Source organism: Thamnophis sirtalis, unplaced genomic scaffold (genome assembly GCF_051295495.1).
Source record: "Thamnophis sirtalis isolate CommonGarterSnake01/CBP01778 unplaced genomic scaffold, rThaSir2_p1.2 scaffold_6, whole genome shotgun sequence".
Taxonomy (NCBI): Eukaryota; Metazoa; Chordata; class Lepidosauria; order Squamata; family Natricidae; genus Thamnophis; species Thamnophis sirtalis.
Window position 1 is genome coordinate 106789943 of NW_028261386.1, and position 288358 is coordinate 107078300.

Genomic DNA, 288358 nt, shown 5'->3' on the forward strand with positions numbered 1-288358 from the left:
CTTTATTTCTTAACAAATGACTGATTCTGTTATCTTCTAATTAGATTCACATTTCTGCTGGAAAATTGCATTGCAATTTCTCTATATTGGTCTCATCGGCTTGCATCATAGCAACACCTACTGCATATAAAAACCAACTAAGAGGCTGTTTATATTTTGAAACCAAAAGACTGCTGCAGAACTTGAATATAAATAAAACTGGCTCCAGCTTGAGCCTTTGCATACAGTGATGGCCTTTCTCCCATTGTGTCACTCAGTGGTCCAACTGCATGACATCATTTTCCTCACTATTCTCCATCTTGTCATTTAACGGGGCACTTTCTCAGCTTTCCGTTTTATGACACAATTGCTTTTTCCTTTTTGGAGGTTTGTTTTTCCCTCCAATTAGTATACAGTAGAAGTAATTCTGCTCATCTTGGATTAAGAGTCACAGTCAAGGGGAGGAAAAGGAAATTATAAATTATCTGAGGTTCATCTTTGAAATATTTAACTATCACATTTACCTTCAGTCCTATATTCAATTTATATTAATGTTATTAAAATGGCATATGAAACACTAACCATTTTATTATAGCATGAGAGTTCCTGGATTACAGTCCAATTCATGACATATAAAGAATATTGACTTGCATAAAGAGTGTGTGTGTGTATGTGGTGTATGTATGGTAGTCCTCATTTAGCAACTGCCTCAGATAGTGACCTACAACAGTGATGAAAAAGTAACTTGGCAACTAATTCTCACACTGACATCTCTCTCTCTCTCCTTCCCTTCCTCCCTCCCTCCCTCCCTCTGTCTCTCATTACAGTCAGCTAGTACATGTCCTGGGTCTGAATGTTTTGTTTTTCCCCTCTTCCTGAGTGGAGATATTAAAACAATCTCTCTCTTGCTGAGCTGCTTTTCTCTGATCATAGAAAGCACTAACTCAGTTTTGTGACCTTCATTAATTGATGAAAAAACTTTCCTTGACTAGTTGCAGCTGCTGCCTGAAATTGACAAGACCCTAATCAGTCTAATTACCTGCTGCCAATTACCTCCCAAAGGCCCATTAGATCACACAGGGTCGGCCTCCTCCGGGTTCCATCTACCAGCCAATGCCATCTGTCTACTACCCGGGGGAGGGCCTTCTCTGTGGCAGCTCCGGCCCTCTGGAACGAACTCCCCGCAGAGATTCGGACCCTCACCTCTCTCCAGGCCTTCCGAAAAGCCGTCAAAACCTGGCTTTGCCGGCAGGCCTGGGGTTGATGAGTTCCCCTCCCCTCTCGACCTGTGTGGTTGTGTGATTCTTGGCTATTTTAACTATTTGTATTGGGTTCTATGTTTCCCCTTTCCCCTTTTGAGTTGTTCGCCGCCCTGAGTCCCTCCCGGAAAAGGGCGGCATATAAATAAAACAAATCTAATCTAATCTAATCTAATCTAAAGACCTTTGTTTCTCTCAGAAGTGGCTTGCATTAGGCAAACAGGTAGCTTTAGCACATTTTCCTATGTGTATTCCACATTGTGTGTCTGCTTACGCTCTTGCAATCCCTTCCTTTCCAATGAATATAAACACATTACTCTCCTTCTTGCTAAATATCCCCATGCTGGGGTGGACATTCCAAAGGATGGGAGAATGTGAAAAAGAGCCATAAGATCTGCCCTTTTCCCCGGCTTCCTTGTGAGTTGAATTCTAGAAATTGTCCCCTCCATTTAGCCTCATAGGGCTGTTTGAGGTTGTGTCCAACCGATGCAGTAAAGCAGACGTGTCAATTGCACGTCGTCACGGCGGTGTCATGTGACATATCGGGACTTTCCCCCCATCCACTAAACAAGGTGTGGGCATGGCCACTGCGTGACACATCTGGCCCATTGTCCGGGAGTTTGACAACCCTGCAGTAAAACAAAGAAAAAGCTGAAGTAAAATTGCACGCACGGTTGTGGTCGTGTAATTTTTTATTTAGTGACCACTTCACTTATTGACCGAGTTGCCAGTCCCAACTGTGGTCGCTAAAAAAGGATTTCCTGTGAGTATCCATTTCTACTTACCGTATGCCAAAATAACAAGACATTACCAAATCTGCTGCAGTAGAGTATTGCGTGCATGTAACTTAAGGGGCAGAATTTGCACATTCATGTTTGTTGCTTGTACCTGGAGGTGCCTAGAGCCGAGGTGGCGCAGTGGTTAAATGCAGCACTGCAGGCACTGCAGGCTACTGCTAGATCAGCAGGTCAGCGGTTCAAATCTCACCGGCTCAGGGTTGACTCAGCCTTCCATCCTTCCGAGGTGGGTAAAATGAGGACCCAGATTGTTGGGGGCAATATGCTGACTCTCTGTAAACCGCTTAGAGAGGGCTGAAAGCCCTATGAAGCGGTATATAAGTCTACTGCTATTGCTATTGCTATTGCTCTGTATGTATCCAGGTTTGAGAAGGAGCTATAACAGTAAATATGAATCCAGAGGGAATGAAATATAGAAGATGCATACATATTTATATTGATATAGACATTGATCCAGAAGATGCAGACATATTGATAGATGCCATTCACAAAACAATTATAAGATGTGATCCTTGCATTTTTGAGCTGATTAATATGAGTTCAGAACCTTTAGAATCCAATGTTTTAATGAATTCTCATCCTTTTTTTCTTGATATCACTAGTAATTTTTTTTCTTCAAGATGGTAATTCCATCTCTGTAAAAAGAATTAAAATTAATGGTATTGAAGAAGATCACATCTGATTCAAAACTTGCTTAATGTATTACTTTCAAAGTTCCATATTTGCAGAACAATTATTCTGTTAGGCGTAGAAAACTCTTCAGATCTGTGCAGAGGAATTTCACCTATCATATCTACATATGATTGATAAACAGATATATATGAAGTGACAGATATTAAGGATTAATTCAGTGTACTTCATTCTTGGAAAAAATATTTGCTTCGGGAAATGATACCTTTAATCTGGAATCCAGACTGGGCTGCGTGGAGTAAAGTAACAGCCCTTTAATTATCCCAAAGATGCTTTCCAAAAAGCAACTCCACTTTCTTTGTTTTTTCCTTGAAGACGTTTTGCTTCTCATCCAAGAAGCTTCTTCAGTTCCATTCAATCAGAACTGAAGAACCTTCTTGGATGAATAGTGAAATGTCTTCTAGGAAAAAACAATCAATGTCCAGATGATTTTTGTAAAGCACATTTGAGACAACCATGACATGGATGACTGAGGATCTCCACAGAAAGCCCTTTAATTAGATTACAAAAATGTTTTTTGTATTTAAGTATGTGGTGAGTGGCTCAGTGGCAATCAGAAAGGTCAGCAGATTGGCGGTTCAAATCCCTAGCGCCACGTAATGGAGTGAGCTCCCATTATTTGTCCCAGCTTCTGTCAAACTAGCAGTTTGAAAGCACATAAAATGCAAGTAGAAAAAGAGGAATTACCTTTGGTGGGAAGGTAACAGCCTTCCATGCGCCTTCAGCATTTAGTCATGTTGGCCACATGGTTTAAGGTTTAAGGTTTATTTGGTTTGTATGCCACCCTATTCCCGGAAGACTCAGGGCGGCTAACAATCAGAAGGGGAGGGGGTACAAAATAAAAATAAAAGACAAACAATTTAAAATACAGCAACAGTCGTAACCTCAGATGGGACTGGAAAATTCAACAGCCCAGGACTGCCGGAACAGCCAGCTAGTTGCTTTGCGGAAGGCCGGAAGGGTGGTAAGGGTCCGGATCTCAACGGGGAGATCATTCCAGAGGGCCGGAGCAGCCACAGAGAAGGCCCTCCACCGGGGAGTTGCCAGCCGACATTGGCCAGCAGATGGAATTCGGAGGAGGCCTAGTCTATGGACCACGAAGACGTCTTCAGAGCGCTGGCTCTTCAGCTTTGAAACGGAGATGAACACCACCCCTTTGAGTCGGGAATGACTAGCAGATATGTGCGAGGGGAACCTTTACTTTTACTTATGGGGTGAGAAAAGGGGGAATGAATAAGCATTGCAGTTGATTGTCCATGTTTGGTGGGGGAGGGTTCACAAAACCATGAGGCACCCTTATGCTATTTACTGGCCATCTCTGCAGTAGTGCTGTTTGTGTGGGCAGTAGTTGAAACAAAATATTTACCCTGTATTTGGGCTGGTAATGTGTGGTTGCTACTGTGTAGAGGTGCCCTAATCTCCGTACTTCCTACTGGCAACTCAGAGTGATGCTTCCAGAATTAACTCCCCTTTCAGTTTCACCTGTCTGTCATCTTTTATCCGCCTGTGTGTAAAATGGACAGCTTGAGACCTTCCTGCTTCCATCACTAATTTATAGTTTGCATTCAATCAGTTCCCCACAGCCTTTGTTGCTCCATGGCCTAATCGAAGCTCTTTGTTGCACAGAAAAATGAGTGCTTTTTAAAAGACCGCATGCTTTTTCTCCATCAACAGCCTCCGAATCCCTCCCCCCATGAATGGCTTGCCATTAGTCAGGAAGTTTCTGTTAACTAATTGTTAACCTATTATTTGAGCCCATAAAAATTATTGAAAGGCCAAGGGAAAAGCTGCTGAAATGAAGAATATTTCTCTGTGATCATCCAGGGAGGAATAAAAAGTGCTACAGCCAGCAGAATCTATAAATGTATATGGGGGGGGATATTTTGGTAATGGCAATTAATCAGTAAACCCCCACCCTAATAAGACAATCGCTGCTGGATAGAGCTGCATATTACATGTAACATTTCTCAGAGGTGGAGGGAAATACTTCTTTTAAAGACAAGCCTATTTACATAACCAATGAAATAATGAACACTATATATTATAATTTAATTGTTATTCAGGGACACAAAAGTAACATGACAAACGCTGGAAAATTTCACCTGTGGTCCATATATTATGAGTAGATTAAAAAAAGGTCACTCAAGTGCTTTACCGCTCTGCACCTGAAGTGTGGTGATTTTTAAAAAAAATGCATTTATGAGAAAGTAAACACATTCTCTTGAAAGGTCTTCGTTCTGGCTGCGAAGTTCTAGGAATGGAAAGATTGCGAAAATTTACACATTTAAAGAGCTGAACTGATGTCAAGTTTCATTTTATATAATTGGTTGGTATATGGGCAAAGCAGTCAGGGGAGGCAGTGGAGGCAGAGCCTCAACACTGTCGTCATGAAAAGAAAAAAAATGTAAAAGGAAAAAGGCTGAGCTAGTTGCTGCCAGAGTCACAGTGGATGACTCTGCTTAGTGCTTAACTGTTTAAAAAAGCCTCTTAAAAAGTGCCCTCTACAGGAAGAGGCGGGAGAACGACGTGCCTCATCTAGTCTGGTGTTTTATGATCACTCGAGCCGAGTTAAGCAAGAGTTAAAAGCCAAAAAAATCCTGACATAGATGAGGCACATTGTTCTCCCGCCTCCTCCTGTAGAGGGCACATTTTTAGAGGCTTTTTTAAACAGTTAAGCACTAAGCAGAGTCATCTGGCAGCAACTAGCTCAGCTTGACCTCAGCTCTTGCCTTTTTCCTTTTACATTTTTTTTCTTTTCATGATGGCAGGCAAGAGCAGAGTTGAAATCCTCTCTGAAACAGCTGGAAAAGGTATGTGTGTGGGTCGGAGGGAGGGGGAGGAATTCAAACTTCATCCTCAAGTGTAGATCCCTCCCCAAGTGTAGTTTGATTGCATGCAGATCTATGTTGCCTTTACACACACACAGACACAGACACAGACACAGACACAGACACAGACACAGACACACACACCCCTGGATAAAAGTATATAAGTCCAGCTTCACTGATTACAAGTTTGAAAAGGCAACGTAGCTCCACCTGCAATCAAAGGCTTGGATCGGAAGGCAGCAGGGGAATTGTGGTGGGGTATGGCAGAGGAGCTGCTTTCAAGCCATTGGAAAATATATCCAATCCAACTTCTGTGTTTGTGTTTGTTTGAGAGTGAGTGAGTGAGTGAGAGAGGGATCCAACTTCTCTGTGTGCGTGTGTCTGTTTGAGAGAGGGGGGAGGGAGGGAGAGAGGGAGGAAGGAGAGGGAAGAAAAAGAATGAAGGAAAGCTTTTTCGCAAAGGAGAAAAACAAATGCTGTCGCTTTAAATCAGAACTGAGCATGACTGGCTGTGGAATTCTGGGAGTTGAAGTCCACAAGTCTAAAAAAAATTGAAACCCCTGTGTCAGTGCCTCGCCAGCCATAAACCTCACTGCACGTCACTGGGGCAAAGGCAACTGCAGGGTGAGTCAGCAAGAAAAAGTGGCAAAACGTGCACTGCAATGTTGGCACACATAGGTACTGATCAGTGATATTCCAGGACAACCAGGAATGGATGGAGCTTGTGTCATATGTCATGACAGAATATTTTGTCATTCTAACTATACGATGCTGAACAATGGACCCTTACAAGTGAGATTGGGCCACAACTGCAACCCAAATGTCTTTTTTTTAGCAGCCACCAGAGTCCCTCCATTTTCAGGCAGGAAACACCTTTGAGAAGAGTTAAGATAGCTTGAAGAAAGATCTCAGAAGGCTTTGCAGATACCCAGGAAAACCAGAACAAACATCCACCGACCCATTTGCCATCCCTCTAGCAAGAACGGCCTTCAGGCTCTTCCCAAATGTTAAATTTAGCTCTTATGCAACACTGCCTATACCTGAGTTAGTGTAGCTCACCAACCATTCACAGAGATTGGCTTGTTATATTTCGTGGAAGATGAAAGAAATATTTATGTATATGAATCTACAGGAGGTGAAGCATCTGACTATTGTATTGCCTATATTGTTTTCCGAGCCATGGTGGCGCAGTGGTTAGAGTGCAGTACTGCAGGCTATTTCTGATGACTGCCGTCTGACTGGAATTTGGCAGTTCAAATCTCACCAGACTCAAGGTTGATTCAGCTTCCCATCCTTCCCAGGTGGGTAAAATGAGGACCCTGATTGTTGGGGGCAATAGGCTGACTCTGTAAACCACTTAGAGATGGCTGTAAAGCACTGTGAAGCAGTTTATAAGTCTAAGGGCTATTGCCATTGCTATTACTTTGGGTCAGATTAATGCTTGGATGGGAGTCCATCAACTAGCATTAAATCTTTTGAAAACCATCCTAGAAAGGAGCAATGACAAGTCATTTCTGGGCTGTTGCCAGGAAAGTTGCACAGGTATGTCCATCCTACTTTAAATTGTTTAACTTATGGAGCCCCCTTGTGAACAAACCAACTTCAGCAAAGGCACCTAACCGAATGCCAGTTTCCATGTTTGTAAAGCCATAGTTCTTGAATCAGAAGCTAGTGCATCTGTGTGGCTAAATGGCAGCCCATTATTGGGGTGGGGTTGGGAATGCTGGCAGGCACCATCGAATGTCTTCAAGGAGCTTTGCAACAGGATGTGAACCTGTTGAGTGTGTGTCCTCTGCTGACACAGAAACCCCAAAAGCAATTTCTTTTGAATCCCAGCTAAATAGGCATTCAGTATTTTATTACATTCATACCTGCAGATTTAAATGAAGCTAATCTCATCTTGCTATAAACTATGAGTATGTTTAATGCAGTGTATCGTGCAAAAGGAAAAGAAAGTTGAACGATAGACTCTATATGGGAGCGTTGAACTTGAGTGACAAAAACAATCCTCCTTGATGCAAATTAGGAATTTTTTTACATCTTTGAGTGAAACAGGTTTCCTGATTCTTTTTTCTACCCAGTGGGGATTCATAGCTTGCATTACAATTTTTCCACTTTATAGCCAAAGTCATCAAAACCTGCTATAAATAGGACAAGGGATGAATGGCTCTGGAACCAAGCACAGGTGGCGAAGCTCATCCAAAGGCTATTTGAGCCATGGGTGATCTTCCACTTTCATTAAATGCATCTCTGGCTCCATTAATTAAATGTTCGGTTTAAATCCCATCCTACAAAAGACTGAACATTTCATCTTCAAAAAGCCCAATTTTCTCTAATATACAAAAAAGCTACAGAGCCACAAATCCCCACAGCTGCAGGGAGGGAGGGAGCAGAGAAAAAATTCTGATAGAAAGGGTGCGGGTGCAGTGGTATTGGGCTACAAGGAAACCATCTCTTCGCAGGACACAAGGGCCCCCGGACACTGATGACATGTCTGTTCCCCATCTCTCTTGGTAAGAAATGATGTCTATGACGTGTACGGAAAAGGACCTTCCGAGACATTCTTCCCAAAATCCCAAGACCGGATTGGGAGAGGGATTTAGGAAACCAAACTGAAGTATCATCTGTTTTCAGTTCACAAGTTGGCTTGGTTACCAAAGGATGATGACTTGTGTTTGCATTCCCCAGCTTGTTCTGGTTAGCACATTATTTACATTTCCTGCTAAGAGAGCCACTTACAATTTCCAATTTACCATAGTAGGGTTTTGGGCTGAGCTTTGAAGATTCCAATTGTGAATATTATGCAAATTTATCCCCTCCCCTCTCTTAATGTTTTTGCCTCCTTCCTTCCTTCCTTCCTTCCTTCCTTCCTTCCTTCCTCCCTCCCTCCCTCCCTCCCTCCCTCCCTCCTTCCCTCCCTCGCAAGTTACAGAGGGAAACTATGTTTGTGTAGGTAGACATGAATACTGATCATCCTCCAGCCTCCAGCCAGAAGGGAGGGTTTATTACAGCCAAGGACCGGGTGGAAGGCAAACAAACACAAGTGATTTAGAGCAGCAGAATTTCAATCCTTCTCAACATGCAACATGCAAGCAGACACATGCATAATTTTGAGCAGCAGTTAATTTGGACAACATGACTTTCCAAATTCCCCAACACAATGTTAAGAGGCAGACAGACATAGCAAAGTCCTAAGAGCTTGCATAAAAGATAATAAGGCAGCCAGTAGAGATATTTCATACATATGGGGCCACAGCAAAGAAGATTCCATTCCTGCTGTCAGGCAATAAGCCATGTCCGTTAATACACTAGGTCATTTGGGCAGCTACATTACACTACATTGCACTACAACCACTGTCTTTATATTGAACAGAAAACAGATCTTTACATCCCAGAATAAAACAAAATACACTACGGCTGGATAGCCTTCCAAATACATCTCCCCGCAAAGATATAGGCATGGGTCTTCGTGTGTTGGCAGGACCCTAGATGCAATGATCATCCACCATGAGGGTAGTCCCTTTAGGCTTTGTGAAGCCTGGAGGTGCCCAATGAGTTTGTCCGAATGTTGCCTTCTAAAGAATGCCAGAATTAAAAAAAAAAACCAGCCCCCAATAGAGAAATACACCATTGAGTCATACAGAAACTCAAAGTCTGCTCTTCCATTTCTGGATGAACACCACCGTGCATGCAAACCGTTATAACCAATTAGTTTAAAAATCTGGATCTGTTCTAAATATTTGGTAACAATTGCATTAAATGTATACTGGATCAAAAGTGCATTCTTCATAGGGTAGATAGGCAGATTTATGTATTCCTAATTATATTTCCAAATGAGCGCCCCAGTTAACAGATTAACTCCCCAGGGTAAGAAATAAAACAAGTCCAACAGAAATGCAGCGATTAATTCCTGCAGCTTCCTGATCATTTGATTTTGCTGCTCTGCATATCAATAAGGGCAGTGAAGGCCCTGTACAACTGGTGGCACTAATGAATATTGTACGATGCAAATTAGTTTTTGCATTGTGGGTGTACTGCCAAAAGTTTAACATTGAACATCCATATTATAAAACACTGCAGTCTAGCATTCCAGCCATTCTACAGAGCCCATAAGGTACAGTAAATGTTATTCCAGACAGCATGTTTTAACAACGGAGCCTCAGTTTGTTCAGTGAAAGTTTGTTTCGTTTTATTTATGAGCTGTGGTCCAGCCAAAATAATCCCCTGATTCAATAATTATGAAAAATCAAGAGAACTACTATGATATGATGGATAACATCAAACCAGGATTTAAATATAAACAGTAACAGTTGGAGGGGACTTGGAGGTCATCTAATCCAACCACCTGCTCACACAGGAGACCTGTACTAGAGATTCGAACTGCCAAACAACCAACCTTTCTGATCGACAAGCTTGGTGTCTTAGCCACTGAGCCATCTAGTTGAAATCCCAATTCAGCTGCTGGGCAATTTTGGCCAAATACTAATTCTTTAGCTAACATCTTAACATCTTCACCGTGAGGCTAAACTGGGATAGTATGAACAGGAACAATCAATTGAGATTCTTGGGGTGGAGGAAACACCATGGTACAGTAATCAGGAAATGCAAAGTCAGTATTAAAAACAATACATTCAGTCCACAGCTTTAAAGACTATACCGGTTTTGCAGCAGCAGCAGCAGCAGGAAGAAAGGAATAAAATAACAGCGCCTGGACAGAGTTAAAAAATATACCCACAATTGAAATGACTCTGAAGGACCATGAACATATAAAAATATATTTCATTGTTTTCTAATAGAAAACAGGAGAATGACCAATCAAATTTCTGTGGAAGACTTTGGCCATTCTCAGGGGATTTAACCAAGAAGTCTGTACTTTCTGTTCTCACCACTGAATTTGAGGTGGACGTAGATTATCAAAAACAGACTTGTTCAAATATCAAATGGCAGGGTAATTCAGAAGTAGGTAACTCTCCCCTCAAAATAAAAATATTTTGAACTGGCCTCAGAAACCAAGCAGGAGCCTGTACAGAGTGGAGAGTGAATATGTCATGGTATTGGACCTGGGTACTTGAGAGACCGCTTGCTGCCAATTACCTCCCAAAGACCCATTAGATCACACAGGGCTGGCCTCCTCCAGGTTCCGTCTACCAGCCAATGTCATCTGGCTACTACCCGGGGGAGGGCCTTCTCTGTGGCAGCTCCGGCCCTTTGGAACGAACTCCCCGCAGAGATCCGGACCCTCACCTCTCTCCAGGCCTTCCGAAAAGCCGTTAAAACCTGGCTGTGCCGGCAGGCCTGGGGTTGATGAGTTCCCTTCCCCTCTCGATCTGTATGGCTGTTGGTCGTTTTTTAAATGCCTGTATTTGTAGTTTTTGTGTTTCCCTTTCCCCCTTGGGTTTGTGCACCGCCCTGAGTCCCGCAGGGAATAGGGTGGCATATAAATAAAATGAAACCATATGTTCCAAATAATAGACCCACATCAGCCTTTCAGAGCTGGGATTCCAAAACTATTTCAAAAGCAGCCCCATGTCAAATTCATTAGGAGATCCTGGATCTTATCAATGCAAATGTAACTGTGACCAGTCCTGTGTTGGTCCTGATTCAGTAGAATCGTTTGCTGAACTGTGGATTGTGCTCAACTCACTGTCTATGGGTACCTATGTAAAAAGGAGGAAGAGAGGGTACTAGTTCTCATGTCTTGGTGACATTGGCCTATGACAAGAGTTTGAATGCTTTGTTGAAATACGATCCAATATTTGGAGATCCAGTTTGTGATTCAGTAGGAATTTTGCTAAAATAAAGTATACATAAATTCTTGACTGCACAAAATCTTTGCCCTGTAGATTTCTGGTTCATTGATCTTGTGCCATATCAATCATTTTGTGGCACATGAAGTGTTTAACTCTTCCCTTACTTAAAATTTCTTTTGGATGCAATTTCAGAAATATACTTCAGAAATGTACAGATGGAAATAATCTATAGGGGGTGAGTTGCTGTTAAACAGCCCTTCAAAACTTGGTCCCATCGAGATGTGTATAACTACTACTCCATAACTGCCACCCAGGTTCTTGTTGCCTACAGCCAAAGGCAGTGATGAAATCTAAATGTTTTCCCCACTGGTTGTCTGGGTATGGCTTGGTGTGTGTGTGTGGGGGGGTGTCATGTGTCTGGGTGGCCGTGACCAACCTTCCCCTCCCCCTTTTAAAGCATTTTTTCCTGCTGATTCGGGCCAATAGACAGGGGAAAATGCTTTAAAAGGTGAAAAAAGGGAGTTTTTGACAATCGCACAGCTCACAGCTGATCTGCGCAATCGTCGGAAGCTCCTTTTTTTTTCTTTTTAAATCATTTTTTTCCTGCCTACTCACCCAAACTGGCAGGAAAAAAAATGCTTTAAAAGGTGGGGAAAAAATCTTCCGATGATTGCGTGGCTCACAGCTGAGCTGCACGATCCTCTGAAGCTTTTTTTAAACTATCCGTTCGCAGAACCTTGGACAGTCGTCCTTACCAATTCGATCGAACTGGGCCGAACCAGGAAGATTTCACCCCTGGCCAAAGGACATTGTAACCAACCTTCTCAGACAGCAGTTTCCCAGGATCTCTGGTGAATAGCCAAGCAATTCTGAGGAAAGCAGCAGCCGTTTTTAGAAGTTACAAACTCATCTGCCTCTAAACTAGCAGCCGAGTGGAGCCTAATCCCTACTTTTCCATGTAGAATCTTCCCACCACCACCACCCCCGGTTATGCCTCAATCTCAGTTCTATTCACAGATTACCTTCTTCTTGAGGAAAGCAAAAACTTTTCTTCTTCATAGATAATATCCCAATAGCCTCCAGCCAATCTAGGGGATGAAGGAGGAGATGATTCAGCATGGTTAAAACACTATATTTCAGCCAACACGGGCTTGTTAGAGTTGAGACAGAGGTTTATCTGCAATCCAGTGATGAGGCAAACACAACTGAATGCACATTTGTGTACATGAGAGAGAGAAAGAGGGAGGACTGGAAGGGACTAAAACTGAACAATCCTTTTTCTTTCTTCCACATACATTATAAAAAAGTAGCACAGGGTTTCCATGTTTTATTTGTGAAATGTTGTCCCTCCCCCCCATCCCAACCCCTTATTAGAAAGGAATTATTGGAGCTGTTTTATAAAGTGAGAATTATTGGGTATTGGGTGAAAGGGTGAAATAGCGATTCCTGGATGAAGGTTTAAGATGAATTACACTTTCTGGAATTGGATTTCTTCGTAGGAGTTTTTCTTTTTTTTACCAATTTGCAGAATGCGGCATGGCACTTGGCGTAAAAATTATTAATGATTTCCTTAGCTTACGGTCCAAATGGCTTGCCTTTTTTTATTATGAGACCTGTGATCTATCTCACGGATTCTTCCTCTGTGGAGTACTCTCTGATACATTTATGAGCCACAAGAGAGTTATGATGGTTTTACTGTCACCCAAGGGAATAATTGCTCCTCCACCCTTCGCTTTCAGGAACATGGTTCACTCCACCAGCGAGCTTGAAAATATAAGTGCGCAGGGAGAGCACAAAGGCCTGAAGGAGGTTGCTGGGGAGAATGTAAACATTTTCATAGTCATTACACTATTCTAAAGCTGTTGAGATTTACTATCCTTTCCGTCTCCCTCAACCTCCAATAGCTTTAAGGGGAATCCTTTGGAACAAGGAAACTGTATAGTCAATGGAACCCCATCTCATGTTTCTGAATAAAAATGGTACCCCAGGATTTGGTAGGCTATAATGCCAAATTAGGTTTAGGTTTATTGGATTCATATGCCGCCCTTCCCTCAAGGAAAGAAAACACATATTACAAAAATTAAAAGGGACATTAAATGAAGTATCCCCCCCCAAAAAAACCCAATTGATATTTACAATAAAAATTTAAAATTAAATTAAAATTAACAACCACATTAATCCTATATTTTATTCTATTCAGGCCAGGCCGGCTTGCTGGAAAAGCCAACTTTTTAGGGCACGTCAGAAGGACCGGAGGTCGGGGATTATGCGAAGCTCCGGGGGCAGCTCATTCCAGAGGGAAGGCACTCCCACAGAGAAGGCTCTCCCCCTGGGGATCGCTAGCTGCCACTTGGACTTGGAGGTTTATATGTGTCCTCAGGGTCACCTGAGTAGTGTTAGGCTTTCACATCTTATTTTATGCCCAAATATCATGCAATCACAATAGTTCTTATCTCACAAATATCTGCACAGATGTTCCTCATTTTGCATTTTAAAATAGGACAGGTAGTCCTTGACTTATGACCACAATTGAGTCCAACATGTCTGTTGCTAAGTGAGACATTTGTTAAGTGAGTTTGGCATGACCTTTCATGACCTTTCTTGACATAGTTGTTAAGGGAATCACTGCAGTTGTTGCGTTAGTAGCAAGGTGGTTAAGTGGATCTGGCTTCCTCCATTGACTTTGCCTGTCAGGAGGTCACAAAGGGTGATCACAAGACCCTGGGACACTGCAACAGTCATAAATATGAGTCAATTGCCAAGCATCTGAATTTTCATCCCACTGGGGATGCTATAACGGTTGTAAGTGAAAAGTGAAAAAGAGCCGTAAGTCATTTTTTTCAGTGAACTGTTGTTAGTCAAGGACTACATATATACTCCTTTGAATGCAGAAATACATAGCAGGCTTACATTGTGACAATGAAGCAAACCGATAATTGGAAATATTACCATATTTTTCAGAGTATAAGATGCAGCAAGGTTTTGAAGAGGAAATTTTTTTTAAAGTTTTTGCACTCTGCAAACCTCCCAAAAATGTTTTTTTTTGTCAAAGAAAGGGTGTGGATAGCCTTTAGAAAGCTTATAGAGTGCTCCTGGGGGCTGGGGGGCAAAAAACCTGGCTGTTTTTCACTCATTTATGCCCTCCCCAGCCCCCTGAAAACCTTCTAAAAGATATGCACGGCCATTTTGGTGAAGGGAGCAGAGTTTTGGGAAGCAAAAAAATGCTGCATTCAGTGTATAAGACTCGCCCAGATTTTCAGCCTCTTTTTTGAGGGGGAAAAGTGTGTCTTATACTCTGAAAAATATGGTATATTACAATAAAAAATAAAAACAGGTGCTTTCTCAGACTGGAGTTTTTAAGTGCCATAAAATGGCAACAAATTTGCATATATATATATATATATGTGTGTGTGTGTGTGTGTGTGTGTGTGTGTGTATGTTATATTTATGCTGATAAATAAATAAAGGGAGACTAGTATAGATCTATTTCGAGCTATTTAGCTCTCATCAGCTAGCCATACCCATGCTGGGAATCGAACCTGTGCTCTATTGCCTCTCAGGCAGATGTGTTAACCATTGAGCTACAGAGCTCGACTCCTTATCAGCCAGCCAGGGTGAAATAGATCTATACTAGTCTCCCTTTATTTATTTATCAGCATAAATATAACAAATGTAACAAAAAGGCAACAGTAAAAAAAAAATATTGGGTTTCTGTCTGGATGGTCTCTTGTGATGAGCCGAAGACAGAGAGTGGAAGTGTGACCTTCCTCCCATATTTGGGCATACCAGGGGTTGTGACTATATATATGTGTGTTTTTTTATTTGTGCTGATAAATAAATAAAGGGAGACTAATATAGATAAGGAGGAGACCTGTGGCATAATGGCTAAGACGTTTGCCTAAGATGCAATACAACACAGGTTCGAATCCCAGTAAGGGTGTGGCTAGCTGATGAGAGCCAAATAGCTTGAAATAGATCTATACTAGTCTCCCTTTATTTATTTATCAGCACAAATAAAAAACACATATATAACAAAGGCAACAGTAAAAATATTGGGTTTCTGTCGTGATGGACTCTTGTGACGAGCCGATTGACAGATGATGGAAGCAGTTAGCTTCCTCCCATAATTGGGGCTTACCAGGGGTTGTAACACTATATATATATATATATATATATATATATATATATATATATATATATATATATATATATATATATATATATATATATATATATATATATATATATATATATATATATATATATATATATACACACACACACACACACACACACACACACACACACACACACACACACACACACACATATATATATATATATAAGATTTTTAGATTTTCGCTGATAACGGATAAGAGCCTGTGGCCTAATGGCTAAGAAGTCTGCCTAGTATGTAATATAGCCCAGGTTCAAATCCCAGTAAGGGTATGGCTAGCTGATGAGAGCTAAATAGCTTGAAATAGATCTATACTAGTCTCCCTTTATTTATTTATCAGCACAAATTTTATATATATATATATATATATATATATATATATATATATATATATATATATGTATATGTATATGTATATGTATATGTATATGTATATGTATATGTATATGTATATGTATATGTATATGTATATGTATATGTATATGTATATGTATATGTATATGTATATGTATATGTATATGTATATGTATATGTATATGTATATGTATATGCATATGCATATGCATATGTATATGTATATGTATATATATATACACACACACACACACACACACACACACACACACACACAACTGTGGATTTCTCTACTCAAAATCACAACTTTTTCTGGATATTTTAGGTACTCTTACTCAGCATGGGTGTGCTCTGTGCTTCTGCCTGAGACAGCAAAATGTCTTGTAGAGACAGTTAGTTTACAAGTAATAATAATAACAACCTCCAAGGTGCTTCTGCCTACTCTACTTAATAACCATCACAAGAGTTCAGAAAATAGGACCCGCTTGTTACTCATCAGTCACTTAAGGGGGCTTCAAGGATGATGGGCATCTTCTGATGGATTGCCAGAAGCACAATGGCTTATTTGAGAACTGAAATGTTGGTGGTGGGGAGATCCCTGGCCTATCCCTTCCAGCATCCTGTGAGGACTCTGAAACAGGAGGCTCCATTTAATCCGAACTTCCCTTGCATCTGGATTGACTGTCATGGGCTTAGCATAGCATTAAGCTTCCACTCTTTATCCTTCTGTCTTCTGCAGTTTGAAAGCCTAACACTGATTGCCAAGGGAGAGATGCAACTTTCCGATGTTGTTCATATAAGTAGGACAGATCCATTTTGTAGCTTGGTGCTGCTATTACTTTTGTTGTTGTTGTTGCTTTTTAATGCTGAGGCTTTAAAGTTTTTGTTTTCATTGAAATGGCAGGCAGCATGAGGCCTTGAGGGAATGGAGATAGCAAGGGGAACATTTGGGAAGGCATGTGGAGACCTACAAATCTGAACTTTTGATTTCCAGCAATCTGTGCCTTTAAATCCAAATATTTGATTCGGTGCACAGACTCTAAATTTAGAGGCTACTGCTGAATAAAAGACAGTCACTCACTCTTAATGATTTTTTCTCTCTCATTACTGATTCCTTTCATTCTTTTTCTGCCTCCCATTCTGAGCTTTCTTGCCATGACTATTTTGGTGTTCAGTGTCTCTTGTTCCTTTCATCTGACGGTTATTTTTTCACTGCCTCTATGCTAATCACTGCTCTTACAAATATACCTTGGCCTTCATCCTAGAATCAGCCTGGTGTGTCTGTCTGTCTGTCTGTCTATCAATCATCTAACTATCTATTTCCCTTTTGGGAACATTTCTGTCACTGAAATATGTTCATGAATCCTCACAGGTGTGTTCGTTATACAGTGAACCCGATTGTAACCAATAACCTCCCCATTTATTGTTTTCTCTTGGGTGAGATTTTTCTTCCACAGGTATAACACAGGAATCCCCAAAGACCTTTAGAGAGGCAAATCAGACAATGGCTGAAAATTGTTTTCCCTAAATTACAGCCCTTGAGATATAGTTGATTATAATTCCCAGCACTCAAAGGCAACATGATGGGAATTGTAATTAAATGCAATACAGGGGACACGCGAACAATCTGACTATAACAATTGGACATATCTCTGAAGAGTAACAACCCAGTTTGATACAGTGGAATCTTCCTCTGTAGACCCAGTTCTGTACAGGACATAAAGCAAAAATAGGGTGTGAAAAGAAACAAACAGTAGAGCCGCCCAAGCGATTGTGGGTGCACCTGGGTACACCCATGTTACACCTATCCTCCGCGAGCTGCACTGGCTGCCCATTGGTCTCCGGACACGCTTCAAGGTGCTAGTCGTTACTTTTAAAGCCCTAAATGGTATCGGACCTGGCTACTTGAGGGACCGCTTCCTGCCAATCACCTCCCAAAGACCTATTAGATCCCACAGACTAGGCCTCCTCCGAATTCCATCCGCCGGCCAAGGTCGGCTGGCAACTCCCCGGGGGAGGTCCTTCTCTGTGGCTGCTCCGGCCCTCTGGAACGATCTCCCCGTTGAGATCTGGACCCTTACCACCCTTCCAGCCTTCCGCAAAGCAACTAAGACCTGGCTGTTCCGGCAGGCCTGGGGCTGTTGAATTTTCCAGCCCCATCCAAAGTTATGACTGTTGTTGTATTTTAAATTGTTGTCTTTTATTTTTATTTTTGTACCCCTTCCCTTTCTGATTGTTAGCTGCCCTGAGTCTTCCGGGAATAGGGCAGCATACAAACCAAATACAACCTAAACCTAAATAAAAACCTTATTGAAACTGGGGGAAAACAGAAGGCTATTTTAAAATTTAAATTTTTTAAAGGACTCCCTGGAGAAGAGCCTAATGCTGGAAAAGATTGAGGGCAAAAGAAGAAGGGGACGACAGAGAATGAGGTGGCTGCATGGAGTCACCGAAGGAGTAGGCGTGAGTTGAATGGACTCCAGAGGATGGTAGAGGACAGGAAGGCCTGGAGGAACGTTGTCCATGGGGTCGTGATGAGTCGGACATGACTTTACAACTAACAACAACATTTTAAAATTCTGAAAACTGCTCCAAAGTAGGAGCACTTCTAAACCTAGAGGCGACAGATTAAGTTCTCCCACTGAAAAAGAGAGATACTTGTCTTAAAGATTGGGCAGCAAGAGGAGGGAATGCACGCACATGTTGGATATTCTTCTGGGCTTCCATGAGCCTTTTTGGAGAAGATTCCATTTCAGATGATTCCCATCCTAGCTGGTATCAAATATTTTCAGTGGTTTTGGTTGTACGTTCCTTCTGCCCGATTTGCAGAAATCTTAGGAGAGCTCAGATTTCATGCTCCTTCCATTGTTTCATTTGCATTTTTTTCTTTCCATCAAAATTGTCAAAGAAGATTAGATGAATCAGATGTACATCATCAAACACACCCCTAAGAATAGAAATCCAACCATCTTGGCCTGAAAGCAGCCTTTTTCACACATTTTCTAAACTATTTGGGCAGGCCAGGCCATTAAACATGTTTTTGTCAGTAAAATAAAGTATAATTTATGCAGTTGTTGCATCTTTATAGTCAGTCTTGCTCCACTGTATATAATTTTCACGTTTTTCCTTTTTCTTTAAATGTAGGGGAAATGTCTTCAAACTCTTCCCATAGTGTCTCTTTCTTACAATTGGTACTCATGACATCTGTGAGATGTAGTCTGAGCATGACTTAGTATGGTCTTTATTGTCATTGTACAAAATAAATACAATGAAATTGACTTGTTTGTCTTCTTTACTATGCTGCTCCCTCCAGCTGTATCAAGAGGCTGATTCAGTTTAATCTTGATTAGAAAAAAGTCATGAATAAATATAAAACATCCATGGCTGATCACAAAAGACTAAAAGGATCATTACTTAATTGTATGGAGGACTTTATTATTACCAATGGAAAGTAAACTATCCTAGACACATTGATTGATCAGTTGTGCTATCAAGTCAATGTAGACTCTTAGCAATCAGATAGATAGATGTTTCTCCATAGTCTATTGCTAACTGGCTCTTTGGTTCTTCCAACATTTGCACCCACTGTAATTGATTCCATCCACCTTGCTGCTCCTCTCATCCTCTTCATCTCTTTCCTTCCACCTTTCCCAGCATTAGATTCTCTTCCAGAGACTTGCCTTGGCAAGCTACAGATATGCATATCTAAGAATTTGCTAAGAAATTATTCCCTCAGTTAACACAGAAAAATCTTGCCTAGCCAAACAGACCTTGTAGAACATTCTGTCCTGTAGATATTATTTTTTGTTACTTGTATCTGAATACAAGGTCTGCAAACATTGGCAAATATGTCAATTGGTGTTTCTGTTTAGCAACTTCTGTTTTTTAACAGAAGGGCTCCTGTGCCTCTAATTAATACCCACAACAATTATCCATCAACAAAGCTACCTCCCTATACAAGACAATAGAAATAACGAAGGTCTACTTACAGGGCCAATATATATTACAATGCTATGAACTTGGAGACTGCTAGAATGATGATATATCACTCTAAAGCAGTGTTTCTCAACCTTGGCTACTTGAAGATGTCTGGACTTCAACTCCCAGAATTCCCCAGCCAGCGAATGCTGGCTGGGGAATTCTGGGAGTTTAAGTCCAGACATCTTCAAGTGGCCAAGGTTGAGAAACACTGCTCTAAAGGTCTCAGCAACCTAAAAAAACCTTGATTCTTCTTTCAATAAAAGGTAACTTTTTCTGAAAGAGAAGACTAACGCTTTGTAATAAGCTGAGGGATTTCATCTGCCTATAATTTTTTTTTAAAAAAAGGCTCTATAGCAGAATCGTTCAGGGGAAAAACACAAGTTATCAACTTTAACCCATAGTTTCACAGAGTGAACAAAGGAAACAATAGTACAGTAATAGCAGCATAAGGTAAATTGCATGTGGTGAAGAGGATAAAAATAATACATAATAATGAGGATAATGGAATTCTATTCAAGGGTGGAATCGTGGAGGATTATCGGTGGCCGGTAGAATTCGTCTCAAAAGACCCATCTCGTCATCGCACGCCTGCCCCCTTGTGGTGGAGAGCAGAACCTTTATTGTCTCTTCCCATCAGTCAAACAGCGAAGCGTTTAAGAATATTCCAGGATTGGAAAAAAAAGCGGAAGGGAGCACTCGCTTCATTCAGTGTTAAATATAGTTTACCGCAATCGTTGGCTGTTAACTGTTAACACTTTGTCCATGTAGATTTCCCAAAAGCAGCGAACATCGCGATTTTTCTTTTGATTTTAGGAGCGGACCTCAGCAGCACCACTAGATGGAGCCCTAGAGCCAAATACCGCCGCCGCTGTTCTACGTACATTGTTGGGGGAAGGGAGACGCTGTACTGCACTACTCAAGACCGAGAAAAGAGGATTGTGGCCATTGAAGTCCAGTTACAATTCTGATTCTGTCTATTTTTACTCACTGCTCTGGATTTTCAAAGGAGGCTTTTAAAAGAGAGAGATCACCAGGCATACTCCAGGAGGACAAATCCCAATAGGTCAGTGAATAGGTCAACTTTGGCAACTTTAAGATGTGTGAACTTCAACTCCCAGAAGTCTGTAGAGATTCTCAGTCATCCAGGTCATGGTTGTCCCAAAGGTGCTTTTTCAGGAGGCAAATGGGCTTTCTGGTTTTTCTTTGAAGATGTTTTGCTTCTCATCCAAGAGACTTCAGATCTGACAGGATAGCGGGGGAATGGAAGGGTTTATATTCCTTGCAGACAATCTGCATCCTTTTAGAGGGTCATTGAAGCCCTTGGAGGTTTATCTGTGTCCTCAGGGGATCAGCTGAGTAGTGGTCCACGTTCCTGTAGTCTGAAAAAAAAACACCCTTCTTGGATGAAAAGCGAAATGTCCTCAAACAACAAGAAAGTCCAGTTGCCTCCAGAAAAAGCACCTTTGGGACAACCATGACCTGGATGCCTGAGAATCTCTACAGACTTTTTAGCTATACAATTTGGGATGAACACCCTTTGAATGGTGTGGGAGTAGGAAAAAATGCAGACTACAGGAACCAGGAGCAATACTCAGGTGACCCTGAGGACACATATAAACCTCCAAGTGCTTCAAGGACCCTCTAAAAGGATGCAAATGACCAGCTGTCTGCAAGGAATATAAATCCTTCCATTCCCCACTATCCTGTCAAGCTGCTTGGATGAGAAGTGAAATATCTTCAAAGAAAAAAACAAGAAAGTCCAGTTGCCTCCTGAAAAAGCATCTTTGTTTGAACTCCAAGAATTCCTGTCTCCTGTCCACCCGTGCTAATGTTGCCAAGGTTGAGAAACACTGCAATAGGTGTTATCATTACCCCTGGCATTGTAATGTTGGCATATATTTCAAAATGGTTCTGTGCCTCCCCAGGAAACACATACCAGGTGAAGTCTTCCTTGATTACATATTCTAAGGACCAGAACTTTATTAATTAGTCTTTATTCCAGAACATCTCTCCTCCACCAATTGAGACATAAGTGGCATGATCGCCCTCATGGCAATTTTGTCGACCTGCAACATGAAAATAGATGGCTACCATATGCTTTCAGTAAGCAGTATCCATGAAACAAGCCCATGTTTATGCTGAGAGACTAGTAATGAGGTTCTATTGCCACCTTGATGGTTGAGTGAATACTCTAAATCCACCGTGAGGTTATGACGTGGTCCTCTCTCCTTTTGTGAGGCTGTTTGGCAAGGGAGAAGGTCAGAGACCTTGATGGTGCACAGGTGGTATCATGGGTGGAATGGGAAGTCTGCCGAGATGGAGACAAGAATTGGAATTTGAACCACGTAGTGATGGTTTTTAAATCAATGGCACTAGCAGTAATGAGAATGGTTTAGCAAAACAATCTTGCATTGGCTCCAGTGTTCTTTGAGTTTGTTCCAAAGGTAATTTCACCCATAAAGGAGACAACATGCAAACATGAGGTCACTGTCTTTTAAAAATCCATTGGCAAATTGTCCTTCAAGGTTGACAATGGCAGGGGACAATGAATGTAACTTCTCCCCCCCACCATCAACTCTTCCCATTCCTTTCTCATCTTCAAATGACCTTTGAGATAAATCCCACCTTGAAACATCATTGATCAAACCAGATCACCCAATAGGACCCAAGCAGCAGGCCTTCTCTCTTGTAGCACAATATCTTCCAGAGATCATTTGGAGCCTGACCTCCACTTAAACAACAACAAAAAAAAACCCCAATTCTTCCACAGGCCTTGGGCTAGAATGAGTGGCAGATCCCTTGTGCTGTGATTGGTTTGTCAGATTCTGATGGGGTTTTTTGGGACATTACTGTTCTTTCTCTCTCCCCCCCCATCTCTCCTGTACAGGTGGTCCTCAACCTACGACCATTTGTTTCGTGACCATTCAAAGTTACACCACTGAGAAAGGTGATTTATGACTACGTTTTTCACACTTACAAGCACTGCAGCACCATCCTAGGATCCGGGTGCTTGGCAACTGGTTCATACTTATGTCCCATGGGTCATGTGATTCCCCCTTTTGCGACCTTCTGACAAGCAAATCCAATGGGGAAACCAGATTTGCTTAACCAGTGTTACTAACTTAACAACTGCAGTGATACACTTAGCAGCTGTGGCAAGAAAGGTCCTAAAGTGTGGGAAAACTCACTGAACAACTGTCTCGCTTAGCAACAGAAATGTGGGGCCCAATTACGGTCGTAAGTTGAGGACTGACTGTATTTTACCATTTCATACTGTGTTATATTAATGCCTGCCAAGAGTTTCCAGTGACCTCAAGTAGCTTACAAAGCTAAGAAAGAGAGGGAGGCAGGCAATGCATCTCTCTATCAGTCTAAAGCTCCAGAGAGCTGCCAACCTTCCAGCTAGCCCTAAGCGGGGGTCTCAGGCACTCTAGGGGATAAGCCACTGCCTTCCTTGGGGAATCCAGTTGCTTAGTTCCAGCACCTCATAGTGATGGGATCCCTTTGTAACACAATCAGCTATTTCCCCAGTAGTTCTCCCCAACCCCCACCATAACTTAATCCTTCCTTTCCTCTGCAAACATAAAGATACTAAGTGCTCTCACCACATTTTGCTCTATTGAAGGATAATTATATGGGAGATTCTGCACTGGGATGGGATGAAGAGATCCTTGGGAACTGCCATTCCACGATCCTTGGTTTTTTTTCCATCCCCCTTCCAAACTTCAGGGTGTCATATTTCCTAAGATGCTTTGCTGGATGGACTGAATTGTTTTTTCCCCCCTGCTTTCCCAAACTCCTCCTGATTAGAACTGATTGACTAGTAAATGCATCAGGCAGGGCCTCACCCTTCCTGAAAGATGCCAGCAAGCTAGCCATAACCCCAACAGATGCTTCCGTTTATGGGCCAAATGAGAGCCCGCCAGGCCAACCCAAAGCCGACACCACAGATGTGGAACTGGGCCACTTGACACCAGACGCACAGCATGCCGTGCTGTCTAGCAACGCTGGGCTTTCCAGGAGAGCAGAAGGTCTGAGAGACTAATTAGCCCATTGAGGCAATGTGCTAGCCTCGGCTGCGTTGCTGTGCTATTTGCAGAGCACTTTAATGGCAGCCTGGCTAAGCAGCCTCCGACGAAGGCCTCCCCCCTCACTCTGGATCTGGCAGGCACCTGAGCTCATCTTCTCCCCCCTCCAGTATGCCAGGGGGGGCATGTGGAGGCTTGTTTGTGCTTACCACCAGCTGGATCGAGGAGGTGGTGATAGTGCCGAGGTTGCAACAGTCTGGGCCATTCTTGCAAGTTAAGGATTTTGTTGAGAACAAAGTGAGAGTAAAGCTTGCTGCACTCTTTAAAAAAACGCTACTTGTGTTTCTTGAACTACCCTTGTTCCTCGCAAGCAATGCATTTTGGGATTCAGAAGGGTAAGGGGAAAATCAGTGGGAAGAAGCAAAGAAGCTGGGCTCTGCTTTTTGCAAAATAAATAAATAAATCTTACAGATTATCAGAGTTGGAAGGAACCTTGTAGGTCACCTAGTCCACCCCATCCCTGCCCAAGCAGGAGATTTCTGACAAATGGCAGTCCTGTCTCCTCTTGAAAGCTTCTATTGATGAAGCTCCTAGAACTTCTGAAAGCAAGCTGTTCCATCGGTTGATTGTTCTCACTGTTAGAAAATTTCTCCTTATTTCTAGGTTGAATCTCTCCTTGGCCAGTTTCCATCCATTATTCCTTGTCTGGTCTTCAGGTGCCTTGGAAAATAACCTGACCCCCTTCCTCTCTCAAAGGGCCACCATGTTTGAAGATGCACTTTCCCTTGCTGCTGCTGTTTGGGCCTCAGTTCTATCCCCAGGTATGCAGGATGGTTGAACTTTATCCCATGTGATTAACTTCCCCAGTGTTTGATATCTGCACAGACAGCTCTCCTCACTGACTTCATCCCATCTGTGGATACGTTTTGTTTTGTAAAGTAACGAGCAATTAATTAATTGAGCCAAAGAGTCCTGATTATGGAGAAAACTTGCTATTAGAATGGATGACGTCTATCTCCAGAGAAAATATCACAGTCATTGGGAAGGATGAGTAACAGCCTGGAAAATGAAATGTTATACTAGAAAGAGCAAATTTCCTTCTATATTACAAATGTAATAATGGGAAATGTTTTCACCGATGGTCAGAGGTCATCCATGTGGGATGAAATAAAAGGTGATATAAAAAATATAACCATAAAGAGTGACTGACAAGATTAATTTCTGAGTTCTTTGGCCAATTTTTGCAATGGTTTGGACACAGAAGTGATGAATTGCACAAATGCTACTAAAAGCAGTACTTACACTTTTCAGATTTAAAGGGCCAAGTAGACACTGTAGCAAGATGTTGCAGCAGTCCAATGTTATCTATTAGCAGCCGTGATCTTCTCTGGAATAGTCCACTTTAATGATTTCCCACCCATTCCACTCTTGAAATTGTGTGCATTTGTGTTTAAAGATGCCTGTGCATGGATGGTGCTTTTGGGATACATAATAGAAAAGTTCATTATTAGTATATAGGTAGAGCTGTGGTGGCAGAGTGGTTAGAGTGCAGTACTGCAGGCTATTTCTGCTGCCTGCCCAGCTGCCTGCGATTTGGCAGTTCAAATTTACCAGGCTCAAGGTTGACTCAGCCTTCCATCCTTGTGAGGTTGGTAAAATGAGGACTGCAGTACTGCAGGGCAGGCTATCTCACTTCTCACTCCAGGAGTTCGATTCTGAATGGTTCAAAGTTGACTCAAAGCCTTCAAACCTTTCAAAGTCAGTAAAACCAGGATCCAAATTGTTGAGGGCAATAGGCTGACTCTGTAAACCACTTAGAGAGGGCTGTAAAACACTGTAAAGTGGCATGTAAGTCTAAGTGCTATTGCTATTGCTAGTTCTTGACTTACAACAGTTCATTTGGTGACCATTTGAAGTTACAATGGCATAAAGTGTGTGGGGGTGGGGAGTTTTTCAGATTTATGACTCAGTGGTGAAATTCAATTTTTTTACTACGGGTTCTGTGGGTGTGGCTTGGTAGGTGTGGCTTGGTAGGCGTGGCAGGGGAAGGATACTGCAAAATCTCCATTCCCACCCCACTCTGAGACCAGCCAGAGGTGGTATTTACCGGTTCTCCGAACTACTCAAAATGTCCCCTACCGGTTCTCCAGAACCTGTCAGAACCTGCTATATTTCACCCTTGTTATGACTGTTGCAACATCCTTCATGGTGATGGGATCAACATTTATACGCTTGGCACTTGGCATGTATTTATGATGGTCTCAATGTCTCAGGTCATGTCATCACCTTTTGTGACCTTCTGACAAGCAAAGTTGATAAGGAAGCCAGCTTTGCTTAACAACTGTGGCAAGAAAAAAGGGGGAAATTCAATAACTGTCTCACTTAGCAACAGAAATTTTAGGCTCAGTTGTGATCATAAGTCGAAAAGACACAGAATGAAATTAAAAGGAAGAGTACATAACCTGATGTCTTTCTGATAGCCTGCGCTCAGCCCCCAAAATGAGTAAATTTGCTTCACAAAATATCGGGAGGATGCTGAATTATTCAAATATAATCAGAGTAATAGGTAGGAAAGTGTTAGTTAAAGATAATCTTCATGCAAGTGTCAGCCAGCTTGCCCCAAGATTATATCCTGCATTTGTGTGTCTGGATTAGAACCATCATGTACGCTGCAAATTTGGAAGCTGCAATTCCAATACATCTGACAATTATGTTTTTGTGTATGTGTGTTTGTGTGTGTGTGTGTATTGTCTTTAAGTATGAGTGAACTTAGAGAAAATTAATCTGCATACTTCACACTTTGCTTATTTCTACTTACTTCTAAAAGTGACCATGGGTTGGAGAAGACATATGCTTGCATATATTTCCAGGAATGACTCCTCCTCCACTGAAGGACAGCAATGATAGAATATTTTGTGGTTTACTCACAATGAAAATATAATATTTTTGTTATTGCGCTAAGGCATTGTTTTACACAGTTTTACACGGTTCACACAAACAAAAGGACTGATTCCCCAAGTCAATGTTTATGTCCTGTTTGTTCTGGAGCCAATATAGACTTCTGCGTGTAGGTAAAATATAGGCACATCCATCTACTAAGGTGCAATCCAACCCGTTTTCTGAAGATGTGCTTTACCCACCCCCAAACCATTGCTGCACAAAGAACAACCTGAAAGTCTTTATATCTAGATGACCTTTTTATGTCATGATGATGATGATGATGATGATGATGATGATGATGATGATGATGATGATAGTGATGTTGACAAGGGTGGTCAACCTTTAGTATAAGCGGGGTAAACAAAATGACTGTTGTGGTCCACTGGTGGCCTGCGGAGCTGGCAGCAGAGTCAAATAGTGAGGAGGTTGGGGAGGAACATGGGCCAGTTCTGGAGTCTGGGGAAGGCACTGACGAGGGCTCTGCGTCGGAGGCAGAGAGAAGGCCAGAGCCATCTGGGAATTATGGGCTGCCTCCGGAGCCTCCAGAGACATCAGCAAGGCTGAACAGGGGGAGCCTATTCCCAGTGCATGCAGAAAGCAAGAACAGTTAAGACAAAAGAGGTGACTTGGGAGTAAGGCTTGGAGATGATTGGCCCCTCCCATGGGACATAAAGGAGGAGCAAATGGATGTGAACTTTTGCAGGAAGCAACTTTGTCCATTCTGGTCGGTTTAAACTCTGAAGCTTCATTTGATTCTGTTCTCTGGTTGGCCTTGCAAAACCAATTGGCAATTAGGTCTTTGGCAGCATTTCAAGGGAGATAAAAATGGGTGCTTATTTATTTATTTATTTATTTATTTATTTATTTATTTAACTTATAAACCGCTGCATAGGGCTTTCAGCCCTCTCTAAGCGGTTTACAAATTTTTTAGAAAATTGAGTCAGCAACTTGTCCCCACAGTCCAGGTCCTCATTTCACCCACCTCAGAAGGATGGAAGGCTGAGTCGACCTTGAGCCGGTGAGATTTGAACTGCTGAACTGCAGATCACAGTCAGCTAAAGTGGGCTGCAGTACTGCACCCTAACCACTGCACCACCTCGGCTCCTAAGCCTTTCCTGAAAGACTGTGGCAGACGTCTGTCGGACACCTCACAAACATTATGGGCTGTGAATGGACATAATTCACAGCTGTTTAAATAAAAAAAAGAGTTTTGGGGACTAAGTGTGTGATTTTTACTGTCTCAGGAAGCCTAGGTCAGAACAATGGCTGAAAGAAGGAGGTACTATATCACTGTTTTTGTGCGGTCCATTTTCTCATAGGCCTTGGACTGAGAGGTGGTAATTAAATGCAACACTCCCTTACTACCACATTGAACTGAACAAAGTGCTCACAGGCACTGGAGGTAAGAAAATGCCACTTTAGGCTTCTCTCCCTTCTGGTAAATCGGGACAACATAACCCTTCAAATAACCATTGAATAGAAAGTCCTGGCCAGCTTTCAAAAGAGGCAGAACCCATCCACTGTGTATCTTCCTTCCATATACTGTGACCCTTTCTACTTCCTAACACCAAAATCTAAGGGCTTCCTTTGCCACCAAAACGTTTGCTTGCATCTGTCCCTAGATGTAAGCGAAAGTTCCCCAAACCTGTGATTTTATCTTGCATACATAGCCTTCTGTAAAGTCACTTAAAAGTGAACAGCTGCAATCTATTATTTCACAGATCACAATACTTAACAAAGCAAACACAATTAGTATATATCCAACACTTTGCAAAATTATCCGCAGGGGAATAAAACAATTCTCCATAGAGTATAGTTTGGGGAAACACAGTGTCTCAACAGTTAAGATGCTGGGCTGTTGACTGGAAAGTCGGCAGCCCAGGTTCAAGACCTGAACGCCATGCAACAAGATGAGCTCCAGTCCTCACCTCCAGCTCCTGCCAACCTAGCATTTGCAAGCAGGCAAACGCGAATAGATAACTTCTTCCCCCAAAAACTTTGGTGGGAAGGTAACAGTGCTTCATGACATCATGCTGGCCACATGACCATGGAAATATCTTCAGACCAGTGGTGGGTTTCAAAAATTGTTCGAACCTACTCTGTGGGTGTGGCCTCCTTTGTGGGAGTGGCTTGCCACCCATGTGACCGGATGGGAGTGGCTTGCTGCCCATGTGACCGGACAATATTTGTCAGAACCACCTTAAATTACCTCACACACAGCACTGGCATGCATAAGAATATGTTGTAAACTTGTTTTTTAAAAGGCATCTTTGGTTTGCGTTAAAACAACTTCAAAACACGCAATGTTCTGATTGCACCACAAACGCAGTAGTCATCCTTACCTTTCACAGAGGCACTGAGTTTTATAAATATGAGCATGATAGTGTAGAATAATCATATCCAAGGACCAGTGGTGGGTTCCAAAAAAGTTTGGAACCTCTTCTGTAGGTGTGGCCTGCTTTCCAGGTCCACTGGTGGAACCTCTTCTAACCGGTTCAGTAGATTTGACGAACCGGTTCTACCAAATAGGTGCGAACTGGTAGGAATCCACCTCTGCTTCAGACAGTGCTGGCTCAGTAGCCTTGAAACAGAGATGAGCCACCTATAGTTGGCAATGACTAGCAGAGTAAAAGCCCCAAGGATTCCTTTGCCTTTTTTTAACCATATGGTATAACGAAGCTTAAACAAAACCCATCTTGTTTTAAAAATAAAAACAGCAGCAAAACCTGTGCAGTGGTAAATGTAAAACAGTGACCTAACATAACCGTGATGGTGAACCTATGGCACTTGTGCCACAGGTGGCACCGGAGACATATCTGCCGGCACGCAAGCTGTCAGCTCCAGCACACATGTGCATGCCAGCCAGCTGATTTTTGGCCGTTTTCGCCCTCCCCCCTCTTCAGGAAAGACTCCGGAGCCTGGAAGGGAGAAAAACAGGGAAGTTCAAAAATTATTCTTTTCGGGCTCCCGGAGGGCCTCTGGTGACCTGGGGGAGGCTGTTTTTGCCCTCCCCAGGCTCCGGAGGCTTTCCTTGAGCTTGGGGAGGGCAAATATGGCCTCCCTGGAGGAAATACTAAGCTCAGCTTGGAGGCAAGCAGTGCGGAGTTTGTGGAGGGTTGGGGGGTTTGTGCATGCATGCACATGTGGGGGTGCACTTTGCATTATGGGTGCCGGCATGCACGCATGCTATTGTGTGCACACACTCGCATTTTTGGCACAGAACAAAAAGTTAGCCATCACTATAATATAACAATGTGGGATTATGGAAAGGGACAACAATGCTTTTGTCTACCAACCAGTAATTTTTATTCAGGATTAGTAAGCATTAGAAGCATCCTTATATTATCCTTCAAAATTCATGTTTTTGACTACCTTTAAGCTCTACAGTTACATTCTGTAGAGGTTTCAGGAGAACGGTTTGCCGAATGGAAAAACATTTGGAGGTTTGGAAAAATTTTGCACATAAATTACCAAGGCATGAAAGCGTCTGAAGGATGGATGAAATCAAATGCCAAGAAAAAGAAGGAAACATGCCAAAAAAGGAGGTGGTGGCGAGGCAGGAGAGCCGCAAAGGAGCCATGTCATGCTTTCTTTTAACAAATTCCTTGTAAAATGGAGAGCCACAGACTCCAGACCATAACATCCACTCACTAAAGAATCTCTCCTGGCTGATGAGAAATATCCTCCAAATGATTAGACTTCGCTGCTCATATTTTTCATCCTTTCAGCTCAAGAGATGACCATTGATTCTGCTCAAGGTCATTTGCTCATTAAAGATAAAGAAAACGCTTGTCTCTCCCCATGGGACAGTGTTCCTGTTTGTTAGTGGTCTTGATTTATGATGCCATATGAATAGTAGCAGTGAAGTTTGGGAAGGGGGAAAAGCGGAAAGGGGAAGGGGAAAGGAAAAACGGGAAAGGGGAAAGGAGAGGAAAAGAAAGGGAAGGGAAGGAAGCTTATGATTTGAAAAAGGCAAACTCCCAGCCGATATATGATCTCTCATTTGGCTTTCACCTCCTCCTACAGGGCTGGCCCATCAACTCAGATTTCAGTGCTCAATCTGAGTCAACAATCTGTAATCTGGACACTGCCTCAGGATCCAGGCTCAGGTTTCAGTCAGAGGCAGACAAGAGGGGCGAGGGGTCTGGAAAGGGTGAGGGTGGGAAAAAGGCAAGCTTTGTTTTCCATTGGTCGACTTCCACAGGCGAGGGTAGCCTCTCCCATTCCCAACCGGAGAAGGGCTGGTGGGACTTCTGCTGTTTTAAAACCGCCCGTCTGACACTTCGTTGAACAACATCTCCAAGACATAAGACGCCTCAAAAATCAAGGGCAGAAGTTTGAAGCACAAGCTCAGATTTGGAGTTCTGTTGAGTTCTTTTTGATATTTGATCTCTTGGCATAAGCTGCCTGCAGTGAAGTTGCTATGCAGATATACAGTTTCTGGAAAGTTACACCACGAAAGGAAAGCCTTACCAGTGGCTTAGCATTTCACAAAGAGGCAGGATAAAGTGGGCTGCAGTTAGATTTAAAAGCTTTTTTAAAAAAAAATGGTAAGGAAAGGAGAGGAAAAGTGAATTAAATCTTTATGAAAAAGAAATATCCCTTTGCTCCATCCATCCTGAAAGGATCGATAGGGAGGAAAATATCTTGTTGCTTTCCTGGTTTTTAGGCTGGCTCAATGTAATTATTTATATAATGTGTGGTTCTCTGTGTTTAAAAACCAGTAATAAAATAAGAGGGAAATGGTATTGTGTTCGTTCCTTAATGTTATTTGCTGCTTTACAATTAATTTACTTTTGTAAAAAAAGAAAGAAAGAAAGAAAAGAAATTAAAAGAAATCTGATGTCTAGGGCAGAAAGCCAAAATTACAACAGCCGTTTTGTGCTGGTTTAATTCATTCAATCAAATCTTGGAACAAAAGCATGATTCTCTCCCCCCCCCCCGCCCCCCTGAATTTTTCCCTAGCACAGGAAATGTATTATATTTTTTTCAACTATATGGTTTTTTCTTTTCTTCTTACAGTGAAAGAGATACTTTCAGTAACATTCATGGATCCTAAAACAGAACCAATTCAAAGGATCTCATTCTGGAGAGAAAATTCTGACTTTCCATGGTGGTCAAACTTCTCATATTGGCTACCAACGATATATTAAAAACTGAATAACACTCAATTAGTAAAGCTGAATTTAATTGATGCTTTGCAGCTGCCTATCCAATAGAGTCAGGTTCAGGGATGGGATTCTACCTGATTGGACCAGTTCGGGCAAACCAGTAGTTCTGACCATCAGCTGGGAGTGAACCGGTTCTTTCAAACAATGAAGTGGGCCCACCCATGCGCTTAACTCACCTATGTCTTCTCAGCTGAGTTGCATGGCAGAGCAGTTTGCTGCACCTCAGCTGTTTTCCTCCCCAGCGGTAATGCGGAAGGTTCTTTTTTCTCAAAACTGTGCACGCGCATATCACTGAACTGGTTGTTTAAACAGTAGGATCCCACCACTGGTCGGGTTATGTGATCTTAGGATATTGACCAAGTCAATTCAGAAGAGAAAATACATCAAGTTCTTCTTGAGTGCCCTTTTTGAATGGACCTACCAAAATGAAGACCAGGTTTGAATGTAAAAAGAACCCCCACATTTTCTTTGTTTTCAAAACCACCATCACTTAACAGTCTTTTGAAACATACAACAACTGAGCCTTGGTTAAGAAATGGTTTACATTGTTTTTAATTGCCATGAGCTGCCCAGAATCATAAATGTGAGATGAGCTGCTATATAAATTGAATAAATAGGTGGATAAATACTTGAAAACAGGACAGCACATCTGTGCTGCTTGTCTGCTTCCCTGGATTGCATATAGGGCATAGGTTCTGATAATAATAAGGCACTGCTGGGATTATTTTTATCCCCTTCCCATTAACTTAAGGTGACCAGATTTCAGATTGGTAAAGAGGGACACCTTTGACCCGGGGGGGGGGGGGGTGATTAAAAATTTTATACAGAGCAACAAAAATTTTCATACAATGCAAAAAGAGTATTGTAATATTTTTTTATTACAACATAACTACAATTTACAAATATAAATTGTAACTGTTGCCAAACATCAAAATTTTGATCAAGTGACCATGAGGATGCTGCAATGGTCACTAAGTGTGAAAATGGTCGCTAAGTGTGAAAAATGGTCATCAGTCACTTTTTTCAATGCCATTGTAACTTTGGTCACTACACCACTTTTCTTGCCACAGTTCTTAAGTGAATAACTGCAGCTGGTATTTTGTATTTTGGATAGAATCTTTTTTTAAATAGTCTAAGACAATTTAAAAAAAAGAATCCACACAGAATAAATTGAAGTAAAACTATTTTTAAAAATTCTATGCACAATATATTTCAAATTATTGTCCATAGAATTTTTAAAAATGGTTTCATTTCAATCTATTTTGGATAGAATCTTTTTTTAAAATAGTCTAAGTCAATTTAAAAAAAGAATCCACACAAAATAAAACTATTTTAAAAAATCCTATGCACAATAAATAAAATATTATTTTAAAATACATTAAAAAAATAAAAGAAAAAAACCCCAGCTCACCTACCAGCAGGCAGGCACTCCAAGTCAATCCAGAATGATGTAGATATTAATACAAGGAACTGAGCAAATTAAAATGGTGAAATTAGTCAGGGAAATATTTTTCAAAGAAACTTTGCCACCATTTTTTCCACATGAGCCAACCTCCAACCTCTGTGCCCCTCCCCTCTGGGAAATCCAGGAAGGAACACTCACGACTTCTCTAGCCAATGTATTTCCTGCAGCTCTATGGTACTGGGTCATTTTTTCTTATAAAAGGAGGTAAAAGGGTGGGGGGGGGTTCCGTTTTCTTGCTTTAATGTTTTAATATCTTCAATGAAAGTACTGAGACAGAGAGAGAGAGGTTAGACAGAGTGTCTTTTGTCTTGTCCCGATTAGGATTTTTTAAGCAAATCCACTGGGCTTTCAACATGAAGCCAGAAAATCGGGACTTTTTTAAAACGCCCCAGGACACGGGACAAATTGTTATAAATTGTGACTGTCCCGCCAAAATTGGGACGTTTGGTCACCTTACATTAACTGTGTCTAAAGAGAAAAAAAATACAGAAGACAGTACAAGAAGAGTTTTATATGTGAATTGAGCTTTTGTCTTTTCTCCTCCTCGGTAGAAGACTCTGAGCCCTATTCCTTTTCCTGATACACTAACTAGTCCTTATTTGCTGTTTCCTTTACCTAAGACTTTGTATAATCAGTTTGGCACATTCCTTTGATCGTCTAGCCACTTCAATGTGATATTTTCTTAGCACAGTCTTTGTCCCGTGTTCATGTCAGTCTATTTTTCTTATTAATTTGTTGATAATTTTGGAGCAGAACTAAAAGTTTGTGGGATGCAGGTGTCGAAGGTTATATGTCCACTTAGCCACATAAAAATCCATTTTATGTCAGAGTCAGAGTTGAAGAAACTTATTGGAGGAGAAGCAAAATGTCTTCAAAGAAAAACAAAAAAGTCCAGGGGCTAAAGATTGTAACCCGCCTGAATGGTATGAATGTTGCATTTTAATCACGTATTGTCTTATATGTAAAAGTTTGTCTTTTCCCCCCCTTGGATTGTGAGCCGCCCTGAGTCCCCCCAGGGAAAAGGGCGGCATACAAATAAACAATTACAATTACAATTACAGTTGCCTCTTGAAAAAGCACCTTTGAGACAATCATGACCTGGATGATTGAGAATATCCATAGACAAATCCATTTTATGCTAGATCATTATGGCTAGGGATTCTGATAATGGCCACAATTTCTCCATTTCCCCCAAAGAACGTGATGCATTAGGGGGAAAAAAGATGTGTTAAGATGCTTAAGATGTCTGAAATTGTCTTAAGTGTTTTTATTGAATGTGAATTTATATCCAAATATTGAGACTCTTAAAGACAGCCAATTTGTGTACTGCCAAGGATCTTTTAAAATAGAGATGATTTTTAAAAAATGAATATATAAATCAATATGTATTAAAGCTTGCTCATGCCCCTCCTTCATTGAAACAAGTACCAGTATGTATTTATTTTTGTTTGGTGATATTTGTTAGCCATCGCAATCTGAAAGATCCTGGCATAATAGGAGAGAACAGAATAATGTCAAATGCAACAACCCACTATAATGAGATGGCTGTTCACCATCAAACTATGACCAAAAGTTCACCAAAATAAAATGGTTTTAAGGGCCACCAAGAATTTAACAAGGGTTGGGACAGGCTTATCTCTGGAGGAAATTTATTCTGCAGTCCAAAGGCCACTACTAAAAAATAATTTGAACTACATACTGTATTATGCATTTTCTTTCCCTTCCTATCAATGTTACTCATGTTGTCCAACATTGTAATTTGAAACTAAACATTCTACTCATTAGATAGACGCTGAGTCTTGTTCTCCTCCTTCTGTTCCTTACAGGAGAGCTGACCCTGAAATAAGCCATGATGGTCTGACCACAAAGATCATTCTGAATTGAGAACAGAACAGCCACCTGTCCTCTTCCTGACAAAATATTTAATGCAAACAAGCACCAGTGGCAGTTTCCACTTTGTTCACCGCTGTCTTTTCCATTTTTCAAATAGAAGTGTGTGCCTCACTGCTTCAGGGCAGGATAGTAGTTCTGGAAATGCTACCACCCCCAGATTGATCCAGCTATTTCAGAGAATGCTTCAGGAAAAACAGAATGCTATATTTCTGTTGGGAGCAGGACCATTTATAGCTCTGAATTGGTGCCAGGTGGGTTATAGCTGGTTACTCTTCTCAGTGGACAAAAATCTATCTCAGTTACCAGGATTCACTCTGAATTTCTACTTTTCCCCCACCTGGAGCCCAGCCATCGCTATATATATGTTAAATTAGCATGTTTGTGCTTTACAGAGCTACCCTAGTTCTTGGTACAGGAACTCTGTACTTCAATACAGAGTAGAAAAGCAAGATACTCTGCTTCCATGCCTTCAATATAAAATATGTATTGTATTGTATTTGGTTTATTTGTGTGCCGCCCTTCTCCAGGAGGGACTCAGGGCGGCGAACAACTCAGGGGGGAAAGGGAACATAAACAACAGTACACATAATTAAAATACACGAAAAATCACACAGCCATACCAGTCAAGAGGGGAGGGGAACTCATCAACCCCAGGCCTGCCGGCACAGCCAAGTTTTGACGGCTTTCCGGAAGGCCTGGAGAGAGGTGAGGGTCCAGATCTCCGTGGGGAGTTCATTCCAAAGGGCCGGAGCTGCTACAGAGAAGGCCCTCCCCCGGGTAGTAGCCAGATGGCATTGGCTGGTGGACGGAACCCGGAGGAGGCCGACCTTGTGAGATCTGATGGGTCTTTGGGAGGTAATTGGCAGCAGGCGGTCTCTCAAGTACCCAGGTCCAATACCATGAAGGGTTTTATAAGTTACGACTAGCACTTTGAAGCGTATCCGAAGACCGATCGGTAGCCAGTGCAGCTCGCGGAGGATAGGTGTAACGTGGGTGTACCGAGGTGCACCCACAATCGCTCGTGCGGCTGCATTCTGCATTCTGTGTACGAAACCCCACTGAAGCTGTGATGCTGCAATAGGCTGGCTTTTATTTTGGGCTGTGTCACTTTCCAAGCAGTGCCAAAGCCTCTATCAAAGTAAAGTGCCCTTTAGAGCTGCATAGGCTACAGATTAGTCCATGTACTAATCACACACACACACACACACGCACACACACACACACACAAACACCCAAATGCGGATACTGAGTGTATGTACTAAGTATACACATAATATGCAATTTCATTTTTCTGAAACTTGAATATTGTTTATTTTGCTTGAGTATTTTAAAGTGTTATGCACCAATCTGAAGTAATTGAAGCATTAGCTAAACATTACCTGACAGTTGCAAAGCTGATGCAATTATTCTCTCCTTAGAAATTAAAGAGGCATTCTCCAAATTGTTGATGCAATAATGCGTGGATATTCTGTGTTTATGACACGTCTCTGACAAGTCCCTTCTGTGTACACATGGACTTGCATACAGTTGGTGAGTAAAGTGGGATTGGCCACAAGCCCACTGGAAAGAAATGCTAAAGACTTGATTATTTTTATATTTAGCTGCTTATCTGCCCAGCAAGATCAGACCTGGCTCATACTCAATAAGATTCCTTTCTATTGTATGTAAAGAGGCAGAAGATTTTCTCTACAGAATTATTATGGAGCTTACAATGAGCTTCATTTTGTTCAAGGTCATCGTAATGAATGAAGTGGGTTATAACAACCCAAGAGAAGTAGTAAAAAGATACAATGGCACATGCAACCACTGGCTTTGATTCTTATTTGGCAGCCATGGGATGAGAGAGACTGGATAAAAGCAACATGGCAGGACCACTCCAGAATGTTTCTTGCTTGAAGCACAGCAGCAAATGGCACCATGGTGATATGCTGCCACTTGAAGTATATTCTAGACCTCCTGGTTGCTCAGCTTATTAAATGTGGGGAGATTGACTGAGGCTAGTCGGGTCATTTATTTGCTGCTATTTCTTCCCTCCTCTCTTCTCCCCTCTTTCTCTTTCTGCTCTTTATTGACATGTTGACCTGCTCTACTGCAGATCCATGGTACTTGTTCCTGATTTTTCTCTTTAAATAATAATGGAATCAGGTTTGAGAGAAGACAACAGCCTGAACCAAGCTGACCAGTGGTGGGATTGAATTTTTTTTTACTACCGGTTCTGTGGGCATGGTTTGGTGGGCACGGCAAGGGAAGGATACTGCAAAATCCCCATTCCCTCCCCACTCCACTAACCTGTTTTCCAGCTCCATTCTCCTGTGTAGGGCAACAAAAGAAGACTAGCTGAGACTCGATCAGCTAAGACTCTGGAGGCAGTGAATAGATGGGGGCGGGGACAGTCAGAGGTGGTATTTGCCGGTTCTCTGAACTACTCAACATTTCCACTACCAGTTCTCCAGAACCTGCCAGAAGTGGCTGAATACCACCACTGAAGCTGACCCCATCTCTGGAAGCACTGAAATGGTGAGAAGCTGGAATAGGCTTGGGCACATTCCCACTCCATTTAGTCGTGTCCTTATAGGACACATGCTCAGAAATATGTGTTTCATTGCTCACCTATCTGCTGTCTTCCCAATCTGGAAAAAAATGCTTTGATTCAGTAGTGTAGTCCATTTGCTTTGCAGCACATCATCCATGTATGTCAATAAAAATCATGCTCTTGGGGACCACGCAACTGGAATCTTGTTCAGTAGCCCAGTGCTGTCAGGTGTAAGTCAAGACATGTAACACTTGAGATTGGCCAAGTTATTCCACACCAAAACAAATTCCATGAGCATTTCTCCCGGGAAGTAAAATTACAACAAAAATGAATTTAAACACATATTGCCAATATTATGTTGTTTGTGAAGAAGTCTTTAGGTTACAGTTCCTGGCTTTCCTAGACTGGCATGAGCATGCTAAGGGTAAAATGTGGGTTTAGTTATGCTTGTGGCATACTGGCCAACATGTGCCAAATAGATGGGTATTTTGTTCTCAGTATAACAGGGAATGCTGAGATGGCATGAAAGCAGCTAAGGCTGATAACTTAGTCTGATCATTATCTACTAACCTTCATTGACCAAAACTACAATAAATGATGGAAGCCAATATTAATGATAATTTGTGGATGATTCTTATATAGGTTGAAGCTCTGGCAAAGTAAAGTGTGCAGAGAAGAGCAATAAAGATGATTAGGAGATTGGAGGCAGGAATTGAATGGTTGCAGGAATTGGATATGTCTACTTTAATAAAAAAGGACAAGGGGTGACATGATAGCAGTGTTCCAATGTCTTAGGGGCTGCCACGAAGAAAAAGGAGTCAAGCTATTCTCCAAAGCACTTGAAGGCAGGACAAGAATCGGCAGAATTGATGGAAACTATCCAAGGAGAGAAGCAAGTTAAAATTTCTTGACAGTTAGAACAATTAATCAGTGAAATAATTTGCGTCCAGAAGTTGTGGGTACTCCAACATTGGAGGATTTTAAGAAGAGATTGGACAATCATTTGTTGAAATGGTATGGAGTCTCCTACTTGAGTGCGGGGCTGGACTAGAAGACTTCTAAGGTCTCTTTCAATTCTTTTATTCTGTTGTTAGTGGTAGAGAACGTCAAGGCTAAGAAAAAGCAGGTTAATTTAATTAACTTTAAAAGATGAAGGAGGATCAAGATTTAAGTAAGCTTATGTGTGTATGTATCTTTCATGTATGAAATTTTCTGTGTGTTGACAGAAACAGAATTTCTTAGTATGTATGGCTTCCTAATTCTCTGATACCAAGCCATGTATCAAAACTTCTATTTGCTGGGGATTGAGAATGTGAGAAGACTGGGAATTTGATAACTGAGCCCAGAAAAAATCCTTGATAGCAAATTCTGTGTATTTTACTCCCTACTACACTATGATTGGGTTCCAGAGTTAAATAGTGCTTACAGATCCTCTGACAACCTTCTGATTATGGATCAAACTCCTGCTCCAATATCAGAACTAAGTTGCAACTTCTCCACTCCTTCTCTTCAGAACAGTCAAATTTGGAAAACTATGTAAATTTCAATTTCATAAGTGCCTCCTGCCATAACGTTTAGCACAATGATGTTAGGGCAAATCCTTTTTACATTTCTTTCTTTGCCCATTAAGCAGTTGTGGGCTCCTTCCCCTTCTATCTGATTATTCTTTAGGCAGCATCTCTTCCCCTCACCCTCAAGGTCATTCCCCATACCATGACAGATGAGGGACGATTGACTTAGCTAATGCTTATTTCAAGAGTTCTGTACATATTGATTTTCCCCAACCTCCACTTTATTTTTTAATATGTTTTAAGGCTGTCTATCCATTTGGTCTGAAGTATTATAAAATACTGATATCAACTAGTCAAACCTCATCATATGGGGGCTGGGATAGCGCAGAGATTAGAATGCAGTATTGCAGGCTAATTCTGCCACTGCCTGCAGTTCAATCTTGAATTGCTTGAGGTTGACTCCATCTGTCCATCTTTCTGAGATCGGTAAAACGAAGATCTAATTTTTTGTGGACAATATGTTGGCTCTGTAAACCTCTTAGAGGGGTGTGAAGTGGTATATAAATCTAAGTGCTATTGATATTGCTATCATCGCACCCCAGGCTGAAGAGTTGATGTTTGTTGACCTGTTGCTTGGAGACTGTTGGTCTGGATGGAACAAAACAGGTAGACGTTAAACCCTGAGAAGACAGAAATGTTCTCTATTCAAACACCACCTGGTCCTCCATTTTCTCAGATTATACCTCTCTATGAAGCGACACTTCATCTGAAAGGCCAGACCCATAACTTGGATATTGTCCCGTGCTTACAACTGCTGCTAGATGTGCTGTTGCAGATCCTTTGCCCAGTTTCAGCTGGTATGTCAATTGTGTCCACTCAGGAGCGAGAAGACTTGACAATGGTATCAAGATATTACTACCAGGATAGACTATTTCAGCATGTTGTACAGGTAGTCCTCGATTTACAACTGATTGTTTAATCATCATTTGAACTTACAATGGTACTGAAAAAAGGCACTGATGACCAGTTTTCTCAATAGCAATAGCAATAGCAATAGCAATAGCAGTAGACTTATATACCGCTTCATAGGCCTTTCAGGCCTCTCTAAGCGGTTTACAGAGAGTCAGCATATTGCCCCCAACAATCTGGGTCCTCATTTTACCCACCTCGGAAGGATGGAAGGCTGAGTCAACCCTGAGCCGGTGAGATTTGAACCGCTGACCTGCTGATCTAGCAGTAGCCTGCAGTGCTGCATTTAACCACTGCGCCACCTTGGCTCATTTATGAATGTTGCAGCATTCCCATGGCCATGTGATCAAAATTCAGATGCTTGACAATTGACTCATATTTATGACGGTTGCAGTGTCCCGGGGTCATGTCATTAATTTTTGTGATTTTCTGACAAGCAGAGTCAATGGGGAAGCAAGATTCACTTAACAACTGTGTTATTAACTCAACAATTGCAGTGATTCACTTAACATCCATGGCAGGAAAAGTCATAAAATGAGACATAAATCTACATGTATTTAATTCAAAACAATTCCTTTTCTTTTTCATACTTTTCTAACACAAGTGAAAATGTTTGTCTCTTTAGAGAAGATACACTTTATTGTCACAAATTGCTCTGGAAATGACTGCTAATCTTTTTATCACTCTGATGCAGGGGTGGGTTTCAACCGGCGGTCCCCGCGAACCGGTTGGTTGGCGAACCCAGAAGTAAGTAACTTCCGGGAACGGCGAAGGGCCCAGCCGCCCGTCTGCGCTCCTTACCCGGTTTTGACGAGTTCTGCGCTTCCACGCATGCGCAGGACGCATACAGTGCCTGCGGATCCTCCAGGAGCAGTTGGAGCATCGCATAGACACTAGTACGCATGCGTGCACTGCGCGCGTGCACGAGGACGCCGCCGGCCCCGTTCCAACCGAACCGGTTGGAACGGGGCGAGAAACCCACCCCTGCTCTGATGACAATGTCATATAACATCTATAATGTGAGTGCTGCATTGGCTTTAGTCTATTGTAAGATACCAAGTTGTTCTGATTTATTTGCTTTTAATCTTTAAAATCTTAGATTAGTATTCACTTTGACAAACTTTCACAAAGCTATAAAAACTGGAACATTGGTTGCGCCCATGTTTGGGAAGCACCTATGATTATTTTAAGGATTTTTGTTTTTAATTTAGGGATTATTCTATTCATCCCCAACTTGGTAAGCAAATAAGCCTTCTGAAGCCAGTCCAAAAGCTTATGTTTGCATAATCTTTTTGCATTTTATGAGTATTTTCCATAAATGTTTGATCTTCTTTTTCATACTGTATTTGGACAATATTTTCTGTAAGGACCATGCTGTCCACATGAAACAGGTGTTAGTCGGTCTTGCAGTGTCTTGGTTACTACAACTCTACCTAATCTACAGAAATGTGACTTTGATCTGCCTTTGAGTATTTAGAATATCACTTTCCTCAAAAGAATTGCAGATGAATCTAACTAAAGTACAATCTATTTTGGCTTGAAACATGCAGCCATCCACTCAATATTAATGATATACAAAGGCTTTTGGGCTTTGCCAATTTTTGCTGTTAACTTTGATTCCTGTCATATTCTCTCTCAAACATGCAGGTAGAAATATAAAACCAACACCAATATTTTAATTCTTAAACCTTACTTTATGCTTGAAGTAACAAACTTGTGGGTGGAGCAGATAATGTAAGACAAAAGATTGCTACAATGCATAGCTTTCTGATTTGTTGAGGTTTTGAGTATCAAATGCCCATCTTATAATATTAATATTTTACCTTGACTACTGTTCTTGCTATATATGCATTAAAGAAATCAGTTAAAATGCGAAAGTAAAAGGACTAGGGAGGCAACAGGGACACAAATATTGGAGCCTGAGATAACTTCTCTGGTTTGCTGATCTAGTAGTTTTTAGTTTCTTAGCCAATGAATAAGGCCAGAGTGTTGACCTTCAACTTCCTGTTCCAGAATTTCTTTTTTGGCTGATGGACAAACTGGTGTTTCCCTTGCCATGATGTTTTAGCTGAGAAGTACTCCAGCTTCCTTAAGGTTCAGGCAAAGGAATAAGACTGGAGCCAACTGCATGACATACTGTGCATACTTAGTGAAAGTTATAATGAGCTAACAACTATCAATATATCATTCCAGGGCTCAGGAACTGAAAGACCAAGCTTAGGGGCAGCCTAACTGTCCTAAATAATACCAGGCAGCAGGTATTTCCAGTTCACAAACTATCCAGAAATATACATGGAAGAAGCAATGGCTCTCACCATAGATTTTACTAGGAATTTGCTTAAGGTATAACTGAATAAGGTGGTATGTTCTTAAGTTTTCTCATTTTACCTATGAGAATGTAAATATCTTTAAAGAGATAGTTAGAGGATTCCATTTTATAAAATAGACTTTTAATCCTTGAGTCCCGTCTGTCTGTCTGTCTGTCTGTCTGTCTGTCTACCTACCTACCTACCTACCTACCTACCTACCTACCTACCTACCTACCTACCTCTCTCTACCTCTCTCTCTCTCTCTCCATACACACACACACACACACACGGGAAGCAGTATGATGCCTCCCATATTTGGGTATACCAGGAGTTGTGACACAATACACACACACACACACACACACACACACACACACAAAATAAAAAGTCCATCAACGGGACTTTGGCTGAATTGGAAAACCTGGACTGGCAAACACGCAAACTTTTGAATATGTATCGTACTTTACATTCACGAAGTTACATTGACAGGTTGTACCTGTCAAGAAAAATAGGGGACAGAGGGCTATTGCAAATCCATCAAACTGTAGAAGAAGAAAAATGAAGTTTGAATGATCATGTGAACCAAAGTACAGAAAATTTTTTTGCAGGCTGTGAAAATGGAGAAGAGTATAAAAACAACAGAAACAAAGGCAGAATATGAGGAAAAACAGCTGGATGACAGATTACATGGATGGAAGACCAAAGCTTTGCATGGACAGCACTTGAAAAGCATTGAAGGAAAATGTGATGACAACTTGACATGGAGATGGCTTAAGATGGGAACCACCAAGAAACAGAAGGTTTAATACAGGGTTCTCAAGAACAAGCACTACAAATGAATGCCATGAAAGCGAAGATACAAAAATTCACTGACAATCCAAACTGCCGACTTTGCAACAACAAAGTCAAAACTGTTTCACGTTTAATTTGTGAATGCAGCAAAATCGCACAAACTGATAACAAAGCTAGACATGACCGAGTTGCTAAATAAATCCACTGGTCATTATGTAAAAAATATAATTTGCCTGTATCCAGAAAGTCATGGGAACATAAAGTGGAAAATGTTATCGAAAATGAGAAGATAAAGATCTTGTGGGACTTTCAAATACAGATTGTTATTTGGAACACAACACGCTAGATATCACGGTTGTAGAGGACCGAAGCATACAATTTATTGATATTCCTGTACCAGGAGATGCCAGAGTAAAGAGTAAAGGAAAAAGAACTAGAAAAAAAAATCACGAAATATCACGACCTGGCCATCGAAACTACAGCTATGGATGAAACATGTAACAGTGATACCAGCAGAACTGTATAAAACTGCACTGCTCAGAACATTGTATATTTTAAGAAGGTACTTGGTTGATACCTAGGACGCTGGCAGCAACCATTAGCACCAGTCAACGGTATTTGGGACACATTTTTGAACGTTCAGTTGGCTGAGTTTCATGCTTAATGAATAAAGTATATATAGTAATAATAATACAGTGATACCCATTATCATCGGGGCACTTGGAACCATGTCCAAGAATTTTATAAAACACATCAAGAAATTGCAGCTTCCTGTAATAACCTAAGCGGAACTGCAAAAAACTGTGCTGCTCAGAACATCATACATCTTAAGAAGGTACTTGGTTGATACCTAGAATACTGGCAGCAACCCGTATCAATCATTAGCACCAGTCAGTGATATTTGTGATGCATTTTTTAATGTTCATTTGATCATTTGAGTTTCATATTTAATGATAATAATAATAATCTGTTTTGTGATTTTCTTTTCTCTTCTGCTGTCTGCATAGTGGATGTGACAGTACCTGGAGACAGCAAAATAGAAGAGAAAGAAATGGAGAAAATCACAAAATGCAAAGACCTGCAAGAAGAAGAAGTAGAACAATTGTGGCAAAAAAGAGCAAAGATAGTACCAATAATAGTAAGCATCTTAGGTGCAATCTCAAAACATCTGGAGCTCCACTTGAACTCCATCGTATTGACAAAATCACCATCAGTGAATTGCAAAAGGCAGCTTGACTTGGAACAGTTTACATCTTGCAACAATACCTTTAACACCATCAAACAACATCTGCCTATTTCCAGGTTTTGGAAAGAACTTGATAGGTAGATTAAAATGCCAAATACAGTCTAAACATCTGGCTGAGTGTATGATGAACCATAATAATATGGATAGATGTTATTCCTATACTTAATTAGCATTTTTCTACGTCATTATATTTCATAAGATTATTCTGCCTTAGGGTTAGCATTATGAATTCAGCAATAAAGGCTCTGTATAGGATTCATCAGATGGTTAGTATATAAAGAAAGGAGCATGTGTGGGCATCTGTCAGATTCCTTAAAAATAATTATCAAGATACAAAGCAAATATTTTCAGGAATGATATAAAAATATACCATAGGTGTCTATGTGTTACATGAGGAATTATTAGTCTTTTTGATAAAAGGTCACTGAAAGGCGGGGGTGGTGGAATCAAATGGCTGTCAGAGAATGAAGAAATCATTTTAACGTTGAATTTGACATTGGCAATTAAGGCAGACAGTTCAAGCCTTCTATTTACTTGGAGCCAAGCCAGTGTGTAGTGTATTTAAAAGCTTATTTTTCATCTTTATCCCACCCAAATCCTTTTTTTTTAAAGTTTACATTTAACACTAACTTTTACCATATTGGTTTTATCTGTGGACTTCCTGAAATAAATAAAGACATTCTGTGCTCTCATATATAGATATATATATAGATTTAAAAAGGAAACGACAGCAAAATTAAGTACACTGTTACTTGGAGATTTATTTTGTTTTATTAAATCTGACACCAGTCAGGGAGAAGAAAAAAGAACAAGAAGCATCTTAAAAATGCTTTATATTTTCCATAGAAATTTGCCTTTGTTAGATTTTGAGAATCCATGGGTTCATGAGCTCATCCACTGACCCTCTGCCCTCCCTCCCACACACCTATTTTTTTTTTCTCATATTTTTTTTTAAAATCAAAGTGAATTTGCTTGTTGGGTGTAATTTTCCAAGCCTTCACAGACCTAATAAATAAGGAGCCCCTGTAAAACAGTAGCTTGACTTAAGTGAATCTGTACAAAGGAAAAATATAGAAATACAATATGTACAAAGTACCATCAGTGCACCATCGCTACAAAGTTCTGATTTAATTGGCTTTAATTTAAGACCCTGCTCCCAAGCTCCTTGAATCACAATCTTCCCAAATGTTTCTCCCTTTGCTAAGCACAATAGCCGTATAGTGAAGGTGCACTCTGATCACTATTGTGTGAACAATTGCTTTATTCAAGTTAGTAAACAGTTACACTGGATCACAAGGTGATTTGAATGTATTTCCCCCCCTCAATTTCCCCCCCCCTTAAGTATTTTGTCCAAAATGGGATACTTCCCAATTGTTTTACCAAATCAGTGCTCTAGTGTACTTTTGGATTCTTGGCTACAACTATACAAGTGCACACAAGTAAATCCTACCCTGTTATCCTCCACCCACCAACTGAGAATCAGATTGCACATTTCTTTTAACCATGACAGGAGAAAGCAAATAGTGAAACAAAATCATGGGGACTTGCTTCTCACTTTACCCCCGTGTTTTCATTGGCTTGGCCATACCTTTCTAATTATCATGAAAGAGCTTTACATCTGGAGAGATTGTCTCACTGGCTTCCTGGATCACTGCAAAACCATCAGGGTTGAAATTTCATCCAAGTCTTTCATAACACCCAGCAAATATTTCCCCCAGATAGTTTTACACCTTGAGGGGATCCTTTTTTCCCCCTTTTTTTTATTTTTTGGTCTTTAGTTCAACACTCTTGCTCTGTTCCCAAAAGGGGTTCTATTTTAGGGGAATTGAAAGAGAAAACTGAGAGGAATAAACATTTACTGAGTTCTCTTGGCATTCAGTCTCTTGAAAAACCACAATATAAACTATTCATGCTGCTTCTTACATCTGTCAAATCAAAATTAAAAAATAAAAATAAAAATTAAAAGCCAGAAAAGTGTAACACTGAAAATATGGCATTAAAAAGGATAAAGGTGGCCTTTGTAAAAATAACACAGAAAAAGTATATTAGCCAATAAAATATTCTAATAACTCTTCATTTAAAAGTGCATCATGGGTAGGAGATAGAGATGACTCTGAAGTGTCAATACTCCAGTATAGCCCCTTCAACCACCTCCCATTACAACGCGAATAGGTCCAAAACCATACAATGCAAATCACAATTCTTCATGTAGCAGCAAAACCACAGCAGGTTTTTTTTTGGGGGGGGGGATCCATTTCATCGTCCAACTTCAAATATTTGAACCTTGAAGTCTATGAGGGAAAAAAGAAGTACATACGTTGGTCCATGTGGCTTTAGAATCAGAGGAAAATCCTCCACCGGCAAAAAACCAAAGGTCTAGGGAGAAGGGGGCGTGGTCATCGGAATGCTGAGAGTACTTTTGAGGGGTCCATGATGTGCTTACAGTCTTCTGACCCAAAGGCACCCTAGGGTTTTAGCCTTCCCTCTGAGAGAAATAATGGGAAATGGCTTTGTTTTCTTGATTTCTGACCAGATATGGTGGTGAGTGGACCAGCTGGTGTTGTCTGGTAAAGTAGCACTGATTGCTCTGCTCCCTTTCTCCATGCAAGGTACCCTGTCAATATCAGCATTCCTGCAACAACAAAAGAGACATGTCAATATCTACACTACATTATAACGATTCAGTATTGTACTTGATGTAATGAGAATACTCAGTCATAACATTAAGGTTCTTTCAAGAGTAGAGAAAACAGAAGATTAAGGACAGAAAGCATGCAGAGTAAGAAGCACAATTAGAAAACAATATAGTTTGGCTTAATTTATATTAGTGCAGGGGGGTCAAACTGGCAGCCCGCAGGCTGCATGTGTCATGTGCAGGGCATGCCTACCCAAGTTCCACAAGTGGGAAAATTGCCACGAAATGTCATGTGACGGCAACGTGACGCTGCGAGTTTAAAACCCTTGCATTAATGTATATGGAACCTTATTCTTCAAAGAATTTTTGCAATACCATCTACCAAATTCTTCTTCATAAAAATCCAACTAGTGGCAGAATTTCTTTGGAATCAATACTCGAAAGAACCTTCAAACTTCTAGAGCTGTCAGTGGCTATGAGCTCAAAAATTCTATTACCATGTAATAATTTAAAGAAAAGAGATGATAACTCAAATTTTGGATGGTATGTTAAACTCTTCCTGTGGCTTATTTCCTGAGCCTGTCTTTCATCAAGCACTGAAACAAATTAAACTTTTGGACTAGAGACAAAAGAGAAATGAAGATGCTCTCTATGGACAATGATATCACATCACTTTCAACTCATGAAAAACCCAGCCTCTAGACTTGGATATCGATTCCATCATTATTCCATCATTAAAAGAGCCATGGTGGCGCAGTGGTTAGAATGCAGTACTGCAGGCTAACTCACTGCCCCACTCCCGGAGTTCGATTCTGAATGGTTCAAAGTTGGCTCAGCCTTTCAAGGTTGGTAAAATGAGGATCCAGATTGTTGGGGACAATATGCTGACTCTTTAAACCACTTAGAGAGGGCCGTAAAGCACTGTGAAGCTGTATATAAGTCTAGGTGCTATTGCTATTATAACATTGTCAGTTCAAATTATGATATTCTCTGATTTTTTTTATACATATACATCCATCCATCCATCCATCCATCCATCCATCCATCCATCCATCCATCCATCCATCCATCCATCCATCTATCTATCTATCTATCTATCTATCTATCTATCTATCTATCTATCTGACTCAGAAATAAACTGACTAATAAGTCTCCTATCTGAAATTGTGGAATTAGCCAATCCAATTTATCTCCTACATGAGAGGAAGGAAAAACAATTAAACCTGTTTCCTTACATGATTTCACTGAATAATTTCATAGTTCAGGGGGAAAAAATTCAAGAGCAGAGAAACTAAGCAAGCTAATCAACATAAGCAAATGACTGTGTTTCTTCCTAATAATTAACTGTGCACCATAATTCCCAGGTGGAATTGATGGAAGAGGTACTTGGAACAGAAGATCCTATATTATCCTATTACGTGGCATTTTAATTTATCAAGGATCAGTGAGATATGAGAAAGAATATCTTGTGGGTTTCAGAAATATTCAGGCATTGTATCTGGAATCTGAAATATCAGAGACCCAAATTATGATAGGGTAATTATTTAACTCCTGTATGAACAGGTCATGTGAGTTTGGAGCAATTTGATCATAGTGTATGAATAGGCTTACATAGTATTTTCCCCTTCCTCTTCAATAAGGATTCATATGAACAGCCACCTCAGTTGCACAGAAACCTGAGCAGACACTAATAGTTTCCCATTTTCTAAAATAAAACATTGATTGATGTGCCTTGTAATTTAGTTTGTTAACATTTCTTAAAAGACACATTTGAAATAATTTCTGTGCTTATTCAGTCCCCTGATAACTGGGGACGGCCACTGATGATTCACTCTATTCTATAGTAGGTGGAATCACACAATTCATGAAGCACTGGAAAAAACACTCTACAGTATATCTGCCTAAAACAACCTCATATTTCCAGTTTTGCTTTTTAGTGTAATTGACTGAAAAAGTTGGCACAACTGGAAAATCATGTTTGCACCTTCAATCTCATATGCTACACAGTTAACTGAAATATACTGAGAATTTATCTTACGTTGCTTGGATCAGACACAATATGGACATCTTGTCTATAAGCACTCAATTTCAGAGTTACAATTTCTACAATTTCCCTGCTCTATACATGAAAATGCCATCTTCTCAGTATATTAAGCAAATAGTTTTTAATGTATATCCTAAGTTTATTGAATGGATAATAAAATAAACAGAATGAATAATAAAAAATGTAACGTATCCAAGTTGAAATTGATATTTGGTGACTTTAGCGATTAGCCATATAGGTTTCTTGGCAGAAATATAGAAGTAGTTAGTTTTGTCTTGTTCTAGGATTTATTTATTTATTTATTTATTTATTTATTTGTTTATTTATTTATTTATTTATTTATTTATTTATTTATTTATTTATTTATTTATTTATTTATTTATTTTGATTCCCAATCTACACTACAGCCTTGAAATCCATGAAGGAATCCCAACCAATTATTAACCAGGCTAAACCCCATTTAGCTTCTAAGCCCATTCAAGGTCACCCTTGATTCAATGTTCCACCAACCAAGACAATTAATATTATGAGCTTATTATTCATAGCCGATGTTGTCAGAGTTCCACTACAGTAAAAGGAAAGTTTTGCCTACTGGGAAATGTTGGTATAAACAAACAGTGCACTATTATTTTTTAATGACTGTAATGTAGTAATTTAGCCCACTGAGCACAGTATCTGGACGATAATGATCATTTGCCTGGCTCCTTTGGAACAGAAATGGGCTCAGAACAAAGTCAAGCCCATGATTTTCTTAGGGATGTTTTGCTGAAATTATCATAAAACAGGTGGCATGTTCAAACCTATATGCGCTTTTTGTTCAAACCTATATACGCTATGCTGTATATTTGTATGAATTCTGTTCTTCTCAAAATCTGAATGTATTCAACATTTTTATTGAAGTGTCTGCTTTTGAATAATCATTTATGTCTCTCCCCTATAAAATTAAATAAATGACATCACATCACTAAAATTGAGAAAAACATATTATTTGGGGGGGAAATAAGAATGTGGGAGCCATTGAAAAAGCAGTACGTAGCTTATTTCAAAGCATTTTAATCAGCATTAGCTGCTACTAACATTCAATGTATTTTGTTTTCTACATCAAATTCCTTTGTTAGTTTCTGCTCTTCTGTCTATCCTTGCCCTGGTGCATTTTCTCCCAAATTGTTTTTTTTAGAGTTCACCATATTATACTGAAGAGCTGAATGTATTTGGCACCATTACTTCTTCATAATTAAAGAGTGAATCTGCATAGATTTGACTTATTTTTATTTTATTCTTTTAATTTCAACTTCAGGAGAGAATTTTCTTGCTTAAATATTGGGAATTCCTGAGTAATCATATTCTTGTGCTCTTCTTCTCACTAAACTAGAATTCAGGAACTGTACTTTGATGCAATTGATGCTGTGTGTTGTTTTTCATGCCTTTGACTTTAAAGCTCTCAAGCAACATATTGCTTGAATACCAAAGCCCTGCTCATTTTTAAATGAATTGTAGTATTGACAGAATTATGGCCTTTTGTGCTTCTAGGCTGAAAAAGGATGTTGTATGGGTGGGTGTGCCTTCAAGTCAGTGTTGACACTTAGCAGTTCTCTGGACAAATCCCTGCAGTTTTCTTGAGAAGTTTTCCTAAGTGGTTTGCCATTGCTTCCTTAGGGAGGGAGGGAGAGAGAGAGGGAGAGGGAGAGGGAGAGAGAGATTGGCTCAAGGACACCCAGCATAAAGTGAAAGTAGAACTCAATTCCACCCCCCTCCATTTCTAGCTTGATACTTTAACTGGCTCTCACTTTGGGATCTTGGCGAATCTTATTACCTTCTTGTAATAAGTTGTGTATAAATCCACTGTCATGGTCTTTCATGAAAAGAATCATATTGTATTTGTACTGGTCTGTACCTGTGCTGTTTCTACCTTTTAGTAAAGTACAGTTTACTACCGTTTTCTGCAACCCTGGGCCCTCCACATGTGTTGAATATCGGCCTTCATAATTGTTGAGGTTCAACATCTCTGGCGGACGCTGTACTGGGGAAATCTGGCTTCAGGCTTCAATTTTTATCAGCAATGCATGTTTTAAGCTAGGAATTAGTAAATGGTGGTCAGCCTGTGCAGTGGGACTTCCACTTGGTCACGAGGGTGCACTAAAAATAGATATTGCGAATAAAAGGGACCACAGAGAAGTGCAGCTATTTATGAAACTGCGGTTTGGTGTAATGGTTGGTTCCAGGCTAGAAATTGGGAGGCTGTCTGTTCTAGTTCTGCTTTAGGCATGAAGTCAGCTGGGTGCCCTTGGGCCTCTCGGCCCAAGGAAGGAGGCAGTGGCAATATAAAATCTTGCTAATATAAGTGCAGAGACTTGTCCAAGTAGTTGCCAGGAGTCAATATTGACTCTAAGACAGTCAGACTCAAGGACAGAGAGACAGACAGATACACATACACAAAATTTCAGTCAGCTTACGATGCATCCTTATGCATAACTGTTCATATTCCATGCTTTTTCAAAATGTCCTAGACAAAGGGATGATATCTTTTGGAAAAGATCTTTAAATAGCAGATCAATTAAGTCATACAAAATGTACAATCATGCAGCACATAATATCAATAACAAGTTTTGCACTTCAGGAAGATTGTCAGAAATTGCTTAAAATTACTCTAAATATAGCGTAGACAGGCTAATATTGGTTAACTGCAGAACACCAAAGGAAGTTGAACCTAATTGTTTGCTTTATTTTACACTACACAAGTGCTTTAATATGTACACTTCCAAATCAAATAATTATGTTACACACTGAGTTTTCAAAACAAAAATTGGAAATTCAAATTTAATTGGGGTGGACATTAAACATAGAGGATTTTTTTAAATAAACAGTTTGCTCTTTTTGTCTTAGATATTTATTATTGTACATTGGCTTAAACTTTAGAAACATTTTAGCAACACTGTGAAAACTAAGCCAGCTCTAGGCGGATATTCTTACAGATGGAGACATGTGTTAAACTCAAATGTCCTTCTTTCAAATACCAAGAAGTCTGGGGAAATAAATCCATGGATACCAAGAAAGAGACCTAATATTGTAGAATACTTATGCAATGGGAAGTTAGCACCTGATTTTCACTGAGTTGAATAAACATATTTCTTGCTAGGACATAAATTTCAGGTGTTTTTCCAGAATTTTCATATTTACCTTTTTCATTCCTTTTCTGGTGCACAAATATATTTCCAGCCACAAACACCTTTCACAAGGGGTACAACAGATCCCACATGGTACCTAATAGACAATGCACAGCGGAATCGAACAATAAGGCTCAAATCTAGTACAAAACTTTACTATTATTTAATCCATTTTTATCCCCGCCTTTTTGAGTGTTCAAGGCGGCTCATGCAAGCTCAGAGGCTTGTACAAATATCCTGTGTGTTGGGTTCAGCTGAATATAATTAGCCTAAAGTCACCAGGTAAGTTCTATTGACTAAACAGGGGTTGAATCTGGTCAAGTTGTGAAGACATTAAAGCACAAATTTATTTGGTGATTTGCAAATTGGAATATAGTTGTGATGGGATTTTAATTAAATATATTTGTAAGATGGTTTTTTTATTCCAAAATTCCAATTAATTTAGAATTAAAGTAATTAATGTTGAATTGTAGCTACATCTTTTTAAATGGTACAATTCAGTTTCAGTGAAACTGAAGTTGATTGAAAAGAGAGAGAGAGAGAGGCCATGATAGATTTTAGACCAAGGAAGTTTCACCCTATAGATATAGCTCATAGTCATATTGAAAATGTAATTCTCTATTTGAAAGGATAGACATTTAGTTTTAACATATAACACTTATAATGCTTCTCCTTTCCATTTATTGTCTCTAACAAGCAACCAGCTTGTCTGCTATATGTAGCTATATTCCCCATTAATTTTGTAAAGCACAAGATTAAGGTTATGCACCTAAGCCAGTGCTATTAGCTGAGTTGGTCTGAATATTCTTGCCTTACTTATTTTTATAATGCATAAGCACAGGGAGAAAATGGTTTCAAATTGTGGCATAAATAAGAATCTACTCACTTCTCCCATATCTAAGGATTCAAAATGTTCTACCTATATAACTATTACAAAACCCTCAGATGTCTGCTGAAATTCACCTTTCATTCTTGCTTGCTCAGTCTGCTCTCCTGCCCCATGTCTGTCTGTCTGTGTGTCTTTCTGCTAATCTCTTCATCTGTCTATAAAAGGTAAAAGATAAAGGTTTCTCTTACCCAGCCAAGTCCAGCTCTAGGGTGATCATCTCCGTTTCTTAGCCAAGGGAGCCAGCATTGTCTAAAAATGCTTCTGTGGTCATGTGGCGAGAATGACTAAAGCTCCTAGAACACTATTGCATTCTTATCTATCTATCTATCTATCTATCTATCTATCTATCTATCTATCTATCTATCAATCATCTATCTATCTATCTATCTATCTATCTATCTATCTATCTACCTACCTACCTACCTACCTACCTACCTACCTACCTACCTACCCACCTACCTGATTAATAGCGATGATTTGCACACTTTCCTTGCTCAGGATTTTAATTCAAAAGTAATAAGAATTCACAGAACTTACTAAGCACTATCAAACAAACCACACTGTAGGTGGCACAATGGATTGTAATGCAAAGTTATTTTAATCCTAAACAGATCTACTCAGAAGAAACCCCATCAAATTCAATAGAATGAACTAAATACATTTGAATGGGATTTTAGCCATAAAAAGTGAGCAAAAAGTGGAAAAAATATTGTATATATATATATAAAAGTTTAAAAAATTAAAATGATAGTAGTACATTTCTCTTATAAATTGTTTAACTTATCTTTTATGTATATAAATTAATATAAAATATACATCAATCTTTATAGTCTGTGGATTAGTAGCAGTTTACATAGGGACACTTGATTTGAAATAGTAAGACAAAACAAGCATTTTTTCTATTATGATTAGTAGATGAGAAATAAACACAAATAGTATGGCAACAAAATTTACATTGGCATTGCAAGTACAGATTTTTCCCCATGCTGCTTTTCCCTGTTGCAGTAGCTTTTAACCCAAACTTCAAAATGAAGTTAATCAAATACCACAGATCCATGGAGCATCTGGGACCAAATATTTGAATGCTCAAATATTTTTATTTTCTGCATCTGTATTGATCCATCCCAACTATACAACTACAATATTTAAATGTTTAATACATTTTCCATGCTACATATATGTTTAATAAAAAAAACGTAAAAGCATATTGAGCACTATTTATTTATCCAAACCCAAAACGACTTGACTCCTTGATGACTTTGGCCAACATAGAGATAAAAAAAGAAAAATAGATAAATATAAGTTTAAAAGATTCTGGCTGACCTGATAAAAGTGACAAAATTGGGTTGGTTTAATGTCATGGTTCGGAGTTTGTTGATATAAAATAGGGGGGGCTGTATTTTAATAAACACATACATGATATCATCCTAAATTGTAAATTTTTATTTTAGCTTCTGTGAGGGAAAGAATAGGTGTCTAGAAAAAAAAGTCACATTAGGGATAAGGGGAAAGAAAGTCAAAAAAGATAAGAGTAAAAAAAAGGGACAAGAGTAAAATGAGATACAGACAAAAAGACAAAGCTTGAAGGAAAAAAAGTGATAAGGGAAGAAATACTTGAGAAACATTGCAGGACTTTAGACCACATCTCACATACAAAAATGCTAGGGAGATTGCTCGTGTGAAAAAATGAAGAATGGGAATGGAACCTAATCGGCAACTGTCTGAAAAGCAAGATTCTCAGGAAATATGTAGGGAAGACACAGAGTTGAAAAAAAAGTAGAATTGGGGCATAGAATTATTTAACATAGAGCCAAGATTGAAAATGGGAATCAGGATGGCTAATTAAAACCTAGTTTCTGCCAAGGAATGTTGCTGGTCATGGCATTTGTTACCATTGCAGCAGAGTTACCCAACATTTCCAGCTTTGTGGACTAGCAAAGGTGGGGGGGCGAAGAGAGGATGGTTCCACCTGAGTGGCTGGCAAGCACCTACCTGCATGCAACTCTGTGCGAATGGCATGTCACAAATGGAGCGGGCATTCTGCTTGCACAAGTGAGGATGCATGCATGCACTCACCAGCCATTTGCATCGTCTAGCTGTAACCCCCTCATAGCTTGGGGACCCAAGCTATTGGAGGGAGACATTGAGGGATAAAAAGCAAATGGGAGTAAACTTTGGGGAGATTTCCTTAGAGGTGGTCAGTTTTTTTCTGTCTTGGAGGTATATCTGAGGCCTGTGGGTGTCACACCAGTTGAGTGGGCAAGCCTGCCTGCCTGCCTGCCTGCCTACCTACCTACCTACCTACCTATCTATAATCTACATATCTATCTATCCCTACAAGTCTTTAAGTGTGACCTTAAATGGACTCCAGAGGATGGTAGAGGATAGGAAGGCCTAGAGGAATGTTGTCCATAGGGTTATGATGGGTTGAACATAACTTCACAACTAACAATAACAACAAGTCCTTTAAGGCATACTACTAGCATTCAATCTCCTCTCCTCTTCAGTGCAAAAAAGGATTTACTCTGAAGGATCTCACAGTTGGAAATGGCATTCTTAATAACCAAAGAATTGCCCCCTTCTGGGATATTTTGTACAGGATTTGAAGCCTTTTTATGGGGGGGGGGAGAGAAACTCACTTGGAATCCTAGTGCCCTTCTAGAAGCCATAGTCCAAAAAAATAGCAAAGCTAAATTAAAAATGAAATTTGGTTACGCAAAGTTTAAAATGAAATAAATTCACATGCTCATTCCCATTTTGCTGCTGTTAAATTCCAAGGGAAATTCATCATACATTTTTGAATGAGCTTTGAGTGGGTTATGCATTCCTATCACTTTTTTTATTTGTTTAATTGTATATAGCATACCTAGACTTTATTTCTCTTAGCTAAAGAAACCAAAACTCTTATTGATTTAAGAGTAAACTGTGAGTTGCCCATTTTGCTGATGATAACAAAATATTCAAGTTGGTGAAAACCAAAGGGAATTGTGAAGTGATTCAGAAGGGTCTCTTTGATCAATGAAATGGCAAACATGGTTCAATTTAAGAAAGTGTAGAATGATTAACCCTGGAGACTGATTTCACATATAATGAGATTAAATCTGTTTTGTCTATTACTAACCAGAAAAAATATTTGAGGCCATAATGAATAGCTTTACGAAGGTGTCAAAAAAGTGTATAGAGCTGTGAAAAATGTAAATTTTAGAATTCATACTGGAAAGGGACTGAAAATTACCAACAATGTAATACTTCTCTGATAGAAATCTGTGTTATATCCTCATCTGGAATATCTTCCTCATTCAATGAAGTAGTGCTGCCTACTAATTTAGGCGGCTTTAAGACCATTCTTACATTTACTTTTATCATGGAGGGTAGGTCTTTCAAGGGTGATTAGTTTGAAAGCATACCTCTAAAAATTTAGCATTTGTGTCAGGGAATTTATGCATATTGTATGTCTTTCTCCCTCTACATAAAACATATTAGATAAAAATATAAAGTAAACAGAACATAAAATCTTATGTTTTATTATTATTACTTAATAATGTTTGCTCCGAAATCTACCTCTAATTGATTGATTGATTGAATGAATGAATGAATGCTAGCATATTATACTTACCTAAATAGTAAAGAATTAAGTCCGCTTTAGAAGAAATACTGCAGATACTTAATCCTATACACATTTACCCAAGAACAAGTATAACTTAATATTGTATTAACATTAATAACCTAATACTTAATATACATTACTTTTGATTAAATGTAGTGTAAATTACATATTTATATAGAGAGACATGTAATATAGTTGCAGAATTAAAAATGGGATGGGAGAGGGGTTTAATTTTCATCTGTGTCAATATTTTACTCTATTTATTAAATTTATTATAATCGTCCCCTTCAGAAGTTGCCTCATATATCTGATATAAATTTCTTCTGCAAATAGGGTTCGAATGATGAAGTGTGAAGGGGGGTTAGATTAAAAAACTAGTGCAGGTTGTCCTCAACTTATAACCACAACTGAGTCCAAAATATCTGTTGCTAAGCGAGACAGCTGTTAAGTAAAATTTGCCCTATTTTATGACCTTTCTCCCACAGTTGGGACCTTTCTCCCAATAAGATCTCACAGGGTGGGCCTTCTCCAGGTGCCGTCGACTACACAATGTCGTCTGGCGGCTCCTCGGGGGAGGGCCTTCTCTGTAGCTGCCTCGGCCCTATGGAACAATCTACCCCCTGAGATCCGGACCCTCCCCACTCTCTCGGCCGAAAGTCTGTTAAGACCTGGCTGTTCGGGCAGGCCTGGGGCTGCTGATCTTCGTTCGAGCTTCAGCCCCATTAAGATCGAATGCATGTTGTGTCTTTTTTAATTCGCTTTGTTTTATATTTTAAATTATTTTAATACTTCTTAAACTGTTTTTATGTAAGCCGCCCGGAGTCCTTCGGGATTGGGCGGCATACAAATCCATTTAAATTGAAATTGAAGTTGTTAAGTGAATCACTGTAGTTGTCAAGTTAGTAAGATGGCTGTTAAGTGAATCTGGCTTCCCCATTGACTTTGTCAGAAGGTCGCAAAAGGTGATCACATGACCCTGGAACGCTGCAACTGTCATAAATATGAGCCCATTGCCAAGCATATGAATTTTGATCACGTGACCATGGGGATGCCACAATAGTTGTGAGTGTGAAAAAAGGTCATAGCTCATTTTCCTCAAAGTTATAACTTTGAAGGATCACTGAATGAACTGTTGTAAATTGAGGACTATTTGTACATGGGATCAGTCTAATTATTTATCCACCTCACCTGTCTAGTGAATACTTTGAAGTGTACAGATGATCTAATCAAAGATAGTAAACCCTCTCCTCTACCTTAGCTTCAGTATGAACAGCCAATAGATGTAATAATTTATGTTAGAAGATGAGGCATTGGATTGACAATGGTGCCCACTGTTTTGTTTTTGCTGCAGAACCAAGGCAGAAAATGAAATAATTACTTTAAAGTAGCTTGCTATTCTTTACTGTTAGTTAAAAAAATCAACTGATTTATTTATTTGTTCAAATTATATATAGCCATCCATCTCTCTCTCTCAAAAGGGGACTGAATTAAATTCCTATTTTTTTAAAATTGGCAAGGATGCAAATATCACTTAAGTAACATTCATCATTATTACATGTGTTAACTTTTAACAATCCATAGAATTTTAATAACTACGTGACACTCAACAATCACAACAGAAACAAACGCACAAATCTATAGGGATTACGGCATTTCCTGAAATACAAAATGTTGTACTTTTTGAAATACTGCAAACTTGATAATATGGGTAACAGAATACTTTGCAGAATGTTGACAAGAAATACTTAAGTGTATAAAAACAATTACGGAAAGATCCTTCGTATATTTGTAGGAATGCCTGTTGGAATGTGTATAGTGAATTGATTGAGCTGGAGGAAAATGATTGTGCTCCTTCCCGCTCCCCCCCCTCCCAACAACCCTTTATGACCATAGCACAATGTCAGCAAAGGTGCTATACAAGGTAGGCATCAATATGGTGATCTCCGGAGAGCCGAGGGCCACCAGGTTGCCTAAGGAGAGGTGAACTGGCACAGGTTGGATACGGAGCAGGTCAAAACTCCCATGCCAATCAATAGTGGGATAGCACTGGGATAGATTCCCCTGGCTTGGTTTTCCACCCATCCATTGAATGTCATCAGCCAGTGAGAATACATTTACTTCCTATGGGTGGGGCTGGCAAATAACATACATTTTGACAGATGGCCAGTACGGCTCTGGTCTGTCTTAGTCAAAACTCACTGTCTCACAAAAATGTTTTGTGGGGTTACCTTAAAGGAGAGATCCCCAGTGTTTATGGCTTTGCGGACTGTCCAGGGGGGAGGGGATGGTTCCATGCAAGTGACTGGCAAGCTCTCATGCAGCTCCATTTGCGTGACCATGCACACATACATGCTGCTCATGCAAATTGAGCATGTGCTCGTGTTTGCCCACCGCCCATGGCAAATGGGGCACCGCTTGTGCAAATGGGGTGAAGCTAAACATACCTACATGCTCACCAGCTGTTTCTACAGCCCGGTTGCAATCCCCTCACTAGTGTGGCCCACAGGTTGGGGACCCTCGCCTTAAAGCAAATGTTTTAAGCCCTGTTCCGGAATAGCATTATTCTGGTACTAGTTTAAAAGAGTGCTAAAGTTACACTCAAAAGCATTTTGCACCTGAAACATTAGACCTTTCTTTTGCTTTATTAAGCAGCCTTCCCTTCCTCACCACTCCTCCGTTGCTGCTCAACTGCTGCAACATATTGCCTGCTTGAAGAGGAAGCACTACTTTAACCCTGAAACAAGTAAGAACAACTCATGGAGTGGTCTTACTTAAGGCAATATCATGAAGAGAAAAAGAATGCCCCTAGGGATCAGTCATGCTATGGCTAGTTGCTACCAGGGAAAGTTTTCAGTATAGCATCCCTGTGCATTGAAATGTCAGAAGCCTGTATTTGCTCTGTAAGCATAAACAGAAAGCAGGACCTCAGTGTATATTTCTGATATTAGGTATTACTTCAGAATGAATGTTTGTTTGTTTGTTTTAGAGTTGGAAGGGATCTTGGAGGTCTTCTAGTCCAACCCACTGCTTAGTCAGGAAACCCTACATCACTTCAGACAAATAGTTATCCAACATCTTCTTAAAAACTTCCAATGCTGGAGCATTCACAACTTCTGGAGGTGAGTTATTCCACTGATTAATTGTTCTAACTGTCAGGAAATTTGTACTTAGTTCTAAGTTGCTTTTCTCCGTGATTAATTTCCACCCATTGCTTCTTGTCCTACCAGTGGTGGGTTCCGAATCCCATTGCACTGGTATGCCTATACTGGGGCGTACTGCCTGCAACCCACCACTGTGTCCTACCTTTATTTATTTATTTATTTATTATTTATTAACAAATTTATGAACTGCCCAGCTCCCTCAGGGAAAGCCTTTGGATGGTGTACAAATAAAATATTAAAACTTAAAAGTGTATACAAAATTTAAAATAGGCAAAGATTATTAAAATTCAATGTTAAAAGTAATTAAAAGAAGGTTATTCAAGGTTCTAACCAACCCCATATGAGCCCCAAGCAAGATTATCAATACTATTAACAGCTTTGAAACAAAGATGTAATGGGCAATTATACATTTGACAATTCTATGTTTAAAAAGGCTCTTTTGTGTTTTTTTAAAAAATTCTATTTTTGTACGCTAGGTTGCCTTGCCCAAAGATCATTAAAAGTGCATATTATATTGGCATAAACATGCTTTTTAAAGGCAGAGAAAATAGAAAATGTTACGAAGAAGTGAACCCACAGCAGTGTGATTCAATAGTTAAGAATCAAACTAGTAAGCAGAAATTGCACTTTTATCTCCACTCAAACAAAGCTTGTGAAAAGCTTGTGAACTGTACACTTCAGAAAGTATTTGATAAAAGTTAAAAAGCATGCTTTTACATTTTGTGTAATTCCAAGTTTTAGAATTGCTTGCCCTAAAATTATCTTAAAATGTATGGTGATAATTAAACCCACAAGTCCCAAATTGCTGTTTTATAGATGACTTAGCCCCGGAGACCAGGTTGATTTCCTGGTCTGAAAAACTAACATTGCAAAGGAACTTTTCGTTAGGCTAGATATCTCACAACCATTTCTTTGCCAGAGTTGTAACAGAATATTCCATGAGATAAAGAAACAAGACACTGCTGATGTGTGTAAAACAAGTACGAAAATGTTGCATGACAAACACAAGACATATGTAATGAATTTAAGGGAATGAGTTGAACAACTTGAACCTTTGCCCCCGTTTTTCAAACAGCAACCTTCTTATGTCATCCTACCTGAAAACATCGATATCAATTCTACTCACACAGAAGACTTTAGGGATTACACGAACCTTTACTTATTCTGATTTCGAATTCGGAGACACCTCCTTTTCAGTGGTGGCTCTAGATCTTCTGGCCCTGTGCTGAGAATTGGCGTTGAAATAATGCAGGGTCCAATAGCAGTCTTGTCCGCTGGTCTGGGTACAGGCTGGATGACGCAGCCTGCTTTGGGTAGCATCCGCAAAGCATATGCATGATCCTCATCGGCCGGATTGTTAAGGTTGGGGTCTTGTTTGTCTCCCCCAAACAGAGATTCTTCCCCCGCCTTCTTACCAGTCTCTCCTTCTCGGCGACAGTTTGACGTACAGTTATTCTCCTTAACGGATTCCAGCTCACTCACCGGCAGCTCCTCCAGCAAACACGGTTGAAGCTGAGTCTTTTTCTGCTCTTGGGGTGTTTCTGAGTTCTTAGAAACCTCGGGGCCTTTTGTGCCATTCACAATGACATTGCAGGCTGCAGCTGCAGTGTTTTCTGGAGTGCCGGAGGCAACTGGGAGGGAGCCGCAATGAGGTGGATCACCACCCAGTAATGTCTTTGTTTCGGTGGGGCTGCAATTTTTCTTGCAGTCATTGCAGTTCCTTTTATCTGAGCTACCCGAAGTCAGATTCACAACACTGCTAGCTTCATGTTCAACTTTGACTTCAGCATACAAAGCCCTGTGGATAACATTGTGTAGTCTAGACCTGTGACCTACAGTTAAGTCTATCACACCATCCTGTGGTCCCTGTAGCACTGTAGGAAAACCAAACTTGTTGTTCACAGGACTACTCGATCTCACAGTCAAATCAACAACTTCATTTTTACTGTGCTGCTGATGCACTTGGGTTTGATTTAAGGAGTGGCCTGAGCAGCTTGGTGATGAATCAGAAGACTTGGAAGGGCCTTGTTTAGAATTCCTGGGGGACACAGAGTTACTCGTTGGCTTAGCCCCTGTTGTGTCGTTGGGTGTATTTGGAATGAAGCTTTCCCCGTTGCTCGAGAAGCCATTTGGGGGCTTGGAATCATTGATGTGAGGAATGGGGATTGGAATTGGGATTGGGACAGGAAGTGGAACAATAACTGGATATGGCACTAAGAGGGTTGGTGGTGGCACTAATGGGGCAAGAGATGGCAAACCAAAGTTCATCATCTGTGGCATGGGCATAGGACCATTTGGCATCATGCTTACAGGAGGGAAAGGCAGGCTGGGCAAAGGAACTCCTGGTGGTGGAGGGGGTAGTAAGCCTGGAGGATTTCCAGGCATGGTTGGAGTTGTTGGAGGATGGATGTGAGGGGACAACATTGGCCTATGCATTGGGCTGGAAGTGGGTCCCATATTCCTAGGACCACCGGGTGGTGGACCAATTCCAGGAATCATTGGATTGGACAGAGGGCTGTTTGGATTTGAGGCATGATGAGGTGGCCCTCGAATAAACGGTGGACGAATCTGCTGCAGAATTTGCTGCTCCATGAATATGGGCAAGGGAACTGGTCCACGGTTTGTCATCACCATAGGCGGACTTCGAGGTGGGACACCGATTGGAGGCACAATACTAGCAGGTGGCTGAACAGAAACTGGTGGAATATTTGGATTCTCATTGATGGGAATAGGTTTGGGAACTGGTGTTGGGATTTTAGTGACAGAGCAGTTGGCAGTATCAGACGGAGAGGCAGTGGTAGACGCGGATGGTCCAGGACCTTGAATTTGGCCAGCTGCAGACACTGGGGATGGGGCCTTTCTCCGAGCATCTGCTAGTGATATATTCCAAGAATCTGGAGTCAGCAGCTGCACCCCAGTGCCTTCTGCTTTATTTTCTACTGGAGGATGTAATGTGCTGCAGAGTCCAGCTGGAAGATTGGCCTGTGTCTCTTTGTAGAAAATGTCCATTTTGTACTGATTGAGACATTTTGCACTGCAGAATTGAAGCCTTCTTTCCCCGTCCCCAAAATCCAGATACTCTTTTGTGTGTCTTATGTGCTTACACCAGTCACACACCTACAACACAGTAACAAAATCAAAACAGGTAAGAAAAAAGTGATTTCTTTTTTATACTGTCATTTGCATTAAAAGTATTTTTTTTACTTTTGATAACTGATGTTTAAATATCTGAATTATCCAGAAAAAATATATTTCATGAAACTTGCATGCCGTGACCCCAAAATATAGTTGATCTAACATTGTTACGTATATAGGCAAATATATAGATATCTACAGACACACACACCTTCACACAACTTATTTTTATAATATTTAATCTAGTTGTCATGTACAATGCTGAAAACCTTCAGTAAATGAAACAGTATTGTGCATGTATGTGTGTCTATATCTACATTCACATCTAAATGATGTTTTGGAAAAGCAATAGGGTTGTAAAAAGATTTTTTTAAAATCATTACATTAAAACATAATATATTTAGTGGAATTGAAACACTTCACATCAGGTCTTATCTCTGCAATGAACTAAGAAAAAAAACTACCCTATATTAGTTTACTCAACGAAAACTATTCCATTCAAGCGGATTTAATGTCTATTAATTACAAGCAGGATTGCAGGCTCAGGATTTCTCCACATTCTACAACATAGATGTAATAACCCATGTGATTTTTGTTTGGATTTGCCCTTTCTTCAAAAATATTAAAAGTATTAAATAAAATGAGCTGGAAGTAAATTTCATTGAGCATATTGAGACTTTTGAGTAAACATGTATAGAATTGTACTTTGAAACTTCATATAAACATTGGAGATGATCAGAGTCCAATATAACATTAAGAAGCTTAAGATCAATGACTATAATAGGCCTTGGTTCAGATTATGGTATTTATGCATAAGCACAATTGGTGATATGGATTTTGACTGAAAAATGGAACTCTAGTTATAAAAATAAGATCAAGGAACACTTGGAAAAAGACCTCATGACTTTTGAAAACTGAAAGGAACTTATCTATGGTATAAGAATGCAACCTGACATTTTAAATTAGTGAAGTGCCATAAATAGCAATGTTGGGATAGTATTACATTGCATCCAAACAGAAAAACCATCATATAGCATTAAAAGTTAGTTCTAATTATGAAGTAGAAAATAATAATAAAACCTGGATGAATTTCAAGTATTCAGAAACTGTGATATTTTAACAAGCTGGAAAGATTATCCAAGCTGTTTGCCCATGCTTTTTAAACTAGTCATTTTTGAATATACTTTTGGCAGACAAAAATTGATATAACCAATTTTCAAAAAATAAGACAAAACCTCTTATGATGATGCTAGTCTTTCTGTTCCAAATACAAGTTATTTTCTATCCTACTATTTGGTGGGGTAAAGATACTGCCAATTTAAAAAAAGTAAATTATGGTTCCAGAACTAATTAAGCTGTGAAAGGTTTTCCCAGTTGTAAATCACTAGAAACCAAAGTTCAAAAAATAGACATTCTAGGTTTCGGAATCCATTACTTTAGAGAAATTATTATGATTTCATTAACACATTAATACTGCAACACCAACAGCTCTCACAGATGGCAGAGACACGATCTACAATGCAAATATGACTCTTGTTTGCACAAATGCCTTTTCTTTCATATGGCATTTTAAACAAGAATTAAAATGAATAATCTTTCCTCAGCTATAAACAGATCAACAGATGTCAGAATTTTTGGTGCCTTTTTTACAGATTTTATGCACAGTGTCAGTCTCGGTTTTTGTCATTCATTCCATTTTAATAATATTTCAAAGATTTTTTTCTCATGCTATCTATGATACGTATATTGAGATAAAAGTATACGAATGCACTGTTCTTTGTATACCTTTGCACAGTATCCAGAACTGAAAAACCTTAAACATACACAAAATGATGTCATAACAAAATTATAGCATTAAAGTAAATAACCATTTGTCATATAAACAAATTGAAAACAACATATGCTGGGCATTTGACTAGTCGTATTCAATTCTTGATTTTTTTCAGTGATACAACTTAAATTGTTTAAAGCTTGCGCATTTGTTGAACATCTCACTGGCATTTCAATAAAAGCCAGAAAACCATATGAATCAAGCCTTTTTGACTTAATTTAATTCAACGGGCATTTATCATATACATCCTCATCCAATGTGGTCATTGAAGTTTACTCCCTGTAACAAGTCACAATATTCTAGCGTATGTCTCTTTGGAATCAGTTGTTGTAGTATGTATGAAATCACATCTGAGCAATCGGTGGCACCAAGAACAAGTAATTCCTTAGTTTACATTATCTTGGTGTTACATGAGACAAACAGGCTCAGACCTTAACCTATATGAATTAAGTTTACTACAACACTGACAATTATTTTTCCATGTTGTGTTGCTTGAAGAATTGTGTTCCCAAACCAATTCTCTTTCTTTTGCAATTAAAGCAATTTTACAGTTAGCCAGCCACTTTTGAATATCCAATGCTGTATTTTATGCTTTCATCTCACTATTTTTCCATATCCAAAGTGAATCCAGTTAATTGTTAGCTGTTCTGAAACTGTCTTTAACAGAAAATCTAAATGCTCCTTACTCAATTTTAGAGCAAACTTTTTTTTAAAAAAAATTGCCCAATATTTTTAACTAGGGAGGAAGATTGGTGGGATAGCAAAATCTTACAATTAAATAACACATTTATTTAATGGGTATGGAGGTAGTCAGAAAGCTCACTGATTCCAGAAGAAATGGAAAGTTTAGGAAGTATTAAGACTTACTAATTAATATGTAAAATGAGCACTGGCAATAGTTTAGAACACAAAAATTGCTTTCATTAACACTTTCTGTAAAGTAATGATTTAAAAGGTAGAAAAAGCAAGTGCAGCCAAAACTAACTCTGGATAGGAAGATCAGAAAAATAATGATAATGAATTATATACTTTATCCACACAGCAATGTTGACAAACTCTACTTAACCAAGAAGCATAGGGGAGCATGGAAAGTTGCAACAACATCATATAAGAAGAAGAAAGCATTGGAAGGACAATGAATAAAATAGAATAGAATAGAATTTTATTATTTGTATGCCGCCCTTCTCCAGGAGGACTCAGGGCGGCGAACAATTCAAGGGGGAAAAAGGGGAACATAAAAAACAAAATACAAATAATAAAAGTAAACAACAGTCGCACAACCATACATGTCAAGAGGGGAGGGAACTCATCACCCCCAGGCCTGCCGGCAAAGCCAGGTTTTGACGGCTTTTCGGAAGGCCTGGAGAGAGGTGAGGGTCCGAATCCCTGCGGGGAGTTCATTCCAGAGGGCTGGAGCTGCCACAGAGAAGGCCCTCCCCCGGGTAATAGCCAGGTGGCATTGGCTGGTAGATGGCACCCGGAGGAGGCCAACCCTGTGAGATCTAATGGGTCTGTGGGAGGTAATTGGCAGCAGGCGGTCTCTCAAGTACCCAGATCCAATACCATGAAGGGCTTTATAAGTTACGACTAGCACCTTGAAGCGTATCCGGAGACTGATCGGTAACCAGTGCAGCTCGCGGAGGATAGGTGTAACGTGGGTGTACCGAGGTGCACCCACGATCGCTCGCGCGGCTGCGTTCTGGACCAGTTGAAGTCTCCTAATACTCTTCAAGGGCTGCCCCATGTAGAGCGCATTGCAGTAGAAGAAGATGCACTGAAGCTAGTACACCATGAAGGCTTACTGAATACTGGAGAAACTAAACTGGTCGACAAGAAAGACCAGAAGAATAAAAAAGAGATACTGCAACAAGGCTAGTACAACACACACACACACACCCCACCCCATCCCGCACCAGCAAACTTACAAACCTAGCAAGTGAAGCAGATAACAACAAGATCTGGCAATGGCTAAGAGCAGAGGAAATTAAGAAAGAACCAGAGGAACTAATTCTGGCTGCACAAGACCAAAGCTTCAGAGCAAATACATACACAGCCAGAATTGAGATGACAGCAACAGATAGCAAATGCTACCTCTGCAAAGAAGCTAAAGAAACAGTGGATAATAATTGCTGCTGCAAGAAGATCACACAGGCTGACTACAAGCAGCGGCATGACAAAATAGCAACAATGGTGTATTGGAATATCTGCAAGAACTGGTGGGACCACAAAATAGACATAGTAACAGAAATGAAGAAGCTAAAGTGGTCTGGGATTTTAGAATTCAAACAGAATTCTAAACAATTTTTAGAACAATTTTTGATAAGAAAACCACAAAACAGTCTAGATAGTGGATGTTGCAGTACTTGGAGAGAGCAGAACAGGAGAGATAAAACAGGAGAAAAAAATACAAAGCCCTACCAGTGGAAGTAGAATGATTACAGAAAAAAAAAGCAAAGATAGTTGCAATAATAATAGGTGCTTTGGGTACAATCCCAAAACATCTGGAGTACTACTTAAACACTATCAGCGTTAATAAAATTATTTTCAGACAACTGCAAAAGTCAGCTTTACTCAGAACATGTTACATCTTGCAATGATATCTTTAACAACATCAAACAACATCTGCCTATCCGAGATCCTTGGGAAGGACTTGATACATGGAAGAAAATGTCAAATTGAATATAAACATCTCGCTGACTGTGTGATCAACTATAGTAATAAGGCCAGAACTGAAAAACAGCAAATGATTCAAAGTGCAGATTGTGGAAAGAAGGAACAGTAGCTTCAGTACATTCAGCTCATGTAACAAGATCGCACAAACTGATGATAAACAATGACATTACACAGTTGCCAGAATAATTCACTGGAACATCTGTAAAAATTATCATGTACCAGTAATGAAATATTGGTGGAAACATAGAGTTGAAAAAGTAATCGAAAATGAACAGGCTAAAATACTTTGAGATTTTTTAATACAAACTGATAAAGTTTGGCACATAATACACCAGATTTAACTATGGTTGAAAAAAAAGGAAGTGTGGATAATTAATATGGCAATACCAAGGGATAGTAGGAAACAAAGACTTGGAGAAGATCACAAAGCATCAATATCTGAAAATTGAAGCTGAAAGATTATGGCATAAACCAGCCATGGTGGTCCCAGTGATTATCAGCAGACTGGGACTTACCGAAAGAACTCAAACCAAAAACTTTTGGATGGCAAATCTGTATATTGACAAAATTTCCATTTGTCAGTTAGAAAAGGCCACACTGTGCTTGGATCCACACATATACTATGCTGACACATTTAACATCCTAGATTCTGAGAAAAACTTGATGCATATGAAGGCAAATGCCAGTTAATGAACTGGCAGCTATAATGTCACATTATTATGTATATAATATTAATGACAAATTCACCATCAGTCAATTTCAAAAGGCAGCTTTGTTTAGAACAACTTACATCCTGCAACGATAGCTCTAACACAGGGCTGTGAAACTCGCAGCTGCAGGCCAGATGCATCCCGCACTGGCCACGGCCATGCCTGGTTTAGCGAAGGGGGGGGGGATTGCAATACATCACGTGACGTTGCCATGATGACACAAATTTGACATCCCTACTCTAGCATTATCAAACATCAAGATCTACCTATCCCAGAATCTTCGAAAAGACTTAATAAGTGGACAAAAATGTCAGATCCAGTCTGAACATCTGGCTGACTGTGTGACTAACAGCAATAAGGAAAAACAACAAGTAAATAAGTAATAAGGAAAAACAATTGGAAAAATTACAAAATATGAGGACTTGTTGAATGCTTATGAAAAAAGAAAACTTGTTATATCAATCATGATTAGAACCCATAGAGTGATACCAAAAAGAATTCTTGATATCTGGAAATACTGAATTTATCAGACTTGATAAATAACATAATTTTACTACAAAAAAAGATCATATTGCTTGCAACTGCCAATATTCTTAGAGACCATTTTAATAATTCTTAGGTATTGGTTAGGACTTGAATTATTAAATTTCCACCAGTCTTAGACTGAATCTAATTCAGATTACCTATATATAATAGCAGTAGGGAAGAGGAAGAGGAGGAGGAGGAGCATTGGCACATACCAAGACACTTAGCTACAGTTTATGTTATCACCCCATTCTTCTGAATGAATGTTTCATTTTTGTTAACACATGAATTAATAATATTAATTTGATCTTACTACAACTAATCTCAAGGATATCCTGTTAACAAAACTTGTAGTATAATTTGCTAGAATTCAAACTGATTTGAATTGGTTGAATTATTCTACTAATCATTTGCTAGAATTAAATTGAGTGTTCCCTTTAGAATGAACAGCACTGATATATAGCAGTAAATCTCTATTTATTCCAAATGAATAGAAAAAAATGGTTTAAAATGAGTTTAAAATCATGCCCTGTTAAAATCATAATGAAATAATGTAAGAAGAAATTGCCACACATGCAATCAAAGGAAAATATATTTTTAAATACACTAAAAGGAAGAACAAGTCCTAAAATTTGAATCTTAATTTGGAATGAAATATGGTAGAATTTTAACCAGCTGAGTTTATTCAGCATGCAAATTACTTCTTAAAATAGATCACATGCTGTATATTTTACAGATAGAAAAATGTTGTTTTATAGAAATGAAAGATATATGTTCAATCTGTCACAACTTAAGGAATCTGAATGAGCTCATAGGAGAAATCTGTAATTACTCTGAACATAATATTAGTCAGAAGTAAAATGAATAATTTTGCTCCATTTTATTACCTTGGGGATATAGCCATTTGTACCATAAATTCATTGACCTCATCTGAAATGATAAATCTGTAAGACAGATCTGATCCATTAATTCTTAAGTGACATTATTTCTACTCCAGTAATTTTTATTCTATGCGAATAAATGTGCTGCATCTCTGGTATAATAGAGAAAGAGAAATAAAGACAGAGAAAGAAAACTAGCTGTGTGTGACTTCATAGTGTTAAGTAAAATCAATAATTACTAGATATTTAGTTCATCAGGGATGTTATCAAAAACTGATTTATTGTCATTCCCCTCCATATTCTCATTTTTATCTAATCGGAGACTGTATTTAGTAGTCTGTGATTAATATGTGAGTGAAGATTAATATTACATTTCTTTCATCCCAGTGATCAGGTATTTGTATAGACAGCAGCATTCTCTGACTAGGCCATGTCCAGATATATTGGATTACAACTCTCATATTTCCAGTGAACACAGCCTAACACCAAAGACATACTGGGGAACAGAGATTTCTAAAACTAAGTAAGGTCTCAGAATCACTCAAAGAAGTATGACAGTGGAGTTTAGCAGGATATTTCAAGAGAAAAGTCTCCAACTAATTTTCCCCTCCTTATTGTTAATGTGCTGCTGAGATCTTGATGAAGGAACAAGTTAAAAAAACACCCTTTACTGTTATCTTAAGAAACAGAAGTGAACATGTACATACCTTATAATAACTGACCAACAATCCCTGTGTCGTGTTTGTATTTCTACCTCAAATTGGCCTGACTGGTGTCTACAATTAAAAAGAGTCCTGAAGTAGTGCTTGAAAAAAGATCAGTGTTGGAGCAGAGAGTAAACAAACCTTAGTTAGTAAGGAAGGATGCAGCTTTATCAGGTCAAACAATGGAGGAGCAACAATAGGAGGTGACAGAGGGGCAAAGATTTCATGTAAATGGGGAACTAAACAAAGGAGCATGATCAATGAATAAACTCACAGCAATGAACTTGAAGCACAGAAGATGTTCAGCACTCCTGCACTTTGTTTATTAAAGGTATGCATATAGTGGAAAGTTCTTGTTATTTAAAATATGCAAAAATTTTGAGTCTTTTTAATTACTACTGACAGCCTTTAAGTAGATGTGCACAAACAATACAGTAACATGGTGACTAGGTACTCAAGAATTTAGAAAAAGTCAAGTAAAATAAAATAATAAATTTATTCTTCAGATTGTTAATATTAAATACTAGAGATAATTATTCCTAGGAAAATATTTCTTTTAGTAGATGTGAATGAATTTGTATTATTCAGATAAAAAGGGACAACTCAAGATAGAAGAAAAAAACTGAGTTATGGGAACTCAGAAAGTCATGGCTTGTTTATGGAGGCACCAACATTCCTTATGGAATATGTTTTCCACTTTACATCCCGAAAGCTGCAAATCCCTAACAAAAGAGCTTTCTTGAGATGTGAAACACCTCTTTATAGGAAGGATCTTTCCTGCAGCCCCTAAAGGATGCGGTGGTGAGACCCCTCCTCAAGAAATCTTCTCTGGATCCAGCTATTCTTAAAAACTATCGTCCAGTCTCCAACCTACCCTTTGTTGGGAAGGTTGTCGAGAAGGTGGTGGCCTTTCAACTCCGATGGTCCTTGGATGAAGCTGATTATCTTGATCCCTTCCAGTCGGGTTTCAGGCCTGGTTACTCCACCAAAACTGCTTTGGTCGCGCTGACCGATGATCTCTGGCAGGCCAGGGATAGAGGATATTCCTCTATCCTGGTGCTTCTTGACCTCTCAGCGGCCTTCGATACCATTGACCATGGTATCCTTCTGCACTGGGGGAAGTGGGAGTGGGAGGCACCGTTTTACAGTGGTTCTCCTCTTACCTCTCTGACAGGTCGCAGTCGGTGTTGATTGGAGGACAGAGGTCGACCCCTAGGCCCCTCAAATATGGGGTGCCGCAGGGCTTGGTCATGTCCCCCCTCCTATTTAACATCTACATGAAGCCGCTGGGCAAGATCATCCGCCGGCACGGGATCAAGCACTACCAATATGCGGACGATACTCAATTGAATCTGTCTGCCCGTGCCAACTCAGCGAAGCAGTGGAAGTGATGTGCCAGTGCCTGGAGGCTGTTAGGGTCTGGATTGGAGTAAATAAGCTGGCACTCAATCCAGACAAGACCGGGTGGCTATTGATGTTTCCTCCCAAGGACAGTCTAGATTCTTCATCTATTAGCCTGGGGGGTGAAAATTTGCACCCCTCAGAGAGGGCCCGCAACTTGGGTGTCCTCCTGCATCCACAGCTGACATTAGAACACCATTTGTCGGCTGTGACTGGGGGGGCTTTTGCCCAGGTTCACCTGGTGCACCAGTTGTGGCCCTTTCTGGACCGGGAAGCACTTCAAATGGTCACTCATGCCCTCATCACCTCTAGGCTCAATTACTGCAATGCACTCTACATGGGGCTGCCCTTGAAGTTGGTCCAGAATGCAGCCGCACGAGCGATATCGGGTGTACCTCGGTACACCCATGTTACACCTATGTTACACCTCCGCGAGCTGCACTGGCTTCCTATTGGACTCCGGACACGCTACAAAGTGCTGGTGATTACCTTTAAAGCCCTACATGGCATTGGACCTGGATATCTGAGAGACCGTCTCCTGCTACACACTTCCCAACGTCCGATAAGAACCCACAGGCTAGGCCTCCTCCGGGTGCCGTCGACCGGACAATGCCGGCTGGCGACCACTCGGGGGAGAGCCTTTTCTGTAGCTGCTCCGGCCCTGTGGAACGAGCTACCAGCAGAGATCCGGACCCTTCCCACTCTCGTGGCCTTCCAAAAAGCCACCAAAACCTGGCTGTTCCGACAGGCCTGGGGTTGCTGATTTTTAAATCAGGTCCAACCCCCAGCTAAGCCAAATGTATGTTGTGTTTTTTAAACTGTTTTTGTTTCTTTCCCCTATGTGTTATTTTATTTTATTTCGTATTTGTAAGCCGCCCGGAGTCCTCTGGGATTGGGCAGCATATAAGCTCATTAAATTGCGAATTGAAAATACCAGTAATGAAAAGGATCGATATAGCAGATGATTAGTAAAGAGGACAAAATGTAATCAGATAACAAAATAAAAGTCAAAGCTGTTGGGCTCCTTTTTTAAATGTCTTCTCCAACAATATTATATGTATTTCACATAACTATGATGAGCAAGATGAAGGTAGACAATAGAAATTTAAGAAACATAGTCAGGGAATGCCTATTTATTCTGAATAAGATTATACCATCAACCAGATAAACTGCATCTTGAGAAACTGACTGAACTTAATAATGGTCTGGCTGAACCTTTGTGCATTGTATGTCCCTAAGTTCAGAAATTAGTAAAGAAAGGATCCAGATAACTACAGATTCATCAGTCTGACAATCTAATAACATCTCAAAAAATTATAGACAGACCTTAACATTTCACCCAACAATCACTTTAAAAACAACATACTATTCATCACAATCCAGCATGGATTTGTAAGAACAGCACTTGGCAAGATAACCTTGTCACAAATTTGGAAGGAACAGGAGAGACCTTTCTTAATTTGAGAATATTAGACAACTAATATTTAAGTTAGGCTGGATGGAATAACAATTAACTGGATAAATGTCTTCCTTGGAAATCATTCAGTATTTCCCTTAGTTTTCCTCATCAAACTAGATTAAAATATTGATTGGGCTGTTAGTTGATTCTGTTTTGGATCCCCTACATTTCAATGATTTTATTAATGAGTTGGATGAGATGTTGTTGTTGTTGTACAAATGACACAAAGTTCTTTAAAACACAGAAATAAAAATCATAATATCAATAAACAAAATGAAATTTAACAGAGAGAACGGCAAAGCAGTGAGAGGTAAGGAATCGTCCTGGTGATAAAAGTGTAAAAATGAATGAGTGGTTGTTTACAAACTAAGAATAACAGCTACAATTTAAGGTTGCACCACAGGAAAAATTCCATTTTATTTTGCATTGATGAAACCTCACCTCTCTTCATTAAGGAAGATTCAGATAAACTGGAACAAATTGAAAAAGTCAACAAAAAGTAAGTAAGAGATTAGAAGATAATGTAAATCCTTTAATGAAAGATTAAAAGATCTGGTAAAGCTGTAAAGAAGACTGAAGGGGAATAGGAGGGTATTCTTTGAGAAACTGGAAGAATATCTAATAGAAAAATAAAGCTGCAAGCTATTCTCTAGAGCCGTGATGGTGAACCTATGGCACATGTGCCAGAGGTGGCACACAGTATCCTCTCTGATGGCATGTGAGTCATCACCCCAGTTCAGCTCCGCTGCGCATGCGCGTGCACCTCCCGCCAGCCAGCTGGCCTTCAGCTCTCTGCCTCTCATGTGCGGGGGAAGGGTGCATCCGTGGGAACCGCTCATGCATGCACAAAGGGTGGGGCGCACATGGAGGGTCACACAGACATGCATGGGGGTAGGGCCTGTGCAGGGGGTCACACACGCATGCACCAGGGGGCAGAGCTCATGTGAGGGGTGTGTGTGTTGCATTTTGGGGGTTCACACATTTTGGGCACTCGGTCTGGAAAAGGTTAGCCATCACTGCTCTAGAGGATAGGACACAGAATAATGGATTTTACTTGTGGAAAGATTATAACAAGTTGGTCGTATGCATACCTAAAAATACATTTTGTAGTAAATTAATCAACAAGAAAGCTTTTCGATGTGTGCTCCTCATGTAATATGCTCAAGCAGAGCGTGGGCAACATCTACGTGTGTAAAGTTTCAGCCTGGATTCCTACTGAGTAGAAAGTTAGCTTCTGTGACCCCTTCCAACTCTGATTTATTAACTGTGGTCTATACATTGAAGATCATCAAACAGGAAAAGACTCTGAAGATCAATCAGGTGTTCTGAAAGTCAGAAAAGCAGTAAATGTGGTTGTTTTAATGTGAGTGAAACCATGGAAGTAAGGGGAAGTGTGTTTTATGAGCAAAGAAAATCACCTGAAATCTCACTTCTCCCACGGTCTGGGTAACACCAGGCAAAGCAGTCTCATATCATCAGCTATTATCTTAACTACACAACATTGTGTGTGTATGTGTGTGTGTGTGTGTGTGAGAGAGAGAGAGAGAGATTCTGCTGACATTACTGCTGGTTTGGTGTTCGTGCGATTTGTGTGTGCGCGCTTATTTCTCTCACGCAGTTGCCTGTAAATAGGTCTGTGCATTCGCAAAACATTAAAAATGTCAAAAAAAAAAAAAAAACCCCATGCTGCGACAACCAAGGAACTGATTTAGGGGCATGCTGAGCCTGGCATCCCTATCAGTTATATACATACATACATACATACATACATACATACATACATACATACATACATACAATATATATAAATTGCAATTTATTAAAAAGAGGTTTGAGATATTTCTGCCACAATATTTCCAGTCTAAATGAATCCCTCTAGATTAAAGTAGCACATAAATATAAAATAAATAAATAAATAAATAAATAAATAAACCTTGGTTAGTTATTGCTTATTATCTTTATAACTGCGTCTCCCATTATTTTTTATGTGTGTGCACAAATCATTGCATCCTATTTTAAATTTATTGCTTTTAGTAACTCTTCGGTGATTCCATATGGTAACAGTTGGATTCAATCTTAAGTAATCATCTGACAGGTTTATAGTGTGCGAATATGGAAAATGCACATTTGTGTCTTTATATGCATCAATATAGATGCTGTAATTGCATCTGATTATCATTCAGCTTATGTATTATACCATGTATTCACTGAGATGGCACATTTATACTCATGACCTGTAAAGCAGCTTTCTTAGAGTCACTATGGCAAATTATTGCAAAATATTTCCTAATAGGTCTACTAAAGTATTCATCCTGTTATATTTTATTTGCACATTTAACAGAAGATGATGAAGAATTTAGCTTTTTTAATACCTAATACTATGCGAAATTAAGATGAAGGGGTCTTATATGTTAGTGCTTGAATACTTCTTGAGACAATTGAGCATCTTAAGTTCTCTTTTAAATTTGTTTGTAGAAACGTCATACACTATACATCACAATCTGTAATTTAAATGAGAAAGACCAACAATGAGAAGGAGAAGGAACTCAGCACTTCTCAAGAAGATGTTTATCTTATTGAGGTTTGTCCAAAATCAAATTACATACTAATATTTTCCTTTATTAAATGGGGCATATTCCTACACTGACTAACATACATATATGCAACTCTTCTTGTATAAAGATATAATAAGATTCCAGATAACTATGTATAGAATTGGGTGTTTTTATGCATCAAGACATTTGGATGCCTGTAAAATAGATATTTGACAATCTATTTTATTTATAAGATATCTAAACCACTCAGAAAGTAAAGTAAATTTATTATTCTTGAGTTGGCAGAATCAACAAAATCAGACTGTAATCTTGTGTTTCTTTAGTAGGACACAGTAAAAAGAATTAAATGACATATTTTTATACTTATATTTTAATGTAAATAAACAGAATAAAAAATTATCTTTGACCTACCCAAGAAAAGTTCAGCATCTACAATACCTGACATATATAAAATCAGACCTTAAATAGACCTGCGTGTTGAATATTTAGTTCAGTTATCAGCTCCACAAAGTAGCTATTTCACTGATTGACAGCTCTTACAGTATCTATGCTGAATTTATTTCCCTATAGTGTGTAACCTTTCGGTTCTTGTCCTGTCTCCAGGGTAACAGAAAATAACTCTATTCCTTCCTCTATAGCAGTGTTGGTGATCCTTTTTGGCACCGAGAATGCACATGTGCATGCATGCCAGAAACCAGAAGAGCAGCCGCTGGCTGCACATGCGCACATCGGGAAGATGATCTTCCAGTTTTCGGCATGCACATGCGCCCCAGCCACATGGTCTTCCAGTTTCTGATATGCATGCACCTGGGAAGACCAGCTGACTGGTGTGCATGAGTGCATCAGAAATTGGAGATCATTTTCCTGTTGTACTCATGTCCAGAGAGATGGCTCTGTGTGTCACTTCTCGCACACATGCCATTGGTTCGCCATCACAGCTCTATAGCATAACTCCTTAGACATTGGAAGACTGTTACAACTTCCCCAATCTCTTTTTACGCGTTAAATATCTTATATCTATTGATTCTCAGGTGTTTTTTTTTTAGCATTTTGGTAGTCTCTTCTAAACTTCCTCCAATTTGTCTGTTTTACACTATACTGATCCAAAGTAGGCCTAACCAAGGCAGAATAAAATGGGACTAGCTTCTCTGCTTTAGTTTCCTGTCAATATCTGAGGCTTTCTCCTGATTTTACACTTCTCCCTTTCTCACTTGTGTTTTTGGCCTCAGCCCTTGATGATAATTTGACAGAATTTTGATTTGATATGTTTTGATAAGTAAATACCAACCTTTCAGCATCTTTTAGAGTTTAAAATACATTTAGTTTCTTTCATATTCCTTTGCTATTTTAATTCTCTCACATTTGAACATGTAAACATCATATACACATGGGAATGTAATACATGGAAATGTCAAAAAGGACATCTGTTCTGCTCAGGTTTGCCATGTGGAGTGGAAAACCAGAGGGGAAGAAGAAATGGGGAATGTATGCCAAGAAACAGCAACAAATATTAAAAAAAGAAAATTAACCACATCCATCAGCAAGTTCTGCCAGAATGTCATTGTTTTGTAGCTACCTCTTTCTGATATTTTGCTCTTTTTCAGACTATTTATATTCCGTACATATTATGCATAGTATCACAAACAACTAGTATGCACAGCAAATTTAACAAGAAGCTAATATAATAAGGGATGTGGTGGCTCAGTGGCTAAGATGCTGAGCTTGTCGATCAGAAAGGTTGGCAGTTCGAATCCCTAGTGCCATGTAATCGAGTGAGCTCCTGTTACTTGTTCCAGCTTCTCACAATCTAGCAGTTCGAAAGCAGTGAAAAAATAGGAACCACCACTGGTGGGAAGTTAACAGCATTCCATGTGCCTCTGGCATTTAGTCATGCTGGCCATATGACCATGGAGATGTCTTTGGACAGCGTTGGCTCTTCAGCTTTGAAATGGAGATGAGCCTTGCCCCCTAGAGTCGGGAACGACTAGCACATATGTGCAAGGGGAACCTTTACCTTTTAATATAATAATGGGGTTTTGGCAACTTATGTTCTTTCTTCCAAGATGGTTTTTCAATAGAAATGTTTGCATAACATCTTCTAGTTCGTATATAATATTAATATTAATACTGGAAGTTGCCCAGTCTCTGAAAATGAAGTGGCATTTAAGTTGTAGGAATTAACCAACAAACCTGTGCTAACCCATCATTTAAGTTGCTTGATTTTGGCTTAGCATATTGTACTATGCCAGCCACCGTGATTTTGAAATGATAACTTATAAATCACCTACTGTGCAATATTGTGCCTTTTTCAATAAATCATAGGTACTCTGCAGCACTTAAGATATTACAGCCTAGTTACAATAGTCCACATAGGGATATAAGAACAGAGATTGAAATTAAAACAAGATACCATGTCCCTTCCAGTGACATCAGCCCCCATCTTGTGGACAGCAGATAATGTAATTTTTCCAATAAACTAAGCAAAGAATGCTTTGATATGATTGATCTCAAACCGCATGTAGATGGTAAGGAAAGAAAAACTATGAATTTTTCTCAACTCCCTTTCTTTGCTCACAAGCATTCACTATAATTCCTAATTCTTGAAACCTGTATTAGTCCTATGATCAGCAGTGAGGGGGGAAACGATCTCATCTTATTGTTGCACATCTCTCAGAATGATTACATTTATTGGGGTAGGCTCAGTTGTAATTTGGAGAAGAAGATTGGGTGCAAGATTAGAGGATGAGCACACCAGTGGTGGGTTTCAAAATGTTTTAGAACCTGTAGGTGTGGCCTGCTTTGTGGGAGTGGTTTGCTGGCCCTGTGACTGGGTGAGAGTGGCTTGCTAGCCATGTGACTGGGTGTGGCCCATTGTAAAATGTGCTGAAACTCACTTAACAACCAAAATGTTGGCTCAGAAACTCTGGCATTTGAAGCACACAAGTCTTAAAACTGTCAAGTTACAAGACCCTTGCATCCCTAACCCTTTAGAAAAAAAAACCCCAGGGGTGTTCAAACTTGACAGCTTTAAGACTTGTGGACTTCAACTCCCAGAATTCCTCATCCAGTCATGTTGGCTCAGAAACTCTGGCATTGAAGTGTGCAAGTCTTAAAGCTGTTAAGTTACAAGACCCTTGCACCCCTGACCCTTTAGAAAAAAACCCCAAGGATGTTCAAACTTGACAGCTTTAAGACTTTAAGGTTTAGATAGGACTCTTAGAGGTGGGTGGAGTGATTGGTGAGCCAGCCAATCAGTGAGCGGCGGGTAGGGCAAGCATGGTGTGGACAGGTGGGGGAGGGAGCTGGAACCGGTTCTAAATGGCACTGTAGATTTGTGGAACCTCTTCTATAGAAGAGGTTAGAACTGTCAGGAACCCACCCTGGAGCACACACACAGGTATCCCCACTACACATGTCCCAGAATGGAACAACCTGATGCACTTTGGCTGCTGCTGAATTCTGGAAAGAGGGAAAGGCCCAATTTTAAGCAAGGGAACTGGGAGAGGAGAATGGAGCTCTCCCTCCTGTCTGAACCTCTGCTACAGTGAGAAATTAAAATTCCTTGCCAATAAAGGAGTGAGTGGGTAGGGATGTCTGTTGTAAATAGCATTGCAAATCCATGCTTGTCTTAATCAGTAAAGTAAATAATAGCTCTGTGACCATAAGATCTGTATGAAAGAGGGATGGCTGTATAGAAGGAAAGTGTGAAAGAATGTAGACCTGGCTCCCCAGACCTTGGGGAGCGACATGGTTAGCCAGGCTGAGAAAAAAAGGAAGCAGGAGAGATTCAAACTTCACCTCAATTTTGTTTGGTATAAGACAGAGTAGAAAATCTGGAAAGCTTTTAAGATTCCATAATTTACTCTACAACAATAAAAGGTATTCCTGAAACTTTTGCTACTTCTGTTTCTTCATCTTGCCGAAAGGATGTCGGGAGGCTGTTTCTGGGTCCTTCTCAAAAACTGTTTATTGTACAGTCACCCAGATTCACTTATAGAATTTATGAGAACTTTGCTCTTTTTCACCATTTTCTTGATTTATGATTCTGGTTTTGGTCATTTTTCTTTCCAGAAGGAAAAAAATAGCTGCACAATGCTTTTTCAACTGAAGTCAGAAATCCTCCATCTGGCAGCACCTGATGTATGCAAGAACTAATACAAGGCAGGAATATATTAGAAACTCATAAAACAGGCTCAGCCTGATAAACTGACAGATTGTGTAGACAGAGCCTCCCTCTATGCCATCTCTGCAAATCACCCTCAAAGTGTAGGTTTTTTTTTTAATGAATCGCTGTATTACTTGAATGCAATAAACTATAGTCTCTATAAAGCCATTGTTTTGGAATTATCTTTTTCAGAAAACTAAGAAGCAGAATATGGTGGTGGTGTGGGAGATGAAGGAATATTCTTTCTGGAAAAATATAATTGCAATATGTCTAGTATATCCAATAAATGGAAAAACAGAGAAAAGAGAAAGGGGGGGGACATCAATTTTCTGCCTTTCCTGTCCCTAGTTAGTGAGGTAGGTAAATTGTCTCTTTCTCACTACATTTTCTCCCTTACAATAAAGGACATCTTCTCCGGTTAGTCATTTGCAGCTGTAAAAGAGCTGAAAATATGGGGATACTGACAAGATCTGCTCTGTCATAGGAGATAAACTGAGAAGCAGTTAATCAAAGTCAGACAGTGCAGCTTGATCCTGCCTTAAATAATGTTGATTCAAAATTGTCCTGTTGTTTTTGACACCAATATAAAATATGGTCTGGTAAAAGTTCTCCTGTGTGATTTATATTTTCTGCACATCTCAAAACATTTTCTTTCAACACTAAATCAGTTTTTGTAAGAATGTTCCACATATTCTAGAATACTGATGTTTACGTAGAGGTGTCAAGTTGGCTTCAGATAGCAGAAAAGGAGGAGAGGCAAAGATCACATCTGAGTTCACAATTGATAAAGGCCACTATGGAATAAAATGGAAAATGAAGCAAACAACAATAACAAATGCAAAAGATACACGCTTTGGTCAGAGATTAGTTAGCATGTTCAGGAACTTATGAGGAGCCACCAGAATCTCATAGGATGTTACCATCTACCACAAACTCAGTTTGAGACAAGTCAATTGCAGTTTTCTAATTTTTAATACATTGAAGCTCTCACAGCTTTTATAAGACAAGTCATATATGATATGTATATACATCCAGGATTTCAGAATAAATCAGAATGTCCTCAAAATACTTTGTTAAATTATTCAGGAAATAAAGGAATATGCCAATCCTTAGCTGCTGAAAAGTGACAGATGAGTTACATAGAGGAAACAGTTTGACACTGAAAATGTCCCTATTGTGCTTGGGAATTTCATTTTCTTGCAATACCTTTTATTTGTTTAATTCAAACCAAGTTCTGCAGTTCTATGGACATCTAATTTAATATAAATAAGGGCAATTGAAAAAATAATTCACCTGACTCAAGAATTCAGGGATCAAAACCATTCAAAACTGGTTCCATATGGATACTGTACTTGATTGTTAAACAGAAAGAAAGAAACAGATAAGGCCAAAATCTTTGCTAAGAATCTTTTTTTAAAAATCCCTCACAAAAAGTTCCTAGCAGCCAGTCCAGATTTAAAAAGAAAGCAAAGCCAGAAGACATGCCTCCAAAGGAAAATCAGAATTTCAAGTTCTAAAAGGAGAGGTAAACAATCTCTTGTGAGTTTACTGCAAATGTCTCGGAAATCACCAACCAGCAGGGCAGACATATTCTTGATCAAGAGATGCTACAGAAACCAACTATATTTGAATTTACTGGAAGCAAGTATGATAGCAATAAGTGAACTTAACTGACCATGCTAGATGAGATGCTAAAATCATAATTCAGCAACATCTGGAGGATGTCTGAAGTTGCTTATCTCTGAATAAAAAATACCAGTGACTCTGTTGACAGTTCATGCATAGACTAATATTCTTCTTATCCAATTCCTAGGGTAATCCCTCTGTTTATACCAGCCAACTGAACTGGCTAGCTATTCTAACAAAACCATGAAGAGCCATACTGCGAGTATTATTTTAACTGGTTGCCTTAAAAACCTATGTTCAGAAATGGAGTTTATTTATTTAATCATTCGTGCAAATTATACTGCAGCTCAGATAGCACTCCAGCTTTTATTAAGCTACAATTCTGTAAAAAGTGTTATTATCGCAGTCCCTTATACTCCTCTGAGCTATGCAAAAGATTGTTCTACCAAACTATTATTCCACCTGTGTGAGGTCTGGCCAGATTCTAAATATCAAAAATCCTACTTAACCTGTTAACGTTTATATAAGTTAGACCGACTACATTACCTTTATTTGAATGCTTCTGTAGGATTTATTGTCTTTTTTCTGCCGCTAAAGTCCTTTTTGTCAAATACTGAAGGGAAAAATTGCTTATCTGATTCAAAAAGAGTATTTCTCTGTAATATCCTGGTGAAAAACTTCCATATGTGATAAATTACACACATGTTAATATTTTCACAAGATAATTCTGGGGTTCTTTGGGCTCTAGATTTGGGATGAACAGCCTTTGAATGGCGTGGGAGTAGGAATGGATTTCCAGAGAAAAAATTGCAGACTACAGGAATCAGGAACATTACTCAAGTGACCCTGACGACAGATATAAACTTCCAAGTGCTTCAACAACCCTCTAAAACAGTGGTTCTCAACCTTCCTAATGCCGCAACCCTTTAATACAGCTCCTCATGTTGTGGTGACCCCCCAACCATAAAATTATTTTATGTTTTCCGTATTTTTTCAAAAATATGTGTTTTCTGATGGCGACCCCTGTGAAAGGGTCATTCGACCCCCAAAGGGGTCCCGACCCACAGGTTGAGAACCACTGCTCTAAAAGGATGCAAAAGACCAGCTGTCTGTAAAGAATATAAATCCTTCCATTCCCCACTATCCTGTCAGAGCTGAAGAAGCTTCTTGGATGAGACGATAACATCTTCAAAAGAAAAAACAAGAAAGTCCAGTTGCTTCCTGAAAAAGCACCTTTGGGACAACCATGACCTGGATGACTTTCATTCTATAGCTCCTTTGCTTTCATTATTCCTACAGCTGAGGAGAGGACCTGGGCAACAGAGATGAGATATTTTCAGACTAAATTCAACCAGTAGTGATGGTATATGAATACTTTACTTAAAAGGAAATGTACCGATATGGCAGAATTACATAGTAGAAGTACAGATAATCATCCTTTAGACACAGTAATTGTTTGTTATAAGTCAGTGATGAGAAATGCCCACATTTATGACTGGAAAATCTCTCTCTCAGTCAAGGGTTTATCATTATAGTCAGCTACTTCACATCTTGTGCTGGCCCTTTTCCCTCTTACAGAGCAGAGAGATTGTCTAGAACAGGACTGTCAAACTCATGGCCTGCGGACTGGATGTGTCACGCACTGGCCACACCCACGCCCGGTTTAGCGAAGGGGGGGAAGTTGTGATACATCACATGATGATACCGTAATGATGTGAATTTGACACCTCTGATCTAGAGTAAGCTATATCCTCATGAGCATTTTTTCTCTTTCTCCTGAAAAAGTGCTAACCATAAATTAACAGGCTTAGTTCTGTGACCTAGTTATTCAAAACAAACAGTTGAGTTTACTTACTTATTTATCAATCAATCAAATTTAGAAACCACCCTTCCAAGGTCGGTAAAATGAAGACCCAGATTGTTGGGGGCAACATGTGGACTTTGTAAACTGCTTAGAGAGGACAGTAAAATGCTGTGAAGCGGTATATAAATCTGTCTATTGCTATAGCTTCTCGCTATTTTCATTATCTACTCCATATGCATCATCAGATACTGGTTATAGTTTTTTTCATCTTGATTTACCAAAAAGGCATGTAAAAAAAATAAAACCCAGATAAAGGACATGTCCATGAAGGAAAGACATAGGAGGCAAATTCATAGCTATTAATTATTAAATAATATTAACATTCTGTAGTTAATGATTACAGGTTAAAAGCTTCTATATTAAAAAAAACTTTCAATGTATCTGTTCTAGCTTATGAAATTAATAGGTGTACTACAAATCACTTCCTCACAAAATAACTCTACTTAATAAATAAGAAAACAAGCTCTGTAACTCTTGGTAGCATACTCTCTATAGGAAATCTGTGTGCATACATATCGGTGTAAGTAAAACATTTATTCAAAATGACTGAATTTGGTGCCAGTTCCTCAGAAAATTTTTTTTGTCTGTTTTGTTTATATTTGCTAACATTTTATATATAGAAATAGTCTGTGTAGGATCTAGATATTGTAGCAGCAAAAATCATCCATTCTTTATCCAGTTATATCTTTATATGTTTACAATAAACCAAATAAACCTTAAAAAGCACCATCTTCTACACATCATCTTTCTCTAGTTCACAAATCACCTGGCTTGAATATAAACACATTAATGAGGTGTGTTGATGGATACACTAATGGCACTTGCTTAGACACCTACATTTCCAGCCTTAGGCTTTGCTCTAGGCTAGTGCTATTTCCACTGGGCAAAAACCTCCAATGCATTCTTATTAAATAAGACAAATTTCCTGGGAGCAGTGAATAATGTTTTAATACAAATACTGTATATTGTTCTGTAGGCATTTAGTTATGGCTGCAAATTAAGCCAACATCTTAATACATTTTATTTAAGAGTAAATTAAAAATATTCTCATACTATTTTTTTGTAATTTCACATTTACTTCATCCTTTTCCAGAGTTTATGCTACCATTCACAGTTATTAGAGCAGGCTGCATTACTTACAATGGGTTCAGCCTCATGTCTCCCTAACCACAGCACCAACATCCTCTGTAAACAATGTTTTAATGTTATGCTGAAACTGCAGCAGAATTATGGATTGCCACTTTGTATAAGCTCTGGCTGCATTGGTGGCATACATGCCTGAATTTTATTATTTTATTTTTCAGTATAGGCTAAGGTGGAAGAAGCTCATTTCAGACTGACATCTTATGAGTGGCAGTAAGCAGAGGATTCAGAGAATGGAACATCTGTGCTTCAAGTCCCGCAACTTTGGAAGAGTACCAGTGTAGGCTTATACTTCTGCTCTCTAAACCATGTACAGTATCTCCCTTGGAATGAAGGATCTCTTTTGTCTCATCATTTCTCCATTGGAAAGGAAGAGAGATAAATTGCTATAAGGAGAGGGGAAGCCGTGCAGAACCATAAAGAACAATTGGCAAGTCACTTGCCAAAAGAAGCAATTGAAACTCTGACTGATTTTCTCTGAGCCATGCCTGTGATAGCTGGAGAACCTAGCATCAAATGCTCCACGGCTTCATGTCAAACTCCATCCTGTCCTGACCAGACTTTTTTCCCCTTCAACTTTGCTTCCCAAATGCTGATGTTACTCTTGTAATCCTTTGTTCAGCAGGAAGAGACAGTGTGAGAAACAGCCATGGCACTAGCGCAAAAGATTACTGCAACACACTCTACATAGGGCTGCCTTTGAAGACTTGAAAGCTACAACTGGTCCAGCATGAGGCAGTGCATGTAGTAATGGAGACCCCTAGTTTACCCTTCTAAACTGTGTTGTGCAACCTCACTGGCTCCCAGTGACCCAATTTTCTTCCAGGTGCAATTCAAGGTGCTGGTTATTATTTTTAAGGTCTTATAAGGCACAAGGTCTGTTTTTTGTGGGACTGCTTCTCCCTAAGGACATTCACCCCTTTCTACCAGATTAGACAGCCTGAGCATGCTCCCAATTCCTTCCCTTAAATACTGCTATCTTGCAGGACATAAAAAGTGTGCCTTTTTGTGGCAGCCCTGCTTACGGAACACCCTTCCCCCTGAAATATGACAGGCCTCTAAACTCCTAGCCATCCAAAAATATTTAAGACCTGGCTTTCCCCACAAGTAATGGGATAGAGTGAGATGGATGAGACAATTTAATGATGGACTGCATACGGAAGCTTACCTTTGGTGCCAGGTTTTAATGCTTATGGGTTTAATAAATATGTATATGTATTATGTTGTTTTATTATTGATGTTGTTACAATTGTTAATTGGGAGCTGATCAATATAGTCTGATATAAGAAGGGGGTACTATATAAATGTCTATATAACAAACAAACTTCACCCATGACTCTCTTCCAACACTTCCATGGGTTGTCAACCAGTTGTTGACGTGGTGGTGCAGAGGTTAGAATGCAATATTGCAGTTAATTCTGCTGATTGCCAACTCTCAGCAGTTTGATCCTGACTGGCTCAAGTTTGACTCAGCCTTCCATCTTTTCTGGGACGGTAAAATGAGGAGCAATATGCTTACTCGGTAAACTACTTAAAGAGGGGTGTAAAGCACCATGAAGCCTAAATGCTACTGCTATTTTTAGATACGAGTTTAATGTTTTTGTAGAAGAAGGTTAGAAACAGCCTCACTGAATCTCCATTCTATCAGTTGGACAATCTAAAAGCTACCTAAATCTGTGGTTCCAAGCACATAGTGCACTAGACTAATCACATATTAAGAAGAGTAATTGGTGATTTTGTTCTGCTTGTACATGGTATCCAGTGTGAGAACTGACACCAAAGCATTCCACTGACTGCTGTTGCACATTAAAATAATAAAGAGAGCATGCTTACCTGAAACTTAATAGTGATGTGCAATAAGGTTAGTACAATTTATTTTGGCATACTTTTCTGCTGATTCAAGGAATGGTAATTTGTTTTTTTAACAAGTCTGTCTTGTTAAAAAAAATCTGTTGTCAGTGATAGTGAGAAGCAAACTGATTATCTGTTCCCAAAAGCTATTCCCCATCAAAAATCAGTGGAATATTTATTTTTCATACCTCCTTCATAATGTCTAATAGCACCATGTACTCATAACCAGACACTTAAAGGTAATATATTTTTTATCCCAAATCAATATTGTTAGCAGATGGTGGAAGAAGGTATGGAAAAGTGAACAGCAACACATTAACTACTGCAATAAGTTACAAGTTAATATATGATGTTATTTGCAGATCCAAATGAGTATTTATATTTTATCCAATGCTATCCTTCAGCTAGTAAGACATATTGCTGATGCATTAAATCCCTCTTTCTACCGCCCCCACCTACATACCCTGTATCTGTTCCTAAAAGCTAAGGTGACAATGTTGAGACAGAGAATGGCAGAGGATGAAAGAAATAAAACTCCCTTTGAGTAGGAGTCTACTTGCATAAACTATGTAATAAGCCATCACAACACAATTGAGCATTTGTTTCCATACCAAAAGTAACTGCACCTCACAAAGGAGTATTTTATTAGCTCCTTGAACTCATCTTTGTTAATAATCAATTTAGAAAAATCTGCATTATTAGCAGAGCAAGAATGAGACAGTGAATATTCAAAAATTATTTATTTAATAAAAAGCCCTGAATGATTACTGCATATGAAGTTGTGCACTAAGGGTAATACACATTTTAGCAAGGAAAACTCTTTCTTTGCAGCATAAATGTGCATAGTTTGGCAGCAATAGACACACTGGTTAACCTCAGGCAGTTATCCAACTACAATGGAAAATCTGCAGGATATGTTAAGGCTGAAATTCCATTAAAGGGTTTTAATAATTAAACATTACATATCTGGAATCTCATTCCATCCTATTACTTTTTAAATAATTAATCTGTATTTACAACTATTGAACTTCATGGAATGGAATACATAAAACCAAATCAAGTTTAGGACAGACATTTTGTTCATTTTATGATAATATTCACAAATATTTCTAGTTGTATACATTATTTAAAATACATTTTAGTATTATTGACAACAGAAGCATGTAAATGTTTTTCTGTTAAATTAGCACTAAACTTTACATAAAAACAGACCATGAATACTTTAATCCCCTAGTTTCCTTTCCTATTCTGCATTTTACACTTATATATTCTTATAAGAGAGAAGCCTTCTTACTATTCAATCTATTTTTCTGTGATTGAAGAAAAAAATCACAGATTGGAGGGAAAATGGTAAAAGTCGTAAATGATTTTTACAATTTTTCTCAAGCAGATTTCATTCTCATCTCAATGTCTGCCTTTACCAGGGGCTAGCAATACTCTGACAAAATATGTCTTTTTCTCCCCTTACCAGCTGGGGTTGCTGTAGGCTAGGCATCCTATAAAAGGAAGTTTAGAGCCACAATGAAAAGTGCCAGTAAAATCTGAACTTGGAAGTATCTGAAGGTACAAGCTGTAAGCAACAGACTTTGCTGAGTCTGTCAAAGCATATTCCTTCATTATGCTTGACCTGTATGGGGGTGAGAATTACTATGTTTCTACTTCAATGATGTCTTCCAACAACAACTGAATTAGCAAAACATTATATGCCTGAATGTTCCTCACTACTGACAATTTTATGAAAACATAAAGCAAACCCAATAGTATATTTATTTAAAATAAGTTACTGAAACTATCAAACGACAGTTCTGAAGAAGCAAGTTTCAAGGCCAGCTCAGAATTTCTCCTGGATCCCACTTAAATCTTCACATCTGGGCTTATTAACCTGGATTTATGCCACACATAGAGAAGCTCCAGTAGCCACCTCCTTGCCTCAGTCCTACACTAGGAATATTACTGTGTAGATATTCCATATCTACACTTTTAATTACCATTGCTCTATTGCCGTGATGACGCATCTATGGCACGCGTGAAGATGTGGCATGCAGAGCCCTCTCTGTGGGCACGTGCACTGTCACCAATTGCTATTCTGGTTTCCAGCTGGTCTTAAGGGCGTCGGAGCACCGGAAAACAGCCCCGAAAATGGGCATGTGTGTGCCTATCAGCTGGTCTTTGGGTTTCCGGTGCTCTGATATGCGCACATGCATGCACATTCCGGTTTGGGCACTTGATGCCGAAAAGGTTCACCATGACTGCTCTATTATATTGTTTATTTATTTTCCTAAAATTAACACGCTCCATTAGATATTTATGGGGGAGGGGGAATACAGAAAATTCTCTATTTTAACTTTGTGCAAAACTGAATTGTAAAGCAAGTGTAAAAATGAAGTTTTATCTATGTATCTTTTCGTTTCTAAGTCCTTCCAGTAGTTTTAGTGGAACTCAAAAACCTTTGGTACTGTTACACCAGTGAAGCCCTTGGTTATCATAGTTGGTAGAGGCGCTGCAGCATTTTGAACAGGAGTTTCTCATATTCCTTCTTAAATGCCATAGATCCTCTTCTCCTGCCCACATCATTATAACATGCTCCATATGATTGCCCTTGAAGACCACCCAGAAGCTGCAACTCAAGTAACTTATTATGGCAACTCTTGCTTCAAAAGGTTAAACATCACTCCTGTACTTCAAGAGATATACTTGTTGAAGTTGGCTTCTGGAGTTGGGTATGATTCAAAGTGCTGGTTGGGGCCTTCATGTCACAGAGGCCAATATGTGGAACTGCCTGTCTCCAAATACTTCTTCCCATCCAATAAGATCTGAATTCTTTGAGTTCTGTCAGTTAACTAGCATCATGTGTCAGGAACCAGGATATGTGCCTTTTTTTCATCATTTTTGGCTTATGGAACAAAATTTTCCTTGGAGATTCAGCTGCTCCTGACCTTATCCGCCTTTCAAAATGTTATTAATTTTATTAAGACCTGATTTCCCTCACAAGCCAGATCAGGAGGTTTTCCTTTATATACAAGTAGTCCTCAACTTATGACCAGAATTGAACCTAAAGTTTCTGTTGCTAAAAGAAATAGTTGTTAATTAGGTTTTGCCTCACTTTATGATCTTTCTTGCCACATTTGTTAAGTGAATCACTGCAGATGTTGAGTTAATAGCATGGTTATTAAATGAATCTGGCTTCCCCATTGATGTTGCTTGTCAGAAGGTCCTAAAAGGTGATCACATGACCTAGGGTTACTGCAACTGTAATAAATATGAGTCAGATGCCAAACATCTGAATTTTAATCACATGACCATAAGGGTGCTGCAACAGCCATAAGTGTGAAAAATGATTATAATTATTTTCTTCAGTGCCATTGTAACTTTGAATAGTCACTAAACAAATTCTTGTAAGTTGAGGAGTATTTGTTTACTGCTTTCAGTAGGCTTTTTTGTCTGTTTATTGCCTGTTGTTTTTATTCATATACTTCACTTTGAATTGCATGTTGATTGGATAATTATAGAAATAGATTGATTGATTGATTGAGTGAGTGAGTGAGTGAGTGAGTGAATGAATGACCAAACCATCCATCCATCCATCCATCCAACCAAACAAACAAATAACCGAGCAAGCAAATAGGAAATCGTTGAAAAATAAAACTTGCCATAATCTTTCAGCATTCATTAGGATTTTCCTCTGCTAACTAAGCCAACCATTTTCCTCCAAAATATATATTTTAAAAATGAGTCCACTGTAGTAAAAAAAAAATGACATCGGAAAAAAACTAGCTCTAAAAATACTCAAAAGGCAGAATAATCTTCAAATTTTAGGGGTGAGCATGTGCGTTGATAACACATTTACTGAATAACTAACTCATATTGCATTATAAATCTAATCATTTATTTGCACATTTATGCCCATGACAAACTAGTTGTTTGGGATTATAATCCAAATATAAGAGCGATCATTTATCAGAATATCCAAAATTCTGATAATTCCTCATACAAAATATTTATATACATGGACAAATTTTGTTAACTTAAATTTGCGGGAAAACAATGTGTTTTTAAAACAGTTGTTCTTTTAATAGGTATAGGTAAATAGTTTCCCCTGATATTTACAGTATATGTCATACTTGTTATCATCTCTTAATAACTAAAATTATTATCTACAATTTCATCCATTAAGACATTACTGATGAAAATAATCCCAGTCCTACCTCTAAAATTAATACTGTATCTTGTAACACATGACCATAAGGAACCCCATTTTGATCCATTCCTTAAAGTTTTACATAAATAGTGAAATTATATAAAAATAGTTATAAAACAAAATAGGTACAAATTAAGGATTTCTGAATAACTGAAAACTAGTATAGAAGTATAAACACAATAGATGTTCTGTAACTGTTGCCCAAAGCAACGAACTTCTTTGATAAAGTCCTGTGTTGTTTTAAAGCTTCTCTAGATTTTGCAAAAGTAATATTTGGTACATTACACTAGGTAATATTCAGTAATATTTAACAGCATTTCACAGGGATTCCTGACCATTGTTTAAAGAGGTTGAACAGATGGTCTTAACTGATAGAATAAGATAGGAGTTTAGCTGTTGTTAACATATAGGTGCTACATCAAATATATTAAAAGAAAGCAACACAGACTCTTGGGCTATTTTTAAAAATAACAAATTTACTATAGCATAATACACTGGCATCGGCTATAATAAAGTTTGAAATATTTGGAATTATAGTATAAACTTAAACAAGCTTTAATAAATTTGCTGTTCTGGTAACAGAGTAAAACCGCTACATGTCTGGAGAGTATTTTGTACAAGCATAGAAAATTAGTTTTAAAAAGAAAATATGCATTGTAAAATTGTGTAGCCATTCTATAAATTGAGTTTATTTCCCTCATGACAACTTTGGCTTCACTGCCTGAATTCAAAATATATTTTATTACAAAATGTTACTGTTTAGCAATGAAGATTGCAAATAGCTGAAGCATAACATCCAAAGGAAGTGCATTTGGCACGATTCCATAAGTATAGCAGTAAAATCATATTAATATGTTTTAAGCCTACATTATGACTATAATAATTGAATCTAAATAAATTGAGTGTTTCAGGGCACCTAGGTTTACTGAATTATTGTGATTATCCTACATGATAACTCTGAAATTTGTATCACAATGAGACAAGGAATTATTACCGTTATTTGACAAGTATCACAAACATCAATATTACTTTCTTTATAATACACTATAATTTCCTCTCTTTTATTCTTACCCATATGGAATAGCATAATTTGGGGAAAAATGAATACATGTTTTATCATAAGGCCTTCTTTTTTAAAAACTTTTAAAAGAGGGTTTAAGAGAATTTTGATCACTCAACAATTCTATTTAAATGTTTTTGCATAAACATCTTAGACTATATAAGTAGCTGTAAACCTGAATAACTGAAAACAAAAAGAATTTTAAATTGCTTTGAGCATGAACCTTTGGTTATTATGTAATCTATAAACAGTATTCCCCATACAAAGCCTCATTTTTTAGTCTGAACAAACATACTTTCTACTGCTATTCCATCAATATATATGACATTCTGTAATTCATAATCACAACAGTAGTTCTACAATTTGTTCTTGCAATTTGATCCTGGAATGTGCTAAAAAAGAGGCACAGTGCCTTTAGCCAGTTTTCAAGTCTGCATTTCCGATAAGGAAAATACTAATTCTCCACTTTCTGCATGTTGTTACACCCAATTATGGCTTCCTCTTCTTACATATTTTACAAAAGTGGCAAACATGGACTTCTATGTTGGGCACAGAAGAGTATTTTTGTCCTTTTCAGAGAATTTGTGTACGTCCAACACACAACATGTTTGTCATTTTTTCAGGGATATCTGAGTTGTTAGAATGTGTAATCTTTCAATGCCATTTTGGTCATGTCAGAAGGATTAGGTCAGATGAGAAAAGCTCTCATACTGTTGCCCTTTCATGTCAACTTTGCTCTAAGAAGTCAAACTGGAATTGGAGTTGTCATATTATTTGGGTTCTGACATAACCAGTGGTTTCTTAGATTATCACAACATCATAGACACACCTTTACAACGTGATTATAAGAAAGTTTCCACATTACTAATAAGAAGAAACACTAGTAAACTCAAAATGTTTTATCTTTTTTTAAATCAACCTGTCCATCTGAAGATAAAGTCTATTATACCAGCACCAAAAGGATAGAACATATGTTCTAAGAGTTAGGAGAATTTACTAAGTCTGGCAAGCTAAGTCCTTGAACTATAAGTGGATATTTCTAGGGATGTATTATTCAGATTCAAAGTGAAAACAGAAGCAGAACCTGCTGCACCTGTTACCACCTTCTTTAAAAAGCCACATCTTTTCTTGAGTTTGCATGTATCAATGTGGGAAAAAATGTTTGAATAACCATATTTTTCAGAGTATATGACGTACCGGAGTATAAGACGCACCAAGTTTTTGAAGAGGCAATTTTTTTAAAAAAAGTAGACAGGTAGGTAGAGGGATAGAGAGGGAAAGAAAGAGCAATACAGTAGGTAGGTAGTGAGAGAAAGAGAGAGTAGATAGGTAGATAGATAAAGGGATAGAGAGAGAGAGAAAAAAAATAGAGATAGATAGATAGATAGAGAAATACAGTAGGTAGGCAGGGAGAGAGAGACAGAATAGTTAGGTAGGTAGGTAGGGTAGGTAGATAAAGGGATGGAGAGAGAGAAAAATAGAGAGAGAGAGAGAGAGAGAGAGAGAGAGAGAGAGAAACAGTAGATAGGTAGTGAGAGAAAGAGTGTAGGTAGGTTGGTAGGTAGATAGAGGGATAGAGAGGGAGAGAAAGAGAGAGAGATAGAGAGATAGAGAAAAACAGTAAATAGGTAGGGAAAGAGAGAAAAAGAGAGTAGATAGGTAGGTAGATGTTTCCAGGTATATCTATCCATGTGTTGGAGTAGGAAATCACTGACAATCTGCAGCACCTAAGTCTTTGTTTCTGCTGGCACAGCACTTGATCAATATAATTCTCACCAATTAGTTAAAGAGCTTTCTGAAAGGGGGGAAAAAGTTTTTGCACTCTGCAAACCTGGCAAAAGTGGCCTGTTTTTTTGCAAAAAAGGGCCCGTTTTTCCCCCCCAAAAAGACATGAATAGCCTGGCGGTGGGGGAATTGCAGAGTGGTCCTGGGGGATGGGCCCCCCAAAATGAACAAAAATGGCCCTTTTTTCAAAAAAAAAATGCCCGCATAGAGTTATGGAGGCTTATAGAGTGCTCCTGGGGCTGGAGGGGGGCAAAGTTGAGCAAAAAAAATGGTACGTTTTTTTCCTCATTTCTGCCCTCCCCAGTCCCCAGGAGCTCTCTGAAAGCCTCCATAAGGCTATGCACGGCCATTTTGGTGAAGGGGGCAGGGCTTTGGGAGGCAAAAATGCTGTATTCAGTGTATAAGACGCACCCAGATTTTCAGCCACTTTTGGGAGGAAAAAAGGTGCATTTTATACTCTGAAAAACACGGTAAGAATGATGCAGTGACGTAATATTGATCTTTCACTACCTCCTTATGCCTCAGCATAAAGGCATACAGGTAACCCTTGATTTACGACCACAGTTGAGCCCAGAATTATGATAATAGGTCGTGATTATTAAGTGGGTGTCAGGGTTCCAAGTAACATCCCCAACTAAAGAAGACTCTGAGGCTAGCGTTTCCTCAAAGTTCCGTTTTATTAGAGATGTCATCTTGGCAAATCTGGGAAAATCCGAATCTAAGAGTTCCGGGTTTTCCCCAATCAAAAGAAAGTCAAAGATCCATCCCCTGCACCCACAAGTCCATTACATGGTCCAATCATTTCAACGTCCCAACTGGAGATAACCCACAGTCACTCCCATCCAGGTGCAGGCTGAATGTCCTTGATTCCCACAGAAGCTCACTTAACAAATGTCTCACTTAGTAACAGAAATTTTGGGCCCAATTGTGATCATAAGTCGAGGACTACATGTACTGTCATTAAGAAATCAGATCCTTTTGATGGTTTGTTTTCAGTTTAACTGTATTTTTGGCAAAATGGACTACATAAAAGTAGGAATTTCTTCATGATAACAATTTATTATAAATCAATGATCCAAACTTCTTCTTATCTTAGTGTCATTTTTCTTTTATTTTTTAGATAGAAGAAATGCAGTATTAGGATATAGAAAAAAAAGTGGTGAATCCTGTAATTCTGAATCTTGAGAAAGGTTCCAACTAAATGCCTAAGAAGTGAAATAATTGTTTAAGGGCTTTATGGAGAATTTCATAACTTTAATTTGGGCATAAATCCAGATACAATTCAAAATGTTAGTTTTAACTTCAATACTCTAAATACGAATTTATAAAAGTAAATTTAGTCCAAGCCAGGTTCACTAGCTGCAGTTTGTCTTACATTTATGCTTTTTGGCCTCTAATTTTCACCCCCTCTTCCAACCATCCCAGATCCCACCATTCTGCAGCACAAAAACTATCCCTGTTTCGGGTCTTTGTGTTTCCTTTCTTTTGCACTCTTGCATGTTGTGGAAATAATATGTTCGATAAACCTTTGGTCTTGGCCATTGCAACTCATCTTATATTTAAAAAAAAAACTCTGATAGTGCAAGGCAAGCAGGATAATGACCAATTAGGCACACATTATATAACATAGTTGTATAAAGTAATGGAGCTGGCTGGTCACATGTTTCTTGGTCAGGATAACCTGGAGAACATTGTTTCTATAGTTTTCATTGTGCAAAATAGGGAATAGGGAAAAATTGAGAACTGCAGCTGATAAAGTTATTGTATGGCTGTGATGGCGGGGGAGAGAAACTCTAGTTTTTTTTTTCAGTTTTCCTTTCATTTTCCTATTACACGTTTATCAGAAATATTATTTATTACTTCCAGTATTTTCACACTGAGCCCAAAGGGATGAGAAAATATAAAATTTGTTCGGAAATACAATTAGAGTATACTGATTTTTGCCCCTCAAGTAAACTATTTTATTTGCAGACACTTTAATGATTTGGATTCCCCCCCCCCTCCCCTACTCTGCCCTACCAATCTGGTTGATCTGAAGTAGGAAGGCTACTCAATCACTACCAAGTTAAGAAGTCCAATGCTAAGTACCAGATTGTGAAAAATGAAGATGGTTGGAGACAAGAAGAGTCAGGGAGCTGAGAATCCTTGAAGACTATGGGTAAATAAAAGAATAGAGCTTGAGGTCTCAAGCTGCAAATTATGATTATATCTAAGTGAAAAACTAAAGTATAAAAATTTGTATATCTTAACAGAATATTTGTAAATTATGAAAAAGGGGATATACAAATGTTTCATATACGATTGAAAGGTATAGCAATAGCAATAGCAATAGCAGTAGACTTATATACCGCTTCATAGGCCTTTCAGGCCTCTCTAAGCGGTTTACAGAGAGTCAGCATATTGCCCCCAACAATCTGGGTCCTCATTTTACCCACCTCGGAAGGATGGAAGGCTGAGTCAACCCTGAGCCGGTGAGATTTGAACCGCTGACCTGCTGATCTAGCAGTAGCCTGCAGTGCTGCATTTAACCACTGCGCCACCTTGGCTCTAGGTGTAGAAGCAGAACATGGAAGGAATATTTGCAGGGAATTAATGTCAAAAGAATTTCAAAATATTGTTTATAAGAGCTTCCTCCTACCCATTTTGTGATATGGAAGAAAGAATGGATATATCTGGGGAAATAAAAAGTTGGATATAGTGGGAATGAGGCAGAGGTGGGTTCCTATCATTTCGGCCAAGTAGGAAGTAACTCGGCCTGCCACCCCCCCCCCCACACTGGTTCTATCCTCGGCGGTGCCATCTTGATTTTTTGGTTTGCATCTTCATTGCAAAAATGTAATTTCCCCCCTTTTCTTCCGTTGTACTTATGCGCAGACCTTTTTAGGTGCAAATGTGCACGCGCGCAGAGCAAAACTTTTTGCACGCCGAACCAGCAGTAATGCCAGCAGCAACTCACCCCTGGAATGAAGTCCATGAGAAGTTAAACAAGAAAACATAGGATCAAGAATGAATGGCTAATAAAACAAGCATGAATTGAATATAATAGTGATTAGCGATGACATATGTTGAGATGTACAATACAGAGAGAATGAATGAGGGTTGAACTGAAGAACAAATACTCGGAGGAAGACTGGATGGGTCATGAAGAATAGAATAGGGCCAAGGTGGCGCAGTGGTTAAATGCAGCACTGCAGGCTACTGCTAGATCAGCAGGTCAGCGGTTCAAATCTCACCGGCTCAGGGTTGACTCAGCCTTCCATCCTTCCGAGGTGGGTAAAATGAGGACCCAGATTGTTGGGGGCAATATGCTGACTCTCTGTAAACCGCTTAGAGAGGCCTGAAAGGCCTATGAAGCGGTATATAAGTCTACTGCTATTGCTAGAAGACTAAGAAAGTTGTGAGTCCATAAGATGTAATTAGGATGAGCACTTTAAACATAAATTCAGGCTGAAAAGTATCAGATTTGTGGATAGTGTTCTTATTATTATTATTATGAAAGTTAAAAAGTGTAGAACAGAAAACAGGAACATAAATTATGTAATTAATTATGTAAAATTACAAACTAGGCAGAATTTGAATCATTGAAATATTGGAAATAGTTTGTCATACTTTCAAACCAATTTCAATTAGAATTTGAATTTTTTTTCTGAATTGTTAAGTATTATACTCATTTTTGTCATCAGCATTTTTGTTGTAATCCACCCAAAGACTTTGCTTCATGCAGACTTAAAAAATCAAGAGAACACATAAATATATTTGATCATTTGTTCCTTCTTGATCTAACTCATTAATAATCATATGGAAGACTAGGGGATCTAGGGCTAATCCACCTGATACCTCTTTCCAATTTAATGACCTATTGATAAGCATGTTTTGAATTTTATCTTCAAGTCAGTTTTGTAGCCACTTAACTGTCATGCCATCCAGTGGACATTAATGAGCCTGCAAATGAATCTGTCATGGTATATTTTGCTGAAGTCAAGATATAATATCTTTACAACATTCCCAGTCAATTAAGAAAATCAGGATAACTTCTTGTAAATACTACTGTGATTTCAAAATGATTAATATCCTATCTTTATCTTATCATATAAAAATTATATATTTTATATTTATTCTATTCTTTAGAATTTTCCAGGGTTTTGTTTTTTTTACTAACCCTTGATATCATTCTTCCGGCTCTTAAGGTTTAAATTAATTCAAAATAAATAGGTATGCTGACAATGTTTCTATCAGTTTTGAGATTATGACTTAATTCTGCTCTTCATATTTGCCTGATTTTCCATTAGAGAAGCCTGAACCAAATGGAGGTTGAGTACCTCTGCCTTTCCTGAACTACCTGTTAATGTTCTTTTCTTTTCTCTTTTATTTTTAACATAAAAGAAGACATTTGCACTCTTTTCAACCCAATACTTGGACAGGAATTATGCAGAAGAGTCAGAATTTCTGGCACCATCTGTAAAATTCCAGGTTATTTCTTCACACTCTGTTTTGTAACGCAGTCCTCTTCCCCATTTTCTATATACCTCCTGCATTTAGATTATTATTATTATCACAACAACAGAATTGTATCACAGCGGCCAGTTGTTTCACCGGATTTGGCATTGATTACTAGTCGGGCCCCACCCAGGGGCCTAGGACATCGTAATGTAGTATTATTATTGTTGTTGTTGTTGTTGTTGTTGTTATTCCTTTTGTATAGCATTGGCTTCTTCTGTTATCCTTTTTTTTCTCATTGCATTCGGCAGCTGTGCTTTTTACAGTAGCATATTTTTCTTGCAACTGTGTTTTCACTATCTCCTTCCTTGGGAAAGAATACTCATTTTCAGCTCCTGTTCTCATTAGCTTCTCCTGCCATGAGACCCTATTGTTTTGAGTTTATTATAACCCCCCCCTTTTAAAGTCCATATTTGATTATGCTTGGATCCAACTGCCACTTTCTTTCTTAAAATTTCTTAAAACTAGAGCCATATCATCACATACGAGGCATTTCACATGAATGTGGAATACATTTTTTTTCTGCCTCAATGAGGCTACTTTTTGCATACTTTATGAATTTCATAAATTAGTCTAATATTCAAAAAGTAGAAAGAAAATGAGGAAGCAGGTGCCTTGTTTAAAAACCACAAAGCGATACATGCAATTCTCTTTCCACACATTCTCTCCACAATAAACTCTGAACAGCTTTTCAAACTAAAAATCTTATTCATAGGTAATCTGGTAATTTGGTAGGCTAGCCAAATTTATTTTATTTGGAATATTGTGTCTGTGATAGTTGCTTTCTGATGTTTTCTTTTTTTCAGTAAAATTCTTTTATATCTAGATATTTGATTCTCTTAGCTCAAAAAGGGAATTCAACCCTTCCTAATGTATGAGGCTGCCTGGTTGCCCAACTACCACTTCTGTTTCATGATCAGCACCAGTTCTGTCCTGCTGGTGTTAGAAAGGAAAAGTCATGTGCATCTTTCTTCATCCTCCATGATTCTGGGCCGAAGGGACACATTTTCAGTGAAAAGCGAAGAACTGGCCATCCACATTAATTCGGAGGTACCAGAAGATTCAGCCTGAATGGTAACAGTCTGTTGTAATTATATTTTACTTGGATATCAAGAAGCAGTTTGCATGCATTATCTTATTTAATATGTACCAAAATGGTTGCAATTTTCCACAACTGCTCAGAAATATTTTTATGCACATTATTTTTAACAGTTTTGGTCCTTTGCTTTTCCTTTCTTTCTTCTAATAAAACAACTGATTTGACAATACTGCTTAGTTATAATCATGCTCACCAGACTTGGTACTCTCTTTGTCTGCAAATAATGCCCCCTTTTTTTACATATTTTACCCCACTATTAAAGATTTAGATCAGGGGATAAATAACAGAAAACAATGTTCTTAGTACACGATCCATAAAATACATTTAGCCATGAATCAAGCCCCAAGGATTGTCTTAATCTTTGGTATAAAATATTTCTGTTACATACTCATTTGCTATTTTTATCATGTGACGCTAACCATCAGGAAACCCAATTTTCCAAATGACCAACTTCACTGGTAATTCATAAAGATATTTCTGAATCCTCCGTGATTCAAGCATCTTAACTGCCAACTATAATATCTGGTTTCTTATGTTCTGTATTGAATGTAGCACATAACTCATTTTGGATTTATAGTGGGAAATCAATATTGTAAAGTAGCATAATAACTGCATAGTAGAATTTCTTTGTGGCTATTTTCAGCAGCCAAACTGTAATTTCTATGGATTTCCTAATAAATAGCCCTGCCATATTCATGATGGGAATTTGTTCAACAGCAGCTTATTCTGTCCCGTAATTCTATCAAGCCTTTTTTTTTAAGTTGTAAAGTTCTATGTAACACAACAAAATATATTCTGTTCAACTATAAACTTTACAAACGTATGTTTCCTACTGATGAGTTTACAAGTTTAGAAATCTGTGCCAGTACTTAGGAATTAAGGTTTTTAATGCATGCTTGTGGTCCAGAATCTTAATATTCTAGCCATGTATTCATGTTCTCCTGGGACCTTGTTAACAAACAACTTCCATCAGTGCTTGATCCCTTCTTCTCTATCCTAGCACCATCCTTAGAGCAGAAACATTTTCCAAAGTAAAAAAGCTCCACTTGCTGTAGAGATCCACGCTGGAAAATGGCTTTAGAAGCCTGAAGCTAAGAAAGCACTTTTGAGCCTGAATGTCCATTTTCTATGACAGACTACTATAAAACTTACTCTGTAGTGCATTAAAAGAACACCAAAGCTCTCCTGGTACTTGTAAAAATATTTTTTTAATCTCTCCTTCATTTAAAGTTTTAAGCTGTCCCTCATCATTATTCTTATATATCATCCAAAATGACATTGCAAACAACGATGAAAGAAATTGTAACTCTGCATCTTTCATCATTGGCCATGCTTGTTCGATTATTAGACACTAAATTATCAGACTATGGGAAGTAACTAAAGTATATTTCCAAAATAGATTGGACACTTTCCACATTGGATCTGCACCTGTGCTTGAATGGATCTGCATTCAAACCTATAATTAGTCATGTATTTATTTATTTATTTATTTATTTATTTATTTATTTATTTATTTATTTATTTATTTATTTATTTATTTATTTATTTATTTATTTATTTATTTATTTTAAAAAGACATAACTAGAACTAGGCCAAAGAGGGCATTCATACATCAAACATTTCTAGGAAGGGCAATAGTGAAAGCATAGTTATTTTCTCTGGATGTCTACAGTAAGTATATATATATACATACATAGGCAAGCATATTAATTAGAAGAGACAATCCCACCAAACTACTATTTTCTTCATAAAGCAAAATTTATGAATGGGGTGGCCAGATCCCAGACAGATTTGCTGTGTAGTTTGGGATCCTCCTTAGACTCACAACTCCTACTTGACGAGTAGCTGTGGCTAGGGGAATCCTTCCATGCCTTTGGGTAGCGCACCAGTTGTGCCCATTCATGCACTGGGAGGCCTGCTCACCATCCACCATCCTTTTGTAACTTCCTACTTAAATTATTGCAATATGCTCTACACGTGGTCCTCAGTGAATAGCATTCAGAAACTTCAACTGATTCAAAATGTAGCTGCACAGGTAATAAATGGTGCCAGTTACACAGCACATGTAACACCACTACTTTGTGAGTGGAACTGGCTGCCGGTGTGTTTACCACCTTTAAAGCCCTACTTGGCTCTGGACTGGGATACCTGAGGTGCTATCTTTTCTCAAGAGTTTCTACCCACCCAATCCAACAGTTTGCACATGCTGCAGATTCTGTTAGCCAAAAAGTATTAAATGGCGGGAAATAGAAGGTGGAGTTTTTCTGCTGTAGCCCCTGCCTTATGGAATATTCTCCCCTTGGAAATTAGAAGGGCCCCAGCTCTATTGGCCTTTTGCAAAGTTTTAAAAACTTGGCTAAGTAAGTCTGGGGTTCGGAATGTGTTAAGGGCACCATCATTTTTACTATTAGTTGATCAATCATCATAGCTGCTGTTGGGTTTGTGGATGCTTTTATTGTTTTCATAGTTTTAAAAATTGTTTTAATTGCTTTATAATTTTAGAATTTGTAAGCCACCCAGAGTCACTTGGTTGAGTTAGGTGACTATAGAAATTGAATAAGCGAATGAATGAATGAATGAATGAATAAATAAATAAATAAATAATTTCTTTAGGTAACAGCTATTTTTAGATTCATATTTTTCATGTGGTACTTCAAGAATCAAATAAATTATTTATCTGATGCTTTTATGCAGTGCTTGCATATTGGATTCGGTCTTGCATTCTGTTATGCATGAAGTCTTTTCCAGTGCATATCTCCTTTCAATGAGAATATGAAATGTTTCAGAGTTTCAGGAAAATATAAGACTTTAGTATTCTTAAAGTAAATTCTCAGAATCACCCAATTTATATATTTTTGTAATCATTTTGTAGATAGTAGGGCTTACACTGAAATTGACAAGAATTTTCTATTGATTTAAATATGAGGAGGACAGAGACCAAAACCCATCTTTTAAGAATACTTTAATTATAAAAATATACAGACTAATTTGGTATAGGTAAAACTGGAAAATGCAACTAAATATATGGTTTATACCCAGTGATATAAAAAAATTCAATAGCATATATTTATATAAAAAAATGTTTTAATCATTTCTGACTTCCTAATTTGAAACAATTCCCCTGTATGGAGGAAGGCATTTCCCAAGCATGGATCATTCATGCAATTTTCTGAGAGGAAAAATACTAAGAAGCTTGGATTAATATATCAAATGATTCACTGTATTTAAAATACTAATTAAAAAGAAAACCTTTCAAATGACCAAACACTGTTGTAAAGTGTTTTAATGAAAGCAAGTCAATAATTATATTTTAATTATTAAGTAATTAAATGTGTATGAATAATTTTTAAGATTAATTCCTAACAGAAGCAATTTAAGAAGCATTCTGTGAACAAATGTGTTGAAAGTACTGATTTGCAAAACTAGTAATTTGAGAAGGCAGATAAAAAAGACCAGCAGGTCCAGGACCTTGAAGATTCTGGAATAACAACAGGACCAGAATTGAATATTTTCCAGTTTAGAGAAATACATTAATAGATATAATTCTTAAGAACGTAACAGTGCAATACCATATATGTTTACTCAGAATTAAGTCCCATTTTGTCAACTGAATGTTACTTCTAGTAAGAATGCTGCAGTTTGGAAAGTACAAAATATAACTTGGATCTTCCTGAACTAAAACTCAGATATGAAAATATGACCTTGGGTAAGTCTTCTCATTCTTGCTTGCTCCAACAATAAGATTATAAATCATATAATATTGTGATACTATTCTAATGATATAGATCAAAGGGGTTAGCACTAAGCTAGATATAATGCTGAGCTCAGGACTATATTTTATTCTTTTGTTTTGTTGAACATAGCTCAACTTGACTACAACTGTCTACCTTTCAATTTTTAAAACATTAACATTATAAAAAAATATGAATCAGAGAAAGGGACAAATCTGGAATCCCTACTGAACATCTTACCAGTCTCAATAAAATGCTCTATTTCTGCTATCTTCCTTTTCTTCCCCATTATAAAAAAAAACAATACTCCCTAGCAAAATAGTTGTTTTGTCAAACTGTTCAGATTTCACCACTGATATAGGGATCCTTTAGAGCAATTATATACAATGGAAGAAAAACAAAAACATCAACAGAATATTAATTGTACAGTCAGATTCCTTTAAATAAATGATCATTCATTTTCTATTGGCTTTAACTAAATGAGAAATATTAAAGCCTGAAGCTCTGATAGTTACATTTTAATCAAAACTATTAAAAATGAATCATTTTGTTGTACAGAAATATAACATTCATTTATATTTACTGTTTATTTTGCATGCGGCAAACGCAAAAATGAACAGCAAATTAACCCTGCCTTTGAATGGATCTATCTTCACAGCTGAGCTGCTATAATCTCTCTTATGCCATGTAAACATTCTATGCTCCCCCTGAGTGCTTTGCTGGATTTGCTCAGCCCCCACCACAGAAAACAAGAGTGATCTAGTGTATTTTTTTTCAATATATTAGGGGAATAATTGAAGTATAAAAGGAAGACCATGTGTCAGTGCAGCTGAATGGAATTTTAACATTACCTAAACACAATGGCAGCATTAAACATTAAAAAGGGAGAGATGGAGAACAGAAAATGACTGTCATTTAGGTATCATTTCTCTCCCTTCCTCCCTCTTTTTAAAGGTGTTTTATTATCAGTTCATTGAATGATTTTCAAGGGATACAAGGTTATGTTACAATACCAGGCAGACTTACTAGGAAGTAAGCTCCATTGAACTCAGTGGAACTTTCTTCTGAGTAAACATTCTTTAGATGGCACTCCAATTCAATTACAAGGACATTTTATTCTATAAGAAAAGATTTGCAAGTAAATTGTTTGACTATAGCAGACTTAGCATTTCCAACTGGTACATGGTATTTTTTAAAGCTATAATACTTCATAATGTATATAATCATGAACAAAAGATTTTTCAAAAACTGTTTTCACTGTGCTAAAGTAACAATCTAGACTTGTTGTAAGTATATTATTCTTACAAGTAGTTCGCAGTTATTCTTGAAGGCAAGTCTTGGAGTTTCCTTAGCATAGTGCTGCTGGGGAAAATTTTCAGCATGTCCATCTTCATCTCTAGCCTGAAGGGAAATATAATGGCCTATTTAGGGACTTGGAAATAATGGAAGAAAAAGAATAAGCTAAATGCATAACAGCTCAGATCATTAAACAAACGGGAATTTCATATAAACAGTAGCAAAAAGAATTCTTATATATGCAGTATTAGAACTTTTGAGTGCTCATTACACCATTAAAAACATGCAAATAGATTTTGGTGTAAGACTGAAAGATTAGCATAGAAACAAGCCCCAAAATGAAGGATTTCAGCTCTCTATTCTGAGTGTTTAATAGCACAGTATTACTCATGTCTATTCAGATGTAAGTCACGATGAGATGAATGGGACTTACTTCCCAATATATGTAGGCTTGGAAGTCTCAAAATTTTCAGTTTATTCCCCTTCTTTTTGGTAGTTCAAGGATTATATTACATATATGCTATAGGTATTTCACCCTTTGGAAATGGACAACCAATAACATATTTCCAAATTAAACATTTTAAGAAACAAGGTCTTATTTTCTGTCATGCTTTTTTCTGACAGTCATTGTATTGCATGGATTTCCTCTCTTTTTTATGTAAAAAAAATGGAACCAAGTTGTCATTAAGTGAGGGCAATCAAATATGCTAAAATATTTAAGAATATAAACTGAAAGTTATGGGTTGTTTTGATCTAAACAGTTCATTAACGAAGCTGAAGTTTAAATGGATAAATTAATGCAGTTCCATTAGCAACTCTACTGCTTGCTTGCAGCAATTTCTTCTAATCTGCAGCATATTCTGGTTTAGAGTTAAAGTAAAAAGAGAGAAGTAGGAGAAAGGAGGAGTGTCAGCAGCATGCTCATTACACCGTTCATTTGGGTGACACTTGCACTCTGTTCCACTCTCATCTCATCTAATCCCTGACTGTTCACTCTCTCTTTCTCCCGGTCTCCTGCAATTCACAGCTGAGCTGTCTCCCTCACATATGGCTTGCATATAATTATGCATATTCACATTTTACACTGCATTAAAATGATGAGCTTCTGGCTTCAGGCCAGCTTATTTAAATAAGACCCAGTGAACTTGGAAAAGGAAGAGGGGGTGGGGAAGATAGATATGAAAGCCATATAGCAAGCAGCAGGTAGTTCTGGTTCCTGCTCTTTGAGAAAGAAAGAAAGAAAGGAAGGAAGGAAGGAAGGAAGGAAGGAAGGAAGGAAGGAAGGAAGGAAGGAAAGAAGGAAGGAAGACAGACTACATGTTATATTAATCAAGAGGATCTGTGATAATAATATTTAATACCTTACCTATCTACATAGTTATCTAAGTTCTTAAGATATTCTATTTTCTTAATATTGTGTGAACATGTGTTTTCATGTGTCATATTTCAGAGTATTTATCTTCTGTTGGCATGGGCATTATAAAAGATACCTGTATCTATCCCTTTTTATGTCCCCCCCAACTTTTTTTTCTTTCAAAAATGTAATTCTCCAGCTACAGAGGCAAAAAGGGGTTTCTTGAATTGGAGTATCAGGGGTAGCAAATAATTCAATTTCCACTTAAACATATTTTGGTTTTTCAGACAGATACTCTTCTTCTGCAGTTCCCGGCTAGTAGCAAAAACCAAAGGTTTACTAATGTAATTATTATATATTATTTAATTCCAATCTAAAAACATTCAGAAAATAAAATAAAATTCTCTGTATTAATAATGGCATTCTATTAAAGCCTTAGTATCCCTAAAATTCTTCACAAACACTCCTATCTTCTTAATCCTGGTAACAGTAGCTTAGTAGCTACTCAGAAGTAGCTAAAGAAGATTTAGACGAGAAGAATGTTAAAAATAAAAACAGCAGGGTCCCCTGGCACCTTAAAAGCTAACAATGTTTATTGCGGCATACGCTTTCATGGCCTAGAGCAGTGCCAGCAGACAAATACAGCTATTTCAATTTATAAATGTGATTTACTGTTTCTTTCATATAACCTCTTTGGGCCAAATTACTTATGACAGGCAGTTCCATAATTCTTCCTTCCAATATTTTAAAGAGAAAACAGACTGGAACATTGAAATTTGGAATAAGGGGCTCATAGGAAATTGTCTTTCAAGCCTAAAAAAGCTTGAATCTCTAAGTTGGGGCTAAGTCTCTTGATACCGCAAATAGCACAGGTAGTTTTAGCTAATATGCGCACTGCTGTAAGTGGATTGCAAAATAAAAATTAAGAAAAGGAATTGATAGCTCATAGGATAACTTACTGATTATAGGTCTCTTACACAAGCAAATTCTAGAAACAAACTCTAAATATTTACATCAGGTTTTACTACTTTCTTAAGGGTACAACTGATTTTAAAAAAAAACAGGAATATCTTTAACACTGGAACCTCTATAAACTAAGGTACTAGATAATCATATGCTTATTTCCCCAAGTCTTCCCCCCCCAAGTCTTTAATATCTTCTCCTTAAATAATATTCAAATATTTGATTTAATCTTATCATAATAGTTTAATATTTTTCCATGCAGTCAAGTGCCTATTCAAAATTATTGTTGTGCACTGATTGGGAAAGTAGCTTGATAATATAATTTTGAGAAGCCAAATTTCAAGAAGAAAAGCATTGATCTAATTTACTTAAGAGCCGAATTATTATGCATTTCCCATGAAACACAAAGTATATGAAACATGACATCTGAAATAAAAAAAGTTCCATAATAGATAGATAGACTGTATTACACCAATTCTGTAATTATGGTATACATCAAATCTCAATTCAAAATTTAAATTTTTGGTAATTAAAAGACTTAAATTATTTGGGTCCAGATTATATGAAGAATCATCTATACTCTTCTGTATCTGGCCATTTGTTAAAATGATTATAGGAGGAACTGCTATTAAGATCTGTAAGATAATAACCAACAATGAAATTATCTTGTTTACGGTATTGCTTATCTATTTTTTTTATTTTCATATTATGCTTTAAGACTGCAGTTCAAATCCTCTTATCTCTAAATAAGCACCACTGAAGAGATAGAAAGATTATACTGGAAAGCTTTGGATTTGGTTTATTTTTAACTGGTTCATCTTGTTTTTTTTAAACCAAACTTTGGAGGCTTCCGATATTTATGCTGGATAGTTTTTTTAAAAAATTGTTAAGCCACTTGATAAATCTTGAAAAGCAGCTAAAATCACATTATTTGAGAATCTCTCCCATTCATTCTCCTATCCAGATTCCATCCACCCCGACCCCTCCCCCCCCCAAAAAAACCTATTCACATTAAAGCTGTTAAAAAATTTGGAAGAGCCATTTTATAAAGCATACTCATATGAGGAAAGCAAAATGCTCTGGTGTGTTAATACAGCTATATCATCTAAAATGTTCTGCATAGTTGCTTTGAAGGACCAGCTGAACTATGGTCTATGTATGCATGCGGAAAGAGTTCAAAAGCATCTAAACTAAATTTTCTAAGATTTGTAGTTGCTTCTTTAAAGAAAGATGCATAGATTGAGGCAACACATTTTAAAAAGCACTCCTTTTGAATGCTTCTTTTTAGCTTTACTACAGAGGAAAGTTTTGCTTGTCTGGCAGGAAATAGCTTTAAAAATAATATACCAATATTTATGCTTATTAAAAACAACAACAGAAGATCCAAGCACAAATTATTTAGCGTCTGCAATTTGATTATTTTCAGACCAAAACATATTTGAAAATATAAATACAGATTGAACAAAAGATACAATAAAGACAAGTTTTAAGTACTGTAAATAAATGTCTGAATTGCAATTTATAAATATGGTTACACAACACATATCTTTACTTGTGGCCCCTTTTAATCTAGGTTTTAATCAATATTTGGTCAGGAGCAAGGATCTTCATCTTGGAATGGGATGGAATAGAATGGTATAAGGTTTTCTGCTTGAGCAGGGAATTGGACTTGAAGACCTCCAAGGTCCATTCCAATTTTATTATTATGAAATGAAACGGAATAAACGTCATTTGGACATTTTAATCATATTGATCCTGGCATTAATCCTTGCATTAGGTCAACTGCCAGGGTTTTAATGCAAACTTGATTATTGCTTTTTTGCAGTGGGCAAAAAAATAGATATTTGTAAGTATGTATTTTAATTTCCCCACTATCCCCAAACGAGATTAAATTAGGCACTTCAGGGTGTTGTGGAAATTTATGCTGGCAGATTCCAACCACACTTGTAATCCTGCCACCACTGTTGTGTAAGAGTAAAAGAGACAGAAACCTTCCAGAAAAAGAGGAGAGCTAGCCCTGAACTATGACATTCTACAAATTTAATTTCCTTTTCAATATTAGTATTAATACAAATGGTGGCAGCAAAGGTGCTGCTTACATTTATCTTTGCTATTATAAAGGATCTTCCATTAAAAGCAACTGCTGAGGAAGAAAAATGAAATTGGAAAAGGAGACCCTCAGAACTAGCTGTCAGATTGACCTCTATCTTATTTTGGTTCTTGGTGTAAGAAAACTGAGGTCAATGGAAATAAGAAAGTACATGAAAACACTCCATGTGCAGGATTAAATTTTTATGTCTCTAGCCGATCCTATTTATGCCTTAACCAAAATCAACCGTTCATGTATAATTAAGAATGCAGGGTAACAACTAATGTGATTTCTACTTCCAGTAAATGTTAACCATAATGTTCCTCCACATTCATACAGTATGGTTTTAATAGAAAGGATTTGCTGATTATATATAAAGTAGCTGTACAAGATGGGGCAAGGAATGGCACCTTAATAACCTACATTAAGTTCAATGTGTTGTGAGAAAATGCCTACTGTGAGTCATAAAATAAGAGGATATATCTCCTTATGGATTAATGATCAGATATAAATTTGGAAATAAATATTTTCCCAAAAAAGCACAAGAGGACTGTTTCTCATTTGTCACCCACATAGAGGTTTAAAAAACACACACATTGAAATTTCCACCTTCTAACCTGCACAAGGTTTCTGGATTTAAGAGAAATATACAGATAAAGATTCAATAATTATTTCAGAGAGCTCATTGAGCCACTAAGGTTAATGTGCCATCACATGCATAAGTTTAATATTAGAACAGAAATGAGTTGTAGATTGATTTTTTTCTCTTTCTGGCCTTTGGTTATTAGTGTAAATAAAAACAATGGCAGAACATGATGTTATTAGATGTTCAGACGAAAGTATGTATTTATAGCTGTGGTACCATTTTTGTGTACCTATCTGGATTGGAAGAAGGCTACTCTGGTCACAATTTGGTACTGGAAAAATTATTCTAGAGCTCTGAGAGATTTCTACAGAGATTTATGTGTTACTTTCTATATAGAATTCAAATGCCTATGTTGCATCATTTTGATAACTCTTGTACTCATCAAAAAATTATCTTATCCCACCTTTTGAGATATACAGATGATAATGGTTGTTCTTTTTGAATATATTTTCTATAACACTGAGAAACAAACTAGACATATACTTCACAATTTAAAAAAAATAACTTCACAGTTTTGGGCAAAGTATATAGATCAGTGTTTCTCAACCTTGGTGACTAAGATGGATAGACTTCAACTCCCAGAATTCCCCAGACAACCTGAGAAACACTGTGTTGAAAAGGACTAATAAAGACTATATATTTTTTTATTTTTAAACTTCAGTTTTAACTTTTAATAGATCTAATTTAATATATCCTTTTAAACATAAATCTTGTTATTTATTGCAACTGGCCTACTAGCTAATAATGTTGTTATTGGTGTAATCATAATCTATGATCCTGTTTGATGGATTGCCTATCTCCAATCTTTGCTCTATTGATTTGGATTCAATTAAGCAGTATCATTTTCGGGACCATGTTGCCTCCCATGTTGCCTGCCTGCCATGTTACTTGCCTTTCCCTGAAATTTGGGTGGCTTCCATTCTGATGGTATTTTGAAGGCCTTAAAGACCTGGCTTGACCAATCACCTGGTGATTGATGGAATTGCTGGGTACATGATATTTATTTTATATGTTGATCAGATTGGACAACTGTTTATTGTTTTATGTAGCTTGATATTTATATATTGCTTTGCATTGTGAGCCACCCAGAATCAGTCTTGAGTTGGGTGGCACCTAACAAACCTAGAAATAATAGGTAGCTAACTATAAGAAACAATAAAGTATTAAACAGCCAAATAAAACATTTATGGAAATATGGCTAGAATCCTTCAGTGTCTTCTTGAAATCACCCAATTGCTAATAATCCAGTTGCTATATGCATAGAATCTTGGTGTTCTGACTATGAATGATTGTTCTGTGTTTGTGCATGTGTACGTGCAGATATAAGTGTGAAACAGACAACTGAGAAACTCAGTATAAATTGTGATGTGCCTAATTATCTACCAATAATCCTTCTGCCTCATAAAGCCATTGCCTTTTTCTGGCAAGCCTCCAGGGATGACAGGGTCCTTAGCCTGATTTTATGGATTAACCTTCAGATCTCATTATAAAAATGAGTTATAAGAATTAACATAATTGAAAACTAATAAATAGTGCCCCTGTCTTTCATTCTATCAGTAATGCTTTCAAACACCAACATTATGGTAATGGATAAGAAAAATTATTTTCTGGATTACTGTCTTCTAGGCTTTTTATCCTCCATATATTTGAGGGGAAGGGGGGAGGAACGGAGGGGGGGGGAGAAACAAAGAGTTGTGTGCCTATTGTATGCATGAGTTCCTATTTTGTTGGAATGCTATAGTTTTTCTTTAAGATTTTTACACATAATCTTTGATAAGACTAAGAAATCACCAGAGTCAAACATTGGCAGATATCCAAGGCTTGTCAAGAGCACAGCTTACTATAAAATAATAAAAATAAAGAGACAAAATAAATCAAATCATTCCTCTGATGAAAAACAAACACAGTATTGATACTGTCTTCCATATTTTAGGACCTTATTTACTTTTTGTCTGATCAGTTACTAAACCAAACTTTATACTAAAAATGTCTAAATCTTAAAACAGTGCCAATTTTTTTCATTCTTTCTAAATGTCAATTTTTGCATATTATTATAGAGTGCTGAAATGTATGAAACATAAAATAAAACTATAGGAAATAATAATCTAACAGAATATAATGCAAAATGAATTTGAAGGAATGTATGAAGGATTCCATCTATTGACTATGCTAATAATTGTGGTTTTTCTTAGCTGCTGTATTTATTTTACTACATGTGGGGTGGTTTTTTATATATATTTTAATATTTTTAGATAACCAGGGCCATGTATTGAGTTGGACAAGCATATGTTTTGATTAAAGAAATAATAAAAATAAACAATTATATAGGTTCTAACAGGCTGAATTGATGCATTGGACAGAAAATAGTAATACAATCAGCCATTTTGTCAATAACTTCCCTTTTTATTATTGTTTCTTTTAAACATCAAATGCACTTTCGAGTGTCAAGGAAATTATTCTCTTTTGTTCTCTGTCAAGTCATATCACTGTTGCTTTTAATAGGTCCATCACCTAACATTAATATGTCTGAATGATTCAAATGAAAATCTTGCATAGTGAGAAGAGGGGAAATGACCAATTATTCTGACAGTCAGGGGAACAAAAAAAGTATTTGGCTTTTTTTAACATCAGGTACATAAGAGAGTAGGAGAGAATACAGTTAATTGGAGCTCAGCAATTGAATTTAACACTATCACTGATCAAACTGAATTTACCTTCTCTTGGGCTTATCTCTTTCCATGAACTTGACCATATTATGTTGTTCAAAATTAATTTATTAGGACTTAAGTATGCTTTCATGGAGGCTTCTATCTTTTCTGGGTTTGGCAACTAATTTTTCCTCATCTATATTAATGCACACAAGTGCAGATCAGAGTATGTATGACAATTAAGGGAATTAAACAATCTTTTGCTTTTATTTTAAATAAGCTTGCAATTGGAAAAAATAAGGCAAAGGGCAAGTTAAAAATCCATTCCACTTGTTATAGTTCTAGATTGCAGCCCCCATGTAGCAATGAAAACTGCAAGTAAAGAAAACTGCAAGTACAGTTCCTTGGGGGGTGGGGTGTACTAATATGCAAAAGATGTCACACTTTGTTGTCCACTGAGCAGATTGACAGCTTTCTGTTATTTTTCAGCAACAGAACTATATTCCTGTGAATTATTTGGAAGCTGCCCTAATGGTGTTTCAGTCTCCATGACAATAACAACTGTCTTATATCTGAACAGAGCAGCATTGTTGAAGACAGACAGCTGTTAAATTCACACATTGTTTATTAGCCATAATACTCTGGTTTCGCTTCCCTCCTTAGCATAATATATGTTGCCAATCACTGTGACTACTAGCCATGGTTTGTCTTAGCATTATGTAATGATCAATACTGAACATTAAGAGAAACAATGGCCTATTGTGAAATGGGAATTCACCCACTATTTGCTTCCACTGTTGAGTTTATACACAGAGACATTGCCTGCTTAGGACAGATTGTATTTAAAAATTAGGCACTCTTGCCCCTTCCTCCAGGAGTCAGCAAACAAAAGAAGATTCTAGGAAATGTTTTCCATATTCACTCGCTGCAAAGCTGAGAATTTGGCACTGATCTTCCTTGCTTTTTGACAAATAATTTCTTTCTCCTCTCATAATATATGCATATAAATACACTATCTCTTGACAAAGAGGTTTCTTGGTCATAGTCCAATGTAAGTTAGGAGATACACAATGTGTTCTATATAAAAATGTGTTCTATATAAAAATGACTGTACCTTTTGCAAAAGACTGTATCCTACCTCAGGATTTTTTTTTGTTGATCAATTATGATTCTATGGTGAGTAAAAATAGTTGAAAGTCTAATGAAAGATGATATGAATTATCATTTGTAATATTGTCACCTGTTGCAGTATTCAGCAACCAAGCAAAATTTCATCATAACAATGAAACTACTAAATGCTGCTTCTCATTGCAGTAGCCACATTTAAAAAAAACCTTCATCTGATTTTAAAGGTCCAGATGTCTGCTCTTTTTGCTGACTTTCAGCACTGTGAGGTCCTTGGTGAGCTTGGTAGTTTTCTTGCAGATGTTTCATTACCCAAACTAGGCAACATCATCAGCGCACCATCATCGTATACAAGAAAACAACCAAGCTCAGAGAACACCAAAGACCCTTCATTTGAATCCCGAGTTACAGATATTTTACTTTATTACTTCCAGCGCTGTTCTCCTTCTCTCTTTGGTTAAGGGCTGAGAAAGTAATGAGATTTATCATAACATTACTATTAAATGTATAGGTTATATGTAAAATCCCTTGTAAAATTCCTCTCTTTCCTGAGGCAATCATCAATAATACTAAGATATTTAAGGTAGGCTTTAAAACAAAATAAGAAGCAATAGCAAAAATGATTCACCTGGTATATATTTTAAGTGAGGAGCAAAATAATTTTAAAAAAAAACTCTGCACTTCAGCTTTGGACCAATCTACTCTATCAGATGTAACTAATTTCCAAGTTATAAACACATTATTTTTGCGTGGATGATGCAGCCCATTGGTTCCAGTAAAACTAATTACAGATAAACATGTTTAGTGTCGCAGATTGTCATGGACTTACATAGTCTATCAACTTAAATTGCAGTTGCTACTTTAAATGAAACTACAATTGTGGTGCATCAAATTCATCAAAAAGGCATATGGCAGGGAGTAAAGCCCAATCTGCACTTCTGAAATATGCCCAAGATTTAGAAATGATTACCGTTCTTTCAAACATTAATGAATTTTTTGGAATGAACTTTATTTATGTATTTAGTTTGCCTATATGTTAAATGTTGGGATGCTTTTCATAGCAATAGCCTCACTCATTTCATTATTCTTACTGTTTGTTACATGGATATTCCCAATCATAAGAAAAAAGAATCAGGGAGAAATTTGTAAAACTGGGAAATGGAATCAAAACATCTCTGCAAATGTCATTATAATTTGGATTAATTTAGCCTTGTAGAAACCACAATATTTTTTGGCATATGAAACACCATTTTTGTTTTGTTTCTTTTGTTTCTTCTGGCAGCTTTGATTGGGAAATATTACAGAAAAATGTACACTTCTCTTTTTAATCTTGTGGGAGGAATATGGTGCAATATTTAATGCATATTTTATATTTATAAATTCTACTTTATTTCAAAATGCAACTAAATAACTCTTTATTGATGACATAAACCAATATTCTTATTTCTAACAGAAAACAAAAATCCAGACTCAGCTAACCAAGTTCTTATCATATGAAAACTTTTCTGTATGGCATTTATTAACTAACCTCTTTTAGAAGGACAACAAAAAGTGGCAATTGGGAGGAGCCAACATCGCGACGAAACATCGTGCGGACTCAACAGTCCGAGTCCGCCGATGAAACTTTTGTCCTTGGACGGTCTGGTAGGACCTAAAACGTCCCGAAGAGACGGTGACAGGGAAGCCACAGGGACACCGCAAAGTCCCTGATTGACCCAAGGGTAGTGCTTCCAACCGAAGACAAACAGACAGCCCATAGGCTGGCATAGTCAGAGATGGCTCCGGAAGGAAAAGACGAAGCGAAAGCATTCCATCTGGTGGGTTTTTTTTTCTTTTTTTACTTTCAGAAGATCTGCGTTAAGAAACTTTTTAAAATAATAATAATAATAATAATAATAACAACAACAACAACAACAACTAGTCCTCAAAGTAAGAATAAAGCGGCAAATTTAATACTTATTGGGCCGCTACTAGAAAATTTCCTTTTCTGGTTTGTAACGATGTTTTGTGGATTGAAGTAATTGCAACATTTCCTGTTTCCCCACTTGAAGTCTATGACTGATCTTCTTTTCTCTATTTTTTTTTACTACCCTAATTTTTTCTGTTGGCTTAAATTAAACTTCTTCTCTTATTTCAACAAATTTTTCCTTCTATTGGTTAAAATTATATTAAAGATATCTAAGGAAAAAGCATAAAAAAAATAATTGAATAATTATTGAATCTGTCACTTGGAAGCCAAAGCCTGAACTTTGTTTTTCTTTGGACACAATGTATCCTTTGTTCTGCTTCATTTGGCTTTACTGACCTTGCAACGGAAGGGTTTGGAATTGCTTATAAAACCTGATAAAGACTTAAAAGCACAAAACCTGTTTTGTTAGTGCTCCTGGAAAACCTTTTTGCCAAGAGGAGGAAAAGACAAGCAAGAAATAAGAACCCTTCTACTTTAAAAACTTTGAAAGAACTTGTGTTTAAGATTTTAAAAAAATACATACATATCCCCTAAAATTTTGACAGGCTAGAGTGGCAGATTCCTTTTCCTATTTTCTTTTTCTTTATATTTCTTTACATTTTGAAAAATGGATCAATATTCAGAGGAAGAAAACCTAATAATCCAAAACATCCTAGCTGGACTTCAAAACATTTCAGAAGGACTTGAGAGATTTGACAAGAAATGGGACAGTTTATGGGGTGCTACAGTAAAAGAGGAGGGAGTTGAAGCCCCAGAGACCAAAGAAGAGAATGGAAATATAGAAAACAAAGATAACAAGTCAGATGAACCCATTAATGGAGTAAATATGAGTGAAAGTGAAAAGAAGGGAAGCTGGAAAAGTGTTTTTGACAACTTGGAGCCTTTCCTCCAACTTCAAGATGCAGGAGGGGGGGAAAGAGTGAAAAGGATGGAATTAAGAAGACAAATATATCCAGAAATAAGTTTGATAACCAAAGCTAAACCCACGTCAATAACAATTAAAGAGCAACGAAACTACATGAGAGATCCTTTAAGCTACAGGGTGCGGAGATAAGTTTTAAACTCTGAAAAGATGCCAATAAGATAATTGACACAACTCCTGGTGAGAGAGAAAGGACCATTTTGCTACTGGAAAGACACTGGTTGATAATGCCAGTTGATGATAAAAATTAGCTAATTTTTGATGACTAATAAGTAGGGATTTTAGTATTTTGTAGACTCTTATAGATTATCATTGAATGTTTATTTGTTAACATATAATTTACCATGATATTAACAATGAAATGATAACCTTAATTAGGATAAACAACTGGGCCGTAAATTGTAATTGAGATTTGGTGAAAAGACTTATAAACCTTATAAATTTGTGTTTAAATACTGTTATGAAGGTATAATAATTTAGATTAGAATGAGAGGTGAGGTGACATAAATAGCAAACAATTGTTTTTTACTATCTTCTTTTAACTACAATAACAAAAAGGAATGTTAATGTATACTTTGGTGATTATCAACTAGAAATGTCAACATTTTTAGATTGTTTTAGATTTTAAATGATCATTTTGTTAACACATATTAATAGATTGTTGTTTAGAGATTGTTGCTTTTTTGCACCTGTGGAGAGGAGAGATGAGAAAAATAGTAAATAACCTCTAGTTGACTATAATAATAATAAAGATATGTTAGGGAGAAGAAATGTTAGATGCCCTATTAATTGACTTTTTTTAAGAATATGTTATAAAGATATAAAGATATGGCAGATTGATTGAGACTGGGGGAAGAAAAAAAATGCCAGCATGTCGCTGTGTTCTTGAAATCCTAATTAAATGAAAATGGTGGTATGCTGATAGTAAAATATATAAATTTTTAACATATACAATTCAAACTGAATGGAATATATGTGATTGTGGAAGGAATGCACGAAATGTACTTGTGACCAATGGATATGCTTTCTACAAGATGTAATAAAAGATGATTTTTTTTGTGCTTTTTCTGTAATAAAACTAATTAAAAAAAATTCAAAAAAAAGTGGCAATTGACATAAAAATAATTTGCAACTTTGCAACTTTAATAAGATTTGTATGCCGCCCACTCCCTAGGGACTCTGGGCAGCTCACAACAAAAGCAAAAACATAGAATATTAAAAGTACAATTATTTAAAATAAAATCATCCATTCAATCACGTGGGGCTGGATTTTAATCAACAGCCCCAGGCCTGCCGGAACAGCCAGGTCTTGGTCGCTTTATGGAAGGCCGGGAGAGTGGTAAGGGTCCGGATCTCCGCGAGTAGCTCATTCCATAAGGCTGGCGCAGCTACAGAAAAGGCCCTCCCTCGGGGGGCCGCCAGCCGGCATTGTCTGGTCGATGGCACCCGGAGGAGGCCCAACCTGTGTGATCTTATTGGTCATTGGGAGGTAAATGGCAGGAGGCGATCTCTCAGGTAGCCAGGTCCAATACCATGTAGGGCTTTAAAAGTAACGACTAGCATCTTGAAGCGGGTCCGGAGACCAATAGGGAGCCAGTGCAGCTCGCGGAGGATAGGTGTAACATGGGTGTATATGGGTACACCCATTATCGCTCACGCGGCTGCATTCTGGACCAACTGCAGTCTTAGAACACTCTTCAGGGGCAGCCCCATGTAGAGTGCATCCAGTCTTGAAGTGACAAGGGCGTGAGTGACTATTGGAAGTGCTTCCCGGTCCAGATAGGGCTGCAACTGGTGCAACAGGCAACCTGGGCAAAGGCCCCCCTGGTCACAGCTGACAAGTGGTGTTCTAATGTCAGCTGTGGATCCAGGAGGACCCCCAAATTGCGGGCCCTCTCCAAGGGGTGTATAACTTCACCCCCCCAGGCTAAGAGGTGGAATGTCTGGACCATCTTTGGGAGGCAACATCAATAGCCACTCAGTCTTGTCTGGATTGAGTGCAAGCTTGTTCGCTCCCATCCAGACCCTGACAGCCTCCAGGCACTGGCACATCACTTCAACTGCTTCGCTGAGTTGGCATGGGGCGGACAGATACAATTGGGTATCGTCTGCATATTGATGATATTTATTCCCATGCCGGCATATGATCTCACCCAGTGGCTTTATGTAGATGTTAAGTAGGAGGGGGGACAGGACCGAGTCCTGCGGCACTCCATATTTGAAGGGCCTAGGGGTTGATCTCTGTTCCCCCAACCAACACCGACTGTGACCTGTCCGAGAGGTAGGAGGAGAACCACTTTAAGACGGTGCCTCCCACTCCCACCTCGCGTAACCGTCGCAGAAGGATACCATGGGCGATGGTATCGAAGGCCGCTGGGAGGTCAAGAAGCACTAGGATAGAGGAATGTCCTCTATCCCTGGCCCGCCAGAGATCGTCGATCAGCGCGATCAAAGCAGTTTCGGTGCCGTAACCAGGCCTGAAACCCAACTGAAAGGGATCCAGATAATCTGTTTCATCCAAGGTCCGTCGGAGTTGAAAGGCCACCACCTTCTCAACAACCTTCCCCACAAAGGGGAGGTTGGAGACTGGGCAATAGTTGTTCAAAATGGCTGGATCCAGGGAAGGTTTCTAAAGGAGGCGTCTCACCATTGCATCCCACTATAATAACCATGGTTTAATAATTGTTGTCCTATGCTTTCCAATTTTGCCCAATTGAAAGTTACAAACAAGCAGATGTAAGAGTTTTAGTAGCTAGAATAAAACCTAGACAATATTTTTAATCATGAATGACAGGAGTGAAATATAGGCAATAGAAGGACTGAAACATAGATAACTCTGACACTCACTCATACTCTAATTACCTCACAGAACAAATATTACAACATGCTCTATATGGGGTTGCCCTTGAAGACCACTTTGAAAATCAATTGGTCCAGAATGCAGCAGTGTGGGCAATTATGAGCTAATGGGGTTAATGAGGACTTAACTGATCAGGTTTTTAATTTACTATGTTAATTTTTTTTTCCAATTTATGCATGCATGTCCTCAAACATTCATAATTGTTTGTGGCCTTTATCTTAGTTTTGTAACCTAAAGGCATAGAAGTTTACATAATGGAAGTTCATTAACTCGGAATTCCCTGATACAATTGGGAAAATAATAGTAATATCTATGTTAGTGAGTATAAGGGCCTAAATAATCAAGTGCACGAATGACCTTAATTAACAGGAGGTTTATGGGAAACTGCTTTTCATGATGAATCGGATTGGTAAATATACGCCCTAAGATCACAGATGCAGGAACTATAGTATTTGTAATGTACTATATACATTACAAATACAGTACTTGTTTGTTCTAATGTGAAGCATAGAGCAAAATAAATGTAGGATATTAACAGTCTTAGAATAACCATTACTCAACTTGGCATGTTTAAAAAACTGCTTTCAGAAATTATGCCTGTAATAGTCCAGATCCACACAGCCTTTAAAACAAAGCAAAGCACCTTTCCTAATATTCATCTGCCAATGAGAGTTGAAGAAGAATCTCACTAAATCTCACACTTGGTTACATCTAGGGAACACTCTGCTGAAAAGATGATGGATTTTTTGGGGGGGAACCTTCTGTTGTGGAGGCGAGAGGGAGAATTTGGCAACTCTAATTCAGCTGTTTTCAGTCCTGGATTTTACGTTCTATTTACTTTATAATGATTATGCCAAGTATTAATTGCTCTATTCAGATAATTAAGACAAATAGATGTTACTTTGAACCTCTCTTGAAGTATATTATTTTATAGAGAAATATTCCCTTTTTATTAAATTGTGAAATAGCCCTGTAGATGCCAAGGTTTTTCAGAAGTTTGGAACTCTAGGGGAGTTTCTGTGGAAATATTTTATGAAGTTCCCTTCCAATAAGCACATAACATGATTTTGTCACCAGCAGTTGAGCAGACCACGTCCTGTTCCACAGCCTAATTAACATACAGTGGCAATACTATTGTCATTACATTTTATACAGCAAGTGGAAAACATGCTGTAATATATTTTTATACAGTTACTCAAATGGATATAAAAAGTATAATTAAGCAGCTGGATCATCAGTGACTGTGGCAAAAACTACTTTCTTAAAATTCTAAAATATGTATTCAGACTTTGGCTTCAGTTCAAATTTTCAGGAGAAATGACTCAGTGGATCATCTCAGTTCCAACGACATCACCTTATAAACTGTATTAATTTTAGCGGCATCTACTTTCTAATAAAATTTCATTCATGGACAATAATAGCTTTTTAGGGCATACTAAAATGCCCAGTGAAAAATCACTTTGCCATCCATCTACAGTACTGCCTTTTAACTTTAATTCTGTGCTCTTGCAAAACAGAAGGCATTCCACTCAACAGGCGGTGCAACAGTGGTGAGTTTCAAATTTTTTTAGAACCTCTTCTATAGGTGTGGTCTGCTTTGTGGGATTGGCTTGCCAGCCATGTGACTGGGTGGGAGTGGCTTGCCAGCCATGTGACCAGGTGGGAGTGGCTTGCTAGCCATGTGACTGAGTGGGAGTGGGTTGGCAGTCATGTGACTGGGTGGGTGTGACCAACTTGTAAAATGTGGTGAAACTCACTTAATGCTCTTGCTTAGCAACCAAAATGTTGGCTCAGAAACTCTGGCATTTGAAGCACACAAGTCTTAAAGCTGTCAAGTTACAAGACCCTTGCACCCCTAACCCTTTAGAAAAAAAAACCCAGGGGTGTTCAAACTTGACAGCTTTAAGACTTGTGGACTTCAACTCCCAGAATTCCTCCTCCAGTCATGTTGGTTCAGGAACTCTGGCATTTGAAGTGCTCAAACTCCCCTTCAACCTCCCACCTGTGGAGGATGTGTGGTGTTCCTCCTGGAGTGGCAGCCGAGCGACACTTTTCCCCACCCTCTGAATAGCGTGTAGGCTAAGAAAAGTGAGAGGGGAGAGTGGAGCTGCTCTTTTTTTCTGCTTCTTGGCGGCAAGAAAGGAGTCTCTGGTGGCTCCAGTCATGTTGGCTCAGGAACTCTGGCATTGAAGCACACAAGTCTTAAAGCTGTCAGGTTACAAGACTCTTGCACCCCTAACCCTTTAGAAAAGAACCCCAGGGGTGTTCAAACTTGACAGCTTTAAGACTTGTGGACTTCAACTCCCAGAATTCCTCCTCTCGCTCTTCATCTTGATGATGTTCGGACGGGTGGGGGGAGGGAGCTGGAACCGGTTCTAAATGGCTCTGTAGATTTGTGGAACCTCTTCTATAGAAGAGGTTAGAACTGGCAGGACCCCACCCCTGTGGTGCAGGAAAATTGTCCACTATAGTACCTCAAGTACAAGATACTGAAAGGTTACCCAATAAAGGAACGATTATATATCAGTTGTCCTAGGACTAAATTCTGACAAAAGGTTAACCTGAGAGTCGAAAAAACTGTCAAAGCCATCTTCCATTGACAGCAATGTTATGATTGGTGGATGGTTTGTATGGTGATGTTAAGAAGGAAGATAGAAACATTTGCTTAATCTGCCCTGCACATTGTAACTCAGGATACTGCCAAACAGGCTCAATATTTTGAAGCAGAACAAAACATGTCGGCAGTGACAACCAATTATATGCTTATTATTTTGGAATAGATGGAAAACACTTTAATTTGACAATGGATTAGGTCCTAGATAGTGTAGAATCTTAAGACTGTTAAGATATATAAAAAAGAATATAAGGAATAAAAAACAGTATTCCTAGATAGAATGAAAACCCCAGTCTGAAGTTTAGAATAATATTGTAATAATGACCTCCCAACAATCTTCTTTTTCTCCCCATCTCCCTTATTTAAATTTGGAAGGTAGTGTGGAAGGCATAGGTAAGAGCAGCTCAGGTGAATTAAAACTCTTCCACATGAGAATATTTTATAAGGATATAAATATGTAATCCTACATATATTTTCCATTTATATTGCACATGCTTTTATCTGTTCACATAGTAACATTTCCTTGTCTTCCTCCCTGCAGTTTCTCGATGCCTTCTCCAAATCTGCTTTAGAGAGTCTCCATTCCTTCAGAGCAGATATTTAAGGAGGGTGAAAAACTATAAGAGAAAGAGGAAACATCCTCGGTGTCCTAATAAAAACCGTTCCATCAATAAAGGTACTACTTAGTATTGTCTTTCTTTCAGGTTAGGATTAGGCTGTTATTTGTATCTCAGTGGCCCTAATAACAGTTTCATTTTACAATCCAAAACTGTATGGTGATCTTCCCCAATCTACACAACTTAATCTTCAGCTCCATAATGTCCCAGTCAACATGGCTATTGGTGAATATGGAATATTTTGTAATCAGTGGTGGGATTCAAATAATTTAACAACTGGTTCTCTGTCCTAATGACCAGCTGGGTGGGCATGGCTCGGTGGCCATGTGACTGGGTGGGCGTGGCCAACTCAATGTCACTCACACCGATGGGCACTTTGCCTTAGCTATTAGAATGTAATAAGGGTTAACTGGAGAGACAGTTTCTGTAAGCAGGGCAATAAAGATTAGGCGAGCAACAACACCAGAATGTTTCCTTCCTGCCTTCCTTACAGGATTAACCCTGTAAAGTGGAAAAAAATAAAATGAGATTTCTTCCAAAAACCAGTTCTCTGAACTGCTTAGAAAGTTAACAACTGGTTATCCCGAATAGGTGCGAACTGGCTGAATCCTACCATTGTTTGTAATACACTAAACTGGCTATTTACACTTTTCGTTGCTTTTTCAAACATTATTGTTAAGACCTTCAGCAGATTTAAAATAGTCTTCATTGATTCTTGGAAGTGATTACAGAAAGGAAGCCAGGCTTACTACTGTTTCTCCCGCCTTCATCTCTTAAATGTATACTAATGTGCTAAAATACAAGAAAAAATAACATTGTTTCTTATGTCTGATTGCTATTTCTACTAATATTTAACTAACTTGTTCAGTTGCTTTGTAATATAGTTTTTCACTACTTCTCCTCTCCATGTATTTTTTTTTCCAATATGGGCATCGTTTTCTTTATATAAATAAATTATTCAGCGCTATAAAGTGAAAAGGCAACTTACACTGAAAATGTTATTTGTATAATAAATATTTAATGCTTCTAATAAAAATGGCCTTGCCTTTTATTTTACAGAATCTATCTTTCTTCATTTAACTTAATTGCTTCAATTTATATTGTATAATGAGCAATAATGAGTTTATGGGGTTTCTTTTTTCAATAAAATGACTCTGGTTGAAGTATCATTACAGTTACCAAAGATAAGCCTGCTTAAGTGCCTCTGGGTTCACTGGGAAAAAATTAACATGCCTAATTCACCAGATTATTCTTATGGGATGTGCAGAAACTTCACATAGAGTCACTCTGAAACTAAGCAGCCATAGAAATACCATTAATAAATAAATAGACTTCATTATTAATATTGTTTTAAAGATTGGACTATAAAATGTGTGATTGCTAGCAAATTATTATGTATTAAAATATTTTTCATGAACATATTTTATATATTATTTTGCTACCTTAAGCATCGCTTCTACCTGGATTTTCTCGGTAATCAAACATAAAAAATAAAATAAGATTAGAACTTTATTCTGTATGTTCGATTATTTACTATTACTTTATATCATGTTTCCTTAGTTGATAGTAATTTGACTAGTGTGCATTTATAGATATAAAATATTTGGCTGTCAGGGCAACCTTATAAATATTTAACCTTAAGTAACTCTCAATGGATACATTCAAATATCAAAAAGCCTTTTTAAAAAATCATTGTCAGGACTGTAAGGCAGGCCAGCTAGTTGAGAAAGGACTCTGATGATTTTGCATAGGCAGTATAATTTTACCAGACAACTTAATCATATATATGTCCATAGAGAGCTAGTCTGGTGTAGTGGTAAAGGGCCCAGGCTAGAACACAGGTAACTGATTCCTAAACCTATCTTAGGCCAAAGCCAGCTGCATGACTTTGGGCCAGTCACTTTCAGCTCTAGGAAGAAAGCAGTGGCAAAACCACTTCTGAAATCTTGCCAAGAAAACTGCAGAGACTCATTCGGGCAGTTGCCAGCAGTCAAGACTGACTCAAAGGCACAAAATCAAAATAAAGCAGCACACAAACACACACCTGTCCATAATAAAAAGCCAATATAAAAGAATCACTACTCACAATGATTTAAATGACATAGTTTGGAAAAGAAAAAATTAATATACTTATCCACAAGGGGAAAACCTTTGGGTCTGGGAGTTTGAGTGAGTCCATTTGGCTGATATGGTTCCAAACTTAAACTAGAAATATAATATTTTTCCTCTTATGTGTATGTTCATGTTTGTTTTTGATGTTTCTACAGTGTGTTTTTGTTTTAATCTTTGTTCACCACCTAGACTCACTGTATTGAGAGACGGGCAGCTAGATAAGATATACAAAATATATTGATTAAAACCACACACAGTTGCTAGGGAATTTCATTCCTATTTATGCTTCTGGCAAGGTATTTTATTGCTAAGTTGTATATTGCCTATAGCAGTTCTCTTTTCTTTTTGTCTTTGTGTTAATTTGGCTTTTGCTTATCTAAGGCTTATCTAAGTTGGTAGATTATTTGATACTTAAACAACTGTTAAAGAAAGTTTAGGATAGCTCACTGTGTTGTCTAAATATGCTCACTTAATCAATTAATTACATATAACTGAAACCTAAAATTAGGATATGCGGTATATTACAGTCCTGTAAACAGACCTTGAAACTCAAAAGCAAGTTGCCACCATATTGCAATTTTAATATGACATAATAATAAAAATATCAAACACATAAATCATGAAAGATCCTCTCAGTCATATTTAATATTATATTGATTTACGTATTATTTTAATATGTTAATATATATAAAGTATGCATTACATTTAATACTATTTTTTCTGCCGCTAAGGACAAGCCTCAACTCATCAAAAGTTGTTCATCCATGATCTTGACCATCACTGAGGAGGAAATGTTCTTTGATGCTACTGACATAATGATACAAGAGTTCACTATGGAGAAGTTTGGAGATATATTGGAATTCAACCATTTGATGTATTATCTTATCTGTTTTGCAAAAAAAAATATCTTACTTGTTGTTTGCTAAAACAAACTCTATTCTATAATAAGAACTGATCTTTAGGAACAAATACTGTCAATTAGCTCAGCTTGGATGTTCTCTAAGAAGTAAAATCATGATAATTGGTTCACCTTTCTTGAACAATTTGCACAGCCCTATTTTTCAGGTAAACTATTTTTTTTAAAAACCCTCTGAAATGGCACAGTCATGAAAATGATGTGATGACAATTGAATTTAGTTAAACAACTGAATCAATACTCAACTGTTGTTATACACAGTAGGGCCTGTGATTCACTGCGCCCACTTTCTTAGGAGAGAGAGAAACAACTCTTCAAAATTATAAATGTTTGTTCAAGCAACATATTGTTGTTTTGATGCCTCAGGAAGAGAATTACATTTTGAAGGCTCACAAAATATTTCTACAAACATTTTTAAATTGAAAAGATCTGAAATCGTGTATATTGTACAGAAAACCAACAGTAAAATTAACAGTAGTTGCACAAAAAGTAAATACTGAGGCAACTATAAAAGTAGTGTAAGCAATTTTGTTTTTGGTGCATACAAATGCAACTATCCAGAAAACAACAAACATTAAAATCAACTACTTCTTTTTAAAGGCCATTCACAAATGAGCTCATCTGCTTATCTCATATTTTATTATAATTAGCCTTGAAAACATAAAAGAACTGATGTGCGAGCTACAAACATCAATTTATTATTTGGCTTATTTAACTGTATAGATCAGTGAAGTATGAACAAAATTAGGCCTACATGGATACAGCTGTACTGTTTACGATTGCCATAGCAGTGGTGTGTGTGGGGGGGGTGATGTCAAGACAATAAAAAATATTGCCAATAATGTCTACACACAGTGAATTTGTGCATTGTCTGGGCAATTCTTGGCTCACATATTTTGCTTAACCAGATATTCAACTTCCCACTGAATCCAGGGCAGCCATGTAAGTGGTATGCCAATATACAAAAATAAAAATCAGATGCACAATCCCCTGTGATTTGGCAGACTGCTTCATTTATATGATATTCTTTGATAATTGCTGCATGAGATGTTGCTTTTTATTAGACAGAATTCTTATCCTAAAATACACATTATATCAGCTATGCTAATTATAAGCAAATTGCACTGAACGTGCCATAGTGATTTGTTAGAGGATAAGGTGACCCTAGAAATAAAGCCTTATCCTTGGATTGTTATATTCCTGGCTATTCCAGCAGGAACATATTCTGAATATGCAGCACATGCATGCCAAGGTGACTTCTGGAGGACCTCAAGGCTGCCTTGCCAAGCTTTCAATCACCTGCTTCATGGCTTCAAGGAGTAGATCCAAAAGATAATGCACTTCCCTTGAAAAATACTAAATTTAATAAAATTAGATTCCTCGCCTATTTCATCTTGCAGGGACCAAAAGGAGAGAACAGCACTGTCTTGGAAAAGATAAAAATAATTACTATTCCATAATGTTTTGCCTTTGCTGGCATGATTGGAGACCTGTGAAAATTGCATCATTGTTTTCTCCAGGGCCAGGCAATATTGTCATATAGATAAATGATGGTGAGGACATTTCCTTAGAATAAGACTAACTGGATTTGTCCTTCAAAAAGGAATAATGTATGTAGAAAAATAATCCCTTTGAGAAAGATGTAACAATCTCAACAAAAGCATAACAGGTAGAGCATCAATGTTGTATAATTTTGAGGAAGACAATGTCCTTATCTGATAGGGCTGGGAAATTCATGTTGCTCCTGAATGAAATAGTGTCATTTGAAAGCACAAACTCAATTTCCTTATATAGTATAAAATAGCTCAGAAAGCCCTAATAATTATTCTGTCCAGGTGTTTCAGACCAAACAGATTTTGGGCAGCTATCAAAATGCAGCCTCCTGGAAGCTTTTATTGTAATTAAATTCATTAAGTGAAGATATTAATAGAAAATGTAATTTGTCATATTTCAGAAAACTAGATTAAAACAAAGAGCTTTCTAAACTGATAGGTAGATGGCCTAACCCAGCAATTCTACTTTTACAGAAATACATTGGAATCTGATTGCTTTTAAAAAAGAGCATTAAAAATACCAAAGAGCAATAAGAACTTGACTACTCGGGCTTAAATTCTTTATGCTTGTAGTACAATTTTGAATAACTTGATGATGAAAAGTGACAGACAATAAACTTCCTGGTAAATTATTATGACAACTGTTTCTTCTGAGCCTGGAAAAATGAAATGTGTTTTCAGACATATATTAGGAAAGTAGGTAAAATGTGATTTGCTGTACTGAAGCAAAGAAATATGTTACTGTACTTTTTAATCTGACTATATTGACATGTGATCTGCTATAATATATCCTGCTTAAAAGTCAAAGATAATAAAACTATCATATATTAGTTTACAGTCCTTTTGTTTGTTCTTTGCTCCAGCTGGCAAAGCATCGATTTTGGCTGCATTTACATCCACATAGTTTGCGCAGCTTTGTTTTAAAATGCTTGGTTCACACAGAGTGTAAATTACAGCTATTATAGGGGGCTTAGAAAGGCGTCTTAGGTTGTTTTGTAAAATTTTGTAAAGTAGAAATTTTAAATATTTTCCCATTGGGCTTCAAAGCTCCGAGTCCAGGCATCCCTGGTTCACTCCATCAAGCTGATATTATAATTAGACAGGTATCTCAACTACTATGGTAACCAACCATCTATCTGAAAAACAATGCTCCTTTGCTTGAGCTGCTTCCGTTGATAGATGTATATCATATCACACAGTTTTTCATCTACATTTTCCCATTCCTACTGGGGTTCCTAACCTTTTCCTCAGCTTTTCCTAATAAATAGGACTATACATAGAAATGTAAAACTGAAAAAAAACATTGCTCACTTCTTTTTTTGTTAAAATCTGCTAGGGCCAAATTCTTCAATCACCTAGCTTTTACAAAATTATGGACCACAGTTGCTTTCTAAATAGATTCTTGAGGAATGAACACTGATTTTTTTTCAAAGAAAGAAGAGCCATTAATACTTCTTAATAAAACTAATTTTTTGTGTCTGTTCAAACATTCTGGTAGTGATTATTAAAGCTCTTTAGTCAAACATTCAGCTGTATTAAAACAATAATCCCTTATATTTTTAATTGAATAGCCATTGTTCTCACATTATTTCTGCAGTGATTTTGTAGAACTTGGCCCTCACTCAACATTAATTTCAGTGAGAAAAGAATTGACTGTAAATCATTTTAACTATAGCAAAGTTAGAGTTTAAGCCCTGTTTTTATTACTGTTGGATTTTAACACACTCTGTGAAAACTCTGCATATTTAGGGCCTATATAACACAACCAGATTCAGTCGCACCGTGAGACATCAGGAGCTCAGAACTGTCAGGCATTTTGCATCTTTTCCAATAGTAATGCAATTTAGCCAAGATTACCAAATGTTTTTAAAGCCAATTATCTTAATAGTTCAATTTTTATACCACTTATATTCTTCAGATCTTTCCTCTTCAGCAGTATTTCAAAAGTCTGTAATATTTTTTTCAAAAAGAATTATTTAACTCTCAGACAATTATTTCTTCCCTCTCATTCATAAGCATGCATCGTAGATTATTGTTGTTGCTGCTTGCTTTGTTAGGTGTGCATTAATGCACTAGGAGATCTGTAATTTATTCACAGTATTCTGTAAAGACTCTTTTCAAGGAAATAAATACTGAAAAGAAAAAAAAATATTACTTTTTATAGCCATTCTCAGAAAGAAGTCTTTTCTTAACTATTATTTTCTTATTCAATACTTTATTCTGAGCTTTGCTTGTATCTTGCTCTAATACACACCATTTAAGTCATTAATAAATTTTCTATTAAAATCTGTCATTAGGACAGTGACTATTCACAAGTTTGGATAGTCCATATTAAAAAAAAAAGATATTTATTTTGTAAGTTTGTGTATCTTGTTAAAAATGTTACTATAAGGCTGATGGAAGCAAATTTGTCCACTGCAATTTCTTTTTTAAGCAGCCATTCCAACCCATGAAACCATCAAGAGTTGCAACATCCTACTAAATATAGTAGGTAGAATGAGTAAAATAGAAGGAATTCTTCATTTAGCCAATTTGGTCTAATGGTTAAGATACCAGACTAGAAAGCAAAAGACAGTGAGTTCAAGCCCCACTTTAGCCACAAAAGCCTGGGCCAGTCACTCTCTCTCAGACCAACTCATCTCACAGGGTTGTTGTTATGGGGAAAATAGGAGGAGGAAGGTGTGTGGGATATGTTTGAGTTATTTGTAAAAATAACAAAGGTGCAAGGGATGGAGGGGTGTATGCTGCACCTGTACGTCTGGAGTGCTTGCAATGGAGGAGAAGAAATCACTGCTCTATTGCAGAGCATAAATCTGGATTTAGTCCAGAATGCTCGGATTTCTTTTGAGCTGGCAACTGTAATAATATGTAGCTACATTTCCATCTACATTAGTGCAAATATTTTTATATAAAGTATCTCCTTTTGTTCTTTTTTGGTTGATCCATTTTCCTTTTCTTTTTATCAATAAACAAACTGGCAATTTCACCTACTTGTACCACATCCTTGGACATTTCCACATTCCCTAACTGCTCAAAAGCTTTTTGAATCTAACTTGCAAATTGTTTTCACTTCCTTCTGCCACAAAAGACAGAGAAAATGCAGAACAAAACAAAATCTTCTTTTATGGCACCACCCAGAGCCACCGCTCTTAGAGGAAAATCCTCTCACCATCCCTGCACACAAAAGAGGAAAATAATGAATTGCTAGTACTCCCACCTTGCACATTTTTAATTCATGCTGTATGCGTCTGTTTAATCTTATGCAGAAAAAAAATCTGAGCAATTGCTACATTGCAAAACCAACAAGACATCTTTCCTTTAAAAATGTGTGAAATAATAACAGGCAACTGAAGCCAAGTTCTCACCAATTGGATACCAAACTGTCCACAAACCCTAAATGAATGATTTAACATTGCAAGGGGGAAAAAAGCACCTTTTATTCTTGTTTCTGATCAACACATATAGAACTAGGAAGGAAAAAATGATATCTGTAGCTGCCATTGGAAGACTGCAGAGCTGTGCAGTGTTTCCAGATAATAAAGACAACATATGCAAAGATGTTCCTAGTCTACCATTTAACAAAACTACTATTTTACTGGTTAAAACAAATGGGAGGAAAAAACTGTATCTTTGTAAATACAGTTCATATGCAGTACTTGTTGAAATGCTGGTAAAAACTATTTCCAGTTTTCTGCAATCAGCAGAATTAGCCTGTGATACTGCATTCTAACCACTGTGCCAACATGGTTCAAAGTTACAACAACAATGAAAAAAGTGACCCATGACTAGTTTTCATACTAGTCATGGGTCATACTAGAATGTTGCAACATTCCCATGGTCACCTGATCAAAATTAAGGCAACTGGCATGTACTTATGATAGTTGCACTATCTCAGGGTCACAATTTGTAACCTTCCCAGCTGGCTTTTGACAAGCAAAGTCAATTGGGGAAGCCAGATTTGCTTAACAACATCAGTGATTCACTTAACATCTGTTGCAAAAAAAAGTTTGCAAAGCGAGGCACAACTCACTTGTTAGCAATGGAAATTTGGGTTCAATTGTGGTTGTAAGTTGAAGAGTACCAGTATCCTCAAAATAATCATCCCATTGTAAAGGAAGTCTAACATTTTGTAAAGTTGTTACTATGGTCAGACTATATTTAGTATGACAGAACTGCCTTATTCTAGCTGAATCATGGGTAGCTAACTTATTGCTGATCCAGCAGCAAATGATCCAATAAGCAGATGGTTGTCCCAATTGCATTAAAGCAGCCTTCTTGGACAGCCTTACGCCACAAGAAAGAGTGATCTAAAAAATACTGGAGTTCCTGTGAAGTGATGAATGGAGGCTACATTTTCCTGCTGCCATTTCAGAAAGTATCCATGGGTTTGTGTAAATGTTCTAGGTTTCCATCTCAACAAATGCTTCTACATTTGAACAGCATGATCATAACATTAGGAAAATCAACCACAATCAATGCAAGATACTTTAAGATTATTTGGAACTTGATCCTGTTCTGAACATCACAATCATCATTTGTTCTTTGTCAACAAGACAAAAACACAAGCTGTAAACTGTTCAGTATAAAAGATTTTGTTACCTGTCTGGATCACTGCTGAGAGAATAAATTATGAATCTAATACATTTGGACATTTATTGGCATTTGAAAGCACATGGCTTCATCACCTCTTGCAATGCCTTGCAGAAAGGTGTGGGAGCATGTTTAACAGATGACTTAGGTTATTTTAAATATATTTTAAATATTTTAGTCACATGACTAATTGTTTTCTGCTGGGTTTCTGTGGCAACTGCTTCCGATAGGCTAATGGCCATTGTATTAAATGCAGTTTGTAAACAGTGTGTTGTGTAAAGTGTCTTCTACACAGCAGAGGGAATCCATACAGTTGGCAATGGAAAATATTCCTGCTGAGGCTTCAAGCAACAAAATGTTTACTATGGCATTTCTTTTTGCCTTCCAATAAAATGGAATTTGCATTAGATTTATAAGCGTTGTGATCAATATTATTTTATTGTTCATATTCATTTCAACTGCAAAGACTTATATAGTAAACAAAGATAATGTACTCTTATTCCTACAAGGTAGACCAGCTTAAGAAACAAATGCCATGCAGATCTAAAGCTGTTATAACTCCTGCAGTTATAATAAGAGAATCTTGCAAGACTCAATGTACTTCCCTTCCTCCCTCTTTTATCTTCATGAGAAGTAAGGGTGAGGGCGTATTTTTGTAAACCACATTCTTAACCTGGGCTCAAAACTCAATTACCTGTTGTTGCCTTGGTAGCAGTTCTTCCTTCTGTCCTTCAAGGCCACATTCTATACTCACTACATGTATTGAGACTGAAAGGCCATGAGTTATGCTACTTTCTAAAAAATTACCATACAGGCTATTTTAAAGTAGCCTAGAATTCACCCAGCAGAGAGACACTGATCCATTTTTCAGAATGCTCTAAATCAGGGGTCCCCAAACTTGGCAACTTTAAGACTTGTGGACTTCAACTCCTAGAATAGCATAGCTGGCTGGAGAATTCTGGGAGTTGAACTCCACAAGTCTTAAAGTTGCCAAGTTTGAAGATCTCTGCTCTAAATAGAATAGGTCATATATGGATAAGTTCCATAATATCAGGGACATGCAGTAAGGGGAGGCAGAGCTTCACCACTGTCATCATGAAAAGAAAAAAAATGTAAAAGGACTGAGGACAGGCTGAGCTAGTTCCTGCCAGAGTCACCGTGGATGACTCTGCTTAGTGCTTAACTGGTTTAAAAAGCCTCTAAAAAAGCGCCCTCTACAGGAGGAGGCAGGAGACCGATGTGCCTCATCTAGTCTGACTTTAGGCATTTTATGATCACTCAAGCAGAGTTAAGCAATGGTTAAAAGCCTAAAAATTCCTGACATAGGTGAGGCACATTGTTCTCCTGCCTATTACTTTATAATTAGTTAAATACACTTTAAAATTATATTTAAGTAGTGTCTTTGGTTCAATTATGAGTTGGAATACTCAAAGAAAGAAAGCATCTAATCCCATCCATTGGCCAATAAATGTGCACATGCTTGGGTATGTGTGTAGATATTATTGCCATCTAATACAATGCTAATGATCTTTTGATAGAAAACTGCAATGTAGGCGAGATATCTTTTCTCATAGCCTGAATAAGGCACTGTTTAAAAGCCCTACCGAAGAATCCACTCTCTTGATTTAGGAAATCTACGTATGTAAAAATTGACAGGACTCAACTTTTAATTACTGAGAAAGGTGATTAAGAAGGAAGTAACCTTATACCCTTAAATGAAACTGTTGGGTTAAAAAAAGAGCTATACAGAGATGCAACAAAGGTGATCTAACAGCAGAATCACACTGACTGCAAAGTGATTTGAAACTTAGCCAAAGTCAGAAAGCAATAAAAAGAGCATTTTAAAATACAATTTATTTTAGCTTCTGCATTTATGGGTGTTATTTGTCACAGTAGCAGGTAACAAATTTTTCTCAAAGGTGTGATTTAAATTGACAATATCCCTTATGAATTTCTGAGTTTTACTATGGCATATTTACTCTTTTCTTTTTACTTTTTGCTTTTTTCTTTGTTCAGAGGTATGCAGACCATCTGTGCCTCTAATATGTTGTTCTTAAATAGCCTCCAATATGTTTCAAATGTCCCTTTTTATCACTTTTGCAAACCTTCAATTTTTGTTAACTCTTTCATTTTCTGCCCTTGCAACCACCCTTAAAGATTAATTTAAGGACAGAGTCCACAAGAACTTGCTTGGAAATTTAAAAAAAAACCAACTGCAATTTAGAAATTTCCAAATATTGCTAAGAAAGATGCTTTCTGAAATCCTCAACAGGAGACAAGTCCCTGGAATTGCAAAACTTGGTAGATTAGATTAAACGGAACTGAGTATTTTATGGTTCAGTTTGCTTTAAAAATCCAGACACTTGCTATGTGAATACAGGCATCCTGTTAAGCCATATTATGAGTGATTTGCATAGGCATAATATGTTATGTTAACCTAGCAACTGTGTTTTTGAATTAGGTTTATGAGGTTTAGTGTATTGTGAGAAGTCAATGTGCTGCTAGTTCTCAGCTACTCTTTCAAGTACTAGATCCCACTGAGGGGGCGGAACAATAAAAAAAGTAAAAATTAAAGGGAATTAATTTGTCAGAAAAATCTACTTCCCTGACTTTTCTAATAAGCTTAAAATCAAAGAATGATAGATAGATAGATAGATAGATAGATGGATGGATGGATGGATGGATGGATGGATGGATGGATAGATGGATGGATGATAGATCAAATTTCAGATGCATTATTTTACACAATGGGCCAAGGAGTGACAGATTCTTTTCCCACAGTTTTCTAAAAAGAAGAATGGAAGAAAGGATTTCAGAGAATGGACCATAAAGATAACAGGAGTGGGTATCTACCTTATAATTATAAAGTAGCTCATCCTTATCATTACATCTAACATTTTAATTTTTATTATAGCAGACCAATGAGTACAACGTGGACATTATGTTATGCATTTTTCAATTCGATTGATGTGTACTGCAAGCTCATTGATTCCAGGAGCAAAATAAGTCAAAAGTAGTACATTCAGATCTATTTAATCAGTAATGTCACAAAACAACTGATGTAATATGGTGTAACACGGAGAATTTTAACTTTACAAGCCTTTTAATTGGCTTGGATACCTGCGAATTTTGTGGACATGAACATTTGATTCGTATTTAGGGCATTGGATTGCAACAGATGGATAATGAGCTGCTCACTGAACATAACACTCTGATAACTTTGTTCTGCTAGGTAGCTCCATTAAAGTTATATTGGTGGTGGAAGCAGTCAGTCCCTGAAATGTTGCACTTCTGTGTTGAAGTAATTATTACTAAGGAGATTTCAGTACATTTTTTAAATGATTGAATGTGCCTTTATTTTAGTACTCTTACCTATACAATTTTTTCTGAACAACTATGGCCTCATAGTTCCATGGGTAGTGGCAGAGAAATTGTAAGTGCTGAGTTCTTTAAGACAGGTTTCCATAAACTGAATCAGGGTGAGTCAGAAACTGATTTGAGTTGTCTTAGAGCAGAACTGTATGTTATACATATACATGCAAGACAACCAATGTAAAGCCTAGATGATGGTGACATTTGTAAAAAAAAAATCATGGATGTGATTATATAACCTTCCCCCATTGGTCGTCCAGAAAATATACTTATTCTTTTCTTTATTTTGCTTTTATGAAAACACTTTAAATGTAGTTACAGTTCTGAAATAATGAAGAGTTATGAAATTATTCTGGCTTCACCCAACTAGTCTCCCAGAATATTGAAGAAATGTCATGAGTGATCATTTCAAATGAGAATTGTGGGACATAAGGAAAATGAAATCCCACTAAATTTCTCCTTAATACATTTTTCAAGAAAATAAAACACTAACCTACTGTCATGGATTGACTATTTCATCATAAAGAATGGACTGTTAGTAGCAGTCCCTTGTACAACTTGAGAATTAATTAAATAATTATTGCCCTCCTCTAACAAGACTTATAGAATCCAAAGAATTCCTTAATTCTAAGGCATTTTCTGACTCACTTTTAAAAAATTAAATATACTTAACTGAAGGAACAAACCACGAAAAGAATGCCCTCTTTCATACTGAACTTCACTGCAGATACTACGGAAAAAATTAATTCCAGGCTGAAATTAAAGTGGAATCCTCACATGAATTGTGTAGGCTTATTTAAAACTTTTATGATGATTATGATGCTATGGTTGCTTAAGCTTTCCAGGTGTTAATTATATATGTTGGTTTTCTGATATTTCTGCCTCTTAGTATAACAAGGATTATATCTTAAGTCAAAAATATTGCTCAGTTAACCTTGTTTTCCATTGCTACATGTTTATAAAACTGTACCTGTGGTTAAATATATTTCAATACCCACCACGAAAATGTTCTTACTATTTCAGCAAATTGCTGGTTTGCATACAGTTTATGTTGCAAACCTTGCAAATACCAGATTCTCAAGATAGATTTAAGCAACAGGAAACAGAGAAAAAGTATAAGATATAAATGACTTTTTTTTAATTCCATGGATTACTTGAATAATCATACAAAACTATCTTTTTCATCCAAGTGTCTTCCACGGTGCTGAACTTCAAAAACTGAAGTCTATTATATCTGAAAGTCATTAAGTGTGGGAAAGCTCATGTAACCAATAAATTTTTTTACCTGGACCTGAAATGTTAAAATGAAAAATGTAAAATATGATGATTTATTGAGTAAGGATATATTGCAACCTTCTTAGTACCCAAACAAAACAATAAGTAAAAGAAAAATATGAGCAAAAGAGGAAAAGGGTAGAGGTATGCATAACTGTAATGCAATGTTAAATTTTTCACATTTTACAAACTTAACAAGTTCACGTACTGTATAAGATATCTTCCTTTAGTATGGAAAAGCTCCTGGCACAGGAGAAATATGTTAAAGGCTATGCTCTAGTTCAGTGTTTCTCAATCTCAGCAGCTTTATATTGGTTAGGGAATTCTAGAAGCTGAAAGCCACACATCTTAAAGTTGTTGGGATTGAGAAACACTGAACTAGTCTGTCTATTGCTTATTTCATAACAAGCCTTGGAAACTTGCCTTCTGTCACTCATTACTTCTGGTAGCAGATTGGTAAATTTAAAGACACACTATGTAAAGCACCTTTTAAAAAATAATTTAAAAAAATAAATTATTGAAATAAATAATAAAATAAATAATAAAACAAATTAAAATTATTTAATGAATAAAATTATTTATTAGATTATTTTTAAAAAGAACTATTAAAATTATATTCAAATTCCAATGTATAAGTTACTTTGCCAATCACAAAATTCAGATTTTTCATTTAATGCTTCCATATTTACCTACGCTATATTGCCAAAAGTATTCACTCACTCATCCAAATAATCAGAATCAGTTGTGAGCAAATACTTTTGGCAATATAGTGTATGTCATTGTTCTGATATTATTGACTTAGAAAGGATATAATTATTAGGGCTCAACAGCCCTTTTGATTCAAAAGCAAAAAGGTGTTACGGGGACATTCATACAACATCTGTCTGCAGCACCTTAATCCATATTCTTCTTTTCCCATGAGTGACAATGCATCTGTGAAAGACAGCTGTGCGATCCCAGAAGAAAAACAGTTTCCTTCTGGAATTGCAGACAGCAGAAACCTAAAGTGGTTTAAAGAAGATCTTGTATTTTGCCTTCAAAGCTCTAATAATTATATCAAGTTATTTTTCAGGTTGCATATTTAAACCCGGGAAGCTTTCCCTATACATATCTGTTCTGTCCCCCCTTCTCCGCTCATTAACAAACGGCAGGCAAACAAACTTAAAAAGAACTTTCTTTATCAGTTCTCGGCTCAGACTGGCTTCGAGCCCAAAAATAACATAAATACAGTCTCTGACCAGATAACAGAATACAAAACAAATCTCTCTTACGGCAACACAAGTTGAACAAAACGAAAGCAAAGCACTTCTTCCAAAGTCTCTACGAATCAGGGTTACAGAAATCAAAGCACTTCTCCAAGTGTATCTTCTTGAATCAGGGTTACAGAAAACAAAGCACTTTTCCAAGTGTATCTTACATAAACCACGACTGATGATCAATCAATGTTGAACGAACCAAGGAACGTTGACTCCTGCAACTAGGGCGTGGCACCATCCGTCCTTTTATCCCCAAAACCCCACTAACGAGCCCCAGCTGCATCGTTAAGCTTGCATTCCGAAAAGACTCACAGAAGACTGCTGCTGAGTCACAACACATATCTATATGAATTCTGATGAAAAATATTATAGATTTACTCCTAATACGGTATACTCATAAACATATTAATCATGCAGTAGTGAAAAAAATTAGAAAAAGGTTTTCTCAAAAGAGGATGCTATGCAACATTACATCAGTATCTATTTAATAGGCAGCTTGTTATTTTTTTAAATATACCTTATAGGAAATCAAAGTGCACTGTATTATACATCAATAGGATAATGGGAGATGAGGCCCAAAACATCTAGAATGTAATATATAGTCTACCTTCATACTATATTTTCTGTAACATTTACAAAAGCATACACTTTTGATGTCACATATTACAGTGATAATATAGCTTCTTCAGCACTGACTGCATGCATACATGCATACTTTAAACCCAAGAATATACTAAGACAGAAGCTTGTACAGCCCAAAGATAAAACACCCAGACACAAACTGAGCAATATGATATATATAATACAGTGCAGTGAGATGTGCAGATTTGTGCATTGGACAAATAAAATAACCACCACAGATTCATGGTACAACATAGGAGATAAAACCCATTAGGGCAAAATTCAGTGGTCCACCCATCTGCATTTGAAAGACAAATGCCAATCTTTTGAAGACAGCAGAGTCCACATTTTGGACAGAGAGGGTCACTGGTTTGGAAGAGGGTTCAAAGAGTCCACCTATGTCAAAATTGAACAGCTCTATCAACAGAAGGGGAGGGATACATCACTTATCTCCTGTCTACAACACAGTTCTTTCAGCAGTTTCAAGACTCCACACCCATTTGCACCACTCTGGTGACTCTGAGGACACAGACTAAGCTCCAAGTGGCCTCAGCAACTCTCTAAAAAGAATACAAATGACCAGCAGTCTGCAAGAAATATACATTCTTCCATTCCCCACCATCCAGACACAGCTGAAGAAGCTTTTTGGATGAGAAGCAAAATGTCTTCAGAGAAAAATAAGAAAGTCCAGTTGCCTCTTGGAAAAGTATCTTTGCGACAACCATAACTTGGATGATTGAGAATCTCCATAGACATTTAGCTATGCACTTTGGAATGAAGTTGAAATATTAACCAATACCAATAAAAGGTAGCAATCTATGTTACTTAGAAATTCAGAACAGTTTAATCAATCCCCTAAAGCCACAAATTTCTTCAAGAGGCTTCAACAAATATGTCCCTCATATGGCTATAGTAAATTGTTGAACTTTGGTTAACCTGCTAAGCACCTAGCTTTGCTCTGAAATTTCACAATACAAAGATGGTGGAATAGTCCAAATACAGCCATCCTTGCCAATTCCCCAGCTATAAAATTGGCAAATCCCAAAATAAATACTCTGTAAACTTATGTGATTGGGTTCAATGGTACCTGCTTTCAGTAAGTGTGTTAGGATAGTAATATGAGGAGGTAAATTCAGAGAATACTCAACTATCTGAATTGATAAGCAGTTTTGTGTTATTATATTTGCTAAACACTTAGACCAAAGGTAATCAAGACACAAGTACTATTCTTAGGGATCTGCCATAATCCTCTTTTTGAACTTTGCATAACATTTTATCTACACATTCAGTAGCACTGAACACATATTTTAAAACAGTTGTATTCCTTCCCAAATAATGTTTGTGGTTAGCTAAATAAATCATCTGAATACAACAATGTTGAAATTGCTCATAAAAGTGAATGGGCCCTTCATGCTCCTACATTGTGATTTATTTTTAAGTTTATGGCTCACAACCCTTTTCCCACTGAAGGAGCTGGAAGACATCAACTATGTTTCCTATCTATAGAATCTTCAAGTCCTGAAAAATCAGCTTTGGAAGGTTGGGAGAGCCTATGTAGCAGATTTGAGGAAAACAAAAAAGCTGCAGTATACAGAAAAATAGGAGAAATTCCTGATAAATAATCAGTTTTCCATTATTAGAAAATTTGATTTTGCCCCAACATTTTGTAGCATATGTTCCTGTGGTAGATGGATATATTTTAACACAATATCCAGGTGGTTCTTATAATGACTCAGATTAATATTTGTAAATGAATGGAAAATGTGCTATATACAAAATCCCACAGAGTGTTTTAAAATATAACATTTAATAATGAGAGATTTATTGTTGTATCTTTTTTATTTCTGAAGCATTCATGATGATTCCCTTGCTACTATTTTTTTTCCATGCTAGTCTAAATGCTTATTGCTGCATTTCTTTTTCAGGTCAGATAAGGAGTCTGCCTAACACAACCCATTAGGAATTGAAGCCATAAATGAAATGACCACAAAGACCTATCAGTTAGCAGAAAATAGCTGCTGTACATATTTATTGTAACCTAACACGATATTGTTGCAGAGATGTGCTGTATAAAACATGCATAAGACAGGCGAAATGTGACTATAATTCTCTATTTGAAAAATGAGAAGCTGTAGAATGGCATAACCTCAAATACATAAACAAACACTAAACCAATGGAGAAGACAGGTATATAACAATCTAGCAATGGCAGTTTAAAGGTCACTGACAAAACTTTAAACTTTTTCTTTTCCCCAACCTTAATATTTTATCTAAGATTATATATAAGATGATGCTATAATAGGAAGAAGGAGCACTGGATACTGTATGTTCAACACCTTGAGTTATTCATAAAATAATAAAAGCGGGATATAAATAACAAGAACCCTCCCCCCAAAAAACTCTGCAAGTTACCCATCAGTAATGCCTTTCTATTCCAAGAATAACTTCCAAATCTCACATTTAAATATCAACTACCTGCTCAGAACAGGAATCCAAATTAAAATATTGCAAGCTATGTAGCCTCTACTTAAACAAATCCAACAAAGATACCATAAATGTTCTGTGTAATTGATTCCAGTATCAAATCACTTTTCCTGTCTGGAAGCTTTTTCTAATATCTAGTTGGCATTTACCTTTCAATACCCCCATTATATTTTTCATGCCTTCTGCAATGAGAGAGAGCCAATTCTTTTATGAAATACCTTTTAGATATCTGAAGGATGCTCTCATGCCTTCCTTCAATTGTTGTTTCTGAAGGCTTAAATACTAGAACTCTTTCCATTTCTCTCCACAGACTGTTTAAGAATACACATAACACTTTGAAGTAATCAAGGGTTGGATAACCTTGCCCATCTCTGACTGGTTGTGCAGTAAATGTATTTCTACAAAGCTGTTCCTTATCAGACCTACTGCTGTAAATCCAGGGAAACATTCCAACTGCAGATCTGTTCCTTAATTTAAATAGGATAAATCTCAATCCCAAATGCAATATTGTACCCTACTTGCTAATATCACTTTCATATTAATCAGATTTTATTCCAGCCCATTTCCCCCCCCCCCCAATGATCAAATTTGGAGACATTCCAGCAAGACCAATTGCTTTCTCAACAGTGGATGATAAAGAGAAATGGAGAAGAGTCCAGTGGTTTCATGCAGATGATGAATAGCAAAGGGAACAAGCTGAAATTCTATGGGATACCACGAGTCAGCAATAGTTTAGTGTGCCACCTGGAGGACTGGGCATATTATCTTAAGGTCTTCTACTTTGAGTAAGCAGGTGTTTGCAAGAGTCATAGCATTAATCGATTTCACTATTTCTTTGAAGGTTTTGATTCAAAATTTATTATTGATTTCATTTGCATTCGTTGCATTTATTGATTTCATCCCAGCTATGATTGCATTGATTTATTTAGGGCTTGAGAGAATCAATATATATGCACAGAAAATGTCCCAATGGGATTTTCTCCCACCCTATTTTAATAAAGAGAGACGTTAGAGCTTTCTTCTTGCTCAATTTGATATTGTTCCAGCCTGAATTCATAATCAATTCCCCGTTTCACTTGATGGATACACTGATCATGATCTATGTATGTTAATGATACAATAGTGATTATGTTTCAAAATAAAGAATGCTAGATTGGCTACTACAAGACAAAAGTGTTGAGGATAACATGCAATAAAAACAAAGTGGTAAGACAGTACTAAGAACAAAAGATCAGTTAATGCCTTACAATAAAACAATGCCCCTCCTTTAAATATTTGGGCATTTCTTTCTATCACCTGAAAGTATACCTAAATACAATGTTAACAACTGCATAATTGCATGATTCTGATTATTATTCTGATACAGAAAAGAGACAGTTAATTATCTCTACATTCAAAATGTTCCAGAGCAAAGTATTTCCACAAATTTTGTGTAAGATAGAGATTTGGACTCAGAATAGTATTGCCCAGCTGTAAATAGTTAAAATCAATGTCTGCTACATACTTAAGAATGGAGATCATATGGCTCTGAAGCTTATTAAAACTCACCGAAAATAGCTAAACATTTTAAGAAACCTGTTAGCCTCCCAGATCACTACTTGCTATCTAGTTAGATTTTCTTATTGTGGAGGAAATCAGTGGACAGGACATGTCCAGTATTACGTATATACTGCAAATGCCACTCAGGTGGAATGAAATCTTGATATAGTAAAAGATGCATGATTGGCTCTGGAAACAGAAATATAGACTTCATCTAAAGCTCAAGTTTCTCCCTTTGGTATCCTCATTTTAAGAAAAACAGATTCTATACAGTACCTATTCAATCTGACAAGTAGCCTCATTTACCAAAATACATATCTAAATGATACTCCTATTCCTTCCTTGAAAGCAAATTCCACAGAATATCTAAAGAGTAGCTTTTTTGCCCTTATGGCCAGAGACAGATGGAGAACATCACACATGATGTGGTAGGCTGGTCTTTTTATGATGTGATTAAGACAAAAACACACAGCTAAATTACTGACAACCTCATGGACTGCAAAGTGAAATGGATAGAATTTTTACTAGCAGATGTGTTCTCTCATATTACATAGTGATCAAGTGGCCATTTCTATTTTGCTGTCTTTTAAATTCAGAACAATTCAAAATATATAGCGATCCAACCGTCAAGATCAATCAAACCTAGTTGGATTGTAGTTTTGGGGCTAGTTTGACACAGTTTTTAGTCATATTAAGATAGTCCTCAACTTACAACCACAATTGAGCCCAGGTTTTCTGTTGTTAAGTAAGACATTTGTTAAGTGAGTTTTGCTCTATTTTATGACCTTTCTTGCCTCAGTTGTTAAGTGAATCACTGTTGCTGATAAGTTAGTAATCCGGTTGTTAAATAAATTTGGCTTTGACTTTGCTTGCCAGAAGATTGCAAAAGGGGATTATAAGACTCTGGGACACTGCAACCGTCATAAATAGGAACCAGTTGCCAAGCATCTGAATTTTGATTACATGATCATGGAAATGCTGGAGGTCGTACCTGTGATAAACAGTCATAACTCTCTTTTTCAGTGCCATTGTAACTTTGAACAGTCACTAAATGAACTGTTGTGAGTCGAGGGTTACCTATAAGTTTGCAAAAAAAATATATCTCTTTCTCTCTCTGCATTATACAAAGTGTGATTATAACAATAAACTGTACTGACTTACATACTTAATCTATAACATGGGGTCCTCAAGGCCAAGTCCAGTCAGGTAATCCAAAAAGACACCATGGGTAATGGCAATGAATTCTACTAAGTAGAAATGCTTCATTCACACCCTCCGCTACTACAATACATTTCAGTGCAAATATTTTGGCCAAAGCCCCTGTTCAAGTGGATCCAGAAAACTAGCATCACGAAAATGTTTCTGAAGTTACGATCATGCTACTTTCTTGATCACCTTTCCCAGAAGAGCAATATTTGAGACAGCCAATAACTGGACTCAGGCAGCACAAAAATGTTATAAATAAACAAAGACAGATATCTCGGGTCAAGGGAGAGCTGCTTCACGAAATATTTCATTATTAAATGTTCCATTCCATAGATTATCTCTAGTGAAATTGTTTCCACTCATATTTTAAAATTGTTTAAAATAATATCCTAATGAAAAGTAATTTTAATCAGTACATCTTACATCTTGTCCTTTATGTTTTATAATCTAATTCTCATTATCTCAAAACTTAATTATACACCTATCTGATAAAACACAGTGGGAACATTTTCAATCCAGGAATAGACTGAAAATTTGTGAATGCATCTACCTATGTGGATCCAAAAGCAAAAACTGCATGCATTTATTATGAACTATCATCCAAGAGGAGAGGTGCATTTAAAAAGCAGTCCACTCTGTGGACTTCTGCACCCCACATTATATTGGTGTAATTACTTTTGGCAAAATAATATAATGCAAGCACAAGAAGATTAAATTGCTCATGATACTAATTCTTTCATCTGATTCCTGAGGTATTTTTAAACTACAATTTGCAAGTATTAAAATTAAGAAACAAATGCTATTTAAAAGTTCTTGGAGCAAAAAGTAGAATTTTAAAAAATGGCTTGCTTTCGATTTGTTTTGAAAAAAGTTATTTATTGATTTGTTTTAGTGTTTGAGGAAGTGACAATACTGCCGGATAATTTAGTGAAGGGGATTTGCTCTTTAAAAAAACCAACAACACTGCTTGAAGAACACGAGTGAAGTGAATTCAAATCATTTAACAGCCTTTCTTATGTAAAATGTTTTCAAACAGCTAGCATAAGTCTTGGTTTTATTAAGAGGGCTTTGGAATAGAAAAAGAATTTTTTATTATGTTCACAGGTCAGAATTACAGATTTAAAAAAATTAAGAAGAGGCCTTTACAGTTGTCATTTATTTCACTGCTTTCTACTTAATGGTTTTAAATCAGCAGTTTTACAGTAAATTACAATTATCTTTTAGTATTTCTATTTTTATATTTTCAGATTAATATTTCAAAACATATTTCATTCCTCCCTCCAAAATATAATTAAAATTTAACTCCATTCCTTTTAAATTTGATTACTGCAATTTTCCGGTGTACCTATCTTTATTTGAAGTCAGTTTGAATGCTATTTATAAGTATATGTTTAAATATGTTTTCAATATTATTTCTCTCCCCTTTTCTCTCTTTTTATCTACCAGATTAATTTCAAATCTATAAATATTCCCAATATTTGGAATTTTTTAATGCTCTTCAATGACCATAAAATCTTGACAACCACTGGAGAGCATTCAGATATTTTTCTTTTGTTTCTCTTTGCTGACATCTAATGGTAAAATAGATTTTTGCAGCCCAAATCAGATAGCCCACAGGAATCCATTTATTTAATTATTGTATTTACATGGGTTTTTTTATTACTTTTCCTTACACAATTTTTTTCCTTAGTTTTACAGTTTTTTTCCTACAAACTATGGCTCTGGAATGTTTTGTCTGATGACTAATTCACAACTACCACCTTATTCAGACTTGTAAAGCAAATACTGAAAAGTATTCAGGTAACTATTTATTAACATATCTTTCTCTTCACCTTTTCTTCTTTCCCTTTCCCTCTTTGGATTAGATTATAACAATTTAATTTTATCCATCTTATAAATAGTAAAAAATATGTTTTACTTATATTTTTACTTTGCTTGGTTATTCTGTGATGTAACTTGTCCTGGAAATCTAACTGAAGAGCAGTATCAAAACCTCAACAAACTAATATATTTGATTTATGCTCCTTCAATGTCCACTATAAGTAAACACAATTAAAATTCAGAGTGATCTCACTATAATAGACATGACAAACATTGAGATACAATTAAAATTTCTATCGAAGTATAATTTGTATTATAGTATTCATAAAAATTTGATTACAGCAATTACAAATCATATTTCTATTAATAAATCTTTGCAATTTGATTCAATGAATGGTACATTAGTATCATTTATATATGCTTTATACTAATAAATGATGCCTCATAATTTATTACTGGTTATAGCATGTGGAATGAATTTTATTTCACACTCTTAGCTTCTAACTATATGTAAATGAAAGCTATTCCCATTGCTTTAAATAAACAAAACATAATTTTTATTAGTGAATTTTAAACCTACATTTCAGTTCAAGATAAAATAAAATATTAAATACTTCAGAATAGTCCCTAGAATGGTTATGAATAATAAAATGTCTGAAATGTTTAAAAATATGCTAAATTAATGAGGCAAAAACATTTCAGACAACTCAAGACATTACAAAAGCCCTCCGAATCAATGTTCTAATCCTGTTGTCAGCTAAAGCAAAAAAACATTTATTACTGTAATCTAGCATGCCTCTGAATAAGATTTGTATTCCTACTGCTTTGAAAACACTAGATTTTAAAGATTCTACCAGTGTTGGCAACAAGATTTACAAGACTGTAAATGTAATGTTTGTGGCTCTTATGTAATCCAGCATGAATAGCTTTATCTTGGCAATACATTGGCCCTCATAGAATACAGGTAGTCTTTGACATACAACCACAATTCATCTTCAAACATTTTTATTGCTAAGCAACACAATTCTTAAGTGAACTTTGTACTATTTCATGACCTTTCTTGCCACAGTTGTTAAGTAAATTTGGCTTCCCCATTGATTTTGTTTGCCGAAAGGTCACAAAAGGAGATCACATGACCCCAGGACAATGCAACAGTCATAAGGACATGCCAGTTGCCATGCATCTGAATTTTAGTCACATGACCATGGGGATGCTGCAACCGTTGTGTGTGACAACCAGTCAAAAGTCACTTTTTAAAGTGCTATTATAACTTTGAACGATCACTAGGGAAATCATTGTAAGTCGAGGACTACCTGTATAGAATGCCTAACTGATAAGCAACTAATAACAGGGTATGTTTTATTAAATGTATTGGTAACTCAGAAGGAAATACACATGAGAAACAGGATTGAAAAGGGTGAGAAGAGAAAGAAGTAACATATGCCATTAAAATACTAATATTAAAATACTAAGTTTCAGATTGAGTGTGCGTTGCAATCCTATTCTCTTACCTTGTTTCTTTTGAAGTATGCTCTCCGGCAAGCTGCAAAACATTTTTCACTGCAGAAGCATTTCACTTCACTCCCCATGCTCAGAGAATAGCGTTTGATTCCCACTTTCTGGCACCAGGCACACATGATTTGTACATTTGATATATCATCTTCTGCAACAAAAAGACAAGGAGAGTATTTGTATATCAGAAGAAGCATTGTGTCAAACATCCAAAAAAGATTTTCATGTCTGCCTTTTTACAAACATAGATGTTTCCACCTTTTGGATTTTCTGCTAATTTCTAAAGCAGATGACTATGAATCCCTTATTGTTTAATTGAATGAAAAGTACAGTTATTTTGTAAATAATAGAGAATATGTTGCAACTTTAAGAGCTTTTAGCATTTTGGGAAAACCCCCGGACTTTCTATATTTATTCCCATGCCCCCTCCTCCCAATTAATTATAGTTCCAGACAGTAACAACAGCATCACCTGCTCACGATGATAAACTCATTTCCGTTTTATCAGTTTTGTTAGACTAAACATTTATAGAGAAAGTAGTGAAGTAGCATTAGTAAACGCCATATTATCTACATGCATTGAAGAGAAGCTAAATAAAAACTTAGGAATGTTAGGCTAAGTAGACTCGCTGAAAAAATAAACACACATTATTTTATGACAGAGGTCGCACTCAAAACTCACAAGCCACTTTTGGGTGGTTTGGTCTTCAGTGACAAATAGAGCAGGCAAATGGGGCAACAGCTTGCTCATCTTCTAACTCTGCATCAAGGTATTATGTGTATGGAGATTCTCAGTCATCCAGGTCATGGTTGTCCCAAAGGTGCTTTTTCAAGAGGCAACTGGACTTCCTTGTTTTTCTTTGAAGATGTTTTGCTTCCAGAAGCGAGACGTCTTCAAAGAAAAACAAGAAGGTCCAGTTGCCTTTGGGGCATCAAGGTATTATCACAGCTCAGACCAGGGCCAATCAGGTTTCTACTAGCAGAGGACCACGTCAGGAGTGCTTCCTTGTTTGTATTGCTTGGCAGGGTCAGCATTCTGTTCCTGTGCTGGATTGCCTGTTCTCAGAATTCAAGTTTCAAGAATTCAAGTAAGAGCCGAGGTGGCGCAGTGGTTAAATGCAGCACTGCAGGCTACTTCAGCTGACTGCAGTTCTGCAGTTCGGCTGTTCAAATCTCACCGGCTCAGGGTTGACTCAGCCTTCCATCCTTCCGAGGTGGGTAAAATGAGGACCCGGATTGTTGTTGGGGGCAATATGCTGACTCTGTAAACTGCTTAGAGAGGGCTGAAAGCCCTATGAAGCGGTATATAAGTCTAACTGCTATTGCTATATTGCTATTGCTATTGCTAAGTTTAGCATGGTGTGCTGAACGATGCTGTTTCTGCTTGTAACTTGTTGTGTTGGGAGAAAAAAAGTAGTATAAGGAAGAACAAGAGATTCCACATGCTCTGCCACTTGTAACTGACCTGAAGAAGCTCTGTGTTTTCTACACAGTTCTCCCTATAACACTCTTCCTTATTCTAGCACAGGCAGATAATGGCTAAGCCGCCTCAGGACAGTAAGTTAAGACCTAATATGCCACAGACCTGCTATGTAGATAACACCTGAACTCTAAAATAGTTACATTGAAAAATACCAAATGGCAATTGCTTTTATCCTAATGTATTTATTTAATCAATTTTTACCCTACTTTCGATTTCAAAGTCATCTGAAACTGAGCTAAATCTGCAGGAATTAGGTCTTGTGAAAGAGCCCCATGTGCCAAATTGAAAACAAAGTCATTTTTTCCCTTTTCTGTCCTGAGATTCACCAATATCATTTTTATTTCTTGGCAGAATTGGAAATATTTTCCAAGCATAGTTCTTGCAACACTCTTCTGAGTGGATAAATCCTGCCCAGTTTCATATAATTAGGTTTCAAGAGTTTCGAGCCATTCTTCAACAACAAGCAAACCAAGTAATGAAATATTAACCACAGAAGTGGCCAGAGAAGTGGTCAATGTGAAATAGCTAAGAAGTATGTTTTTCATTTAGAAAAATCATTTAATAAGTGCATGTTTAAGATCATACAGTGGTACTTTATTTCTTCATTCCTTGTTTTTTTTACTAGTTAGAGAGTTTTTCCAAATATGTGTTAATATTATGATATTCATAAAGAAGCCTTTTACTTAAGACTAACCTGGGATTGCTCTTGCTAAATCTTCCTCAACTTAAGACCACAATTGAGTCCAAAATTTCTGTTGTTAGCGAGACATTCGCTAGGTGAATTTTGTCCCATTTTACAACATTTCTTGCCACTGCGGTTGATAAATTAGTACTCCAGCTTTTAAGTGAATCTGGCTTCCACATTGACTTTGCTTATCAGAAGGCTACAAAAAATGATCACATGATCCCGGGACACAGTAATGGTCATAAATATGAACCAGTTGCCAAGCATCTGAATTTTGGTCACGTGATCATGGGGGTGCTGCAAAGGTCGCAACTGTTAAAAACATTCATAAATCTGTGATGTGAGCCACCATTAAAAATGAAACTATGTTTTAAACATCAGAGAGTCAGTTTGGTTAAGCACCGAGCTAAAAAGCAGGAGACCATGAGTTCCAGTCCTTCCTTAGCCATGAAAGCCACCTGGGTGACCTTGGGCCAGTCACTCTCTCTCAGCCCAACCCACCTCACAGGGTTGTTGCTGTGGGAAAAATAGGAAAGGAGAAACTATGTTGGATGTGTTGCTTCCTTGAGTTATTTGTAAAAATAATAAAGAGAGGATACAAATAAATGAATAACAATACATTGTAAAGAAAGAAAACTTGGAGAATTGCTAGTATGATCACTGCTATCTACCACAGGTCTATAAGAAAGAGAGCAAACTATGTTAAGGCTGATTTTATAGCCTCTATTAGATTTTAAAACAAAGCATTTCCCAGCAGGAAATCAATTTTAGCAGCAACATTGCTGACAGCTTGTTACCTAACAGTTTAATTTTTGGACAGCCCTTTTTACTTAAGGAATAATCTTGTTTTATGACATAGTAAGCCTAGATTTCATTTGCTTGTCTTGTCTGAAGAATTAGCACAATATAAGAAAACAATCTTTCTCCTAAAATCTGACTCTAGCTGCAGGTTTTTGCAATAACACATTTTTGTCAGGGATAACAAAAAGGAAGAATATGAGAGGCAAAGAGAAAAAATGTGGAGAAATACTGTATGTGCCTAGTTGTCTTGAGAGGCTTTTATGTTTGAAGCATTTGTAGAGGACTATCGTATTCCTTCTTTACTACCTTTTCGCTAAGTTAATTATACATACATCGCCCCCAGTAGCAGGGGACCATGATACCGAAAGCCACTTAATGTTGCTAAAGATACATTGAAGCCTGTTGTTCCCCCCCAAACCCTCAAAGCCTCCAGAGTCCAAGGCAGAATCTCTACAGCAGGGGTGTCAAATTCAAGGCCCATGGCCCTGATCTGGCCCATGGAGTGCTTAGAGCTGTGGGCCTGCCCTGGAAACAGTGAAGGACCACCCCATGGTGCCTCTGCCAGCAGAAATGGAGCCAGTGTAGGCTGTGCATGTCCTCCCCGAGCTCCATTTTCACTGGAGGCTGCAGGAGGCTGTCGTGGCTGAAAATGGAACCCGGCAGGGGGCATGTGTGGCCTGCCCAAGGTCCATTTTCACTGGCAAAGGCTGAAGGAGGCTCTCACAGCTGAAAACGAAGTTTGATGAGTGACACAGAACTGGTCACACCCCACCCTGGCCATGCTCCCAGCCCCCCAAGGTCAAACACAACCTTGATGTGGCCCTCAATAAAATCAAGTTTGACATCCCTGTTCTACAGCATCACTTGGGTGGCTAGGGATGGAGATGTAAAGCTGAGTACAGTATACACAGTGTAATATCAAACTTCATGCTTTCAGATAATCTCAACCATCACCTCTGTGTAGACCTTAAACAGGAGAAGAGAGCACACTGCCCTTTCTACCTTTACAAAGTGGTAGCTAAATCCAGTTTCATGGCAGAAGTCACTAAGAAAATCACTGTTCATTTACATTCCACCAGGCCTGAAAAGCAAAATGAAGCTCAGGATCTTGAGACTGAGATTGATAGAAATAAGACAAGGGAAGGTTTGTTTACCTTTAAATATATTTGAACTTTGTGGGCCAGTACCCTATGGCATTGAAGAAACTTATTAATAGCTTGACTAAATTATATTTATTACCTTTGAGATTGGGTGCTTCAATGTATGGAAGAGGGCAAATGTCCTTTTATTTTAAAAAAGGGACACAGAAGATCCAGTACACAACAAACCAACCAACTACTGTAATATCAAGTCTGTGGCAGATTATAGAGTAGATAATGAAGAGAGTGATTAGTAAACACTTTGAAAATAATTTGGTTATCACTGGAGAGTCAATAATGGATGGATTTGTGAGGTATAAAGTGTCCCAGATTAATGTTAACTTATTGATCTGGGCATTTTCCTAGTAGTTCATAATCTGGACCTTGTAATCATAATACATAGCTTGATTTCAATAAGATAGATAGGTAGATAGGCAGACAGACAGACAGACTCACTCACTGGATTTCCTTCCAAATAATTCAACAATAAAATATTTTAAAATATGAATGATAACATATACAGGTTTTCTACACCTATTTGATATTTTCCATACATCTATATTTCTGTTCTGGCCCTTCCTATCTGTCTATTTCTATAATTAATACAAATTCATTTTAGAGTTATGACTCTTTTATGACATTTTTAATGCCCCATTTGGGCTAGGGTTAGGGATACTCAATACATATATTTAATTATGAGAAAATTTAAAAAGTGAAATAAAAGAATGGATCATGGTCTTATGACATAAATAATTTTTTGAGATAATTAAAATCACCACTGATTTTTTGGAAGGAAAAACTTGCAAAGCACTTACCGAGTAATTTTTCAAATTGTTAAATTATGCTTCTCTCAAACCATTCCAGGCAACCTGGCCTACTGACATGAGCTCTACTTCAATATATCACACAGTTGGATTGCAACAGCTAGTAATTGTTAACTGTGGAGTTATTGGTGCTCTCTGAACTTGGTTGTTTGCTTGCAGATGTTTCATTACCCAGCTAGGTAACATCATCACTGCTTATAACTGTCTGCCTTGTGTTTCCTTGAATCTTGGTGTTTACTGCCCATAGCTATTCAAGAGGTCACAATGGCCAATGGCCTAGAATGAGATATCCTTAGATGCATCTTCTAGTAATTTGTTACTGAATGTTTCCATTAGCAAAAACACATTCATATAATTATACTGAAACATAGGATTACAGACACAATATATAGATAAAATAAAATAAAAATGTTTGCAATCAAATGGTATCAGTGACACAGAAAGAGCATAAAAATGTTCATGGTAAATTATTATATTTATTATAGATAAGAGAAGGAGAAAGTTCAGTATCTATTCCTTATAATAATTAATTAATCCTGCCAAGGATCATCACTTGTAGTTAGACAAGCATTAGAATATATTAACAGGCTTAAGAAAAGCCCAATGTTTGCAGAAATAATAATTAATAATCTTGATATGCAGTAGCTACAGAATGTTGAATATCATTGGGGGGGGGGGATGTAGCTGGTTCTCTAACAACCAAGGCCAACCAGCAACATTTTGTAATTGGTTTGGGGCCACTTGTTTCCCTTTTGTTTTCTCTAAACATCCAAGCATGATTAACAATGGACACAGATATTCTGAATGGCAGGAACAAGTTCTAAATCCATACCACAACTGGTATGAATCTGGAATTATTTCTCATTTACAAATAAGACAAATTTTCAATGACACTGTAAATCTAGACAATATTTCAGAGCAGCTGGCTTTCTTTATACAATAGCAATAGCACTTAGACTTATATACCACTTCATAGTGCTTTTACAGCCCTAAGTGGTTTACAGAGTCAGCCTATTGCCCCTAACAATCTGGGTCCTCATTTTACCCATCTCAGAAGGATGGAAGGCTCAGTCAATCTTGAGCTGGTGAGATTTGAACTGCTGAACTGCAGCTAGCAGTCAGCTATAGTAGCCTGCAGTACTGCACTCTAACCACTGCACCACCAATTTATCCTCAAGAAAAAAAATACTCCAACAATAAAGTTTTTCATTGTAAAATATCATGTTTATGCACTGAAATGAACAGGAGGTATTCAGTTATCCTGGTTCTAACTACAGGTAGTCCTCGATTTACGACCACAATTGAGCCCCAATTTTTTGTGGCTAAGTGAGACAGTTGTTAAGTGAGTTTTGCCTCATTTTGTGACCTTTCTTGCCACAGTTGTTAAGTGAATTGTTGCATTTGTTAAGTTAGTGACACAGTTGTTAAGTGAATCTGGCTTCCCTGTTGATTCTACTTGTCAGAAGATTGCAAAAGGTGATCACATGATCACCACATGGGGCACCACAACCGTCATATATATGAGTTGGTTGCCAAGTGACCATGGGGCTGCTGCAACAGTTGTAAGTGCGAAGAGCAGTCATGAGTCACTTTTTTCAATGTCATTGTAATGTCAAACAATCACTAAATGGACTGTTGTAAATTGAGGACTACCTGTATCATAGATGTTTATAAAATACAGATAATCTAAAATTATTACTCTGGATGTTTTTCAGAACCAGTGAACCACTAATATCATTTCTGTGTGCCTGAAATATAGAACAAGTTTATTTACCTCTAGCCAAAAAAATAAAATCTTCATATTAATATCCTCAAAATGAACTACCAGAGTAAAATCCTTTTAGTTACCTACCACTTTTTCTACGATGCTGTAAAAACATATTTAGAACAGCATGTGTTAAAAAATGCAAAGGCAGTTTTGGAAACACAAACAATAAAATATCTGCACTGTTTATCTCAATAAACATCTGTGCTGTTGTAAACAGAGCAATAATATCAACACAAATTCCTTGCTGTTGGGAGGACTAAAATGATTGCCTCTATTATTCAGAGTTATTCAGGGAGTTCCGAGTTATATTTCCTACTCCAAGGTTATAACTTTATAGGTGGAAATGGGTCAAAACTAAACTGTTGTAGAGACAGTTATTACTGCCTCCTTATTGTTTACCAGCCTTTGTACATTTCTTAATGAACAATGCAATAAACACAGTGTTCACAGTGTTAAATCATGCTCCCCATGGGATCTGTCTGTATAACAAGATAAAATTATCACATTATAATAACTAAATATGCATCAGGCAAACGCATGCTTCAATTAATCATCAAAAGTTTGCAGTGCCATTTTAAGTCTTAATTAAGAAGAACGTTCAATGACTTCCCGCTTTACACCATCACTAGCTGCTTTTGCATTTAAAATGATTTACAGAAAAGTCTGCTACCAAAAAGTTAAAGAAAGTAATTTTTGCCAACTTGTCCACAAATTATATTCCCCCATCGTCTTCCTCCCCCCCCACAACTTTATTCGGTAAGAATACCATCACAACTATGAAAGAATTAAAAAAATGTAAACAAATTAATTCTAGCAAATGCTATTTTATTTAAAGAAAACTACATATACTGGGTCTCATCTTTTTCCTTAAAAAATAGTGTAGGATTCGGTTTTTTCTATTATAATACCTTTTTACATTATTTCAATAAACCTATTGACACTTTTGCAGAAGAGTTTATAAGAGAAATTGCAATATGAAAAGTACAGATGTATTTTTTATTAAGTAAGATTAACAATTGGTCTAACACATCAAATCCAGTCTAATTTAATCAGATTCTAAATTAGATTCTAATTTAATATTCTTACGTTTCTGCATACTTGAAATAGATGTAAATATTCAGTATTGTACAAGGAAAAAATAATTTTAATCAATGAAGAATTCTCTTTTCCCCCTCTAGTCCCTGGGCACCCACAAAAGCATATTGAGCCAGAATACATTTCAGAAATGTATGAACCATTGTTCAGCTATAACATTCTGGCGGTAACTTACTGGATGTTTCTAGTACGATGCTAGTCAAACATTGTTCAGATCGCCAGACAATGATTCCATTTTCTTCTATTGGATTTGAATTGGAAGAAATGGGGAAATGGTTTATGGTTCTACATCTACCTACCTACCTATCTACCTGCTTGCTTGCCTACCTGCCTGCCTGCCTACATACCTAAGTACTTACCATTGCTGTACTCTTTAGGAATAACAACATAATACAATTCTCTCCCCTCCCCCTCCATATATGTATGTATGTGTATGTCAGAGGTGGGTTCCTACCAGTTCGCACCAGTTCGGTAGAACCGGTTCGTCAAATTTACTGAACCGGTTAGAAGAGGTTCCACCAGTGGACACGGAAAGCAGGCCACACCTATAGAAGAGGTTCCAAAAATTTTTGAAACCCACCACTGGAGGAGAGAGATACACACAGAGAGACAGACAGACAGATAGACAGATACAGAGAGAGAATCACATAGAGAGACACAGAGGGAGGGAGGGAGACGCAAAGAGCCACACACACACACACACACACACAGACACACACACACAGACTCACACAGAGAGAGAAAGAGAAAGAAAGGAAGAAATAAAGAAATAAAAAAAGAAAGAAAAAGTGAGAGAGAGAGATGAAAGAAAAAAAGGGAAAAGGGACAGAGAGACAAAAGGAAGGAAAGAGAGAGAGAGAGAGAGAGAGAGGGAGAGAGAGAGAAAACACATGGCCGGCAAGTCACTCCCACCAGGTCACATGGCTGACAAGCCACTCCCACAAGGGAGGCCACACCCACAGAGTAGGTTCGAAATTTTTTTGAAACCCACCACTGGTGTATGTATATGTATACATACATACATACATACATTCACACACACACACACAATTAAGAAGTATAAAGCCAAAGAAATTAATGTTTGCTATGAGACTCTGAAAGGATTCAACAAGCAGCTTTTGTGAAGCCCGAACCCAAAGATGTCACAGTAAAATCAAAATAAGGATTTAAAAGTCCAGTTTTTATTTGCTTATGCCTAATAGACAGATTCCTGCCAAACAAAGCTACAACCTTGTAACCTAATAGAGCTACCCCTGAACATTCTAGGGTATGGTTACTCCCTCTCCCATCCAGTTCAGGATTACACAGTCATCTTGGGCCCTTCTCTGGAACATATTGCTTCCCTCCTCAGAAACCATGGTGCAATTGCTGAGATTCCCCTCCCCCACTCCTTCTTCAGCTGTACATTCCAGCACAGCTTTGGAGTAGAGGAGGTTTTCTGGTTTTAATTCAAAAGCTTATTTTCCTGGAAGTGTGGAGCTACTGCACAACTGGCAAAAAGATATAGCTTCATTAAGAAGACATTGATAAAAGCACCTGCCTTTTCACCTTCAGATCCCTCACATCTGACCTATCCTTGTAAAGATCTTTGCTTTCATTCTGTCCACGCAGTGCTTCAAACAGTTCTTGTTCTTTAAATTTTTTCAGATCTCTCCTTTTGAGGATCATCACCTCCATTCAACCACAACTTTCTTAATCTTATCCTTCCTCTTAACCCATTCATGCTTTCTTCACAAACTGGTTTTACAATTTAGTCTTTATTCGTTTTCTTTATATGACCAAACCATTTCTATGTAGCTATTTTGTACTGGTCATTTGCTTTATAGTCAGTCCACATTCATTCAGAAATGAATAAGTGAAACTTTTCAACTTTTCAAATTTTTTATTCTTGACTCTATCGCTTCTTTTTTTTATCACAGACACTTCTTAATTATTCTTTCCTGAATTTAACATGCCTTTATGTTTGTCTAGAAATAACAGACTTTTAACTTATGTATAATAAAACAGATTACAAACAATACACTGTTTTCTACATCCTATTACTTCTCCACCCAGTTTACCATCCTTAGTAAATATTCTATCAAGTACACAAATTCCTAACAAAATTTGGGTTTTGATATATTCATTTTGCGTTCATATTCCTTCATCACTCAGTCCAGTTAGCACTAGCTACAAATCATTTGTGTTTTCAACCTATAGCATGATCCTGTCTATAGGTAAAAGTACATGCATATTCATATCTCAAATCAACACACTTTACATATTTATTCATAAATACAGTTAGTACTCGAGTTATAACCGCTATTGAGCCCAACATTTGTGTTGCTAAGTGAAATATTTGTTAAGTGTTTATAATTTGTTAACATTTTATGATTTTTCTTGCCACAATATGTGTATATTATACATTCAGAGAAACATGACACATTCTGGTCCTACTCCCTGCTCACTGTTTAATGGTCTACTAAGCATTCCGTTTATCCTTTACTTTCCTCAACCACTGTTTTTATCTACTTTAGGAACTCTGTGTTTGTGCAAAACATTCCATTATCCAAGCCTATTCTCTTTCTCAAATGCAGTCATGCAATATCAAACAAATCAATATACAATAATTTTCCTTAAATTTATACATTTGTGAATCATCTGCTGTAGAGTGAACATGTGGTCTTCACAGATTCTGAACCAGATAATTCCACACTGCATTCCCCAGGTTTTATTTATGTCTCATACTCTTTCAAACAGTATTCTGCCAAACATCTTCTCAGGCATACTTAAGACATTAATTCCCCTAAATTTTTTACATTCACTCTTGGTACCTTTCAGTTTGTATACAGGAACAATGATGGCATTCTCCCAATCGATAATGCCCCCTTAATAGATATATGAACCTGATGAGAGAGGACACATAAAATTTTACAGTACAGTAAAGAGTCGTCAATATGCTCACTATACTAAGTACGATTGAGTTGTTGACGTAGTACTGAGTACCCTTGAAGAAGCTGAAATTAAATCCAAATAATTGAATAGTGCTGTTTACTGCATCAGTTAAAACAGTTCCTAAGCTGGTTGGAAAAGCATTAAGATAACCATACTTTGGTTACATGATGGCTAGACTATTACTATATGTTGTTTGCGACTAACCTTGAACAGCTTCGAATGGTATAAAATGAAGTTATTACACTATTAACCTGTATACCGTATTATTATCATATCATATTCTAAAATTTAACCTGAGTTGTCTGTTGCTACCTGAGCTCAATTCAAGGTTGTAGTTTTATCCTTTAAAATCATAGATAATTTAGAGCGAGACTCTTACTAAATGGATCCAAAGTAATATTAGTGGGAAAAGCATTATATCAGTAACATTATGCAATTTGCTAGATGTTGCATAAATATAAGCAGCTATCACATATAGCATATGCAACACTTAGCAAAACAAAGGTGTAATATACTGTACTTTGAAAATGTGCATGAAAGACCAAGTGGAGAAGAACAATATGAAAAAAGAGTATTTTGTTTACTTTCCCAGGAAAAATTGATTATGTAATTCTTCCTAATCTTTTTCTTTCTATAAGAAGAAAGAAATAGAATAAGAGACACGTGCATCTATACAGGCAAACCTTCAGTTTCCAAAACTCCATAAAATGATAAAATTACAAAAATAAAAAATTACTAGAAGTGGAAACTTCTAACAGATAATATTTCAAACACAGAAAATGTGACTAAATAAACAACATTTGAGGTGACATTTTGCCTTGGAGTTTTTTCCACCTCTTTTTCTCTGAAATTAGTGAAGGACAAAGTTCGGAATAGCGTGTTTCACAATAAACTTCTGTATCCACCAACAACTTTTGCCTTTCTGCAAACCTATTCATAGAAACCAATTTTTCATAAGACTAACTAAATTAATGTCACAATGCAAACGCTACCCTTAACTATATGAATAATGTACAAAACAAGCAATACAACTTCACTATATTTGTTCCATCTTTTGTCCCTACTTGGCACTCCAGAATGCCCATGGTAAAAAGTAGTAATATAAGTACTTTTCATGTACATATTAATTCCCACATCCCTCACAGTGGCCCCCAAGCCTCAGGAAATATTGCTTCAAAACTTCCAGAAATTAAACATCTCTAGTATAAGGGTTTTCACAAGTAATCTAGATTGTGGATTTCATTTGACAAAAATGAAAGATAGGAACATGCTATTTTAGCTATCATCATTTTGTGTCATGTGTATGAAAATCAACATTTATTATTTATACCAGGCTAATTTTACACTGGACATTACAAAAATGTAGTGGGCAATGTAAAATTACCTTGGTATAAATAATAAATGATATTTTTTTTATAAAAATATAAAAAAATAAACCCAGTGTTTTCTCAAAATTCTAATGCCCCTCCATAGTCAACATTTAAAGGTTTTTCTATAACATTCCGACATGAATGACTGTTTTCATGCATCATCTACTATTCAGTGTATTAAACGAGCCTTGACAAAGATATGGTTTTGCACATTGCTGACCTTAAGCAAAATAATACAAGGAAGGAAACCTGAAGATAAATGCTAACATGAAAAAAAAATGACACCAGGAGACTTCCAGGGAGAAAAGCAATAAATAAGGGGATAAGGGGATATAATTTACAGATCCTTGCCCACATATCTTTGAATTTGGAATTCTCCTTTTTATTCATGTGGTTCTCAACTTACGACAACAATTGGGACCAGAACTTTTGTTGCCAAAAAATGCAGTAATAAATCATGACCGCATCATATAACAATCCCTTCAGAATTGGTTGCCACTGAATCCCACAGTGGTTAGGAAGGCAACTTCCTGCTGGATTGTCACAAGCAAAGTCAGTGGGGAGGCAGTAGGAAGTTTCAAATTCCAGGCTGGCAAGCTGCTGCAAGGTAGAAGTGAATTTGGGGGAGGGGTTCAGGAGCATGCGTGAAGGTCCCCAAGCGGTCAATGCAAGGGAAGACTCTAGGGAGTGTGTGTTCAGGTGGCAGAGACTTACCCCAATGACTTGCAATCTTCCCTGTTAGCTCCCCCATTGATTTTCTGGACAAACTGGCACGGAAGGTTACAAATGGAGATCAGGTGATTGCAGAGTGCTTGGCAACCAATCATAAATGGGTTGCCAAGTGTCAAGATTCATGTGAAGTATTAGTATCACTTTATAAAATCTTAGTAAGGCCGCATCTGGAAAACTGCGTTAAGTTTTGATCACCACATATGAAAAGGATATTGAGACTTTGGGAAGAGTGCAGAAAAGAGCAACGAAGATGATTAGGGGCCTAGAGACTAAATCAGGGATCCCCAACCCCTGGCCGTGGTCCACTACTGAGCCTTGAGCCTTTTGGAGCTAGAAATGGCAGACGAGATCACATAGGCACATACCCATTTGCATGAGCAGCAGGTGAGTGTGTGATTGCCCGCTGCTTGTGCAAACCATCCATCCCCTTGCCCCCCGCCAGTCCACAAAGCTGGAAAGGTTGAAGAACTCTGAACTAAAAAACATGAAGAATGGTTACAGGAATTGGGTATGTCTAGTGTAGTGAAAAGAAGAGACATGGGTGACATGATGGCAGTGTTCCAATATTTGAAGGGCTGTCACAAAGAAAAGGGAGGTCAACCTATTTTCCAAAGCACCTGAAGGCAGGATAAGAAATAAGGGATAGGAACTAATCAAGGAAAGAAGCAACCTAGAACTAAGGAGAAATTTTATAACGAGTGAGAATGGCTTGCCTTCAGAAGTTGTGGGTGCTTCATCACTGGACGCTTTTAAGAAGAGACTGGACAGCCACTTGTCTGAATTGGTATAGCTTGAGCAGGGGGTTGAACTAAAAGACCTCCAGTCCAAGGTCTCTTCCAACTCTATTATTCTGTATTCTGTAAGATCAAGATCATATGATCACAGGGGTGCTGGAAAAGGCCTAACTTCAGGGACTGGTCATAAGTTGTTCAAGCACTGTCATAATTTCAAACAATCACTGAACTAATAGTTGTCAGTCAAGGTCTACCTGTACAACAAAACAAACCTGGGTTGCTCACATTCATATATTCTTTAAACCAGTAATTTTAAATCCAGCCTTCTAGACCAAATATTCTTAAATTATGATGTATACCTCCTTAGAGAAGCAGACAAAGTCCAGGGGACATTTGAAGAACCCATTTGTTACATTGTTTATTGCTGCAATAATCCATCTTTCCCCAAGTTTCATTATATGGGTAACAACTGCCTTGTTTAGCAACCATTCATAGTTAAGATAATGCTGAAAAAGTAAGTTTATAACTTGTTCTCACACTTATGTCACAGCACACCCACTGTGATGTGATTAAGATTCAAGCACTTCACAACCAGTAGGCATTTAGGAGTCTTGTAGTGTTCCCTGATTATATGATAGCCATTTGCATGTTTCACAGCTGGATTCCAACAAGCAAGGTCAATGGAGAAGGTGGCAGTAAAATTGCAAGTTGTGGTTACATGATGTCTTACTTAACAACCATGGGTGATTTGTTTAATAACTGCAGGACAAATGAGGTTATAAGTCCCGCAGTGTCATGTCATTTTGCACAACAACAACATCACTTAGCAACAGAGTTGATGGTCCCTATTGTGGTTCTTATGTGAAGGCTACCTGTATTGTTCTCATTGTTCATTTTATTCATTCTGGATTTTTAGGGGTAGTATGTACATTAAGATCAAAGGGAGGTGTGATGGCAAACACTTTAGGAACCATGTTCTAGTCCCTGTGGCACACATGCCTGAAGTGGCACACGGGACCATGTCGCCTGGCACGCATGACATTGCCCATTCCTCTTTTGGGTTTCTAGCTTGCCTGCACATGCATTGATCAGATGACCTTTGTGCGTGTGGCAGTGCCAGAAACTGGAAGAGCAGGTCTTCCATTTTCTGGCATGAGCATGTGCACTGGCCACTTGATCGGCAGGTGCGCATATGTGGCAGTAACTGGAAGACTTGCTGGCTAGGGCCATGAGTGCACCGGAAACTGGAATTTCATTTTCCGCTGCATACATGATCCCTAGGCAGTGCCTCTTCCTGGCCAGATGAGCGCTTCTTTGTGAAGTGCTCCTTTTTTACACTTGGTGCCATGCGCACGCGCTCCCTTTTCAGAACTTGGTGCCGAAAAGGTTTGCCATCACTGTTCTAGTCAGAAGTCTGAATCTTAAGATCAGATTGAATTTTATTATAACCTAAAACAGAGGTCCCCAACCCCCAGACTGGAACTTGGTCCTGGGCTGCAAACTGTTGGTAACTGGGTCACACAAGCCGTGGGTGAGCACACAGGGCTGCATTTGCACAAGTGGCGTAAACCATCCTCTCTCCCCATTGCTGCAATTGGCACCGCCAGTCCACAGAGCCAGAAATGTTGGGGACCATCGGCCTGGAAGACTGCAGTTATATACGATTCTTAAATTATTTCACAAAATTTTAAAAATCTTTTTGTTAAATATTGATATTGCAATAGGTCTACTTGTGCACTTAAATAAATCTGCAGACTTAACCCAACATTGTTACTACAGCAGTGAAAAAAAAATCCAACTCTCTTTAGAGCAAGCCAGCATGGTAGATCATAGCAGTTGTGATAGAAAAACATTGAAGGTCACATTTTCCACCCCTGTTCTAAAGAAAAGTATTCTTCTGACTTTGTAAATACAGGCAGTCCTCAACTTAGTGACTATTCAAAGTTACAATGGACTCCCAGGGCTACATACGACACTGATTTAAAATTTTGACCACTAGGGGCCTCTCCCCATGATCACATGATCCCACTTGAGGCTCTCAGTCTGTACTGAAATCTCTTGCAAAATTCACTGATTAAAGAATGGAACCACTCCAGAACATTCTAATTCTCCTCCCCATGATGTTCACCTAAACCATGCCTTTCTGAGAGCATTTTAGTACTTTCCAAAAGCAAATTCTATTAACTATGAGTTTGAAATATTCTACAGGCAGTCCTCAACTGACAGCCATTCATTTTTTGACATTCAAATTTACAATTGCACTGAAAAAAGTGGCTTATGAACAGTTCTCACACTTAAGACCATTGCAGCATTCCCATAGACACATCTTTTAAAAAATTAAGCATTTGGCAAATATTTAGAATGGTTGCAGCATCCCAGGATCCTAGGATTGTAATTTGCAACCTTCTTACGGAGCTTCTGACAAGCAAATTAATGGAAGAAGCCAGATTTGCTTAAAAACCACATGATTCACTTAACTGCAGTGGTTCGCTTAACAACCATAGCAATAGCAATAGCAGTTAGATTTATATACCGCTTCATAGGACTTTCAGCCCTCTCTAAGCGGTTTACGGAGTCAGCATATTGCCCCCAATAACAATCCGGGTCCTCAGTTTACCCATCTCGGAAAGATGGAAGGCTGAGTCAACCCTGAGCCGGTGAGATTTGAACAGCCGAACTGCAGAACTACAGTCAGCTGAAGTAGCCTGCAGTGCTGCATTTAACCACTGCGCCACCTCAGCTCTATTGCTGGCTGGGGCCATGGCAAAAAGGTCATAAAATAGGCTGTGACTCACTTAACAACTGCCTTGCAATACAATTTTGGGTTCTGTTGTTGTCATAAGTCGAGGACTACCTGTACTCCTAAACTTTTTAGTTTGTAACTTTAAAACATTTAAGAACATGATCTAAGAAGAGCAAAAGATTACAAAATAAATTATTTACCTGCTGGTGGCTTTATAAAAGGTGGTGGAATTAATGGTACAATAATGGGTACATTGCCATGTTCCTTTGATCCTGCTGGTGAGTCTGAGATTCCATTTCCTGTGGTAAGCCCTGGATAGTTTGTGTTTAAATTGTACGGTGACATAATACTGTCTTCAGGTAATTTTGTTTTTGGCAAAGAATTTTCTGTAAAGGAAAAATAATTAATTTTAAAATATATTACAGCTTTTGATCAGATATGATATATTTATTGTTTGCCAACTTGATTAACAATTGAGCAGTTAATGTACTCTTATTTAGCCAAAACTAACTACGTCAGGTTTCCAGGATGAACCCAATTTGTAGTTTAATATATCAGTGATCTTTCCAAAACTGCACTTAGTAATAAAATGCTCAAATACAATAGGAAGCATAACTCAGATTGCATACAGACTGTAATCAGATGTTTTAAAAGTCATAGCATCTAAACACAATCCTAAACTTCATTAATCTTGCCCAATTCTACACTTTCAGAGTGAAGTTACAAAGCTAAAGGGACAAGGTTAACATTTTATAATAATATTATGTAGATATTATTTCTCATTTAAATACTGCATTAAAATGTAGGTGCTCTGTTTACAACAATTTAAGATATATGTGGATACATTCAGTATCTACATATTATCAAGACATGTAACTGAAGTATTTAACTTCAGTTATGTGTCTTCATAATTACTGCAAAATGTATCTTACTAATATGAAATATGTCTATTTTAACATAATAAGAGACATTTACCAAGACAGCTGACAAGCATCAATAAAGAAAAACAATTATTCAACCTTTGTATTCATATAGAAAAGTCAACCAAATACTAAGAAATTTGTTTTCATGACTTAGCTAGTATGCTAGTGCATTTTTCAAACCTCTTAACTTGATTCCTCCAGTCAGCAGTGATTAAATACTGTAAAGAGCCAAGGTGGCGCAGTGGTTAAATGCAGCACTGCAGGCTACTGCTAGATCAGCAGGTCAGCGGTTCAAATCTCACCGGCTCAGGGTTGACTCAGCCTTCCATCCTTCCGAGGTGGGTAAAATGAGGACCCAGACTGTGGGGGGCGATATGCTGACTCTCTGTAAACCGCTTAGAGAGGCCTGAAAGGCCTATGAAGCAGTATATAAGTCTACTGCTATTGCTATTGCTATTGCTAAAGCAGGAATCAGCATTTCCCAACTTGGTGACCTTGTGATGTGTGGTCTTCAGTTCCTAAAATTCTTAGCAATGGCCATGCTGGCTAGGGAATTCTGGGAGTTGAAGTCCATATATCATAAATTGATCAGGATGAAAAACGCTGCTGTTGATAAAATCTCTGATTTTGTCACTTTATTAAACTTAAACATCTTGGAAGTGATATGTATTTGATTCTCTAATATTAAAGAGAACATAGCCTAATATTTAGAGAAGGAAGATACTTCTATAAGAAGTCTAGGACAGTCATGTTTTGCTAAACTAGAGAATTTATTTGACAGTAGAGGAATGTAAAAAGAAAGGGGAAAAAAACCAGGATGCTTGGAGTTTATTCAAAACTACAATAATGGCTCAGAGAAAATGCCTACTGTAGGGCAGGAGAAGTGCAACCTAGTGCAAGAGATCACATGCATGTATAATGAGATGTGTCAAGAAAACTAGTAGAGAAGACTTACTCTAATGGGGAGAACTAAACCCACCCAAATTTATAAAAACAAATCCTTGGAAAAGATTCTGAGCAGCTTACTGTTCAGCGTTAAGATCAATAATTTACAAATATATCAGAAGCAAAAAAGCTGGGTGCAGAGATGACTGAGGTAAAGATATATAAAGCAGAATTAAAGCTTGCTTTGTTTTGTATGTGTTGTTTTGTTTAAAAAGAATAAAAATATATTTTTTAAAAAAATGTCTGATATCTGACCTGATGTTTTCACAAAGTTGAGTCAGATGAACTGTGGGAAATAGGGACAAGATGAGTTTTACACCTTAATGAACTTAATGACATGTGAATGACAAGATGAGCTTTATATCTTAATGACAATGTGAAAAGAAACAAGTCAGCAGATGTAGATGCTATACATCTGAGTATCATATCCGATGCATACATTTCTGATCTACCATATTACATTGGTAGACCAGCAATGTAATATTTTGGTTACATTCTGTAACGCAACCAAAATATTACATTGCTGGCCTATAATAAATAAATAAATGAACAGGTTATACTCCTAATAAGGCTATAAAAATTATGGATGACAGCATAAAAATCTAAGCAGTATTTATGTAGATTTTTGTAGTCCCTATTGAAATCTCGATAAATTTCTATTACCAATTTTTAAAAAGTGTTCCTGATAAGCTAGTGTGCATTCTGAATATATTGTTGAAAAAGCATGCACAAACCAACATCCATTCATACACTCATATATGTACTTGAAAACCCAAATTTGCCCCACTGTTCCAAACAGATGAAAGATTATCCCATTCCGTATGAAGGAAAACTCAGCAAAATATTACACATGCACACCCATGTAATACACATACACACACACACACACACACACACACACACACACACACACACATACACTCCATTCAAACTCCACATAAAAATTTCTGGAAGGAAGCTTTAATTGTCACTCACAATACTGTCTCTCCACTATTAACAGAAACACACAATGAACAATCTTTTCTCTATTTCCCCATCCGTACATAATCTCATTGCTAATTATAATATTTTTCAAGTGCTAAAATAGGACTCTACAGAAATCCAGCACAGACTCTTCTCGGAACTGGTAGTTTTGGCAGTTGAACTGGAAGATATATTAAACGCGCTCTATGATCAATCATAGAATTTGCTCATAGTAGTTGCCAAAGCGGTTGGTAATATTTTTAAGGACTGAGATGCCAGTATGAACAACTATATTTTAAGAAGAGGCAAATGGCTGGTGGAAAAATAATTGTTCTAGGATCATAGGTTGCAACTTTGAACACAGCAATAAAAGTTGAGAAATAAAGCAAAGAGCAGTTATACATTCAGTTTTCAGTGAAGGGTAAATGTGGGTTATCATACATAGTGATCTGAGATCAGGGTTTAATTGTCTGGAGTGTACATAATTCAGGAGTGTGTTAATGCAAGCTAAAGCATCATCCCTCAACTGATTAAAGCAGCCACATCTTTTGCAAGTCTCATGCAGCTGCTTTAAAGGTCTCCAGCTGTATCTCTATGTAGGTATGTTGGGAAAATATGATTGAAAAGATTGGTGATGGTATCTATAGGCTAGAACATTCTCTCCTATAAAGATACATTTAGGATGTTTGGGATGATCATGATAGGATTTCTAACAATATTTTGCATGATAATTTGATCACAGTAATGCAGAATCCTATTTGATGTTGCATTGCTATCAATACAGGAACCAAAAATGGAAAGCATTGAAAGCAAAAATAATTTACCTGATTCTCCTTTCAAATTTTAAGAACTAAGTTCTCCTTTAGCCTCAATTCTCCAGGAGATTATAATCTATTATTTGTTTCACACTTAAAATATACTGTATAAATAATAACCAATCAATACAATATTTTACACTAAAAATAAAGGGCAAGTAAATAATGTTGACAATTATATATGAAACAATAACATACAGTATTTGAATTTAGCACATTATTCAATTCAAAAAGAACGGGCAAGCAATTCAAGGAAAAATATATTGAATTCAAACGATGGAAAGATAAAGTAGGAATTCAGAAAGTAACAAAGATTTCAAGAAGTTGTTCATTTCATATTTCAGTGATATCTTGCCACAACAAAGGCAGACAGAATTTTGGAGATTTCCTGCCACGAAAAAAGAGAAAGAGAGTATTAATGTTTACGAACACTAAGAGGGAATCACCTTTTTCACAGAAACTGCTTCATTTGCTAATAGGAAATAGATATATTGCTTTGGATATTGGTGCCAAAAACTGCCTATTCCATTGTATTCTGGGTCAGGGAAAATGTTGGACCAGGTGACTTGGTTGGGTTAATGGTATTGTTTCTGGCTTAAAAAAAGTAATTGCCAACAATTAAGTGGCCCTGACAAGATTTTCCAAACTCCTTATTAACAAAAAAGGAAAAGTTAATAAGTCACTTTAAAGTGTAAGACTATTGCCCTGACTAAGGAAAGTAACATCCTAGCTAGAGGCACAGGAGACTAGGAATACAGACCTATGGATTCATCCTTTCCACATCTGTCACTGTTTCACTGAGACTCCTCAACAATGTAAATGAGAAAAGATGAATGTTATATTTAAGTCCTTTTAATATTATTTATATTTCAATTGCTGCATACGAAATTGTTATGCTGTATATACAGGAGGTCATGGAAGAGGATCCATGAGGTCATGAAATGTGGATCCCTCACCCCATTTCTTTCAAACTGCCATTTCCTCCTTCCCCAACTAGATATGCCAGTAAGACTCCTAGTGCATAAGGACATCAGATTTGCTATAGGATGAAACTGTTGCCTGTAATCAATGCTTCTTAGCTTACCCATAGTATTAAGGTGAAGGTGAAGGTTCCCCTTGCACATATGTGCTAGCCATTCCCAACTCTAGGGGGTGGTGCTCATCTCCATTTCAAAGCCAAAGAGTTAGCACTGTCCGAAGATGTCTCCATGGTCATGTGGCTGGCATGACTAAATGCCGAAGGTACACGGAATGCTGTTACTTGCCCACCAAAGGTGGTTCCTATTTTTCTACTTGCATTTTTACGTGCTTTCAAACTGCTAGGTTGGCAGAAGCTGGGACAAGTAACGGGCATTCACTCCATTACAAGTGCTAGGGATTCAAACCGCTGAACTGCCAACCTTTCTGATTGACAAGCTCAGCGTCTTAACCACTGAGCTACCACTCTCCTTATTACCCATAGTCTTACAGTTGCACAAACATTGAGCCAGTTTAGGAACACAAGTTAAAGGATAGGAACAAATCACCTAATACAATGGTAGCATACTGTTTTAGCATCATAGATTGTGATCTATATTAATTATTCCAAAGGATTCACTGGAGACTGAAGTATTTTCTTTCCCTTCCCCGATTCTATTATATAGCCACAAAAAAAAAAAAAAAAAAAAAACCCAAAACATTAGCAGCCATTACAATTACAATGAAACTGCATCAATAAATAATCTATAAATCAAGATTAAGGAAGACTTTCCAGGCAAGATGTTTGGTGATGATGCCAATGATAATTAAAGCAGGAATATAATTGAAATTATACATGTACAGGCAGTAAAGAACTCCCCCTTGCTGTAGTTCGAATAAAAAAATAAAAATTACAGCAATATAAACTTTCTTCTCTACCTATTCTGATCTTCTTCCTCCATTAGCGGCTATTGTTTTAAAGGGGAAAAAACTAGACTTATAAATATTATATACTGTATGTAATATATACAGAAGTTTGTGGCTTAAAGACCCAGGGTCACATACAGCCTTGAATTGCAGCCCTCAAAGATCTCAAAAAATAGTTACCATTAATGCTTCAGTTTTAATGGGTCAGAAAGAGGAAATTGATTTCATGACTAGACAATATCCTAAAACTATTTAAGGCATTAGGCTATAAACTAGGACAATGTGACTTCTAGCCCCACCTTAAGCGTAAAGCCAGTTGGAAGACTTTGAGCCAGTCACATTCCCTCAACTCTAGGTAGGAGGCAATGGCAAACCATTTCTCAAACTCTTGCCAAGAAAACTGCAGAGATTTGTCCAGACAACCTCCAATAATTCAGACATGATTAAATAGAACAAAATAAAAGAAAAAAATACTTTTTGTCTTGTTCTATCCAGTATTGAGATATGCATTTCTCTCTCACTGAAAATTATTCAATAATTAAATGCAACTCTAAACTGTTATTGGAAATAAATCACTCCATCTCTTCCAGAAGTAAACATTTGCATTTCAAATAAAAAATAACCACAAAGAATTAAGAAGAACAAAACAGTTTTCTTCTTAAAACTCTTCCAGATAGCCACCCTCAACATTCCAGACATCCAAACTAACATTCAAAGTAAATTCAATTCAATTCTGCTTCTACAATTTAAGATGTTAGGACAATATGGGATTCAAAGGAGAAGCACTAATTGTGCTCAGCCAAAACTAAATAAATTATATTGTGGCTTAGTGCAATGCTTGAATCCAATTAATATCCTATGTATGTCTATTTCAAGTATTATTTCTTCCTCTTCTCCTTGCCCTCCTTGACCCATCACACTATTAGCAAGATGGAGTGTTTCAGGTCAAACTGGTTTATTCTGACCTTACCTGAGGTGTTACTAGAAACTTTTCCATTCTTCCAAAAGGGTTTCACGTTGAGTATTGAACAAGAATTAGGCCATTTCAAGGTTGGAACTTTTTCAGAATGATTAAAACAGCACCATAATGCTATTCATATTCTCAACTCAGAACAAACCATATTAAACTTGAAAAGGAGAACATTAGTAAACAATTTAATTATACTTTCTCCACTAATACATTTATATCCATACACATTAGATTATCAAATGGCATTATTAGGGAATGGTTTGTTTTAAATATAATTGATCGAACACGTGATAGTATCTTAGTTTACAAAAAGTGGGTTCATATAAAACATTAAATCAAAACTATACAAAGCACATTGTGTTTGAATGCAGTGCATGACTTTGGGCCAGTAACTTTGTCTTGACCCAATCCACTTCACAGGGTTACTGTTGTGAGGAAAACAGGAAGAGGAAGGAATATTAGGTATATTCACTGTCTGGAGTTATTCATAAAAATAATATATAATATAACATCAGAGAAGTTGCAAGAAGTTAGTAAGAATTACTGCGTAGTATTTCATCCCCAGTATGGATGAGTCCAAATATGAATAGAAAGCTGCAACAAAAATGAGACATTGAGCTGATCAAAATGTGGGGTTATGAACTATTGTATTACTGTGTAGAAGAGAAAGCTCTGAAGGAAAAGGATTCTGATCTACATATGAAAACCCGAATGTGATTGTTACGTCTAAAGTCTGTGTTCAACAGACCTCTGACTGCTGTGTTCTGACATAGACAATTTCACTACATTGATCTAAGTTAAGGTTTTTTTTTAAAGATGAGGTTGCAGGTTTCTAGTAAAAGTTTAAGCACAACTAGTTTGTTTTTTTCTTCTAGGGAAGAAAATAGAAATGAGTTGGATTTTTCTCCTGATTTTTTCACTGGAATTATAATGTCTTGGAGTTGGTTATATGAGGAAGAAAAATTGCTGTTGTGTTGCAGACCCATATTACTATCCTTTGCTCCGTCTTTTATGTGCTAGAAGATACCAACATCAACACATATGAGGCCATCTTCAAGACTCTAAAGTAGAATTCCACCTAGCTGAATTCGGGAAGTTGTTATGGCTAATCCTGTTTAGCATGAACAAATGAACCTTAAATGCCATTACCTTTCAGAACAGAAATGTGCTGTCGGCTCTCCCCATCTGTAGAGTAATTCCTGAATTCAATATCTTCTCCATCTTTTAATTCAACCTTATCATAACCATACCAGCCAAGGAGCTCATTCATAGTGTTTTCTGCAAAATTCTGAAAGAGAAGAATTACCTACTTATTTATGCAATCAATAATCATTTAGAACCAAAAGATGAATACATAAATCAAAATCTATTTGCACTGTACCGTGAAATAGCGGCTTTGTCCCACCTACTCTAGACTAACGTTCATTTATCAAGTCACATACAAAGAATGTAAAGCATTTAAATCTTTGAATGACATATGTAATTATGACAGGTCTGCATGAATTTGTAATTTAAAGAAAAATATGAGAGGGAAGAGAGCTATTTATCATTCCCAGCACATGAATTGATAGTCAGCAATATATTTAACACATATTTTTCATAAAACTTTATATCCTGTGCTTCTATAAAGTGTTTAAAGCACACCAGGAAAGCAATGAAGAACTGGAATTGTTTCAAAGGCACTAGTCAATCAATCTTACAGATTACAGCAATTCAAATTAGTACAGAAGCTATCACTTCAAGCAAAGATTCATTTAAACCAAATCTGATAAAATAGAAATGCAGATAGTTAGAGAAAATAATGCAGATATATTTCAGATTTTGTTAGGAACCACTAATTCCCACTCTCATATATTGTTCTTCCTGAGTAGTCTCAGCCATTTCTTTTCTATTTGGTAAACATTGTGGGGTTCTACAATATTAGCTTGTCTTCCATTTTTACATTTTTATCTTTCAAATAGACTTTCCCACTTTTCTACTAACTAAAAATAGTTCCTTTATTCAGGTAAACTAATATACTGTTTTCTTTCCACTTGCACAAAGGCACTTTCCCACTTTCTTCCCACCTGCAATTGGCAATTAACATAGATCTTTCAACACTGAAATGGTACGATAATGAAATCATGGCCTAATTAGTAATTAGAAAGTTGGACTCTATGGCACCCCAGAAAGTAGGAGCCTGGGCTGGACTTCTCCCCCTTTTACCAACACTTCACACCAACAGTGACTGAACAACACTGCCTCCGTTTCCGAACCTCATCAGCTGGTTCAGAAAGACACCATCATGGTACTGAAAGCCATCAGACATCAAGTAGGATCAGGATGGATACTCCATGCCCACCCCAGGCCCAGCAGAGATGATCCACAAGCACAACTCATGTCATGTCAGTATTTTACTTCAGCCTAAAACAAGATTGTAATTGGTCAAAATAGAAGAAGATAGAAAATTACTTTACTCTGATATATAACTGTCTGAAATATATACACACACACATACAAATGCACATTATTGGGGGTGGTAGCATCTGTCTATGTAATTAGGGCCCAAGGCTGATTTTTTTTTAATATAATAATGCAGCAATGTAAATGAAAATGTAGCACCAAACAGTACCTGGTACTACTTATTGAATTTCTCATTTATGCTTATTTGTAACCACGTTTCCACTCACATGTAACCTAAAAAGCTTCAATCAAATATGAAAATGTTGTATGTACAGACTTTTTCACAGCTGCCAAAAAACCCTCCACATAAGATTATGATTAGAATTACCGGTAAGAGAAATTAAGTGAGGAGGAGGATGGGATGATATGCCCTAATAAAATAAACATTTATTTATAATGAACACCACCAAATGATATAAAATTAAGTCATATATATCATGACCAACTGATTTCTAGGATTTGGGCTGTTTTAGTGTACTCTCTTGATATCAATGAATCAGATATTCTAATCTACCCATCTGTTTTGGGAATCCAAAATACTTTTTATTTGTATTCTTCCTTCCTCAAAAAATGAACAGATGGAAGGGGATGGTTAATGAGTGCAAGGGCCATGGAAAGCACTCTAAAACTAGCAGGAAGTAGTGGAACAACGGCCATATTTTGATCAAGGCTGGCAATTGCAAGCAAAATGCCACTGGGCTAATCCAACTCTCTATAGAAAAGGGACCAATAAACTTCCAATCCAATTTCTTGGATGGGAATGAGGAGGACAAAAAAAAAACCCTAATGGAAACTTTGACAACCCCAACAAACAATAGGACTTCCCTATTGATGATCAACAGCACACTTGCAAGAAGTCTTGGCACATTCTAGCTGCACTTTGAAAAGTAGTTGTGCTACCTGCATCTCTTATAAATATTTAAAACCTTTAGGACAGAAGGGGTAGCCTTGGTTAAGCAGTGGGGGTAAAAGCCATAGGAAACCTAAAATGGTGATATGTCAGTAGAAGAATGAACTACCATAACTTGTTAAAAACAAATATAGTCAGAGTTAGGCCAATTTGTTCTGTGGATAGTTGACATGAAGCATTAATCTAAAGTAGAAAGATTATGAAGAGCAGAGAATAAATGGATCTTAACATTCAGTAATTGGAACAAGGCTTTCCAAATACATGCTGTAATTGCACTTCTCTATATGAAATTCAGATGATTAGCCATACTTTTCTGCTGAAATGCATTATTGATCAACAACTTGGTGGTTTCTGGTGTAGACTGAAAATCCTTACCTGAAACAAAGTGAATCATTTTTGTAAACAAATCTATCACTACCAAACTATCAATCAGACTCTCAAAGCCCAGTAATAGCATTCAAAGAGACTGTCCCAAATCTTTTCAGAGAGGAAATTCAATATTTAAAAAATCCCCCCAAAAGAACTACCTATAATGCATAAAGTTATATTATAGACCCAACCTGAAAGCACAGAATAATAGAATGGATAAAACAGCTGTTGCTTCACTGCATCTTAAGTCCTGGCTCTCAAGTAGCCTAAGGCCTCCCACCTGTTGGAAAGTCTTGAAAGGGAAAATGTCTTTGTTTGCTGAACTCTCAGCTGGGGGCAATTTGGACTTTTATTAACAACACAATCTTTAAATCTATAGATAAAAACATTGTCATTTTTTGTAATAATTGTATTATTTATTTTTATTAATACAAAGATAAAATATTGATACAAACTAAGAAAAATATTTTAAAAAGAACAAAGGAAAGAAAAAGATAAGTCCAAAGTGATAGAAAATATAAGGAAAAATATATATAAAGAATGATTTCCCCCTCCCTCCAAGCAACAATGAATAAATTCAGTAACTTAACACTTTCTCCAATATTTCAATTAAAAAATGATACATTTTCCTAATACATCAGGGCTGTCAATCTCCTGGCTTACGGGCCGGATGCGTCACATGCTGGCCATGCCCACCGCCGATTTAGTGAAGGGGGGAAAGTCCTGATACGTAATGTGACGCCGCTGTGACGACATGAGTTTGACACCCCTGACTTACATCATCCTTTATAAAAATTTAAATTATAAAAACTTTACGGTTTATTAGGAGCTGGAAGAAATAGTAAAACATTATATTTTTACATTGATCTAATAAAACCATTTTGTATTCCAACATCATTTTTTTCAAACAAAAGAAATCTGTCCCTATTTACAAACATATTTGAAGGCTCATTGTTCAGCCCTGATCAAAAATAAATTCCATTAATAGCTATCAGAAACCACAACATATGTATTAACCCTAATCAAATAAGTCCATTTTGAATTCCTTCTGTTTACTTTTCTTGATATTTAATCCCATCAAATAATGTTCCACAAGATCATTTCTTATCAATTTCTCTTTGTCTCCTTTCAGGAACAATTTAATTATCACATCCCTTTTGTAAATCCAAGATAAGGCAGCTTTCCAAGTCATTCTTCTGATTCATTATTTGTGTGCCTCCTTTAATTATTAAAATATCATCTGCTTTTATTGTAAATTCATTGTACCATTGTTTTCTATATCCTTATTTTCCACATCATAGTCAATTTAGAGGAAGAATGTTAAACAAAGCCAACTAGTGCAAAATGATCAGCAATTTTTTGCAGCATCATTACATGCACAAAACCTTTTAATATAATCAGAAGTTATGAGATTTCAGTAACAACACTAGAGATTTGGATAATATTTTAAAGTGTTATATCTTTTAAGTTAGTGGGGTACATTTCAGTTGTTGGCTGATGCTATGGTACCTGTGAATGCTGTCTTGTATATCTTGTTCCAGATGAGGGCAAATTGGAAACACTTGCTAAGCACTCCTAAAATATTACTTAGATGGAAAATACAACAGCATCTGAAAAAAATCAGGTATGTTTACGTCCTTTTTACTTTGTGTCCTGTATAAAGAAGGCTTTGACCCATCTAGCAACTAAGTTTGCTATAAAAGTAATTGTTATTATTAGTATCAAATTATTAGTATCAAAGAAAGCCCACCCATGTCCAAAAATCGTGTGTTATATTCCTTTAGATGATCAACATTATTTTCTTTAACTGCCTCCTTGTTTAATAATAAGAAATTTTATTATTATAAAGTGAGGTAAGGGTAACTATCAATTACAGCCTAAAATTAATTATAGTCTTTAGAAAATACCTTAAGTCTTAAAGCTATATAGAATGGACTATATTAAATAAAATTAGTCTTAAACCATGTCTGCCTATTTAACATCATAGTTCATGTTATTTCTACTATACTATGTGTTGAAAATATTGTTCTACTGCTTACTTCAGCTTTGTTGCTGCTAAGATCTTAAATATTTGCCAAATATTAGCTCATGAGTAGTCTCATTGAATTTACTGGCAGTATTTAGTTTCTTAATGTAAAACATATGTTTAGGAATGCTGCATGACCAAGGCTATAGTTATTGAAGGATTAAATTTACATAAAGCTATAAAAAACAGATGTGTAAAATAAATACAAGTTATTTGTAATCTTTCATTATCACTTTTCGATATAATGATAGATAGATAGATAGATAGATAGATAGATAGATAGATAGATAGATAGATAGATAGATAGATAGATAGATAGATCTCTCACCAAAGCAACAATGATTTATAGGTACTTCTTCAGTAGGTGGCATGATTATTCTTTAATGTGTGACTTGTCCAGTGGAAAATCTTACCTAACATTCTTACTAGATTCAATTATAACTTTCTCCTACAGTTGTAAGGCTCTGCCCCATTCAGTCAGGGAGTCATGGCTAATGTAGCAGTTAAAGGTTTTCAGCCAATATCTGGTGCCCTCACCTTTTCTTCCCCTCAGTGAGAGTTTGTAGGAATAAAATTGAAAGAAAGAAAATACAATTATTTCAGAAGGTGAGTGAATAGTTCCATCTAAAATGGAAATTGGACCTCAGAAATATAATTTTGAAGGAAACTGTATGTCAATCCTCTCAGGTAAACAAAAAAATAGGACCAGATAAGTTACAATAATTCTAATTTATTGTAAGGCTACAGAAGCAGTACCTTATCACTGTTATACAATGCCAGAGTCCTGTTTTAGAGAGGTGGTTGGCCATATCAATAAACAAAATCTTGTAAGTCTGAGAGTATAAATCTCCTATTGTCACTTTGAACTGCCTAATCAATTAGGGTGAGTCTTTCCTAAATTTCTTTCTGTTAAGCATTTGTGGGCTCCTCCCGCTCTTGTCTTATTGGTGCCTAGACAGCATCTCTCCCATTAATCCCGCAACATCATTCCCTCATACCATTATATCGTATAAGCACATTCAAATCAAACTCTAACAGCACTCTATCTGATTATTCACTGCACCTTGAAATAAATCTCTGTGGGTTAAATTTCTTCTTGCATCCTGGAGAGTTTCATCCCATAACCTGGCAGAGAATCCATTGATTCCCCCCTTTTTCCCCCCACAAGGAACTTCATAAGCCTCCAGCATAACCTGCCTTGCTATTTAACTCCCTGGGAGAAGGGTTTTTTTGCTTATAGGTTTGATTAACTGGCACTGATAAGGTTCCTTCACACAGCCATGTTTCTCCTATTGTCGAGATGAGAGGAAAGTAAGCCATTGTGAAAACCACTGCCCCAAAATGTGTGTGTATGTATGTGTGTGTGCGCGCGCACCACAACAATGACTCCAACAGAATTGCTGCCTTCACAGAATGTAATTTGGGTCATTTTCAGTGCAGCTGTTGGTTCCCTTTTTCCAAGCCAGCACTGGAAAAAAGCAACTCCATGTATGCAGAGTCCAGGAGGTGATCTTGCCTAAATAAAAACTCTTCTTCCAGGGGCTGAACATTACATCGTATTTCTTTAAACAGCTGATCAAATTAAGGAGTTATTTTGGCTGTGGTTAGTACAATATAATCATTTAAAAATCCTCCTCTAAACATTTTTATATTTTAAAACCTATGATACGGGTTTTTAATATGCAGGTTCAAAGCACCATCTGACTTACACTGATGGAAGTTATGCCAAATTGATGTAGGCTTAGATATTATGTTAATTTCCCTTCTTTCCATTTTTTCCTGTGGTCAGGATGTTTTTGCTTACCAGTGGAAATATTAACCTCCTGGTAGACCTGCAAGGAAGAATAGAATATTTTTGCTGAGAGGTATTCAGTCTCTCTGGAAGTCTTAGTTATACATGGATATGGAGGTCCGTAAACTGAAGGAGAGGGAAGTACCACAGCAGACCTTCCTGGGTCTTTGGAGCCCAGAAAATTGCTCATTTCCAAAGGCCCATCTCCTTTTCACCACTAGAATGTACAGATGGGAAGTCTTCTGCCACAACAGCAAGGAAACCACTAATTTCCTTCCAGAGCCTCTTGAACAGGTTTCTCAGAAAAAGCCTGGTAATTTGATGGAGATGACCGACAATGTGATAGAGATGACCGGACTATAAGATGCTCTGAACTATAACACGGATCTAGCTTTTGGGGAGGAAAACAAGAAAAAAAGTGCCTCTGTCTCCCAGCAATTTGTCTCCTTGCAGCAAACAGCAAACAGCCTAGTCAAAGGGGGCATACAGAGGTGGCGATAGGCAGCAGAGGTGATGGGCAGTGACAGCAACGGTGATCTCAGCAGCCTGAAACAGCTTATAGGCGGTATTCTGTGAGGCAGATCCAACTGCCAATCAGCTGCTCGTGCTAAATCAGGCTGTGGTGAAGCTGACCAGGCTGTTTGCTGTTTGCTGCAAAGAGGCAAATTGCTGAAAGGCAGAAGTCAAAGGGTGGGTGCTGGCAGGTGGACGGGCTTCAGAAACATTCGCTCTATAAGATGCACAGACATTTCCACTCACTTGGGGGGGGGAGTGCGTCTTATACACCAAAAAATACGGTATGTTGTCAAGACATATAATTAAGGAAAAGCAAATAAGTCTCTGTGCTACAACAAGCAAACTATGTGGATGAGTCCATGGATTTGCATTATTAGAGACAGAAATAATTGGTCTTCAATGAAATAACCTATCAGAAGCTTGCATTTTACTGTACCAATTGTCAAGAATCATCTGTATTTAGGCTAACATCCTAAAGATTGTGTTTATGTTTTCCATAACTGGTAAATATCAGGAATTCAGAATGCTTTTCCACGGAGGAGGTTGTTTAAGAAGAAACTGCATTTACATTATTGCAGTTAATATTCTCTGTAGAGATAAGGAAAGAGATTTGAATGATTTGCGCAAACATATTGATGTTATGTTGCTAATTAATTTTTTTTACTTTAATAATTTGTGTTAAGAATTGCCCAGAACAAAAGAGGAAGGTGAATGGCTTTTTATATGAAAAATCTATATACCTAGGAAGATATTGTTTATGAATATGGAAGATCTGTTAAAATCATCTGAATAAAAGTAAAAAAGTGTAAAAAAGCAAATTAAAACCATTCTGGGAATTTATCACCAAGCTAGCAGAGGATGGGAATAATGCCTTTCTAAATCAAGTGTTCAAAGCAGCAGGCCTTAGCAGCAATAGTGGACTTCAACTAATCTTGACAAAGTAAAATTGGTTGATAGACTAAAGTATCATCAAGTTGGAGAAAAGCATTATATTCATGGACTCAAGATAGCATGGGGAATAGTTTAGGATTGCAAATTTCAATGAATTTAGGCAGAAATTGGGCACATATCATTGTTTGAAATTCTAATGGATAAACCAATTGAAGCCCTCAAAAATGGGTTACTGAACACAAGGGTACGAACAATTCCCATCAGAATGAAAAATGAGAAAAGTTTTAGCTAGATTGTATGAATGAATAGTGAGCTTGCTGACAAATTGAAAAAATGGATATGGAAGCAAGAACTAATAACTAAGGTGGTATACAAATGGATAAATCAAGCTTATAGAGATGGAGCTAGTAAGGTGATAGCTGAAAATAAGATGAGGCTGGTGAGGAATATAAAATATAATAAGAAGGGTATTTCCAAAACTGAAGAGCCAAGGAGGTTATTGGTCTGTTGAACAGGTAAAGTGGAGAAACAATAACAAAGAAAAAGGAGAAGGCAGAAAGCAGAATAGCCTAATAATTGCCTTCTCTCGGAAGTGGGAGAAAGTTCCTAATGTTGTGCAAAAGGAAGGAGTATTGCAAAAGGTATAAAAAGCCATGTGGCTATCTGAAATTAATTCCAGATTGAAGATAGTATACTGAAAAAAGTGATTGAAATAATATAACCCTGATGATATTTAGTAACTAGTATAACTATTGACTACAGTCAAGAAAATTCCTAGAAAACTGCTAAGATATTAGAAAAACAAATATTCCCAATATTAAAAGAGAAACAAAGAGAGAGAGAAGGAAGACTTGAAAAATTATACAATAGTCATTTTAATACCTGTACTGTGTGAGATACTAGGAAAAAAAAGACAAGCACCATGTCTGCAAGCTCTTAGGAAAAAATGCTTCCATTACAAAGACCTACCATGAGTTTATCAAGAACAAATAATGTCAAACTAATTATGTTTTTTTTGACAGAGTTTACTATAGTGATGGAACAAAGGAATGCTATGGATGTATTATATCTTCATCACAGTAAAATATATAGCAAAGTCTTTCATGATGTCCTCATGGACTAGATGAATAATGAGGGCAAGATAGTACTGTGGCCTGGGTAATTTGAAACTAAGTGATCATCCTCAAAGGATGTTCATAAATTGTTCTGGAAGGAAATATTAGGTGTAGTTCTTCAAGTCTCTATCTTTGGGTCTCTATTAGTCAGTATCTTTATAAATGATCTGGAACATGAAATGGAAAGGATGCTCATCAGATTTGCTATTGAACAATATTGGGGGGGTATTAATATTTTAAAGAACAAATGTAGACACTTAAAACTTTTTAAAACTGAAATCTGACTTGTAGATCTGGGAATTCTAGTGGACTACCAGCTGAACATAATCAAGTAACTAAAAGGCTTGGCGTAGCCTTGGATTGGATTTACAAAGCACTGTTTCCAGGTCATGGCAGATAATGATTCCATTGTACTCTATGTTGATTGAACCTACCTGGAATATGTACCTATTTCTTAGCACTACATTTTAAAGAGGGCATGGAGAAGCTAGTGTGAGTTTCAAGAAGAGCATCCAGTAAAATAATAGCAATAGCAATAGCAGTTAGACTTATATACCGCTTCATAGGGCTTTCAGCCCTCACTAAGCAGTTTACAGAGTCAGCATATTGCCCCCAACAATCCGGGTCCTCATTTTACCCACCTCGGAAGGATGGAAGGCTGAGTCAACCTTGAGCCAGTGAGATTTGAACAGCTGAACTGCAGAACTGCAGTCAGCTGAAGTAGCCTGCATTGCCTGGGAAATAAGCCTCTCTGAGAACAGTTAAAATAGCTGGAATGTTTAGCTTGCATAAGAGAAGACAAATGGGAGATATACTTGTATCTACCTTTTTTGATCAAATGACTTATTTCATTGGTCACTTCATGGAGTTCCTGAGGTGTACCTGATGAACTCCATTCAGTTTCAAAGGGAACTATTTTGTTTGTATTTTATTTCACTTTTATTATCCAATTTATCCTATTTCATAAATGTGACTCTGAGCAGTGTACAATCAAAATAACTTAGGGTTACACCTGAGGCTTTAATGTACCATTTGACTGAAGCCTTAGCTATGGCCTGGAAGGGAAAATCTTGATGGCCTTAGATCAGATCATGCCTATATAGGATTTGTGTTTGTGTATAGATCATGGAGATTTCCCTGGTTTTCAAATGGGGATTGCTATTGGAAGAGAACAAAGATTGAATCAAATTGAATATGACCAAAATTCTTTACAGATAGTCCTCAACGTATAGGGAACCTCTATCACTAAGCGAGTTGGTTGTTAAGTGCATTGCACCCAATTTTAGAACCTTTTTTGTGCACTTTTAAGTGAATCACGTGGTTGTTAAACAAATCTGATTTTTCCCATTGACTTTGCTTGTCGAAAGCCACTAGGGAAGTTGTAAATAGTGATCACTGTAACCATCATAAAAATAATTATAAGGAAGAGGTCCAGCACAATTAGTCTTGGGAGATTCTGTTAGCTAATCTCAATAAAAGTAGTTTTAACCTTCCTGTGGAGTTGATTTCCTCATCTGTTCTGCCTAGGGGGGTCTGATGTTATTTCTGGCAAATTGTGAAAAGATGGTGCCTATAGAGGGGAAGGTGGTGTGATAGACTATAATGAAGTGGCAGTTTCTCAGGAAATAGGGAGTATATTTTAGGGTGGGGTGAGACAAGAGACAACACAGCCCACAGTTGAATAGGAAACAGAGAAAGAGTTAGGACAGCAACTCCCTAGAATCTCCCAGGGTATCTCCATTAAGGTGAGAACAGTAAAGGTTTAGGCTCACAAGATTGTATGTGTCCATTGTGTGTGTAAGCAAATTAAGAATGGAAGTTTGGCTGGACTGTTCTAGGTTGTTCTTGGGCTGGGCATCACATAGATCAGCGGTTCTCAAGCTGTGGGTCATGACCCTTTTAGGGGTTGAACAATCCTTTCACAGGGGTCGCCTAAGATCTCTAGGGTCTAGAGTCAATAACTGGAGAGGGGAATTAATTTGCCTGATGTTAGCCAACAGGAGCATTCTCCAACCTTGGTGTAGAAAGGGAGGCATCTTGCAGCGACAGCCTCCACACTGTAAACATTTGGTTTCCAGTGCTTTCTGGGAAGTGTGGTCTTAAGGCGCTTCTTTCACCTGCCAAGATGCCACCGGCTCCGGGATTAGTCGGTCACGTGTTGCCTGCCCAGCTCTGCAGCAGTGGCCCTCAGGTGTAGTAGACATATGGCGGCGGGGGGGGGGCAAAGAAGCATGTCCGCTTTGCCCAGTTGGAAGAAGAGGAGGGAGTACAAGAAGAAGCGGGAGGATGCAGCCACCGGAGAGTCGCCGCCTGGAAGCTCAGCGCCACTCACCCTTCAGCCGGTCATAAAGGTGGGCGATGGCAGTGGGAGAAGAAGCCAGGCAGGTGCCGGCCTTGGCGCGGGAAAGCTGGTGGCTTCCCGGCAGGCACTGAAGTGGTGCATTTCGGCTGCTCTTTGCGCCACTTTCCTGGGCCTCGTAAGGAGGTGGGAAAGCCAGGTGGGCGAACGAGCCGGGCAGAGCATCGAGTGACAGCCGGCTTTGCGCTCCGACGACCCCGCAGGTGCCTTACCCTTATGGCCCAGCCCGCAGCTTCTGGAAGCAGTGAAGGAAGTCCAGGGTTGGGCGCTGCCCTCTGGTGCCCTTGAAAGTGCGACAGTCGGCAGACCCGTTGGTGAGAGATCCGGTGGGGATCTCTCTGACATCCTTAAGAAGCAAACGTTGCCCTGCTGGAATAGAGACAAATGGAGACCTTTCGCCTCTTGTCCTGTTTTTGTTCAAGCCTAACATACAGGTAGTCCTCGACTTACCAGCCCACATTTGAGCCCAACATTTATGTTGCTAAATGAGAAGTTTGTTGTGGGTTTTGCCCCATTTTACCATTTTTCTTGCACATCTGTCAAGTGAATCACTGCAAGTTAAGTTAGTAACACTGTTGTTAAGTGAATCAGGCTTAATTCATAACAGTAGCAAAATTAGTTATGAAGTAGCAATAAAAATAATTTTATGGTTGGGGGTCACTACAACATGAGGAACTCTATTAAAGAGTCGTGGCATTGGGAAGGTTGAGAACCACTGACATAGATCAAGCAATGTTGTCAAGGCTCTTTCTCATTATCTCAAGACTGTGAAGGTCCATATAAGGAAGAACAAGTTTCAGTTTCATTGTAACAAGACTGAGTTGTTGTGAGTGTTGTATCACTTAGATCCATGAATTTTCCATTGTTTTGTACTGGATATGGCTGCATTTCTCCAGGTGGAACAGATGTGCAATTTGGTGTTCCTGTTTAAAAAAAACCAATAGCAACCATGGCCAGGAGGACTTTTCATACAAATGTGTCATTTGAACCACTTTCGGGATCAAGAGATCTTTCTCATGGTCACTCATGCCTTGATCATCTCCCAGTTGAACATGAGCAACACATTCTTCCTGAAACTACCCTTAAAGAGCTACAACTGAACCAGAATGCAGTGGCATGTATACCGTATTTTTTGGAGTATAAGACACACCTTTTTTCCTCAAAAAAGAGGCTGAAAATCAGGGTGCGTCTTATACACCAAATACAGCATTTTTTGCCTTCCAAAGCCCTGCCCCTTCACCAAAATGGCCATGCATACCCTTATGGAGGCTTTCAGAGAGCTCCTGGGGGCTGGGGAGGGCAGAAATGAGCAAAACACGGCCCCCCCAGCAGCACACTATAAGCCTCCAAAAGGCTATGCATGCAATTGTTTTGACAAAAAACGGGCCAGTTTTCGCAAAAAAACATTTTTGGGACCCACCCCCGAGGATCACTCTGCAAGCCCCCCCCCAGGCTATTCATGCCTTTTTTTAAAAAAAATGGGCCCGTTTTTGTGAAAAACGGGCTGGTTTTGGGAGGTTTGCAAAGTACACAAACTTTTTTTTCCCTTTTGGAAAGCTCTTTAACTGATTGATGAGAATTAGATTGAGCAAGTGCTGTGCCAGCAGAAACACCTACCTATCTACTGTATTTCTCTCTATCTCTATTTCTCCCTCTCTCCCTACCTACCTACTGTATTTTTCTCTATTTCTTTCTCTCTCTCCCTTTATCTACCTACCTAACTAACTACTCTCTCTCCCTACCTATCTACTGTATTTCTCTCTCTCTCTCTCTCTGTCTCTTTCTATCCCTCTATCTACCTACCTACTTTTGTAAAAAAAATTGTCTCTTCAAAACCTTGGTGCATCTTATATTCCGGTGCGTCTTATACTCCGGTGCGTCTTATACTCTGAAAAATACAGTAGTTTTGCCACAGTACATATGTGTAACACTATTACTTTCTGAGATGGTCTTCTGCATGCAATTCAAAGTTCTGACTATCATGTATAAAGACTGAAATACCTTTGGCTTGAAAATCTGGCTTTTCTGCAAGGCTAGGCCAGGGTGATGGATGATTCTGTCTTTAACGATGGTTTTAAGTTACTGTGGGTTGGTCTCAATTTTTTTTTAATTTATTTTTTGATTTTGTTTAATTTTGTGCTGTTTTAATCAGGTCTTAGATTTCCGATTGTGAACTGAGCAGCCATAAAAATTGATTAAATGAATAGTGTTCCAATAGATTATGATGATTATTTGTCAGAAATGGTCTTAACAGATTCCTGTACTAATCATGAAATTGTGCTAGATTATCTATAAAGTCCCCCCCCCAACTCATTTGTTGCTTAATAGTGAGTCTCTGGATTGAAAAGCAAAATGATGATGTACTTTGCAATCAAAAGAGGATTTAAGTATTAGAAATTAGAACAAATTTGCCATTTAGTTTCCTAAAGAACCATTTGCCATGATAAATGTTGCAATGCTTATAGAAAAAAGTAGAGCTAATGTCACAATTATGGCTAGCTGAACAAGAGACTAGATTAATGAAACATTCTGTGCCAATGACCATCAATTGGTAATCCTTTATGAACTCTTCTTGACTCCATTGTTCTTGAAACTATCAGAGGATAATTTATATTTTAACTGTTCTTAAAATAAAAGAGAAGTAAATTTTTTTTATGTTCTTCTCAAAGCCCGCCAAGAGAATTTGGGAAGAGTATGTGAACTTAAATACACATTGGACATGAAGAATTAGGTACTTGGTTCTAAATACTGTGATCAGTATCAGAAGTATTCTTATGAGAAGTAATGTTTGATATGTTACTCTACATATTTTCACTCTCATTTCTCAGCCACCATGGACAGCATCTTCAACATCATCCAAATTTAGCTTTATGGCTAAAAATGTTTCTCACCACTCAGTGGAATGTCTGTATTCACATTCCATTTTCATTTTTCTTTAAGACAGGTTCCCTATTAAAACCTGTTACCATTCATTAAATACCCTTTATGTGTTCTTTTTCTACTTCTTTATTAAAGTCCTGCTGTTTTTAAAAATAATTTGGACCTCATTACCAATACACATCTGGGACACCTCTACTCTTCATTAAAACAAGCCTTCTTTTTCAGCTTCTGCAGGTTAAAAAAAGATGCCAATGCTTTAAGAAACTCATTAATATTCGTGCAACTCTTAAAGTAGTATCATCTATTTTTTTCAGAAGCACTCAAGGGGTTTGAAAAAGATGGACTACTTTCATAATTTATCATTTAGTTGAACATTCAAAGCTCCAATATGCTAACTTCAGCAATGTTCACATTTTTTAAAAAAAATACTCCTAAGGAGGAAAACGGTTCTATTTGTGAGTTTTAGGGTCTGCTACTATCTTCAAATTTGTTATTAATTATTGATGTTATTATATGTTCAATCTTTTTTCTCAATGTACAATGATATAACAGACTTCTAATGAGGATTACTGAAACATATTTTAATTAGAAAGTTATTATTTTTATTAATACTTTATAATAAAATAATAAAATATAATAAAATAATTATAATTTACATTTTTTCTGACATTCTTTATTCAGGTAGTCTTTGCTTACCGACTACTCATTCAGTGACTATTCAAAGTTATGATGGTGCTGAAAAAGGAAATTTATGACCGCTCTTCAGTAACAACCATCAGTGTCCCTGCAGTCACATGTTTTGCAATTAAGGGACTTGGCAACTTGTGCACATTTATCTATTTATATCCTACTTTTATTATTTTTATAAATAGCACAAGGTGATTAACATACACTTTCTCCTCTTGTTTTTCCCATGTACCAGTCACACATGCCACATCACATAATCATAGTTTGCAACCTTCACAGTCAGCTTCCAACATGCAAAGTCAATGGGGAAGCCTGCAGGAGATTACAAGTCTCCATCATGTAACATCATGTTCAACACCTATCGGTTATTCACTTAACAACCACAACAGAACTGACATTGTGGTCACATGACATTGCATTTTATAACAAATTGAGCTTGACAAGTGACAACTACTGTAATATATTAAATGCCTTTCCAAAAGCATATGTCTATACTGTATATATTACCCCCTGATCACATGATGTCTTTAATTTTTCAAAAGCTACATAATTTGTGATGCAATAATGTCATGACATATGAGATATTATGGCATCTACTGGATATCTGTGAATAAACTACATGAATACTGAACTACAAACTAATTGACCTTCCTCCAACGTGTTGTGTGAACCCATCCCATGTGTTCAACATGTTTGTGTCATGTAAATATAATTAGGTTAATGTGTTATACAACACTACTATTTTTTAACATTGTTTAGATTTCTAAAATCTAGTGCATCTTTACATATGGGTTCAAGTTAATATTAATATTAATCATTCTTGCTTCTCACCAAGTTATATGGTAGTACCTAACCACCTAACTTTGGCTAATCCTAAACCATTAAGAATAATTGGACCTAATTACTGTAGTATTCCTTGGGTGAGAAAGCATCAGGAGAAGCCAGTGAAACTATTTCTTTATTCTTGCCAAAAAAAACTACATGGATCTGTCTTTGAAGTCATCAGGAGATGAACTCAATTTGAAGGAAATGTTATTTACTACTGCGGCTACAACTAGCATTCAATATTTATTTTTGTACTAATACTGTGCAGAACATATATATGATAAATCTCCCCTTTACTTCATAATGATGAGATAATAATAGGATAATAAAACTAGCAACTTTCAATGGAATAACTCACTCTGAATTAAAGGAGAGAGGAACTTGATAAATAGTGTTGGTCAGTCAAGCCAAAACACTTTATGCCTAAAATTAAGGAAAGATAATGGCAATTTTTTTCCATCTCAATAAAATGCTGAAATTCTTCACCATTATGATAAGGTAGCCTAGAGAGTACTAATTAGCAATCATAGCAGGAAATTCTGTCCTACAACACTGGAGAATGTCTAGAGATCTAACAGGATGCAGCTAACAGAATTCTGCTCAAAGGAGATGCCTCATTTGCTATATCCACACTAGTGATTTTATGGCATCCTATTGCACCATTCAACAGTTGCTATGATATTATATGAACAATAAAGTCTGGTTTTACAGTATCGCAGTAATGACTGGATGAATCTGTAAAATGCTATAAATGACTAGTTTGGAATTGTCTCCAGGCTAAGGGTAAAAAGCAAATCATATAGAAGAGAAAACTCTTGGACTCATAGAAAATAGTTCTGCATAAGGGAGATATGGGAAGAGACAAAGGAACTGGCTATACACAGTCTTATGAATATATGTGATGGTAAAATGGAATGAAAGAGGGGAAAAGGCCTTTCCCATTCTGAAATTATTATGAGTACATGAGAGCCACTGCATTGAATTTCAATTTTTTCCCCTTTTGCAATAGTATCAAACACAAAGCCAGCAATTCAAATACAGAGACCTTGCTATATTCCTTCTGCTATTTGTGTTAAAAATGCTAAAAGGAAGCAGAGCTGCTGTTTTACAGCCCAATAACATCTCTAATGGCATAGAAGTCCTACAAAAATCATGATTTAGAGAAAGAGGATAAAGACAGAAAAGAAGCAGGTAGACAGAAAAACACGGACAAGTTTTTCATCTAACATGCAAAAGACAGAAAATATAAATAATATTTACTTGGGAGTAATACAAAATGAAACTGATTTCTGAATAATAGGATTAGTTTCAGATGAACAATGCGAACATACACAAAAAGTAACCTCTTGGACACAACCAGTGGAATAAAACAGTTGGAAAATACATTTAATTGACACCCCCCCCCCAAAAAAAAAACTGAGGAAAATCAGTGGAAAGCGAACAGTGGGAAGCATAGAAAGAAGACCAAGAAATGAGAAAAAAGATGGAGGTCAACATTGCATTTCACAACAGTATATATTCAAGAGTTAATAGTCAAGAGTTATTGTTCCTAGACTGCAGAGGGGGGAGCTTAAGTGATGGTTATCACTGACTTTTGAAAATAAAAATAAAAAATGCAAGAAAAAAGATATGTTATATTTGTTAATGCTATGACACCACATGTCCTCTTTCAAAACTCTGATGCCAAGATTCATATATAATCAAATGGTTAAAGCCAAGAAATAATTAAAAGCCAGATTCTCTGGAACACCTGGACTGACAAAGCAAATGATTGCTTGGATGCTATCTACTGCTGCACAGTTAAATTATTTTTTTCCAAAAGAACTGACATGAAAACACCTTTTATTCAGTTTGTATCAGCAAATAAATAAAAGTATGGTGCTAAAATGCTTTTCTGTGTGGTTGCTCATTTTCGCATATACAGCCCAAACCACATTTGACAATAATTTTAATTTGCATGATTTAATTGTATATTTTATTGGATTTTAGTGCATAAAAATACTATTTTGGGAAGTAAAAGACTATTCATGTACATTTTTCCCATATATGATAGTGGAAAGAAGTCTGATGAGATTAAAGTCTTTAAAAAGCAATGAAAATTATTTTCATTTTCATACATGCACTATTTAAAATTCATTTTATTGTAGCATCATCATACAGATAACATAATTCTTGCATAAAAGATAATTGCTTCTATTTTTGAAATGTAATTTTACACCACATTTGTATATACAGCTTTTTTTCTGTCAGAAAATGGGGAAATGATACCAGACAAATGCGGATGGAAATGCAAGAGAAATTGTCTCTTATTTTTAAAATCAGAATGCTACTAATTATTTTAAAATTTTAAAGTAGAAGCAACTTTTTCTTTTTTTTCTGTTTTCTTCCTTGCCATATTGATTGAAACATGGAAGATGAATCTGGAGCCATATAATAAATGAAAAATGTATGCCTGTCATGTGATATTATACTTCCATTAAATCTTTTTGGATATTATGAATGGATGCCAGTAGGACAAATCAATGCACACTAGCTTGTATAAATCAATTTCCAACATTATTTTAATTATCTAGTAGATTCTTATATATTCTAAATAAGGATTCTTAAACTACTGTGAATATTCCTTGTCAAGATTTATAGTTTCTTATATGATGTCTCATAGTAGTTTATCAGAGGACCTGAAAATACTTATACATGTTTCTTTTCTATATAATTATTCTCCAAAGTAACTTTTAAATCTCCAAATGCCTTGTATGGTGAAATGAATGACTAAGCAATTCATCAGTTTAACAGAATCTACTTGAAACATGATTAAATTTGGATTCCACGTATTTCTTTTGTCTTTTTCAGTGAGCAACCAGTTTTAAGCTTTTCAGTTGTTAGAAGAATATTTCAATGAATTTGCCAATTAATGACAACAAATAAAATAATCTAGAATGACATCTATTTAAGTTAAATTACTTATTTAGAATCTGAGAAGTAATCAATTTAGGTGCATAAAATCAGCTCTGAATATCATCCAACAGATCTATCATTAATTTCAAGACTTTTTTTGAAAAAAAACCAAAGGTGCAGATGAATTCAAAATTTTCAGTACTAGCTTCAACATGTAATCAGATCGTTCAATTCAAGTGAACTTTAAATTATAAGGTTTTGAATCATGATTATGTTCTTGTCATTTGTAACATTATATAATATTAAGTTTACATATCAACATAATCCATTTAGTATAAAACAACCATTTTAAAAGTTCATAGTACTTCTCTGAAGTAGGTGAAGATTTATGAATAGAACATACTGTACTGTTTTTTTTTTAAATCTACATATTCACACTGCTAAGTGAATTGTTTTACTTATTATTTAGTTTGTTACTTTCTTAGCAATATTACATTGCAATGGTGTATTGCAATCACTATTCCTAAAATGTCCAGCCTTTGGCTGGAAATTCCGAGAGTTGCTAAATGAAATTTTGGAGGATGTAAATTTGATACAAATTTGGCGGATATAATGGCGGATTTATAAATTTCCCCCATTTGTAATTTACCGTACAACACAATAATATTAATAAATTTTAAGAATATGGAAGGCAAATAAAAAGAAAGAATTCGAATTATACTGATGGTCACAGTGAAACAAAACATTCTCTCAGAATTCTTTAGTGACATGTACACTGAAGAAAGAGAAACCAAGCAATCATGTAGTTTTGTATCAAACTGAAGTTTCTCACAACTGTCATGTACATCAGGCCAGAGATAACAAAAATGTAACCTAATATCTACCATTATGAAACAGCAAGCAACATGTTTTCAACCTTATTAAAACCGAGCAGCAATTGGTATTACTGATGTGACAGAGAGTGGTTGAGTTTCTTTCCATCATTATTAAGCAAATACCGTATGTGGCTCTGTCAAAGAGCAAATCTTCAAGAAAATCTGTGTGATGAGGTAATTTTATTACTCATTCATAGTGCCTTGTATTTGCTGTACTTAAAATAGACACTTGTACCCAGTGGCTTTTTATTACTGGAAGGAGGGTGGAGAGAGGGAATCACATACACGCTGGTCTTTTTTTCTTACTCCTAGCAAATGGAAGCAATTCAATCCAACATGGGTTGAAACTTGAGTAGGTCACTGTATACCGTGATAGAATTCCCTAATCCCTGAGCCAAATTTCCCGAGGGGGCCCTCCTACTAGTCCTTCACTTTCCAAGCTGACTTTTCCATTCCTTCAGCCCTCTCCTCTCTCCCTCCCCTTCATCTCTTCATCTCCCTCTACCTTACAGCCTTGATATTCGATCTGCTGCTGGGATTCAGGTTTCAGTTTTTACAGCTTAGGCTGTCTATTGCTATATAGATTCCTTTCTTTCTGCTCTGTCGTGATTACTTAGCAGAGCTTATTTTACACAAGTCCACATGAAAGCAGTTCAGATGAAGGGAAGCAGTCAAGCTGCTTGAACAGTTCAGATGTGCACCTAGACAAGGACACATTGTGTTCACCAAAAGACGTTGTCGCATACATTTTATACAATATGACTAATTTGTTAAGTTACTGTACTCTTTAACTTAAGTTAAGGAGGAAATCTTTTTCGTATATCTTTCTTTCAGTAAGTGAAGAATTAATGAAAGAAAGACAAGCAAATATCCAATGTACCTAGAAGAAAACAAGATGCAAACGTGCTCAGAACTTTTGTTATAAAAACACAGAATAAGAGTTAATAAGACAACTAACTCTAGAATGTGCCAAGGCTGCCTGAAAGACTCTGCTGTTATTCATATTTCAACCGTGCAATCTATAAAAGCTGTTCCCAAAACTATATATCAGATCCACAGCCTTGGGTTAAATTTCTGATATAAAAGAAACTCTGATATATTTATTTCTCTTATTTCTTTTCTTCCGTTATCAGAAGCTTAGGGGAAAGAGAGGTTTACCTGCATTAAGATTAGCACTAATGCTTAATAGACTTTCATGAAAAGGAAAAAAAAATCTTGTGTAATTTTCCTCCTTTCACACACAGTGTTGTTTTTGTTTCTTCCTCACCATTTCAGACAAACATCTGTTCTACTGCAGAAGAACAACTATCTCCAAAACCACCAAGTGTGCCTGCAGCCAAAGTAAACAAAACAAACCCAGAGGATCCAGCATAGTCAGCCTTTATATATCCAGCCAGGATAGCATTTCATATGTTTTGATTAAAATTAGCTAATTTGTAATGCTAGAACCTATGAAACTTAAAAACTGCAGATCGAATGAAGCACTGTCTTAAACGGACAGTGCATAATGGGACAGATTTCCATGCCCACTGTCCCCCTTCCTCTCTACCCTTACCAAAATAAAAATGCAAACAAGTCTGACTAAGCAATTACTGTTAAATTCAAGTGTACACAAAGCTTCCCCTAAGATGGAAAGTCTACGTACAAAGAGGCATATGTATATATGCCTAGAAACTGGATAAATGTTATAGATATGCAAAGCACTTTGTTCTTACATGTACACCACCACCTTTGTTCAAATGTCCAACTGCTGTTGGACAAACCTTCAATGCAACACAGAAGGAAACAATACAAATAACAGAGCAGACTTTTAATTGAGTTTAAAAATTAAAAAAGAAACCGAGCATCCTCTTCCAAATTGATTTGCTAAGCTCAATAAGTAAAATGGTCTTGTTGATCCCTTTAGGTTGCTAGCCTTGGACCACATAGGCAAAGATTCCATGATGATGCATATTCAATTTCACACACACAGCTTTTTTAATCATTATGTACCAACAATGTATATTGCATATATAACCTGTTAATGGAATGATTATGAACGCTCCATTTCACTAAATGCAACTGGAGTGAATGGATTTATCCTACCTCAAAACTATACTGTTTTATTATTTGAAGCAAAGCAACTTCACTTCAGCCCAGTAGGGGAGGTTTAGGGGAAAGATAGGTGAGAAACATAAAAAAATAACATTAATTTTTATACTATCAGACAGTGATTTCATCTTCACCCAGGTGAATATTATTTATTTATTTATTGGGCAACTTCTCAGATATTAGCCTCTGGAGTGCCAGCCCACCGAATTTTACCTCTGGAACACAGCTGGATCGGCACTATTTCCTGCCAGGATGCTGGTTTTACCTCCTCCATACACAATAACTCCAAACAGATATAGATGATATACAGAATGTACACACAGAGAACATACATATTCATGCACCCTTCTAGGACAGCTTTCAATTCAATACTTCGGCTTCTTTGATTAACTGTGAAGTGGAGCACAAAAAACAGACACCGAAGTAAAAGGCAGAAGGAAAAGACAAGAGAGCCTGTGTCTAAGCCCAAGAATGATGCACCGTTCAGACCATAACATTTCACTTTGACAATTTAATTACACAGTTGCAGCTGGCTACTGGAAAGGGGGGCCGGAGGGAGAGGGTGCTTAAATGACTTCCCTTTCTTTTCTAACTTTTAACAGCTTCTAGATTATCTGGCTACGATGGGCACTTCAGAAGGGAACCGAAGCCCTTTGGAGAAAATATTATAAATAATAGTGGTTATAGCCAGCAATGTATCAGATCCGCTTAGGGATCTGGCTTTATCGCCTGTGAACTGTGCAGTTAGGAGGAGGAGTTCAGGCACCTTTCGTCAACCCCATCTGAGGTTTTTTTTTCCCCCCTCGTCACAACAAAACAAGAGGTCTTTTATTTATAACATCTTCTCCCATGGGGGGGAGGGGAGATCGTAGGACCAATTGGGGGGGGGGTGTCTGCAACAAGCTTCTCTCCTCTCCGCCACTACCCCTCTTCCCTTTTTCTTCCCTTCTCGCATCCGATACAGTGACAATAAAGGGGGAGCACAGAGACGTACCTTCATCTCTTCATTGATTTCCCTTTTCACAGGATGAGCCGGCTTCCTGCTTCTTTTATTTTCTGGAGGTCTCCCTTCTTTCTCCATTTCTGCCATTTTTTTTATTTTATTTTAATTTTTTTTGTTTGTTTGGTGTGCGTGCGTGTGTGTGTGTGCGTTTGTGTGGCGCGCGCGCGTGTGTATGTATGTACTTTGGGGGAGATGAAATGGCTGCTGGTATTATTTGGGAAAAAGCTTTCGGGGGAAGGTTGTGGAGAGGAAGGGAGGGAGGATGGGGGCGGCTTTTAGCGCTGGGCGAAAGCGTCAACGGGTGTCAAAGGAGAAAGCGGCTCTGGGAGGATTGGGGATGCGGGCGGGCCGGACCGTGGGTTGCCCTGGCGAGTCAGCCATCTTCTGTCTCCCTGTCTGTCTGCAGGACCGAGCGCGAGAGACGGGGCTCTGTGCGTGCATGGGGAGGGGGCGGCGAGGGAGAAGGAGGGGAGTCGGGCGGGAGAGAGGGAGAGAAAAAGAAAGAAAGAAGCCAGCCCAGTTCCTTCCAAAGAGCGGGTGTGCGCGCGGGGGGAAGGGGTGGGGGACAAGCAGGACCTCCCCCTGCCCAGGCATTGGGCGGGGCTTCCAATATCATCAAACCCTCCGCCTCTTCTTCTCCCGTTGCTAGTTAGGCTCAGAAGTGGGGAGGGGGCTTTTGATACTTAATAATTGTCATCATCATCATCATCTCTCTCTCTCCTCTCCCCCCTCGGAGCGACTGTCGTCCCTTGTGGAAAACACAACAAGGAACTCCTCGTCTCCTTGCCTCCCCCCCCCCCAATCTCTTTTTTTGTTGTTGTTGGCCACTGGTGGTCACCGCATATGGTCTTCGGCGATACGCACTTGCCCGCCACCCCTTCGAAACGCGCAAGGACGGGACTAAAAGGCGCGGATCCTTTTATTAAAACGCCTTGTATCACAAAGGCGCACTTGGGTAGCGCGCGCGGCTGGCCTCCAAGCGTGCGGTGGGTGGGTGAGGGGAAGAGAGAGAGAGAGCGGGTTAGAGAGAGATAATTGGAACGAAGGTCGCCTTAGGTTGCCGAGGTGGCCTAGGGTAGTGGCAGCGGGGCTTGTGAAGAAATTGTGACAAGGAATTGTGTGTGTATGAGAGAGAGAGAGAGCGCGCAAGAGAGAAACAGCGCGCCCTGGAACCCGCAGCCTTGGGATGGAGGATGCTGAATGCTCGAGTGGCTGGCTGATAGCCCGCTAGTCAGCCCAGCTACGCAATTCCACCTTTAGGAGAAAAGAGGGAGGGGAGGAAAAAGGCGCAAATCGAGGCTGCTCTCCACGCCTGTCTGCCCACGGCGCTGAGAAGGGAACGTATCTACAGTCGCGTTGAAACCTCTCCAGCTGAGGCGGAGCTTGACGTTTCCGTGGGTGGGCGGCAGTTTGGAGGAAACTGGGCCGCTGAAACGAACGGCGCTAGTATTCGACGAGCAAAGACATTACACCGACGGAGGGTTTTGCTTTGTTTTGATTTTGGCGGGAGGATCGTCTCCAGTCCCGCGCAACTGGAGTCCTCAAGAAAAGCTTCGCTTAATGCGTGGCATCAGGCTTTTGTCCCAACATATTAGGTTTTTTTTCTATGCCAATAATCAGCCAAGTGCGCGCGTGTTAAAGTTCGTCTCCACGACCGTATTCTAAATTAGTGGAAAGGACTCAAATGTGTCCCATAACCGAGTGTTATTTTTAAACATTAAAATCTGGAAACTGAACACGATATATCTTTCCCAAACCTTTCATTCTGTTCTTCAAGGCTGGCTGCCCTTTTAGATCTGGGAGTCCCCAGATCATCGCCCCAGTTAGAGTCGTATTAGCACCGATCCTCTCATCCGTCTTCTGTTTTGTTCGAGAACTGACTCGAACTAAGTCCTCTCTGTGAAGGTTTTGTTTCAGAGAGATTTGATTTACTTCTTCACCTCTGTTGAGAGAGAGAAATTGTATGACAGGCAATACTTGGTACTAAATGTTGGATTAACGGTACACACAGAAGCAGAATGTACTGATTATATTCGTTGGTACATACTCTTTAATAGCTCATAATTATCTAATGCTATACAATATGTAGTTGTCTATTTTCCATTAGTGAAAATCATAATTATGAAAATAGTATATATAATAATACATTATAGCATTAGTCTTTCAATAGTCACAGGAATGCAAAATTCTAATGCACTCATCTATTGATGCAATATTCATTTTAAAAACATTTCCCCATTATTATGGTTTATATACTGCAGAACAAAGGTTCCTAAACCATTTGTCATCATACCTCCTTTTAGTATAATCTTAATGTACATACCTCCTTGAAAAATGATCACAAATGAACAATGAAAACAATACAATGAAACTTTGGGGAAGAAGGATTTATTGTAACAATGTACAGTTCAACAAAGGGTTCTTTATACCTCCCATGGAGTCTGTCTGCATTTCCCAAGGGAGATACACATCACCATTTAAGTGATGTAGAGGTGTGAGTTGGAATTAAAGTCCGAGATCACCAACCATTTCCTCTCTAACACTTCCTAGCATATGCTCATAATGTAGCAGTACAACATTTGCTAAGATGTGCTGCCCTATCATTGTGCTCTTGATTGGCTAACAAACTGTGTTGTATTGCCATTCTTTCTAGGGGAAGTATATTCTAAGGGCACTGATTGATAAATAGCTAATATCATGTATTTCCTCACTTAAAATACAGGCATCTCTCTCTTGGTCTCTTACCAATGACTGATGAATGTTCGTTAGACTTTGTAAACATATTCATTGGTTCTGGTAGGATGCATGGGGGGAGGGGGGAGGTTGGAAGTCATCTGGTCACTAGCACTGTCCCTGAGAGCTCTTGAGGCCACTTGGGGGTTTATCTGTGCCCTCAAGGTCACCTGTATCAGAGTGCACATGGGGTGGAATCTTCTTGGAACTGCTGAATGGACTGACTTATAGTCAGGGTCCTCATTCTGGATAGATAGGATCATTAGTTTGAAAGAAGAATAAAAGAGGCCATCCATGTTAACATTGAACAGCTGTCTCTCAACAGCAGGGGAGGGATAAGACATGACCTATCTCCTTTCAGCAGTCCTTTCCCAAGTTCCAAGAAGATTCTGTCCCCATTTGCACTCGGATATAGGTAACGCTGAGGGCACAAGTAGCCTCAAGAGTTCTCAGGGAGAGTGCTAACGACTAGATGACTGCAAATAAATATGACCCCCCCCCCCAAATTCTGTCGGAACAACTCCTTCCATCGCCCCCACCATCCTGCCAGAACCGATGAAGCTTTTTCAATGAGAAGCAAAATGTCTTCTTCCTCAGGGAAAAAACAGTCCAGTTGTCTTTTGAAAGAGCATTTTTGAGACAGCTGTGGCCTGGATGACTGAGAATCTCCATAGACATTTGAGAAAAAATGAAGTCAAAATACAAATGAAGGTTTTAACACTTGAAATGACACCATGCAAAGCAGTTTGAGCAAAGGGGAGATTGGATTTGCAAGGATATTCCAATGTAAACTTGTGTAAACTGCAAGTGATGAAAGGACTCAAATCATGGCTACTGCCGCCTACTCAAATAGAGGCAGAGCAGAAATGTGAATTTTAAAATAATTGTGACTCAAATCTCTTTCTCACGGTATGAAACACTTGATTATCTTCCCATTATAAAGATGGAAACTGAGACTAGATAATAGTATCTTGTTCAAATCATGCAATAAATGTACATAGCATTTGTGCATGGTGCATAATCATAGCTGACCCCTTCACTAGTCAATGTAGCCATTGACACATTTACCTTTTGGTTATTAAATCCCAGATTTGGTTAATGGAACTCTCTGGTATTTATGTTTTCTCATCATCAGCATACTTATTATGGAAAAATGGTAAATAATAGTAAAATAATAAAATTTAAAATAGTAAAATGCCAATCAGTAAACAACCCAACCAAAGAATCTCTAAGACCCACACAGACAGGTAAGACACCAGAATATAAACTGACAGCAAACAGCACTCCTTACTAGCACTGATGATGTTACCTAGTTAGGATAATGAAATGTCCTTGAAAACAAGAGAGCACCAAGGAGCCATCATTTCAATGCTGATCTACAAATATTCTCCTTTAATAGTAAAATGTATGTCTGTACAATTTACAGAATCTATGTTCTTTATTCAATAGAAATCTAAAAATTCCTACTGTGCAAGGCAAGCATTTCATTGTACTTAAGGCACTTGTGATTGTTGCCAGCAGCCAGTAACAGATTGTTAAACTACTACATTTGTCTCGTCAATCTGGTAATCTAGACTAAAACTTCATCCATGTAGGATTTCATGGAAGCTATAGCAGTATAGCAGTAGACTTATATACCGCTTCATAGGCCTTTCAGGCCTCTCTAAGCGGTTTACAGAGAGTCAGCATATTGCCCCCAACAATCTGGGTCCTCATTTTACCCACCTCGGAAGGATGGAAGGCTGAGTCAACCCTGAGCCGGTGAGATTTGAACCGCTGACCTGCTGATCTAGCAGTAGCCTGCAGTGCTGCATTTAACCACTGCGCAATCAAGAAGAAAAAGCCTCCTTGTATTCTTGACATGAGCAGTCAATGTGTAAATTGTCACTAAGCCACCAGTGGAAATTGGCAATATTTGAAATGTTACTTGTTGTAAATTGTCCAAGAAAGAGGTCTACAAGGAATAAATGAATAAAAATAACAGTGATATAAATGTAACATTGTATCAATTCATTATTTTCCACACTGTATTGAGATTTGAGTTGGTAGGATTTAACTATTGCCAAGCAAACTCACAGTTTTATATTTTTAAGTATTTGTTTTGAGCTTATAGTTGTACTCGAGGTTTATTAAAATCAATGGATATTTTGCAGTTGGGTTTAATGGTGCATGAATTGAATGTTAAACATAAACCTTCTTTGTTGTAGAAAAAGATTTGCTTCATCAAAAAGCAATACATTCAAATATATAAAAGCTTCATCCTTTAACTGTAGCTGTGCATACACAAATAAAACCGTGGGTGGGGTAAGCTCTTAAATAATAACAACAACAAATTGAATTATAAAGTACTTGGCACTCTCTGAGCTTGATTATTTACTTGCAGATATTTCATCTGTCTCTTTCATCTCCTCTATTTGTTCTTGCTTTGAGTTGTCTTGCAGAATCTGTAGGAATTTTCCCTGGAATCTCTGTTTCAATGAAATCCATCTCTTGAAGCAACCAATTAAGACTTGTTCAAATGGCATTCCTTGGCATCTGCTAACCATGTTGAGCAGATAAAGGTTAATGGTCTATGACTGGGAAGGTGCCATCCTATGGTGTTGTTTTTTTTACAAATAGAAACCAGCATGGCATTTTTGCAGGAATCCCATGAAGGCAACTGGTCTATAGTATAAGATGATGGACACAAACAGTTTGTGATTTGGAGCCACAGTTTGTTTCCTACTTTTATCATTTGAACAGAATATCACTTCAAATAATGGTTTAATATAATATTGTTGGGTTGCATTATTTGGATCTCTTATTGTGGTTTAGACTTACTCATTTTAACATCCCTAAGCCTAAATAATATTTGGGCAATTAATGACACAATATTTGAAACAAACAGTAAGTAATTGCATAATTTTTCACCAGTTAAAGTATTTTCTTCAATGAAATGCTATGGTTGGTATATCTAGAGATGCCAGTTAAATAAATTGTAGCTAATATTTTATATACATTTCACAATCAATTTGCAAATTCATTGATGCGTTCTTAGCAATGTGAATTCTGGTACTTTAAATCCACACACCTGGAGTGTAACAAGATTGGGGAAGGCTGTTTCAGAATATGGACTCCTATGCCATATTAGGCCAACTTTGAGGGAAGCAAAGCATTTGTCCTAGAGGAGGCAAAAGAAAAAAATGCTTCTTTAGATTTAAAGAGGTCCTTCCCATGTTCATTTCTGTTAGTATTTATGTTGTGCTGATGATTAAATCTCATGGCCAATCGGGAATTATTGATTCACTGGGGGAATAGTTTTTAACTGATTATCTCAGTTAAATTTTTAATCAACCAATTAGTTAATGAAATGTAATGTTCCTGGTATATCACAACATAGGAAAGGATACAGAGATAATGTCACTTGTTCACTTGAAACATGGATTTGAATACTCCTTTTAAAGTTTCTATGAGGAGGTTAATTTGTAAAATGTAGCAGACTTTCAAGGCAGCAATAGCAGACTGAGCTATGAATATGCTCTTTGCAGAGCTGACAAACATGGCCAAAATAGAAACCAGTGAATTTGTACTTACAGAAATCTAAAATAAGATCACACTATATACAATGACATATTTGGAGTTTTTTATATATGCTATTGGATATTGTTTGATATAGCATATTTTTTCACATATTTGACAACTTTTCATGATTTATCAGCTAAGGTCACATAATTCATGTATATAAAGATTTCCTAGCCCCAGTCTTCTTTTGTGCAATAGCAATGGATTTTATTTACAGACCTTGGCCAGATAACATTAGGAAGCATAGAAAAACTGGCCATATAAAATACTGGTAAGGTATTAGAAATTCAAAGCCACACCAAAAGTCTAGATTTCTAACTGACCATCAAAGAGTTTTCAAAAAAGTCCTCATAAGATATTTCTTCTTCAAAAAAATATTTAACTATATGTTTAATAATTAATTTATTAATTATTGGGATTTTTATGCTTGGCTGAAAACATTATTGTCTTAAAAACCATCAAAACGTATTACAGAATGGGCAAAAATTGACATTTGTTTTATGCTATAATCTATCTCCCTTTCTTAAAATGAACATTTGGAAGTTTGATTCTTTGGGAAGAGGGATGCCATGAGCTACAGTGGCTAATGTATGTTGATCTAAAAAAGGGTATAATTGATAAAGAGGACAGCAGCAAATTGTACTGAATAGCATACTGCTTCACAGTGCTTTACAGCCCTCTGTAAGCAGTTTACAGAGTCAGCATATTTTTCGCAACAATCTGAGTCCTCATTTTACCCAGCTCGGAAGGCTGGAAGGCTGGGTCAACCTTGAGCCAGTGAGAATCGAACTGCCAACTGCTGGCAGCCGGGTGTCAGCAGTCAGCCTGTAGTACTGCATTTTAACCACTACACCACCACAGCTCTAAATGATGCTTATATAATGACATAATCATACAAGTGCTACAATAATGTGTTATCATTGGCTCTCCCTCTGGATATCATAGTAGTTTGTAATATACATCCCTACAAAGAGATCACTTGGGCTTCTAGTATCACCATTGACATTTGGGGCACCACTTGAGTCAGCTGTTGGGAAAAAATAAACCTGATACTTCTCTGCATATTGATGACTCCTCAACATAAAATTTGAATGACTGTCCTTAGAAGTTAAAAGGCATTGATGTCAAAAAGAGTGACATCACATCTTTCTAAATAATGAGCCATAGTGGAGTAGTGGTTAGAATGCAGTACTGCAGGCTATTTCTACTGACTGCTGGCTGCCTGCAGTTCAGCAATTTGATTCTCACCAGCTGAAGGTTGACTCAGCCTTCCATCCTTCTGAGGTGGGTAAAATGAGGACCCAGATTGTTGGAGGCAATATGCTGACTGTGCAACCTGCTTAGAGAGAGCACTGTGGAGCAGTATATAAGTCTAAATGGTATTGCTATTGCTAATAATATCACATTGCAAAGATACACTTGATAAACATAACTCTATTAAATCATCCCTGCATGGAATTGTAGAAGCACTGCAACACAGTATTCCAATCATCACAGTCAAACCAGGAGAATATTGTGCTCAATAGCATTAAAAGCTGCTAAAAAGTCAAGCAGGAACAATAGAGATATACTTCCTCCTTCTCTTGAAATGAATTTATTTGACAAGATGACAAAGGGAAAATATGTTTGCTGGCATAAACCCAAGCTGGAAAGGGTCAAAATAGTTGGTATTCTGTATTTCAAGAATGTCTGCAGCTGCACAAACATTCATACACTCAGACACATGGTTCCAAAGTGGGAAAGGTTGTTAGCTTAAAGTTTAGGATATGGGAAAAACTTCTTCAAGAATTATTTAGGAAAAAATTGCCTTCTGTTGTAGGTGAAAATGCACAATTATTTAATGCAGAGTAGAATTAATATAAATTCTTATTTTTCTTAAAATCTAATATAGAAACATGCAATTTTCTAAATGTAGCCTGTGACCCCCATAGATATCCTGTGTTCAAATAATGCTAGACAAGATCAAAAATCCAAATTTAGTTGGACAGTCTGTGGTTCAGTGCTTTGTGAAGATCCAATCATGTCTCAATAAGTTGTGTGAACCATGCCATTGTGATAAGCTATTTTATATCTTGCTTATGGAAATAGAACATATTTGGTGAATGCAGGAATTGAACTTAATTAACCTTTCATGATTCAAGCACTTTGGTTTGCTGGCTGCTAATAATGATCTTTTCTTTCCCAGAGTGAGCTTCTTTGAAAATTTGGCTCTTTATTCATTTTTTTTCCTAAATAGTATTCTACCTCTTCATTTGGGCTAACAGAAAGTTCCTTTTGACCTTGGGAATCAAAATCTGTGGCAAGTGAGAGATCCAATAGGTTCTTGACAGGCACCTCCCGAAACTTCAAAGAAGGAGGAAGGAATTAGGCTACTAGGGGGATCAGCTACGCTGAACTTAATACTAATAGGAAAGAAATAGTTCAGTTAGTGGAAGCTATAAGAACCTCGTTAGAGAGTAATCATGTGATTCTAGAATTTATCCATAGAGCAGGCAAGGAGAACTGAAGGCAATCAGATTAATGTTTTAGCGTGTTCTAGATTTCTAGCAACTGGCATTTGTTCCTGCTTGTTAAGCTTTCTTTCCTAGCTGCTTTGCATGACAGATTTCCTTTCCCATCCTTTAATTCGTAGACTCTAAACAACTACACATTTGGTATCTTAATACTTGGAACATCTTAAAAATATTCTGTGATTCTGTGCATTTTTCATTAGTTGATATATAGATTCAGGCTTCATTATCTTTATGTTAAAGTTCCAGGGAGTTCTCATGTTTCTCACAGATTCTCCTCTTTCTTCTTCTGCCCTAATCTCTGCATTTCTTGGCTATTTCTATAAAATTATTCAGCTGTAGATTCAGTAAATAAGCATTCTTTTTGCTGGATAGTTTCTCTGCTCTGATAGCAGGAGGCTGCTATGCTTGACCTCCTTCAGCACTTAGGCAGCCTTGGCAGAGATTGTGCCCACACTCTGCAATAGTTATTTATTGGAGCATTACAGGAAAATAGGGCAGTGATATTTGAGCACAGGGAACCTAGAGAAGACTCCCAATAATCATGGCTGCCTCAAGACTAATAGATGTAGAGTAGGTATATTTTTATTGTTTTAGTGACTTGGTATCTCTCTTTCTGGAATGAGTTACACTTTCAAAACACTGGTGTGGAAAACTGAAGCAAGATGAGAAGTCTCCTCCTCTTTTGTTTTTAAATGAAAAAAAAATAGGCCTAATTAATGGCGCTTTTAGGGAAAAAATTATTTCATGTAAAAGTTGGACCTATTCAAGCTTTTATCTTATTCCACCCCCAGGTTAATTGGAAAGGCCATGAATGGTATGGATGCATCTGCTTCCATGAAAGCTACCCCCACATTCTTCCACCCCCCATTTTGCCTGCCTTGTGTTTGAGTAACATTTTTTGCCAAATGCTCCTTTCCAGATTGACAAAATGTATTTGACAAAAACTATGCAGAAATTCCTCATTTGGGAAATGTTGTTTCTAATAAGGAGTATAACATGTTTTATCAAATCATGGTGTGTACATGGTGGAAAAAGAACTAATAGATGTTTTGCTTTGAGTTTTACAGCACCTGTGTTATCATTGCAGTTTTAAGGAAGAAGCAAGATGCTATAGAGCCAAGGTGGCGCAGTGGTTAAATGCAGCACTGCAGGCTACTGCTAGATCAGCAGTTCAGCGGTTCAAATCTCACCGGCTCAGGGTTGACTCAGCCTTCCATCCTTCCGAGGTGGGTAAAATGAGGACCCAGATTGTTGGGGGCAATATGCTGACTCTCTGTAAACCGCTTAGAGAGGGCTGAAAGCCCTATGAAGCGGTATATAAGTCTACTGCTATTGCTATATACCAAGGAAAAATGGCGATCACAATGGGCAAGCTATAGATCCATGGCAAACCATGGACCTCAATAATGAATAGAAAGAGTTAATTCCCTTGACTCATGTTACTTCTAGTAAATGTTTACTTTCAACCTATGTAAAAAACATTAAATAAAATTTAAAATTAAGAATGGAAAAGAAGTCGTCCAAAAATGAAGTAGCTAAACTAAGAGTCACATAAAATAGACGTGTAGTTTACAGTAAGAGTGGGACTTGGGGGGTTTTTTTGGTGGGGAGGGGGAGACATTTGTTGTTGGATAATGACTAGGGGGAAAAAGGCATCATATATTTTTTTACAGAGCTGAGTGGAAAGGTCCATGTTAGGAAATTTCCAGTGGAGGGATTCAATTTTTTTTACTACTGGTTCTGTGGCGTGGCTTGGTGGGTGTGGCAGGAAAAGGATATTGTAAAAATCTCCATTCCCTCCCCACTCCAGGGGAAGGTTACTGCAAAATCCCCATTTCCTCCTGATCAGCTGGGTCTCGGGAGGCAGAGAATAGATGGGGGCGGGGCCAGTCAGAGGTGGTATTTGCTACTCAAAATTTCCGCTACTGGTTCTCCAGAACTAGTCAGAATCTGCTGAATACCATCTCTGGAAAGGTCTAAGCAAGAGTGATTGCTGTATTGAAAAACTGAAGTTAAATTTCAGTCTTTGTCAGAATTGCTAACATACGATAAAACCTCATGTAATATACGAGAGCTGATGGCTTTTCTTAATTGAGAGGTTGTCAATGAAATTAGATTTCATCAAGAAAGCAAATATTACTAGTAGTCTTCAATTTATGACCGGTCATTTAGCAATAGCAATAGCAGTTAGACTTATATACCGCTTCATAGAGCTTTCAGCCCTCTCTAAGCAGTTTACAGAGTCAGCATATTGCCCCCACAGTCTGGGTCCTCATTTCACCCACCTCGGAAGGATGGAAGGCTGAGTCAACCTTGAGCCGGTGAGATTTGAACCGCTGAACTGCAGATAGCAGTCAGCTGAAGTGGCCTGCAGTACTGCACCCTAACCACTGCACCACCTCGGCTCTTTAAGTGACCATTCAAAGTTATGGATCCCTGAAAAGGTATTTATGACTCAGTTCTGAAGCTCGAGGGCTGCCCCAATGCCCACTGGTCATATGACTCACTGGAGTTGGGAAAGATTGAGGGCAAAAGAAGAAGGGGATGACAGAGAATGAGATGATTGGATGGAGTCACTGAAGCAGTTGGCATGAGCTTAAATGAACTCTGGGGGATGGTAGAGGACAGGAAGGCCTGGAAGAACGTTGTCCATGGGGTCCCAATGGGTTGGAAACAACTTTGCAACTAATAACAACAAAGTTCGATGTATTGTGGCCAAAACCTGGCTCGCCTAAAGCACCCAAATCACTATGTAGCTAAAACATAATTTTATTGGCATATAATCAGTAAACTGTGTACCTGAGTTTCCAGAAAAACTGAGCAGCCCTGATCAAAAGTAGAATGAGAATGTATATGTTCTTGGCCCATTATGCTGCAAAGACAGACTTTTCTGAGGTCAGGAAATGATCCCCTGAAAACCACCAACTAGTGCCATATATGGAACCAGTCTGGAATTCATCTTTATTTAGTCATTCCTGTTGTGAGCAATGTACAGAAAATTATCCAGTATATTGTATAATGTACCCCAGCAAGAAAGAAAGACAAGGAAAAATAAGAGTGAATGCTGCTCTTTTTCATAATTCTGGACTGCTGAGTAAGATTTTGTCTGTCATACTGCCCAGGATTTTAAAACAGTCCAACGGGATTCCCTGAAAGAAACTATTGAGACCAAGTCTCACTGAATTCAGTGGCAGTTATTTTGAAATACACATGAATTAGATGGTAGGTCATATTTCACAATGTGTGGAAGTTATGTGTGGTGGATCAATCTTTGAATCATTAAAGAAGTTGCTCCTTATTCCAGGCTACTATGGAGCCTTCATCTTCCCCATTGTCTTCACAGGCATGCGTGTACTAGTTTCTGAAGTTAATAGCTTCAGCCTCTAGTAGCTACTAGCTTCTAGCTTTAGTTTTTAAAGGAATATGTTTGGTCCCCTGCATGGTGAAACACTTCTTTCTAAGTTTTCCCACATATATTTATACTGCACTGTAAGTGGTAAAAAGGAAACAATCACATATTTATGTTTTCTATCTCTAATTTACAATTCATATATTTAAATAAAGAGGCACTTGTTTGTAAAAGTTATAATCCTTAAGAATTCATGCAGCAAGAATAACCATATAAGGTACTAATTCTTTATGCCTCCAGTGATTTTATCCCTAACCCATATAATGAATAAAAAAACAGGATAAACTAGAAACTCCTATATCTTTAAATTAAACTACTGATTCCCCCTTTCAATGTATTTTATTACAAAACATACCATATTTTTAGAGTATAAGACGCACCGGAGTATATTTTGCAAAAATGGGCCTGTTTTTATAAAAAGAAATTGCATGCATAGCATTTAGGAGGCTTATAGAGTACTCCGGGGGCTGGGGGGGCAAAATTGAGCAAAAAATGGCACATTTTTCACTCTTTTCTGCCCTCCCCAGCCCCCAGGAGTTCTCTGAAAGCCTTCTACAGACCCTGCACAGCCATTTTGGTGAAGGGGGTGGAGCTTCAGGAGGCAAAAAATGCTATGTTCAGAGTATGACGCACCCAGATTTTTGGCCTTTTTTGAGGGAAAAAGGTGTGTCTTATACGCCGAAAAATATGGTATGTACATTTCCAGCAAGGAGACCAATAATTTATAGGTATCTTATTTAAATCGTTATGTAGGATGTAAGGATACATTATAAGCAGAAGCTATTCTGGCATACAAAGTGCTCTTGCCAGGATTTCACATAGCAATCCTCACTTTTTAATGTTCAAAACTGATAAAATATAATTACAGAAGAAGAAAAGTGCTGACCTCCTGGGTTATGGTTATAGGTTCAGTCACTGGTTTTGGTGGCTGAACCTTTCTTGTCATTTTTTTAAAACTTACAATTGATACCCCTTCCAGCACTTGGAGTGCCTTCATGCAGTGCACAATTTGCATATCGGGTGTTTATAACATTTGTACTTCAAATTTTCCCAGATCCTATTAAACTATTTTCTCATTAGTGATAGGCTGTGTCATTCACATGGGCAGGGCAAAGACTTTTTGAATATAACCCCCCTCCCTTTTTTTTTCTTAAATGAAACACCAATCTAGCTTGATCTGCTTAAAAAGAGTAGAATTTGATCTCATTGTCCATGAGCTTCCACTGAGTGAATGAATAAAGGAGAGTAGCTTTCTTCCTCCACCTGATTAGTAGTAGAGATAGTAGATTCATACATTGCACATTTAATTAAGAAACATTAACCTAAGCGCACAAGGGCAGATGTATTAATGGATCAATCCAGAACCCGAAGGGTGGGCAACCTAACAATGAAGTATTAGCTGAGGTCACCAACATTCAAGGCAATATAAAAGCCAGAAGCAGTTTTAGAATCACAAAAACCTTCTCAATAACCCTTTTTCACCCTTAGCCTTTTGTCCTTTGGACAAAACTGAAAGGTGCATGTGTGTGTGAACGTGTGCATGTGTGCACATGCATAGACATGTGCAAACGTGTGCATGTGCATGCATGCACTGACACACGCACATGTGCAGCAGAGACCCAAAGACCAGCTGGCCGGTGGGAGGGGGGCATCTCAACACCGGCAGCACGGCAAGAGATAAGATGCTATTCTTTTGTGAGCATCTGCTTCATCATTTTCAGGGAAACAGAAGCTCATGAAAGAAACACCACAGAGAACTGATCTGGGGCAATGGAGTGCTTGCCAGCAGATAGGGCTCTATGTGCCACCTCTGGCACACGTGCCATAGGTTCACCATCACGTACCTAGACAGTTGCTTTAGAGCTAGGCACTAGTCCTTAAGCAAGAAAAGTAGGCCAGCATAAAATGTGCTACCCCAATTCCTGAGGCTTATTTTGCCTCAGTACAGTAATTAGGCCAGAGTCTGGTGCCATCATTACTTTCTTGACATGGGACAAATTAAGGAAAGCAATTACTGGAATCCCTCCAGTATTGTTTCTTCTCTTGCCAAGCATGGACTATTAGTGGAAGAAACATTACCACTACTCTCTTTAATCCAGTGTGCAGCAGTAGGCTTGGAATGGATGTTACCTGTCAAATTGTCTCTAACTTATAATATATGCAAGCTATTCCATGTCTGTGACCACTTATCAGTGTAATATATCATGGATCAATATATCAATATAATACATCATGGATGAATTTCCATAGTTAAAACGATTCATAACGTTGAGCTGGAAAAAGTGCTCATCAGGAAATTTGTAACTTTAACTTTACTCTAAGTATATGCAACCGATTTCACTAGTAGTTGCTGAAATGCAACTGCTCAAGGGTGACTGACTCCTGTCATTGGAAGCCAGGTGTCATACAATCTAGCAATAATTTGCTTCCATTTGCATAATTTTAGGTATACTTCCATGAAGACATGTTTCACCGAAAAAATACTTAGTTTAATAAAACGCGCACATAACTGTACTAGTCTAAATTCAGGTTGCTCGAGTGGAGACTGTTTTATTTAGCAAATTATTCTGTGGGACAATAAAGCTAAAAGCCAAGCCAAGCGAACGGGACGGGTTCAAAAATACCAGCGATCTAACACGGCGGTTTCTCCTTGCATTCTTCTTCTATAAAGTTCCTACAAAAGAAGAGGCGGCGAACTCAAGGAATAACTTTCAGAGTATTTACTTTACAACCGGATTGGAGATTGTATTTCAAGAATCACGAACTTTACGCTTCACTTCACGGTGAGCCTGGAGGACCAGGCAATTTGGAACTCAGACCTCGGTACTTACGAACCGTACTAACTACTCGTCCTCCTCCAGAGAGGATTGTACTCCTTGGCAATACCGTAAGGTAAAGAAACGGTGCAAAAGTGTAATTTCCCCGATTCTCTAGCTGTCATTTTGCGACACTTAAGATGGCTGCCTCCATGAGATTAGCGTGCCGCTTCGGTACCGGGAAGGCTACTTAGAGCAGAGTTTCCACCCCCACCCACCGACTTTAAGGAGTTTATAAAGCGGGAGTAGTGCTCCTTCTCCTCCGTGGTCGGACGAAGAAGATTGCAAAAAGGGGCGGGGCAGAAGCGGAAAGGCGCGCATAAATACGAGCGGAGAAGCAGCAAAAACTACTGGTAGTGAAAGGTTGGAGGACTTGGAGCAGGACTTGATACCGATGATCAGGCCTGTAGCGGATCCTTGCTTGTTTGTTGCCCAGATACAATTCGGGGACGGACAAGTGGCAGCAAGAGCCGCGTGGGTGACTTCGGCTTTCTGGAAGTGATGCTGCGCCCCGTGTTGCTGTCGCCTTGTGTTAAAAGTTGCTCCCGGATACTTGCCCAGTTCTGGGCTGAAGGATGTGGAAAGCCCAGGCAGCTTTCTTCGGCTTCCTATTGGAGCAAAGTGGTTTCGGAGGCCGAGAAAATTGTGGGCTACCCGACCTCTTTCATGAGCCTGCGGTGTCTCTTGAGCGACGAGCTGAGCAATATCGCCATGCAGATTCGCAAATTGGTGGGAACCAACCACCCGTTGCTTAACACGGCCAGGTGAGCGTTCAACTGGTCTTTGTTGGCCAGCACATTTCTAGTAAGCCTTTGAAGTCTTGCCAGGAGTTCTTGTTACACCCAAAGGCTCATATTCCCCTCCCCCGACTTCTATTAACATTCTGATCTTGCTCTTCCATAATTAGAACTCTTCTGCTGTCCAAAACTTCTTGTATTTCTTTGACTGAATATATGATACTTCCTTGTTTGGAGTCTGAGTCTACCTGTGTTGACTGAGTAAACACTGGCTGTCTGAAGTCATTTTAAATTAGAGTTGCTTGGAATTAAGTCTAGAGCAGATGCTATTGGTATGTTGCTTTTGAATGTCAAGCGTGTTTTAGAGCAAAGAGCATTTAAGATATGCTAAGTTCTAAGAAGTATGTTAAGAAGATTACAGTCTGGTGTAGAGGTTCATAGGGAATTAGTTTCATCAAGATTTTTTTGCTAGAGATTTATACTTTTGTGGCCTCTCTGAAAAAAAATCAAGAACGTTGCTAATTCTGGATTGTTTAGAATGGATTGTTTAGAGTTGGCTTAATGTGTTTTTTTACTATTGGAACTGCATTATGATCATACTGTTAGTGCAGTATATTATTTACACTGACTCATCTTTTCTACCTTTCTGTTTATTCCTTTATGAAATAGATGGGATCATGCTTTCTTTTACTTACAATGGATTTCTAATAATGCTGAGATAAATAGTTTGGGGCAACTACAGGTGGTCTTCAACTCTAGGACCATAATTGAACTAAAAATTGCTGTTGCTAAGTGAGACAGCTGTTAAATGTCCTATTTTATAAACTTTCTTGCCACCATTAAGTTAGTCACATGGTGGTTAAGTGAAACTGGATTCCCCATTGACTTTGCTTGTCAGAAAGTCACAAAAAGTGATCACATGACGTTGGGTCACTGCACTCATCTTGAATATGAGCGAGTTGCCAAATGCCCAGATTTTGATTCCATGACCATAGAGATGATGCATAGTCATAAGTCATAAGTCACTTTTTTCAGTGCTGCTGTCATTTGAATGGTCACTAAATGAATGATTGTAACTCAGGGATTACCTGTATGTTCCAAAAATAGGTCTGATGTTAGTGTTACTACATCATAAAGGAATTTATCAAAAGTACCTTTATAAAATAATCAGTAGAAATATAGGAACTAAATACAGTGATTTCAAAAGACAGAAAAATAGCTGACACAGGTAAAATCATTTTATGAGCTTTTAAAAACTATTAGTGTGCCAGATATTTTGACTTTTTATAGGCTTCAGTGGCACTTCTACACACTTGGATTAACTTGGAAGAACCATGAAACATAATATTGAGAGTACTTTGCTTCAGGGAATTGAATGTCTTGTTATTACCTTTGAATGTTGTGTCTTAGTGTTCTAAGGAACTTGATTTAAAGATATACCACTGTAAATTAAAACTATTTGATCTCAGTAATTTTTTAATGGAACAATTTTGAAAAAAATGTTTTGATTCAGTATAATTGATTAAAAAAAAGCTGATGATCCAATTAATTTGTCCTTCCATTTCTTAACATATATTTCCTTTTGTCAGTTAAAATGGGTAGGTATGTAAACACCACATAATTCACTGTTGATTCCCCCCCCCCATTGTAATATCCTATGTGGAGAAGTGTCGAGTTCTCAGCCAGTAATGATTGAGGGCTAGTTATACAGATATTTTCAGGGTCTAATACAGTTAAGCAAAATAGTTGATAAAATTAAGAGAATGTAAACAGTTATTGAAGGGAACTAATTGTAAAGTGCTTGTTCCTCCCCCAGTGGTTGAATATTTTCTTTGTTGGTTTACAGTTTTCCCATGTTTTTGGCAGGAGATGTTGAATGTGCTAGTATGGTTTTACATACCTTTACTTTTTAAAAGACTAGAATTCTTAAAATTCTTAAAATAATTAGCTTTCATTTTAAAAAGACAGTTATTGAGGTCTTAAACTTTTTTTAAAATGTAAGTTGTATAAGGTAATTAGTATGAATCACCTTCAGTTCTTTAAATGTTTCATCTATATATCTGTATTCTATTATAATTAGATGAGAGCAGAACTATTATTGATTTGTCTATCTTTAAAAGTTAGAGGAATGTGGTGGCTCAGTGGCTAAGATGCTGAGCTTGTCGATCAGAAAGGTTGGCAGTTTGGAGGTTCGAATCCCTAGTGCCACGTAATGGAGTGAGCTCTTGTTACTTGTCCCAGTTTCTGCCAACCTAGCAGTTCAAAAGCATGTAAAAATGCAAGTAGGAAAATAAGAACCATCTTTGGTGGGAAGGTAATAGTGTTCCGTGCGCCTTTGGCATTTAGTCAGGCTGGCCACATGATCACCGCGACAGTGCTGGCTCTTTGGCTTTGAAACAGAGATGAATACTGCTCCCTAGAGTCAGGAATGACTAGCACATATGTGTGAGGGGAACCTTTACCTTTACCTTAAAGGTTAATTCCAAATGTTTTATAGTGAATGATGGCTTTGTTGAATTATTTAATCTTACTGTAGAATTTTAACTCTTTTACCTTGTTTTTGTTATCATTATTGTAAATGGCCAAGAATCTAGTGAGTGTGGCATAAATACTATCAACCAGTAGTGACAAAAATGGGACTTGCCAATCTTGATGAACTACTTAAAACCTTGTTGGAAGATATAAAAATGTATAGGAATTCTTCTGGAACTCAAATGTAGCCTGGCCAATTAGAATTGTGTAGGTATGCATGGACATACCATTTTTGATTCAGAATATAAAAAAATAAACCTGTACTTATTATTTATGAAACACTGGATGAAAAGAATAAGAAGCCTGGGAGATGTTTTCTGAATATAGCACTCTCAATGTATGCTTATATCTTTCCAGGTAGCTTCTCCTGATCCTTTTGTTGCTTAGAGAAAGTGTGTCTCACTGTGGGTGGCTCTTATATACTTATTTCAGATTGCTGTGTGGGATTTCAGCAAAGTTCTATATAGGTGTTCTACAGTGTTGGTCCTCTTTCATTCCTTCTCTTTGAATATTCTTAATCTTCTGCTACCTACATTCTTCTCAAATGTAGGTAGCAGAAGATTAATAACTCAGCCTACCAAGACATTTGGGATGGATTTGTTTATAGGACTGTGTTATTCACCAAAGAATTTGGCAGCTATTCTATATATAGCCACATATTTCTTTACCATTCCAATTTATATATAGGTGTACATAGCCACCAGAGAGAATGAATACATTGTACTCAATATTTGTTTCAAAGCCATGACAAGAAGATGCTCAACTGATCCCCTAACTCAACCATTCTAATGTAATGGTTAGAATGCAGGTTAGCAGCAGGCTACTTCTGCTGACTCCTGGTTTCCAGCAGTTCAGTTCTCACCGGCTCAAGGTTGACTCAGCCTTCCATCCTTCCGAGATTGGTAAAATGAGGAAACAGATTGTTCGGGGCAATATACTGACTCAGTAAACCGCTTAGAGAGAGTTGTAGAGCACTGTGAAACGGTATATAAGTCTAAGAGCTATTGCTACTGCCCTGAAAAATTGTCTACATTGTGAGGATGATTTAGTAATGCACAAGTATATTTTGGTTCATGCAGAAATTATGAATGAAATATTGACACTATATTAATATTCATTGATCCTAATTTTCTGAGTCCTTGCAACATTTTGTTTCAGAACATGGTTTTTTGGAGCCACAACATTTCATTGTGTAACCATATTGATTCAGCAATTGGCTGCGCCAGTTTAGATTGCTGCTGTTTAGTAATTGTTCACAAATATAATTGTATTAATAAATATTCCAACTAATATGTGCACTTTCAACTAAATTTCTCTTGGAGTGAAAGTAATGCTGGCGTAACTATACAAGGGACAGCAGGAACCAGCAATTTCTGTCCCTCCCTCCCTCTCCCTCTTCCCCTCCCCCTTTCCCTCTCCATTCATTTATGTGGTTTATTTAGTAGATATTTAACTTGCTGATTATTTTGCTTGCAATTTTAAGGAACAGATTGCAGTTACCAAATGAGGGGGGCGGTGTATATCAAACATTTTTACCAAGACTACATCTTGTATTGGAATCAGATTAACACAGTTACATTCACACAACCAACCTAAGGATACATGCAAGGTATTTGAACCAGTAATATTTCCAAATTATTAGAAAATATAATATCCAAACTTAGAGTGGCACTGTGGCCTAGAGGGGAAGATGTTCTCACTTGGAAGGTTGAGAATTCAATCCTAGGCAGCGGCAGATGTTTCCCAGGGTGCCAAGAGAAAATATCTGCTGTGAACTCCAAGTAGGCATCAGGAAGGGCTTCTGGCCAGTAAATGTTCAGCTTCATTTGGTCACCCGGACTCCACCCAAATAAAGGGATTAAAAGGTCATAAAAAGTTGTGTGTATGTGTATTGCAGATATTGCAGATACACACAACTTTTATTAAATATTTTTTTAATATAAAAACTAATATAGATTTTAAACTAATGTAAAGTTTCCGATTTTCTGTACAGCAGTTATAGTACAAGTGTAAGTTTATGTCTTACTCTAAGATTACAACTGACCTCTTTTCTTTCTATTTGGTTTAATCATGAAAACCATAAATCATGTTCATTTTTTCAATTTCATGCTAAAAGTCTATAAGGGATTTCCAGTCAATAATAAATGTAGATACTATATTTCATCAAAGTAGTCAATAAGGCTCTCTCAGCAAGATGCATCATTTTCTCAAACATTTTCCATTCAAGTAATGCCAAATCTCCGCATTTTTATGCATAGAATAATTTCCCTGCAGGGAAAGTTCTATGACTTTTTTCCAATTGTTTGTGTACCAGTCCCAAAAGGAAGATCTCTGGTTTCAATTGTATATTGATCTTTTAAGTTCCTTTAAATCAGTGGATGTACTTGAATCCAGGATTTTTTAGTTTTTTACATGTGCATCAAAGATGATTAAAAAGACCCTCATTCACATTTCCAGCATAAATTTGAAGTGCCTTTATACATTCTAGACCAGTGATGGCTAACCTTTTTCTAAAGGTGTGCCAAAATTGTGTGCGTGTGCCCACCCATTTGCACATATGGGCGCATGCCCCCCACATGGGGGGGCGGAGTTTTTTCCCTGCCCAGACTCTGGAGGCTTTCCTGAAGTCTGGGGAGGGCGAAAATGGGCTTCCCCCAGCTCCCCAGAAGACCCAAAATCAGCAAGTTGGTGTGTGCATGTGCGCTGGAGCTGAGGACTGCCATGCCAGCAAATATGGCTCCACATGCCACCGGTGACACACATGCCATCGGTTCACCATCACAGTTCTAGACAATTTCCTTGGTGAAAAATACCAACTTTCATCTGATAAACATTCTTTTTAAGATTTTAACAATGTAAATCTCTATCCTTTCAACCACATATTTGCCCATTGTTCCATCTGTGTATTATAGCCAAAACTTTTAGCCTATTTTATCATATAGCTTTCAATATAAGTAAATACATTTTAGCAATTGTTCACCATTTGTGCACAATTCTGTTTTACAGAATATTTAAAACCATACATTCTTTTGTCTGTTTTACATCTTTTTAATAATTCCATATGAGAGAACATTGATATAATTATATCCCTCTACCACCAGTTCTCATGATTTTATTTTACATACCCCTTGACAAAATTCTGGTATCTCGATAGGTTAGCCATTTGTGTTTTCATATTATTTGCTTTTATGCTGAGAGCTACAGGGGTATTTTGGGGCACAAACTAGGTTTGTATCTATTTTATATTCTCAATATGGTGACTCTTAACATAATGGTTTTTAAAATCCGTATTAACCTTAATCCACGCTACCCAAATCTCAGGTCATGTCCTTTTAACTTCAAAGCCTTGTTTTTCAGCAGCATTTGACTCTCATTGAAATCAAAAAGCTAGCTGCAAAAATCCCAGTCTTCTTTCCTTTGCACCTTGTAGCATATTTTTCTCTACCACACACATTTAGATATATTCTTCTTCTACCATTTAAATGGTGCATCAGTTGTCAAAACAGTTATTGTCTGAAATGAAAACATCATTCAAGAAGACATTTTTATCACAGGAATTCTCCCAAACAATGACAATTGTAATTACTTCCATCTTAACATATCTTTAACTTCATTCCATACCTTAATCCAATTATTTTGAAATAACATACAGTACATGTTTGTCATAATGATGCCCAAACATTTTACCTTCTCAATCTTAAAGTCTGTTTTACTTATCAGTTCTATTTGATCTTCTGCTTTTATATTTTTGTTAACATCTTCATCTTATGTTTATTAATTTTAAAACCTGCTAATGTACCATTTTTAAAATTTCCCATAATATTTCTATCCTCTTTCAAGGATCTTTAAGAACCAGCACCAAATCATCCACAAAAACCTTTAATTCGTAAGTTTCTTTTTAAATCTTCACTCCTACAATTCTCTCGTTGTCTTTTCGTTTTTCAATATTTCCAGAACTAAAATAAACAATAGAATTGCAATTTCTTTATAAAGCTGTGTTTCCTTCAGAAAGCTTTCGGAAAGGTAGCAGTGGGAGACTAGGTTGAAGCAGCCATACTGAAAGATGAAGCCAACATGTAAGCAGGGTGGACAAAAGCCAGGAATCTTGTCTAAAAGATCCCATTGGGAAGGTTGTTAAGAAGGAACCAAGTTGTTAAGGAAACAAAAGAAAAAAATATCATGTGAACCAGGCCAAAAAAGTTGGGCTTGTGTACATGGAACACCCCTCCACCCAAAGTCACAGCAACAGCTACGAAGCTTGTATCAAGCAAAATTAGCAGCCAGTCCTGTGAATCAGAAAGCAAAGATTTTGGAGGTTAATAGGCTCCTGAATCCTGCTCACTCTTTGAGTTGTTTTTGAACCCAGATTTGGCAGCTTCCATCCCTCTACTTCGGGGTGTACAACTATTTTTTGACCAGTGGATTTCAACTGCCAAATTTCCAGAGCCACCCATGGTGGCTCAGGGATTCTGGGATGTGCAGAACACATATCGTAAAGGGGCCATAGTTGTCCACCCCTACTCTACCTAGGCAACTAGTTGAGCAGGATTTGGGTAAGCATGGATGAGTGTGTGTGTGTGTGTGTGTGTGTTTGTACGTAAGAAAGAGGAAATGAACATTAATAACCAGTAAAGTTGTGCTGTTACTTTAAATTCACAGGGTCTCCAAGTATTCCAAAGTATCTGTCATGCCTCAGTGTTTGGATGAAAATTATTTGAATGTGTCTTTATTTGAATTGAAATTGAATTTAATAACATTTATATGTCGCCCAATCCCGTAGGACTCTGGGCAGCTTACAATACAAAATAAAATAAAAATAAAAATATAAGGAAAAGAAAAGATAGATTTAAAACCAACACTCTATGCACTCAGTTCTAGATGGGGCTGGACCGTATTTTGGGGTCAACAGCCCCAGGCCTGCCGGAAGAGCCAGGTTTTAGTGGCTTTTCAGAAGGCCGAGAGAAGCGTCCGGATCTCTGCGGGGAGATTGTTCCACAGGGCCGGAGCAGCTACAGAGAAAGCCCTCCCCCGAGTGGTCGCCAACCGGCATTGCCCGGTCGACGGGACCCGGAGGAGGCCCAGCCTGTGAGATCTTATGGGTCGTTGGGAGGTATGTGGCAGGAGGCGGTCCTGCAGGTATCCAGGTCCCAAGCCATGTAGGGCTTTAAAGCTTAATTAATTAATTAATTAATTATTTTCCTGGCTGTTGTTCAAAGCTGTGTGTTTAATGTTCTCTAACTGCACCTATTTGGAAAGTCCAGGTAGAAAGTAAGGTGGGGCATAGAAGATCTGCATGCTTCAATAGGCTGTAAGTGTAACTATCAGCCGAACATGGAGGGAAGTATGTGTGACAGCTCAGCTTTATAAAGACAACATAGCTTGTATAGTTTAGTTTCATGTTCACATGAAAATATTTTCATTTATGATTTTCTTTAGGAGAATGCAGCCTGCAAGGGAAGAGTAATGCAATTTCGAGGGCCATTGCATTGTTGATGTAACTGAAATCCTGATTTGGTATTAAGTCTGAAAGGGGACAATTTATCAGTTCTCAATAAGGGTGGAGATAGCATCCATGCATGGGTTGACACTGTCCGTGCTCTGGTTGGACTGAGTCTGATTACTAATTAATTAACCCCCTATATAACCCGCCCCCAGTTTCCGACTCAATCCACTCTTGGACGGTCGTGTTATCCATTCCATCTCTGATATATGTTGCTGATTAATCTGAATAATTTGACAATTCCTGCTTGCATTGACTGTGGGTACTGCCATATCCAGGGCTCTAAAGCCTGGTGCACCAAACATGTCATCGGGGTTCCAAGACATTATGTGGAGGCTATAAAACGGCATCGCAGCAGGGTTGAAGGAAAAGGCCGCAGGCCCACAGGTGGTACTTCCTCAGGCAACACCCCTCATTGGGGTGCTGTTCCTACAGCCCAACCTCCACCAGCTGAGCCTGACCACTGCTCCTCCCCAGCCTCGGAGGAAGGGAGATCAGGGAGGCGGACTTGTCAGAGCAGGAGGGGCCTATTCCTGACAAACCCACCTACACCGGCCTCTTTCTGTTTACCCCACTATTGTGTAAGGCCAAGGCATCTTCTTTGGTGGGGGATCAAGTGGTAAAGGAGCCCCCTCCGCAGGCTCAGTCAACCAGTGTTTGGTTTACCGAACATAAGATGGAAGCTGATGTCATCCCGGCTCCACAACTATTTGTAGACACAATTCGTCGACAATGGTCCACTCTCACATCTGGACTGGCTTACTCAGCCAATGACAGGCGTTTTTATAAAGTCACTGAGACTATTGACAAGTCACTGCTGTGGCCTACAATCGAAGCCTCGATAGCCGCTTTGTACACTAACACTACCATGCCAGGGGCGCAAGAAGATATCCTCAGACCGGAGGATAGGCGAGTGGATCAGGTCCTCCAACGGGGCCACCAGGCAGCCACCTGGGCAGTACGGGACTCGATGGTGGCGTCCTTTTTCTCCCACTCTAGCCTTTGCTGGCTACAACAGCTGCAAGAGCGAATCCCGGCCGGGATGCAAGAACCCATCAGGACTTGAATAAAATTGTAGCTGCTGTGCAATTTACCTCAGATGCCACTTTGAGCACTACTCGGTTCGCCTCCAGGGCAATGGTGTCATTGGTAGCCTCACGCAGGCTTCTCAGGCTGTGGCAGTGGCAAACAGACGTCAAACGTAAATGGTGCTTGGCATTGAGCCATATGCGGGGGGAGGCTATTTGGGGATTCTCTCACTCCCCTATTGATAGAGGATAAGGATAAACGCAAAATTCTTCCATCCAACCCCAAGAAGGGGTTCTCATGATCGACACCCTATCCTAGAAGTCAGCCCTTTCGGGCCCAGGAATATGGGGGCCCCACCCGGTAACTGGAGTACTGTCCCTCGAGTTATCACCCACAGGGAGGATTCTTTCAGCAGCCTAGGAAACAACAGTATCTGCCACAGACGTATAACCAATCTAAGTGTCCCTTTTGGGGGGGAGGTAACCGATACTACTGCAGACCTTAATCCCTCTCAGGAACAGTTCCCCATTGGAGGCAGGTTATGTTTTTTCGCTGACCAATGGGAAGCCACAACCACTGATGCCTGGGTTAGGGCCACGGTCAGGTTCGGTCTGACCCTGGAATTTGTTTCCCCTCCCCCAAAGTTTTTCCTTCATGGCCTGTTTCTACCAACCCCAGAGAGGATTTCTCATGCAATTAGCCATCCAGCACCTCCTGGACATTAGAGCCATACAGGAAATTCCTGCAAACCAAGCAGGCCATGGGTTCTATTCCATTCTATTTGTAATACCAAAGTCCTCAGAGGGCTGGAAGGCCATTCTAGATTTGAAACGGTTGAGTAAGTATGTTTAGATGTTTAAAATGCATTCTTTAATCACCCTTTTGGAAGGTATTCGCGAAAGCGATTTTCTTCGATCAACCTCACAGGGGCGTACTTGCATGTGCCCATCCTGAAGGAGCATTGGCAATTCTTACGTTTTTGTTACCAATCATATCATTATCAATACAGAGCGTTGCTTTTTGGCCTTTCTTCTGCACCTTGAGTTTTTACTAAACTGTTGGTGGTCCTTGCAGAATACCTGCGCACCATTCCTGTGAGGGTACAACTTTATTTAGATGACATATTGGTACACTCAACCTCCAGGGACAGGGCTTTGTATGATCTCCATCTCACGTTGAATGTGTTAAGGATTCATGGGTTTTCCATCAATGAAGCTAAGAGCCATTTTACACCCACAACTCGTATTCTACATTTAGGGGCTTGAATGGATACTGAGGCGGGTCAGGTCTTCCTTTCAGAGCAGCGCCTTAACAGCTTCAAGCAGATGGTCACAGAGGTGTTATGCAGTCACTGGGTGTCCCTAGCTACGCTCTCCAAGCTATTGGAGAAAATGGTTTCTACTATATCCATTGTGCCCTGGGCTATATTACATACAAGGGAATTAGAATGGTTCCTCCTCCCCTACCAGAAGTCTAACCGCAGTGTTTCCTTGACTAAAGTGCCTTTACCCCAGGTGCTTTGCCAATCTATTGGTGGAAGTCACCGGCCATTGAGAGGGGGTGTCATTTTAGGATTTTCGAAAGAGTGACGGTTACCACAGATGCTAGCCTGTACAGTTGGAGTGCCCATATGGGGACACAAATGGCACAAGGACAATGGTCCCAGGAGGAGGCAGAGCAAAGCATTAACTGGTTGGAACTGCGGGCCATCAGGTTGGCCCTGTTGAAATTTCGGGATTCCATCTCGGGGCAGCATGTCCTTATTATAACCAACAGTATGGCAGGTAAGGCCCACATTGATAGGCATGGGGGAACAAGGTCTGGTGGTGTTATGTCAGAGGTCGATGTCCTAGTCTCCTGGGCAGAGGATAATCTCTTATCCATTTCAGCGGAGCATATTTCTGGCACTGCTAATGTCACTGCGGATTGGCTGAGCAGGGCTATAGTTGATCAAGCCAAATGGCGACTGCATCTTTGTCTTTTTCAGGAGATCACGCAGCGGTACAGATTCCCGATCATAGACCTGTTTGCCATCCCGCCCAACACCCAGCTCCCGAGGTTTTTCACACAGTTCAACACACCTGGAGCGGAAGGAGTGGATGTCCTTCACAGCCCCTGGCCCAGGGGTCTCCTCTGTGCTTTTCCCCTGGTCCCTGTCCTCCCCAGAGTCATCCGCAGGGTCATCTGCACCAGGGTGAAGGTAATCCTTCTGGCACTATACTGGCCAAGGCGCCCTTGGTTTGCCGACCTGCAGTGGAGAGACCTTGGAGGATTCCACCAGACAAGGTTGTCCTGACCCAGGGGTCATTGGAACACCCTGACCCCCAGTGGCTGCAGTTGACCATTTGGTGGTTGAACAGCTCACGCTGAGGGACAGCAGTCTCTCGGACAGGGTCATCTCCATCATACAAGCCTCCAGGAGACCATCAACAGTCCGCATCTACAATGCCACCTGGAAAAATATTTCTCGTTGGTGTGCGGCCAAGCACATTTCACTGGTTCACTTCACCATCCCTTAGGTTCTGGAATTTCTCCAGGATGGTCTGGAGAAGGGGTTAGCACCTAGTACTCTTAGGAGACAGGTGGCTGCATTGAGCACCGTACTCACCTGGGGTGGGGGACAATTGCTGTCACATCATCCCAATGTGCGGGGATTCCTTAAAGGTGTGGTTAATGTAAGACCACCCACAGTGCATAGATATCCGACCTGGGATCTGGCGAAAGTCCTGGAGGCTCTGGTAGATCTGCCCTTTGAACCCCTTCAGGAGGTGTCCTTACAATTACTTACCTGGAAGGTAGCATTCCTGGTGGCAGTGACATCAGCGAGACACATATCTGAACTACGTGCTTTGTCGTTGAGGGAGGACCTCTGTAGGTTCCATGCAGACAGGGTGATCCTTAGACTGGATCCCTCTTTTATGCCGAAGGTTGGTTCCTGGTTCCACCGCACACAGGAGGTACTGTTGCCAGATTTTTGTCCCTCTCCCAGACACGAATTGGAACACCAATGGCACAAGTTAGATATGCGTCGGGCGTTGCAAATTTACCTTGAGCAAACGGCAGAAACCAGACAATCAGAAGCCTTTTAAATTTTGTTCCAGTCTCCTTCCCTGGGACAAAAGGTCTCAGTGGCTACTATCGAGGCAGGTGAGTCAGACATTGCATAGCAGCAGCGTATGACTCACGCCAGGAGAGGGTGCCAGCAGTGGTAACGGCCCATTCTACAAGAAGCGCTGCCACTATGACGGCTTGGGCGACTCAGGCTTCCCTGGAGGAAATTTGCAAAGGGTGCTATGTGGGCCTCTCCGTTCCCTTTCATCCACAATTACAAGCTTGATAAGTTCGCATTTGCAGACGCTTCCTTTGGCAGATGAGTTCTGCACGCCGTTCGGTTGGGCAGGTCAGTTTTGGAACAGTCAATTGCCCACCCTTGAGGATGGTACGGCTTGTGTATGTCCCATGCATGGATGCTACCTCCACCCTTATTGAGAAAGGACATTGGTAACTTACCTGATACGCCTCTTCTAATAAGATGGAGATAGCATCCTGCCCCAGCCCAGGATTTGACTGTTCCTTGTTTCTACAGGACTGTTTTTCTGTTCTGAGAAGTTTATCTCGCCAGGTTGATGATGTTCTTTTGGCTACCTTTTTTTATGAATCACTAAATTTGATCTTGTTTGGATACCATGTGGATTCTGTCTTTTTTCCTCTTCGCCAGAAACTGGGTGGTATACTCATGGAGGCGGGTTATATAGGGGGTTAATTAATTAGCAATCAGACTCAGTCCAGTCAGAGCACGGACAGTGTCAACCCAGGCATGGATGCTATCTCCACCTTATTAGAAGAGTCATATCAGATAAGTTACTAACGTCCTTTCTCATTTCATTAAGTGTTCCATTCAGGTTTTTATAGGTCTCCTGAAAAAGATTCATTCTTTTGTCTTAAAACACTGTATTTTGAAAATGTGGGTGTCAGAAGGAATTTAACAAAAGATAGCTAATTAACAAAAGATTACCTAAGAAACAAAATGTATAGTGAGAGAATGAAAATTTACTAACATTTGACTGCAATAGTAAGTTCTGTGGGTAGTATACCTGGATTGTTAAATAATTCAAATATACAGTACTGTAGTACTAAAGTTTTTATTGACATGCTGGCAAAGAAACACAGGCATTCTTTTTGCCATCTGTTTATAATGCTATATAAAGAAAATGATGCTGGTTGCTGTGGAAACGAACATTTCCAAAACCACAAGTTGCTTAAATGTCTCACCTTTTGAAATCTTGAGCTTTCTCAGGGAGGAACACATCTATGGGAAATATATCAGAATTTTCAAGTTACTTTTCCACAAATTATTAACTGTAAAGGGTTCAATATCTATGTTGTGTGAAAAGTATAATCTTTGTTCACAGTTAATAGATTGCTTGATATTGTGGAAACAATAGTACTTTAGTTACTAAAACTAACTGTCATCTGCTTTTGTACACAATAATATTATATGGATGATGGGATTGTGCAACAGACTGAAAGTATCATAACATACGTTTTACAAAATGGAATTTCTGTATAGGACCTAGGTGGTTTTTTTGGACCTCTATTCTTCTTTTCTTTGTGCTTCTTCAATAAACATCATGTATGACACATATATTAATTTTTAAGCCGCTCCTTAAAATTTCTGAAAGATACAACTTCTTTAACAGTGCAAAAAAGAGATGCTTTTTATATGTGCAAATAGAAATTGTAGAGCACTCTTTCAAATGCTTTGCCCAGTTCTGATACCGTGTTTCCCCAAAAATAAGACACACCCTGCTAATAAGCCCAATTGGGCTTTAGAGAGCATGCACCATAATAAGCCCTCCCCCCAAAATAGGCCTGCCTCCAACTATTTAAGTGCATGCGCAGCTGGTCCCTGCCATTACCACTGTACCACCTATTGGTACAGCTTCTAGGGCAAAAAGAGGGCCTACCGCAAAAAGAGCTGCAGGCCAAGCAAAGTGCTTCACACTCCATTCCCTCCCGTGCAAAAAGCCTGCTGCAAAAAGAACGGCAGGCCAGCAATGCAATCACCCCCTCCTGCCTGTTCCCTCTCGCACAAAAAAACACCGCCCACCCCACCCCAATGGTAAAGGCAGCCTGCCTGGTTCCCTTCCCCGCCGCCCCTTTAGCGAGGGATGGCAGGTGGGGGGGGGAAGAAGCAAGGCGCGCATCCTAGCGCTACCAGACTGATAGCTCCACTGCGTTCCTCGCCCTTCCGTTTATTGAAGCCCCTTGTAAAAAAAACCTCACGAGTTGAATTCATGAGTTTTTTTTTACAAGGGGATCCACTGGACAAAAGGGCGAGGAACACGGCGGACCTGGAAAGGTAAGAGGTGCGCCTTGCAGCCCAACACACCCACCTCGCCCCAATGGTAAAGGCAGCCTGCCTGGTTCTCTTCCCCGCCGCGTCTTTAGCGAGGGCCCCTTTGCAAAGGATGTATTAGCTATTCCCCAGCATTTTGGGGTGGGGGGATTGCAAAGGGTTTATTAGCTATTCCCCAGTATTTTGGGGTGGGGGGGAATGCAAAGGATTTATTAGATTTTCTAGCTCGGACCCGAGGCAACTGGAAACTCGACACAAAACACTTTCTCCCTCCGTGCCTCTCTCTTTCTCCCTTCCCTTCCTCCGATTGGCTGGCAGCTAACTGTCTCTTGAGCCCAAAAGGCCAGGGTGAAGAGTATCTCTCCCAAAGGCCCGTGAGGAAGGGCTGGGGACAGAAGAGAGGACAAACAGCCAGGTGCCTCACAACGGAGGCAAAGTGATAAGAGGTGGATGACTGGGGGAGAAACCCTGGGAGCGAAATAGGCGGGCAAAGGGCAGGAGGAAAACAGTCCCATTCCACGCTAGGATGCGTGTCTCGCTTCTCCCCCTCACCCCTCGCTAAAGGGACATCGAGGAAGGGAAGAAGCCAGGCAGCTATTACATTGGGGGTGGGGTGGGAGGTGGCAGGCCAGCAATGCACCTCGCACCCCATTACCTCTCACACAAAAAGAACACCTCCCACCAAGCCCCAATGATAACGGCAGGCCTGGCTGCTTCCCTTCCCCGACGCCCCTTTAGTGAGGAGTAGCAATGGTGGGGAGAAGCGAGACGTGTGTCCTAGTGCTACGGGAGACTGACAGCTCCACTGTGCTCCTTGCCCTTTCGTCCTTGTAAAAAAAAACCTCGTGAGTTCAACTTGTGAGGTTTTTTTTACAAGGGGCTTCACTGGACGAATGGGCGAGGAATGCAGCGGTGCTGAACAAGTAAGAGGCATGCCTCGCTTCTCCCCCTCCACCTGCCACCCCTCGCTAAAGGGATGGTGGGGAAGGGAACCGAGCAAGATGCCTTTACCATTGGGGCAACGTGGGTGGTGTTGGGCCGCGAGGCCCACCTCTTACCGTTCCAGGTCTGTCGCATTCCTCGCCATTGTGTCCAGGGAAGCCCCTGGTAAAAAGAAAGAAAGAAACCCTTCTCGCGACTTCAAGAAGTTTGATAGAACTCGCGAGAAGTTTTTTTTTTAACTAGCGGCTTCTCTGGATGCAATGGCGAGGAACGTGATAGAGTTGGAAAGGTAAAAGGTGCGCCTCGCTTCTCACCTGCCCCAGAAAATAATAAGCCCTCCCCTATAATAAGCCCAAGGCCATATTTCGTGGGTCAAAAAAAATAAGACCCTGTCTTATTTTCGGGGAAACACGGTACCTACTAGAGCTGTCCAGAAATCTAGGTTCAGAAGGTAACTGTAGGAAACATGTTCAGGTAGCTGCATCGTTTGCTAGGTTTATATAGCTTCCCTCCACAGGTAATGTACAGTCATTGTGAAATTATGTTTTGGATAAGGGGTTCCTGACAGTTCTTGTGTGTGCATTTATATCTGGTACAAGTAATCCCAACCCAACCATGATTTCTCAGTCTGCCCTTTCTCTTTAATCCACTTGCTCTTCCATCATATTTTTTTCAGCTTCTAGTTTATTCTTTCTAATCAATTTATATCAGGGCATTTCTTTCATACTGTTCACTCACTGTTTTCAGTCCACAGTCATTCAGCATCCATTAATTCTTGATCATTTCTTGTCATGTTTTTTGATGCACCTAAGTACTTTGTTTCCATGTTTAACTTATTTTTTATGTTACCACTGACTGACTCTTGACTCTGTACTGCCCTCTTGTTAGATATAAGACAATCTATGCAGAGCTATTTTCACATGGTTTCAATATTCATTATTTATAAGAGACCATGTACTTACTGAGTATTATTCTACCAGCAGTTGTGTGCCTTAAAATTTCTTAATATTTAATGAACATTCCACTAAGGCACAGAAATTCATTTATACCCAACATATTTTTAGACATATGTTGTAGGTAATTTGCAATTATTCACTTTATTTTTCTTGTCACATGCAACACAGATTTAATGTATTCTGTAAATGCTGCCATTAAAGTTACAATGTATTTTAAAGTGTGGACCTGAATTGTTAATCATGTTTCAACTTCTTCCTTGAATTCTTCTAAGCATTTTAAAAGGTATGTGTTTAGTCTTTGCACTATACACTTATTTGTCTGATGATCTATAGATACGATTGCTAAAATGTAATTGTTGAATGGCCTTTGTGTAAATTATCCTCCAACGTTTGTCCCTCTTTTTGCCAAAAAGGTTTCAATGAATAGAAACCACTGGAATTATAGGTTTATGTCTTATGTCTACTGAGAAGAGAACTAGCTGAACATTAGAAATTTGAGTACTGTATGCAGAGCTTTTATAAGAATGCTTATGTTTGCTTGATTTATTCTCTTAAACAGATGGACAGTAGTAGGAGGTGTAATTCTTTTAGCATAAAAATTATTATCCAGTGTTACTGTTTGTGTGGGTGGTGCGAGTCTTTGTATCAGCACATTCAATAGCATGCTTGTTTCTAAGCTAGGCTTTCCCTCTTCATAGCAAGTCAAGAACATTAAAAGAGTTCTTCATTTACGTAGAAATTTGTTAATTTTAAAACTTATTTTTGCCACAAGAATAGCATGGAAAAATTGTGTTTCCCTCCTATTGTTTAGTTGCTCTGTAAACCTGGATTTGCAATGGAGAATTGTATAGGTCTAATTTAATTTTAGCTTGAAGGCATAATGTTTAATAATAATCAGATGGACAAACTAGAATAAGCTACTTCATAATCTTATGAGTTTATATTTACACTTGTGGTAATATTTTGCCCAAAGTTTTAGGAAGGAATCTGACTCTGATGTTAAGTTGTGTGTATGCATGCGCCCAATTCCACTTCTGCTGCTTCCAGCCGCTATTTCCCCTAGAGGAACCTGTCTTCTGCTACATACCCATCAAGAATAATTGCACCATCTGGAAGACTTTTATGTACCTGTGACATGGGTTGAATATCTCTAGGGATATGGATTCAGGTAGAATGTGAATATGACCCCTGAAGCCATTTCAAGTGATTGCGGTAGCTTCTGATTACTAAAGGAGGATTACCGTAGGGTTTATGTGTTTCAAATCTCTTGCAATTAACTTTAGCGAAGACTGACTCCATGTCTTTAATATAAGTCTGTTTATAACTTTGAATGGCTAGAAAAAAAGTTTCTTAGCTCACAATTTTGAAAGGAAATATAAATAATCTTAGAGAACACTAGATGGTTTAGATCAGTGGTTCCCAAAGTGGGTGGTACCGCCCCCTGGGGAGCGATGGGATGACTTAGGGGGGCGCTAAGAGGCAAAGAGGGCAGCAGGGGGGTGCTAAGAGGCATGGGGGGTGGCAGGGGGGCACTAAGAGGCAAGGGACTAGATCACTAGATGAACTATAAGGTCCCCTCCAAGTCGGTCATGAGTTTCTAGGGCAGGAGGTGGGCAGCTGCCCGAGGCCATGGCTCTTATCCCCAAGAATTGGACAATGCCCCCAAAGCCCCGCCCCGTCCCTTTCCTGACGGCTCGCCTGCAGCAGCAGGTGCTGGGCTGGATGGCCAGCCGCGGCTCTTCCCCACGCAGTTCTGTCCCACAGATGCTGCCCCATGTCGGCCTCCTGCTTTGTCGCCCGATTTGTCTTTGTCTCCATTCGCTCCATAACAAGTGGAGGATTGCACAGTCTGGGCTCTGTCTCCTCCCGCCACCTCTCCCGGTCAGCGGTGGGTGAGGCAGCAGCTGCGCCAGATGCTCTTTGGGGACCCGGACAAGCCTTGGCGCACGGACCGGGAGGGCGGGGGGATGCGGTCCAAGGCCAACTTAGGACACGTGTCTCTTGGCCCCGAATTCTCCGCACTCCACGGAGCCCTGGTCGGAACATGTGGCCAATGCAGAGGATCGTGAAACCCTCCTGCCCTCCCGTCTCCTAGGGGATGAGCGCTGCCTGCCAATCCGTCTGCTGAAATTTCCCCGTCTAAGGGAGGGGAGGCAAGGGAGACGCTGCTACTTCCTGCAGGCTTGGACTTAGCCCAGGGGACCTAGATGGGTGACTCCTCCAAGCATCCGGGGGAGACTCACTGCTGGGGTGGTGTCTCCCTGGCATTCTACAGAGAAAAGCTGGTTCTGAACATCTGGAGGAATGCCAGGTGTGCCTCCCCCCACACTCCCCGGGGACTGGAGAAAAATGCTAGGGATGAATTTCTGAAACCCATCTGATGCCCCCCCTCTCCCCCAGGCTCACTGGTAGGCAGCCAGCACTTACGGTCACAACTGAGGCCAAAATTTTTGTTGTTGAGTGAAACATTTGTTAAGTGAATTTTACAACCTTTTGTGCCAGTTACCTTTGCAATTGTTAAGTGAGTCACATGGTTGTTAAGCGAATCTGACTTCATTGTCTTCGCTTGTCAGAAGTCACAAAAGGGGATCACATGACCCTCGAAACCTTTGTAAAATGAGCCAGTTGACAAGCTTCCAAATTTTGATCACGTGACCCCCAGGGATGGTGCAATAGTTTTAAGTGTGAAAAACAGTCTTAAGTCACTTTTTTCAGTGCTGTTGTAATTTTGAACATTTACTAAATCAAGATGCTGAGCTTGTCGATCGAAAATTTGGCAGTTCAGCAGTTTGAATCCCTTGCGCCGTGTAATGGAGTGAGCTCCTGTTACTTGTCCCAGCTTCTGCCAACCTAGCAACTCGAAAGCACATAAACAATTCAAGTAGAAAAATAGGGACCACCTTTGGTGGAAAGGTAACAGTGTTCCATGCACTTTGGAAGATTTTGGAAGAAGTGCAAAGATGAGCAACTAAGATGTTTAAAGGCCTGGAGACTAAAACATAGGAAAAACAGTTGCAAGAATTGGGAATGTCCAGTCTAGAGAAAAGGATTGTGGGGGGGACACCTGATAGCAGTCTTCCATTATTTGAGGGGCTGCCACAGAGAAGAGGGAGTCAGCCTGTTCTCCAAAGCAGGATAAGAAACAATGGGTGGAAACTAATCAAGGAGAGAAGCAACCTAGAACTAAAGAGAAACTTCCTAATAGTGAGGACAATTAATCAGTGGAACAGAAGTTGCCTCCAGAGGTTCTGGATGCTCAATCACTGGAGGCTTTCAAGAAGAGACCGGACAGCCACTTGTCTGAAATTGTATAGGATTGCTCCTGGTTGAGCAGGGGTTGGACTAGAAGACCTACAAAGTCTCTTCCAGCTCTATTCTGATTGAGTAATTGACGTCTCTGGCTGCTGCTATGCTGCTCCTTCCCTTCCTAGAATCTTGATCGTTTGCTGCTTCATACAGAAGTTCGTTGGCTATTAAAAGGCAACTGTGTGAGACGCTTTTACAATCTTTTTGACGTGGTTTTTGAGTTTTTTGAAGACAAGAATGCTTTGCTCCGTGGTGAACTCAAAGAGATCAGGCATGACATTGGTTATTTATCAGAACTATTTGCAAAGTTCAATGAAGTGAATTTGCAGTTGCAAGGAAATGAGGTCAATCTTATTAAGGCCAAATCTGACATCTCTATGTTTATTTCAAAGTTAACTCTATTCAAGCGCAATATAGGTCGTCGCGAGCTATACCAATTTCCGAGCTTCTCTGAGCTAGAAGAGAAAGGTGGGATACAAGATGATGATCTTCAAGTTTTTTGTGACCATTTGGACAAGCTGCATAAAGATATGTCTGAGTGATATCAGGATCTTCTTTTCATGGAAATTCCAGATTGGGTGATAAATCCATTTTCAGATACTGAGGAAGATGGGATAGTGGAGGAACATCTCATAGAGCTGCAAAATGACATTGAGCTGAAGCCAATGTACGATTTAAGAAATCGTGCCAAGAGTTTTGGTTACAGAAAGAAAATTCTGATCGCTATCCTGCACTATGGAGAGTGGTTAAGAAGCTCCTTGTTGCATTTCCAACATCATATTTGGTGGAACGTGGCTTCAATGTGGTCATCCAACTTCTCTCCAAGCAAAGAAATCAACTCCAGATTACTGAATGTGGTGATTTAAGACTCCTGCTAAATGACTTAAAACCAGACATTGGGAAACTGGTATCCCTTCATCAAGCTCTTCCATCACATTAAGAATTTACTGAACAGTGAAGTAGTTACTAAATTTTACTGAGTTTACTAAGTTACTAGTTACTAAGGTTCTTGATAAATGACTATCAGACTTTGAAAACCTGGTATCACTGGATCATGTTCAACAATTTTGTTGAATTAACATTAACTAAAAAGGTTTTAAATTGGATTTTGAATAAATGTGCAATTAATTGTTACAGTTTTGAATTTTACTGGCACTATCTTCCTTCCATCGTGCAAACAGCCCAGTCATATGACCAGCCACGCCCATCAAGCCATGCCCACAAAACCGGTAGTAAAAAAAATTGAATTCCACCATGGGGGGGGGGGGGAACGGAGGATCAGTTTGTAGCACCAAGGGGGTGGTGGACTGAAAAAGTTTGGGAACCACTGGTTTAGATCATATGCATGAATATTATATAAATTTCTGCCTGTATCCTTGCTTAATACCATAGTGGCTACTATTTCTCTACATGGAGTTGCTATGAATTAGCAATGTTCTCACAAAAACGAAGTATTTCAGAGATTGCTTCACTGTCTCTATATTCTATTTTTATGTAGTTTCTGTCATATGGTAATTTACTTCATTTACATTTTCATTCAATCTCAGTGAAGATGGATGTGTAGACAGAACTTTTCTCCTAACTTTAGAATTTTGAGCACCTAGTTTGAATACTGATTTCATTTAAATCAGTCGTACAACTTGCAAAATACCTTCATGGTTAGCTGCTTAATTATACAATCTCTAATACCATAGTATATTAATTTTATTTGCATTTTTACACCCTTCCGTATATGCTACATAAAATGAACCTTCCTCTTGAACATAATGCCTCCAATACATGAACTGTTGCTTTAGTAGTTTTGCAACAGTGAGAAATACAAAATACAAATACAATGAATCAGTGATCAAATATATATCAAGAAGTTTGTCTAATAAACAGGATCAAATGTAGGAAATACATGTTGGTTTTTCCAGAATCACATTTTATTCAGTTTTTGTTTTTTGGTTTAAAGACAACTAAATCAGCTGCATCTGGCTAGTTTAAAATTGTTATTGCAAAAAATAAACGATTTCCAAAGTTCCTATCGTGTTCTTGGCAACAATTAAAATAATTTGTCATTGCCTTTTTCAATTTTTGTTTGGTTTTTCAATCTAGCTCATAGCCCTGAGACTCCCTGTTGGTCTCCATGACTGATCCTGGTTAGATTTTTGTGATCAACTAGTTATCTATGTTATGCTAATTTATTATAGTATCCAAGCATCATAATAAACATTAATGTTTTCTGTAGTTCTCAGAAAGAAATTGGTTTTGCATAGCTCCTTAAGAACACAACCTCGGATTTTTAGTACTCTCTGAATATATACTTACGTAGTATAGTTCCAATAAAGCCCTGAGATTCAATCTTGTGTCATTTTGACTTTTTACAAAGGCCTCTGGCATATATGGAGGGACAAGAAACATTCTTGGAAGTAACAATTCAGCTTGAGGCTGGCACTTAACTTTGGCACACCAGTTTTCAATTTAGTTATTTCTTAATTGAAAGAATCTTTAAAAATTAAAGTATAACTTGGAATAAAGAGAGGTTTTTGTTGACACATTGTTGGCCAAGTTTTAAAGCTCTGAATTCCAGAATGTTCAGCTAGAATGGCCAATAGGCAAAGTAATTGGGAATTCTGTGACTACAGGGCGGGGCATAACCTTTTCCTAGGGGGTCACAGCAAGATCGACAGCAGTTTACAACTTCCGCGACACCTCATTTTAAAGCCCATAAAAAACTGAATTGAATGAGCTATTAAATGTTAAATTTGCTTTAAGAATGGCTGGAAAATTCGATTCAGAAGAACAAAGGATCATTGACAGAATAAAATGCATTGCCTTTCGAGAGGCTCGCGATGCTGGAGCGACGTTTATCAATCGAAAATGGATTGCAAACAAATTGAAACGTCATCCGGATTGGGTTACTGATAATTGGAACAAAACAGCCCAAGAATGTTTCACAAAATTTGGAGAAGGGCGTCCTCTGCAACTGTCCCAAGAAAGCAAAGCCATCATTGCAACTGGCAGTCGCAAACAACGAAAAGGAAACCGAAAAGTGGCCCAAGAAATCCTTCAAATTCGTGGAAAACGAGTTGATCAAAGGACAATCGGCCGATATCGAGAACGAGAAGGTTTGAAGCCATTCCACGTCATTTGCAAACCATTGAAAACTCAAACACACGTTCAAGATCGGCTTTGGTTGTGCGATTGGTTGTCTGAATGGACCGAGGAAGATTTTCTTCATTTGGCGCCATCTGACGAATTCTTCGTTTATGCCATTCGAAAACCGAATTTCCAGAACGATCGAATTTGGGCTAAAGACGTCGACGACATCGCCAAACATGAACGATATCGACAAATCGTTCGCAATCCGACTTGCATCGGGATTTTCGTCATTTTCACAGCCAAGAAACTGCATTGGGTTTTGAAGGATAAAGGGGAATCCTGGGATGGCAGTTATTTCCGTGAGAAAATTTTATTGGAGAATGTCATTCCATTTCTCAGTGATCCAGACAATGTCTTGGTGGTTGGTGAGGCTGTCTTTCTTCATGACAAAGCTCCTTGCATGCGTGCAAATGCGACTCAGCAATTGTTAAAGGAAAACAATGTCGAATTTTGGGGCAATGACGTCTGGCCGGGAAATTCGCCAGATCTCAATCCGGCAGAGAACATTGGGGCCATAATTAAGGATGAAGTGGAAGCTCTGATGATTCAGGAGCAAGGTCAAAATCGATATTCGGTTGAAACTTTGAGAATGAATTTGGAAACTGTGTTGAAAAATCTGGAAAATCGAACGGAACTGTTTGAAGATTTGTTGTGTTCTTATCCACCTCGTTTGAATGCTGTTCGAAGGGCTAATGGTGGTCATACTGACTATTAAATCGTGTCAATAAACTCAGTTTTTGATGGGCTTTCGAATTGTGTATGAATTATTTGTGTTGTTATTACAAGTGTTGTTGTGACCCCCTAGGAAAAGGTTATGCCCCGCCCTGTAGTAGTATTTTTGGCAATCTAGCAGTCTCAGAAAGGGAACCATTGATAAAAGTAGCCTGAATCATGCTTTAAAGTATATTTACATGATTAGAAATTATTGTTATTTAGCATATTCAAAATAACCTCAGTATTTAAATGGTTATTCAAATTGGATTTATAGGTAGTCCTCAACTTACAATGGCAATGGGGCCCAAAATTTCCATTGCTAAGCAAGAGAGTTGTTAAGTGACTTGTGCCATTTTACAACATTTTTGCCATAGTTATTACCATATTTTTCGGAGTATAAGATGCAACTTTCCCTCCGCCTAAAAGAGCATGGAAAGGTTGGTGCATCTTATACACTGAATACAGCCATTTTTGGCCTGCCAAAGCACCACACCCTCATCCCATTTTTGTGAAAAACGGGCCATTTCTCCTTCCCCCAGCCCCCAGAAGCACTCTGCAAGCTTTAATAGGGTTAGGGGAAGGCAAAAATGCCCCCATTTTTGCAAAAACAGGTGAAAAATGGACTGTTTTTCACAAAAACTGAGGCGTTTTTCCCTTCCCCCAGCCCCCAGAAGCACTCTGCACGCTTCAGGAAGGATGGGGGAAGGTAAAAATGTCCCCATTTTTAGCAAAAACATGGGTGTTTTTTCCTTCCCTCAGCCCTGCTGAAGCCTGCAAAGTGTTCCTGAGCCTGGGGAGGACAACACCTTTTTTTTCTTTCTTTCCTCCTCAAAATCTTGGTGCGTCTTATACACTGGTGCATCTTATAGTCCGAAAAATACAGTAAGTGAATTTCTTCAGCTCTTAAGTGAATCTTGTGACTGTTAAGTGGTTGTCAGGAACCAGCTGGTAAGGTTACAAATGTTGATCATAAGACCCTGGGACAGTGCAGCTGTCACATGGCCATGGGAATGTTGCCACAGTTGTAAGTGTGAAAAATGGTCATAGCAAGTAACTTTTTTCAGTGCTGTTGTAACTTTGAATGGTCACTAAATGAATGGATGTAAGTCGAGAACTCCCTGTGTAACTCATTGAAGCCCCTATTTGGGAATATTATATGAATAATGAGTGGTTGGTGTTCTGTGAAGCTAACACATTTGACAAAAAATCAATTTAGGAGAATTCTATAAAGTATTTGGACTTATGTGATTCTTTTTCCTCTTTTCTAGGGGCTTTGTGTCTGACACCAGGAACAATTTGCAGATGAGAGGTCTGGTGGTTTTACTTGTGTCGAAGGCTGCTGGCCCCAATTTGTCAAAAGAAGACTCCATTCAGAATGACATTGTCAGTGGGATATATTCTAGGCAAGTATTTGGATAATCCAAAGGTACATATAAATTGTCGCCTTTATGTCAATATATATATTTACTTTAGGTGGGTGGATAGATCGATAGAGTGATGAATAAGAATCAGCAGTGTTCTATTTTAAAGATTTCTACAGCATGGAAAAATTATTTTCAGTGTTTATGTAAATTATATATTGTTTGCGCTTTACAGCCCGCTCTTAGAAAACATATTATAGTTGCAATGAAAAATATATTCACAGAACTATTCCTGAGGTTGCAGGAAACAGTTTTTAAAACGTATTATTAACCCTATCTTGTTTCATCCCAGCAACCTTGGGAAATAAATTGGCTTAATAATTGGATTCCTCCACTAACCACTACAATACCCTTGCCTATCTTAATTACCTGTGCAATTAGACAATTACTTAACCTGGATATTTGCTTACATGTGGCTAGCTGTGAATACTTTCTTTAAAAGTCAGTGATGATACATGGAAACTAAGTGCCTTCCCTTATATACCCTGAAACCAGGCAAACATGTTATATTTCATGTTTACCATGAAACTATTTTTTTAACATTCTGATTATCCTGAAAATTGTTTTATTATAAATGCTGGAAAGCAACAAAAGCTTAGCTGTTAAAAATGGCCTTCGTTCTTTTGAAATGGAAGTCAAATTCAAGCAACAATAGATTTTGCTTTTCATTTTTCTTATTTCTCTCATAAAAGAGGGGAGAAGTACATCTGAAAAGGACTGAACTTCTCCATAATTTGAAGAACTTCATGTGAATGTTGACTTGTCAACATAAGAGCTGAGGTGGTGCAGTGGTTAATGCAGCACTGCAGGCTACTTCAGCTGACTGCCGTTCTGCAGTTCAGCTGTTCAAATCTCACTGGCTCAGGGTTGACTCAGCCTTCTATCCCAGACTGTGGGGGCAATATGCTGACTCTGTAAACCGCTTAGAGAGGGCTGAAAGCCCTATGAAACGGTATATAAGTCTAACTGCTATTGCTATTGTCTAAAAATTGCTATATTTTTTTTTATCACACTACTTTTGTTCTAAATACTTAATTCATGAACATTCCAGGAGAAATGTTAGGTGAATTATTGGTCAGTGGTTGGATGATTGAAGTTGACTACTTTTTCAAAATCCGTGAACTGTCTCTAATACCCTTTATTGCTATTTACCAAAGTAATGAGTGTGAAATCTCATATAGTTGTTTCAGTAATTAGTAAGCTAGGGGTCATGATTCAGGGCAGTCCTACATTACTTTCCCTGATTTTTGTTAATGAAAGCAGCAATAGGATGATGCTGTCTAAAGAAAAAAAGAGCATGGGGAATGGACAAAGACTTTTTTATTTGACTGATTTTTCTATTCAAAATGTATGGCTCATCACTTTTCTTTTAGAAATAAAGTTGTAGAAAGGTATTAGCTTTATTAAAAAAAAAGTTGCTTTATTAATGCATTCATGATATTTTCAGTTTAAAAGTAAGTGGAAATCTTAGGCTATTGCTATCCAAAAGATCTTCATAAGCCTAGATCAGAGGTGCCAAACTCGCGACCCTCGGGCCAGATGCGTCAGGTGCTGGTCACGCCCACCCCCATTTTAGAAAAGGGGGAATTGCAATATGTCACATGACGACAATGTGTCATCACGAGTTTGACGCCCTGGCCTAGGTGATCTGACTTGATATTTCATGCTTGAATCTCATATACACTATATTGCCAAAAGTATTCGCTCACCTGCCTTTACTCGCATATGAAATTATATTGGCTCCCAATAGATGTTCAGGTGCAATTCAAGTTTCCTGGTTATTGCCTTTAAAGCTTTAGATACCGTAGAACTGAGCTACTTGCAGGACTACCTGCTCCCCTCAACCTCTGCCTGCCCCCCTCAACCTCTGCCTGCCCCATGTATTCCCATATGGACTTGCCGCATGCTCCAGATCTCTGCTGACTGATGTCTAATGGATGTTGTTGGAAATTCTCTACTCAATATTCATATTAATACAGAATAGATAAATGAAAATCAGTCTGATAAAATCCAGACTAACTATAATTAGCACAAAGAATAATGAAAAAAGTCATTAATTTGCAGAAGTCACGTTATAACTAATATGCATCTGTAGGATAATAAAAATGAATGAAGCATGGAGTAGACTAAGGAAATATCTAGCTACATTATGGGCACCAATGCAGTGTCAGTGATTCAACAATGAATCCAAAGGGGAATAAAATACTAACAGCAATTCAGTCGGGAAGACATAATCACAGGTTAAATACTGTAAGTTCATATGCGAGTAAAGGCAGGTGAGCGAATACTTTTGGCAATATAGTGTATCTCAGTATGGAAGGAAAAGTGAGTAGTGTTTGTTATTGTGAGTATAATTACAACAGTTCATTTAGTGACCATTCAAAGTTTCAATGGCCCTAGAAAAAGTGACTTATGACCATTTTTCACCAAACCTTTGCAGCATCCCCATGATTATGCGATCAAAATTCAGATGCTTGGTAACTAGTTCATACTTATGACTGTTGCTGTGTCCCGGGCCCATATGATCACCTATTGCAAGCAAAGTTAATGGGGAAGCCAGATTCACTTAACAACCAGGTTGCTAACTTATAAACTGCGGTGATTCGCCTTACAACTGTGGCCAGAAAGGTCATAAAATGGAGCAAAACCCACTTAATAAATTCTCACTTAACAAAATAAATTTTGGGCTTAATTGTGGTTGTAAGTCAAGGACTACTGGTACTTGTACCAAATTTCTAAATCTATCTAGTAAAGGCTCTTTCAGTGTGAAATTAATTTCAGAAATAAGTATCGGTAATGGTTTCATAAAATCTTCTCAATATCTTAATTTTGATCTTGTGAGCATGGGGATGCCTCAGCACTTGTAAGTATGAAAGAGAGTCAAAAGTCACTTTTTTCAGTGCCATTGTAACTTCAAACGGTCACTAAATTATGATTGTAAGTCAAGAACTATTATTACTCCCATTTCCTCTGAAATTAAACTTGAGACTCCCCAGAAATGTTCACTGAAATGCTCTGTAGCTAGGATTCAACTTGGATGAAGAACAGTGTTTCTATCATCAGCTATTAATAGAATTTTGTATAATATTTGGTTATGTATTTGAAGCCTGATTGTAGTGCCATAATAGCTGTTAGTTGACATTTATTTCGTAGGTTAGGAATTCATATTTTTGGCTCATTTAATAGTTCTGGGGTTTGGAAAATGAGGGCTGTATGTAGTTTGTGAAAGTACACATGATTTTCAGTAGAACTGAATAACTATAAAGAAATTGCTGCAATTTTGAAGACCAAGATTTTAGAGAAAGTTGAATTGTAAGACTCAGCTGCATATTGCATAGTAATATATCATATTTGTAGGGTAGTTAATTGGTCTTTGACTTTTAGATTTGTAAATGACAGGCTATAACAATGGATTCTAACCTCTGCTGTTCTATATTAGGACTCGCTCGCACATTGTTTTGTGCAGTTTTGTTGGCCTATTCCGGGTGTTCAACTGGCTCTTTCATCCCTCTGCTGCGGCTCCCTGTCTCAGTGTGGGAGCAAAGCACCCCTGCATTTGACAAAAGAGCATTCCGCCTTTGTCATGGTGTATGAATGTTGCTTATTTTTTTAATTACATGTTATGTTATATGTCATTGTATGTATTCCCTCCCATATAAGTTGTTAGCCGCCCTGAGTCCCCTCAGGGAAAAGGGCGGCCTATAAATAAACTTATTCTAATTCTAATTCTATTTGCTGTTGATGCCTCCATGGCCTGCTTGCTGTTCTCGCAGTGCCTTGCGCAGCACAGTGAAATTTAGCGTGCTTCACAAAGTGGGAGATGGGGTCCCCTCCTTCTGGAGCCCATTACGACGTGGAGCGTCAGTGGCGGTTCACTCTTGCCTCTTGGATGTCAGTTGCTTTTCTTACAAAGCTGCTGGTGTTGTGATGTCCTGCCTCCCCACTGGGCAGCTGGTGTTTGGCTCTCAGCTGACCAGCTGATCATCGGTGAGCTGCTCCTGGGCTCGTAAGCCCCAGACATCACATTCCCACCACCCAGCACCAGTTCAGGGGTTCCTTTCTCCCCCCCCCCCCCGGGGACAAGAGAGAGAAAGAGAAATTGGGGGGGAGAGAGAGAGAAAAAAAAATAAGGAGAAGAGAGAGAGAGGGAGAGAAAGAGAGAGAAAGAGACAGAGAGAGAAAGAGAGGGGGGTAGAGAGGGAGGGAAAGAGAGAAAGAGAGAAAGACAGATCGAGCGAGAAAGGGAAAGAGAGAGAAAGAAAGAGACAGATAAACAGAGAGAGATGGAGGGGAAGAGAGAGGGAGGGAGGAAAAGAGACAGAGAGACAGAGAGATCGTCATGTGACTGGGTAGGAGTGAGTGACATCGAATTGGCTACGCCCACCCAGGTTTTGTGGCTCCCTGTGTTTTCTGTGGAAAACGGGTCCAAATGGTTTAGGTTGCAGACCCCTGGCCTAATCTATCTCCTCAGCAATGTTGCCTTTTGACTAAGATATATCTTGTCAGTGACAAATATATTGAGACACAATTAATTACTAAGCGCAGAAATGTTTTAACTTGTGGTGCTAACCATTCCTCACAGAATAGATTAATTGGAAAGACCTAAGTGAAAGTGTTATTTGTACAGGTGTACCTACTAGAAAATTATTGTGATAAGATGGGAATAGTTTTAGAACATTTTTTTCTTGTTGTCATAGGTAAGGGGCCATTCTTTCCAGAATTGCAAAAGTGATAAGGATTGAGTCCCTTTGGCATGTACAGTTGTTGTGATCTTGAGCAGGACTCAAGGAAATGTCAGTTTTTAGATAAAGGTCAGGTTACACTGCAGATCACAGTGTTGCAGAATTACACATAGATTAAAAAGTTCTCAAAGTTACTAACCATGGTAGGTATATATCATACATGTAAGTGAGGCATATATGGATATTGGATCAGGTATGTCTTTATTTTATTTATGAAAGTTCCCAATTCCAGAAGATTCTGGGTCGAATATAACATCAAAAGCAATAGAAACCAATTAAACAAAAGAAATAAAACAAAAGAAATAAAGAGCAGTGCACCTCTTGGAAGAAAACAGTCAACTAACACATAACATCCTAAAATCTAAAAGGCCTGTGGATGAAGTCAGATTTTTTTAAAAAAATTAAAGGTGGGGAGCATACAGGTAGTCAACACTTCTTGACCAGTCATTCAGTGACCCTTTGGAATTACAGTGATGCTGAAAAAGGAGACTTGCGAAGTTTTGGTTTTCATAGCACCCCCATGATCATGTGATCTTGATTTGGGTGCTTGACAACTGACTCTCACTTAACAATACTTGCAGCATATATGTTTTGCCATTTGCAACCTTTCCTGTCAGCTTCCCATAAGTAAAATCAATAGGGAAGCTAGTAGGGAAAGTTGCAAGTCATTTTGGCAAGTCCCTCACATCCTCCATTACCTGGCAGCAGCCATCTTTGCCCCTATCACACTCGCACTGTGTCTTATGTTCTGGCTTGCTTGTAACCCATCGGGGACTCACTTAGTGAGCCACAATCCTGGCTTAATAATGGCAATGGGGAGTATCAGAATTGCCATCACTAAGTGATGTGGTCATGAGATGTGCTTTGTAACCACCTTGTTTAGTGATGGAAATTCTGGTTCCATTTTCCATGTTTAACTGAGAACTTCCTGTAGGTGTCTCCAGGGGATGCTGTTCCAAAGGGCAGATACCATGATGGCCTAGGTCCATGATGGTGAACCTATGGCATGCGTGCCCAAAGTGGCACACAGAGCCATTTCGCTTGGCATGTGCAATGTCGGCCATTCCTCTTCCGAGTTTCTGGCACACGTGTGACGATCAGCTGGCCTTTGTGCGTGTGTCAGTGCCAGAAACCAGAAGAGGTATTCCATTTTCTGGTGCGAGCATGCGCACTGGCGACGTGACCAGTGTGTGTGCATGCGCAGCAGTAACCGGAAGACTTGCCGGCCAGCGCGCATGTGCATGCCAGAAACCAGAAGTTAATTTTTTGGGGCACACATGCCCCAAAAATGGGGCAAGTCTTCTTCCTGATCATGGCCCAGACAAGCATGCACACAAAGTATTCCCTTTTCAGCACTAGGTGCTGAAAAGGTTTGCCCTCACTGGCCTAGGTTCTGTCAGATTACATTCTTTGATTGTAGGGACCCATTTCAGGTGCACTGTGTCTGATTGTTCATGGTGGACAGAAACTATCAGAGATAAGCAGTCCCGCAGATAACCAGGCCCTATGACATGAAAGCTTTATAGCTGAGAATCATCCCCTTCAATCGCACTTGGAAGCTAACTGGCAAACAATGCCACTTGCAGCTCAGTAGCGCTAGACTATGCCATCACATTCTGATTTAGTTGCAGCTTCTGTAGTGTCCACTGCAGTGGTCCACTAATGGGGTGATGAGGGCATGACTGACTGTTTGGAGGGCACACCAGATAGATTGTGGCAAAGGTCCTCCTCCTGGGTACACCTGCTCTTTGGGTTGGGCCTCCAAGTTCAAGAAAACCCTCAAATTGTACAATAGACATGAATGGGGAAGTGCCCTCTCTGGTGCTAATGCCAAGATGAGCCCCTGCAGTTTTCTTGGTAAGGTTTTTCCAAAATGGTTTTTCCTTCTTAGGACAGAGAGCATGTGACTAACCCAAGGCAACCTTTTTGGCTTTGTCCAAGATGGGATTAGAATTCATGGTCATGTAGTTTAGAGCCTGATCCCTAATCACTAGACCAAAATGGATCTTGATAGAAGATAGTTGTTTCAAATATTCCAAGATGCATCTGGTTAATACCTGGTCCTGAAAGCAGCAGCAGCTTTTGTTGCTCAGGAAGGGTTCTTATCCTTCCTTGATGCTGCTTAGAGTTGTGCCCATATGATAGGGGAAGGCGATCAAAGGCTACTTACTAGCTCCCTTAACTAGGGATGGTCTTCAAAAATTTCAGCAACGGGTCCTCTGCCCAGTTGCTGGGTGGGCGCAGCCATGATGGGCATCGCCTAGTCGGCCTCCTACACCATGGCGGAGGGGCATTTTCACCTTCCCCATGCTCCAGAGGTTTTCCTTGAGCCTCTGGGAGGGCGAAAACTGCCTCCCCCAGGCTCCGGAGGCCCTCTGCAGGCTGGAAACTTCAGGGAGACCTGTTTTTCCCCTTCCCCAAGCCTCCACGCGGGCCCTGCATTTACCTCGCATCCAAAACTGGCCTGTGTGGAGACTCCTGAGAGGGGAGAGGAGGAGCCAGCCAGAGGTGGGATTTGGAGGTTCTCCCAACCGGCCATAACATTAACCATAGGTTCTCCCGAACCCGGGCGAACCCGTAGCAGCTCACCCCTGCCCTTAACTATTATCAGAGCATTTATATTATAAGATCCATCTGCTTCAAGACTATGTTTTCCCAAGAACCACAGAAAATGATCTTCTGGTAAGGTAAAACTGGGAAGGGGCTAGAAGATAACGAACGTTAAATGTTGTGAAGAAAATGTGGGGTAATCTTCATATTTTTGTAGTTCATAATTTACAACATACTTCCAGGGTTTGCCTTTTAATGAATGCTTATTCTCAAAGCTATAACCACCAAAGTGTTTTTCTCTGATAAAACACTCCTGTTGTTGCTCAAACCTGGGGAGGATCCATCAAGTCTGTCTGAGATACTAAAATTTACAGGTTTAAAAGAAAATTAACATTGCGGATAGGCTTCAACTCTTGAAAAATAATCACCTGAGCTAAGTGTTTTTCTTTTTCTGATTTTAACAATGGAGTCAATTAACATTTTAAACATTTGTACTGCTACATTTATCTCCTAGCAATGGTGTGAAAAGTCTCTATAAACAATTGAAATAAAAGAGGTTGTTTGACACTTGTTAGAAAGTGACCAGTGTAATTTGCACAATTCACTCACAAAACATGGTGTGTTTTTTTTAAAGTTTACCCTGCAGCACAGGATTTACATATATATGCACACTTAAGAAAGAAATGTGTTAATATTGGTAACTAGAACATGATCGTTTGTGATTCAGTATTTTCTCCCTCTGACCATTTGTTTCATAATTTGGAAACCGAGCTGTAAGATTGGCTGAAGTTGTGCTAACATGTTCCAATAATACATTCTTCCCTTATGTGAATAAGAGAAAAAAATTATTACACTGTTTTTATTATGTGTTTGACTCATGGGATGCTTGGCTATTTCATTTTGCTTGATTTGAAGAATGAAACAAATATTTTGAAACAACTGCCACTTTAAATCCAGAAATGTATTTCTGCTCATGCATTGTTAGGACTGAATGCATTGGTATTATCACTTTTCAGTTACATTGATGTAGTTATGTATTTTTAAAAAGCTGTGTGGAAATATTTCGGGGAAACACTTGGACAGATGAGCATCTGTTCACAGGCTTGGTAGTGTCTGTACATAATTGGCAATGCATATTAATGGGAATCTGTTTACTTTCATTCAGTTAGTCTAATGCAATCATTGCATATAAACTTAACTGAATTGCTTAAGTTTGAGCCGAAAGCAGAATGCCCTCCCTCCAAAGAAATGATTTAAAAAATTGTCACAGAGAAAAATAATACACTCTGCAGGGTTACAACCTGATTTCCAAATACTTACAAATGTAGTTGCTAGTTGTTTAATTCTTTTTGTTTTCATAATGAGGAGCAGAGATGCAAAGAACGATCACGTTGGGACTACCACAGCTAAGGAGTTCACCATAGACAAGGTCTGGTGCCTGCTCATGTGATGATGGCATTCACTTTCTTTTAAGCACTGTAAAGCACAACCTTTGTTGTGAATTTTGTTTGTGTCAGCTTTGTTAAATTTGTTGAACTTGCTCTTTGGAAAAGTTGGTCCCTGAGTATCACAGGAGTCCCTGAATTTTGGGGTCAGTGGGCACATTTGACATGCTGATAGCTTATCCCAGGTAGTCAAAGAAAATAGCTGCCATGGAAAGTGGGGTGGGGGAGAGCTTGTCCATTCAGAAAATGTTGGCACAGTGGGTGTGCTCACTGTAGAGCACTCAATTTATCAGAATGCAGGCCTGCACAATTTCTTGATACCATCTTCTAAAATGGCCTTGCCTGGAACTCACTGTCAACTCCTTTTTTCCTGTGCAGGTTGCCCCATCTGTAACAGAATGTTGGATTTCAGCCACTTGCAGTTTTATTTTTTAACTATGCCAGTGGTCGTCAGTAGAATCCAAGGATATTTTTGAAAATAAATGAAGATCATTCTTTGCTTTGGGACGTGCTAGCATACTTTCTAAACTGTGCTTAAAATAAAATAAAAAACACCGTTAAAAGCTAGGTATCTTCTGGCACGGCTGTGTTTTCCCCAAAATAAGACAGGGTCTTATTTTATGTTGACCCCTAAAATAAGCGTGTGGCCTAATTTTTGGGGAGGTCTTATTATTTTTGAGGTGCAGGAGGCAGCAAGCGTGGTTACTTCGTATCAGCTGCTGTGTTGCAATATTTTCAGGGAGAGCTTATTTTCCAGGGAGGGCTTATTTTCAGAAGAACACTTATTTTAGCACATGCCAAAATAAGCCTGATTGGGCTTATTATCTGGGGAGGTCTTATTTTTGGGGAAACAGGGTAAGTTACGGATTCCCAGATTCATCTTTTTCACCAGTTTATAAACTTTAGCAGTTTGCAGAATGGTAAGCTGTTGCATCAGCTGTTCATATTTCTGGTGAATGTTGCCCAGGGACTGTTTTCTGGTGATGTTTTACTACTATTTTCAACATTAGGGCTACCATGTCTGGACTGCAAAAATCTAAACAATCACCAGATAGAATCAAAGAGTTGATTTCCCTGTTATTTCTTTTTTACTATTTAGGCAATTATAAACAATATTGACGTTTACATAGCGTAACTGTCCTCAAAACTAATATTGTTATTTGATAATATTGATATTTTTGAATTCTATCATATTGTATGGTATGTTGTGCTGTAGTCATTTAGAATTAGATCATTGAAGCAGCATAAAAGCATTCATAACAAAACAAATAAAAACTGAGAGCCTTTTAAGTCTCCAGCTGTGGAAATACATGAGACCGATAATAGAAAGTTGCTCTTTAAAGACAATATTCTACTGAAAGCTTTTTTGGATACAAAGGAAGCTCTTGATTCCTTAAGTATGAGCATTTTCTTTCCTTTCAAATATTTCATTGTTAAAGTTGATCCAAGAGAAACAGTATCACACTGCAACGCATATGTCACACTGACTTTTTTTGGTAGTTAGCAATTTTCATGAATTACACATTATGGAGAAAAGAAATCTCCCAATAGATAAAAAGAGAAAACATTAATAACCATACCAGAGGTGGTTTCCTACCGGTTTGCATCAGTTCAGGTGAACCGTAGTGGTAATTTGGCCTTGGTTGCAGAACCGGCAGCAACCCAGGCTGGCCATGCCCCTGAACCGATTCCCCGGTCGCTGCTGCTATTGAGCGAACTGGTACCAACGCCAGTAAGAACCCACCCCTGAACCATACAATACCTAAATGTATGTTGAAGTGAATTAAAGTTGCAATTTCATTCAATTGAAATTGTCCACCTCCAGAGTAGTGGACAATTTCAGCAAAACTAAGTATTATATTATTTGAAAGATTAAAGACAGGCTCTGAAAGCATTAATTAATTTTTATTGGTGCCAGAGTTTCCTTATTGTGTTTGGCATTTCCTTATTTGTACTCTATCCTGATTATTTGTTTAGTAATAAAAGATAATCTTACCACTATTGCTATCTATAATAGTGAAACACCTATATAACAGCAGAAGTGCCAAATCCAACAGTCCCTGAAGCTACAATTCTTTAATAGAAAAATATGCTCCCATCCAGAACAGGTGTAAACTAGTCAATTATCTCCTTCCACCAACAAAGGATAGGATAGGATACGTCTTATCTGCATTAATTTTCTCTCTTTAGTTTTCTGTGAATGTATTCAAACAATAACACTTAGCTAAAAAGAAATATGACTTTTTTGAGTTTTTGCTAGTTTAAAATATATTTTTTTAGAACAACCTGACTATTAACTCATTTGTACGGTATCCGACACAATATGTGATGAGGATATTCCTATTGTCTTACTTAAAACTCAGTTGACTAGTTCTTTAAAATGTGCTAGACTAGAGATCTTTGATCCACTGTTGCTATATCATAAAATGACAGGATAATTTTATTCCTAACCATAATGATTTTAACCTTGTGTACTAATTTGAATTTGCTTGTGAAAGTAGAATCTTAAATGAGATACAAATGAAGGAAAAATTGCTAATGGTGGCAGTGTATGTCTAATGAGTACTGTGTAATAAACCATAACCTTTTGAACAATGATGTAGAAATCTGTATGATTATTTTGGATGGATAAGTCCTTGTATACGGCTCATTACCACCTGGCATAATATGTATTGATATAGTCTGTAATGGTGAACTATTTGACATGCTGTTTTTAACAAATGTGACTTGCCTGGTTAGGACTTGTGTATAGGAAACGTAACAAGAGAATTACAGACAGTCAGTCTTGCTACACATCATGAGAAGTAGAATGAAAGTCTTCTACATCAGGTTCCAGTCCAGTATCCATGTATGCAGATAAAGGCCAGCTACACAACTAAGAACCACCTATATGGATCCACCCGCGCAGTTCCTCACCATCTTTCTCCAAGAACAGATGGTCTGATCTGTCAGTTCTGAAAGTGAGGATTGTATTTTGGGAGTGTGTGCTTGGAATAAATCTAGCCCTAACAGGTGATGCTGATAGTATTTAGAGACATCTCTGCCAACCATCTGCTGCATTACCTTGGCCATGCTGGATTAGGGCTTTCCCTGCTTTCCTTGTAGCCATCTGTTTGCAAGTGGCTGCGTTGATACTAGAACCTTGTTTTCTCCACCAGAGTTGAATATTCTCGTGTCTATCATTATCCCAGGCCCACAATCTCTACTTTTTTCATACATTTATTTCATTTTCATCTGTTATTTTTCAGAAGGATATATAACTGTGGCTGTCTGGTCTGCCAGTGCAGCACACATCATTAAGACAGCAACTCTGCCCATCCTTTGTAGTATTTCCTGAACCAGGTGTGGAAGTTTGCAGGCAGAAAGGAGGATCTTTTGCGCAAATGGAAATCCACTCTGTAAAATTTTGTTTGCAAAAAGGTTGAAGACTTTCTGGTTGATCAGTCCAGCTTTTCTATTACCCTGTTTCCCTGAAAATAAGACCTCCCTGGATAATAAGCCCAATAGGGCTTTTGAGTGTATGAACTAAAATAAACTGTCCCCTGAAAATAAGCCCACCCTAGAAATATTGCAACACAGCAGCAGCCATGAGGTGACCACGCTCGCTACCTCCTGCACCTCAAAAATAATAAGACCTCTCTGAAAATAAGGCCAGGGGCTTATTTCAGGGGTCAAAAGCAAATAAGACCTTGTCTTGTTTTTGGGGAAACACAGTACTATCTTTATTTGTTAAGTTACATTATCTCATAGCAGGCATACATTAAATATAATAAAATAAATAGCAATTTCTTTATAGTATTAATTATAAAAGCTCCTGACCTTGATACAAATGGCCCAGTTCAGCTGTTTGCCTTTTGAAAAGTTTGTTAAATAACTAACTGCACCTGAATATGGATGGGAAGGAATCTCCACTAAGCATGTCATAGAAAGCAAAGGACAGAAAACATCCATGTTTGCAATCAGTAGTGAGACTACACTTGGATTACTATATACGCTTCTGGTCATTATAATGTTTTGTTTATTTAGCGTATGGCATACATGTCAGGGAAATCTACACATGCTAGACACAATGCAGTGCTGACAGCCTAGATTGCTAATTCATTCTGTTCAGCGCATGCGTGTCTATCCTTGGTGCACTGTGGAGGGGCGAGGCGAACTGGCTTTGCACCATTTAGCTAGTAGTATTCCGGTTTCTGGCTCTTCCAGGCTCCTCCGCTGGTCTTGCCCCACCTTGGGTCACAATGCCTCACATCCTGCCAGGTCATTCACTGGCTTCTGCTCTCTGCACACACGAATGCAGCTAGGTTATAACAATGACTAAGTGGAAATAAATTTTAATAAATGTGAATTATTTTCATGTAATTTCCAATAACATCAGGCTTTAACTTGAAAACCTTTTAATAAACAAATCTTAAACATTTTGCCTAAATGAGTTATTGCTCTCCTTTTTATCATGATATATTACTTCCAATAAGAACTAGATGATTTGATTTTATATATAGGTAATCCTCCACTTACAACCGCAGTTGAGATCAGAATGTCCATCGCTAAGCAAAAAGTGGTTGTTAAGTGAGTAACACTTGATTTTACAACTATTTTTTGCCATGGTTGTTAAGGAAATCACTGCAGTAGTTAAATGAACCACATGACTGATACAACTTATTTTAATTTATTGTTTTATTCATATTGCTGCATAACAGTGGTTATGAGTTTTGTTATACTCTAATGAGGTTTCTAGAATGCATGCTGATGTATACATAAGGTTTGATCATTGCTGTTAATCAATGCCATTGATTACTACGTAACCTGGTACTGACATAAGATGGTGCTTTTCAAATGGAAGAGAAGAATAAATATTGAAAGAATTCAAATATTGATCAGTAATACATTATTACACTTTGCATTTTCAAGGTTTCCTTTTGTGCCTCAAATATGTATTTCTAATCATAGTTTTCATGCATAACTGTGTGTTTCCTTCCTTAATGGTAGAAGTATAAGTAACAAATCTGTTATTGTTCAGATTAAGGCAACAATTAATAGCAATAGCACCTAGATTTATATACCGCTTCACAATGCTTTACAGCCCGCTCTACGTTTACAGAGTCACATATTGCCCCCAACAATCTGGGTCCTCATTTTATCGACCTCAGAAAGATGGAAGGATGAGTCAACCTTGAACCAGTCAGGATCGAACTGTACAGTCAGGATCAAATAGTAGTCAAATTAGCCTGCAATACTGCATTCTAACCAAGGCACCATCTTGGCTCTTAATAAAATTAAAACATATTTTTAATTGAAGCTGAATGTATAGTAAAAAATTTTTTTTCTTGAAATGATATTCATGTGTAGCAGGATTATTAATCCATTAATTTCTCATTTTCCATTTTACACAGCGCAAGTGAGGAAATAGGCAAGAAAGTGACAATGAACCATAGTTACTCTTGCATTTTAACTAGGATATCTTTGCTATACATTGGTAGACCTATAAGCTAGATGGTGAGTCTACCTATTCTGGAAATGTTTAAAGTTCCTGCTTTTTCTTCAAAGATGAAATACGATTTTTTTTTCCTGTCCCAATTTAGATATTCAAAATACAAGTATAAGCAGAATTGTGTCAAGAGTGTTTTATTTTTTTAAATCAGTTATCAGTGCTGCTTTGCTCAGTTGGTGAATAATAAAAACTGGTTTTAAAGTCTCTTAATTTTGGCTTATGCAATCAATATAAACAAGGTGAAGATATCGAGGCATTTTCTGATGCTATAGTCTAATTTCAGCTTTTTAAAGCTTGTTTTATAAGCTTTAAAGTTTTTTTTAATGATTGGCTAATTTTAAATAATGATTATAAGATAATATAAGCGAATAGTTTTAAATTTGAGAGTTAGCTATGGCTGTGTTTGTGTTTAAATTTACTTGCCATGTTTCTTCAACATACACTTTTTGGCACATTCTGTTTACAAATATTAAATCACACAATTTCTGTATAGCAGGATACCAGGCAAATGCTGTTGCCTGGGGAATTAATGTTTAGGAATGATTTAATGGAGATCAGTATGGAACTGTTTATTCTACATTGGAATAGGTTGAAAATATTTGATAGTTATTAATTTTGAAATGAAAAAAGTGCAAGAGGCAAAAAGCTGCATAAGAGTCATTGAATTAGTAGCTTTGTTCTAAAAATGTATGAACAGTATCACTGTTTAGTGGCGAAAAAAGGAACTACTGCTCTCTCTCTTTTCTTCCTTTAAATATGTTCTAGGATTAAATACTGATACTGAAAGATAAGGTGATAGTCCCCACTTTGTCAATTAGATGGCCATTATGTAAGACTCTTGGTTTAGGCAATTCCCCCCCCCTTTTAATGTTACATCTTTGTGCCATACATTAACTTCCATCTACAATATTTTCTCTGTGATTATCTTCATTGATTTATTTGTGAAGAGATAATTTGATAAGATTGCAATGTTATGTGTATTAATTATGAACGCCTTAATGAACTCAGCAAAGCTTGTCTTGGATTAAACATTTTATTATTGTTTTTTTAATAACCTACTTTTTCTTCTACAACTAATGTCCACAGTTGTAAAACTTAAAGACATTGTGGAATTGTAGAAACTCTGCCCAGAATTACCTATATATGAGTTGGGCAGTTATATAAATTTGTTTAATAAATAATAAATAGATATATAAAAGTGAGTAAAAAAAGAATCAATTACATATATCATCCTACAGCTTTTCTTGGCCTTTTCTTTGTTATGCTTTTCCAGAGGCAGAGCATTCTCTCTCTCCTCCTCTTTCTTCCCCTCTCCTCCCACTCTCCTCCCTCCCTCCCTCCCTCTCTCCCTCTCACACACCACACATACAGCGTCTTTGGATTTCTACCATTGAAGGTAGCCTAAAACATATTGCCTTCAGTCATAAGTATTTGTGGATAGGATAAAGGGAAAAGAGACATCATGTCTATCATGACACAATGCAAATGATATTATCTAATTTACATCATTTGCGCAATGATGTCATGACACTTGTGAAATAATTGTGTCTTGTATTGGGGTTTTATTTGCCTTCAGCTCTCCAATTACTGGGCAATATGATTGAAAAAGAGGAGTTGCTTACAATTATTTTTCTATACATGTTCTGTAGAATTGGCTTGCAAATTAGGAATTTAAAAGCTCTATAAATACTGTACTCTTAGCCTTCATTGATTAAATAAATAAAATTCCCTCTCAGCCTACATGTTTTGTACCATACTTTAATAAATTTAATATTTGTGATTTTAAAAGTCATTGTTTTATAATTAATTTGGGGGTGGAATGCAGTAATTAATTGTTTGAATGCTCCAGGATTTATATGGAAATGTTTCCTTTTAAACATTAATCTGAATTGAGCTGCTGAAAAAAAAAATCTGATGTTCTCTAGGAGATGTTCAAATCCTTCAAAATTGCCTACAGCTATTTAATAATTTCTCACGGTACCAGAATTCTATGCTATTTCAATTAAAAATAAAGGAACCTGAAGAGGAATTCTAATGTGGTTAGCTAAATGTTATAGATGCTATTTGGAGATTAAACAGAAAGGAAGGATAAAATAGAAAGGGAAAGTTGGAAAATACTACATTGATATATTGTTGAAGTTTTGTCTGAGCTGAACAATGACAATTTTATTTCCTTCATTAAAGGCTTAATAGGGGAAGAAAAAGAACAGTAGTAATTTGGGTAGGATAATGAAGGGTTGTGTTTCAGGTAAGAAAAAGAGAGACTTTTCTCCTCAGGATATTAATATGTACTTTTGGGGAAAACAAGCTATCTGTTGAGGAAGCTGCAGCTTTATGTCCTCATCACTAGAGATCTCCATATGCCCTTGGATCTTCAGAAGTCAGAAATGGCAGATCTCAGTTGCTGAGACCAGAGGGCTCTCATTGTGATTCATGGCAGGTATTCAGCTCAATCTGCCCAGAGCAAATCTGTTTAATGTTGATCAGCTGTCCATCTGATAAGTTGAATTGATATGGACATTTTCCTGGGAGGACTGCCCTGACAATGACAGCAGGAGCATCAGGATGCCTTATTAGTCTCTGTCTTCTCCCTCTCACTCACATCAACAGGAGAATATATTAACCCTTCCTTAGACCTTGGATTATAGCAGAATGCAGTTTTCTGTTCTAGAATATAAATGGCTTGTATTTCTGTTTCATTCTGGAAGACAGCAAAGTTTAACAATGATTAGAATGTTTCTGTCCCACGATACCATCTGTACCTCCATAATGTGATTTATGGCAATACTAGCTTAGCCATTGAATCAATACTACTGCTGCTGAAATAGGATACAAAATGATGATATACCCATAAGACTCTTTTGGTCAATTTACATCATTAACTTTTTTTTCTTAATAATTATTGATGCATTAAAATTGTCAGTCCACATTTGAAGAATGGAGGAAGGATTTACATTTTAAACTGTTTCAAGTTTCCAAGAAATAAATATTCTGCTTCAGATAGAAATTGTAATCAAAAGTGATCTTTAGTCAAATAGGTCCAAACAGAGTGAATGTTATATTTGCGTTGATAAGCACCCAGTTGTGCTCAATGTTTTTTTTTAAAATATCTGTGACTCATGCAATGGTTCGGCAACTAACTGTATTACGTCTGATCTTTACTTTAAAGCCAAAGAACTCTTGCAGAGATCACAGAGTTGATCCACACAGCTTTCCTTGTGCATCGTGGAATAGTAAACATTAGTGAACTGACATCCTCAGATGGACCTTTGAAAGATATGCAATTTGGAAATAAAATGGCTGTCCTGAGTGGTGATTTTCTTCTAGCGAATGCCTGCACAAGTCTTGCTCAGCTGCAAAATACTAAGGTAATGTGATGAGAACATTTTTATATGTATTTTATTTTGAAAAACTGCTCAATTGCTGCTTTTTGTGAGCTTACTTTGTTATAAATCTTAGTGCTTTGAGGCATTTAGTGTCACTTTACATTGTATATACATCCCCTCCATCTTAAATTTTACTAAATATGAAGTGTCAGCTATGTCAGATGAACTAAATATATAAAATGAGTACTATGAAATTCTTTCTCATACTGATTCCCAAAGAGTCACTAGTGAGATTAGCAGGAAGATCTGTCCTTGAAGAAAGAGTGAAATAAAGTAAATGAATTATAGCAGTTTTGATTCATTGAGCATCTTTTCAAAACATGAAAAAGTGTAAACATGGGGAACAAGTGAACACTGATAGGCTGGCAGCAAATATTCATTAGTAGAATAGGATTTTTATAACAAGAATGATCACAGGAATCACAGGCCATGCTACCTGTTTCATTCAATATAGCCAAGTTATAATCTATAAAGATATTCTTTGCATGTCTGTCAAACATGTATTTTGTGAATTGGCTCTTTTACTAAATCTGTTTTTAAAATTAGACAGAAGAATAGCCATGGATTTCAATGAAGCAGAAATGCTTTCTGTTATTCTGTATCAAATACTATTTCTAAGCAAATAGATGTAATTATTTTTAGCTTGCCACAGTTCAGATTTAAAACAGTGACCTACAGAATTATGTGACTTCTCAACTAATTAAGCTTCTTGTTCTGAAAGTAATGGCAAAACATGTCATTTTGTTCCTATTTTAGACAAATGAAAACTTAACAAACTTCTAGAGTATATAACCAACTCAGTATTTATATCAGCTCATTCTCTCCAGGGGTGGGTTCTGGCAGGCACTACTGCTGGTTTGCTCATGTGCGCGCATGCATGAATTTGATGTGCACAGCGTGCACGCACTTGATGTGCACAGCGCACACATGCATAGTGCAATTAACTATCGGTTTAACAACTGGTTCACTGAGCGCATGTTTTGCACGCACTGCATGTGTGCATTGCATGCGCAGTTTAGAGAAGACTTACCTTCAGGTTTACTGCTTAGGAAGGAAAACAGCTGAGGTGGGGCAATCCATTCTGCCGCACGACTCAGCTGCGAAGATAAAGATAGGTAAAGCACAGGGATGGGCGGACCCACTTGCTAGATCTTTGGAGCTACCACTTCACTCAAATCAGTCTGGACGAGTAGAATCCCACCCCTGATGCTGCTCCCAGTTAAGAAAATGTTATATCATATTACATATTACAGGTAGTCCTTGATTTACAACAGTTCACTTAGTGACCGTTTGAAGTTACAACATTACTGAAAAATGTGACTTATGACAATTTTTCACACTTATGACTGTCGCAGCATCTTCAGGGTTACATGATTTACATTTGTATGCTTGACAACTGACTCAGTTTTATGACGGTTGCAGAGTCCCAGGATTATGTGATCAACTTTTGCAACCTCCTGACGAGCAAAGTCAATGGGAAAAACAGATTTGCTTACCAACCATGTTTCTAATTTAACAATTTCAGTGATTCACTTAAGAAATATGGCAAGAAAAATCATAAAAGATGGCAAAACTCACTTAACAAATTTCTCACTAAGCAATATAAATTTTGGGCTCAATTGTGGTCGTAAGTTGAGGACTACCTGTATAGACAGATAATAGAAAAACAGAATCTGCATTAGTCTTTGCACATGGAAGCAAAGAATACATCTTTATCATTTTATGTTCATTATTATGAATTGCTCACATTGGAATTTACCTTTAAAAAGGCTTTACCTTTAAAAGCCCAATTCAAATTATCAAAAGCCTTCTCTGCATCTAAAAAGATCAAAGTGACCTGTTTTTCATTTTGTTTTTCCAAATAGAGTATTCCAAAATATCCAGCACGTTTCTAACATTCAACCATCTTTAAGTTAAAAACCTACATTGCTCCCCATTAATAGTGTATCTGCTGTCATTTTAATAAAATATTCGTATCTTAAAGATTCTATAGGTTGCTTTGTTTATGATACTTGGAGAAAATTTGCAGGATGAATTCATGAAAGTTCTACTTCATGAATTTTCTCAACTTTTAAGTCTTTCTATACCACTTGCAAACCCTATATTTTGCAATTTGTTAACTAGAATAACAAATAATTTTTAATCATTTTTGAATTCATTACAATAGTAACAATGCTGGCCATGAGAGTTTACAGAGAGCAAATAATCACAGATGTGTTTATTGATTGTTGAAGCAAATATTATAATATAAGTATCTAAGATTCCTAGTGTTACTTTGCATTACAAGTCCAAAATTAATTGTATCATGATCTTATAGCTTAATTGTCAGAGCTTTTCTACAAAGCATTTATCTTGTTTCTATCAAGGCTGACAATTACATGTGAAAATTTTGGCTTATAATGAAATGCAGAGCTATTTTATAATTATCAAGGGTAAAATTAGTGAAGTCAATTATTTTCCCTTCAGATCTTTCCCAGTAGATGTTAAAAGAGAGCATGGTAATTGCCTTAGGTAACACTATGATTCTTAAATAATCATAACTTTAAGAATGTTGCTAATCTTGTCACAATGTATCTTTTTGCGATAATACTATATAAATATATCACTGTTGAGTGAATCTATTGAAATGTCAGTTATAAATTGCATGCAGTTGTTCCAAGCAAGCAAATTGTATCTGTAATTTTAAATCATGTTATGACTTTTCTCAATTCTTGCCATGCATATAACCCTTTTCATAGTACCATATGAAGATCATGTTTAGAAAGTGACAATTTCATACTTGTTTGGTCTAACTAAAATTACTATTTTCAGTTCTTGAATTCTATTTTCTTGTCTTTTCATTATGCACTGGGTAACGGTTAAATTAATCTGCAATTTCATAATGTAAAAAGGGCTGTCAAATTCATTATCTCTTGAAAAAATATATAGTTTACTCAATGATAAAATATCTGATAGTTGGGAGTACTCTGAAGCCGAACAGTGGGATGTTACAGAAGAAAACCCATATCTGATGGATTTTAGTTTTTATTCCATGTTCATTTCACTATCTTAGTATTTCTGTTTATTAGTTAAGCTTGCTCATTCTTAAATAGGTGTAGATTAGATATAAATTCTGAGTCAAGAGATCAATATATAACAAATATAACTATTTACTGACGTGGTGGTTTGTTGTGTAGACATGCAGGGATATATACAAAGTTTTGAAATCACGTTGCATTCAAAACCTGAATCATTTGCAAAATGATCGGAATAGTTGTTATAAACTTGACAGAACTGTTTTAAACTCAAATGGAGTGCTTTCAACTGAGGTGGCTTGCATTCAAAGTGAGTTGAATGCAAAGTGAGATGGCCTGCGCCCCATTGATATAAAAAAGTGCTTCTTGGATTAATCCTCCTGCGTGGTATACATCAGAATTTTTAAAGCTGGATAATAAAATAAAAATGTTGTATGGAGCATAGTATTTCATATATATAGAATAGCTTCAACTGATCAATGTGAGGCAGTATTATTTTGTTAGGCATTAGTTGTTTAAAAATAACCAATTACGCAGATGTACTACTTATAGAGTGGATGAATTTCCATATGTTAACTTTACATATTTCTAAAGGCATAAATATGTTGCTTACCAAATAAACTGTTTGTTTACATAAATAGCATTGATTTATGCAAACAGTGCTTCCTTCTGCACAGAATCCAATAAACCATTCTATTTGTAAAGCAAACTGGCAGTGTTGAGAAGTTTCTGATTTTAAAGACAACAGTATCAGCTGTATCCACAGAAAGGGTATTCTGTTTGTGAAGATACTTTGGATATAGACATGGTTGTGTTTGAAAGACATTGTTCTCATCTCTTGCATAGCTTTTTTTCTCTGGCTTGTTCCAAATGGAGCACTCTGGTTTGTATGATAAGCTAGCAAATCTTACATACGGCCATCTGTGGTTTTCTGGCAATGCTGATTGGTAGGAGGGGAATTTTGGCTTGCCATGATGCTTGAATGTAATGTTCATGTGGCAGGTCTAGCCAAAAATTCCATTATGAGTGAAGCTGGTAGAAAATACTGATATATCATTAATGGCCATGTCAATTTAAGAATCTGTAATATATGGCCAACTCGGTTTAATAATAAGTAAATTTGATTGTGATGTTAAATGTTCAGAAATAAAAAAGCAATAATTGCATCTTTAGTATCTTGCTGTATTTTGCCATTAATTTTAAAACTAGATATGGTATCAGTGACTGGAAGCAAAAGAAAAGAAACAAATATTAGTTTTAATTAAACCAATTATTCTCACTCATGTACAAATACATAAAATAATCCAATTAATTGGGTGTATTTTTCATGAGGAATATTCTAAATCTCTAGGGTCTCTTTTTATCATTTATTGTAGAAAAGGAACAAACCCATAAGTCCAAATTATATTTTTAGTAGGAATTTCCTATGATCTGGAGAGGGACATTTTTGAGTTATTCTTGACTCCTGCTTGGAGAACTTTATGCAATTTTCTTGGCAAGATTTTCAGAATAATTTTGCTCTTGCCTTATTCCTAGAGGGAGAGGGAGAAAGACTGGCCCAAGGATCACCAGCTGGCTTTGTGCCTAGGGCAGAATGCGAACTCACAGTTTTCCAGTCTCTAGTATGCTACACCACTGTTTCCTGAGCAGTGAATGCTAGCAACAGGCTTGCTGCATAGGCTCAACAGAGAAATAAGATTTGTGATTTAAAATTCAAACAGACGCTGAACTTGCAAGAGACTTTTAATAGATTTTTTTTCAAATAAAAAACAGAATTTCAATGCCCTCTTCTATGGACAAAGCATAGCTATTGATAGCTATTGCAGGCCATTTAGGGTGAAATTTCAGGAAGCCCATCAATATTGACTACTTCTCATATTCTTCTGCCTGCGTGGAGATATTTTGTGAGCTCTGGAGGCTCAGTAGAACATCTAATGTCATTTTTTTTAAAAAAGCTTCTTATGTTATTGAAGATCTCAACAAAGAATAGATCTAATTGTCTGGACGGTTTATATTATGTTTGTAACCATTTTGATATCTAAATGTTGTCTTACTGATCTTAGATTTCCTGAGAGAATGACTACATCCATATTAGCATTGTATTTTAATTCAGACTAATTTTGATTAATAATTATCTCTTCAGATTGAATTGTGGTTTCTTACAAAATTAATCCCATCAAATAAACATTCGATTTTAAGCTCTCCATTTAGCTAAATTGCACTGCAGTTTTCACCATACGTTAGCAATATATTTCTGTGTTTGTAATGTATCATATTGAAAAACACATTTTAATTTCTACTGCAATATTATAAACTTCGCAATAAATTCAGGCCAAACATTACTTGTTGTGTACTTCTATTTTGAAATGAATAATCTTATGTTTCACAAAATCATGGATGAATTTAGTCGTTCCATGTCTTGGAGATAAAGGTATGTTGAAGACTTTATACAATCAATATACAGATAAAATTACCATAGCATACTGGCACATCTTGGGTCAGTAATACATTTTATTTCAAATTCCATTATTTAGATATGTAAGTCATTGTCATTTTTTATTGTTAGCCTAACCAAATCCTTGATCCCGGGGGGGGGGGGAGTATTTTGGGTGTACTGTGAAGAATGAAATCGTGATCTAAAATCACTGATAAGAAATTAAGGTGAACAAGAAGCCAAATGCAACTTACATCGAAAATAGAAAACACTTGAAAATAAGTATATTGATGCAGTTGAAGCTTATGCCAGAAATAATTTTTCATCAGTTAGTAGTACCATTGAGCTTCAGATAGATTGGAGCGGGGGGGGGGGGAGGGAGAGACTGACTCTCATTTGGCAGTTTAATGGTATTTTGTTTGCAAAAAAAAAAGCTTTTTCAACACCTTCTTGTTACTGTCTCTGCATCCTTTGAAGAAGTGTTCCTGATAGACCTTGGTACCATATGGAATAGTGTTAGATTCTGTGTGAATCAGCTACAGATGTATCATCAGTGGGGGAGAATTGAGCTACCACTATATCAGCAGATGACTGCTGCTACTGCTGGGACCTTGTTGGATCCAAACTAGTATGTTTCAACATCTCTGATTGCTCAGAGGGATTTCTAATGCATTTTTTCTCTCCCCCGCTCCCGCTCATTAAACTCATAAAGAACAAAAAACCCTAAAAGTAGTAGTATTAATTTCTGTACATTTGTAGTGCAATAACAAAATGACACCCTAATTTATAAATGAGTACATTCACATACAGTATTATTAAACATAGGTTACTCTAGCGTGCCAGCTGGAAGAGAAGAGACAAGGAAAAGAGGGGAAAACTCTGTATACTAAATTACCTATTTTGGCAATCCTAGTGCCCAGATTGCTTTGTGATGAGAACCCTGGCCAACATGAATATGAGAATATTTAAGAGACTCTGACTGTACAAATCTGGATTACCATAGATGGCAGCAAAGAGATACAGGAAAACATTTGCTGTTATCAAGATTTTGCAGCCCAGATCGGGTAGTCCTGGCTTTAACAAAGGAAATGTGTGTCCAGCGCAAAATACACAGTTCCCTTAAAGCAAGCATGCAGTTGCATATGTAAATAATGCAAACCTATATTATGCTACTGATGGGAAAGCTCACTGTTGAGCAATATGAATGTCCAGCAAACTCCAAAACGCAGACATGTCTAGCTATTTCTCTTTATCGTAGAAGATATTCCACACTGGATTGGCTGTGACATTCCACAGAATACAGATAAAAATTTCCACAACAAAGAGAAAGGCAAGACTCAGCAATATTATCCTCCACATTGGTCATTCTAAGGATGATTAGGAAAAAAGTCCAATCTGGAATCTGGATAGCTGCTGGGAACAGATATAGACAGTATTGTGCTAAATGCTCCAGGGATCTGGTTCAATACAAGCTATGCTAACCTGATAGGTTCCTGTTCTAAAACATTCGATCCATTTTGTGACAACTCTTGGGAAGCTAAAAAAATTATGAAAAAGACAGCTTTGCAAAAAACAACAACACCTACTTCACTGTATTTCTGTATTATGATACTATTCTACAGAGAACACACACAAAAAGTACTTCTGGGAAATAATGGTGAACTGAAAGCTAAAACTGAAACTAAACTAAATTAAACTGCATTAAAAGCGTAACCAGCGACCATAGCAGAATGAAGAGCCAGTGACTAAATCAGCTTTATAATTCCTCTCTGGACAAAGAGATGACTTTATAATGTTCATAAGCAAAGGGAGAGCAACTGGGATAGTACCACAGTGTGGGCAGCGGCGGCAGCGGGAGAAACCCCTAAGCAGGGAGTCCCGACGACGACAACAACCACACCCACGCCGGCAGCCAAAGATGCTCTCCATTCTCCGCCAATCCACCCCATTTCACTCACAACATTCCTGCTACAGGGCAGGAAATCACGGCACAATGGTACCCCCGAGGACCCAGGAGGTTCCCATAGCTGGACCTGGGACCAACGATGGAGTAGGGAACCCCCTGCATACCCTGAGGAAGGAAAAAACCATCTCCCTGAAGTTCTCCTCAAACGCAGCAGGACACCATCTTGAGCATGCGCTTGTTGCTTCCTCCTGGATGTGCGGCTGAGTTTAGAAGAACATCTTACAGCCGTGACTAAGGGGGCCTTCTACCAAGTCTGCCTGGTACGCCAGTTGTGCCCCTTCCTGGATCGGGATGCCCTGTGCACAGTCACTAACACCTTCGTCCTTTCTCACCTAGACTACTGTAATGCTCTCTACATGGGGCTGCCGTTGAAGAGCACCTGGAGGCTCCAGCTGGTCCCAAATGTGGCCGCGTGGGTTGTCATGGGGGTAGCTAGGTGCTCCCATGTTACACCCCTTTTAGGCGGCCTGCACTGGTTGCCGGTTGTTTACAGGGTACGATTCAAGGTGTTAATTATGATCTTTAAAGCGCTCCATGGCTTAGGCCAGGTTACTTGCGAGACCGCCTACATCCAGTATTTTTTCATGGAGAGACAGTCCTGGATCTATTGTTTGCAATGTTCATTCATACTAAGCCACAACAATGAAAATAACTGCATCTGGTGAACCTGAGCTTAAAGGAACTGCTTCAAGTAAGGTAGAAGGTACTCTTTGATATATTATTTTAAAGCCTGTATTTCAGGCTCAAATAAAATGATAATAATATGAGCAATATTAGAAAATGAATATATAATTACATTTCTGCTAAGAGAGAAAGTTAACATGTATCTCCCGATAATATACATAACTTCTAAAGAGCTACAAGAGTTGACTTGAGTTAGCATTGTCAATTACAAGTGTGTGCGTGTGTAATCTTTCATCCGATCTTGCTCTGAATACTAAACTCCTTACTTGAATATATTTCCCTCCCATTCAGCATATAAACAGAAGCTAAATCTCCCCTTGAGAGCATTCAGCTTTCTACATGATAGTTTTTAATGCTGTTTTTATTAAGAGAAAAGTAATAAATTTGATCATGATTGCTTCTACTCCTGCAATAAATGCTTGAGTGCCAGTCAGCAATCTCTCTCAGAAGCAGCTAATAGAAAGGATTGAAATATCTTTGATCACTCTCAGTTTGAGATGACAGAAATCAGTAATGTAGATTCATGCTCTGTGATATAACTTGTCTTCATTTTTTTTGTAGTCCGTTTTTAAGGAAAAAAGAAATACCACACATTCCTTGACTGTAACTGTTCAATGTGAACCAAAACTGATTAAATAAACTTAGCTTGTTGTTGTTAGTTGCAAAGTCATGTCCGACACATCGTGACTCCATGGACAATGTTCCTCCAGGTCTTCCTTTCCTGTACCATACCCCGGAGTCCATTTAAGCTCATGCCAACTGCTTCAGTGACTCCATCCAGCCACCTCATTCTCTGTTGTCTTCTCCTTCTTTTGCCCTCAATCTTTCCCAGCATTAAAATATCTTCATGGATTACTGTCTTGTCATGGTGAAGGGACTTGCATAGCTCAATGAAGCTATGAGCTATGCAGTGCACGGCCACCCAAGACGGACAGGTCATAGCAGAGAGCTCTGACAAAATGTGATCCACTGGAGAAAGAAATGGCAACCCACGCCCAGTATCTTTGCCATGAAAACCCCATGAACAGTACAAAACCTAGCTTGTATATACAACAAAATAATAATAAGATAATTCAAGGACTCCATAGAATAAAATAGTCCAATCTTCTAATAGTTGAATGCTACATATTATGATCCTTTTGGAGCAAAATCAGCCAGTGCTAACTAATAATCACTTGTCCAATCTGGTGAATACAAAATTCAAAACTCTCCGATTATGCAGCCAGTACTTTCTTTCCCTGAAAATAAGACCTCCCTAGATAACAAGCCCAATCGAGCTTTTGAGCACATGTGCTAAAATAAGCCCTCCCCTGAACATAAGCCCTCCCTGAAAATATTGCAACACAGCAGCAGCCATGAGGTGACCACGCTCGCCACCTCCTGCACCTCAAAAATAAAACCTCTCCGAAAATAAGGCCAAGCACTTATTTTGGGGGTCAAAAGAAAATAAGACCCTATCTTATTTTCAGGGAAACGGTATTATATAGACTTGGAGATAATGGCAGCTGAAGTTTAGCTGAAGACTTTCAGAGTGTTAGGTTGCGGAAAGCTGACTAAATATATCTTCTTTAAAATTAACTGAAGGTTGCCTGCTCTCAGTACCTAGATATTGAAATTCTAAGAGTTCAGTCAGCTTACATCTTTGTAAACTGTACTTTGAGATAACAGGAAGTTATTCTGGAACCGTTTGAATGCGAAACATGTGTTCCATCACTGAGGAATGGTACTTCCTTAACTAATCTTTCATAATTGCTATATGTTCAGTTAAAATTATATCTTGACTCTATGAGTGATATGGGTTATACATTTATATTTATGATTTAAAAACCTGTACTGTATGAACATTTGTTCATGAAACTAGACAGGTTCTCGTCTCCAATAATTTCCATACAAGGCTTGCAGCCTATGGTTTGCTTTCAAGATAACCACAGCTGGTCCATTGCAGATTTGAACCCCAAATAGTTAGAATTACCTCAAGTTATTACTTCTGACAATCCAGCACTGACAGGTTTTGATTTGTTCTAAATAAATGCCACTGGAGAATTCTGTTCTTGTGCATCTTGCTGATGACTCTCTTAATTTCTCTTCAGAGCTATAATGAAGAAATAGTCATTGAACGTATCTTATAAACTAAGTGCAATTAATTTTATATTCCAGAATGGCAAAAGTAAGTATCACACAAACAAAATGGGCATCCCTAACTAATACATATTCTGTGAACAGCCACAGATAATTGAATACTAACATTTCTAGATAGATACCCAAGTACAGGTGATCCTTGACTTCCAACACTTCATTTAGTGTCCGTTCAAAGTTACAACAGTGGAAACAGTGACTTTGGACTATTTTTCACACTTATGACCATTGCAGCATCTCCATGGTCACATGATTTACATTCAGATGCTTGACAATTGACTCACATTTTTGATGATTGCAGTGTCCCAGAGTCATGCGATCCCCTTTTGCAATCTTCTGACAAGCAAAGTCAAGGGGGAAACCAGATTCATTTAACAACCGTGTTACTAATTTAAGATCAGTGATTCACTTAACAAATGTGGTGAGAAAAGTCGTAAAATGGGGGGAAACTCACTTAACAAATTTCTCGCTTAACAACATACATTTTGGGCTCAACTGTGGTTGTAAGCAGAGAACTACCTGTATGGTGGGGAAACTGCCCACCATAGATCTAAATGATGGGCAAATATCTGTCGCCCACCTGAAGGCAAATGTAAAGGAAACACTAAGAAATTCAAAGTTAAACCAGTCCAATTGGATTTCCCTTGAATTAAACAATACATTTTGTTGTTTGGCAAATTATTTATTTTGTTTGTTTTCATTTAATAGAACTGCATCCTACTTTTCTTCCTGGAGTTAACATACTGTTTTTTAATGTTTTCATTATAATAATCTTGTGAGGTAAGTTTGGCTGGGAGAGAGCAGCAACAAGGTAATAGCCAACCTGTTGCTAATGATGGTTTTGTATCTGCATCTTTCTGTCCTGTTTCAGCATTTTTAGTGCTGCACCGTGTAGGCTAAAATGTTATTTTTCAGATAAAAACAGTATGTTTTGCTAAGTAGAATCAGATGTGATTCATTATGCAACTGAGTCAGTAACCAAAGTTATGGAAACTTTCATTGTTCTACTTTGCCACGTTTGGCTCTGTTCCCGTAGAATAATATTGGAAGTCAGGGATGAAATTAGGTATCTACTCTTTGATGACAACAGGATTACTAAACAATGTGACTGAGGCAGTAGTGGGTTTCCATTATTTTTACTACCGGTTCTCTTGTGTGCGTGCACGAGATGCTTCTGCGCAGAAGTGTCTGGACAGGTGGGTGGAACCTCCCGCCGTTGCCACTACCGGTTTGCCCGATCTGGGATGAATCGGGAGCAACCCACCTCAGCACTGAGGATATACTGTACTGGACAAGGTACAAAGCTTTGTACAGCAGCGTACAAATTTGAAGTTGCAGAAGTTGTGCTTCGCCCCCTCCTGCTGTTGATCGTTATGACACTCTGACACCATGAGTGAGGCTCACCAGTCTTTCAGATAGAAAGAATATACAATGGCCCACACCTAGGGCCTTTCACTGCTGGTCTGTACCACCAGCGCATCCTGCTCAGCAGAGCCATTAGTACCAGGCTACAGGTGGCATCTTTGACTTTAATGTTGCCATTATTGGCTGTTCGTGTACTGCCTAATTCTTGGATCAGAATATTACCGTAATTTTCAGAGTATAAGATGCACCAAGGTTTTTCATGAAAATGCGCCTGTTTCCCCCCCAAAAAAGGTATGAATAGCCTTTTAAGGGGCTTGCAGAGTGCTCCTGGGGGTGCCCCCCCCAAAAGAGCCCGCATAGCCTTTAGGAGGCTTAAAAGAGTTCTCCTGGGGGCTGTGGGGGCAAAATTGAGCAAAAAACAGCCCATTTTCACTCATTTCTGCCCTCCCCAGCCCTCAGGAGCTCTCTGAAAGCTTCCCAGAGGCTCTGCATGGCCATTTTGGTGAAGGACGCAGGGTTCCAGGGGGCAAAAAATGCTGTATTCAGTGTATAAGATGCACCAAGATTTTCAGCCTCTTTTTTGAGGGAAAAAGATGTGTCATACTCTGAAAAATACAGTATATTATCTATTTTGCTCGATTATTGGGAGCCTTACTCCGTTTTTTGGATGGCTTATCACATTCAGGACATTTTTTTTTTACCAGGACATAAAGCGTTTTTTCCTTTAGAACATTTGTTTGTTCGTTTATTACTGGCCTTCCAGAGTTATTTGAAGTTTATGAACTGTCTCTTTCCCTCCCCCCCCTCCGCCCCCCCCCCCTCCAGTCTTGCGAGCTGGTCAAACAACCAGGCTCCACATGAACAAGAGTAGCAGCAGCAGCCTATCTCTGAGATATTCCTTTATCAGAGTTTGGCTGGGTCCCAGGGGCTCAGCAGCAGCCTATCTCTGAGATATTCCTTTATCAGAGTTCAGTTTGGGTCCCAGGGGCTTCATCCCATAGCTTGTATATTTGCTCCCAATTTGATGTTGCCTTTAGAAGAACTGCTCTCTCTTTAATTACCTTATGAGAACCAGACCTATTGCAGGTAAGAAAATTGCTATGCACCAATGTACCTGAATCACATAGAGCACATTTAAGAAAAAACTGGCAACTTACCAGTGGTGGGTTGCAGGTGGTACGCCCCGATATGGGCGTACCGGAGCCTGCCCTGAGCACTGGATACCATTCCAGTACGGTGCTCCAGATGGTCTGCCTGCCCGCCCGAGTTCCTTAAAAGCTTTCGGCGCTTCCGCGCACGCACATGGTGCATACAGCACCTGCGCAATGCTTTACCGAGCAGCTGGAGTGTCATGGAGACTTGCGGAAGCATCATTTGCAGCTACAACACATGCGTGCACTGCGCGTGTCCATGTGGGCGACGCCGGGCCCGTTCCAACCGTACAGGTTGGAACAGGATCTGGAACCCACCACTGGTACCCATAGCTGAGGGACTTTAAGTGATCCTCTGTGAATTCACACAACTGTCTTCCTATCTGCTTGGTCTCATTGACCTTACCACTGAAGAGATCAGCACAACCCATGCTAATTCATGTGGTTTTCCATAGGAAGGTGCTCCAGTTAAATAGAGTTCTGCAAACTCTACAAAATTTCAAACAAAGTCTTCTGCAGAAAAATAAACCAAGTGTATAAATGACACTCGGGAAACTGCAATTACACATGTCATGCTGGCAAGAATTTGAGTCTATTTGTTTCTATTTTCAATCGATAGAAATGGGAGAGAAAGAAATGGAACAGATGTTTAGTATGTCTTGCAGATCAGACCCATAGCTGTAGTGAGTTTTATACAATTTGTGTTGAGTAACAACAACTGCTGAGTTCTGTGCCATGATCAACATCCCAATGCAGATTTTAATGATACAAAACATGCATTGATGGTGAGATATTCAAGGAGATATAACTCCTTAAATGCTGCTACTATACAGAAAAGTGTGTTCTCATGAAACTGATCTGTATTAAACCAGCTTTGGTTTTACCTAGTGAGTTTATTTTCATAACATACTTTCTATCTGCTAATGGAAAACATTAGTCTTGATTTAGTTCATTGGCCCCAAGAGTAGAACTTATATTGCCATGATAGGAAGTAATGGTAAGGGGGAGGGGAGAGTCTTTAGGTAGATGAAACTTCCTGTAAAATCGTTAGACATAAGGCAGTATTTATTTCAGCAGTTTAATACTAATCTTATAATTCACATACTTACTGAATATCTGATACATTTCTGCCTTGAGCTGCATTACCAATATGGACATGGGCACGTATCAAATTCTCTACTTCCAAGAAGGCTGAAAAGTATTGTCCCAGACAGATGTCATTGTGAAGGTCTTTTTCTTCCGTTTACTTATGACCAGGGAACTTGGATCTAGGCAAAACAAATAGTAAAGGAGGAAGAGTTTTGTTTTCGAGGAATATTTTCAGAAACGTTGAGACACAGATCACTGACTGTAAGACATTTTATGCACAATCCATAAATTAACCTTTCTCTGGACCAGGGAACAGTTTGCAACTTTATAGCAATAGTAATAGCAGTAGACTTATATACCGCTTCATAGGCCTTTCAGGCCTCTCTAAGCGGTTTACAGAGAGTCAGCATATTGCCCCCAACAATCTGGGTCCTCATTTTACCCACCTCGGAAGGATGGAAGGCTGAGTCAACCCTGAGCCGGTGAGATTTGAACCGCTGACCTGCTGATCTAGCAGTAGCCTGCAGTGCTGCATTTAACCACTGCGCCACCTTGGCTCTAACTTTGAATATCCACCAGCTGATTTACGTCTACGTTTTGAGAATGAGTGAACTAAACTTAAATAGATCATTCCCTTTTGAAATGACAGCCTAGAGATGCATGCCAAAGTTTTTTTTTAAATATAATACAATATTAAAATAATTAAAACAACAAATCATAAGTAGTGATAAAGTATTAATCCCTGCAGTGTCATTTACTGTTTTTCTATAAAATATCTTGGTTCAATTATACACTATTAGGAATATCTAATGAACTGTAATAATAACAAGTCCATAAAGGCTCTTTATTTTAGATGCTTGTCCTCAGTTCATGATAGAAAAGGGGATTAACATGCCAACTGACATAGTTTAAAGTCCAAAAGGAAGTTACCAAGGAAGAAGAATCAGAAAACTTAAATCGACTCACTGAGGATTTCTCTGTAAAAGGATAAGTAATGATTCCCTAAAAACAATTTATCCAGAATTATCTATCATCATCTAAATGTGCAACTTCAAAGGCAGTTGTATGTGTGTCCCCACATAATAGTGGTATTATGGAATCACCAACAGATTCAACTTGAGACAGGTTAACTTAGCTTGAGCCAAGGATACATTTATATGACACTAAAATGCTTCTGATATGTTTTTTCCTGACATGCTTATATTTGTCAACATTTTTGTCCTGAGACTAAAAATTTGAAAATTGTTGCTGCAATCTCAGATAATCCTGTATATAATCCAGAAACCTCCTCAGATAATCTTGTATACGAAAACCAATTGTATACCGAAACCAACCAAAATTTAGCATCATCCATGCTGACCAGCAACATCTTTTTAATAATTCACAGAGGAGGTCTTCTCAGGTACTAGACAAGCCTAGGATTGAACTTGAACACTTCTGCATCTGATTGATATGTTCTACCAATGAATTATCATCCATTTCCATAGATAATTTGTCCAGAAATTGAACCAAAGCCTTGTGTTACAACTTAAACACCAAGCCTTTAAATAATGTATAATTTCTTGTCAAACAACACAAACAAAAATCACCTGACTTCACTTTAGAGTGAAAAGCTCTTATAAAGCTTGAAGAGCTTTATAGTGAGTTAAATTTGGGGAGGACAAAGTTAACGTGTGAAGCTGAAAGCACTTGCCAATCAAAATAATGGCTCTTATGGGTGAAGACATAGTTGTATCATTTAGAATTTAGCTTGCCAGTAAGTTAATAAAGCGTTAGGCACTTTATAGGACCTCTATTACTCATTCATAGGAAAGCCATACTATAATTGTACCAAAAAAATTTTTTTTCCCTTAGGTTCTTCTACAAATTTATCCTCTCCAAATCACTATAGCATGGAATTTGCTTCCATGTGTGTTGATTAAAGTAAAGGATCTTTCTCTGGGTCAAGTTCTGTCTAGAGTTTCAGAGAAGGGGGAGCTCTGGCTATTCACAGCTAGGTGCATTGTTAAAGCTCATACTATCACTTTGACATTTAGAGGTAGGACTCAGTGTCTTTGTAAATTCTTCTTCTTCATATTACTGCCATGTCTCTGGGCTCCAACCGTTTCACAAACCATAATATTTTTTAGTGAGTGATTGATCTGTATTATGTGTCTCGGCCATCAGAGGAATCTTGAGATGTTGCTTGTATAAACCGTAATACAATCTGACACTGAGTGTTTGGTTTCAGGCTTTCATAGACCCATTGGCGATACACAATCCTCCTGGATTTGGGCATAAGGCTTATCTGATACCTTCCCAAAAAGTCCCTCATTTTCTCCGTTCCCCACTTAAATAACTCAACACATCTGGGTTAACACTGTAGGATCATTGTCCTTTCAGTTCTCCTGCAGATCAGATTGCTACAATATTTCCTTAAGTATCTGATTACTGAAAGGGCAAGACAAATTTTCTCTCTGAAAAGGAGGCTGTTCTTAAAGAGACTTAGAAATTAATTCCCGTACATCATTTTAAAAAAAAGATTAATTGGTTCCATTTGCAAAGGTGTCTTGCTAAGCATGTTTGTTTAAGAGATCAAAAGCATGCTGCTGTCCATGTTTACTCAGAAGTAAACCCTATAAGGCTCAGTGTGGCTTTCTTTCATAGCTAAAGTATATAGGATTTTAATCTAAACATAATAGAGTGGGGGAAGACCTATACAGTATATGAAGCTATAATGGTCATCAAGAATGTTAAGAGGTTTATAGAAGTAACATTTGGGCCTTTATTTTCCATACCGGCTTCAGTTACAAGAATGATAAAAACCTGAAACTGAATACTCTTAATTCAATAATAAATGGACACCATTTTAGGCAAGAGGGAGGGAGAATTTGATATAGACCCATATACCTAGGAAATTAATCATGGAAGAATAAACCTATAGCAGGCAGGATAGCCGTAAGGTAGGTATATATTAAATATATTGCTCTGAATAGTCCTATATTATTCTAGCAAAGGGGGTTCGTAATCAGAGCTCCGATTTCTTATTTCCAGTGAGACCATAATCTAGCTGAAACTATGTTTGGTTTTTTATTTTGGATTCTATTCAGTTTTTAATGGGAAAATCTGAGAACCTTAAAGATAAACAGTTTGCTAAATAACAATTCCATGTTGGCCAAAAAAAAAAAATATGTACAAGTCACTGTCATTTCTGGGATAGGCTGCTAAATGCAAATACAGTGTGTCCAGTATATGAAATGAGTTATAAAGATTAACTGGGTTTAAAAACAAACATCTTAGGTATAAAAGGCTGAATTTTTAATAGTTCCCAGAAGGTTGTTCTGATCTCTGTACCCCTGGTAGCCTATTTAATTTATATTTTAATATAGTGGTTTTCTAACTTTGTAGTACCACAACCCATTAATATGAAAGACGTATTTGTACAAAACTCCCTCATGAATAAAACTAATACTTTATTGGTGTTGGGTTTGTGCAAGAAATAAGTATACTGTTTTTAATAATTAAATTTTAACCTATACATCATACAACCTTGTAATTTAGCAGCTCCCCACTTGGGGCTTGTTCAGACAAAATAAGGAACCAACCATAGGGTGAGTTTTGACAGTATTCCCATTTTGTCTGCACAAAACCTGATTATTATTTTTTAAATCTCTAAATTGCTCATAGTCCCTTGGGGATGAGGGGTGTCTCAATGTACAATTTGAGAACTCTTCACTTTAATAAATAAAAACAAACAAATGTGCTTTGCTTTTTTTAAATTAACTTGAAATGTAGTTTTTTAAAAATATATCTCTGCATAAAGTGCCTTCAGGATACAGATTTTATTTATTTATTAAAGCCTCCCAGTGTTCTTAGTTTAGCATCCTTTAGTAACGGTGTACTTATCTTGCTGGAAACTTGTTCTTTTTCTTTCAGGTGGTAGAGATAATGTCAAGTGCCATTGGCGACTTAATACAAGGAATATATTGCGAAAATTCAAGCCCGGGAAAGGTAAATTGATAGTTCACAAATGTCCTTGTGTTTAAATCACTTTCTCCCTCTTAGTTTAAAAAATAAAGCTTGGGTTAATCTGAATCAAAACTTCCCTTCATGTTACAATTATTAGAGCGTAACTTTTCAGAGCATAGCCCCACTAGTCAGATGCTCTAATTATATAAAATGTCACGTTTCTCTTTCTTAGTATGTTTTGTATTTGTAAATACAGGGAGTCCTCCACTTATGACCACAATTTAACCCAATTTAGTTTCTGTTGCTAAGGAAGTTGTTAAGCGAGTCACACCCCATTTTACGACCTTTGTGACCTTTGTGGTTATAAAGGCAAATCACTGCAGTTCTTATGTCAATCTGGCTTCCCCCATTGACTTTCTTTGTCAGAAGATTGCAAATGGTAATCACATAATTAACCCGGGACAGTGGAACTGTCATAAATACATGCCAGTTGCCAAGAATCCAGATTTTGATCATACGACCATGTGGATGCTGCAACGGTCATAAGTGTGAAAAGTAGTCATAAGTCACTTTTTTCACTGCTGTTGTAACTTTGAATGGTTGTAAGTTGAGGAATATCTGTCTGTCTTGTTGGAAGGCCCTTGGGAAGGTTGCAAATAGCATTAACATGACTTAAGAGCCGTGGTGGCACAGTGGGTTAGAATGCAGTACTGCAGGCTAATTCTGTTGACAGCCTACTGCCAGCAGTTTGGCAGTTCGATTCTCACTGGCTGAAGATTGACTCAACTTTCCATCCTTCCAAGGTCGGTAAAAAGAGGACCCAGTTTATTGGGGGCAATGTCCTGACTCTGTAAACCGCTTAGAGAGGGCTGTAAAGCACTGTGAACCAGTATATAAGTCTAAGTTCTAGTGCTATTTAACAACTATTCAAAACCAAACTGGATTTTTAAAAAGCTATATATGACACAATCTCGAAGTTTCAACTTTCAGATAGATATCTGAGCACACTTGTGTGATTGCATTTCAGGTGCTTGGTGACTGGTTTACCTTAAAGACCGTTTGCAGCATCTCACGTCATGTCACCAGGGTTTACAATTTTTTTTCACGTTTTCAACAGAAAATGGCAAAAAACACCCATTGAAAATGTTGGATTAGCTTAATGACTGTGGTGACTTGCTTAATGACTATCATTGAAGTCATCATGATATCCAGTCTATTATGTGGTATCTCGCTTAACAACCGCAACAATGTAGAACCCAAATTCCAGCCTTAAGAGGGTTGCAGGGGGCCCTTGCAGCCAAAAACGGCTCGGAAGCAAATTTTTACTGTGTGACATCGTGCTGGCCACACCTACCCTGGCCACAACTACCCCAGTCCCCCCCCCCCCGAGGTCAAACACAACCCTGATGAGGCCCTCAATGAAATTGAGTTGGTGTAGGTCAAGGATTACCTGTATACATCTCTTTGGAAGTTCTATATAGTGTACTTTTATCTTTGTAGTATCTGTCAGAGCCCTTTCAGACAAAGCTAGATTTCTCAATGTGTTTCTGTAATTGTCTGAAAAGGAATGGAGAAAAGATTGAGTGGTGAAAGATGGAAGAGAATGAAGGTCAGCTTGCAGCTGAAGTTTACCTCTAAATAATAGTGTAATCAGAGAAAGTTGTGTTCTCTTATTATCTATCTTCATTTCATTTTTCTTTCTCCTTTCACATTTAATTTTCCCTTTAAGGTATATTTTGTGGAATAAGGATGGAGCCCTGTTTTTTCTCTCATTTAAACACAGTTTACTGTGGAATTTGAATAAAATAATGCATTTTATGGGTCCATTTATTCTAACCCTTTTTATCACAAACATCAAAGGCATATATTAATAGACCAATAAAATATGTCCTGTCATGTCCAACAAGCAGTAAGACATCTGCTAAGTGAGACATCAATCACATGCAAGATGTTTGCAGGGTTACTGTGTTGCTGCTGAAGACTCACAATTTTATTGGCTTTTTTCCTACACAGATGGGAAAATAAAGATCGTTGAATCATCTCACTTTATAGCTGAAGCACTGAATGATCCAAATTGCCATGTTTTTTTTTCCAGCCTGTGCATTGTTCTGACTTAGATTTAACTGAAGTTTGCAATGCCATATTGTCTTTGTGACAGGGTGTGACGAACAGCAGTGTCACAAATTAAGATGTACTTCAAATCATTTAGAATCCGGGTTGTTTTTAAAAGAAACTTTAGTTTATTGCAGTTCGTGCGTTTCATTTTGAAATATTTTTATAATTATTTTCTATCCTTTTCTCTATAACCATGATGGCGAACCTATGGCACACATGTGCTTTGGCTACTCGCTCCGGAAAAGGTTAGCCATCACTGCTCTATAGCCTGATGGCTTGGAGAATTCAGTCCAATTGGCTGCATTAAATACCCAAGACAATTGAGAGTTCCATTGGCTGCATTAAATACCCAAGACAATATTATGTGCTAAAGTGGACTAGACGGTCTCCTGCTGGAGCAGGTGGTTGGACTAGATGACCTCTGAGGCCCCTTCCAGCCCTGGATTGCTTTGCTGTTTCAAAGCTGTGTCTAGTGCCAGGCTTGTGGTCCTTCTTTACTCTCTTTTTTCTCTCTCTTCCTCCCTCCATCCCTCGAACCGATAGGGAAGAGGGCAAGTATAGTGCATATTCTTACACACAACCAAACATATTTTTGCCAGTAATATGAACTCAATTGGAAGCAGAATATACAGCATACTGTAATAGTGCTGACAGAAAAGCCCATTTAGCTTGATAGTCAGACTCGAATGATGTTTGACAGTGAGGAGAAAGTTTGATTGGAAGGATGTTTCAGGGCTTGAGGATGTTGCTTAAACTGAGGATATTTCATATGAGTTATAGGGACAGAAGACAAATTACCACAGTGACTGGCAGAGGGAGATAAGATGGAAAGTCCTAGATGGAGTTCTAGAAGGATATGCCGTCCTCTTCAGAATTAATTGCCTCTTCCCTATGTTCTTCTGGATATATTGCTTCAGCTTCTGTTAGTTAATGCCAGGTTTGTTTGTAATAAGACCACAATCCTCCACAATTTGTTAATTGTGGAACAAGTGGACCTGCTTGGCCTGCATATGTGAGACTTACCTGGATAGGAATGGGGGCAAATGCTTAACCATAGAGAAGACTAGATAGAATTTAGAAGAAAAATGATAGATGGAATCAGAATATCCTATTTCCAAATTCTAAATTTTTCTCCCAGTACTTTGTCCATTTTAGTATACAGTATAATATATGCTGTGTGTGTTTAATAATATCGAACAGTTTCACCAGATTGCAGGAACCGTCATACTTTAGCTTTCTTTTTAAAATGTGGTTGCATTTATATAAACTTTGGCAGAAATGTTATCTTTGTATTTGCATCCTAAATATATTTATGGAGCTTTAAATTATACTAAGACTTTACAGTTTACTTCTGAATTATGTATGTGTCACAATTTATCATACTGTATGGTGTTTCTATTAGTACTGCGGAAAGTTTCAGCTTCATTTATAAAAGGTCCTTTGGGGGGGGGGTATATGAAAGTAGAAAGGAAAGCAGAGTTGAGGCCTGTCCTGTATTGGATGGGAGACTATTCCAGACCATAGGAGCAGTATGAAAAAGCACACTTTCTAGGTCCCATGAGATCGCAAAGTTTAAAAGAGGAACCTGATGCAGGAACGAGCTCCCCGTGGAGATTCGGACTATCACCACCCTTCAGGCTTTCCGCAAAGCCCTTAAAACCTGGCTGTTCTGACAGGCCTGGGGCTGATGAGTTCCCCGCCCCCGCTCGAATTCTGTGGTTGTTGACCGTTTTTTAAATTGTTGTAGTTGTTTGTCCGTTGTCTTTCCTCCTGTTTGTATTCCCCCTCCCCTTACTTTGGTTTGTGAGCCGCCCTGAGTCCCTCTGGGAATAGGGCGGCATAGAAGTTCAATCAAATCAAATCAAATCAAATCAATGCAGGTCCTCCTTATTGGAGCTTGTTGTATGGGCAGATGTTCTTGGGAGAAGGATGTCCTCCAGAAACTGGGCACTGTGGTTTAGGTCCGTGTTTTTCCAACTTGGCAAATTTAAGATATGTGGATTTCAACTTCCAGATTTCTCTAGCTAGAATATTGCAAGCAAGTTCTGTGTTCATGCTTCTGGGCATTCCAAAACTTTTTTTAAATCAAAAGTGAAGGATTGCATGGCCATAATTCTTATAAGAGAAAGTTAGTTATTATAAAGTGTGAAGTTTAAAATGTAAATGGCTAAAATCTCATATGATATGTGAAAATGCAGAGATTTCATAATACTTGGCTATCTTCAGGAAGTTTCATCTATCTTAATTTTTTTTCAACATTGTAATATCAGAGGCACTGTTGTGTATGCTGATGCCATCTTGCTATTACTTAGAAATATCCTAAGAGAAAGCAGCTTCCCTGCTTTGTGTGTATATGCACACATCTTTATTGATAGATAATCCTTATACAAGAATCTTCTCAGGACCTCCTACATTGGATTCAGAGGTGGTATTCAGTAGGTTCTGACCAGTTCTGGAGAACTGGTAGTGGAAATTGTGAGTAGTTCGGAGAATCGGTAAATACCACCTCTGACTGGCCCCGCCCCCATCTATTCTCTGCCTCCCAAGTCCCAGTGATTGGGTGGAAATGGGGATTTTGCAGTAACCTTCCCCTGGAGTGGGTGGGAATGGATATTTTACAGTATCCTTCCCCTGCCATGCCCACCAAGCCATGCCATGCCCACAGGACCCGTACCCACTGAAGATCCGGACCCTCCCCACTCTCTCGGTCTTCCAAAAAGCCACCAAAACCTGGCTATTCCGGCAGACCTGGGGCTGTTGACTTCAGGAATGAGGTCCAGCCCCACCCAGATTGAGTGTATGGTCGTTGTTTTTTAAATTGTTTCTTTTTAAATTGTTCCTTATTTTTAACTCCTTATATTAACTTTTTCTGTAAGCTGCCCAGAGTCCTACGAGATTGGGCAGCATATAAATTTATTAAAAGTTAAAGATAAAAAGTAGTAAAAAAAATTGAATCCCACTACTGATTGGAATGTATGTATTTCCATATTTAAAAGTGATCATTTTCATAATACTGTAGCATTTTATTCAGTAATTATTCTTTAAGGGTCAAGACAAATATATATATTTATAATAGCAGTTACTATGGTCTGATAACAGAAATGTCTGGGTCTGCAAGTTATTTTCAGGACAGGGCCCACCCTTTGTTATGTACGTATACTAGTTACTTTTAAATACATTTGACATTATAGGACGATATCTGTTTCACATGTGGGCAGACAAGCCTTGTGGAATGTTAATTCAAATAAATGAAGCAGTTGATTTGCATCCATTATTAATAGGTACTCAGACTGAATGCTTTCTTTGGATGCCGTTGTTTCTTCTTCCATGTCTAGATCAAACTTTAAACTATCAGAATGAAGCCACCTTCTTGGTTTTGTCGCTGGCCAAAAATAAGTCATTCTTGGTACGTTTCTGGTAGTAGACGACATACTAGCAGATAGGCTGGGTTCTGTTTCTCTCCACATTCACACAGCATGTTATTATCTGCTAAGAGCCTTCACTTGACACATTGACTTTACACTTAGGCACGCCAACCTATTCAGAGTTCGCCAGGTACTATAAGGTAGGTCGGATCCTTCAGCCAGGTCCTCCTTTAATGTTATTCCTTGCTTGATGGTCTTCTTCCTCCATCTTTTAATTTGTTTTTGGTTTTGTGTATCCACAATAATGTTTATTCGTGCCATAAAGCTGTTCCTAGATCTAAGGCAGCAGGTTTGGGGCCATTCAGAGGATGTCAAGGATCATTCTCTTGTTTAGTTCTCGGCGTCTGCTGCTACCTTTCTCTTGATCTTAGATGGAGCAATGCCAGCAAGATGATATATTTTCTCAATTGGTGTAGGTTTGAGACATTCTGTTCCTTCTTCATTGATGGTGATATCAATGTGTTTCGTATGTGCAGATGTGCCCCACACTGGAGCAGACATCAAGGCCAAAGCTGATGTGTGCAACATAGACTATCCTTTGATAGTGTAATATGGTCTTTATTCTACAAGTGCTACTGTAGGCTTCCCAGATAGATCATCAATAATTGATCCTTGTGCAGCCACTGCTGTATCATCTGCATAGATGAATAGACATGTGTTGTTGGGAACTGGTTAATCAATTGTATATATGTTATACAATGTTGGAAACAATACACTTCCTTGTTTCAGCCCGTTCTTCTACATCTTCCACTTCTGTTCTCACATTCATTCAGTGTCACATCAAATCTCTGGTTCTGGAGGAAGCGGTTGCTACATTTCTGCAAATGATAATAGCCAAACATTTATACCCAACCTAGTGAGATTATTCATTTTAGGCAAAATGTAAAAAATGAAAATGAACATGTGCCTTACTTGACAACAAACATAACTCCTTTCAAAATCTGTTACTTTTTACCAGCCGTACGATTCTTCTGCATAAATAAAGATTAAGATTTAACAGCGTTTAAATGGAATCATACTCATGTAAATAAAAATGAATAAAATAACATTTCAGAATGAGGTGGTCAGCATATAAATTTAATAAGTAAATAGTAATTCAGATTTTAGGTGAACATACTTTTAGAGTACATACCTTAGTCCATAAGAAAATTTCGGTGGTCCACAGAGAAATCTTTGCATTTCACTTGAGCCCAGCAGAGGTTTCCCATACCGCTAGCACTTCACCGCTTTGACTCCCAGGGACAGGATGGGGTCCTTCAGGCAGTTAGCTTAGCTGCCTGTTAGCGGAGACAAGCGCCCGGGGTCAACCCTACCTTTGCTGTCCATTGCGGATGCTAGATCAGCCCCCTGCAAACTCCCATCTCTCGAGTGCTCGCTGAAGCAGCACTGAAGTAAACTTCGGCCAGGCTCCTTGAGTGACGAGAGTTTGTAGGGGGGCAATCTACCATCCGCAATGGGCAGCAAAGGTAGGGTTGACTACGGCTGCTTCTCTTTGCTGTAATGTTTCCTGAATGTGGTTTACCACTCCGAGCCTCAAGCAGCAGGAGATGAGGGCTGCCTTGGCACCAGCAGCTGGTGTAAATTTACCGCAGCAAAGGTGGGATGTTGATGCCGCACAAATGTAAGTAGCACTTTGCTTTCATTTCTTCCAGCCATCACTACCGCCGCTTTGGGCCGCTTCCCCCCCCCCCCACAATAGCCTCATTACCTTGTTCCAGCTGTCGAGGGCTGTGCTCCTTTTGCATGTTGCACCACCTGCAAAGTTGCACATTGCACGTGCCACCCACCTATGGCAGAGATTTCCAGCCCCACCATGGGCTGGTTCCATATTTCAGAGCTGTAGTAGTCACAGGACTGGCCCTTTGGTCATCCCAGAGCAGCTCCTCCACCTGGGTGCACTGGCCTGATGGGAATGCACCTAGGTGGAGGAGCTGCTCCGGATAACCAAAGGGCTAGTCCTGTGACTGTTACAGCTCTGGAATATGGGACTGACTTTCCCACCAATGTCAGCAAGCCACCGTCAGTCTGCCCATCTTCATTTTCCTTCACTCAGATTGATCAAGCTTCTTGAGAGAAAGAACACAAAAGAGGTTTCCATGCTGTGTGCCTGGACCAGGTGCTTTCTCTCGGACCGCCTATCCAGAGGCCTCGCAGAAGCATATTTAGGCCCGAAAGGCGGATGACTCTCCCCTCCGCGGGATTTAAAATTATGGATTTGGTGGTCCCTGAGGTTCAAAAGGTTGGAGATCCCTGTTCTAAAATAAACGTGATTGTCATTTACTAAACTGTCACAAATAGAAGAACAAATGTGTGGTTTCCCTTGTTGCCTTCTCTTTTCCCATTATCACCTCCCTTCATGGAAGTTGAAAACAATGAAATGAAATGGTACAACGTTCAGCAAGCTGGCTTTGAGGAATTGTACTACTTTTCCCATCAGTCTCATATTATCTCCTTGCAACACAGCACTCTTTGGCAGTAGCCACAAAGGAGGAAGATTACAACTGAATGCAGGGATTTTATTTCATTTTTTACCAATTTTATGTCAGATAATACCTTACTAGAAAATTATAGTGTCATGCAGATTTAGTTCTCTCTTCTAAGCAACTTAATTGAAGTAACTCATAGAGCCAGAATTGTGTAGCTGGCGTAATCACTTTTTGCCTGGATCTTTAGCTGCCTTCCAGCCCATCCTGAAGGCAGTCACCAAATAGGTTCTGTGCTTTTTTGCAGCTATTTACTCTTGATAAGAGACCAGAGGTGGGTTCCTATCAGTTCAGTTGAATCGGTAGTAACTTGGCAGCCTGAGTCGCTGGAACCGGCAGCAACCCAGGCCTGCCACTCCCCTGAATCGGTTCTCTCAGCAGTGCCATAGATGACACCATCATGTTTTTGCTTTCTGCGCATAGCAATTTTTGTTGCACTGAGCATGTGCTCACAGCGCACATCAAGTATGCATGCGCGGCATGTCCCTGAGCAAACCAGCAGTAGCGGCAGCCAGGACCCACCCCTGATAGAGACCATTAAATCTCTTCATGGTAGATAATAGAAAAGAAAGAGAAGTCACTGCAATAATAAAAAGTCCTAGATGTAATCAAAATGTTGGTGAACCATTTTGAATAATATATATCATATCAACCTACAGTCTATGGATATTACATTTCTCATAAAAACAAATGCATGTTCTGTCTGTACATTATGGGATTTTTGTTTATCAGGTGATCTCAAGTTAAATCAGCAGTATCTGGGGTTCTGAAGGCTTCTCCTAAGACGCTGAGTATCCATAGTTGTTGGACTATCCCAGGCAGATTTAAATGCTTTTAGAACAGGATTTATATGAAGGCATCTTGATGTTTGTTTGTTTGTCTATATCCCACCTTTAAAATTGTACAATAATTATAAATTCATAGCTAAGGCAAGACTTGAACTTATGGTTTCTTGCTTTCTAGCCTGGTGCCTTAACCACTAGACCAAACTGGCTCTCTAAATGTCCATGTATGTCTTTCATCCTGAAACCTCTTTTGTCACTACTCTTTTAAAGCAATAGAAGAGGATGATTCTAGAAGTAAAGCAAGTAACTGTTCAGTTTTCCCTCTGTCCATCACAAAGCTTTTCCTGTAACCACCTATTTTTTATATACTCATATTTTCTTCCAGGCTAATATATTTTTGTTTTGTTTTGTTTTGTAATCATACATTAGTAGTATGATAATTAGTAGTTAGCTATAATTCAGTCACATTACAATCCCAACATAGAGATCTAGATAGATCACAGGAATTTATAGTTTGGTTTATAAGTTAAGAAAGGTAAATGCCAGGGGGGAGAAAGATATTGAGAATATTCCACAGAAGCTTAACATTTTTTTAAAAACCATTTATTTCTATTATTTCTGTCTCTTAAGCCAGCAGAATGAATTGCTTCAAGTGGCACGTATTGAACAATTGCATTGTTCTATCATTGTTGATTATTTTTAGAATGTGTAACATCTTTCTTTGTGTTTCTAGGAAAACATTCTCACAGACGACATCAGAATATCAGATTGGAAAGAGCAGGTTTTCCAATCTCATTGTGTCTTGCTGGCAAAAAGCTGCCATGCTGCAATGGAGCTGGCAAAGCACGCTGTAGGAATTCAGAAGATGGCATTTAATTACGGGAAGCACATGTCTATGTGTCACAAGGTATGACTTCCTTTAAAAGCTTCCCGAATGGCCAAGCAGCCAGCATACATATTTCAAGAAGCATGTCTTTCTGTAGATAACATGTTTCTTTAAAAAAACACACACACATACACATTTAGTTCATTTGTGACTAAACTGCATGGAAAAATACTTATATGAAGTATTTAGCATATCACAGAATTCATTTCCTTGTGCTATGTTGATTCGATATACTTACAGCCTTTAAAACTGAGACAGCTGTCAAAGTAGCCAACTAATCCCAGGAAGCGAATGTGAGGGAATAGGAGGAGTGAGCAGAAGGTTTACAGGGAGCTCAGTATGGAATTAGAGAGATTTGGGGAGTTATGATAGCTGCTGGAACATCTGTGGAAGGGGACAAAAGAGGGCACTAGGCCTCCTTGGAAATTGTCAATGTATTTATCTAGAAAATTGCATCCCATCTTATTCATGGTACGTATGGCAAGTAATTGATGTAATGTTAACAACAAACAAATGAAACCATCAACATAAAAATTCAGTTGAAATATTAGAATAATCAAATCTCAATAGCTGTATAAAGATCAGCTGTCTTTTGCAATCTTCATATAATATTAGTTGTTGTGAAATGCATTTCCTGTGGATAACTACTCTTAACTTCATTATTTTAATCCCCTTCTTTCAGCTAAATGCTGATATTCAGCCATTTATTGATGGAAATTCGAATGACTCCCTGCCATTTAACTTAAATTCTGCTCCTGTAGTATTCCATCAAGAGTTTGTTGGAAGAGAAGTCTGGATTAAGCAAATTAAAGAGGTAAATAAGTAATTACATCTATAGTGGCTATGTTTGTACATCTTACAAAATCATAATCATCCTCTCATATTAATTTGTTTTTAGTTATAGTTAACAGTTAATAGCTATTATAGTTAATAGTTAACATTAACCACAGTTATAGAGTCGGAATCCAACTATTCAGTTCCATAAAAGGTATTAATGTTATAATTCTTTTTTTTCTCTTCCATTTGAAGAACACTAAGCATTTATGAAAAGAAATAGTTTCCCCATTTTTGCATGTTTATTATTTAGTAGAACTAGAAATTAAATGTGCTACTGTTGAGTGTGTTTATGTGCATAAAGTCTATGATTCTTATGGTAATTTCTTTTTAAAATTCATCCGGTTAGACTCAATTTTATTAAAATACAAAAATAAATGTAATTTAAAATATGCCTGCCTTCCCTACAGTTTTAGTTTTACAATAATTGAATATTTCTAGCATAAAGCAGAGGGAATGAGCTGCTCATGCATATATGATTATAATTCAAAACACAGCTGGTTGGGCACATGTTAGCCTACTGGCTTTGATATTATTGCTTATCTTATGATTGTGGTTCCTTCCCAAAAGCTATCTCAAATAGAAGCATTTTAATGTAAGCCTTGATATAAGTCGTTTAATACATGATTCTTTCTTCAATGGGTAGTTTAAATGGGAAATAGAGTGAAGCACCCCACCTTGCTCCCTTGCTTCTTTTCTTCCTGGGGAACCCTTCAAAAAGTTTGACAGTGTGTATTTTCTACATTGCAAGCTCTGTCTTTATGTGAGGCTGATCCTTCAGAGCTGTATTTTCTACTATGGGTTACATGCAGAGGTGGACGTAATTTGCTTGCTCCCATTCTTTCTCATGAGACTGTAATTGCATAGAGGAAAGTAATGCAGAATGTGGCTAAGGGCCATGCTTCATTGATCCATAAATTCATCACAGTCTTTCTCAGAAACAAAAGAAAGAATTCCACTTGAGGGGTAGTTGAAAGAACTAGTTTCTTTGAGCAGCACGTATCATGTCCACTCTCTGAAAGATGTCAGTAGAACAGAAACCAGTAGACACCTGACAAGCCAAATGTGAGTCCTTAAACCTGATGAAAAAATATATGGGTTTACTATGTAGCACAGGGGCATGAAGGCTCAATGATTAAAGAAGCTGAGCTTCTCAGCTGGAGAACTGATAGCCTGGGATTGGGACTTGAGCTTCATGCAATAGGGTCAGCTTCCATTACTTGCCTCTGCTCCTGCCCACATAGCAGTTCAAAAGCATGCAAATGAGAATAGATTAATAAGTACCATTTTGGTGTGCCTTTGGCGTATAGCTTAGCTGTGCTGGATACATGACCACAGAAATTGTTTTCAGACAACGCTGCTCCCTTGGCCAAGAAACAGAGATCAGCAGCGGGCCCTAGAGTTGGACATGACTGACAGAAAAACCTTTACCTATTTAGCACAATGTGTTAGATTTTTCTTAGAGCTTTGTACAGCTTATGATTTACAGGCTTGTAGTAATATAATTTTATTTGTTTTTCTTACATGGTTTAAGACTCAAGGCGAAGAAGACTTAATAGACTATAGCAAGGTGAGTAGCTAAAATATGTCTTCATTCTAAAGACTTGTTAACTTTTATGTTTGAAGGAATATATGAATGAGCCTTGCTATTAAATTATAGTATTTCATCTCAGATTTCAATCACAAATTGCCTCGTAAAGCAGCTTATAACAATTACAGTACAGTGTGTGTGATACAGGTATATAAACTGCAATAATAGGGCAGGATTGGATTTTCAGCTGAGTCTGATTTCAGGCATGATAGACTCAGAACTGGATGCACTTACAAAATAGCACAGCAATCAGGTGTACAGCCAGCAAATATTCCCATATCCAAGTGTGTTTCTTATTGCTCCTGTATATTACTGATGCAATTATTGTTGTTCTTGTTTTTAGAAGACTAATTAGGATCAGATTTGACAGCCTTTAGGCTAATTATATTCTAATAACTTACTTTTGGGGAACCCATGTAACTTCAGCTTATATGCATCGCTATTCTCTACCAATTATATTCTCTGTCAGTCCCCAGAATTTAACTGTAACAAAAGAGTGGTTATAGGAAGAGCTTCCCCTAGGTTGGACTTGCCTGAATGGACATATGCATTAAAATCTCTGCTGCTTCACAAATTTTGGTAATGGAATCATGTTGCTGAGTCTCATTTGAAAGTCTCATTTTCCAGATTCCCCAGAGAAAAGGGATGATTTGCATGAATGTCTGGTTCAGCAGTGGGATTCACTTATCTTTCCTACCGGTTTGCAAATCTGAGTGTGCTCAGAAGGTCCCGCATTACGTCAAGGCGGGTGGGTGAGGCCTCCTGCAGCCACTGCTAACAGTTCGCCCAAACCAGAGAGAACCGCCTGAATACCACTTCTGGTCTGTTGTTGTGGATCAACCTGCTGCTATTTTCTCATTGTAGCTTTTGCCTTTGAGTGCTAAACTTAAGGGCACCAGGGAGACAGAAGAAGGCAAGTGTTTGAGCCCTAATTATCAAGGCTTAAGTATCAATAGAACTGTGGATTCTATAACAGTCTTGGCTTGTTGAATTTGCTAGTATAGTCAGATGACGAGGTAGTCCTTGACTTAACCATTCGTTTTATGATTGTTCAAAGTTAAAACGGCACTGAAAAAAGTCGCTTAATGACCATTTTTTACACTTATGATCATTGCAGCATCCCTATGGTCATGTCATCAAAATTCAGATGCTTGGCAACTGATTCATATTTATGATGGTTGCACTGTCCCAAAGTCATGTCATAACTTTTTGCAATCTTCTGACAAGCAAAGTCAAATGGGGAAGCCAGATTCATTTAACACCCTTATTACTAACTAAACAACTGGAAAGAAAGGTTGTAAAATGAGGCACAACTTACTTCAAAATTGTTTCACTTAGCAATAGAAAATTTGGGTTTGGATGTGATCATAAGTCAAGGACTACCTGTATAAATTTTGATCCTGTGCATATCAGCATCCAAACTATATCCTCCTATAAGAACACACTGAAAACTACAAATAACTCTTTGAGAAGGCCACCATAGTGAACTGTAATGTGAATGCCTTGAGTGAATATTTCCTGTCCTACATACAAAATATGCGTCATATAGTAGTTAGCTACACCATCCCAAGCATAATATTATAGGAATGTAATATAATACTTTTAACAAGGACATTTAGTTAGGACTATTGTTTTTATCACTTTGCTTGAGTTTTAAGTTTCAAACCCTGCCTAATACTGTAGGGGTTTGTATCTCTTAAAAAGGTAAAGGTTCCCCCTTGCACATATGTGCTAGTCGTTCCCGACTCTCGGGGGCGGTACTTATCTCCGTTTCAAAGTCGAAGTGCCAGTGCTATCCGAAGACATCTCCGTGGTCATGTGACCGGCATGACTAAATGCCGAAGGCACACGGACCTTCCCACCAAAGGCGGTCCCTATTTTTCTACTTGCATTTTTACATGCTTTTGAACTGCTAGGTTGGCAGAAGCTGGGACAAGTAACGGGAGCTCACTCCATTACGCAGCGCTAGGGATTCAAACCACCAAATTGCCAACCTTTCCGATCGACAAGCTCAGGATCTTAACCACTGAGCCACCGATTCCCTTGTGTCTTACTAATAAGTCCCTTGTATCTCTTACTAATGTTTAATTGTCTGATTTGAACCTTGTTGATGGAAGTTGAAGCAATTTTAAAATTCTTATTGTGGAGCAGGAAGAAAGCACATTTACCATTTAAAATATACATGGGAAAGGGATGGAAATTCTGTGTTATAATTAATAATGATAACACTGTACTGTTCTATAAAATACCCTGCTATTGTTCTCCCAACAAAAACAAAGGAAATGGAAAATGTTAACTTTGCACAGTTAATCATAGTAAAGATGACTTGAGACTGTAATGTATCCTATCATCTATTTTCAGTTTGATACACATGATGCTATTGTGGGAGATACATTGGGAGCTAGAGTTTCTCTTGGCAGGAATGCCAAATATGTCAATAACCAACTGCTACCTCACAATAAACATGAGGAACTCAAAGCAAGGTGTCCATTAAGCCATGAAAAAGGCAGGAGAAAGAGGTCCTGGCTTAAATTGGGAGGGTGCAATAAGTATTGTCTACGTTTTATAGAAGGCAGTCAACTAATTTAACTGGCTTCAGTCTAGTGTACAATAAAGATTCTTAATTAGATCCGCCATGGCAAATGTCCAGGTATTTTCTGTTCAATCAGAGCTAGTTCAAGGAGAGACCTGAGCACTAGTTTGACTCATGCTGAAGTTCCTCTTCAATAATATACAATCATTCAACTTAACATGTTCTGACTTGGCTTGCGCACTCCGAAAATGTAAAGTCCCATTGATCTTTCATGCCAATATGTTCTTTGTATTCTGCAGGATCTTTTTTCTGTAAATGATTTTGGCCCACTTCAAAAGCCCATAGTTACTACTATGAGAAACCATTTATTGATATTTAAATCTGTTAAAACTAGTCAAATATTCTAGAGAATTGTGACCATATGAAAATCAATTATCCTCAATTAATATCCTATTCCGGTAAAGTGGGGGGGATTCTTTGAACTCCCATGAACAAAAAGGAATAAAAAAATATAGGTTAAATGTAAAAACCTTAGAAGCAGTGTTTGAAGTAGCTCTGCTGAAGTGTAGGTCCTCAAAACTTGTATACTGTCTCTGCAGACATAGTCTTTTCAGATGTAGTCTCTTCTTCTGTTCAGAAATTAAGAAAAAGAACAATACTGGTAATAGCTGTATATGCACTGGTGGGATTCACTTACCTTACCTACCGGTTCGCAAATGTGAGTGTGTGCTGCCTACTGCTTATGACCAGTGCTTGCGCATTACATTGGGCCGGGTGAGCGGAGCCTCCTGCAGCCGTCACTACGGGTTTACCCGAACCGGAGGAAACCGGCTGAATACCATCTCTGGCTATATGTAAGGAAACAATAAAGGCTTCCTGAAAATGGCTTGGTGTAATTAAATGTAAATAAACATAACAAATACTGGTTGGGCTTACACAGAATCTTGAATTGCAAGCACTTTAATTTATGGAAGAAAAGCCCAATGGAAGTGTAATCTTTGCATTCATATATCCAAAAAGACAACCAGGGACATTTTTCAAAGCAGCTGCAATGTTAGCTGTGCAAAAATTATGGCTACTTTTTTGAAAATTATACTGATTCAAAAGATGCTTTGTTTGCATTAATGTTTAAATAAATGTTTAGTATTCTTCCACAAAAACACTAAACCCACCTTTCAAGCAGCCTAAACAACAACAAGCAAAGAGGGGGAATGGGGTCACAATTGTGAAGCAGCAGGGAGAAGGACCAGTTTTTCCTGTTCCATGACACAGCCACCCCATCACCATCACCATAGCTACCAGATAAGTACTATTTGGGTCTAGGTCTCCAAGCTGAGATTGACTTAAGAACCAAACAGGTAAAGAGGGAGAATTTATTTTGAAGTGGTTTTGGAAGACTGTACCCAGAGAGCAGAAGGGAAGGGTTGTGTCCTCAGCAACAGGCCAAAATGGCTAATTGATGCCCAGCTGATCTGATTGGCTACAGTCGCCTTTACAGCATCACTGATAAAACAGATCACAGAAAGCATGTCAGATTGTATCAGTGGTGGGATTCAATTTTTTTTTACTACCAGCTCTGTGGGTGTGGTTTGGTGGGCTGGCATGGCTTGGTGGGCGTGTCAGGGGAAGGATACTGTAAAATCTCCATTCCCTCCCGATCAGCTGGTACTCGGGAGGCAGAAAATAGATGGGGGTGGGGCCAGTGAGAGGTGATATTAACCAGTTCTCCTAACTACTCAAAATTTCTGCTACTGGTTCTCCAGAACTGGTCAGAACCTGCTGAATACCACCTCTGGATTGTATTCACAGCTATGTAAAATCGCTATGACTTGTTGCCTGCTTAAGCACTAGTTAAAGTAAGCACACCTAAAATAAGACCGCCTAAGGTACAGTTGGGGATGAGATGACGACAGCATCATGGGGAAATAAAAAGATTGCTGAGGACTGTTTGTGCCATGTCTGGGTGCCCATGGGGAAAGGCTAAATTGGATAAAGTGCCATGTATTTTACTTTTTTGCTTTTATATGATTACACATTCAGGCCATACTTAAAAGTAATATTAAAAACTTTACAGTATTCAGGTTCACAAATAAGTACAATTGAATTGTTTGGAAGTAATTTTCTAACTTTCCTTTGATTCTATAAGCAGATTTGGAGCAGTGCTTTTCCCATATTAATACATTTCTTTAATAATGTACTTCTGTAAATAATTTATGCAATTGCTTCAGCTGGCTTTTTTTTTTTAAATCAATCTTACTGAACCTTCCTTCTTTGCCATTTAGACTTCATAGATTCACACCTTGTGAGCCAAATAAAGATTAAGAATCCAGATTTGGCAGCACAAATCACCTGTAGATTGTTTCCTAATTTCCCTGGAGCCTTGAAACGTTTTCATTGGAGGTGGAAATTCCTTTGAATCACGAGGAAGTATTGCTGCAGACCACACTAGAAAAAAGGAAATTAACAAAATCACATATCCTATAACTTAGTGAGAGAATCTCTTCATTGACTCAAAAGTTTTCTATAGCCCAAATGAGACTTTCTATTTTTTTTAATGGTAAAATCTGGATCCAGCCCAGTAGGCATAGTTTTGTAGTAAAGTTATACTCCCTATATATAATAGAAGAGCTAAACTGTTAAATATTTGGCAGTATCTTTCCAATTTTGTGTTTTGACAGGAAGAGCTGCATTATAGTACAGCCAAAAAGTTATATAAAATGAAGCACTTTAAATAAATGTTTGTCCAGCTGCCATTTAGAAAAGGAGGAAGAGGTTAAGGAGAGAAGCCACAAACACCAATCAGATCTGTAGTAAGAAATACGGAGACCTTCCAACTGTAACAAGGAAAAGTAAATCTATTAGCTACAAATTGTGTTGGCCTTGTTTCAGGCTAACAGCTTGGTAGACGAAATATCAGCACTTAGTGAGGCAGAAGGTTCTCCACAAGAGAAAAACAAAATTAGAAAAGCATGGCAAACTCTTAATAGATTAGTTAGTTGCTTGACCACAAATCAATTTTAGGTTTGCTTTTTTTTCCTTTTCTTTTCTCTTTAGCAAGTTACAAGGTTTGATATAGGATGCCATGTAAGTAGCCAATAAAGAAGGATGAGAGCTAAATGAGAGCGAGAGAGAGCAGGGAATGGTTGGCCTGAGTGGGAGTTGGGTCACCAATTAGAGCAGGAAACCCTCACTATTTTGTGATTTTGTTCTTTTTCTAAAGATGGATAGGCTTGGATTCTATTTATATTTGAGAGACTGTTGTAGCTGCATACATTTGCTTTCTTGGACATGGTAGATGCAGTGTTTATTCAGATGTGGGGACAGTGAGAAGTTGAAGTTCCAAATAAAGAATGCACTTTTTCAGTATGAGCTTGCAAAACAAGGGTAGCTGGGTTTGAACTATTCCTTTTCCCTGCTTTTTCAGCTTGGACAGACTTTTGTAGCGCTCTGTCAGTGTCTCTCCTATATAGGAAACTAATCAGAATCAACAGATTTTTCTCAATGTTGGGTGTGAAATGTTTGAATAATTTTGTTCAATCTAGCTGGAACCGAAGTGGAATTTTCCTTCAGTATTCTCACCTTAAATAATAATTTAAAAAACTCACACGGTTTTTAAGACCGTCAGTGCCACCAACAATCCTTTCTAGTAAAGGAGCTTAAATGCTTATATTTACTTGTAGAAATGTACATTGCCAGAGTTAAAAATGCCACTTCTTGAATAGGCTAAATATCTAGAACTAGAAATGGTATTAGGGGGGAAACTAATTATTGTTTAAAATTACCTGAGGCACGGGTTATCTCTTGTTGATTAGTTGATAGATTTCATAGGAGTATATGAAACACCACTGCTTTTTTTAAAATGTAAGTTAGAACTTGAAGGACTGTACAAAATTCTTCAAAAATGCCCTACAATCTGGGAGAAAGGCTCCTAAAACCGGGGAATCAGGGCCTTAGAGAAAATAGTGTTTTGTTATGAAGAATTAGCCAGACTTCAAGTTCAAATCAATGTGTGCCTTATTCTATTTTCTGCAAAAACCTCACTTCTAAGGCTTAAAAAATATATAAGTAATTCCTGTGTAGGAAAAAATTCTGAGGAATAGACATTTGCTATTAGAAAGCAATATAGTAATTGTTTTATTTCTGTGTACTGCCCCTTTTAGTTTATTGTAGAGGTAATTTTTATTGTACTCTATTGACTTAGGTCAGCAATTTTGGTTTATTTAAAAATTAGACATGATATAAATAAATAGATAAAAGCACATTGTATCTCAATTCAAGGACACTTGGAGAAAGCAATTATGGAACATCTCAGGTTTCTAAGGTACATTAAATTACAGGATCTGTGGCTGGCCCTAACCTTTCTATCTGAACATGACCACCTCCTTAAAAGTGATTTTTCAATCCTGTTGTTAGCTCCATTTGAGATAAATGCCCTCCTATTTCAACTGCTTCTTTTAAAGTACGAGTTGCCTGCTCATAGCTGAAAGTACAAACACATTTGTGGTGTTAACTATCCATTTCTTACTTGAATATGTATTATCATACAAGAATATGAATATTGAAGAGCCGAGGTGGCACAGTGGTTAACTGCAGGCCACTTCAGCTGACTGTTATCTGCAGTTCAGCGGTTCAAATCTCACCGGCTCAAGGTTGACTCAGCCTTCCATCCTTCCGAGGTGGGTGAAACGAGGACCCAGACTGTGGGGGCAATATGCTGACTCTGTA

The 288358-nt window shown here is 38.1% G+C and overlaps 2 protein-coding genes and 1 non-coding gene across 8 annotated transcripts in view; 2 read left to right on the plus strand and 1 right to left on the minus strand.

The window, feature by feature from the left end:
* Window positions 1-45424: 45424 nt before the first annotated feature.
* On the minus strand, window positions 45425-193573 carry SOBP (sine oculis binding protein homolog). Of its 6 annotated transcripts, XR_015697076.1 has the most exons (9): window positions 192900-193566; window positions 170382-170520; window positions 162933-163118; window positions 159969-160112; window positions 146425-146576; window positions 104371-104466; window positions 61326-63289; window positions 52529-52612; window positions 45425-47304 (listed from the first exon to the last, which is right to left on the minus strand). XR_015697076.1 is itself a non-coding variant. In XM_087718682.1 (8 exons), the coding sequence occupies exons 1-7, from the start codon at window positions 192993-192995 to the stop codon at window positions 61328-61330; spliced, it is 2775 nt and encodes a 924-aa protein (XP_087574808.1). In that variant the 5' UTR covers window positions 192996-193563; the 3' UTR covers window positions 45425-47304; window positions 61326-61327. The 6 variants fall into 6 exon arrangements, 5 of the variants coding, with proteins under 5 accessions (XP_087574808.1, XP_087574809.1, XP_087574810.1 ...); XM_087718682.1 differs by lacking the exon at window positions 52529-52612 and having other exon boundaries at window positions 192900-193563; XM_087718683.1 differs by lacking the exons at window positions 52529-52612; window positions 104371-104466 and having other exon boundaries at window positions 192900-193573.
* On the plus strand, window positions 58921-59056 carry LOC148045151 (signal recognition particle RNA). The gene has a single exon (XR_015697211.1).
* A 14497-nt stretch (window positions 193574-208070) lies between the features above and the next one.
* Window positions 208071-288358, plus strand: part of PDSS2 (decaprenyl diphosphate synthase subunit 2) — an 84290-nt gene continuing 4002 nt past the window's right edge. Inside the window, exons 1-7 of the mRNA XM_014068264.2 lie at window positions 208071-208704; window positions 233428-233562; window positions 250978-251176; window positions 268949-269023; window positions 278523-278696; window positions 279358-279489; window positions 281044-281079. Of these exons, the coding sequence (XP_013923739.2) occupies window positions 208442-208704; window positions 233428-233562; window positions 250978-251176; window positions 268949-269023; window positions 278523-278696; window positions 279358-279489; window positions 281044-281079 (1014 nt within the window). The 5' untranslated portion in view covers window positions 208071-208441. The remainder of the gene's footprint in view (window positions 208705-233427; window positions 233563-250977; window positions 251177-268948; window positions 269024-278522; window positions 278697-279357; window positions 279490-281043; window positions 281080-288358) is intronic.

What these genes read in the sequence shown, in the direction of transcription:
- SOBP (XM_087718682.1), bottom strand. Translation starts at nt 192,995, where the DNA reads ATGGCAGAAATGGAGAAAGAAGGGAGACCTCCAGAAAATAAAAGAAGC. An exon ending in GCACATTTCTGTTCTGAAAG is followed by an intron (nt 163,119 to 170,381) that starts GTAATGGCATTT and finishes TTTCCTTTACAG; the next exon opens with AAAATTCTTTGCCAAAAACA. An exon ending in AGCACCCACAACTTCTGAAG is followed by an intron (nt 146,577 to 159,968) that starts GCAAGCCATTCT and finishes TTTTTGTTGCAG; the next exon opens with AAGATGATATATCAAATGTA.